This window comes from Neoarius graeffei, chromosome 22, assembly GCF_027579695.1.
Source record: "Neoarius graeffei isolate fNeoGra1 chromosome 22, fNeoGra1.pri, whole genome shotgun sequence".
Classification (NCBI taxonomy): Eukaryota; Metazoa; Chordata; class Actinopteri; order Siluriformes; family Ariidae; genus Neoarius; species Neoarius graeffei.
Window position 1 is genome coordinate 52555314 of NC_083590.1, and position 250010 is coordinate 52805323.

General features: G+C 44.1%; 1 protein-coding gene across 8 annotated transcripts; it reads right to left on the reverse strand.

The window, feature by feature from the left end:
* Window positions 1–82695: 82695 nt before the first annotated feature.
* LOC132870936 (gastrula zinc finger protein XlCGF26.1-like) lies at window positions 82696–230971 on the reverse strand. Of its 8 annotated transcripts, none has more exons than XM_060904952.1 (7): window positions 230851–230971; window positions 123235–123511; window positions 112458–112650; window positions 110399–110670; window positions 94213–94280; window positions 93863–94041; window positions 82696–84148 (listed from the first exon to the last, which is right to left on the reverse strand). In XM_060904952.1, exons 3-7 carry the CDS (start codon window positions 112636–112638, stop codon window positions 82722–82724), a joined length of 2127 nt encoding a protein of 708 aa, XP_060760935.1. In that variant the 5' UTR covers window positions 112639–112650; window positions 123235–123511; window positions 230851–230971; the 3' UTR covers window positions 82696–82721. The 8 variants fall into 8 exon arrangements, with proteins under 8 accessions (XP_060760935.1, XP_060760938.1, XP_060760934.1 ...); XM_060904955.1 differs by lacking the exon at window positions 230851–230971 and adding an exon at window positions 219929–220033 and having other exon boundaries at window positions 112479–112650; XM_060904951.1 differs by lacking the exon at window positions 230851–230971 and adding an exon at window positions 219929–220033.
* Between the last annotated feature and the right edge of the window lie 19039 nt (window positions 230972–250010).

Consider the following 250010-nt stretch of genomic DNA (forward strand, 5'->3'; position numbering starts at 1 on the left):
TTCAGCCTAGACTTAAATGCTGAGACTGTGTCTGATTCCCGAACATTACTTGGAAGGCTGTTCCATAACTGTGGAGCTTTGTAAGAAAAGGCTCTGCCCCCTGATGTAGCCTTCACTATACAAGGTACCAGCAGATAGCCTGCACCTTTTGATCTAAGTAGGCGTGACGGGTCATAGAGGAGCAAAACTTCACTCAGGTACTGTGGTGCGAGACCATTTAGTGCTTTAAAGGTCAATAGTATTTTATAATCAATATGAAATTTGATTGGGAGCCAATGCAGTGTGGATAAGACAGGCCTGATGTGGTCATATTTTCTAGTTCTAGTTAGGACTCTTGCTGCTGCATTTTGAACTAACTGGAGCTTGTTTATGCACTTATTGGAACATCCAGTCAGTAAGGCATTACAATAATCCAACCTGGAGGTAACAAAAGCATGAACTAGTTTTTCCACGTCATGCAATGACATTAAATTTCTTATCTTTGCAATATTTCTGAGATGAAAGAAAGCTATCCGGGTAATGTTATCAATGTGAGTTTCGAATGAAAGACTGGGGTCAATAATCACTCCGAGGTCTTTTACTGCTGCATGTGAAGAAACAGAAAGGCCATCCAGAGTTACTGTGTAATCAGAAAACTTACTTCTAGCTGTATGTGGTCCTAGTACAAGTACTTCAGTCTTGTCACAGTTAAGCAGAAGGAAATTAATAAGCATCCAGTGTCTAATGTCCTTAACACATTCCTCAATTCTATTAAGCTGGTGTGTCTCATCAGGTTTTGCAGAGACATACAACTGTGTGTCATCAGCATAACAGTGGAAACTAATACAATGTTTACGAATAATATCACCCAGAGGTAACATATATAGAGAAAAAAGCAGTGGACCCAAGACAGAACCTTGTGGAACACCAAACTTTACCTCAGAACGTCTAAAAATATCACCATTTATATCAACATACTGATAACAATCAGTTAAATAAGACCTGAGCCAGGAGAGGGCCGTTCCCTTAACTCCCACAACATTTTCTAGTCTATCCAGAAGAATGGAATGATCAATGGTGTCAAATGCTGCACTAAGGTCAAGCAACACAAGTAGCGAGACAGCCCTGATCAGACGCCAACAGTAGGTCGTTTACTACTTTAACCAGTGCTGTCTTTGTGCTATGATGTCTAAATCCTGACTGATACATTTCATGGATGTTATTCCTATATAAATATGAGCATAACTGTTGTGCCACAGCTTTTTCAAGGATCTTGGAGATAAAGGGGAGGTTTGATATTGGCTGGTAATTGGACAGCTGACAGGGATCAAGGTTAGGCTTTTTTAAACAGGGGTTTGATAACTGCTAGTTTAAAGGATTTGGGTACATAGCCAATCATAAGAGAAGAATTTATTATTTTTAGAAGCGGTTCAATTACTTCAGCTATTATCTGTTTGAATAGACATGTAGGTAAGGGATCTAGTACGCAAGCTGAGGCTTTTGATGCAGAGATTAATGAAAGTAATTCAGTTTCTTTAAGGGGAGTAAAACATTCTAACTGATGATCTGATACAGCTATATAGTTAACTACAAGGTCACTTTCATTGTCTGACCTTAAATTAGTAGTTTGAATTTTTTGTCAGATATTCTCAATTTTGCCATTAAAAAAATTCATGAAGTCGTTGCTACTACATACTGCAGGTGTGCATGTGTCTATAGCAGTGGCAGCTGGTAGTCTTTCAAACAGGGGAGGCTGGTCGGTTACGATATTTCCAGATTTTAAAAGAAAAAACATCAATTTTGCCCATACTCTTGCCTCTGATCTGGCTGATTGTTGGCAGGGTCACAAACTGTGAAATAACAGGTTCTTTTGGCCCATTAGCCTACTGTCCAATATACATGATGGTGGTGTTGGGGGGAGGGGTATATTTTAAAATTTTATATTTTAAAATTGTGGCATGTTGCTTAAAAATTGATCATTATTGAAAGCAGCTCTTTGTCAGGAACCTCACCAGTAGAGCTGGGTGCCACACATTTCATTCAATGACACTTTCCCTATATTTTACTTATTTTGACTGAGAAATGTTTTATTGGCAATTTTGATAACCTTCACTTTTAATCCAGGTCTGTAGTGTGAAATGTTCTCAGCTGTGTTTTTGTTTAAAAATGTTTTCCAAATTGTAGCTGTGTTTAATTCATATCCAGAAAAATATATATTCCAATATAATATACTCAGCATAAACATTTTAAATAGATTCTATATTTTTGGTCCATCCATGACATATTACTAAAGTAGCCTATTTACTGTTGTTGATGTGGGTCACTTGCTGTTAGCCAATTCACTTTCTCGTACCAGGAGAGCTGAAAGGAATGAGTATTATTCCCTACCTTTTTCACCAAGTCAATTTGAGGCGTTGGTCTCTTTAATTTTAATTTTCTCCTCGAAAGGAAGACTGGCAAATGGCTTCGCCAAAATTAAATCAGCAATGCTTGGCATCCGTGCGCAGCTTTCTTGCTAGCTGACTAGCACCCTCAAGTTCAAGTTCAGTCACTCAAATAAATGAAATTTCTGGAACTAAGATAGCAAACTTGACAACACTATATTTACACTTTATTTACAATGAAAATATATACAAACTAAAAAAGCTGGTAGAAACCGTATGTAATGAATGAAATCGAAATGTAAGCTGAGCTCTTACAATACACCACAGCACTTGCGAATCCGCATGGGACTGAACTGAGATTCACCGCTGCCTGTCAATAGAGTGCTTCGAGATCAGCACGAACCCGGCGGCGGCCATATTGGAAGTCAAAGGTCGCTGTGTCAGTGCACTGTTGTTGTCCAGCGAAGCAAAAAGGGGTGACAATGCCGAATACGTGCATCATTGTTGGCTGTAGTAACCGAGGGGAAAAGGGTGGCAAAAGCTTCCACAGACTCCCTAAAGTCGTGACTAACCAGGGAATTGCAGCACAGGAGAAAAGCGAGCAGAGGAGACGACAGTGGCTGGCTGCCATTAACCGATCAAATTTAGGACAACTTGACTGTATCCGGATTTGTTCTGATCACTTTGTGACAGGTAGGTTAATATTGTCTTGAATTTCATAGTTACTAAAATAGTTACTAAAATAATTATTTTAATTTCATAGTTACCGGTTGCATCCAGTATGCCGGCTGTTGTGTGTCCGTCGTACTTTCCCTCAGTCTCGTGGCCGCTTCAACATAAAACAACAGGGAAGCAACATGGGAGCAACATTCCCCAAGTCCAGCAATGCAGTTGCAATGTGCACACAAAATAGCATGTCTCTTGTCAACTATTATCCAGAGGTGTAGACTAGGCTGGGATAGTCTCTGCGAGTGTAACACTTTCCCTCTGATCACTTTTGTCTCTCCGTCTTCAGCAGTAAACACCGACACATCGCGGACCCAACCGGACACAAATCTATCGTATGCTTCCATACTCTTGTAGTTCTGGAAATCCTTTAGTTCACAAAATGGACTTGGGTGAAACACTAGATAGTTCACAAGATCTATGTATGTTAAATGCGGCAACAAGCTGGGGTCAGCTTTCCATTCCTTCTCACTAACAGTGTATGGATCTACATTCCCAATCAAACGTACCTTCTCAGCATAACGTTCCCGTGCCTGCTTATCCAAACTTTCACAGTAGTGCTCCATCACTTCAGATGTCTAAATTCTTAAAAAATCCAAGCTTTTAAGCCCTCTAACGCGGAAACGAATCGCTAAATGTGTACTCTATGAGTGCTCTGGAGTGAGTGACTTCCAAGATGGCTGCGCACGCGCAGTGTTACTATTTTTAGCATCATCTCGGAGCCCTCTATAGTTGAAACGAGCTGTCAATCAAAGAAAATATCCGGCCGCTTTCACCAATCACCAGTCTCCTCGCGGAAACTGCCATGTCCCTCCCATGTGAGGCTCGGAGTCCGTGGGCGGGCATTTTTGCAGTATTTGTCCAATAACCGTCTTGCATTTTGAGATTGAAAATCGCATAGCTCCCAAATGCCATTGAAGTCCACTGAGGCTGGGAGTCCGTGGGAGTCCGTAGGTGGGCATTTTCGCAGTATTTGTCCAATAATCGTCTTGCATTTTGAGATTGAAAAGCGCATAGCTCCCAAATGCCATTGAAGTCCACTGAGGCTGCGCTGCATCGCGCTGTCATGAGGGGGAGAAACTCACGCGCACATTAAAGTTATAAGGGCATTTTTAGAGGAGGCTGAGCCTCCCTCGTTGTCTTAGAGCAATCGCCCGTGGTCTATAGTGGACTTTTTCCTCATTAATTTTGCTACAGTATTAAATAGGAATCTAGGATTATTTTTGTTATCTTCTATTAGGGAGGAGAAATATGTTGATCTCGCAGCACTAAGAGCTTTTCTATACTTCAGGAAGCTCTCCTTCCACGCTAATTTGAACACTACCAATTTTGTTTGACGCCATTTACATTCCAATTTTCGAGTGGTCTGTTTTAATGTGCGAGTGTCATCATTATACCAGGGTGCTAATTTTTTGTCTCTGACCATTTTCTTTTTTAGAGGAGCTACATTATCTAAGGTATGGCAGAATGTTGACTCTAAGCATTCAGTTGCCTGATCAAGTTCTGCAGGGGTCGACAGTGACCCAATCAAAGTTGATAACTCTGGGAAATCATTTATAAAGCTCTGTGCAGTAGTTGACGTGAAAGTACGTTTAATACAGTAGCATGGTGAGGTGCATATATTATTACTCAGACATAGTTTGAATGAGATGAGATAATGATCTGAGATAACTTCAGACTGTGGAAGTAAGACTATATTGTCTACGTTTAGTCTGAATGTTAGTATTAGATCAAGGGTGTGACCACCATTATGGGTCAGTCCTATGACATTCTGATTAATCCCTACTGAATCTAAGATGGACACAAACGCTGTTTTTAAAGGGTCTTCTGGGTTATCGAAGTGAATATTAAAATCTCCGACAACTAAAGCTTTGTCTAAGGAAATAACCAGATCTGAGATAAAATCTGCAAATTCAGAAAGAAACTCAGAATATGGCCCCGGGGGCCTGTAAATAATAAGCAATGGAATTAACTGGGTAGACTTATTTTTCGAGGCTACATACATTATATGAGTATGAAGAACTTCAAATGTATTAAATTTATAACCAGGTTTTTGTGTTACACCTAGATAATTGTTATAAATAACCGCAACACCTCCTCCTCTGCCAGTTAGACGAGGCTGGTGTATATAACTGTATCCAGGAGGACTCGCTTCATTTAATGTTATATATTCATTTGGCTTAATCCATGTTTCAGTTAAACAAAGTACATTAAACTCCTGATCAGTAATGAGTTCATTAACCATTATCGCTTTAGATGTAAGAGATCTAATATTTAATAGCCCCAACTTTAGATCAAAGGTGCTGGCAGCAGCTGTACAGTCAGTATGACCTAATTTTATATTGATTAGGTTACTGGAACAAACTATTTGAAAATTTCTACCTTTTTGTTGAGCTCGGGGAACAGACACAGTCTCGATGTAGTGGACCCTGAGTGACGACTCTGTGCAGCTAGCAGACACTCGGTTTAGCCTGTTCATCTGCTCCCTGGCCTTGGCTCTGGATTGTCAGAAATGAACTAGGCCTGTTCTGAGACTATGACCTATGCTGCAGGAAATGAGAGCAGCACCTTCCCGAGTGGGATGGATACCGTCCCGCCCTAACAGGCCAGCAGTGCCCTCAAAATTAGCCCAATTATCTATAAAGCCCACACTGTTTTCAGAGCACCACCTGGACAACCAGCAGTTCAGCGACCATAACCTGCTGTAAGCTATATCGCCACGCCGCATTGGGATGGGGCCAGAGCATACTACAGCATTGGACATCGCCTTCGCTAATTTAAACACCTCTACAAAGTTACTCTTAGTAACCTCAGACTGATGAAGGCATACATCATTAGCTCCTGCATGGATAACTATCTTTGAGAACCTGTGCTTGCCTAGGACCCTAAGATTACCTGCTACGTCCGGCACCCTGGCTCCCGGTATACATCTGACTAAAGCTGCTGGTGCCCCTAAAGGCTGAGCTAATTTCACGTGCCGTATGATAGTCCCCTATAACCAGAGCTCTTTCAGGTTTCTCAGTGGGTGCATCACTAAGGAGAACAAACCTGTTCGGCATGCGACGCGGAGAGGAGTGGTGCTCCCGTGGGCGAGCCTCAGCAGTAGCTTTGGCTCTACGCTTATGCCGCCGAGCCGTCACCCATTTGCCCTGCTGTAAGGGCTCTAATGCCGGAGTTGGGGGATTACTAACTCTACCTAGGGCATCCAGACTTTCCCCTACAGAAACTACACTGTTCTCACGCTCACTAACCTTCTCTCAAGCCTGGACATGCGCTTCTAGCACTGTAATCTTCTCCATCAGAGAGCTAACTAATCTGCACTTATCACAAATAAAGCTAATAAAGCTATCAATAGTGACGGAGGAAGAATGACTAAACATCCTGCACTCAGCACACTGAACAGGCTGAAGGTGTGCCATGATGAAAAGATTCACGTACCTTAATCGAAGATCTGTTTATATTAAAGCAGATCCGATGTGGATGGCCTCCGCTTGTGGTCTTTACACAGGAGGAGAGAAAAAGAAAGCTTCCGGTCTCGGCGTTCTTCCGAAAAAAGAAAGAGAGAAAAAAAACGGAAAAAGGAAAGTGAAAGTACAAAAAGGAAAGCGACAGTACAATAAAATTGAAGAGGATACTGGAAAATTATTTGAAGAAAAAAAGTTAAAAAAGGATTAGTAATTAACGCCAGCACTCGCGGGAAAAAAGGACTCGGCACAAACAACTCCGGAACCAGCATTATTAAAGATAGATTGTACCGAGTGACACAGGACACTCAAACCAAGGAATGAGTAACCCAGTTGTTAATCCCAAAGAGCTGTAGGGAACTTGTATTCCATGCGGCTCACTTTAATCCCATGGCTGGACACTTGGGGTAAGACAAAACACTAGCCCGAATAATTGCCCGGTTCTATTGGCCTGGGATTCGCGGGGATGTCCCTCGGTGGTGTGCAGCATGCCGTGAATGACAATTAGTAAATCCCGCGGCCACTCCAAAAGCACCATTGCGCCCTCTTCCTCTAATCGAGACCCCGTTTGAACGAATTGGGATGGATCTCGTCAGGCCATTAGATCGGTCAGCACAGGAATATCACTTTATTTTAGTTCTAGTGGACTATGTAACGAGATATCCGGAGGCAGTGCCTCTCCGCAATATCTCAGCACGCAGTATTGTGGAAGCGCTCTTCCGCGTTATCTCCCGGGTTGGGATTCCAAAAGAAATCCTGACAGACCAAGGCACCTCGTTTATGTCACACACACTGCACGAGCTGTATGGGTTACTGGGGATCAAGTCCATCCGCACCAGTGTATATCACCCACAAACCAATGGATTAGTAGAGCGATTCAACCAGACACTCAAAAACATAATCCGGAAATTCGTTAGTGAAGATGCGCGTAATTGGGATAAGTGGCTCGAACCCCTGTTGTTTGCAGTACGAGAGGTCCCACAAGCCTCCACAGGGTTTTCTCCCTTCGAATTATTATATGGGCGTAAGCCGCGTGGCATTCTGGATGTGCTGTGGGAAAATTGTGAGGAGGGACCTTCACCGAGTAAAAATGAAATCCAGTACGTTCTTGACCTGCACGCAAAACTCCACACCCTCACGCAATTAACCCAGGAGAATTTACGGCAGGCACAAGAACGTCAAAGCCGGCTGTATGACAGGGGCACGCGCCTTAGAGAATTCACACCGGGAGAAAAAGTACTCGTATTATTGCCCATGTCGAGTTCTAAATTAGTCGCCAAGTGGCAAGGGCCCTTCGAGGTCACATGGCGAGTCAGGGATGTCAACTATGAGGTAAAGCGAATGGATAGGGCCAGGGCACTGCAAGTCTACCACCTCAACCTTTTAAAACGCTGGAATGAGGGGGTCCCCGTGGCGTTGGCGGAGCTGGGGCCAGAGGTAAAAAGGATAACACTGCAGACCACTCTGGTCCCTTGTGGAGACCACCTCTCGCCGACCCAACTCACGGAGGTAGCCAAGTTGCAGAAGGAATTTTCCGACGTGTTCTTGCCCCTTCCGGGTCGTACCCACCTCATAGAACACCACATCAAAACGCCCCCAGGGGTGGTAGTGCGTAGCCGCCCTTACCGCTTGCCCAACACAAGAAAAGGTGGTTCGGGATGAACTCAAGGCCATGCTTGAAATGGGCATAATCGAGGAGTCCCACAGTGACTGGAGCAGCCCAGTGGTCCTGGTTTCCAAGATTGATGGGTCAGTCCGGTTCTGTGTGGACTATAGAAAGGTCAACGCGGTGTCTAAATTTGATGCGTACCCAATGCCTCGCATTGATGAGTTGCTTGATCGGTTAGGCGCTGCTCACTTTTATTCGACACTGGATCTAACCAAGGGATATTGGCAGATCCCCTTGACTCCTCTATCCCGAGAGAAAACGGCTTTTTCCACATCATTTGGTTTACACCAATTTGTCACGCTCCCCTTTGGGTTATTTGGGGTGCCCGCTATGTTCCAGCAGCTTATGGACAGGGTCCTCCGCCCTCATGCTGCCTAGGTGGCCACCTATCTAGATGACATAATAATCTACAGTCATGATTGGCCGCGGCACTTGGAACACCTGAGGGCTGTTCTAAAGTCGCTGAGGCGAGCGGGCCTCACAGCTAACCCAAAAAAGTGTGCGATTGGGCGGGTGGAAGTATGGTATCTGGGGTTCCACTTGGGTCATGAGCAGGTGCGTCCCCAAATTAACAAGACTGCAGCGATTGCGGCCTGCCCGAGGCCCAAGACCAAAAAGGAGGTGAGGTGGTTCTTGGGGCTGACTGGCTATTATCGTAGGTTTATACCTAACTATTTGGACGTCATCAGCCCGCTAACCGACCTCACTAAAAAGCCGTTTTGTCCCAGGAGGTGGAGGGTGAGGAGCGCCCGGTGCTGTACATCAACTGAAAGCTGTCGATGCATGAAAGCAAGTACAGCACAATTGAAAAGGAGTGTCTCGCCATCAAGTGGGTGGTCCTCACCCTCCGATACTACCTGCTGGGGTGCCCTTTCACTTTCTGTTTGGACCACGTGCCCCTCCAGTGGCTCCACCGCATGAAGGATGCCAATGTGTGGATCACCCGTTGGTATCTCGCTCTCCAGCCATTTAAGTTCGAGGTGATCCACAGGCCGGGGGCACAGATGGTGGTGGCAGACTTCCTGTCCCATCGGGGGGGGGAGTCAGCTTCAGGCCGGACAGCTCCCTGGCCTGAGTCAGGTGGTGGGGATATGTGGCAGCGGGGGCATGTCCAAGCAGCAGTCTGTGAATGGAGGGCGGGGTCGGGGAAGGTAAGTGGCTAGGTCATTACACCTGATGTCAATTTGTGTGTGTGTGGGTGTGTGTGTGTGTGTGTGTTTGTTGCAGGGATGGAGTATAAAGGGAGGGGGAGAGGAGAGAAGAAGGTCTCCCTGACCACAGCACTTGTGTGAGTGAGTGCGTGCATAAAAGAGAAAGAAAGAAAGAAAGAAAGAAAGAAAGAAAGAAAGAAAGCTGAAAAGCTCAATAAAGAGTGTGTGTGTAAATACGAACTCTCGCTTGCCGTGCTTCTGTGCTCCACCCTCATCGGGGATTGCTACAATGTGCTTTGTGGATTTGGAGAAGGCATTCGACCATGTCCCTCATGGTATTCTGTGGGGGGTGCTTCGGGAGTATGGGGTTCGGGGCTCTTTGCTAAGGGCTGTCCGGTCCCTGTACGAACGGAGCAGGAGTCTGGTTCGCATTGCCGGCAGTAAGTCAGACCTGTTCCCAGTGCATGTTGGACTCTGGCAGGGCTGCCCTTTGTCACCGGTTCTGTTCATAATCTTTATGGACAGAATTTCTAGGCTCAGCCAGGGGCCAGAAGGAATCCTGTTTGGGAACCACAGGATTTCATCTCTGCTTTTCACAGATGATGTTGTCCTGTTGGGTTCTTCAAACCAGGACCTTCAGCATGCACTGGGGCAGTTTGCAGTCAAGTGTGAAGTGGCTGGGATGAGAATCAGCACCTCCAAGTCAGAGGCCATGGTTCCTGACCGGAAAAGGGTGGCTTGCCTTCTCCAGGTTGGTGGAGAAGTCCTGCCTCAAGTGGAGGAGTTTAAGTATCTCGGGATCTTGTTCACGAGTGAGGGAAGGATAGAGCGTGAGATCGACAGGCGGATTGGTGTGGCCTCCACAGTGATGCGGTCACTTTACCAGTCCGTTGTGGTGAAGAAGGAGCTGAGGCAAAAGGTGAAGCTCTCAATTTACTGGTCAATCTACGTTCCGACTATCACCTATGGTCATAAGCTTTGGGTAATGACTGAAAGAACAAGATCGCGGATACAAGCGGCTGAAATGAGTTTCCTTTGCAGGGTGGCTGGGCGCTCTCTTAGAGATAGGGTGAGAAGCACAGTCACTCGGGAGGAGCTCGGAGTAGAGCCGCTGCTCCTCCACATCGAGAGGAATCAGCTGAGGTGGCTCGGGCATCTCTTTCAGATGCCTCCTGGACGCCTCCCTGAGGAGGTGTTCCAGGCATGTCCCCCCGGGAGGAGGCCCCGGGGAAGACCCAGGACATGCTGGAGGGACTATGTCTCTCGGCTGGCCTGGGAACACCTCAGTGTTCTTCCTGAGGAGCTGGCCGAGGTGTGTGGGGAAAGGGAAGTTTGGGCTTCCATGCTCAGACTGCTGCCTCCATGACCTGGCCCCGGATAAGCGGAAGAAGACGAGACGAGAGACAAGATGAGACAATGAATGATGCAATCTGAAGCTGGTATTTCATCATACATCATGTTATTCCTAGAAGTCACTGATGATGCAATCATAAGTCAATTTACATCACTCTGCTAAACAAATTGTTCTATATCAGGTTAAAAAAATCATATAGTGCTATGCATTCACGATTAAGTCTTTGCTTGACAAGAGATGCTCTGTTTCATGAATACAAGAGACAAGCTGCCAAAAAGCACTGAGTACACACTGAATAAGGACTAAACCTATTCAGTACTTATAGATAATTGTTTTTTGCCATTTGGTTCATAGTACATTTTATTTATATAAACTTTTTGCTTATTTTCTAGTGTTACATTAAGAGAACACGTGAAATATCATGTAAACCAACCACAAACACGTGAAGAGACCTAGGTTTATAATTTATATTTAAAACGTTACTACCAGTATCTACACACAGGCTTGTAGTACTCGAGTCCAGGACTCATGCCCTAATTTAAGGACTCGTGACTTGACTTGGACTCGAGCACTGATGACTCGGACTTGGATTCATGTGTTAATTGCATTCAGACTCAGAAATTAGAGACGAGGACTCAGATTTTTTCTTTATTTTTTGTAACATGCCATAATAATTTGGCATAAGATATTTATATCTACATTAATTTTTATACTAATTTCGTGCAAGAGTATCACACCTGCACGCCTTGGCACATGCATCTTGGGTGCGCTCTGGACAGCACGCACGTGCGTGTCACAAATGACTCGCACCTGCACAGGATTAAGGCGCAATCAGCGCATTTAAATAAAGACTGTGAAAACACACTTTGTGAAGTATTGAGTTGCGTTGCTGACACATTACCGAGCCTTATTTCCTTTTTTGGTTTCCTGAGCCCTGATTCCTTTTTCTCTTCTTTGATTCTGCCGAGTCCACGATAGCCTGTTTGTGCCTTGCTCGACCTATTGCCTGTTTCACTGTTTCATGATTTTGCCTGCTGTTCTGGGGTAGATTTCCCAATAATGTTGCCCTTTAGGGCTAAAGAGAGTTAAGAGACTCTCTTCAGCAATGGACATTATCTCTGTACATGGTTTTCCTGAACTCACTCATCAGAAGGAGTCTTAATAGCAACATTACAAAGAGCTTCTTCGCAATGCATGTCCCCAATATAGGCATGAGTAGTTGCTGAATCCAGTCCAGGAGGTCACATGTTCACTTTTTTTAACTAAAAAACAATGAAATATAAAGTATGTTAAATATTGTATTGTCATTAAGCATTACAGATATAATGTGGTAATTAATAATTGAAACTATTTTACATTTTTGGGCATTTTTTTTTATTCCAAGCTTTTTTTTAAATAAATGAATAAACATTCACATGAAAGAATGAGCAAATAATAAAGTAAATAACTAAGTAAATGTGTTCCCCATGTCCTCTCATTTCACTGTTAGTCAAATATACATTTTCGGTAACGTATAGTCCTGCACATCAGCTTGGAAGAATTTTAGCCCATTCTTTTTTTTTTTTAAACATATTTATTGGGCATATAAAAATAAAATTATTACAAAAGCTATCTATTCTACCCAATAGGAAAAGTGCAAACGGGACTCTGAGTCCCATGCTGGGCACTTCCCTTTAGAATAACAATGAAAAAAATATAAAATAAAATAAAATCTAAAATTGATGATACAAATTTAAATAACACTAAAACTAACCTAGAAAAGTTCTAACTTAAGAAAGAATACTAACATCATCTGTGACAAGGACAGTGGCATACTAGAGACCATGTGCATGTTAGATCTACATCAAATATGTCATTAAGAAGTGAAGAGTACTTAAGTCTTAAACTTAGCAAGACTAGAGAGAGTGCTAGGAGACACTTGTTTACAAATAGTATTCCAGAGACATATTATACGATTAAACTAAGACGCTTTTGTTAGGGTTTTGCTGGGATTCGAACCTGGTTCGTTGGTGTGATAATCCAGCAAACCCCCACTAGGCCACCAGGGGGATGACTCAAGTGCAGAGGCGTGAGGCGGAAGTAGAAAAGTATCAAAAAGTTTATTTACAATATTTACAGTCCAAACAAAAACATAATCCAAAAAACGCTCAGAAGATGAAGGGAAAAATAAAATATCCAAAAGGTCAAAGTTAAATACAAAAGCAAAAAACTAGAAAAGAAAAGGCAAAATACCAACGCTCAGAAGATCAAAAAACAGTAAACACAAAGTCCAAAAAGTCCAAAAAGAAAAGAAAAGTGCAAAACCAAAGAGACAATGGCAAGGAACACAGAACAGAGGTAACTGGAGCTAAACATAACAGCACAAAGACTTTGTGACAAGAGGACTGAACTCAGGGGTATAAATACACAAACTAAAATAGGCCACAGGTGACACTAATGAGGACTAGGTGGGGCACAAGACACATGGAAAACAACAAACATAAAACACAGAAACAGTGGCGTCCTCTAGAGGCCAAAACAAACATGACAAGAAAATGAAATAACAGCGGCCTCTAGAGGCCAAAACAGTCCCAGTCCTAACAGGACCCCCCCCCAGGAGCATCTCCTGACGTTCCCAGGGCAATCTGGATGGGCCGAATGGAAGTCCCGACAAAGTTCTTTATCTAAGACGTCCTGAGCGGGAACCCAGCAGCGCTCCTCAGGACCATAGCTCTCCCAGTCCACAAGATATTGCAGCCCGCCACGGACCCAGCGGTAGTCAAGCAGGCGATGCATGGTGAACACAGTCTGACCCTGGAAGATACGCGGGGGTGGGGGTTCCTAGGGGCAGGGGCATACGTGGACGTCAGTACGGGCTGCAACAAGGAAACATGGAATGTGGGGTTGATCCTCAGAGTCCGGGGCAACTGGAGCCGGTAGGAGACAGGGTTAACCCTGCGCACCACCTTGAAGGGGCCAATGTAGCGAGTAGCAAGCTTGTGGTTCTCCACCCGCAGCGGAAGGTCCTTAGTGGACAGCCAAACCCACTGCCCAGGGCAGAAAGCGTGGGCAGGTCTTCTATGGCGGTTGGCCTGAGTCTGGTTGGTTCTGGAGGTCTGGATGAGGGTCTTCCTGACCTTGCTCCAGGTCTTGCGACACCGTCTCACATATTGGTTGACCGAGGGCACCCCCGCGTCCTCCTCCTGGTCTGGGAACAGAGGTGGCTGGAACCCGAATTGGCACTGGAATGGCGACAGCTTGGTGGCCGATGACTGCAGGGTGTTGTGGGCGTACTCTGCCCATGGCAGCCAGGTGCTCCACGATGTCAGGTTATCCATAGCCAGGTCTCACAGGGTGGTTTCCAGGTCCTGGTTGAGCCTCTCTGTCTGACCATTGGACTGTGGGTGAAACCCAGAGGAGAGGCTGGCAGTGGCTCCAATGACCTTGCAGAACCCGTGCCACACTTGGGAGGAGAACTGGGGCCCTCGGTCTGAGACGATGCCCTGTGGGAGACCAAAGACTCGGAAGACATGATTAAAAATAAGTTTGGCTGTTTCAAGAGCAGAAGGGAGTTTGCACAGTGGTATGAAGCGGCAGGCCTTCGAGAATCTGTCGACTATAACCAAAATGACAGTGTTACCTTGAGACTCAGGGAGACCCGTGATGAAGTCGACTGCCACGTGGGACCAGGGACGCCGGGGAATGGTCAGAGGATGCAGGAGACCCTGGGGACGCTGTCGCGGGTTCTTGGTTCTGGTGCAGACCTCACAGGACAGGACAAATGACCTTACTTCCTTCTCCATGTTAGGCCACCAGAAGCGTGTTTTCAGGAAGTCCAGGGTCCTCTGAGCTCCCGGGTGGGCGGTGAGAGGGGAAGAGTGACCCCACTGGAGAACCTTGGCCCGGGCTGATGTGGGACGTACAAGAGGCCCGGTGGCCCCATCCCAGGACCGGGGTCCTGGCATTGGGCTCATCGGACGGCCTCCTCAATACCCCAGAGGACAGGGGCCACAATCCAGGACACAAGGATAATAGGCCCGACTTCACTCTCCCTGTTAGTGGCAGAGAACAGCCTGGACAGTGTGTCAGGTTTGGTGTTCTTGGAGCCGGGGCGGTACGAGAGGGTGAAGTCAAACCGACTGAAAAACAGGGCCCACCTAGCCTGTCGTGGGTTCAGTCTCTTGGCTTGCTGGAGGTACTCCAGGTTCTTGTGGTCAGTCCAAACCAGGAATGGATGTTGCGCTCCCTCCAGCCAGTGCCTCCACTCCTCAAGGGCCAGTTTGACCGCTAGCAGTTCTCGATCCCCCACATCGTACCGGGACTCCGCAGGACTCAGGCGGTGGGAGAAGTAAGCGCAGGGGTGCAGCTTTCCTTCCGAATGTTGAGAGAGCACCATGCCAACACCACTGTCCGAGGCGTCCACCTCCACGATGAATGGTTGGGAGGTGTCCGGGAGGACCAGAATGGGTGCCATGCAGAAGCGGTCCTTGAGGTCTTTGAACGCCTCTTCCGCCTGAGGAGACCAGACATAAGATCCACCTGTCCCTTTAGTGAGGTCCGACATGGGTGCTGCTACAGAACTAAAGTTCCTGATAAACTTGCGGTAGAAGTTAGCAAATCCTAAGAACCGCTGAACCTCTTTGACGGACTTGGGAGTGGGCCAGTCCCAGACGGCCAGGGTCTTGGCTGGGTCCATTTGGAGTTGGCCTGTCCGTACAATAAAACCCAGAAAGGAGACCTCGGGAACATGAAATTCGCATTTCTGGGCCTTGGCAAACAGATTGTTCTGTAGCAGCCTCTGGAGAACCTGGCGGACATGGTGGCGGTGCTCCTGCACGGTCTTGGAAAAGATAAGGATGTCGTCGAGGTAGACAAAAATGTACAGGTTGATCATGTCCCTCAAGACATCGTTGATTAGGGCCTGAAAAACAGCTGGTGCGTTGGTGAGTCCGAAGGGCATCACCTGGTATTCGTACTGCCCAGACGGGGTGTTAAAGGCAGTCTTCCACTCGTCTCCCTGTCGGATACGGATGAGGTGGTATGCGTTCCGTAGGTCCAACTTGGTGAAGACGGTGGCGCCTTGGAGCAGGTCGAAAGCTGTGGACATCAGCGGAAGGGGATATCGGTTGCGCACAGTGATCTTGTTCAGGCCCCTGTAGTCAATACATGGTCGGAGCCTCCATCCTTCTTGCCGACAAAGAAGAAGCCGGCACCAGCAGGTGAGGTGGAGGGTCGAATGAACCCAGAGACCAGGGCATCTTTGAGGTATTCCTCCATGGCCTTGCGTTCTGGCTGAGAGAGGGAAAACAGTCTGCCACGAGGAGGGGTAGTCCCAGGGAGCAAGTCGATGGCACAGTCGTAGGCCCGGTGCGGAGGCAGAACGGCGGCCCTGCTCTTGCTGAAGACCTCCTTGAGATCCCAGTACTCTGTGGGAACTTGAGATAACTCTGTGAGATCAGGGGGCTCGGCAGGAGACACAGGAGAGCTAGAGAGCAGACAAGAGGCATGGCATGCAGGGCCCCATTCCACAACCTGGCTTGTTACCCAGTCTATGCGAGGGTTGTGGCGAGTAAGCCAAGGAAGGCCTAGAATAACTGGGAACTCAGGTGAAGGAATCAGGTGCAGGGATATTTCTTCCTTGTGACCTTGAGACTGGAGGAAGACTAGAGAAGTAACTTGGGTGACTCTTCCATCACCTAACGCTTGGCCATCGAGGGCAGACACAGACAGTGGGACTTCAAGAGGTGCAGTTGGGACATTGATACTTTGGGCGAAGTGAATATCCATAAAGTTCCCAGCCGCCCCTGAGTCTAACAAAGCTTGACAAGAGTGGACAGACTCACCCCAGGAGATGGAGATCAGGATGTAGATTCCTTGGCCAGGGAGTCCGGGAGAGAGGGTAGGCCTCGTCACAACCCTCCCTCGGCTGGACGGGGCAGTCCTTTTCCTGAGAGTTTGGGACATGATGCTCGGACGTGACCAGGTTTGCCACAGTAGATGCAGCACTTGTCCCTCCTTCTGCGCTCCCTCTCAGATGTGGAGAGGCGAGTACGACCCACTTGCATGGGTTCTGGACAGTCACTGGAAGAGGTAGACGGGCTCCAGGTAGAGGTAGGGAGGCTGGGGGGGCTCAGGACTTGGCGGCGTTCTCTCATCCTGTTGTCCAGACGAGTAGAATGTGAGATGAGAGTTTTGAGGTCAGCTTTAAATGTGCTAGTCTTACATAAAGGTGTCTCAAGAACAAGGGAAGGGTTTTGAGTCAGATGAGTACATCCATTGTTTGAAAACTTAACAAAATTATGAACATTAAGATGTGTTTGTCCATACAATGACTTGTAGAAGAATATCAAGTCCTTAATTACTCTGTCATAACAGAGAGGAAGTAAATCTAGAGCCTTTAATCTTTCTTTATAAGCTGTCTCTCCGATATTAGTTCTTAGTACCCATCTACTGGCTCGCCTTTGAATCCTCTCGAGTAATTCTTTTAGCTTTTTTTTTAGTAATTCTTTTTAGCTGGGTGACCATACTTCTGAGGCAAACACGAGGTGTGATTTAACGTGCGCCAAGTAGAGTGATGTTCTACATTTTAATGTCAGTAAATTGTGGGCACGTTCTCTTCAATAGGCCAAGTAGTTTGTTGACTTCTGCTGAGATGGTTTGAATATGTTTCTCCCATGTGAGGTTGCTAGTGAAGATGACTCCAAGATCTCTTTCCTCTTGTGTACGTTTGATCGCATTAGGGCCGAGATGGTAATCGTGTGAGATCGGGTTTTTCTTGCGCGTCACTGTCAAAAGCTTACTGTATATTTGGATGCATTAAATTTCATGTTGGTGTTGCAACTCCAATTGATAAGCTTTAATAGTGCACATTGTAGGTCTTCGCAGTCGCCACTGGATGAAATTGTGTGAAGTATCTTAGTGTCGTCAGCATACAAAGCGACTGTAGTTTCCTCATTCCTTGGTACAAAACAGCTTCAACTCTGGGATGTTGGTGGGTTTCCTCATATGAACTGCTTGCTTCAGGTCCTTCCACAATATTTCCATTGGATTAAGATCAGGCCTTTGACTTGGCCAATTCAAAACATAAACTTTTTATTCTTCTTTACCCATTTTTTGGTAGAATGACTTGTGTGCTTAGGGTCGTTGTCTTGCTGCATGACCCACCTTCTCTTGAGATTCAGTTCATGGACAGATGTCCTGACATTTTCCTTTAGAATTTGCTGGTATAATTCAGAATTCATTGTTCCATCAATGATGACAAGCCGTCCTGGCCCAGATGCAGCAAAACAGGCCCAAACCATGATACTACCACCACCATGTTTCAGAGATGGGATAAGGTTCTTATGCTGGAATGCAGTGTTTTCCTTTCTCCAAACAGAACGCTTCTCATTTAAACCAAAAAGTTCTATTTTGGTCTCATCCATCCACAAAACATTTTTCCAATAGCACCTTGAAAATACCTGACTCTAATTTCACCTTCAAATTAACTGCTAATCCTAGAGGTTCACATACTTTTGCCACTCACAGATATGTACCATTGGATCATTTTCCTCAATAAATAAATGACCAAGTATAATATTTTTGTCTCCTTTGTTTAACTGGGTTCTCTTTATCTACTTTTAGGACTTGTGTGAAAATCTGATGATGTTTTAGGTCATATTTATGCAGAAATATAGAAAATTCTAAAGGGTTCACAAACATTCAAGCACCATTGTAGATCAAAAAGTGCAGGCTATCTGCTGGTACCTTGTATAGTGAAGGCTACATCAGGGGGCAGAGCCTTTTATTACAAAGCCCCACAGTTATGGAACAGCCTTCCAAGTAGTGTTTGGGACTCAGACACAGTCTCCGTGTTTAAGTCTAGGCTGAAAGCATATCTGTTTAGTCAAGCCTTTTGTTATTAGTTTTATTAGGTAAAGGAGTAGATCTGGACGGTCCTGAGGCATAGAGTTTTCTGGTAAACTGGGATGTATGGATGCTGTCCCCCTCCCCTCTCTCACTCGCTCACTCAGGTTTGTTAACAGTGTAATGGTTGGCTGCTTTATCTCCCAGGGCTCCCTCATGTCTGTGTTACCTTCTGGCTCTCTCCTTTTAGTTATGCTGTCATTAGTCTTGCCAGAGTCTCTGCTTGCACTTAGTGCAAAATGTATACTGTTCTTACTATTTAGATGATACTGGGCATACCTAACAACCTGTGTTTTTTTCTCTCTCTCTCTCTCTCTTCCCCCCATCTCTTCCCTCTGTCTGTCCCTCTCTGAATTATGTATCAATCCTGAGATACCAGTAAGATGCTGACCTCTTCTGTTCCCTGGACTCACCTGATCCATCCTGATGCCCTACATCTGACTGGAGTCTCATCTCATCACTCTTGTAGAGTACGGTCCCCTATAGACCCTTTTCACTCACGTGACCTTCGTAAGCATGACCACCATTTTGGACATGAAGAAATAATGGTTTATGGCACAGACCCTTTCGGTTCTCGCTCATCTAGCTACTACAATGACTGCTTAGACTGCAACAATAATACCTAACACACATTTAAGTATCCGTCGTAAAGACGTGAAACTCGTCGAGTGACGAGTGTGTTCACTGATAAGCTAACACAGTCTAAAAGTAGACATACCATCACACTGCCCTGGCGCTGTGTACAGTTTACCTTCTATGGTTTGTGCACTCACTATTTGCCATTACTTTCTCCAACCCAGTGTTCGAACTATGCCGATATTTTCGGGGGGTCCCTTTTTTTCCCTTGGGGGGGAGGGGGGTGCTTGCGCTTGTCTTGGAGCGCGGATCTCCAAACACATGAGAAGCCTATCTTACGCACATATCATGCGGACTCCACACCTCCACACACGCATCGCGTCTGAAGTCATAACTCATCAGGGGAAATCGTGTCCGCATTGGCATGTTCAAAAAACAACCTAGCATCAACAATGATACCACACGCAAGAAAAAAAAAAACAGTCAGGCTACTCAACACATCTGATCCACAGCAGCACCAAAGCATCACTGGAAATCATGTCAACAACCAATCTTCCATTTCAACACCCGTCAACAAACAAATGGCACCACAAACATGAACGAATTGGTCAGGCTACCGATTCCAAACCCACAGCAGACGAATAATTAAATGCATCTTACCTTAAAGCAGAATCGACCACAAAGGAAGTCTGTTGGCACACTTCCTTTCTACTAGTTTGTGTCCCCAACCTGGCAGCAGCAGTTGTTGTCATATCGGTTTATTTTATTTTTGATGTAAACACAACACTTCGGATATGCAAATGCTTCCCATTAGACATGATTACTATGTCAATAAACATCATTTTGCCAATATTTTAGAGACCATCCATCTTCTCCGTCGGTCAGCATCTGTCGGGATCCGATAAAATGATAAATCTTGCCTTGTGTGTTGATGGTTACTACATCCAGGTGCACAACAATATAATGGCATGATGGAAGTCTTGCTGAAAGTAAAAACTTTCTTTGATGGCTATATTCCTTTCGATGCTTCGCTGTCGTTCCTCGTTGTTGGCTGTGGTAGACTACTGGTAGTGCATGTCCAAAATGGCGGCCGTGTTTGTCGTGATGTCACGTGAAAAGGGTCCATAGACAGTCGAAAGTCGCACTTGGAAGATGGCTCTGGACACTTACAGTAATACTTTTATGTCTGAGGACTACAGTTGACTTGCTAACTTTTGGACTGCAGTTGTCATGAACAATTTTGCATTCACATTTCCATCAATGAACAGTTTATAACTTCACCAAAACAGGCTTCATGTTAAAACTATATTTTCCTGGTTTCACAGTTATACTTTGTGACTGTATTGAACACAGTTATAGAAGTGAGTTATTTATAATCACGCTATCTGTTATCACCCAAATGAGGATGGGTTCCCTTTTGAATCTGGTTCCTCTCAAGGTTTCTTCCTCATGTCATCTGAGGGAGTTTTTCCTTGTCACCATCACCACAGGCTTGCTCATTGGGGAAAATTTTGGGATAAAATTAGCTCATGGTTAAAGTCTTCCATTTTCTGTAAAGCTGCTTTGTGACAATGTTTGTTATTAAAAGCACTATACAAATAAACTTGACTTGTGTCAGAATCTGAATGTTAATATTGATGACTGCACTACTGCTGAATGTTTGACCCTCAGAAATCTTATTGTGATTGTTGATTCTTGTCTCACATTACTGGCAGATCTCAAGGCTATCACCAAGATAGCATTCCTTCTTAATAATTTTGCTAAAATCCAATATATTCTATCTTTTTGTGATGCTGAAATATTCATACATCCATTTGTGTCCTCCAGATTTGATTATTATAATGCCCTTTTATCTGGTCTTCTTAGTTGTGCTACTAGAAGTCTTCAGCTTGTCCAGAATGCTGCAGCTAAAATCCTGACAAAAACTAAAAATTTGATCATACAGCACCAATCCTAGCCTCTCTTCAGCCAAGTAGGTATGGCATCTACATTGCCGTCCTCAGTGAGACCAGATTCTATGGCAAAGGTTCCTTAACAGAGAAAGGTGAAGGTTATATGTTTTTTTGGAAAGGCTATCCTGAAGGTGTTCCTAGAATACACAGAGTTGTGTTAGCAATAAAGAATTCAGTGCTTTGCTCCCTTCCTGTGATTCCTGCATGCATCAGTGAATGACTTATGTCCATCCACATCCCCCTCTCTAAATGTGCAGAAGAAACAGTCTTCATCACCTACGCACCTACCTTGGACTCCGGAGATGAGGACAAAGACGCCTTCTATGACTCTCTGTTGGGAGATTTGCAAACTCCCAAGATATAATCATATAGTTCTCCTTGGGGACTTCAACACAAGAATCAGTACCAAAGTACAGGCTTGGCAATTGGGCATCATGGACTGGGAAAAATGAACAAAATTGGGCTTATCTCCTGTCTCTGTATGTGGAACTAGACCTGTGCATCACCAGCATGATCCTTCAGCAAATAAATCTCTACAAGGGCACTTGGATGCACTCATGATCCAAAGTATGGCACTTTATTGACTGTGGTCATATGCAGAGAGCACATTAAAAGATGTCTTACTCACCCGAGCAATGAGAGGTGCGGAATGCTGGATGGACCACCATTTGGTTCACTCCAAAATGCACATGTCCATCTGTCCTCCTACAAGGAAAACCCATGGAATCAAGAGCCTCAGCATGAAAGCCCTTAGTAAACCTGAGACTCGACTGCATCTTCAGAGTGAGCTCACAAAAGCTGTCAACTGTCTTTCTTCCCCAGAAAGCCCTGAAGCTAACCTGGAGCAAATATGGGACTCATTCATATCAGCAGTATCTGCCACCATCTTCGAAGTTCTTGGCATTACTCTTTGTCAATCCCAGGACTGGTTTGATGACACCTCAGAAGATATTCACGATCTCCTGAAAAAGAAGAACAAGGTCCATGACCAGTACCTTATCCCACCCAACCCCTAGGAACCATGATCTCTGGAAAACATGCCACACAGAATGTCAAGTCAAGTTTATTTGTATAGTGCTTTTAACAATAAACATTGTCGCAAAGCAGCTTTACAGAATATGAACGACTTAAAATAGGAGCTAATTTTTTCCCTAATCTATCCCCAATGAGCACGCCTGTGGCGACAGTGGCAAGGAAAAACTCCCTCAAATGACATGAAGAAGAAACCTTGAGAGGAACCAGACTCAAAAGGGAACCCATCCCCATCTGGGAAACAACAGACAACATGACTATAACATTAACAGTCCTAACATAAAGTATGTTATAAACCCCCCCACTGACGGAAACCCGAGCACAAAACAGTTCACGACAACCGTAGTCCCAAAGTCAGCAAGTCAACTGCAGTCCTAAAATCAGCAAGTCAACTGCAGTCCTAAAGTCAGCAAGTCAACTGCAGTCCCCAGCCACAAAGCACCACTGCAAGAGTCCAGAGCGTCCTCCAGGTGCAACCCCCAACTGTCCACATGGGGCCGCCCTCCACAGGAGCGATGCGATGAGACTCCAACCAGACACAGGGCACCAGGATGGATCAGGCAGGTCCAAGGAGCAGAAGAGGTCAGCATGTCAATCCCAGGACCGACATGTAACTCAGAGGGACAGATTTGGGGGGGGGAAGAGAGAGAGAAAACACAGGTTGTTAGGTATGCCCAATGTCACCTGAATAAGTAGGAACAGTATACATATTGCACTGAGTACAAGCAGGGACTCCAGCAACTAACTATGACAGCATAACTAAAAGGGGAGAGCCAGAAGGTAACACAGGCATGAGGGAGCCCTGGGACATAAAGCAGCCAGCCACTACATTGTCAACAAACTCGAGTGAGCACGCAAGTGGGGACTGACAGCATCCATACATCCCAGTTTACCAAAACACTCTATGTCTGAGGACCCTCTAGATCTACACCTTTACCTCATAAACACCATTAACAAAAGGCTTGACTAAACAGATATGTTTTCAGCCTAGACTTAAACACTGAGACTATGTCTGATTCCCGAACATTACTTGGAAGGCTGTTCCATAACTGTGGAGCTTTGTAAGAAAAGGCTCTGCCCCCTGATGTAGCCTTCACTATACGAGGTACCAGCAGATAGCCTGCACCTTTTGATCTAAGTAGGCGTGGCAGGTCATAGAGGAGCAGAAGTTCACTCAGGTACTGTGGTGCGAGACCATTCAGTGCTTTGAAGGTCAATAGTAGTATTTTATAATCAATACAAAATTTGATTGGGAGCCAATGCAGTGTGGATAAGACAGGGGTGATGTGGTCATATTTTCTAGTTCTAGTAAGGAGTCTTGCTGCTGCATTTTGAACTAACTGGAGCTTGTTTATGCACTTATTGGAACATCCAGAAAGTAAGGCATGACAATAATCCAACTTGGAGGTAATGAAAGCATGAACTAGTTTTTCCGCGTCATGTAGTGGTAGCTATGTAGCTATGGTCATGAGCTTTGGGTAATGACAGAAAGAACAAGATCACGGATACAAGCAGCTGAAATGAGTTTCCTTCGCAGGGTGGCTGGGCGCTTCCTTAGAGCTAGGGTGAGAAGCACAGTCACTCGGGAGGAGCTCGGAGTAGAGCCGCTGCTCCTCCACATCGAGAGGAACCAGCTGAGGTGGCTCGGGCATCTCTTTCAGATGCCTCCTGGACGCCTCCCTGGGGAGGTGTTCCAGGCATGTCCCCCCGGGAGGAGGCCCCGGGGAAGACCCAGGACACGCTGGAGGGACTATGTCTCTCGGCTGGCCTGGGAACGCCTCGGTGTTCTTCCCAAGGAGCTGGCCAAGGTGTCTGGGGAAAGGGAAGTTTGGGCTTCCATGCTTAGACTGCTGCCTCCGTGACCCGGTCCCGGATAAGTGGAAGAAGACGAGACGAGACGAGATGTAGTGACATTAAATCTCCTTTGTCCCTCATGCCATCAGACTGTACAACTCCTCTCTGGGGGAGAGGAGGGGTAACAGGAGGACAGAGGATGGGAAGGAGCAGTAGCCTAGCCTAACAATAAGCAATACAAGACAACGTGCAATATAAAGTGCAATATCTCTCCTGCTGCCCCCCTTCCCCCCCTTCCCCAAATCTTATTAGGGCCCGAGCCCTATGGGCGAAGGCCCTATTGTTCTTGTAAGAGTTCACTATTCTTCTTCTTCTTCTTCTTCTTCTTCTTCCGTCTTCTTCTTCTTCTTCTTTATTTTTCTCCGCTGTTGGGCCATTTTCGGGGCGCTTGCCATGGGCGAAAACGCACGAAATTTGGCACCAGTTCCGAGAATTGCCACCGCTACTCAGAACCAGAAGCCCAAACTTGGCCGGGGCTCAGGGCCTCTATAGCGCCCCCTAAGTCGTTGTGATTTTGGCCTCCCGCATTAAGGTGCCTGGGTGCCATGTAGTTTGTAGTAGTGGCATGCCATTTGGTCCGCATATGTATCTCACTAAGCCGGACAAAAATGTAATGCCAATGCATTAGCCACGCCCAACAGGAAGTGAGGTAATTTCACTTTTGTGCGAAATGCATGGCCACGAAGACGGCGCAACTCCTCCTAGACCGTTCATAGGAATGTCACCAAAATTGATACACATCATCTACAGACATGGCTGACAAAAGTTACTAAATACGTTTCACGTAGGATAAACCGTTCAGAAGTTATACGTCAATCAATTTTCGATGCAAAATTTTACATGCTTAAAAATTCATAACAAATCTTCTGATTGCTCAAAACTGCTCATACTTCACACGCAAATCACTCATTGGGCTTCTGACATGTTACCCAATTTCTGTTATATTTCGCCACTGGGGGCGCTATTTTTGGGCAAAAATTCCAATCTTTCCTCAAATTTGGTCAAACTTCACGGCCACCCTCTTACTACCTCCCATGTCATGTATACCACGTTTTGGAAATTTTCGTCCATGGGGGGCACTGTTTTTGGCCGATGCAATTGCTCCAAAACGGGTTTTTGGTAAATAATTCCATAATGCTTTTCCTTCACACCACTACCTTGTGATAGTACGTTGCTGTTGTAGACACTTATTTTTCCAACTCATCATCGCTCATGTACAGCATAGCGCCACCTACTGACATGGGAAAAACCAAAAAATTTATTCTTCAAAAATCTATATCTCATCTTCTATTTACTCAATTGTCATCAAACTTCATACGCAAACTCTTCATAGCTCCCCTGACATATACGCCAAATTTTGTGCACTTTCGCCACTGGGGGCGCTATTTTTGGGCAAAAGATCCAATCTTTCCTCAAATTTGGTCAAACTTCACGGCCACCCTCTTCCTACCTCCCATGTCATGTATACCACATTTTGGGAATTTTCGTCCATGGGGGGCGCTGTTTTTGGCCGATGCAATTGCTCCAAAACGGGTTTTTGGTAAATAATTCCATAATGCTTTTCCTTCACACCACTACCTTGTGAAAGTACGTTGCTGTTGTAGACACTTATTTTTCCAACTCATAATCGCTCATGTACAGCATAGTGCCACCTACTGACATGGGAAAAACCAAAAAATTTATTCTTCAAAAATCTATATCTCATCTTCAATTTACTCAATTGTCATCAAACTTCATACGCAAACTCTTCATAGCTCACCTGACATATACGCCAAATTTTGTGCACTTTCGCCCCTGGGGGTGCTGGTTATGGCAAAAATGATATTGCAGCTTCTGATTTGTCAAACTTGGCAAGCAAACTCTTTACAAGACCCTTATTGGGGCGCTTGCCATGGTCGACAACGCACGAAATTTGGCTCCTTTTTCTTAGACTGCCACCGCTACTGAGAACCAGAAGCCCAGATCCAGGCCGGCCTCAGGGCCTCTATAGCGCCCCCCGAGCACCGTACAGTGCGAGACCCTATTGTTGCTATGTGTCCATTTCTGTGCTTTGTCGCCATTGTGGGAGTAATGTCTCTTGCCGAAGAAGCTGTGGAAGGTATTTCGCGGGGACGCATGCCCCCGCCCCCCTTGGCCGCTGGCGCGAGGGCCCGTCGAGGCCGCTTGCGGCTTTAATTCTTTTTATATTTGTATATATAAATAATTTATTTTAATTTATCTAGAAGTTTTCTCTATTTATTTTATCTGTTTATCTGTAATGATGCTGATGGAATCTTAATTTCCCTGAGGGAACCCGCCCAAAGGGATCAATAAAGTTTTATCTAATCTATCTAATCTAATCTAAATTTCTTATCTTAGCAATATTTCTGAGATGAAAGAAAGCTATCCGGGTAAGGTTATCAATGTGAGTTTTGAATGAAAGACTGGGGTCAATAATCACTCCGAGGTCTTTTACTGCTGTACGTGAAGAAGCAGAAAGGCCATCCAGAGTTACTGTGTAATCAGAAAACTTACTTCTAGCTGCATGTGTTCCTAGTACAAGTACTTCAGTCTTGTCAGAGTTGAGCAGAAGGAAATTGATAAGCATCCAGTGTCTAATGTCCTTTACACATTCCTCAATTCTATTAAGCTGGTGTCTCTCATCAGGTTTTGCAGAAACATACAACTGTGTGTCATCAGCATAACAGTGGAAACTAATACAATGTTTATGAATAATATCACCCAGAGGTAACATATATAAAGAAAAAAACAGTGGACCCAAGACAGAACCTTGTGGAATGCCAAACTTTACCTCAGTACGTCTAGAAATATCACCATTTATATCAACATACTGATAGCGATCAGTTAAATAAGACCTGAGCCAGAAGAGGGCCGTTCCCTTAAGTCCCACAAAATTTTCTAGTCTATCCAGAAGAATGGAATGATCAATGGTATCAAATGCTGTACTAAGGTCAAGCAACACAAGCAGCAAGACACAGCCCTGATAAGATGCCAACAGTAGGTCATTTACTATTTTAACCAGTGCTGTCTCAGTGCTAGCCCTGTGATGACCTGGCGACTTGTCCAGGGTGTACCCCGCCTTTCGCCCGTAGTCAGCTGGGATAGGCTCCAGCTTGCCTGCGACCCTGTAGAAGGATAAAGCGGCTAGAGATGATGAGATGAGATGAGATGTCTCAGTGCTATGATGAGGTCTAAATCCTGACTGATACATTTCATGGATGTTATTCCTATATAAATATAAGCATAACTGCTGAGCCACAGCTTTTTCAAGGATCTTGGTGATAAAGGGGAGGTTTGATATTGGCCGATAATTGGACAGCTGACAGGGATCAAGGTCAGGTTTTTTAATCAGGGGTTTGATAACTGCTAGTTTAAAGGATTTGGGTACATAGCCAATCCTAAGAGAAGAATTTATTATTTTTAGAAGCGGTTCAATTACTTCAGGTATTATCTGTTTGAATAGACATGTAGGTAAGGGATCTAGTACACGAGTTGAGGCTTTTGATGCTGAGATTAATGAAAGTAATTCAGTTTCCTTTAGGGGAGTAAAACATTCTAATTGATGATCTGATACAGTTATATTATTAACTACAGGGCCACTTACATTGTCTGACCTTAAATCAGTAGTTTGAATTTTTTGTCGGATATTCTCAATGTGGGGCGGCACGGTGGTGTAGTGGTTAGCGCTGTCGCCTCACAGCAAGAAGGTCCTGGGTTCGAGCCCCATGGCCGGCGAGGGCCTTTCTGTGTGGAGTTTGCATGTTCTCCCCGTGTCCGTGTGGGTTTCCTCCGGGTGCTCCGGTTTCCCCCACAGTCCAAAGACATGCAGGTTAGGTTAACTGGTGACTCTAAATTGACCGTAGGTGTGAATGTGAGTGTGAATGGTTGTCTGTGTCTATGTGTCAGCCCTGTGATGACCTGGCGACTTGTCCAGGGTGTACCCCGCCTTTCGCCCGTAGTCAGCTGGGATAGGCTCCAGCTTGCCTGCGACCCTGTACAAGGATAAAGCGGCTAGAGATAATGAGATGAGATGAGATAATGAGATGAGATGAGATTCTCAATGTGGGCGGCACGGTGGTGTAGTGGTTAGTGCTGTCGCCTCACCGCAAGAAGGTCTGGGTTCGAGCCCCGTGGCTGGTGAGGGCCTTTCTGTGCGGAGTTTGCATGTTCTCCCCGTGTCCGCGTGGGTTTCCTCCGGGTGCTCCGGTTTCCCCCACAGTCCAAAGACATGCAGGTTAGGTTAACTGGTGACTTTAAATTGACCGTAGGTGTGAATGTGAGTGTGAATGGTTGTCTGTGTCTATGTGTCAGCCCTGTGATGACCTGGCGACTTGTCCAGGGTGTACCCTGCCTCTCGCCCGTAGTCAGCTGGGATAGGCTCCAGCTTGCCTGCGACCCTGTAGAACAGGATAAAGCGGCTAGAGATAATGAGATGAGATGAGATTTTCTCAATGTTGTCATTAAAAAAATTCATGAAATCGTTGCTACTACATACTACAGGTGTGTATGTGTCTATAGTGGACTTATTCCTGGTTAATTTTGCTACAGTATTAAATAGGAATCTAGGATTATTTTTGTTATCTTCTATTAGGGAGGAGAGATATGTTGATCTAGCAGCACTAAGAGCTTTCCTATATTTCAGGAAGCTCTCCTTCCACGCTAATTTGAACACTACCAATTTTGTTTGACTCCATTTATGTTACAATTTTCGAGTGGTCTGTTTTAATGCCATCGTTATACCACGGTAATCATTTTTTATCTCTGATCATTTTCCTTTTAAGAGGAGCTACATTATCTAAGGTATGGCGGAATGCTGACTCTAAGCATTCAGTTGCCTGATCAAGTTCTGCAGGGGCTGACAGTGACCCAATCAAAGATGATAACTCTGGGAGATCATTTATAAAGCTCTGTGCAGTAGTTGACGTGAATGTACGTTTAATACAGTAGTGCAGTGAGGTGCATATATTATTACTCAGACACATTTTGAATGAGATGAGATAATGATCTGAGATAACTTCAGACTGTGGAAGTATGACTATGTTTTCTACGTTTAACCCGAATGTTAGTATTAGGTTGTGACCACAATTATGGGTCAGTCCTATGACATTCTGATTAATCCCTACTGAATCTAAAATGGACACAAACGCTGTTTTCAAAGGGTCTTCTGGGTTATTGAAGTGAATATTAAAATCTCTGACAACTAAAGTTTTGTCTAAGGAAATAACCAGATCTGAGATAAAATCTGCAAATTTAGAAAGAAACTCAGAATATGGCCCCGGGGGCCTGTAAATAATAAGTAATGGAATTAACTGGGTAGACTTATTTTTCGAGGCTACATTCATTATATGAGTATGAAGAACTTCAACTGTATTAAATTTATAACCAGGTTTTTGTGTTACACCTAGATAATCATTATAAATAACAGTGACGCCTCCTCCTCTGCCAGTTAGACGATGCTGGTGTATATAACTGTATCCAGGAGGACTCACTTTATTTAATGCTATATATTCATTTGGCTTAATCCATGTTTCAGTTAAACAAAGTACATTAAACTCCTGATCAGTAATGAGTTCATTAACCATTAGCGCTTTAGATGTAAGAGATCTAATATTTAATAGCCCCACCTTTAGATCAAAGGTGCTGGCAGCAGCTGTACAGTCAGTATGATCTAATTTTATATTGATTAGGTTACTGGAACAAACTGTCTGAATATTTCTACCTTTTTGCTTAGCTCGGGGAACAGACACAATCTCGATGTAGTGGACCCTGAGTGACAACTCTGTGCAGCTAGCAAACATTCGGTTTAGCCTGTTCATCTGCTCCCTGGCCTTGGCTCTGGATTGTCAGAAATTAACTAGGCCTGTTCTGAGACTATGACCTACGGTATGCTGCAGGAAATGAGAACAGCACCTTCCCAAGAGGGATGTATACCGTCCTGCCCTAACAGGCCAGCAGTGCCCTCAAAATTAGCTCAATTATCTATAAAGCCCACAGTTTTCAGAGCACCACCCGGACAACCAGCAGTTCAGCGACCATAACTTGCTGTAAGCTACATCGCCACACCGCAGTAGTGATGTCTCCGTCATCTGCAGAACCAATGGTGGGTTGACAAAGGAAAGACTATCCAAAAATTTGCTCATGAGTTCTCCAATGCTCTGAAAAGAGTTTATGGACTAACATGCTGTGAAATTTCTCCTCTCAAGTCCAAAGATGGAACAACACTCTTCAATAGTGAGCACAAGATCTTGGCAAGATGAACACTTCAACAAACTGCTCAATCATGTGAACCCTACCAAACCCATGATCATTGAAGAACTATCTCTCCTCCCACCTATTGTTAAATTAGATCACGAGCCAACACTTGCAGAATGCTGTACCACCATCAACAGACTCAAGAATCGCAAGTCCCCAGGCCCTGATGGGATACCAGTGAGCTCTATAAGTATGGTGGCTATACTCTAAAAGCCTATCTGTACTCTGTTCTTGTTTTCTGTTGGCAGCAATCCATCATCTCTCAGGGATGGAAACATTCTTCAATCGTTTCAATATTCAAGAAGAAAGGACACAAGAACATTTGTGGCAACAGTAGGGGAATCACACTGCTTGATGTTGCTGGGAAAGTTCTCACTTGTATTATGCTGTCCTGTCTTCTGAAACATTTTGTCAACTGCATTCTTCAAAGTGGATTCCACATGGACAGGAGCACCGTGGGCATGAGTTTTGTGGTCTGGCTCCTACTGAAAAAAGGATGAGAACAACAACAAATGATCAATTTCACTTTCATAGATCTGGCAAAAGCATTTGACACTGTGACCTGTGACATCTTGTCAAGGACAGATCCAGCCATCCCCCCCATGTTTCTGGCGCTTTTCAAGCCGTTTTACACCCACACGACTGCCTTCATCAATCATAATGGCTCTACCTCTAACCCCTTCCCAGTCAAGGTCAAAGTTAAGCAAGGATGTGTTTTAGGACCTATTCTCATCAACGTGTATCTAGTGGCTGTGACACTAACCTCCAGACCTTCCCTGGACATGGACAATGGTATGAGGATCCACTACCGCTTTGATGGCAGTCTGTTCAATCTTTGTTGTCTGAAGTTCCAAAACACCAATGACACAGGGGCTGTAGCCAATGGCGCTTCTCATGTTCAACACCTCACCCAGGTACTTCATGGGTCCTACAGATGTGTTGACCAGGAAATGAGCATGATAAAGACTCAAGACTATGATCCAATGGTGCTATACACCTGCCTTTGACACTGTAACATTCCCTGACTGGGGAGGACACTGAATAGATGGGCAGGCAGATACGGTTCAAATTCCATCCACCCATCCATCCATTATCTGTAGCTGCTTATCCTGTACAGGGTCACAGGCAAGCTGGAGCCTATCCCAGCTGACTATGGGTGAGAGGTGGGGTACACATAGAGACAAACAACCATTCACATTCACATCTACAGTCAATTTAGGCCCACCAATTAGCCTAACCTGCATGTCTTTGGACTGTGGGGGAAACTGGAGTACCCGGAGGAAACCCACTCAGACATGGGGAGAAAATGCAAACTCCACACAGAAACGCCCTATTCGGCCGCTTGACTCGAACCCAGGACCTTCTTGTTGTGAGACAACAGTGCTAACCACTACACCACTGTGCCGCCTCAGTTCAGATTCACTTTGTTTTATTTTCAAAAAAATTTGACAGTAGGTGTGAATGTGAGTGTGAATGGTTGTCTGTGTCTATGTGTCAGCCCTGTGATGACCTAGCGACTTGTCCAGGGTGTACCCCGCCTTTCGCCCGTAGTCCCGCACTTTCCAGAAGATTATAAATTGACCGTAGGTGTGAATGTGAGTGTGAATGGTTGTCTGTGTCTATGTGTCAGCCCTGTGATGACCTAGCAACTTGTCCAGGGTGTACCCCACCTTTCGCCCGTAGTCCCGCACTTTCCAGCAGATTATAAATGCACATAGATGGCCCAGATGTAAACTAAAACAGCGCACAGTCAGCCACAACTCTGTCCAGAAGCACCTCTCTCCACTCCTCTCCCCTTTTATCTGCTTCCTGTCACTGCAAACACACAAAGAGACACAACACACTAATTATCAGCAGATGCTTCCACTTTGCTACTCACTTTCCCTGGCTTTGCTCTCCATTCACAAACTGGTGCTTGACCATGCCCCTGCTGCCACAGACACTCTCCCCAATACATATTCCTTCACCCACCTTGGCAGCATTGTTTCCGACAACTGTCAACTGGACAAAGAGGTCTGCCATCACCTGAGTAACTCTTCTCGTGTGTTTGAGCATCTTTGGGAGTGTGTCTTTTTCAATCAGGACCTGAGGATGAAGACAAAGACAGCCACCTACAAAGCGGTTTGCTATTCCACCCTTCTCTATGGCTGTGAAGCCTGGACCCCCTACAGGTGGCACATTCAAGCTCTTGAGACTTTTCACATCAAGTCCCTGCAGAAAATTCTTGGACTTTCTGGGAAGATTGCATCCCTTACATTGAGATCCTTTGAAGAACAGGTTGTTCCAGCATTGAGTGCATGCTTCGCTCACACTAACTTAGGTGGGTTGGCCATGTGGTTCATATGTCCAATGCACATCTTCCCAAAATCCTGCTCTACAACAAACTCTGGAATGGGAAACACCCCCAGAGATCTCATCTCATCTCATCTCATTATCTCTAGCCGCTTTATCCTTCTACAGGGTCGCAGGCAAGCTGGAGCCTATCCCAGCTGACTACGGGCGAAAGGCGGGGTACACCCTGGACAAGTCGCCAGATCATCACAGGGCACCCCCAGAGATATCCTAAGAAATGCTATAAGGACTACATCAAAGCAGCCTTCACTGTCTTCAACATAAATCCTACCTACCTGGAATCAGGTGCTGCCAACAGATCATCCTGGTGGAAAACAGTTCTCACAGGGTCAAGTTTCTTCAAGACTCAGAAGATTCAGTGGATGGAGGAAAGAAAAAGGCAATGACATCAACAATGGCAACATCTAGAACCAGGTGATGGATACTCTTGTGAGATCTGTCATCAGATCTGCCACTCTCATAAGATTCATGGTGTGCCAAAGGAGTAACCAGAGAAGCCTCTTTTTTCACTGCTTACCAATACAAGCTAGGGCTGATTTTAAAATTCCTCTTTTTAACTTATGAGTCTTTGCATGAACGTGCAGCATCTTACCTAACTGAGCTACAGTGGTGCTTGAAAGTTTGTGAACCCTTTAGAATTTTCTATATTTCTGCATAAATATGACCTAAAACTTCATCAGATTTTCAAACAAGTCCGAAAAGTAGATAAAGAGAACCCAGTTAAACAAATGAGACAAAAATATTATACTTGGTCATTTACTTATTGAGGAAAATGATCCAATATTACATATCTGTCAGTGGCAAAAGTATGTGAACCTCTAGGATTAGCAGTTAATTTGAAGGTGAAATTAGAGTCAGGTGTTTTCAATCAATGGGATGACAATCAGGTGTGAGTGGGCACCCTGTTTTATTTAAAGAACAGGGATCTATCAAAGTCTGATCTTCACAACACATGTTTGTGGAAGTGAATCATGGCATGATCAAAGGAGATTTCTGAGGACCTCAGAAAAAGCATTGTTGATGCTCATCAGGCTGGAAAAGGTTACAAAACCTTTTTTTAGAGTCCAAACCCTAAAGAGTTTGGACTCCACCAATCCACAGTCAGACAGATTGTGTACAAACGGAGGAAATTCAAGACCATTGCTACCCTCCCCAGGAGTGGTCGACCAACAAAGATCACTCCAAGAGTAAGGTGTGTAATAGTCAGCGAGGTCACAAAGGACCTCAGGGTAACTTCTAAGCAACTGAAGGCCTCTCTCCCATTGGCAAATGTTAATGTTAATGAGTCCATGTTAGAACCTGCGTCTGTCCTAGTTCAGATGCGTCGACATAAGAGCGCTCTGGAGCAGGGCTAAAACGAACCACACGAGTTAAATCAATCTGGTTTATTCAAGCACTGCTCAGTGATACATAGAAAAAGCAGGGTTTATATACATTCAGAAGCTTGCGTGACAAGACAAGGTGAAACTCGCCAGATAAGGAGTCGTTTTTGTTATACATGAAAGAGCAGACCATACACCCCCTAGAACAGGAGGAACCAGGAAGGTGGTTTCAGCGAAACTAGAAGGTACAGAGAAAACAAAAGAGTCTGTTCTCGCGATTATGCACGTTTACCAGGGTGTGAAAGGGTCATAAAGCTCAGGACAGCTATGCACGAGAACACACACAATCTTACAATCCCCTCTTTTATACTTTGTTTACAGAGTATAACTACAGTTTAGACTCTAACGTATTGACAGACATAACAAGACTGATTAGTATGTTGTTTAGCAGTCCAATTGGCAAATCGCCAAAAAACGTTGTCCTCGTGGCTGGCTTGAGCGGGATTCCCTGCTCCAAGCGCTAAGACCAATACCAGAAGGAAAGTCATACTGGTCACTGACTTTGTTCTTTCTGTGTCCACAGGATGTAGATAGTTGAAGGTAGCCCAGGCTCACGTGTCTTCCAGATTCCTCAGTTCAGAAGTCTGCGGGACGCACCGACCATCCCCTCTTTGTAGATCAGCCGAAACCGGATCACTCCGGATGCTGGAAAGGGGATCCCTGAAAAGGCCGTCAGCTATTGTCACAACAACCTTCTGTAACACAAAAACCTGTTAGACATCATCATCATAGATTCAATTTACTATTGGAGCCTTCTTGATTCGGCTGGCGTGGATCCACTGTGGAAAAAGGTCAGTTAGTACAGCCGTTCGAGTTACAGCGAGCACATCCGTGGGTTCACTGTAGGGTGGTTCCTCCAAAGGAGTGCCTAATTTAGCGAATTTCTTTACCAACACTTTATCCCCTACCTCAAAGGGGTGAGTGGGTGCCTCAGGAATGGGAGGCTTTTTGGAATTTAGTCTCGTCCAGTACTCATCCAACACCCGCATGAGACCCACGGCGTACTCACTGAGATGTACATCAAGATCACTCGTTCCTATAGCCTGCATACCTCTGCGCCAGGGTGTAGGAAAAGGCCGGCCCATCACGAGCTCGTACGGAGACAGGTTGTCGAGGGCCACTTGAGCGGTCATTCGCATGTCAGCGAGAACTAAAGGCAAAACTTGTACCCAATTTTTAGTGCCGGTTTCTTGCATGGCTTTACGCAGCTTACCCTTGATTGTTCTGTTTGCGCGCTCCACAATGCCGGAGGACTGCGGATGGTACGGGATGTGGAAACGCCAATGGATCTTTAAGTCTTTACACAGTTCCTGTGTCACCTTAGAGGTGAACGGCGTACCTTTGTCAGAGTCTATCCCTACCGGGAGACCATAACGCGGAATGATTTCTTGCGTCAATTTGTTTACCGCCGTGCGAGCGTCTTCTTTCCCGCAAGGGAAAGCCTCCACCCATCGTGAAAATTTGTCGACCATGACCAAGAGATACTTAAAGGGGCCCTGTTTTGGCATGTGAGTAAAGTCAATCTGCCATTCCTGGAACGGCGTGTCAGGTATGGGAAGGTGCTGATGTACCGCGCCTGGTTTAGATGGATTATTCTGGGCGCACGTTAAACATCTGTCTAGAATGTGATGTACATCGGTGTGTATTTTGTCAATACAAAATGTTTTGGATAGATCCTCCACTACCCCTCTTCGGCCGCGGTGAGTGGGACCATGAAACTCGCGGACGAGAAATGGAGTACAATGTCTAGGCAAACAAAGGCGGCCCTGAGCATCGATCCGAACGCCGTCAGACGGCTGCGCGCCGCATGAGTCCCAGAAATGGTTGTCTGAGGCCGAAGCGGAGGCCTGGAGGGAGATCAAGTCAATGTCCGGAAGAACGGCACTAATCATACGGCTGGATGAGACCAGGGAGAGAGTAAGCGAAGGCGGAAAAACACCGGAGGCAGCCGCGGCTTTGGCAATGCGATCGGCGAGAGAGTTTCCCCTGATCTCAAAAGAGTCCCCAATACAATGAGCACGAGTCTTAACAATGGCTAAAGAGCGCGGGAGAAGACACGCTGTAATAAGATCAGTAACAAGCGAAGAATGAGAAATGGGCTTACCGTCTGCAGTGGTGAACCCACGCGAAGCCCAAATCCGACCAAAGTCGTGAGCAACGCCGAAAGCGTAACGTGAGTCAGTGTAGATAGTGACGTCTGTGTCCTGAGCAATAACACATGCACGGGTTAGAGCGTATAGTTCGGCAGCCTGAGCCGAGGAGAAAGGAAGAGAAAAAGCTTCAACAGTTTCATCAGGAAGGCGGCACACAGAATAACCACACACAAAAACGCCGTCAGAGGGGCGTGAACACGAGCCATCCACGAACAGTGAATCACCTGAAAGTAACGGGGTGGAACGTAAGTCGGGGCGGATACTTGTCTCGAAAAGAATGCTAGAAATGCAGTCGTGTGTTTCAGAAGGAAGAAAATCATCCTGTGAATTGAGGAGGCGCTGAAGCGCGTGCGCGAGAGAATCAAAGGAGGAGGAGGGCTTAACAGTAAGGTTTTCGGTGGCCAAAAGAATAGACTCGTATCCAGAGCGACGCTGCGCAGATAAATGCTGGGTACTGAGGTTCTTTAAAACGTGCACTACATCATGTGAGGTGTGGAGAACGAGCGGGTGAGATAAGACCAGCCGTTCAGCGTCCGTGACCATGACAGCACATGCAGCCACCGCCCTGAGGCAAGCAGGGAGACCCTGAGCCACAGAATCAAGAGTTTTAGAGAGGAACGCACAAGGCCGCATACCCCCCCCGTGCTCCTGCGCCAAAACCCCAGACGCAGTTCCCTGCTGGTTGCACACATATAAATGAAACGGCAAACGGTAATTCGGAAGTCCGAGAGCAGGGGCCGAGCATAAAGCCTGTTTCAAGGCCCTGAAGGCCGTCAGCATCTCATCAGACCACACCAGGGGCTGAGTCAAAGGGTCCGAGTGCAGAATTGCAGAGCGCAGACACTTGTCATAGGTGGAACAGTCAGGAATCCACTGGCGGCAGTAATTGATAAGTCCCAGAAAAGCCATGAGGGCGTGTTTGGTGGCAGGCACCTGAGTGTCTAGGATGACCTGCACACGCTCGGGGCTGAGCCTGCGGGAGCCCTGGGAGAGATCGTGACCCAGATATCGAACAGTGGGGAGGCAGAACTGAAGCTTAGTTCGTGAGACCTTGAAACCTTCTTGCGCCAGAAGAGAGAGGAGAGCGAGTGTAGCTGTAGCGCAAATGTCCTTATCCTCCGCCGTTACCAGAAGATCATCCGCATACTGGAGCACGGAGGAGCCCGAGGGGAGGCACAAATCGGCCAAGGCGTCCCTCACTACGGCTGTAAAAACCGCAGGAGAATCAACATACCCTTGAGGTAACCTGGTCCAGGTGTACTGCTTACCCCTATGCGTAAAAGCGAACAGGGGCTGCGTGTCGTGGCCCACAGGGACGCTGAAAAAGGCAGAACAGAGATCAATTACAGAGAAAAAAGCATGTTCACACGGAATCGAGGCCATAAGAGAGGGAACGTCTGGAACTAATGGGGCGACTGGGATAATTAACTCATTAATCTTACGCAAGTCCTGGGTGAAACGCCACGTGCCGTTGGGCTTCTGCACCGGATTCACTGGAGTGTTATAAGGGCTAACACAGGGAACAACCACACCTTGCTCTAGGAGAGAACACAGAACATCATCAATGCCAGATAGTTTAGCGGGGGAAAGGGGGTACTGTTTCACATACACAGGCGAGGAATGTTTAATGACCGCCTCGTAAGGGGTACACTTAACAAAGCCCACCTCGTCCTTATGTTTCGCCCAAAGAGAATCTGGAAGGTCAGAAAGAGAGGGTGTGAGGTAGGTAGCGGCACAAGCAGCATTAAGAAGATTATGAGGAAGGGAAAGGGAAGTGAGAGCTTGGGCATCCGATGGAGCGTCGTCAGGTATATCCACACGCATGTGCGAACCACTGAAGGAAATAGAAAGCCCCAAAAGGCTCATGAGGTCCCGTCCTAGCAGATTGAAAGGGCATTCAGGCATGCAAACAAAAGAGTGAGAAAACGTTAGTAGAGGATCAAGGGCACAAGTAACAGAAAGGGGGGGCGTGCAACTGGAATGGAAAGGAACCCCTTCTATTCCCACAGAGCTTACAGACCGTGTAGATAAAGGACCCGCATATTCCCTCCCCACCGAAGACATCGTGGCCCCAGTGTCAAGTAAGAAAGAATACTCAGTCCCTGCTAGGCATAACACAATGGTAGGGAGATCTTCGTTAAGAGGGGAGCTGAATGAAAGATTTAACATAACAACGGTCGGGGTTTCATCGCTCTGAGGGCAGCCCTATGGGCGGGAAAAATCCCTCTGCCCAGAAGGGCTCGGGGCAGCGTGAATGACAGGCTTTTCACGTTCCCGTTCATCACGCTGTCTCGCATGGCACTCTCTTATCCAATGTCCCTCTTTTCCACAATAGTGGCACTTTCCATTTCTCCTCCCTCCCCCGCCGCGCGGCCCCATTCGGCGACCCCTCTCCTGTCGTCCATCCACCCGTCCGCCCGGCACAACAGATAAACATGCTTTATTCATCTTACAGTCTAGGAGACCATCGCTCTCCAACGTGCGCACCCGCTCCCCGGCCTGACGGAGGACCAGATTATTCCGGTCACTCCAGTGATGTTTTAATACGCTCTGTATTTCGGGGCGACAATTAGACAGAAAGGTGGACAAGAACATTGGGTTCGGGTTTGCCAAATCAAGTTCAAGACCTCCCAAGTGTTGCCAAACTTCCCCAAAGCGCTTCCAGAAAGCCGACGTCAGCTCAGAACGCTCCTGTTTGCAGTTAGTGACCTGTGACAGGTCTCTATTTGCTTGTTTTAAGGCGAGCAGGTATCGCGTCAACTGCTCACGAAGCTGCTGCAGTGCGTTCGGCGTGTCCTTCCAAAAGAAGGTAGTCACGGTGCGCCGACGCGGGCGACCGTCATCCCCTTCATACTCTTCCTTAATATTTTCAGCTTGATCATTGACGGGGGCGAGAACCTGAACGTTTTCTAACAGGGCTGTCTCATCATATGCGCCTCCTAATTTATTTTGCAGAATAAACCGGTAATCAGCTCCCGTAAGCTGACAATTACGAGAAACATTAATTAACTGATCAACAAAAAGCAAGGGCTTATCGGGTGACGGAAGAAGCGAGATGATGTCCTTAAGAGCCGACGGGGACGGGGGAGTTATATCAATACCACTGCGCTTTGCAACCCATACACAAGCAGCGTTTTGTGGCGGATAAGGACGCGAGCCGGCGTCTGGACCCACACCATCGGGATTATCCCAATCGTCATCATCAGTGTCATCATCGGTATCGTCACTACTTTCTTCGTCTTTGCCGTTCTTGGCTGATGCAGGTGCACCTTTTATCCCTCCGGGACGCTGCCCTCTGTCAACCGTGGGGGGGGGGGCACGCAGACACAGCAGCCAGGGACGGATAAATTTTAGGAATCGTTTTTACAGATGACGACGATTTACCAGTAGCTTTTCCGGTCTTACTATAAGGTGGAGGTTTACTGTCTAACGAGGCTGGAGGAGCAGAATGAGATTTGGATTTTCCTAGCGCCGCCTCCTCCGTTTCCTTGGTGACGGGTGCAGCCCGAGGCTTCGGGATGGATTTCAGGACTGAACGGGGAGTATAAGCCTGTTTAAAATTATCCCAAATCTTCTTCATATCATACCATTTGGCATATCCTTCCCGCATATACGGGCGATCCCAGCCGGGGTCCCCTAATCCCTCATAAATCATGCGATAGGCCGATGCAAGATAACCAGGATCGAAAGTACCTTGGCGAGGATATGAAGGAATTTGAGGGTTGGCCTCGGTCCAACCTGCCAAATTATCGAGCCAAGGAGAAACATAATAAGCGAAACCGCACCTAGTCATCCATTCGGCCAGGGTTTCCCCTGGCGCAGGCTTAGGGAACGAGCTTCCCATCGTACAATGACAACAGACGGATCTGAAGAGGAACAGACGGAAATGTGTCGTAAATTTGTATAGCGCGCTCTTCCTGGACTCGAACCAGGGAAAACAAAATCGAAACTACTGCCAACCAGGTAGTCAATTAAACATGTCTTACCTGATTGAGAGTATCACGTCGGGGTCACCAAATTGTTAGAACCTGCGTCTGTCCTAGTTCAGATGCGTCGACATAAGAGCGCTCTGGAGCAGGGCTAAAACGAACCACACGAGTTAAATCAATCTGGTTTATTCAAGCACTGCTCAGTGATACATAGAAAAAGCAGGGTTTATATACATTCAGAAGCTTGCGTGACAAGACAAGGTGAAACTCGCCAGATAAGGAGTCGTTTTTGTTATACATGAAAGAGCAGACCATACACCCCCTAGAACAGGAGGAACCAGGAAGGTGGTTTCAGCGAAACTAGAAGGTACAGAGAAAACAAAAGAGTCTGTTCTCGCGATTATGCACGTTTACCAGGGTGTGAAAGGGTCATAAAGCTCAGGACAGCTATGCACGAGAACACACACAATCTTACAGTCCACCATCAGGAGAACACTGAGCAACAATGGTGTGCATGGCAGGGTTGCAAGGAGAAAGCCATTACTCTCCAAAAAGAACATTGCTGCTCATCTGCAGTTTGCTAAAGATCACGTGGACAAGCGAGAAGGCTACTGGAAAAATGTTTTGTGGATGGATGAGACCAAAATAGAACTTTTTGGTTTAAATGAGAAGTGTTGTGTTTGGAGAAAGGAAAACACTGCATTCCAGCATAAGAACCTTATCACATCTGTGCAACATGGTGGTGGTAGTATCATGGTTTGGGCCTGTTTTGCTGCATCTGGGCCAGGACGGCTTGCCATCATTGATGGAACAATGAATTCTGAATTATACCAGTGAATTCTAAAGGAAAATGTCAGGACATCTGTCCATGAACTAAATCTCAAGAGAAAGTGGGTCATGCAGCAAGACAATGACCCTAAGCACACAAGTCGTTCTACCAAAGAATGGTTAAAGAAGAATAAAGTTAATGTTTTGGAATGGCCAAGTCAAAGTCCTGAGCTTAATCCAATGGAAATGTTGTGAAAGGACCTGAAGCGAGCAGTTCATGTGAGGAAACCCACCAGCATCCCAGAGTTGAAGCTGTTCTGTACGGAGGAATGGGCTAAAATTCCTCCAAGCCGGTGTGCAGGACTGATCAACAGTTACTGCAAACGTTTAGTTGCAGTTATTGCTGCACAAGGGGGTCACACCAGATACTGAAAGCAAAGGTTCACATACTTTTGCCACTCACAGATATGTAATATTGGATCATTTCCCTCAATAAATAAATGACCAAGTATAATATTTTTGTCTCATTTGTTTAACTGCATTCTCTTTATCTACTTTTCGGACTTGTGTGAAAATCTGATGATGTTTTAGGTCATATTTATGCAGAAATATAGAAAATTCTAAAGGGTTCACAAACTTTCAAGCACCACTGTAATTACATACAACATATACACCGGTATGCCTCTTTGATCTCTTGATGCTGGTTTCTTGGTCATTCTACCAGTTAAGAAAAAAATCAGCTGGTCATAGAGCATTTGCCTAGCTAGACTCAATACATGAGAATATCAGGTAGCTGCTTAACCAGGATAGCCTTAGCATTGTTGTCAATATGGTGATAACTGTATGAACCAGGCTCCATATAAGGTCCATAAATTCTATTGCTTTAGAATCCAAAAGGTTGTTTACATACAAGTTAAAGTAATTTTTCTGGGTGATTTTATCATATTTAAACAAGAGCAATCAGCAATAACTAAAAATAAATAAATAAATAAATAAATAAAATTCAGGAAGTTATGAATATACTTTGGGGTATTTATAAATGTTTAGAACAAGAACATGTTATTGAGATCTGATAACAATGGCTAAATATTCAAAGGTTGTCTCCAAAGGTATGTTCATTGCAGATGAATAAGTTAGAAAAGATAGATGCAATTCCATCCCCTTTCTTGCCTTGTCTGTCAGAAAATAAGTTGAAGTCTGGAAAAGAGGTCTCAATAAGTCTGATTTGCCCTACATTTTTTTTGTTTGTTTTTTAAATCTTAAAGCAGAAGTTTTGCATGCTGCATTCTGACATTTGTTTGGTCTAGTTTTGATTATAACAGGGCTGGTATGGAGGCTCTCTGAATTATTGCAAAATTTATTTGCACTGTAAGAGGAGCTGACAATACAAATACGAGGTAAAGAGGTCATGAGGTCACTGACGGTTCTCAGTGGAATCGTCACAGTTTTGGGTATTCACTCACTTCATGCAGCTGTTCATCATTGCGTAAAATATATTGTCTGCAAGAAATCAAGTGCCTAGTGCTTGGGTGAATTCCAATGTTCATGAATGATGAGATTAATCATTGTAACAAACCTGTTACTCTGTTTTTCATAACCCACAGGATGTTCCACCAACACATAAAACTCACTGTGTATTCTTCTGCACCCAAGGTCAACTTCTTACTTGGCAGTGCTCTGAACTTTTGTATCCATTTCTATGCATATTATTATCTGCTGTTATGTCTTAACCAGTGGTAGAAGAATATATGCATTTCTTTGTTCGAATTGACCAATCATGTTTGACTCATCACACTCATTTGAGTGAATATATACTTGTGGCAGTGGGGGCATGGTCAAGCGTTAGTTTGTGAATGGAGGGTGGGGCCAGGGAAGGTGTGTGGCAAAGTGATCTCACCTGTTGTTAATTGATGTGTATGTGTGTCTGTTTCAGTGATGGCTGAGGGTTGATAAGGAGAGGGAGAATGGAGAGATGATGTCTCCTGACCAAAGCATGTGTGTGCATGCATGTGTGTGTAGAATAAATGCTGAAAAGCTAAATAATTTTAAAAAAAATAGTGTTGGAACATCATTACCCACCTGTCTGCACTTCAGTATTTCACCCACCTCAGGGACATACGACAGTAGTGCCGAAACCCAGCAATACTGAAGGGAACCACCCATGGAGTCTTCCCCACTCATCCATGCCCTTGCCACCACCCAACAAAGCCAGCACCAAGTGCTGATCGCCCTCCGCAAGGAACAAGAGCAGTGCATTGAAGCCTTGCTGCTGGACCAACAAGATCATCACCAGGCATTCCGGCACCTGTTCGCATCAGCAGGGTCCTCAACCACCACAGCTGCAGACCCTCCCCACGTCACTCTAGCAAAGATGGGATCATATGATGATCCAGAAGCCTTCATTGCACTATTTCAACAAGTGGCAGACACGTGGGGTGGCCAGTCAAGCAATGCATGGCTCATCTGCTGCCGCTCCTGTCTAGAGAAGCCCAGCTTGCCACACAACAACTCCCTGCCAACAGTCAGCTCAAGTACGCTGACTTGAAGCGAGCTATCCTGCAGTGTGTTGGCCACTCCCCGGAACAACACCATCAGCGCTTTCACACGCTGACACTGGAGGAAGTCGGCTGGCTGTTCGCTTTTGACCGACAGCTCTGGGACACCTGCCGGCAGTGACTGAGGGCAGGAGACCATGATGCTGAAGGGATCATCGAAATGGTGGCACTGGAGCAGTTTATCGTGTGGCTGCCAGAAGGTACAGTGGAGCGGGTCCAGTGCCACCGCCCAGCATTGCTGGATCATGCGATCAAATTGGTGGCAAACCATTTGGTGGCATTTCCAATGGCAGGCAGACATCCTGCCTCTTCTCTCTCTCCCCTTCTCCCTCTGTCCTCTTCATGTCCCTGCCCCGTCCACCCACCATGGAAATGAGGTCAGCACTCCTGCAGCCAGCTCACTGAGCCTATGGTATCCCCTTCATTCCCTCCTTTCCCTTCCATGTCTGTGTCTTCTCCCCCTCAGGTGAGTGATCCCCAAAACACTGGTGCAGAGGTGAAGCCTGGGCCAGTATGGTAGCACTGCAGGGACCCCGGGCATCTCCAGGGCCAGTGCTCTGTGGTGGAGGTGGGAGCTGTGGTCCGGATCCCCAATGTGCCAGAGACTGCCCTTGATTGGGCTGTCAGCTGGGATAGGCTCCAGCTTGCCTGCGACCCTGCAGAAGGATAAAGTGGCTAGAGATAATGAGATGAGATATATCATGTGTTGGTGGATTCCAGCTGTAATCAGACCTCAATCCACCAAAGCCTGGTTCAAGGTGAGGCATTGGAGAAAGCACAAGTCGTAAAGGTTTTGTGTTTACACTGGGATGTTCATGAGTATCTGCTGGTGTCCATCCACATTCAATTTTGGGGAGAAAAATAGGGTAGAGGCGGCAGTTAGCCCACGCCTCACACACCCATTAATTCTGGGGACAGATTGGCCAGGGTTTAAAGGTTTAATGGAGTGTGTAGTAGTGGGTGGGTCCTGCGGTAACAAGTCCCAGGGGGATTCCAGTGTGGCATTGACTGGGAAAGCCATCTCAGAGCCGTCCACATCAGCAACATGTCAGAGCGATACAAGGAGAGGGGAGTGGCCTGCTCCTCCTCTCTCTCTCGGGGATTCCCTTAAGGATTTCCCAATACAGCAAACGCAAGAAGAGACTCTGTCATGCTTTTGACCAAGTAAGAGTAGTCAATGGTCAGACTCTCCAGCCAAATACAACACTCTCCTTCTTGTACTTTGCAATTATTAAAGATAGGTTATATCGAGTGATGCAGGGCACTCAACCCCATGAGCAAATAACCCAATTGTTAATCCCAAAGAGCCATAGGGAACTCGTATTCCATGTGGCTCATTTTAACCCTATGGTCAGACACTTAGGTCAGGATAAGACACTAGCCCGAATAATGGCCCGATTTTATTGACCAGGGATTCACGGGGATGTCTATAGGTAGTGTGTGGTATGCCACGAATGCTAGCTGGTGAATCCAGTGGCCACTCCAAAAGCACTCTTGCACCCTCTCCCCCTGATTGAGACCCCATTCAAAATAATTGGTATGGATCTCGTTGGGCCATTAGATTGGTCAGCACAAGGATATCGCTTTATTTTAGTCCTAGTGGACTGTGCAATGTGATACCCAGAAACAGTCCCGCTGTGTCAAGTCAAGTTTATTTTGATAGCGTTTTTAACAATAGGCATTGTCGCAAAGCAGCTTTACAGAAAATGAAAGACTTTAAACATGAGCTAATTTTATCTCTAATTTATTCCCATTGACCCAGCCTGTGGTGATGGTGACAAGGAAAATCTCCCACAGTTTTCCCGCATGCAATGTCATAGAGGTGCTGTTTAAAATTATCTCCCGAGTCGGGATTCACAAGGAAATCCTGACTGACTGTTACGTCCCTGGCACTTGTCATATTTTTTCCTATGTTCACATTTACTCATATTCATTTAGATACTGGTGTGCCAGTTCCTACAAGTGATTGGTGCAGGACTTCATCCCTCCCATGCACCCCTCCAATCATCAAGTCTCCCTCTGTCATCGCTAGTGATTGGTGCATTCATCTCCTTCTTAGATTAGATTAGATAAAACTTTATTGATCCCTTTGGGAGGGTTCCCTCAGGGAAATTAAGATTCCAGCAGCATCATTACGGATAAACAGAGAAAAGAAATAGAGAAAAACTTCTAGATAAATTAAAATAAATTAAGTATTTACATATACAAATATAAAAGAATAAGATATGGGAAAGAGAGGAAGTGGGGGAGGGGGGAAAGGGGAAGAAGTGGGGTTAGGGTAAGTGTGTGTGGGGGGGGGGAAGCAGGAAAGATATTGCACTTTATATTGCACATTATATTGCACATTGTCCAGTATTGCTTATTGTTAGGCTAGGCTACTGCTCCTTCCCATCCTCTGTCCTCCTGTTACCCCTCCTCCCCCCCAGAGAGGAGTTGTACAGTCTGATGGCATGAGGGACAAAGGAGTTTTTGAGACTATTCATCCTGCACTTGGGAAGGAGCATTCTGTCACTGAACAGGCTCCTCTGGTTGCTGTTGACGGTGTGCAGAGGATGACTGGCATCGTCCATGATGTTCATTAGTTTGTCCATAGACCTCTTCTCTGCCACCGTCACTAGAGAGTCCAGCTTCATGCTGACCACAGAGCCGGCCCGCCTGATCAGTTTGTCCAGCCTAGATGTGTCCTTCTTGGATGTGCTTCCCCCCAGCACACCACAGTGTACAACAGGACACTGGCGACCACAGACTGATAGAACATCCACAGGAGTTTCCTGCAGATGTTAAAGGACCGCAGCCTCCTAAGGAAGTATAGCCTGCTCTGTCCCTTCCTGTATAAGTGATTGGTGTTGCAAATCCAGTCCAGCTCGCTGTCCAGCCGCAGCCCGAGGTACTTGTAGGAATCCACAGCCTCCACCTCGACTCCCTCGATCAGAACTGGTCGTGACCTTGGTCTGGACCTCCCAAAGTCAATGACCAGCTTCTTGGTCTTCGAGGTGTTGAGCTGCAGATGGTTCCTGTTGCACCACACAGCAAAGTCCCTCACCAGGCTCCTATACTCCTCCTCTCTGTCGTCACTGATACACCCAACGATGGCTGTGTCATCGGCAAACTTCTGAATGTGGCACAGCTCCGAGTTGTAGCAGAAGTCCGCGGTGTACAGGGTGAAGAGAAGAGGGGCCAGCACCGTGCCCTGGGGTGCTCCAGTGCTGCTAATTACAGTGTCAGACATGATGTCCTTCAGCCTGATGTACTGCGGCCTGTCAGTGAGGTAGCTGGAGATCCAGGTGACCAGGCAGGGGTCCACTCGCATCCTGTTCAGTTTGTCCTGAAGCAGTAGGGGCTGGATGGTGTTGAAGGCACTTGAGAAGTCCAAGAAGAGGATCCTCACTGTGCCATTTCCCTTATCCAGATGCAAGTGGGCTCGGTGTAGCAGGTAGAGGATGGCGTCTTCCACACCAAAGCCCTGCCCGGTACACAAACTGCAGGCACCAGAAGTGAGAGAGGCTTAGTTCTCCGAATTTCTTTTTCAGTGTCTGGTCGCATGAAAGCTCAATCAACTGATTCTCTTCATTACATGGCAACGCAATGCTTTCGAGGTTGATTCCAAAGGGATTGCACACCCACTGTTCATCTTCACTCGACGTCTCTGGGAAGTAATCATGAAACTGCGTTTGCAGTTTCCCGATGTGAGCCGTAATGCTGCTCTTCAGGGCATTTCTGTCCGCGACAGTGTCCAGCTTAAGTATTTCATGATGGGCGTTGGGAAACGTCCAGCCTGTCTTTGGACGTTGTTTTCCCACAGTGCGATCTTAAACGCATTCAGTTTATCGGACTGCTCAAACTTATTATGCCCCTTCCCTTGCAAAGATAAGTTCAGTGTGTTTAGGTGCTCGAACACATCAACAAGATGGGCAATGCAGGCCAGCCAGATCTTACTGTCAAACAGCTCCACGTAAAGTGAGTTAGTCTCTGAGAAGAAAGCTGCTATTTCTTCTTTCAGTTCGTAAAACCGAGTCAAAATTTTTCCTCTCGACAGCCAGTGAACTTCTGAGTGATATAACAACTGCAAGTGCTCTGCGCCCTGGTCTTTAAAGAGAGTTTTGAAACACCAGCACTGCGTTTAATGTGATTCACCACTTGTACAACATCTTTTAATGTGCAATCAGAGCACTAGCACCATGTCTTTTGCGGCTAAAGCCTCCCAATGGAGAAAGCAATGGTTCCAGGTTGCATTTGGTGCCCTCTCAAGAATTCTTTTCACCACTCCCAAATGCCTGCCAGTCATGCAGGCAGCACCATCAGTTGTAATCCCAACGCAATTGTCCCAGCTCAGGCCCACAGAACCCAAGTACAAATCCACAGAGTTGAAAATCTCATATGCCATTGTAGTGGTAGGCAGATCTCTACTACAGAGAAACTGTTCTTGCATATCTCCCTCCAAACGTGTCTCACATATACAAGTAAAATCGCATGGTTGGCTATATCCGTGGACTCGTCCATCTGTAAGGCATAATGAGTGCTTGCCTGGATACGGGCCATAGTCTGTTGCTTTATGTCCTCTGACATGTCTTCAATATGCTTACATATTGTATCATTCGAGAGCGGTATTGTCTTCAACTTATCTGCTTTGGCTTGGTTTACCACCTCTCTGACCATATCAATAGCTGCAGGTAAGATGAGGTTCTCTATGTTGTGGGGCTTTTTGGTTTTTGCTATGCGGTGGGCAATGTAGTACAATGCATGGAGTGCCTGTACCTGTGTGGAGCATGCTGAAGTTAGACGCATTTGTGAAGTCCTTAATTCCTGGCATCACCTCTCAAAATACTCGACTGGTCTGTTTTTGACAGTTGAGTGTTTTGTCTCCAAGTGACGTCTCAGTTTCGAGGGTTTCATGCTCTCATGTGCCAGCAATTCACTGCACACCACACATTGGGGTTTCTGGATGCCTTTGTCCTCAACATAGCTAAATAAATATTTCAAATACTCGGGTACCTCTCCCAGGGACTCCAAGAAGGCCGGATACTCTATACTGCTATTTGGCCCATAGGCACAAACAACAGCAAGAGCCCTCTCCCCAATCCGAAGGCGCAGAGAGGTGACCCTCTCATTCACTGGGGTAAACTCCAACACATGGCGGCTGAGCTGGGGAGCTATAAGCAAGCCCACACCAGCCCGCCGCCGCTCACCACGGGCGACTCCAGAGAAGTGGAAAGTCCAGCCCCTCTCAAGTAGCTGGGTTCCAGAGCCCAAGCTGTGCATGGAGGTGAGCCCGACTATCTCTAGCCGGTACCTCTCAACCTCCCGCACAAGCTCAGGCTCTTACCCCCCCAGCAAAGTGAAATTCCATGTCCCAACAGCCGGCCGCTGTGTCCGAGGATCAGGTCGTCGAGGCCCCTGCCTTTGACTGCCACCCAATCCACACTGCACCAATCCCCTACTGCTACCTCTGTGGGTGGTGAACCCACAGGAGGTCGGGCCCACGTCACCTCTTCGGGCTGAGCCCGGCTGGGCCCCATGGGCAAAGGCCCGGCCACCAAGCACTCGCATACGAGCCCCAACCCCGGGCCTGGCTCCAGGGTGGGGCCCCCGGCTGCGTCATACCGGGCGATGTCACGGTCCTTGCTTTTTCCTCCATAGGGGTTTTTGGTGAACTGCTCTTGGTCTGGCCTGTCACCTAGGACCTGTCTGCCTTGGGAAATCCTGACAGGGGCATAATGCCCCTGACAACATAGCTCCTAGGATCATTCAAGCACACAAACCCCTCCACCACAATAAGGTGGCAGTTCTAGGGGGGGTGCTCAGACTGGGGACTCCACTGTGCTACTGGGGGACTTCAATGCTCACGTGGGCAACAACAGTGACACCTGGAGGGGCGTGGTTGGGAGGAACGGCCTCCCCGATCTGAACCCGAGCGGTGTTTTGTTATTGGACTTCTGTGCTAGTCACAGTTTGTCCATAATGAACACCATGTTCGAGCATAGGGGTGTCCATAAGTGCACGTGGCACCAGGACACCTTAGGTCGGAGGTCGATGATCGACTTTGTAGTCGTTTCATCTGATCTCCAGGCCTATGTCTTGGACACTCGGGGCTGAGCTGTCAACTGATCACCACCTCGTGGTGAGTTGTATCCGCTGGCGGAGGAGGAAGCTGGACAGACCTGGCAGGCCCAAACGTATGGTGAGGGTCTGCTGGGAACGTCTGGCCGAGCACTCTTTTGGGGAGGTCTTTAACTCCCACCTCCGGGAGAGCTTTTTCCAGCTTCCGAGGGAGGCGGGGGACATTGAGTCTGAGTGGACCATGTTCTCTACCTCCATTGTGGACGCAGCTGTTCAGAGCTGTGGCCGCAAGGTCTCCAGTGCCTGTCGTGGCGGCAATCCCCGAACCCGGTGGTGGACACCGGAAGTAAGGGATGCCGTCAAGCTGAAGAAGGAGTCCTATCGGGCCATGTTGACTTCCGGGACTCCTGAGGCAGCTGACGGGTATCGGCAGGCCAGGCGTGCTGCAGCTCGGGCAGTTGCGGAGGCAAAAACTCGGAACTGGGAGGGGTTCGGGGAGGTCATGGAGAAGGACTATTGGTCGGCCTCGAAGAAATTCTGGCAAACCATCCGGCGCCTCAGGAGGGGGAAGCAGTACTCTGCCAACACTGTTTACAGTGCGGGTGGGGAGCTGTTGACCTCGACTGGGGACATTGTCAGGTGGTGGAAGGAATACTTTGAGGATCTCCTCAATCCCACCATCATGTCTTCCACTGAGGAGACTGAGGCTGATGACTCAGAGGTGGACTCATCCATTACCCAAGCCGAAGTCACTGAGGTGGTTTGCAAGCTCCTCAGTGGCAAGGCACCGGGGGTGGATGAGATCTGCCCTGAGTATCTCAAGTCTCTGGATGTTGTGGGGCTGTCTTGGTTGACACGCTTCTGCAACATCGCGTGGCGGTCGGGGACAGTGCCTCTGGAGTGGCAGACTGGGGTGGTGGTCCCTCTTTTTAAGAAAGGGGACCGGAGAGTGTGCTCCAATTATAGGGGAATCACACTTCTCAGCCTCCCAGGGAAAGTTTACTCCAGAGTACTGGAGAGGAGAATTCGACCAATAGTCGAACCTCGGATCCAGGAGGAACAATGCGGTTTTCGTCCTGGTCGCGGAACACTGGACCAGCTCTATACCTTTCATAGGGTGCTCGAGGGTTCATAGGAGTTTGCCCAACCAGTCCACATGTGCTTTGTGGATCTGGAGAAGGCATTCGACCGTGTCCCCCGTGGTATTCTGTGGGGGGTGCTTCGGGAGTATGGGGTTCGGGGCTCTTTGCTAAGGGCTGTCCGGTCCCTGTACGAACGGAGCAGGAGTCTGGTTCGCATTGCCGGCAGTAAGTCAGACCTGTTCCCAGTGCATGTTGGACTCCGGCAGGGCTGCCCTTTGTCACCGGTTCTGTTCATAATTTTTATGGACAGAATTTCTAGGGGCAGCCAGGGGCCGGAAGGAATCCTGTTTGGGAACCACAGGATTTCATCTCTGCTTTTTGCGGATGATGTTGTCCTGTTGGCTTCTTCAAACTAGGACCTTCAGCATGCACTGGGGCGGTTTGCAGTCGAGTGTGAAGCGGCTGGGATGAGAATCAGCACCTCCAAGTCCGAGGCCATGGTTCTCGACCGGAAAAGGGTGGCTTGCCCTCTCCAGGTTAGTGGAGAAGTCCTGCCTCAAGTGGAGGAGTTTAAGTATCTCGGGATCTTGTTCACGAGTTAGGGAAGGATGGAGCGTGAGATCGACAGGTGGATCGGTGCAGCCTCCGCAGTGATGCGGTCGCTTTACCGGTCTGTCGTGGTGAAGAAGGAGCTGAGCCAAAAGGCGAAGCTCTCAATTTACCGGTCGATCTACATTCCGACTCTCACCTATGGTCATGAGCTTTGGGTAATGACAGAAAGAACAAGATCGCGGATACAAGCGGCCGAAATGAGTTTCCTTCGCAGGGTGGCTGGGCACTCCCTTAGAGATAGGGTGAGAAGCACAGTCACTCGGGAGGAGCTCGGAGTAGAGCTGCTGCTCCTCCACATCGAGAGGAATCAGCTGAGGTGGCTCGGGCATCTTTTTCGGATGCCTCCTGGATGCCTCCCTGTGGAGGTGTTCCAGGCATGTCCCCCTGGGAGGAGGCCCCGGGGAAGACCCAGAACACGCTGGAGGGACTATGTCTCTCGGCTGGCCTGGGAACGCCTCGGTGTTCTTCCCAAGGAGCTGGCCGAGGTGTCTGGGGAAGGGGAAGTTTGGGCTTCCATGCTTAGACTGCTGCCTCCGCGACCCGGTCCCAGATAAGCGGAAAAAGATGAGATGAGACGAGACAAATACTCGGGGTCATATTTTCGTTTCGCCATGACAGCTTGCTAACGCTTTACCGCTCAAATGATTGATACATGTCACAAAATATTCTATTTCCATGGCAACAACAGGCAAGGGCCTGACATCAAAATAAAGGTTTTGGGTCAACTAGTAGTCCTAGGTGGCCTATCTCTGTGGCTCTGGGGTCAATGTTTCAACGTTAAGTGGTTGCATGAAAAGAATGCATTTATTTATTTATTTTTATTTTTTTACACCATCCCTCCGCGACCCAGTTTTGGGTCGGGACCCACCAGTTAAGAAACACTGCCATACAATCTTAGCGGGGGAGACCACGTCTGCACAGAAGTTGAGGTAATCTGTTAGACAGTGTGTCAGCCCCTCTATGTCCTCACAGTGTGGGCTAAGCAGCACATCCCAGTCCGTGATGTCATAGCAGTCTCTGAGGGCATCTTCCATTTCAGGGGACCACCTCCTGATGGAGATAGTTGTTGCAGGCTGCCTTTGAACCAGAGGGGTGTACTTCGGCTGTAGAAGAACCAGGTTGTGGTCAGACTTCCCTAGTGGGGGGAGGGGTGTGGCTCTGTATGCAACCCTCACATTAGCACACAGCAAGTCAATTGTCCTGTTGTTCCTTGTTGGACAATCCACAGCCTGGTAAAAAGCAGCCAAAGTAGAGTCCAAAGTAGCATGATTAAAGTCCCCAGAAATGATGATAAATGCCTCAGGGTGCTGTGTCTGCAGCCTTGCTGTGACAGAGTGAACCCTCTCACATGCAGCGGCTGTGTCTGCCCTCGGAGGGATGTAAACACAGATGGTGATCACATGACTGAACTCCCTCAGCAGATAATATGGCTGCAGGCTAACGGCTAGCAGCTCCAAGTCCGGGCAACATAAAATTGTCTTTACGGAGATATGTCCTGGGTTACACCAGCGATTGTTAACATAAATGATGAGTCCCCCATCTTTGCTTTTCCCGCATGTGTTAGTGTCTCTGTCGGCTCTCACAACAGTGAATCCCGTTAGCATCCGCGTTAGCATCCGGTACAAGGTATGTTAGCCATGTCTCTGTAAAGATAAATAAGCTGCTCTCCGGGTAAATCCGCTGGTTGTTCAGAGCGGAAAGCTCGTCGACTTTATTCGGCAGCGAGTTCACATTCCCCATGATAACGGAGGGAATGGATGGTTTGTAGTGCCGCCGGTTGTCCACTAGCCTAGCTGTAGCAGTTCGTATGGGTGGGTGGAGCACAGAGGACAGCAGGACAGAGATCAGGTTTTGGAAATAGGGCTTTTATTGCCACACTTTTCAGTCTAACAATATTTATTCTAAACAGCCAGACACACATGACAGGTGTCTTGCTCAGGGATCAACATCTCTGCTCTCACTCTCCCTCCTTAAATAGGGCGCGGTCACTGGGAAGACACACAAACACAGGTTAATTGCTCTCAGGTGTAGTGATTCTGCCACTTACCTTCCCTGACTCCGCCCTCCTGTCACAGACTGGCGCTTGACCACGCCCCTGCTGCCACATACCCCCACCGCCCGACTCAGGCTGGGCAGCCATCGGGCCTGCAGCCGACTCCCCCCCCCCCCTTGATGGGAGAGGAAGTCCGCCACGACCATCTGCGTCCCCGGCCTGTGGACCACCTTGAAATTAAAGGGTTGGAGTGCCAGGTACCAACGGGTGATCCGCGCATTGGCATCTTTCATGCAGTGGAGCCACTGGAGGGGTGCGTGGTCCGAACAGAGGGTGAAGGGGTGCCCCAGCAGGTAGTACTGGAGGGCGAGAACCACCCACTTGATCGCTAGACATTTCTTCTCAATGGTGCTGTAGCGCCCCTCACGCACTGACAGCTTCCTACTGATGTAAAGGATGGGGCGGTCCTCCCCCTCCACCTCCTGGGACAAAACTACCCCCAGCCCTCTGTCCGACGCATCAGTCTGCAACACAAAGGGGAGAGAAAAGTCAGGGGAGTGTCAAAGTGGCCCCCACACAGTGCAGCCTTTACCTCTGAAAAAGCCCACTGGCATTGCTCCGTCCACTGGACCGGATCTGGGCCCCCCTTTTTAGTGAGATCAGTCAGCGGGCTGGTGACGTCCGAATAATTAGGTATAAACCTACGGTAATAGCCAGCCAGCCCCAGGAACTGTCTCACCCCCTTTTTGGTCTTGGGCCTTGGGCAGGCCGCAACTGCTGCCATCTTATTAATTTGGGGATGCACTTGCCCGTTGCCCAAGTGGAAGCCCAGATACCGTAATTCCACCCACCCAATCCACACTTCTTTGGGTTGGCTGTGAGCCCCGCTCGCCTCAGTGACCTAAGGACAGCCCTCAGATGTTCAAGGTGCCTCGGCCAGTCATTACTATAGATGATTATATCATCTTGATACGTGGCCGCATAAGTGGCATGGGGGTGGAGGACTCTATCCATCAGCCGCTGAAACGTCGCGGGTGCCCCAAACAGCCCAAATGGAAGTGTGACGAATTGGTGTAAACCAAACGGTGTGGAAAAGGCCGTTTTTTCTCGGGATAGTGGAGTCAAGGGGATCTGTGAATATCCCTTCGTCAAATCCAGTGTCGAATAAAAGCGAGCCGTGCCGAGTCGATCGAGCAACTCATCAATACGAGGCATTGGGTACGCATCAAATTTAGACACCGCGTTGACTTTTCTATAGTCCACACAGAACCGGACCGACCCGCCGGCCTTGGGCACCAAGAACACCGGGCTGCTCCAGTCACTGTGGGACTCCTCGATGATGCCCATTTCGAGCATGGTCTCAAGTTCTTCCCGAACTACCTTTTTTTTGTGTTCGGGCAGCCTGTAAGGGCGGCTACGCACTACCACCCCTGGGGGCATCTCTATGTGGTGCTCTATGAGGTTCGTGCGACCGGGCAGGGGCGAGAACACATCCGAAAACTCAGTCTGCAACTGGGCGACCTCCGTGAGTTGGGTCAGGGAGAGGTGGTCTCCACAGGGGACCGGAGAGGTATGGGATGCCAATGCCCCTTTTTGAACCTCCGGCCCCAGCTCCGCCTTCTCCGGAACCACCGACATCAAAGCCACAGGGACCTCCTCATTCCAGAGTTTCAGCAGATTGAGGTGGTAAATCTGTAGCGCCCCACCCCTGTCCGTTCACCTCACCTCATAGTCGACGTCCCCGACTCGCCGTGTGACCTCAAAGGGTCCTTGCCACTTGGCGATCAATTTGGAGCTCAAAGTGGGCAACAGTACGAGTACTTTATCTCCCTGTGTGAACTCCCTAAGGCGCGTACCCTTGTTGTACAGGCGGGCTTGCCGTTCCTGGGCCTGCCGCAAATTCTCCTGGGTTAGGTGGGTGAGCGTGTGGAGTTTTGCACGCAGGTCCATAACGTATTGAATTTCGTTCTCGCTTTGTGAAGGTCCCTCCTCCCAATTTTCCCGCAGCACGTCTAGGATGCCACGCGGCTTGCGCCCATATAATAACTCAAACGGGGAGAACCCCGTGGAGGCTTGGGGAACCTCTCGCACTGAGAACAACAAGGGCTCGAGCCACTTATCCCAATTACGTGCGTCCTCGCTTATGAATTTTTTAATGATATTTTTGAGGGTGCGGTTGAACCGTTCTACTAAACCGTCCGTTTGTGGGTGATACACACTGGTGCGGATCGGCTTAATCCCCAATAACCCATACAGTTCGCGCAGTGTTCGTGACATAAATGTAGTGCCTTGATCAGTCAGAATCTCTTTCGGGATTCCGACTCGGGAGATGACGCGGAAGAGTGCCTCCACAATACTGCATGCTGAGATATTGCGTAGAGGCACTGCTTCCGGGTATCACGTTGCATAGTCCACCAGAACTAATATAAAGCAGTACCCTTGTGCTGACTGATCTAATGGCCCGACAAGATCCATCCCAATTCTCTCAAACGGGGTCTCGATCAATGGAAGAGGGCGCAAAGGCGCTTTTGGAATGGCTGCTGGATTCACTAACTGGCATTTGCGGCATGCCGTACACCACCTACGAACATCGCCGCGAATCCCTGGCCAATAGAATCAGGCCATTATTCGGGCTAGTGTCTTATCCTGCCCTAAGTGTCCAGCCATGGGATTAAAGTGAGCCACCTGGAATACCAATTCCCGGCGGCTCTTCTGAATCAAAAGCTGTGTGACTCGCTCTTTAGTTTGAGTGTCTTGTGTCACTCGGTATAACCTATCCTTCATAACTGCGAAGTAGGGGAAGGACGGGGTGGCGTTCGGCTGGAGCGTTTGACCATCGATTACTCTCACTTGGTCAAACGCATGTCGCAGAGTCTCGTCTCGCGATTGTTCTAATGGGAAATCCGCGAGGGATTCCCCAATAGAGAGAGGAGGAGCCGGCGGCTTCTCACTCTGACGTGGAGATGACGTAGACAGATCTGTGACAGCTGCTCCTGCCAAAGTGACACCGGGACCTCCCCCTGTCAAATAGCAGGACCCACTCTTTACTAGGCGTGTCATTAAATCCCGAAATCCCGGCCAATCAGTCCCCAAAATTAAAGAGTGGGTAAGGCGAGGATTAACCGCCGCCTTCACTATAAATTTTTCCCCACTGAAAACAATGTGGACCGACACCAAAGGGTAGCGGTGAACATCCCCGTGCACACACAACACCTTCACCCCCTGTGCTCCCCCCAATGCCTTGTTTTGAACCAGGCTTTGGTGAATTGAGGTCTGGTTACAACCAGAATCCACTAACGCCTGATATGTATCACCTTGGATACTCACCGGTATGCGATACGCTCCGGCCCGATCAAGGGCGGCCTCTTGCGCGTCAGGGATCTGAACCACCGCGCCCACTTCCATCGCCGTGCACTGCTGTTGAAGGTGGCCCGGCTCCCCGCAGCGCCAGCAAACCGGCCCGGGCTTTCCCTCTGCACCGGTGATCTGGGGCTCACTCACCTGAGGTGGGGGAGAGACAGACACAGAAGGGAGAAACGGGAGGGCACCGCGGGTGCAGCGGGCCAGCTGGGGTGGTGCCGGCCCCCGCCTCCGCGGTGGGGGAATGGGGCGAGGACGGGACACAGGAGGAGGGGGAGAGAGAGAGAGAGAAGAGGAGAGAAGAGAAGATGCCATCTGCTGTCCTGCCACTGGGACCACCGCCAAATGATCCTCTGTCAGCTCCACTGCCTGATCCAGCAACGCCGGGCGGTGGCACTGGACCCACTCCGTGGTTCCTGCTGGCAAGCGAGTGACGAATTGTTCCAGCACCACCTGATCGATGACTCCCTCAGCGTCGCGGTTGTCGGCCCTCAACCACCGCCAGCAGGCGTCCCGGAGTTGCTGGCCAAACGCGAACAGCCGGCCGACTTCCTCCGAGTGCAACGCACGGAAGCGCTGGCGCTGCTGCTCTGGGGTGCGCCCCACGCCCTGGAGGACGGCCCGGCAGAGGTCCGCGTAGGCCAGCCGGCGGTCAGCGGGGAGCAGTAGCGCGGCCAACTGTGCCTCTCCCATTAGCAGGGGGAGGACGCGCGCCGCGCGCTGCTCCATTGGCCACCCCGAGGCTTTGGCGACTTGCTCGAAGAGCATGATGAACGCCTCGGGGTCATCCTGCGGGCCCATCTTGGTGACGGTGAGGGGGGACGGGCCCACGGTAGGAGCGCTGGTGGCTCCCGCCGACGCGAGGAGGTGCCGGAATGCCTCTCGATCTTCTTGTTGGGCCAGCACCAGGGCCTCGAAGCGTCGCTCTTGCTCCTTCCGGAGGGTGACGAGCACCTGGTGCTGGCTTTGCTGGGCCGTGGCGAGGGCGTGGACCAGGTCAGCGAACGGGGAGGACTCCATGGGGCTGCTCGGCTGGTGCTCCACTTTCCCGGGTTTCGGCACCACTGTAGCAGTTCGTATGGGTGGGTGGAGCACAGAGGACGGCAGGACAGAGATCAGGTTTTGGAAATAGGGCTTTTATTGCCACACTTTTCAGTCTAACAATATTTATTCTAAACAGCCAGACACACATGACAGGCGTCTTGCTCGGGGATCAACATCTCTGCTCTCACTCTCCCTCCTTAAATAGGGCGCGGTCACTGGGAAGACACACAAACACAGGTTAATTGCTCTCAGGTGTAGTGATTCTGCCACTTACCTTCCCTGACTCCGCCCTCCTGTCACAGACCAGCACTTGACCACGCCCCCGCTGCCACACTAGCCTTTAGCTTAGCTCCAGCTTTGCAGTCCCTGGGTTTCCTCCTCAGCTCGGCCGGGATGGGGTGTCGTATCCCGGCTTGTCCCATTGTTTTCAGGGCCAGCAGCTCCTCTCTCGAATAAGTGAGAAGACTGGCTCCTGGTTGCGTGTTCAAGTTAAATATATCCATGTTATATAGTTAAACACACTACGTCTTCGTAAGAAGAGCAAAAAAATAAAAAAAGGTGGAAAAAAGAGGTTTAAAGAGCTAAAAACTACAGAGCTACTGGAGAGGCTCACACAGCACCCATAGGCCTAGTCTGCTGTGACCTTTCATCTTCCACTCTATATAAGCCAGTTGTTATACTTTGTGTTCAGTCTCTCTTTGCCTCTGTCTCTGCATTTTATGATAATAATAATAATAATAATAATAATAATAATAATAATAATAATAATACATTTTATTTGGCAGCGCCTTTCACAGCACTCAAGGACACTTTACAGATGATAAAAAAAGACAATAAAAAAGAAAACAATGAAATTACAGCAAATATGCAGATTTAAACAGATGAGTTTTGAGTCTTGATTTAAACTGGGATAAAGAAACAATGTTACGGATGTCTGGTGGAAGAGAGTTCCAGAGTTGGGGAGCAGAGTGGCTGAGAGCTCTGCTCCCCATGGTGCTGAGGTTTTATGAGTAGAAAACTCTGACTCAAACCTTGTGATGAGGGTAGGCTAGGCAAGTTTGGGGTGGTCCACTGCACTCACGTAGGTTAACTGTTGTATAGATACATTGGGTAAATGCCATTGTTGTATTTCTTTGAAGTTGTGTTAGTTTAGATTAGAGTAGTTAAGTAGGAGTTTTTGGTTTCATTATATTTCTGTGTTAGGTTAGTTAAGTTTGATTTCCTTTAGTGGCAGAGTAGTTTTGTTTCTTTTTGTTTGTTTGTGTAACTAGCACTTCCCAGCCTCCCTCTGACCTTGGTTATGTTATAATTCCATGTATGCTCTTTTTAAATTCACTATGTAAATATTCACTGTTACCATCATCTTTTGTTAATCCCTTTTCCTTAGATTTAAAAAAAAGGGGTCATAACAAGTTGGGGCTTGTCTGGGATCTATCTCTGTAACTGGAGAAGTTCCTGTAGAGGTGATTTATTTGTATTAGTGGATTTTATTGAGTAGTGTTGTCATTAGAATTGTTTGGTTGAAAATGGGGACTTTTAACATTAAGCAGTTTGTGGCTAATCTGACCTTGGAAGTCATAGATAAATGCAGGAAGGATGAGTTGATGCTGATAGCTGTGTATTATAAGCTCCCAGTTACCAAACAAGGCTATAAGAGGGATATCAAAGCTATGATTGTAGCTAAGTTGTTTGAGGTGGAGGAACTGGTGCTTCCTAATGGAGAGGAGGGTACTATAGCAGAGGGTGGCTTACCCTCTGCATTTGAAGCTGCTGTAGAGTCTACGCCCCCTCCCACTAATGTTGCGGCAGCTGAACTACAAATAAAACCTCCGGTTACACTTCCAAGGTATGAGAGCTTCTCTTTTGGGTCTAGTAGTGTTAAAGATGACTTGAGACTTAAAATTCGTTTAGCACGTCTCCAAGTGGAGGCACAGGAAAGGGAACAAAAATGTCAAGCAGAATTAAAATTGGAAATGAGTAGGCTTGAGGTTGAAGCTGATAAAATTGTTCATCTATGCCAGCTTGAAATGGAGGCCCAACGGGGTCTTGTAAGTGTAATACCTAGTGTCAGCTGGCCCTACCAAACTCTGTGGTTCAGATGGCCCTCCCACATCCAGTCCTGCTCTTCCTGCACATACTTTAGTTCCACAGTCCTTTGATGTAAGTACATTGCATTAGTACCACTGTTTAGAGAAAATGAAGTTGATTCGTATTTCAGTGCCTTTGAGCGCATTGCTGCCACCCTCCAGTGGCCTCTAGAAGTCTGGCCACTTCTGTTATAATGTAAGTTGTCTGGTAAAGCTCAATAGGTAGTTTCTGCTCTTCCTCTTAAGGACAGCTTAAAATATGATTCAGTAAAAGCTGCCGTTATGCGTGCCTATGAATTGGTACCAGAAGCTTATTGGAAGAAATTCATAAACCTTAAGAAAGCTCTGTCAGAGACATATTGAATTTGCTAGAGAAAAGGGCACATTTTGACAAATGGTGTACTGCATTAAAGTCAATCACTTTGAACTTTCTGCGAGAGATGATGTTGCTTGAAGAGTTCAAGAAATGTCTCCCAGAACACATTGTCACCTATCTAAATGAACAAAAGGTTACCTCATTGAGTCAAGCTGCTGTTTCAGCACATGTTTGTGCTCACAAGTGTTTCATAGTGTGTCACCTGAAAGGTTTGGAGTACCCCGTTCTACTAGTGTGGCTCAATGGAATATTTCACCCATCTCCAAAGATGAGTGTTACTATTATCACAGAAAGGGTCATGTTATTGCTAACTGTTTAACTCTAAAGCGTAAGGAACAGCAACAGTCCCAGAATGCTAATCAGCAGAAGGGTGTGGGGTAAATGAAAACTGTTCCTGCACAAGCTAAGAGTAGCACTGATGAAAACCCAGATGCCTGCTTTAAACCATATGTTTGATGGTTTTGTATTTCTCTCAGGAGATGCTAGGGATGACCAACCTGTCCATATCTTGAGATACAGGTGGGGCACAGTCTCTTATTCTTGCTGGGGTTCTGCCATTCACCACTGTAACTGCCTGTGGGTCTAGTGCAATAGTTTGAGGAATAGAAATGGGGTTTGTGCCGATGCTATTGCATTGTTTTTATTAAGTCCAAGTTGGTTACTGGATTCTTTAATGTAGCTGTGTGTTCAGAGTTACCTGTAAAGGGAGTGGAGGTTTTAATGTGCAACGACATTGGTAACTCCTGGTCTTGAAATATATAACCACCTCCCAAATGATATTGAATTTGATAATCTTGTAATTTCCTTTCCTAGTGCATTTCCTACATGTGCGGTAACCCACTCCCAGTCTAGAAAATTACAGGATGATCTCCCTGGCTGACACTGTGCTGATGCCAGAACTGGCTGGTGAGGAATCCCTTGTAAGTGCTGCTGCGTCTTCACAGGGTGCAGGGAGACATGGCAGAGCAGACTCCACAGCAAAGCCCAGTACTGAGCTCTCAATACCTGCCACTCGTGAGAGGCTCATTGCTGCTCAACAGGCTGACCCAAGCCTTGAAAAATGTGCTGCTGTGGTGAGTCAGTGTGGCAAAAGAAAGAAATGTTGCTTACTTCCTTGACAAAGGCCTGTGTGGCAGCGGGGGCGTGGTCAAGCGCCGGTCTGTGACAGGAGGGCGGACTCAGGGAAGGTAAGTGGCAGAATCACTACACCTGATGTCAATTAACCTGTGTTTGTGTATGTCTTCCCAGTGACCACGCCCTATATAAGGAGAGAGAGCAGAGGAGCTCATCCCCGAACCAGACGCCAGTTGTGTGTGTGTCTGTGCAGTATAAAAGTTGTTCACTGAAAAGTGCGGCAATAAAAATCCTGTTGCCGAACCTGATCTCTGTCCTGCCGTCCTCTGTGCTCCACCCTTCCTTAGAAGTGTTACAGTGGTGCTGAAACCTGGGACTGGAGCACAGCAGCCTAACAGCCCCATGGAGTCCTCCCCGTTCGCCGAACTGGTCCACGCCCTCGCCACAGCCCAGCAAAGCCAGCACCAGGCACTACTCACCCTCCAAAAGGAGCAAGAACAGCAGTTCGAGGTCCTGGTGTTGGCCCAACAAGAAGATCGACAGGCGTTCTGGCACCTCCTCGCGTCTGCGGGGTCCACCAATGCTCCCACCGTGGGCCCGTCCCCCCTCACCCTAACAAAGATGGGCCCGCAGGACAACCCCGAGGCGTTCATCACGCTCTTTGAGCAAGTTGCGGAGACCTCGGGGTGGCCGATGGAGCAGCACGCGGCGCGCCTCCTCCCCCTGCTAAGGGGAGAGGCACAGCTGGCCGCGCTACAGCTCCCCGCCGACCGCCGGCTGGCCTACGCAGACCTTTGCCGGGCCATCCTCCAGCGTGTGGAGCGCACCCCGGAACAGCAGCATCAGCGCTTCCGCGCTTTGCGCCTGGAGGAAGTCGGCCGGCCGTTCGCGTTTGGCCAGCAACTCCGGGACGCCTGCTGGCGGTGGTTGAGGGCCGACAACCGCGATGCCAAGGGGATCATCGACCAGGTGGTGCTGGAGCAATTCATCGCCTGCTTACCAGCAGGAACCGTGGAGTGGGTCCAGTGCCACCGCCCGGCGTCACTGGATCAGGCAGTCGAGCTGGCGGAGGACCATATGGCGGCTGTCCCGGCAGCAGGACAGCAGACAGCCTCTTCTCTCCTCTTCTCTCTCTCTCTCTCCTCCTGTGTCTCATCCTCACCCCATTCCCCCACCGCACCCACGGTGCCCTCCCATTTCTCCCTTCTGTGTCTGTCTCTCCCCCCCCCTCAGGTGAGTGAGCCCCAGAACACCGGTGCGGAGAAAAAGTCCGGGCCGGTTTGCTGGCGCTGCGGGGAGCCGGGCCACCTCCAACAACAGTGCACGGTCATGGAGGTGGGCGCGGTGGTTCGGATCCCCGACGCGCCAGCAGCCGCCCTCGATCGGGCCGGAGCGTATTGCATACCGGTGAGTATTCAAGGGGATACATATCAGGCATTGGTGGATTCGGGTTGTAATCAGACCTCAATTCACCAAAGCCTGGTGCAAAATGAGGCATTGGGGGGAGCACAGGGGGTGAAGGTGTTGTGTGCGCACGGGGACGTTCACAGCTACCCTTTGGTGTCAGTCCACTTTTTTTTCCGAGGGGAAAAATTTATAGTGAAGGCGGCGGTTAATCCTCGCCTTACCCACTCTTTAATTTTGGGGACGGATTGGCCGGGATTTTGGGATTTAATGACACACTTAGTAAAGAGTGGGTCCTGCCATTTAACAGGGGGAGGTCCCGGTGTCGCTTTGGCGGGAGCAGCTGTCACAGAGCCGTCTATGTCATCTCCGCATCAGAGTGAGGAGCCGCCTGCCCCTCCTCTCTCTATTGGGGAATTCCTCACGGATTTCCCATTAAAACAGTCGCAAGACAAGACTCTGCGGCATGCGTTTGACCAAGTGAGAGCAATCGATGGTCAAACGCTCCAGCCGAACGCCACCCCGTCCTTCCCCTACTTTGCGATTATGAAGGATAGGTTATACCGAGTGACACAGGACACTCAAACTAAAGAGCGAGTCACGCAGCTTTTAATTCCTAAGAGCCACCGGGAATTGGTATTCCAGGCAGCTCACTTTAATCCCATGGCTGGACACCTAGGGCAAGATAAGACACTAGCCCGAATAATGGCCCGATTCTATTGGCCGGGGATTCGCGGCGATGTCCGTAGGTGGTGTACGGCTTGCCGCGGATGCCAGTTAGTAAATCCAGTGGCCATTTTGCGCCCTCTACCGTTAATTGAGACCCCGTTCGAAAGAATTGGGATGGATCTCGTCGGGCCATTAGATCGGTCAACACGAGGGTACCGCTTTATATTAGTTCTGGTGGACTATGCAATGCAATACCTGGAAGCTGTGCCTCTGCGCAATATCTCAGCACGCAGTATTGCTGAGGCACTCTTCCGCGTCATCTCCCGCATTGGAATCCCGAAAGAGATTCTGATGGATCAAGGCACCTTGTTTATGTCACGAACACTGAACGAACTGTATGGGTTATTGGGTATTAAGCCGATCCGCACCAGCGTGTATCACCCACAAACGGATGGTTTAGTTGAACGGTTCAACTGCACCCTTAAGAATATAATTTAAAAATTCGTAAGTGAGGATGCACGTAATTGGGATAAGTGGCTCGAGCCCTTGCTGTTTTCAGTGCGAGAGGTCCCCCAAGCCTCCACGGGGTTCTCCCCGTTCGAATTATTATATGGGCGTAAGCCGCGCGGCATTTTAGATGTGCTGTCGGAAAATTGGGAGGAGGGACCTTCACAAAGCAAAAACAAAATTCAATACGTTATGGACCTGCGTGCAAAACTCCACATCCTCACCCACCTAACCCAGGAGAATTTCCGGCAGGCCCAAGAACGGCAAACCCGCCTGTACAACAAGGGTACGCGCCTTAGACAGTTCGCACCAGGAGATAAAGTACTCGTACTGTTGCCCACGTCGAGCTCCAAATTGGTCGCCAAGTGGCACGGACCCTTTGAGGTCACATGGTGAGTCGGGGATGTCGACTACGAGGTGAGGCAAACAGACAGGGGTGGGGTGCTACAGATTTACCACCTCAATCTGCTTAAACTCTGGAATGAGGAGGTCCCCATGGAGTTGGTGTCGGTGGTTCCGGAGAAGGCGGAGCTGGGGCCGGAGGTTCAAAAAGGGGCATTAGCATCATGTACCCCACTGGTCCCCTGTGGAGACCACCTCTCCCCGACCCAACACACGGAGGTCGCCTAGTTGCAGACCGAGTTTTTGGATGTGTTCTCGCCCCTGCCCAGTCGTACTGACCTCATAGAGCACCACATAGAGACGCCCCCGGGGGTGGTATTGTGCAGCCGCCCTTACAGGCTACCCGAACACAAGAAAAAGGTGGTTCGGGAAGAACTCGAGGCCATGCTCGAAATGGGCATCGTCGAGGAGTCCCACAGTGACTGGAGCAGCCCGGTGGTCTTGGTATCCAAGGCCGATGGGTCGGTCCGGTTCTGTGTGGACTATAGGAAAGTCAATGCGGTGTCTAAATTCGACGCGTACCCAATGCCTCATATTGATGAGTTGCTCGATCGACTAGGCTCGATCCCCTTGACTCCACTATCCCAAGAAAAAAATGGCCTTTTCCACACTGTTCAGTTTACACCAATTCGTCACACTTCCGTTCGGGCTGTTTGGGGTGCCTGCTACATTTCAGCGGCTGATGGACAGGGTCCTCCGCCCCCACGCCACCTATGCGGCCGCCTATCTTGATGACATTATCATCTATAGTAATGACTGGCCGAGGCATCTCGAACATCTGAGGGCCGTCCTTAGGTCGCTGAGGCGAGCGGGTCTCACAGCCAGCCCGAAGAAGTGTGCGATTGGGCAGGTGGAAGTATGGTATCTGGGCTTCCACTTGGGCAACGGACAGATGCGTCCCCAAATTAACAAGACCGCAGCGATTGCGGCCTGCCCGAGGCCCAAGACCAAAAAGGGGGTGAGACAGTTCCTGGGGCTGGCTGGCTACTATCGGAGGTTTATACCTAATTATTCGGACGTCACCAGCCCGCTGACTGATCTCACTAAAAAGGGGGCACCAGATCCAGTCCAGTGGACGGAGCAATGCCAGCGGGCTTTTTCTGAGGTAAAGGCCGCACTGTGCGGGGGCCACTTTTACACTCCCCTGACTTTTCTTTCCCCTTTATATTACAGACCAATGCATCGGACAGAGGGCTGGGGGCGGTTTTGTCCCAGGAGGTGGAGGGGGAGGACCGCCCAGTCCTATACATCAGTAGAAAGCTGTCGGTGCATGAGGGGCGCTACAGCACCATAGAAAAAGAATGTCTAGCAATCAAGTGGGCGGTCCTCGCCCTCCGGTACTACCTGCTGGGGCGCCCTTTCACCCTCTGTTCGGACCACGCACCCCTCCAGTGGCTCCACCGCATGAAGGATGCCAACGCGCGGATCACCCGTTGGTATCTGGCACTCCAACCCTTTAATTTCAAGGTGGTCCACAGGCCGGGGGCGCAGATGGTCGTGGCGGACTTCCTCTCCCGTCAAGGGGGGGGGGGGGGGGGAGTCGGCTGCAGGCCAGACGGCCGCCCGGCCTGAGTCGGGCGGTGGGGGTATATGGCAGCGGGGGCGTGGTCAAGCACCGGTCTGTGACAGGAGGGCAGAGTCAGGGAAGGTAAGTGGCAGAATCACTACACACAATTAACCTGTGTTTGTGTGTGTCTTCCCAGGGACCGCGCCCTATATAAGGAGGGAGAGCAGAGGAGCTCATCCCCAAACCAGATGCCGGTTGTGTGTGTGTGTGTGTGTGTGTGTGTGTGTGTGTCTATGCAGTATAAAAGTTGTTCACTGAAAAGTGTGGCAATAAAAACCCTGTTGCCGAACCTGATCTCTGTCCTGCCGTCCTCTGTGCTCCACCCTTCCTTAGAAGTGTTACAGCCTGTTACTGAGGAGATGGTCATGATCAGTAACTGAAAAGCTAGACTGGGGTGGTGTACCAAATTGTAGTGCCTTCAGTTTATTGTAATCAGGTGCTGTCTATAGCTCATGAGAATCCATGGTCAGTAGGGTGCATCAGTTGCTCCCTAAAAATGAAAAGTTCCTCTGATCATGATGAATTTTTGTTTTTATGTTCCTTTTGGTAAGAAAACACACTGGGTGAAATATTTTGACAAAATTCAAAAGTTTAATGGTGGCACCAGGAGCTCAAAGTTATGGAAAAAGCTGCTATTTTATGACTTTTATGACAAAATTTTGATCACTTTTCATGAAACATTATGGCACCTTATAGAGTATACCAAATATCTTAGATACACATTTTTAGTACATATTCTAAATATATTATCAAGCACAGTTTGAGTTCTAACTGTTCATTGAATCATTGTTCAACTACTTTTAAACAATACAAATGTATTATGAATCACATTAATGCTTCTCAATCCCTTGCAAAGGTTCTTAACATGATCTCTGGGTCACAAGAAATCAATAAATGGAGTCCAACATTGTGATTCAAACCTTACGCGAAAACATAAAATAAATGTTTTTTGGCAAAAAAAAACCTCTTGCCACCAAAATGAACCTCATGGTGCCACCATTAGACTTTTGAATATGGTCACAACATTTTTGCAGGATGTCTTTATTGGTGAAAAGGAACACCCAAACAAAAATGCATCAGATTTTATGAATGTGAGGGCAACTGATGCACCCTAATGGTCAGGTCATCTTGGCATAACAAACATATAACCGTATCCTCTGTCACTTCTTTTGGCCTGCTCTAAAATCTGATGTTGCCCAATTCTGCCATAGTTGTCACACATGCCAGATTACTGGGAAACCAAATCATTCCGCCTGCTCCTTTGTGTCCTATTCCAATAGTAGGTGAACCCTTTGAGCATATTTTAATACTGTTGGTCCGTTGCCCAGAACTAGGTCTGGAAATCAGTTCCTCTTGACATGCATGTGTGCTGCTACTTGATTTCCTGAAGCAGTTCCCCTTTGTAACATTACTGTTAAATTAATTATCAGAGCTCTAACCACATTCTTTTCTGCCTTTGGCTTACCAAAAGTTGTGCAGTCTGCTTAAGGAACTAATTTCCAGTCCAAGATTTTTAAACAGGTTTTAAATTCCTTGGGTGTTGATCATGACATCTCGTGCCTATCATCCAGAAAGCCAAGGGACTCTGGAATGTTAGCACCAATCTCTAAAATTTATGTTGCGCAAATACTGTCTGGAGACTGGCAGTAGTTGGGATGAGGGGATACCCTTTTTTGTTTGCAGCTCGTGAAACAGTGCAGGAGACCTTGGGGTTTAGTCCTGCTGAATTAGTGTTTGGACACACTCTGAGGTCCTCTTAAGGTTTTGAAGGAGAAAATATGAAGTATGGGGTCCTTTGGTCAGAATGTGTTAACCTATGTGAGTCAGTTTAGGGAGAGGTTACACAGAGCCTGTAGTTTGGCAAAAGAGTTCCTAGCAAAAGCTCAAACTACTAAGAAGAACCATTATGATCGGTCCACTGTTATACCTGGCCACTGTTATTATGATTGTTCTTTTAAACCTGGAGATAAGGTTTTAGCTTTGCTTCCCATCTCTGGTTCTGCATTATCAGCCCATTTTGCTGGGCCTTATGTTATACAGGAAAAGCTCAGTGAGACAGACTATGTCCTTAGTACACCTGACTGCTGGCGTAGGAACTGTGTGTGTCACATTAACATGCTGAAACTTTACCACTCCAGGGATGCCGATTCCAGTTCTGTGTACGCCAGTTCCTGGGCATAGCTGGTGGTTATAGAAGTTTTTGCAATAACTTCTCCACTGTAGCTCATCCTCTCACTAGCTTCCTGAGTCCTACTCAGTCTTTTAACTGGACAAGTGATTACCATCATGCTTTTGAAAGTCGAGTTTGCTTTGTAATGCTCCTGTGCTTTCTGCCCCTGATTTCACTCACCCTTTTAAGTTGGAGGTGGATGCTAGTGGTGTAGGTGCTGGTGCAGTACTGCTGCAGGAGAACCTGGATGGAGTGGACCATCCAGTCTGCTACTTTTCACACAAATTTGACAAGCATCAGGTGAAGCATTCTACCATTGAACAGGAAGCCTTGGCTCTTTTACTGGTTCTCCAATATTTTGATGTGTATGTTGAATCTAGCCCTCTTCCTGTTACAGTATATACTGATCATAACCCATTAGTTTTTTGTCATGTATGTACAACCAGAGACTCCTGCAGTGGGCTCTGATACTCCAGGAATACAATATTTGCATTAAACATAAGAATGGTTCAGAAAATGTCATTACTGATGCCTTGTCCCATATTTAACTTGCTAATGTAAACAAACTGGTGTTTGTTCTTAAAGGGTGGGGGTGTTACATCCCTGGCACTTGTCATGTTTTTTCCTATGTTCATGTTTACTCATTCATTTAGATACTGGTGTGCCAGTTCCTACAAGTGATTGGTGCAGGACTTCATCCCTCCCATGCACCCCTCCAATCAAGTCTCCCTCTGTCATCACCAGTGACTGGTGCATTCATCTCCTTCTGCTGTGATCAATCACCTTTCATCTTCCACTCTATATAAGCCAGTTGTTATACTTTGTTCAGTCTCTCTTTGCCTCTGTCTCTGCATTTTGTGAGTAGAAAACTGACTCAAACCTTGTGATGAGGGTAGGCCAGGCAAGTTTGGGGTGGTACACTGCACTCACGTAGGTTAACTGTTGTATAGATACATTAGGTAAGTGGGTAAGTGTCATTGTTGTATTTCTTTGAAGTTGTTAGTTTAGATTAAGTAGTTAAATTAGGTAGGAGTTTTTGGTTTCATGATGTTTGTGTTAGGTTAGTTAAGTTTGATTTCCTTAAGTGGCAAAGTAGTTTGGTTTCTTTGTTTGTGTAACTAGCACAAACAAACTAGTAACTAGTTTAGATTAAGTAGTTAAATTAGGTAGGAGTTTTTGGTTTCATTATGTTTGTGTTAGGTTAGTTAAGTTTGATTTCCTTAAGTGGCAAAGTAGTTTGGTTTCTTTGTTTGTGTAACTAGCACTTCCCAGCCAACCTTGGTTGTTATAGTTCCATGTATGCTCTTTTTAAATTCACCATGTAAATATTCACTGTTACTATCTTTTGTTACTACCTTTTCCCCAGACTTTAAAAAAAAAGGGATCATAACACTGACCAATGCAGGACATTCATGTTGCACACTTCATGAGCTGTATGAGTTCTCGTCTCGTCTCGTCTTCTTCCGCTTATCCAGGACCGGGTCGCGGAGGCAGCAGTCTAAGCATGGAAGCCCAAACTTCCCTTTCCCCAGACACCTCGGCCAGCTCCTCGGGAAGAACACCGAGGCGTTCCCAGGCCAGCCGAGAGACATAGTCCCTCCAGCGTGTCCTGGGTCTTCCCCGGGGCCTCCTCCCGGGGGGACATGCCTGGAACACCTCCCCTGTATGAGTTATTGGGGATTAAATCCATTTGCACCAGTGTTTATCACCCACAGATGACCTGGTAAAATGATTTAACCAAACTCTTAAACTTAATTTGGAAGTTTGTAAGTGAAGATGCATGTAATTGGGATAAATGGCTTGAGCCCCTGCTATTTGCAGTATGAGAGGTCCTGCAAGCCTCCACAGGATTCTTCCTGTTCAAATTATATGGGTATAAGCCTCATGGCATTTTGGATGTGCTATGGAAAAATTGTGTGGAGGGACCTTCAAATGGCAAAAATGAAATTCAGTTTGTTCTCAACCTGTGTGCAAAGCTCCACACACTCTCACTGAACACAGGAAAAGTTATGGCAGGCACAAGAACGTCAAGCCTGGCTGTACAACAGGGATGCATGATTGCCAATTGGCAAGGGCCTTTTGAGGTCACATGTCGAATCGGGGACATCGATTACAATCCCGATTCCAAAAAAGTTGGGAGAAAGTACAAATTGTAAATAAAAACGGAATGCAATAATTTACAAATCTCAAAAACTGATATTGTATTCACAATAGAACATAGACAACATGTCAAATGTCGAAAGTGAGACATTTTGAAATTTCATGCCAAATATTGGCTCATTTGAAATTTCATGACAGCAACACATCTCAAAGTTGGGACAGTGGCGATAAAAGGCTGGAAAAGTTAAAGGTACAAAAAAGGAACAGCTGGAGGACCAAATTGCAACTCATTAGGTCAATTGGCAATAGGTCATTAACATGACTGGGTATAAAAAGAGCATCTTGGAGTGGCAGCGGCTCTCAGAAGTAAAGATAGGAAGAGGATCACCAATCCCCCTAATTCTGCGCCGACAAATAGTGGAGCAATATCAGAAAGGAGTTCAACAGTGTAAAACTGCAAAGAGTTTAAACATATCATCATCTACAGTGCATAATACCATCAAAAGATTCAGAGAATCTGGAAGAATCTGTGCATAAGGGTCAAGGCCGGAAAATCATACTGGGTGCCCGTGATCTTCGGGCCCTTAGACGGCACTGCATCACATACAGGCATGCTTCTGTATTGGAAATCACAAAATAGGCTCAGGAATATTTCCAGAGAACATTATCTGTGAACACAATTCACCGTGCCATCCGCCGTTGCCAGCTAAAACTCTATAGTTCAAAGAAGAAGCCATATCTAAACATGATCCAGAAGCACAGACATCTTCTCTGGGCCAAGGCTCATTTAAAATGGACTGTGGCAAAGTGGAAAACTGTTCTGTGGTCAGACGAATCAAAATTTGAAGTTCTTTATGGAAATCAGGGACCCAATGTCATTCGGACTAAAGAGGAGAATGACAACCCAAGTTGTTATCTGCGCTCAGTTCATAAGCCTGCAGCTCTGATGGTATGGAGTTGCATTAGTGCGTGTGGCATGGGCAGCTTATACATCTGGAAAGACACCATCAATGCTGAAAGGTATATCCAGGTTCTAGAGCAACATATGCTCCCATCCAGATGACGTCTCTTTCAGGGAAGACCTTGCATTTTCCAACATGACAATGCCAAACCACATACTGCATCAATTATAGCATCATGGCTGCGTAAAAGAAGGGTCCGGGTACTGAACTGGCCAGCCTGCAGTCCAGATCTTTCACCCATAGAAAACATTTGGCGCATCATAAAATGGAAGATATGACAAAAAAGACCTAATACAGTTGAGCAACTAGAATCCTACATTAGACAAGAATGGGTTAACATTCCTATCCCTAAACTTGAGCAACTTGTCTCCTCAGTCCCCAGACGTTTACAGACTGTTGTAAAGAGAAAAGGGGATGTCTCACAGTGGTAAACATGGCCTTGTCCCAACTTTTTTGAGATGTGTTGTAGTCATGAAATTTAAAATCACCTAATTTTTCTCTTTAAATGATACATTTTCTCAGTTTAAACATTTGATATATGTCATCTATGTTCTATTATGAATAAAATATGGAATTTTGAAACTTCCACATCATTGCATTCCATTTTTATTTACAATTTGTACTTTGTCCCAACTTTTTTGGAATCGGGGTTGTATTAGGCAAGCCAAATAGATGGGGTGGGGCACTACAAATATACCACCTCAACATGTTAAAGCATTGGAATGAGGAGGTCCCATTGGCATTGGTGTCGGTAGTTTCAGAGAGAGTGGCGCTGGGGCTGGAGATAAAAATGAAAGTAACCACACAAGCTACTCCGATCCCCTGTGGAGATCATCTCTCCCCGGCCGAACTCATGGAGGTTGCCAGGTTGCAAACAGAATTTTCCATTATGTTCTCACCCCTCCCTGGCTGCACTCACAACATAGAACACCACATTGAGATGCCCCCAGGGGTGGTGCTACATAGCCACCCATATCGCTTGCCTGAACACAAAAAAAAGCAGTGGTTCGGGAAAACTCAAGGCCTTGCTCGAAATGGGAATAATCAAGGAGTCTCACAGTGACTGGAGCAGCCAGGTGGTCCTGGTCCCCAAGATCAACAGGTCAGCCCGGTTCTGTGTGGACTACAGAAAAGTCAATACAATGTCTAAATTTGACATATACCCAATGTCTCACATTGATGAGTTGCTCGATAAATTAGGCACTGCTTGCTTTTTTTCGACACTAGATTTGACAAATGGATTCAACACTGGATTTGACGACTCTATCTCAAGAGAAAATGGCCTTCACACGGTTTCGCTTGCACCAATTTGTCATGCTTCCTTTCAGGTTATTTGGTGCTCCAACTATATTCCAGTGGCTCATGGACAAGATCCTTCACCCCATGCCACGGCCTACTTAGACGACATCATTATATACAGTGGGGCAAAAAAGTATTTAGTCAGCCACCAATTGTGCAAGTTCTCCCACTTAAATGATGAGAGAGGCCTGTAATTTTCATCATAGGTACACTTCAACTATGAGAGACAGAATGGGGGGAAAGAATCCAGGAAATCACATTGTAGGATTTTTAATGAATTAATTGGTAAATTCCTCTGTAAAATAAGTATTTGGTCACCTACAAACAAGCAAGATTTCTGGCTCTCACAGACCTGTAACTTCTTCTTTAAGAGGCTCCTCTGTCCTCTACTCGTTACCTGTATTAATGGCACCTGTTTGAACTCGTTATCAGTATAAAAGACACCTGTCCACAACCTCAAACAGTCACACTCCAAACTCCACTATGGCCAAGACCAAAGAGCTGTCAAAGGACACCAGAAACAAAATTGTAGACCTGCACCAGGCTGGGAAGACTGAATCTGCAATAGGTAAGCAGCTTGGTGTGAAGAAATCAACCGTGGGAGCAATTATTAGAAAATGGAAGACATACAAGACCACTGATAATCTCCCTCGATCTGGGGCTCCACACAAGATCTCACCCCGTGGGGTCAAAATGATCACAAGAACGGTGAGCAAAAAAGCCCAGAACCACACGGGAGGACCTAGTGAATGACCCGCAGAGAGCTGGCACCAAAGTAACAAAGGCTACCATCAGTAACACACTAAGCCACCAGGGACTCAAATCCTGCAGTGCCAGATGTGTCCCCCTGCTTAAGCCAGTACTTGTCCAGGCCTGTCTGAAGTTTGCTAGAGAGCATTTGGATGATCCAGAAGAGGATTGGGAGAATGTCATATGGTCAGATGAAACCAAAATAGAACTTTTTGGTAAAAACTCAACTTGTCGTGTTTGGAGGAGAAAGAATGCTGAGTTGCATCCAAAGAAGACCATACCTACTGTGAAGCATGGGGGTGGAAACATCATGCTTTGGGACTGTGTTTCTGCAAAGGGACCAGGACGACTGATCTGTGTAAAGGAAAGAATGAATGGGGCCATGTATCGTGAGATTTTGAATGAAAACCTCCTTCCATCAGCAAGGGCATTGAAGATGAAACATGGCTGGGTCTTTCAGCATGACCATGATCCCAAACACACTGCCCGGGCAATGAAGGAGTGGCTTCGTAAGAAGCATTTCAAGGTCCTGGAGTGGCCTAGCCAGTCTCCAGATCTCAACCCCATAGAAAATCTTTGGAGGGAGTTGAAAGTCCATGTTGCCCTGCGACAGCCCCAAAACATCACTGCTCTAGAGGAGATCTGCATGGAGGAATGGGCCAAAATACCAGCAACGGTGTGTGAAAACCTTGTGAAGACTTACAGAAAACATTTGACCTTTGTCATTGCCAACAAAGGGTATATAACAAAGTATTGAGATGAACTTTTGTTATTGACCAAATACTTATTTTCCACCATAATTTGCAAATAAATTCTTTAAAAATCAGACAGTGTGATTTTCTGGATTTTTTTTCTCATTTTGTCTCTCATAGTTGAAGTGTACCTCTGATGAAAATCACATGGCTCTCTCATCTTTTTAAGTGGGAGAACTTGCACAATTGGTGACTGACTAAATACTTTTTTGCCCCACTGTACATCAATGATTGGCCACAGCACCTAGAACACTTTAAAGCTGTCCAAGAATTGCTCAGGCATGCAGGCCTCATGGCTAACCCAAAAAAGTGTGCGATAGGGCGGGTAGAAGTATGGTATCAGGGTTTCCACTTGGGTTATGGGCAGGTGTGTCCCCAAATTGACAGGATTGCAGCCTGCCTGAGGCCCAAGACCAAAAAGGGGTGAGACAGGTCCTGGGGCTGGCTGGCTACTATCACACATTCATACTTAACTATTCAGACATCACCAGGCTGCTGACTGACCTCACTAACTAAAAAGGGAGCACCAGATCCAGTCCAGTGGATGAAGCAGTGCCAACAGGCCTTCACCAAGGTAAAAGCTGCACTGTGTGTGGGGGCCCACTGTTACACTCTTCTGATTTCTCTCTATTTTACAGACAGACATGTCGGACAGGCGGCTGGGGGCTGTTTTGTCCCAGAAGGTGGAGGGCGAGGAACACCCAATGCTGTACATCAGCCACAAGCTCTTGATGCGAGAAAGTAAGTACAGTACCACTGAGAAGGAGTGCCTGGCCATCACATGGGCAGTCCTCACCCTCTGGTACTACCTGCTGGGACACCCTTTCACCCTCTGTTTGGACCATGCACTGCTCCAGTGGCTCCAGCACATGAAAGATACCAATGTGCAGATCACCCATTGGTATCTAGCCCTCCAGCATTTTCAATTCAAGGTGGTCCACAGACAGGGGGCACAGATGTTAGTAGCTGATTTTCTGTCCCATCGGGGGGGGCTCCCCGGCCTGAGTTGGGCAGTGGGAGTGTGGCCAAGTATTGGTTTGTGAATGGAGGGGGCAGGCAAGGTGAATTGCAATGTCATTACACCTGCTGTCAATGTTGTGTGTGTTTTTATTGCAGTGACCGAGGAAAGAAAGAGGGAGAGAACAAAGAAAGGGCAATTCTCCTAACGTGTGTGTGTGTGTGAGTGAGAGAGAGAGAGAGAGAGAGAGAATGTGTAAAAGTAAATGCTGAAAAGCAGCAAAGAAAATTACAAAAATAAAGCCTGTCTTGACACCATTCACCACTTCAGTATTCTTCCCCCACTAGTCATACTACAGGGTGCAAACCCCATGGTGTCTTAGACATTATTAAAGAAAACGGGGATGAGGAACCTTCTCAAAGCAAAAATGAAATGCAGTACATTCTTGACCTAAGTGCAAAATTCCACACACTGAGTCACATAACCCAGGAGAATTTGCTACAGGTACAAGAATGTCAGTCCCACCTTTACAACAGGGGGACACTGCTAAGGGAATTTGGACCATGCTCATTTTACTGCCCATGTCAACCTCAAAATTACTCACCAAGTGGCAAGGGCCCTCTGAGGTCACATGGCAAATTGGAGAAGTTGACTATGAGGTCAGGTGCACACATGGGGGCAATGCATCATAAATTTACCACCTCAATCTCCTGAAATAGTGGAGATAGGATGTTCCTGTCACTCTGGCAACAGTAGTTCCCAAGAGGGCGGAGCTGGGACCAGAGAAGTCCAAAAGGTATAGCCCAGTTCAACCCGGTTCCTTGTGGAGACCACCTCTCACCATCCCAGAGAGCACAGGTTATCAGGTTGCAGGAGAAATTCTGCAATGTGTTTTTGCCCCTACCTGGTCACACTGATCTCATAGAGCACCACATAGAGACTCCCCCAGGGGTGGTGGTGCACAGCCGCCTGTATAGACTCTCAGAGCACAAGAAAAATGTGGTTCCAGATGAACTCAAGGCAATGCTTGACATGGGAGTAATTGAGGAGTCATGCAGTGACTGGAGCAGCCTGGTGGTCTTGGTTCCCAAGACTGACTGAATAATCTGGTTCTGTGTGGACTATAGAAAAGTCAAGTGTTAAAATTTGATGCGTATCCAATGCCTCGCATTGATGGACTGCTCAAGTACTTAGGTGCGGCTTGCTTTTACTCGACACTGGATTTAACAAAGGGATATCGGCAGATTCCCTTGGCTCCATTATCCCATGAAAAAAATGGCCTTTTCCACTTGGTTTGGTTTACACCAGTGTCACCCTTCTTTTTGGGTTGTTTGGAGCCCTGGCGATGTCTCTTGGACAGAATCCTCCATCTCCACAGTGCATATGCTGCTGCCTATTTAGATGACCTTTTTATTTATATTAATGATTGGAAGTGGCATTTACAACATTGAAGGGCTGTCCTGAGCATCAGCTGTGAACGGCAAGGAGTCAGCTTGAACCAGCAGGTAATGTGACAAGTTACATCTGTGTCTAATTACTGGCTGTCTATTGTGTCTTTGTCTCCCAGATAGCCAGTAACCAGAGAGAAAGCTGTAATGTCCAGCACTGTGTTTGCACAAATAAAAAGAAGCTAATCACTGAAAAGTGATCATCTTTCTTCTTTTTTCAGCTGCTTCCATTAGGGGTCGCCACAGTGGATCATTATGATCTGCATATTTGATTTGGTAAAGGTTTTTACACTGGATGCCCTTCCTGATGCAACCCTCCCCAATCTATCCAGGATGGGACCAGCACTAAATATGTACTGGCTTGTGCAACACCAGTGGCTGGGTATTTTACCTAATCTGCATGTCTTTGAACTGTGGGGGAACCTGGAGCATCTGGAGAAAACCCACACTGATGCAGGGAGAAAATGCAAACTCCACACAGAAAGGCCCCGTCAGCCATGAGGTTTGAACCTGGAACCTTCTTGCTGTGAGGCAACAGTGCTCACCACTGCATTACTGTGCCAACTGAAAAGTAATCTTAATAAGCGAAAATAAAGCACACCTGTATTTTGAAGCCTGCTTTCTAGTTCCTCATTTATCCCAGCATAAATGTTGTCACAGAGGGTTATGGAATAGCCTTGTCAAAACCCAGATTTGAACCCCACTGAAATGTTGTGGGGAGATTTGAAAAGGGAAGAACATGCAAGAAAACCCTCAAACATCTTGCCACTGAAGGAATGTTGCATGGAAGAATGGTGAAAATTTTCAGCAAGTGGATGTCAGAGACTGGTGGACAATTATGCAAAACATCTAGAATTTATTTCTGTTAAAGGGGACAATACTAGCTTCTGAAGCTACTTTCTCCACAGAAAAATATTACATCAATTGATATTTTTGTTCAGTAAATGATTGAAAGAGCTAATTTTCCTTGTTTTTTTCCAAGTATGTCTCCTTTATCTGTAGGCACTGTATCAAGAGAGTGAAATGTTTGCTTAACTATGTTGAGAAGTCTCCAATTTCCATGGGATGTACAGTGGGACAAAAAAGTATTTAGTCAGCCACCAATTGTGCAAGTTCTCCCACTTAAAAAGATGAGAGAGGCCTGTAATTTTCATCATACGTACACTTCAACTATGAGAGACAGAATGGGGGGAAAGAATCCAGGAAATCACATTGTAGGATTTTTAATGAATTAATTGATAAATTCCTCTGTAAAATAAGTATTTGGTCACCTACAAACAAGCAAGATTTCTGGCTCTCACAGACCTGTAACAACTTCTTTAAGAGGCTCCTCCGTCCTCCACTCGTTACCTGTATTAATGGCACCTGTTTGAACTCGTTATCAGTATAAAAGACACCTGTCCACAACCTCAAACAGTCACACTCCAAACTCCACTATGGCCAAGACCAAAGAGCTGTCAAAGGACACCAGAAACAAAATTGTAGACCTGCACCAGGCTGGGAAGACTGAATCTGCAATAGGTAAGCAGCTTGGTGTGAAGAAATCAACCGTGGGAGCAATTATTAGAAAATGGAAGACATACAAGACCACTGATAATCTCCCTCGATTTGGGGCTCCATGCAAGATCTCACTCCGTGGGGTTAAAATGATCATAAGAATGGTGAGCAAAAATCCCAGAACCACACGGGGGGACCTAGTGAATGACCTGCAGAGAGCTGGGACCAAAGTAACAAAGGCTACCATCAGTAATACACTACACCGCCAGGGACTCAAATCCTGCAGTGCCAGATGTGTCCCCCTGCTTAAGCCAGTACTTGTCCAGGCCCATCTGAAGTTTGCTAGAGAGCATTTGGATGATCCAGAAGAGAATTGGGAGAATGTCATATGGTCAGATGAAACCAAAATAGAACTTTTTGGTAAAAACTCAACTTGTCGTGTTTGGAGGAGAAAGAATGCTGAGTTGCATCCAAAGAACACCATACCTACTGTGAAGCATGGGGGTGGAAACATCATGCTTTGGGGCTGTTTTTCTGCAAAGGGACCAGGGCGACTGATCCGTGTAAAGGAAAGAATGAATGGGGCCATGTATCGTGAGATTTTGAGTGAAAACCTCCTTCCATCAGCAAGAGCACTGAAGATGAAACATGGCTGGGTCTTTCAGCATGACCATGATCCCAAACACACCGCCCGGGCAACGAAGGAGTGGCTTCGTAAGAAGCATTTCAAGGTCCTGGAGTGGCCTAGCCAGTCTCCAGATCTCAACCCCATAGAAAATCTTTGGAGGGAGTTGAAAGTCCGTGTTGCCCAGCGACAGCCCCAAAACATCACTGCTCTAGAGGAGATCTGCATGGAGGAATGGGCCAAAATACCAGCAACAGTGTGTGAAAACCTTGTGAAGACTTACAGAAAACGTTTGACCTCTGTCATTGCCAACAAAGGGTATATAACAAAGTATTGAGATGAACTTTGTTATTGACCAAATACTTATTTTCCACCATAATTTGCAAATAAATTCTTTAAAAATCAGACAATGTGATTTTCTGGATTTTTTTTCTCTCATTTTGTTTCTCATAGTTGAGGTATACCTATGATGAAAATTACAGGCCTCTCATCTTTTTAAGTGGGAGAACTTGCACAATTTGTGACTGACTAAATACTTTTTTGCCCCACTGTACTTATTTTTTTTCATGACTGAATGTTTAAATTTAATTTCCAAATATTTTTTAAACAATTTACATCTTATATAAACTTGCTCATACAGGCTACATCTGCGTAAATAATTTATAGCTGTGCTAACAGACATTTGAGACAAATTATTAGTCCATAAAATTTGTATTTTATTTTTAAAATTTGATATGCAAACCTCTGAAAATTACCAGCAATTTTTTTTTTTTTTTTGTGTGTGTGTGTGTGTGTGCGTGTGTGAATAAAAAAAACAGACACACACAGTTGTGGTCAAATGTTTACATACAGTTGTCATCTTGGATATGAATGTTATGGCAATATTTGGGCTTTCAGTAATTTCTTTGAACTGTCCTTTTCCTGTGGCAGAATAATAATTATTATTGCATATCAGCATACATCTTTAATTAAAAGAAAACACTAGAATTTGGTGCACAAGTTTTAATTTTCTTTGCGTTTTCTGAAATCAACACAGGGTCAAAATTTCACATACGCTCACTTAGATTATTAATTCAGAGGTGCTGAAACTTCCAAAATATCTTTTATCTTGCCAAGGCTGAGATCTCTTAACTTACTGTTAGTGATCATGATTGACTACAGCTAGGAGTTTCTCTATGCCTTCATAAAAAGGGCTTGTTTACAGCACTCATTGGATTGACCAACATACAGTAAAATGGGAAAGTCCAAGGAGCTCAGTGCAGAGCTGAGAAAGAGGATTGCAGATGTACACAACTCCGGAATGTCTCTTGGAGCCATTTCTAAACAACTGCAAATTCCAAGATCAGTTCAAACAACTGTATCCAAGTTATTGTAAGGTATAGTCACTTTTTGTAAACAAAAATGTTTGGTCAAGGTGAATCTTGCAAAGAGACATTTTACCCAAATATTAGGTGTGCTGTATGTATAATTTGGATCCTGTGATGATTTCAGAAAACCCAAAGAAAATTTAAAACTTGTGCACCAAATTCTAGTTTTTTTTTATTAAAGATGTATGCTGTACATTCTGCCACAGAAAAAGAACAGTTTAAAGAAATCACTGAAAGCCCAAATATTGCCATGATATTCATGTCACTGTATGTAAACTTCTGACCACAACTGCAATTGTATACACACATATATATGCGCATGCCAAGCCACTTTGCTTCAAGAAAACCCAAACTGTCACCCTCAGCTGAAAGGAAATTGGTTTGGATGGTCAGGAACAACCTGGGAACCACCATGGCACAGCCCTGCCATGAACTGGAAGCTGATGGATCACTGTCTACAGTTCAGATCACCATGGACTAAGAGGCTGCTATCCAAGAAATAGGTCCCTGCTCCAAAATTGACACCTTCAAGCTTAACTAAAGGTTGAAGCTGACTACACAGACAAAGAAAAAGCCTTCTGGAGGATAGCTGTATGGGCAGATAAGACAAAGATTGAGTTGTTTGGCCACAATGACCACCATGTACAAAGGGACACTGTACCAGCTGGGGGTGGTGGTAAGATCATCATGCTCTGGGGCTGTTTTACTGCCAGTGGAACTGGTTCATTGGACAAAGTGGATGGAAAATAATGAAGGAGGAGGACTACCTTAGAATTCTTCAACATCAGAAACTTGAACACGACTTGGGAGTTACAGCATGACAATAAACCCAGACATGCATCACAGCTGGTTGTGGAGGATAAAGCAGGCTAACATTAAACTTAAAACAAGTCCTGACTTCAACCCTACTGAAAATATAGGACCGTGCTTATAAGTCAAATCTATGCCAAGAAAAAAAAACAATTTAATTGAACTCTACCAATTCTACCATGAAGAGTCGTGAAATATCCAACCAGAATTCTGCCAGAAGCTTGTTCCTGGTAAACAAAAGGTCAAGATGAATCTTGTGAAAAGACTTTTTACCCAAATATTAGGTGTGCTGTATGTATATTTTTGACCCTGTATGTATAATTTTGATCCTGTGTTTATTTCAGAAAATCCAAAGAAAATTAAAACTTGTGCACAAAATTCTAGTTTTTTTTAATTATAGATGTATGCTATACATTCTGCCACAGTAAAAGAACAGTTCAAATAAATTACTGAAAGCCCAAATATTGCCATGACATTCATATCCAAGACGACATTCATGTCACTGTATGTAAACTTCTGACCACAACTGTAATTGTGTGTGTGTGTATATATACACAATTACAGTTGTGATCAGAAGTTTACATACAGAGGGGGACATATATACACACAGACACACACACCCCAGGAGTGGCTTGATATTAGGAATGCCAGTTGTAGCCCCTTTCCTGGAGAAGTCTGTGCATGGTGGCTTTTGATGGACTGACACCAGCCTCAGTCCACTCCTTGTGAAGCTCTAACAAGTTCTTGAATCAACTTTTCTTGACAACCCTCTCAAGGCTGTGGTCATCCCGCTTGCTTGTGCACCTTTTCCAGGCAGCCAGCCTTAGGACCTTCTGTGGCTTACCTTCCTTGTGGAGGGTGTTGATGATTGTCTTCTGGACAACTGCCAAGTCAGCAGTCTTCCCCATGATTGTGGGTGCGTGTACTGAACTAGACCGACAGATACACGGTACTTATACTGCTTTACTCCAACACGAATTTAAATATTCTAATATTTTGAGACACTGGATTTCTGATTTTCATGAGCTATAAGCCATAATCACCAAAATTAAAATAAAAAAGGTTTGAAATATTTCACTTTAGATGTAATGAATATATGAACGTTTACCTTATTGAATTAAATTACAGAAAAAAGACCTTTCTCATGATATTCCAATATTTTGAGATGCATTACTATATAGTTTGAGAGGCTCTCCTTCCATGCTAATTGGAATGCTATTAAATTTATTTGATGTCATTTTCTAATTTTATGTTTTAAGGCGTGTGTGTGAGATTGTTATACCAGGGTGCTAGTTTTTTCTCTCTAATCGTTTTTCTTTTAAATGGAGTTACATTATCTAAAGTATAGTAGAATGGTGACTAAGCATTCAGTTGCTTGATCAAGTTCTGTAGGTCTGACCAATCAAAGTTGATAACTCTGGGAGACTATTTATGAAACATTATGTAGTAGTTGATGTGAATGTACTTTTTAGGCGATGGTGTGGCAAGGTGCATATATTACTGTTAAAACATTTCAAATGAGACAAGATAATAATCTGAGGGAGCTTCAGACTGTGGAAGTGTGACTATATATTCTATATTTAATATGAACGCCAGTATTAGATCGAGAGTGTGACCACCATTATGAGTGGGTCCTATGAAGTTCTGATTAACCCCTAATGAATCTAGAATGGTCACAAACACTGTTCTCAGACAGTCTTCCAGGTTATCAAAATGAATATTAAGTCTCCAACAATTAATTCTTTGTCTAAAGAAACAACCAGGTTTAAGATGAAATGTGCATATTCACAAAGTTATTCAGAATATAGATTCTGTGTCTGTAAATAATAATTAGCTGAATGGACTGAGTAGACTTATTTTGTTTGGTTACTTATGTTAGTATAAAGAACTTCAAAAGTATTGAATTTTCGTTCAGGTTTATGTATGATGCCTAGATTATCATTATAAATAACTGTGAAGCCTCCTGCTGTACCAGTTAGATGAGGCTGATGCATATAGCTGAGGATGAAGCATATAGCTTCATTTAAAATGCTACATACTCATTTGGTTTGATCCACAATTCTGCTAAATATAGTACATTAAACATCTGATCAGTAATGATTCCATTAACAATTAGCCTCATGCTGCAATACTACAATGATAATAGTGTTACAGCTCATCATTACTTGTATGGTGGTAATTAATGACTACTTAAGAGCAAAAGAAAACATTAATAGCCTTATTTTGAACATCACTATAAGATTACATATTTTAAAAGATCATATAACATGAACATTAAAGTTCAAAGTACAGATCATTTTCAGCAAAAACAGTAATAACCATATTTAACTTGACTACTTTAAATCATGCAATGTCTCTGAGTTAGTGCACTTGTGGGTCTTAAATGTAACTGAATAAGTAAACCTCTTTCCACACTGTGAGCACTGATGTGGCTTCTCTCCTGTGTGAATGCGCTGGTGTTGTTGGAGAGTACTCTGCTGAGTAAAACTCTTTCCACACTGTGAGCAGTGATACGGTTTCTCTCCTGTGTGAACACGCTGGTGTTTTTGGAGATGACACTGACGAGTAAAACTCATTCCACACTGTGAGCAGTGATACGGCTTCTCTCCTCTGTGAATGCGCTGGTGTGTTTGGAGATTACTCTGCTGAGTAAAACTCTTCCCACACTGTGAGCAGTGATATGGCTTCTCTCCTGTGTGAATGCGCTGGTGTTTTTGGAGATCACTCTGACGAGTAAAACTCTTTCCACACTGTGAGCAGTGATGCGGCTTCTCTCCTGTATGAATGCGCTGGTGTTGTTGAAAACTTCTCTGACGAGTAAAACTCTTTCCACACTGTGGACAGTGATATGGCTTCTCTCCTGTGTGAACGTGCTGGTGTTGTTGGAGATCACTCTGACGAGTAAAACTCTTTCCACACTGTGAGCAGTGATGCGGCTTCTCTCCTGCATGAATGCGCTGGTGTTTTTGGAGATAACTTTGAAGAGTAAACCTCTTTCCACACTGTGAGCAGTGATACGGCTTCTCTCCTGTGTGAATGCGCTGGTGTTGTTGGAGAGTACTCTGCTGAGGAAAACTCTTTCCACACTGTAAGCAGTGATACGGCTTCTCTCCTGTGTGAATGCGCCAGTGTTTTTGGAGAGCACTCTGCTGAGGAAAACTCTTTCCACACTGTGAGCAGTGATACGGCTTCTCTCCTGTGTGAATGCGCCGGTGTTGTTGGAGATTACTCTGCTGAGTAAAACTCTTTCCACAGTGTGAGCAGTGATACGGCTTCTCTCCTGTGTGAATGCGCTGGTGTCTTTGGAGATGACTCTGAAGAGTAAAACTCTTTCCACACTGTGAGCAGTGATATGGTTTATCTCCTGTGTGAATGCGCTGGTGTCGTTGGAGAGCGCCCAGTTCAGTAAAACTCTTTCCACACTGTGAGCAGTGATACGGCTTCTCTCCTGTGTGACTGCACTGGTTTGTCTTGAGTGCATTCTGATGACCAAAATTCTTTCCAGACTGTGAGCAGTGGTGAATTCCCTTCTGTATATTATTGTGAGAAGTACCAGAACTGAGAGTATCAGTTGATGTTGACTGACTACTGGAGCATCTGGAGGGGATCTGAAGTTCATATTTAATCTCTCTTGATTCCCAAGGTCTCACATACTCTTCATAATGGCATCTCTGGATGTGTTTGTCTAGGTAAATTTGAGATGCATAGGAACAAGGACATATGGAGCAGGAAAAAACTTGCAGCAGAGTGTTCTTTACTTCTGGAGAAGTGAAAGGACAAAAATACCAGAAATTGAACATGAAATGCAACAAGATTATAAAATGTAATATCACTAATCCAGTGTAAGGGAGTGTTTTTACTGAACCTCAAACATTCAAGATTCTACATAAATGAAGACTGAGACCAAACAAAAACTAGAGACTTGTGCAGGTCTGAGGTCAGCTTTTTTCTGATTGTGAGAGAGAAGCTATGGTACATAAATAGAAAAAACAGCCTGCTCAGAAATATATTGACACCAGGATTTGAACCAATGTTACAAAATTTGTTCCTTTCTTGGACAGTGCTCTATACCACTCAGCCACGGAGGATTACATCACAAACTGAGATTATATGATGTGGCCCTTACATAGTCAGTACACAGTGGCACCACACCACAACTGTGGACTTGCTACTTGAGGCTGGCATGCCAATGACCATCTTACATTCTTAAACACGCTCCAACTCATTTAAAAATACACATACAGACAGGTGCCTCTATAGGCTTCAGCCAAAGGCTGAGCCAAGAAGTTTGAGGACTAAGGGTGTTTTCACACTTGGTCCCTTTCAGCCATCTAACCGAACTCAGATCGATGACTCAGCATTTTTTGTGCATATGTGAACACTCCAACCGTACCCAGACCCCTTTAAAGCGAACCGAACTGAGACCACCTCAGGAGGTGGTCTCAGTACGGTTCGCCTAATCTGCGCATTGTGAACAAAAAGCGCACCGGGTTCACTTTGCCTTTTTCACTGTAGTTTAACCTTCTTCGTTTGCCGTAGTTGGTCACGTGACTGTAGCAGGGAAACTCAACTTCCTTTTGGAACTTACCACAGCCGCTTTACAGTTCTCTGAACTTACTGACTGACGAGTTGGCCACAATAATATAACTATATTATTTATATATATATATATATATATATATATATATATATATATATATATATATATATATATATATATATAAAAATATATAATATAATAAATTTATTTTCCTTAATCTGCACTATTTTGATCAAAGAATACAGCAGGGCAAGCATGGCAGCAGACATTTTGATTCAAAAGACAATTACCCAGAATTCCGTGCACTGGGGGTCTGAGGGCTCGAGAGGACCTGGTGTGAACAGAAAGAGGACTGAGGCCCCATCAAAGCTTAACTGGACCAGAAAGAGAACCCAGTCCTCTTTGTAATAAATTCACAGTGTGAACACAAAAAGAACTGAGTTCTTTTTCTGTTGGTCCACTTAAAGAGGACTGAGTCCGGTTCCTTTAAAGGGGACCAGGTGTGAAAACACCCTAAGATATAGCAGCCTCTAGCTAAGAATACTGGTAGATTCAATAAGGTGCTGGGAACAGCAGTTATGCACAGCATTGGCCACAGCCCTGTGGGTCTGAGCAATGAACAGAAACCAGCAACTCCCCCTTTGTTGCTCAAACCCACAGGGCTGAGCAATGCTGGTGGTGTAAGTGGTTAGCACAGTTGCCTCACAGCAAGAAGGTTCTGGGTTTGAGCCCAGTGGCTGGTGGGGGCCTGTTAGGACTGGGACTGTTTTGGCCTCTAGAGGCCGCTGTTATTTCCATCTTGTCATGTTTGTTTTGGCCTCTAGAGGCCACCACTGTGTTTTTGTGTTTGTCTTCATTGCCTGTTTCCTGCACCGCCCTGTTCCTTAATTAGTGTGTGTATAAATACCCCTCTGTTTGTTCCATTGTCACGGAGTCTTTTTCCTATGCTATGCCTGTTAGTGCTAGTTCCCTCTGTTCCATGTTCCGTGCCTTTGTGGTTTTTGTACTTTGCTTTCTTTTTGGACCTTTTTGAATTTTGTTTTTACCATTTTTGAGATCTTCTGAGCGTTTGCATTTTTGCCTTTTCTTATTTTTGGACTTTGTACTTTTGGATATTTTTTATTTTCCCTTTATCTTCTGAGCTTTTGGATTACTTTTGTTTTTTTGCCGTGGATTGTACATTTTGTAAATAAACTTTTTGATACTTTTCTACTTCCGCCTCACGCCTCTGCACTTGAGTCAACCCCCTGGTGGCCTAGTGGGGGTTTGCTGGATTATCACACCAGCGAACCAGGTTCGAATCCCACCAAATTTCCTAACAGAAAGACTCCGTCATGACCGACTCAGCAAAGGCTTCTTCATCTGTCTACCCGGCCAACCTTCAGGGAATGATGGCTGTGTTAACACGCCTCGGATCCACCATGGGCACTCATGGACGGACTCTCGCAAGCCAACGTGAGAGCCTTGTTCGCCACGAGGTACTGTTTCAGCAGATTGGGAAAACCCTGGCACAGCTGACTTCTCTGCCCCCATCTCCTCCGCCTGATTCTGTTCCACCATCCGCTCCAGTGCCTCCTGCCATGCTGCCTTCTTCACCTCGCGAACCCAGCCTTCCTGCACCACAGAGGTATGATGGCAAGCACAGTGAGTGTCGAGAGTTACTTACCCAGTGCCAACTCACCTTTGAGCTTCAGCCTACCACCTACACTATGGATCGCCGCAAAATTGCCTTTGTGATAACCTTATTAGCTGGTAAGGCGCAGGCCTGGGCCACTGCTATCTGGCAGAGACAGGGACCCGAGTGCTCTGATTTCCAGCTGTTTACTGAGGAGATGCTTTGTGTCTTTGATCAAGCAGACATCAGTAAAGACGCAGCCAGAAAGCTCATGTCCATCCGGCAAGGGGGAAGCGTCGCAGACTACGCCATCTTGTTCTGGACGCTCGCAGCAGTAAGTGGATGGAACGAGACTGCCCTGGTGTCAGCCTTCCACCATGGTCTGTCTGACCCCATCAAGGTGGTCTGGCTTCTATCGGATGCCCTAGTGACCTCGAAACACTGATCTCACATTCTACTCGTCTGGACAACAGGATGAGAGAACGCCGCCAAGTCCTGAGCCTCCCCGGCCTCCCTGCCTCTACCTGGAGTCCGTCTACCTCCTCCAGTGACTGTCCAGAACCCATGCAAGTGGGTCGTACTCGCCTCTCCGCATCTGAGAGGGAGCGCAGAAGGAGGGACAAGTGCTGCATCTACTGTGGCAAGCCTGGTCACTTCCGAGCATCATGTCCCGAACTCTCAGGAAAAGGACCGCCCCGTCCAGCCGAGGGAGGGTTGTGACGGGGCCTACCCTCTCTCCTGAACTTCCTGGCCAAGGAGTTTACATCCCGGTCTCCATCTCCTGGGGTGAGTCCGTCCACTCTTGTCAAGCCTTGTTAGACTCCGGGGCGGCTGGAAACTTTATGGATATCCACTTCGCCCAAAGTATCAATGTCCCGACTGCACCTCTTGAAGTCCCACTGTCTGTGTCTGCCCTCGATGGCCAAGCCTTAGGTGACAGAAGAGTCACCCAAGTAACTTCTCCAGTCTTCCTCCAGTCTCAAGGTCACAAGGAAGAAATATTCCTTCACCAGAGTTCCCAGTGATTCTAGGCCTTCCTTGGCTTACCCGCCACAACCCTCACATAGACTGGGTAACAAGCCAGGTTGTGGAATGGGGCCCTGCGTGCCATGCCTCTTGTCTGCTCTCTAGCTCTCCTGTGTCTCCTGCTGAGCCCCCTGATCTCACCGAGCTATCTCAAGTTCCCACAGAGTACTGGGATTTGAAGGAGGTATTCAGCAAAAGCAGGGCCACCATTCTTCCTCCGCACCGGGCCTACGACTGTGCCATCGACTTGCTCCCTGGGACTACCCCTCCTCGTGGCAGACTGTTTTCCCTCTCTCAGCCAGAATGCAAGGCCATGGAGGAATACCTCAAAGACGCCCTGGTCTCTGGGTTCATTCGACCCTCCACCTCACCTGCTGGTGCCGGCTTCTTCTTTGTCGGCAAGAAGGATGGGGGGCTCCGACCATGTATTGACTACAGGGGCCTGAACAAGATCACTGTGCGCAACCGATATCCCCTTCCGCTGATGTCCACAGCATTCGACCTGCTCCAAGGCGCCACCGTCTTCACCAAGTTGGACCTATGGAACGCATACCACCTCATCCGTATCCGACAGGGAGACGAGTGGAAGACTGCCTTTAACACCCCGTCTGGGCACTATGAATACCAGGTGATGCCCTTCAGACTCACCAACGCACAAGCTGTTTTTCAGGCCCTAATCAACGACGTCTTGAGGGACATGATTAACCTGTACGTTTTTGTCTACCTCGACGACATCCTTATCTTTTCCAAGACCGTGCAGGAGCACCGCCACCATGTCCGCCAGGTTCTCCAGAGGCTGCTACAGAACAATCTGTTCGCCAAGGCCCAGAAATGCGAATTTCATGTTCCCGAGGTCTCCTTTCTGGCTTTTATTGTACGGACAGGCCAACTCCAAATGGACCCTGCCAAGACCCTGGCCATCCGGGACTGGCCCACTCCCAAGTCCGTCAAAGAGGTTCAGCGGTTCTTAGGATTTGCTAACTTCTACCGCAAGTTTATCAGGAACTTTAGTTCTGTAGCAGCACCCATGTCGGACCTCACCAAAGGGACAGGTGGATCTTATGTCTGGTCTCCTCAGGCGGAAAAGGCATTCAAAGACCTCAATCACCGCTTCTGCATGGCACCCATTCTGGTCCTCCCGGACACCTCCCAACCATTCATCGTGGAGGTGGATGCCTCGGACAGCGGTGTCGGTGCGGTGCTCTCTCAATGTTCGGAAGGAAAGCTGCACCCCTGCGCATACTTCTCCCACCGCCTGAGTCCTGCGGAGTCCCGGTACGATGTGGGGGATCGAGAACTGCTAGCGGTCAAACTGGCCCTTAAGGAGTGGAGGCACTGGCTGGAGGGAGCGCAACATCCATTCCTGGTTTGGACTGACCACAAGAACCTGGAGTACCTCCAGCAAGCCAAGAGACTGAACCCTCGACAGGCTAGGTGGGCCCTGTTTTTCAGTCGGTTTGACTTCACCCTCTCGTACCGCCCAGGCTCCAAGAACACCAAACCTGACACACTGTCCAGGCTGTTCTCTGCCACTAACAGGGAGAGTGAAGTCGGGCCTATTATCCCTGTGTCCCGGATTGTGGCCCCTGTCCGCTGGGGTATTGAGGAGGTCGTCCGACGAGCCCAACGCCAGGACCCCGGTCCTGGGACGGGGCCACCGGGCCTCTTGTATGTCCCACATCAAGCCCGGGCCAAGGTTCTCCAGTGGGGTCACTCGTCCCCTCTCACCACCCACCCGGGAGCTCGAAGGACCCTGGACTTTTTGAGAAGGCGCTTCTGGTGGCCTAGCATGGAGAAGGAAGTGAGGTCATTCGTCCTTTCCTGCAAAGTGTGCACCAGAAGCAAGAACCCACAACAGCACCCCCAGGGTCTCCTGCATCCTCTGACCATTCCCCGGCGTCCCTGGTCCCACGTGGCAGTCGACTTCATCACAGGTCTCCCTGAGTCACAAGGTAACACTGTCATATTGGTCATAGTTGACAGATTCTCCAAGGCCTGCCGCTTTTTACCACTGTGCAAGCTCCCTTCTGCTCTTGAAACTGCTAAACTATTATTCACTCATGTCTTCTGAGTCTTTGGTCTCCCGCAGGACATCGTCTCAGACCGAGGGCCCCAGTTCTCCTCCCGAGTGTGGCACGGGTTCTGCAAGGTCATCGGAGCCACTGCCAGCCTCTCCTCTGGGTTTCACCCACAGTCCAATGGCCAGACGGAGAGGCTCAACCAGGACCTGGAAACCACCCTGCGAGGCCTGGCTATGGATAACCCGACATCGTGGAGCACCTGGCTGCCATGGGCAGAGTACGCCCACAACACCCTGCAGTCATCGGCCACCAAGCTGTCGCCATTCCAGTGCCAATTCGGGTTCCAGCCACCTCTGTTCCCGGACCAGGAGGAGGACGTGGGGGTGCCCTCGGTCAACCAATATGTGAGACGGTGTCGCAAGACCTGGAGCAAGGTCAGGAAGACCCTCATCCAGACCTCCAGAACCAACCAGACTTAGGCCAACCGCCATAGAAGACCTGCCCACGCTTTCCGCCCTGGGCAGCGGGTTTGGCTGTCCACTAAGGACCTTCCGCTGCGGGTGGAGAACCGCAAGCTTGCTCCTCGCTACATTGGCCCCTTCAAGGTGGTGCGCAGGGTGAACCCTGTCTCCTACCAGCTCCAGTTGCCCCGGACTCTGAGGATCAACCCCACATTCCATGTTTCCCTGTTGTGGCCCGTACTGACGTTCATGTATGCCCCTGCCCCTAGGAACCCCCCACCCCCCTGCATCTTCCAGGGTCAGACTGTGTTCACCGTGCATCGCCTGCTTGACTCCCGCCGGGCCCGCGGCGGGCTTCAATATCTAGTAGATTGGGAGGGCTATGGCCCTGAGGAACGCTGTTGGGTCCCCGCCCGGGACATTCTAGATAAAGGACTATGCTGGGACTTCCATTCGGCCCATCCGGATCGCCCTGGGAACGTCAGGAGACGCTCCTGGGGGGGGGGTCCTGTTAGGACTGGGACTGTTTTGGCCTCTAGAGGCCGCTGTTATTTCCATCTTGTCATGTTTGTTTTGGCCTCTAGAGGCCACCACTGTGTTTTTGTGTTTGTCTTCATTGCCTGTTTCCTGCCCCGCCCTGTTCCTTAATTAGTGTGTGTATAAATACCCCTCTGTTTGTTCCCTTGTCACGGAGTCTTTTTCTTATGCTATGCCTGTTAGTGCTAGTTCCCTCTGCTCCATGTTCCTTGCCTGTATCTTTGTGGTTTTTGTACTTTGCTTTCTTTTTGGACCTTTTTGAATTTTGTTTTTACCATTTTTGAGATCTTCTGAGCGTTTGCATTTTTGCCTTTTCTTATTTTTGGACTTTGTACTTTTGGATATTTTTTTATTTTCCCTTTATCTTCTGAGCTTTTGGATTACTTTTGTTTTTTGCCATGGATTGTACATTTTGTAAATAAACTTTTTAATACTTTTCTACTTCCGCCTCACGCCTCTGCACTTGAGTCATCCCCCTGGTGGCCTAGTGGGGGTTTGCTGGATTATCACACCAGCGAACCAGGTTCGAATCCCAGCAAAACCCTAACAGGGCCTTTCTGTGTAGAGTTTGCATATTCTCCCAGTGTCTGTGCAGGTTTCCTCTGGGTGCTGTGGTTTCCCCCACAGTCCAAAGCCATGCAGTTAGGTTAATATGGGACAGCCTTGAGCGAGGCACCTAACTCCCAACTGCTCCCTGGGTGTTGTTAGCATGGCTGCCCACTGCTCTGGGTATGTGTGTGTGCTCATTGTGCATGTGTGTGTTCACTGCTTCAGATGGGTTAAATGCATAGAGGAATTTCACAAGTGTGTGATGAATAAAGTTGTGCTTTCTTTCTTTCTAGCACCTTACTGAATCTACCAGTATTCCTAGCTGCTATATCTTAGTCCTCAAACTTCTTGGCTCAGCCTTTGGCTAAAGCCTATAGAGGCACCTGTCTGTATGTGTATTTTTAAACGAGTTCGAGCATGTTTAAGAATGCAAGATGGTCATTCGCATGCCAGCCTCAAGTAGCGATTCCACAGTCACGGTGTGGTGCCACAAAATTTTATTTCATTAAAACATAATTTTGTAAAAACCCAGTTAATTCATATTAATGTAATTGGTGAAAGAAAGCAAGGCAACATCCATGAATTAAAGACAAGAATAGCCAAGAAGAAATGCAAGCATATGTAAAAGGAACACACTATAATGGTTCAGATGGCATTCAATTAGGTCTGCAACAGTAAAGGAATTTCCTACTACAGTATTCGAAGAACGCCCTGGTGTGATTTATAGTAATAAAGCAAGCAAACCTCCATGTGCTTATTCATTGGATGTTGCTTGTCCCTTAATATGTTAAAATTCTTGAGCTGCAAGAGTTTAAGGAGTTAAAAATAAACATAATTAAAAAGATTCTCTCTGTACAGCATGACTATTGTAAAATGATTGAATTTAATACTCAAAATAACGTTATTGCTTGTTAAACTGGTTGATAATATAACCATCACCACATGTGCTCCTGAAATAAAGCAAATGTGTTCGACTGACATCTGTATTAGCAAATTAACAACTTTGCTTGGTGCAGACACGCTGCACTAGTGTGTGTTCAACTAACTTCTCTCCAGCCAGTTGCTTACACTGAAGGTGTTATTTTGTTTGCTTGTTTTTCCCCCTTGTGCGTTTCTGTAATATGGGGAGATTGGACAGCATTATCCTATATTGTATGTTTGTTGTGATAGGGCATGTGTTTATTTCCCCTGATTTCCTGCCAATTTTCTGCTTAATTTAGCCATGGCCAATTCCCACGCAACAGACTGCTCTCCCGTATCACACAACAGCTACCAACCAGGGAGGGCTAAGGCTACCACACGCTTCCTCCGAGTCAAGTAACACCAGTTGACCGCATCTTTTACTCATATAATGTCGGGGGCAGCATAACATACTCGGAGGAAAGCCCAATCCACTCACTTCCATATGAATGTGCATGAGCTCACAGACGTCCATGACTCATGAGCATAACTGACAGGGAGAGCATGTCACCCCTCCCTCCCAGCCAGTTTTTTCTCTCTTGAACTCCCAACCACAGGTAGCTGGGACATCATCAGGATTCAAAAATGGCAATCTCCGGATGATGATGAGGACACTTTTCTGTTGTGCCACTCGGGATCCACAGGGCATGCATTTTATACTACTTCTGGTTAAATTGTGCATGATAAATAAAAATACAATAATATTTTGTGGTTTACTATGTATCTAGTTTCAAACAAGTAACCCTAGAGATGGGTTATGATATTCAAATAGTCATTAAAATAGAAATCGATTAGTTTATGTGACTATCCTCTTTTTCTTGCTTTGAAAAAAAGAAAAGTTTCCTTGTGTGCTGTGCTTGTTGCCCATGATCATCATGACCTTTTTGTTCCATTTTAGTTTTGCAGGCGTCATCAAATGCAAATAAGCTGGGCTGTGGCCACACCTGCTAATTTATGGGTGTGATTTGCAGTCATCAACATGCACATGAATACAAAGCAAATCAGCCTTTTTTAAATCTGACATTTTTCTAAAAACTTTTCCAAGTCTTCATAAAGTTTTAACAAACGCCCAATGTAACCAGACTGTTCAAAAGCAAAAAAAAAAAATTAATAATAATAATAATAATAATAATAATAATAAAAGGGTTAGGGTTAGGCTAACCCTAAAAACACGTGTCCATCTTATCCACAAGTGCTTCTTGAATTCATCCACAAATGATTTCCAGAGAGCACAGTGCATTTATTGGTTAATTTTTTCCTTCATTTTTCATCTGCTGCTACATTTCTTCTACAAACAACAATTTTGGTTAAAGACAGGACACCAAAAATACAAATACAATCCATAGTATTTCAGAATAACCAGCATTGAGTTTATTCAGTAAGTTGAGTGGAAGATGTTTAGCTACTCTTCTTCTGTCATCAGTATTAGTTCTGCTTGTGAGAAATGTAACTTAATTAACATGCTTATGAAGAAGAGCCAGACTTTTCAGAGGACTTGCAATAGCAAGAGATGCAGTGGGCTGACTTCACATGTCTCAAAGGAAGCCGACAGACTTCACCCTCTCTGGTTGGTCATTGTCATATGAGAGAGAAGACCTACCTGGTTGGTGGAACTGGCCAAAATTAGTTCCCTGGGGGAGTGCTCTGGTTATTGTAGACTCCATTGTACAACAGCTTTCATCCCATAAACGTTGTTAGGTTAAGAAAGGTGTTACTAGATGATGCAGAAAATAACCCCTTATAACTTCTTAGACTATAGTAACACCTTGCTGTCTGGTTGTTCCTGTAGGTGCAGGACTGAATTCTTTAGCGTACTCCTCTTCAAACCACACCAAAAGCTCCTGTCCTGGGTTAATGGGTCGACAGCAACGATACAGAATTCCCCCTCGATACTGAAATGCCACAAGGTTCTGTTCTTCATCATTACAGGCACAATTCACATACCTAAAATAATGAGGCAATGTTCCAGAAAAGGTAAAAATCAGATCAGAGTTACAGACTTAGAGAAAGCATGGAGGAGATATCAGTGACAGCAAGAAGAAAAAAATTCTTCCAACAAACAAGGAGCTGTAAAATCAATCACTAAAAAGACCCAACGACTAGTGTATTCCTCACCTCATCCAATTCACATGCATCTCTCTTTTGGCGTCGATGTATTCTTCACACTGCATGTTCCTGTATATCTGTAGAAAAATACCACATTTACATTTTCTTCACTAAATCAATCTATACCTTTAAATGAGGTATACAGAAACGAGAATGATGGCTCATGACAATATTATATTAATCCTCGTGAAGGCAGAATTAAAGGTTTTTGAATGTATCACAAGGTTAAACGTTTTAAGAATTAAAGGTTTTTGACTGTATCACATTTAGATTCACAAAAGAGCTGACAAGCACCAAGATGAGTTTAGGAACTACAGGAAAATGCAGGTGAGGCTTTATCAGAATGTAGACAAAGGAAAGGTTTCTAATTAAAGGCCTACGGGCAAAGCTGTGCTGTTAATAAGATCTCTCTGATAAATATCTGTCCCTTGTGTTTTGGTCTCTAAACAGACAGCTACAAAAATGCACAACTTTCAAATCAGTTCATCCATCTATTATCCATAACCGCTTATCCTCTGCAGGATCGCGGGCAAGCTGGAGCCTATCTCAGCTGACTATGGGTGAGAGGCGGGGTACACCCTGGACAAGTCATCAAATCATCACAGGGCTGACGCACAGAGACAAACAACCATTCACACTCACATTCACACCTACGGTCAATTTAGAGCCACCAGTTAGCCTAACCTACATGTCTTTAGACTGTGGGGGAAACCAGCACACCTGGAGGAAACCCACACAGACATGATACAAAATTTATTTGTATCAGAAAAACAGAAGATATGTCTAGGGGATGTGGGCTTCTGGTTGTGAATGTAATGAGTGAGTGGAATGCCAGCAGGGATCAGAGTCAGAATGAGAAAAAGATTGTAGTGTAGCAAGGGAGTGTATGAAAGATACAGTGAGTGCATGCGTGTCGTGGAGAAGAGAGTGTGTGAGTGTTAGAGTCTAATGGCCCTTTTCCACTACCCTTTTTCAGCTCACTTCAGCTCGCTTCAGCTCACTTCAGCCCGACACGGCTCGCGTTTCGACTACCAAAAAACAGCACAACTCGGCTTGCTTCAGCCCTGCTTAGCCCCTAAAACTCGCACCGTTTTGGAGTGGGGCTGAAGCGAGCCAAAGCGAGCCGAGTGAGGCTGGGGGCGTGAGCAGACACTCCCCTGTGCACTGATTGGTGAGGAGGAGTGTCCTCACATGCCCACACACGCCCCGCGAGCGCGCTGGGATCTGTAAACACCGTAAACCCGGAAGAAGAAGAATTACGAATTACGAGAATTTCTGAAGCCTTATGCGCCTCGCCTCATCTATACGCTCTTGCCAGTATCTGTTGGCGTTGTCGGTGACAACAAGCCACAGCACCAAGACCAGCAACACTAACGACTCCATGTCCTCCATGTTTATTGTTTACTATTCGGGTCGTGAGACTACCGCTTAAAAGGTCACTGATGTCACTGTTTGCGCTGCTTAACGACATCACCTGACGTCCACCCACTTTCGCTAACTCCACCCAATGTGTCCACCCACTTCCAGCCAGCACGGTTCAGCGCGGTTGTAGTCGAAATGCAACTCCAACAGCCCCGCTCAGCTCGACTCAGCCCAACTCAGCACGGCACGGCTCAGCCGCGTTTGTAGTGGAAAAGCGGCATAAGTGTGGGGGTGGGGCCGAGTCTCTAGGGGCAAGTTGTTCCTGGCTTTTAAAGCTGGCTGCCAGGTGCAGCTAATTCCAATCAACCACTCTGCCATTCCCACCAGCCAAGACTCCGTGGTAGCCCAGACTGACAGATACGCAGAGGGTCGTCACACCTCACTTCCCCGAGAGGGTTCCTTCAGGAAACCTAAAGAAACAACAACACAAAAACAAAACAGACCCTCTGTGGATCTGCCCCACCTCTGTCCTCCAAAGTCCTGGGCCCTAGAAAACTGGGGACAGAGAGAAAGCAAAACCACAGGTCACAAGAAATCAGTTAAAGTCTAGATAGGGCATCAGCATTGATGCTATCGACATCCCTAATGTGTTTACTATGCAAAGGATACTGCTGCAGGATCAGACTCCAGTGCATAATGCACTGGTTAGAGGTCTTCATCCTGTCAATGAAGACCAAAGGATTATGATCCGTATAGACAGTAATGGGACTAGATGAGGAGTCCAGATAGACCTCAAAAAGTGTTGCATTGACAGGATAAGGGGGCAAAGGCTTCCATGCCATTGGAACCCACTTGTAACAAAACACTTCCCATCCCAAAATCACTAGCATCTACAGCCAAACAAAACGGATCCTCAAATCTTGGGGCTGCCAACACAGGAGCAGTAGCCAACAAGGCCTTAGCAGCTTCAAAGGCCTGTTGAGCTACATTTGTCCAAATAAAAGGACTTTTCGAACTAAGGAGGTCAATCAATGTGGTGACAATGATGGCAAAAGTCTGACAAAACCCCCTATAATATCTAACCATCCCTAAGAACCAATGTAAATCCTGGCAGCTGGTGGGGACGGGGAAATTGCAAATAGCTTCAACCTTGGCCTCAACTGGCCAAACATGCCCACGGCCCACTACCTTACCCAAATATGTAACAGTGGCCTTACTGAACTCACACTTAGCAAGGTTGATGGTGAGGTTTGCTGCCGAAAGATGCCTGAAAAGTTCTCTCATCTGATCAAGATGTTCTGACCAGACAGAACTACGTAAGACAGCATCATCCAAATCAGCCTCACAGCCAGTCATATCAGACAACACATGGTTGATGAGCCATTGAAAGGTAGCTGGGGCATTCCTGACCCCAAATGGCATGACCCGGTACTGCAGGAAGGTGTCAGGGGTAACAAAGGCAGACAACTTTTTGGCCTGCTCTGTCGGGGCACCTGCCAGTACCCCTTCAGGAGGTCAAATTTACTCACAAACTGGGCAGCCCCAACATAGTCAACACAGTCATCAACTTTAGGTAGAGGAAAACAGTCTGGCTTAGTGACAGAGTTCAACCTCTGGTAATCAGTACAAAAACGGTAAGTTCCATCAGGTTTACTCACTAATAAACAAGGAGAACTCCATGCACTAAAACTAGGTTCAGCCAGGTCATGCTCTAATAGATAGTCTACTTCCTTTTGTAACAAAAGCTGCTTCTGAGGATTTACACGATAAGCATGTTGTTTAATGGGCGTGGCCGAGCCCACATCAATATCATGTTCAAGAACAGTTGTTCGGCTTGGCACATCAAGAAACAGACTTGGGAAAGCATTCACCAGCTGAATTACATCCTTTTACTGCTCATCCAGCAAGTGTGGCAGATGTTTTGACAACTCTGTCCGCATTTCAGAATTACGCAACCTTCCCTCAATGACACCCCAGGAGGGCATCCAGAGATCATCAGTATCATCTCCATCAGCAGGCACCACTAGGGAGCACTGTACAAAGGGAAAGGATGTCGCAAAGGTAGATGGTACAGAAGGAAGATACTGTTTTAAAAGGTTGACATGACAAACCTGGACCTTCTTTTTATGATTTGGAGTATTCAGCAAATAGTTATCATCAGACAAATGCTTGGCAATAACATAAGGTCCTGCAAACCTGGCCTGGAATGGGCTGGCAATAATATAATGGGTAACAGGGCCAAAACCTTGTCTCTAAAAAAGTCTAAAGTCCTTCCCGCACCACATGGCGCATAGGGTGGCGCCGATCTCTGTTTCTGTAGCCCTCGGCCCTCTCACCTATTACATAGCTAGGGTTACAGTGGGAGGCTAGTCCTCTGGTAACCACGAGAGTTTGACTCCCCACTCGCATCTGTATTGCAGCATGCCTTGCCAGATGGCAGTTGGTACCATTTTTATGACGGTCTTTGGTATGACCCGACCCCAAGTAGAACTTGCAATCTCCTGATCAAGAGGGGGACACGCTAACCACTAAGCCAACTCGCGGTTTAACACCCGACTGCGAATAGAATTCGTGATCTCCCAATCAAGAGGCAGACACGCTAACCACTAGGCCAACTCGCGGTTTAACACCTTGTCACCCACCTCAATATTTCAAACCTCAGACTTCCAATCACACAAACGCTGCATCTTACACTGTGATTTCGCTAGTGTTTTCCTTGCTGCCATTCGAGCTTGATAAAGGTAGTACTTAAACCCTCTAGGATAATCAAGCACATTATCAGGAGGTTGACAATTCCACTCACCAGTCAAAACTAGGGCTGAACGATTAATTGCATTTGCGATAATATCGCGATATGATAAAACTCTATTTTCTAACCGCAAAGGCCGTGATTTGACTGGTCCCGTGATCTGGTCATGTGACTTGCGAGTGAGCCGAGCAGAGCAAAGCAGAGCAGACAGGGAGAGAAGTCAATGCTGCGCCCTAACCTGTTGCACTATGACCTCAGGCTCGACAGAAGCTGACACAGCTGAAAGTTTGGTACCAAAGAGGGGCAGCACATCAGTTGTGTGTAAATATTTTGGCTATAAAAAAGATGCTGCGCAATGTCAGGTTTTGTGCAGAACCTGCCTTGCTACCGTTGCTACTACACGAGGTAACACAACAAACCTTTTTCAACACTTAAACACCACAAAGCCATGTATAATTGCATGGCTGGAATGCCTACGACCAGTGCTTCAACTTCAAGTAAGCAAAGTACCAGCCGACAGGGATCACTGAATGAACATTTTGAAAGTATTACTCCTTATGAACATAATTCGAAAAGGCATGCAGAAATAACTCGGGCAATAACTGAGTTCATAGCGAAAGACATGATGCCAATTAGTATAGTGGCCAAGCCTGGGTTTACGGCTTTGGTAAGCGCAATGGATAAGCGGTACAGAATGCCCTCACGCACACATTTTAGCCAGGTTGCCATACCTGAGCTATACAAAAAATGCAGACAGAGAGTTGCAGTGGAGCTGAAAACGGTGGAGTTTTTTGCAACAAGAACTGATCTGTGGTCAAGCCATACAATGGAGCCATACCAGAGTCTAACGGTGCATTACATTGACGAAGACTTAAATCTCAAAGCTCGCTGCCTTCAAGCATCCTACTTCCTGGATGACCACACAGGGGAAAACATTGCAGCCGGCCTAAGAGAGGGGCTTGCCAGCTGGGATCTACAGGAAGAAAACCACATCTGCATAACGACGGACAACGCATCGAATATGGTGATGACCGCACGGCTAAATGAATGGACCAGACTGCAGTGTTTTGGGCACCGATTACATCTTGCCATTGGTACGTAAATTACTATCATGACGTATATGTCGGCATGTGTGTGTGAGCAGAGAGAGACTGTGTATGTGTGTGTTTGTGTGTGAGTGAGATAGAGAGAGAGAGAGAGAGAGAGAGAGAAAGAATGCAAGAGGTGGAGGGAGAGAATGTGAATGTGTGTATTATTCCAAAGTTGATAACCTTGTATTGTGATGTGTATAAATTACACTGTTCTTGACACTCAAAGATGACAGAGTGTCAAGAGCAATAGGGCTGTGCAAGAAGGTGGTGGGGCACTTCTCCCACAGTTGGAAGAAGAAGGCAGCAATGACTGAAGCACAGAGGGAGCTCAAACTTCCTGAGCACAGCCTCATCACTGAATGCCCAACAAGATGGGGATCCAAAGAAATGATGATTGCCAGAGCAGCTCAAAGCCATTTCCCAGGTATTGTCAGGTGACCGATATGCACGCTCCCTCATCCCAACCTGGCAGGATATTGAGGTGTTGGAGTCTGTTCACAAGGCACTGCATCCTCTCCTGGACTCTCTCTGGAGAGGAGTATGTGAGCATTTCCTACCTCAAACCAGTTCTTCACCTTCTGGTCACATCAGTCCTGGCTGAAGACCAAGAGGACACTGACCTGACTAGGTCAATCAAAACCAAGGTCTTGGCATACCTCAATGATAAGTACAATGACCCCAGTATCCAGGAGCTTTTGGATGTTGCATCCTTCCTGGACCCCAGGTTCAAAACCCAGTACATCACCGCAGACAAAATTCCTACCATTAAGACCCGACTCAAGACCGAAATGCTAGAATCAGCAAGGTGTGCATATAACCAGGTTAGTAATAATTATGTATCTATGATATCACAAACACGCTTTATATTAATTTATTTATTTATTTGTGATCTAACTTCAGTACTAATTGCTGTTTTGTTTATCTGGTAGGAGAAGAGGTCTCATACTGAAACCGCTCCGAGGCCTCAAAGTACACAGCCCTCTGGCGAAAAGGTGAAGTAGTCTCTTGGCAGCTTCTTCAAGACTGCTGTGGCCTCTTCTGCTTCTCCCATGCAACTTGAAGATGTCATTGAGGCAGAGTTAAACAGTTACCTCATGACCCCTGCCATTGATGGAGATGACGACCCCTTGGTCTAGTGGAAGGTACACAAGATCAACTTTCCACGACTGTGCAATATGGCCCGCAAGTATCTCTTGCCCCTTTTCCACCAAAGCAGTTCCAGGGCTGGTTCGGGGCCAGTGCTTAGTTTGGAACCGGGTTTTCTGTTTCCACTGACAAAGAACTGGCTCTGGGGCCAGAAAAACCGGTTCCAGGCTAGCACCAACTCTCTGCTGGGCCAGAGGAAAGAACCGTTTACGTCAGTGGGGGGGGCAGAGTTGTTAAGACCAACAACAATAACAAGACCACGAAAGATCGCCATTTTTAAGCGACGAGAAGCAGCAGCTGTACAAACGCGAAGTCATCCATTATTATTATTGTTGTTGTTGTTGCTGCTGCTGCTTCTTCCGTGTTGTTTTTGCTTTGATATTCGCGCCAAAGTTTATGTAAACGTAGCGCCATAACTTCCATATACAGCGACGTAACTGACGTATACAGCGACGTAATGACGTATACAGCGACGTAATGATGTGGCTCCGCTTAGCACCGCGAGCGATGGAAAAGCAAACTGGTTCTCAGCTGGCTCGCAAGTTGAACGAGTTGTGAACCAGCACCAGCACTGGCCCTGAACCAGCCCTGGAACTGATTTGGTGGAAAAGGGGTATCTGTGTCCCTGCCACAAGTGCTCCTTCAAAGCGTCTTTTCAGTGCAGGAGGGAATATAGTGACTTGCACTTGCTCATCTTTAAAACCAGCAAAAGTTGACATGCTGGTTTTCCTTGCAAAAAATCTGTGAGCTCCTGAACTATACAGAAGAATCTTTCTGGCTGACTGTGCCATACTCATTTTGCACTTTAGTATGTTGTATGCTGCCGTTACTGAGTGAATATAATATTTCCATTGGTGTTCAAAAAGGTTTTTTTTTTTCCCTATTAAGATTCCATACACAGAACATACACTAGTTTATTTTGTGTTCATTGGAAGTTTGATTTACCTAAAAAAATGTCCAATTGGTTAAAGCAGATATTTGTTCTCCTTACTTTTCTGGCACTTTAGTATGTGTGATGTTACTGACTGGAGATCAGTAAGCTTTTTTTAAAAAATCTGTATATGTTATTTATAGACTGTCCTGTTAACTTCAGACAGTGTTTAAGAAGTGCAGTCCAAGTGTTTCATATCATGTTTCATGAAAAGTGAAAAGTTAGACATGTTAAAGATGTAAAGCCACAGATTGGTTTGTTTTATTGTTGTAATCTGCGCTTTAAATAAACCTGAGATTGTTTATTATGGAACAGATTGATTTATTGCTTGTGTTCATTGAAAAAGACATGAGAAGAGGACCTTGAAAAAAATAATCGCATATTAAATCGCAATCGCAATATAGAGGACAAAAATCGCAATTAGATTATTTTCCAAAATCATTCAGCCCTAGTCAAAACTGCTGCTGGCCCTCGAACTGCATGGCCAAAGACCAACTCGTTTGGGCTAAACCCAATACTTTCTTGTCAACTTCACAGATATCTAGTAGCAACCAAGGAAGGCCTTCTTCCCAGTCATGCCCCAACTCTGCACAATAAGCCCTCAACAGGGACTTCAGAGTCTGATGGAACCTTTCAAGTGCACCCTGACTCTGAGGATAGTATGCAGTGAAAATTTTATGCCGAGTCTTTAGCTGTCGCAAAGCCCTGGCAAACTGCCTCAACATGAAGTTTGTCCTTTGATTGGACTGGATGATACGGGGGATTCCAAAAGTAGACATAAAAATCAGTTAAGGCTCTCAACACAGAGTGAGTTGTGATTGACCGGAGGGGATAAGCAGCGGGATATCGTGTAGACTGACACATCATAGTGAGAAAATAGCAGTGCCCAGCTTGTGAAGGGGGCAATGGCCCACAACACAGTCCACAAGCAAATGCTCAAAAGGCATAGGCACAACAGGGATGGGCTGTAAGGGAGCAACTGGAACCTTTTGGTTGGGCTTACCAGTGATCTGATATGCATGACACTCTTTAATGTACCGAGATATATCCCTCTTTAGTCCAGGCCAAAAGAATCTTCTTGCCATCCTATCATAGGTTTTCCTTATCCCCATATACCCTGCAACTCCACCATGACATAATTCCAACACTGCTTGTCTAAAGCGATGGGGAACCACGACCTGAATTGAGGTTTTTCACCCACGTGACAAAGTCATGTGATGCTGCCATTTTGGACGTCACGGCTCGAATCAGTTTGAATGCGAGGAAGGCGACAAATGAAAAACATAAAAGAAAAAGGAGCGAGATGCAGAAAACACCTTCACTATCCAGCGACGTAGGGCATTTACAGGGCGAGCAGAGGGAGAGGTATTTGCAAAAATTGAGGTTAGCAGGCTTAGAGAACGATGTTTACCTGCTTCCACCAGGATTGTTCACTGACGTACGGAAGTACACGAAGCCCTCGTCTTTACCTGACTTCGGCCCACATGATCTGTATACCTATGTCGTTAAAAACCCATCGCCATACACAGGTATTGATCTGAAAGCGTATAAGAGTTTGGATGCCTACAAATATTTTGTGTCAGGCTGGGTAACATGCCCACATCAGCGGGTCGTCCCTGGAGCCGGTGGTCGCCATCTTATTACAGCTAAGGTTTGTTCACATTTTCATTTACTTTCGGTCCTCAGGATAAACAAAATGTTATTAAATGTCATTGAAATAACTTCTTAGTCTGTTGAGACATGGCCTGTTATAAATTTGCTGTTACCAGGCAATGACCAAGAACTGTATTATTAGGGTCGGTGTCTGTGTTGTAGCAGTGTACTAGCAGCTAGCTGTTAGCACTAGCTAATGTCAACAACAGTAGCTAGTATGTTACTGTAGCAATGTTTAAGTTCAGTCATTTGGATGACTGTTAAAACCTTTCAGTCTCAAGTTTTTCCTTTACTGTATTTACTAGTTTACTGTAATTATGATCCGGCAGCTATTTACACCGGATCCAGTGTAAATAGCTGCTGGAGCCGACGTCCGAGCTTGCCGGAGCTAGCACGCTCGGGCAGGCTGGAACGTCGGCTCCGGCAGCTATTTACACCGGATCCAGTCTCAGTTTTAACAGTCATTTGGATGACTGTTAAAACCTTTCAGTCTCAAGTTTTTCCTTTACTGTATTTACTAATTACAGTAAACTAGTAAATACAGTAAAGGAAAAACTTGAGACTGAAAGGTTTTAACAGTCATCCAAATGACTGAATGTAAACATTGCTACAGTAACATACTAGCTACTGTTGTTGACATTAGCTAGCTTGACCTTCAAAATGGCGGACACCGGGGCGTCACGTGACCCTGTGACGTCAGGTGAAAAACCTCAATAAAGGCAGAGTGGAGAGAATCTCAATCAAGGTCCATCTCCTACATAACAACCCATCCTATGAAAAATAGCAGGAGGGCTTGACCTTACTCTCTCCCTCCTGCCCCGCCAAAGTATACAAATTTTTAAGCCCATCATCAGCTCGTTCTGCAATCAACTCCTCCTGAGAGACTTGAAAAAGGGATGAAAAGGAGTTAGACTCAGCCAAAGCTCCTTCGGCACTGTCTGCAGAACCATCAACAACACAGTCACTCTTCTGATTTTGACCTAACTCAGGAGCAGGTAAGCCCTCAACCTGATTTCCCACAGTCTTACCATCCTTTCCACCCAAACACTCATCCACAGGAGGAACACACACTGCACCCTCAACTTCCTGGAGCTGTTTAGCTTAAGCCCTAGTTGTGGCACAGGCAAGGAAAATGTTAGGGAATTTCCTAAAACACTCATCTGGGCCAACAGGGTCAGAAGGCTGACTCACATCAACAGGCAGAGGTGTAACCATTGAATTTCCCCAAACACTCCCACCCACAAGGTCATTTCCCAATATAAACTCAACCCCAGGTACAGGCAAGAATGAGTGGACCCCAACTACCACAGTTCCAGTCACTAGATCAGAGGAGAGTTGCATCTGATGTAATGGCACTTCAACATATCTCATTTCAAAACTCCGAACTAGGACATAAGTCCCAGCAGCCTTTGCCTTCGAAAGGGGAGCAACTCCCTCCAAAACAAAAGGCTGAGCTGCCCCAGTGTCCCTGAGTATACGTACAGGCCTTTCATCCAGACCAGGCAAAGACAGATACCCAGGTAATAAATGGGGATTAATTAACATCCCCATCACTACCCTGTGTGTCAGGGGAATGAAAAACCTCAGCTAAAAGACTACATCCAGGTCTAAGTGGAGATGACACAGCCAAAGACACAGGCTTAACAGGCTTACTCTTCTTTAATGCAAAGCATTCAGAAATCTTGTGACCTGCTTTCTTACAATGAAAACAAACAATGTCAGGTGCTTCCTGTAAAGCATCACATTTCCAAGGAGGAGAGACAGGGTTAGAAGCTGCACCACTGAACTTTGTACCCCCAAAACCCCTGTCTCTACCCGGAGCACTATGCCAACTTCCATGTACCCCTCTGTAAGCCAATACAAACTCGTCAGACAACACAGCTGCCCCTGCAAGTGTCCTGACCTTTTGCTCATTTAAATAGGTGGCCACTGCTTCAGGGACACAGTTCTTAAATTCCTCAACCAGGACCAACTACCTCAGCAGTTCCAGGGAGTCAACCTTAAGCAAGCTACCCCACTTATCAAATAAATGCTCTTTTTCACGAGCAAACTCAACATGTGTGTGCCGATCATTCTTTTTATAATGATGGAAATGCTGGCGGTAGGCCTCAGGCACAAGTTCATACGCCCGCAGGATGGCACTCTTGACAGTATCATAGCAAGAAGATTGCTCTACTGATAGCGAGACATATACATCCTGGGCCCTACCCACCAAAACACATTGGAGGAGAAGGGTCCAGTACTCTTTTGGCCACTGCAGAGAAGCAGCCACCTTTTCAAAGTGGGGAAATTATTTCTCCACCTCTCGATCTGAAAAAGGGGGAACCATTCTAATGTTCTGACCTATGTTGAACACAGGAGGAGTAGGGGGCACAGCAAGAGTGGGAGACAAAAATGGAATTGGGGTACCTTTGGCAGCCAGCTCTAGCTTGAACTACCTTAATTCAAACTGCCTCTCACGCTCTTTGAATACAAACTCCCTCTGGCTATTCTCATGCTCACAAGCGCACTCATGCTCAGCGTGTTCCTTACGCTGACGTTAGTGCTCACACTCATGTTCCTCATGCTTACGTTGGAACTCTAATTTCTTAAGCTCCAGCTCATTCTCCATCTGCCTCTCCTTAGCAGCTAAAGCTTCACGATCAGCGCAAAGTTTGGCTGCATTGAGCTGCATTTGTTTCTCCTGTACCACTAATTCTTTTAACCTGATCTCGCTGGCTTGACTCCCACCCGACACAACTGATGCCCCGGGACTAACAGGCTCCTCAGGTTTTAAACAAGAACCTCCTTTTCAACCAGTTTGGCTTTAAGGTGACTCGAGAGTGTGGGCTTTAACTTTTTAACCTCACCCCATAATGCTCAGCAATCAACACCAACTGTTCCTTTGTACACCTCTCAAGTGCCTCCTCAGAGGGCACTGACACAATCATCCACAACAGAAGACATAAAGCTTTACTGGTGAAGACACACTCAATTTAATAAATATACCCCAGTAAATATAGGCCTTCTACTCACCCAAACACTCAGATTTTAATAAAAACAAACAACAACAACAACAACAACAAAACTTTTCCCCTCCACCAGAAGAGGTCAAACAAATCCCAGTAACACCTATGAATAACAAGGGTATCGTTTCCTCTAAACAACTTGTGACGTTAACCACAGGCACAGTACAACCAACTACCATACACAGGGCATACAAATTCCCATCAAAGTATACTAACATAGAATATCTGACCAAGACAACCATCTTATGCACTCAATAACAAAACAAGGTAAGGATTAATTTCCCAGGGTTAGGCTTAGGGTTAGCTAACCCTGCTCCAATGCTAGGTGTCCACAAGCCATCTGTAAACACATTTGGCTAGCTAACTCAAAACTAAAAGTATACAAACAATGGGCTACTTACCCGTAAGCTACATAAATTTAGCAGTATCTAAACCCCATTAGCCTACCGCACAAACACAACAAGCAAGCGAAGTCTCGCCCACTATAATTTAATTAGCAGCTATGATAGGTCTAGCAGCAAATACCAAATAACACATAGCCTTAAAACATAGGCAACAGCATAAACAAACACAGCTAAACAATAGACAAATAGACCTTACCTTTTACAGTGCCCAGCAATACTTTACCTTACCTTCCTATAAACACCATAAACAACCACCAAAAAGCTAACCCCACAATGTGCCTCAATGGTAGCTTAAACCCTGAGCTTATGGGTCTGAGCAGCTCCTAATAACCCACCTAGCCCTCCTACGATTCACCAAGCTGAGGAAATTGTGAACTTGTAAGAGGACAAAAAGCAGAGGCGTGACTCAATGTCACACTTTGAAGCGTGCTATCAGTGGTTCACCGTAAAACAAAGGCAAAATAACAAATAAGGAAAATAAGAAACGGTGCCTCGTTGCTGAACTTCCACAACCAACCCCGGACGAGGCCCCAATTTCATGTTATGATCCAGGCTCGCGTGGACCACAAACATGAACAGAGTCGAACACCAAAATGAAGTTAATAAAATAAATTTATTTGTATCAGAAAAAAAAACAGAAGATATATCTAGGGGATGTGGGCTTCTGGTTGTGAATGTAATGAGTGAGTGGAATGCCAGCAGGGATCATAGTGAGAATGGGAAAATGATTGTAGTGTAGCAAGGGAGTGTATGAAAGATACAGTGAGTGTGTGCATGTCATGGAGGAGAGGTGAGTGTTAGGCTTTAAGCGTGGGGGCGGGGCCAAGTATCTAGGGGAAAGTTGTTCCTGGCTTTTAAAGCCGGCTGCCAGGTGCGGCTAATTCCAATCAATCACTCTGCCATTCCCGCCAGCCAAGATTCCGCAATAGCCCAGACTGACAGAGACACAGAGGGTCATCACACAGTGTTTAGAGTTTCTGGGGTTTCGGTTGAACTTGACCTCAATGACAGTTTTCTTAAGCCCAAAGAAAATTGATAAAATTATCCTCATGTGCAAAAAATACTTAGAAGCCAAAGAATTTATAATATGTGAAATTGCATCACTAATAGGAACTCTGGTTCCTACTTTTCCTGAGGTGGAATGTGAGCCCCTTTATTATAGGAGCTTGAAATACAACAAGGATATAGCCTTGAAGTCTGCCTTAGGGGATTTTGAAGAAAAAAATGTCTCTGTCTTCAGAAAGTATTAGAGTGGTGGGTCAGCTTGATTACAACAACATGCAAGAATACTGATTATGGTAATCCAACCATTACACTTAGAACAGATGTTTGAGGCATAGGATGGGGTGCAGCATCTCACCTAAGCCAAACACAAGGATTATGGTCCCAAACTGAAGCTGAATGTCATATCAATATTCTTGAAATGCTTACAGTGAAACTAGGGCTCACGTCATTACTTCGATCTATGTCCGATCAACTCATTAGAGTTATGTCTGACAATGTGACTACAGTTTCTTATATTAACGCAATGGGAGGTTGTAGGAGCAAAGAATGTAAATCGGCTTGCTAAGGAAATTTGGTTATGGGTAATCAATAGACATAACTGGCTCTCTGCTGCCCATCAGCCAGGACACTGGAATGCAACTACAGGCTCCCTGTTTTGCCATTTTGAGGATGGAATAGAATGCCAGTTAAATCCTTGCCCATTTGAGAATATTTGTGGGGGGTTTTGGTGTTCCCAAGATTGTTGCAAGTCAAATTAATAACTCCTACATGTGTGTTATGGAAGCAAGGCTCATATGGCTCTTATGTGGATGTTTTTTCTGTGCATTGGTTTATCTCTACTAACAGTTATGTTTTTCCACCATTTTGTCTAATTGGAAGATGTCTCAAAAAAAAAAAAAAAGTGTTTGAGCAAGCAACAGTGATCATCATAGTGCCTCTCCAGACCACCCAGACTTGGTTTACAAGACTACTCAGTATCTTAATTGACAAGCCCAGATTAGTCAGAGTAACAAAGAAGCTATTGTGCCGTCCAGTGCAAGGGGATGTGCATCCTCTGAGGCCCAAGCTACAGTTCATGGCATGCAAGGTATCAGGCAACAGTTCACTGAATGCAATATTCCTGGAGAAATTACTGATGCACTGATGTTCTTGGAGACCAGGTGCACAGAAGCAGTATGATGTTCACATCACATCAAAAGATGGTGTGCATTTTGTATACAGGAAAATGTTGATTCACTGCACCCAAATGTCAATACTGTGTTAAGGTTTTTCCACAGCTTTCACACAGAACATCTATCTTACTCCACACTCAATACAGCATGCTCAGCAGTATCTAATCATTTGACGGGATTTGGTTTTCCTAGTTCTTACTACACTGTAGCTACTCATCCTTTCATAGTGTGCTGTCTCAAGGGTGTGTTCAATCGCTCCAAGCCTGCTCCTCGATATTAAGAAACTTGGAATGTCACTCAGGTCTTAGAGTACATAGAACTATTATATCTGCTTGATAAATTGTCACTAAAATAATTTACATTGAAATTAGTTATGCTGCTAGCACTGACATTAGGACAAAGATGCCAGACCATATCTTTCCTTGATATTGATGGTCTGAAGGCAACTACAGTTTATGTATTCTACAGATGAACATGTTAAACAAGATAGACCTGGGAAAATTATTTTGTCATGCTTTGTGAGGAAATACCATAAGCAACCATTTTGTGTTTACACTACTCTGAAGCACTATCTTGAGAGAACAAAACCTCTTCATGATCCTGTCAATATGCATCTACGCTCATCTTATGTCAAGCCATATCGACCTATTACTACAAGCACTATTGGATGACGGATTAAAACCATTCTGCAAGCAAATGGTGTGGATACAACAAAGTTCAAAGCTTAGAGCAGCAGATCTGCAGCCATTTCAAAACTCAGTCAGAGGATTCCCATTGATGAAATACCGAAGCATATAGGATAGTCAGACATTTTATAACAAACCTGTGATTACTGAGAATATCTTTGCTGCAGCTATATTACAATGAGTGGATCTGGTTGAATGATACGGTTATGTTACAATAATTTTTTTCTTGCTGAATAATGTTGTGGTGTCCACAATTCTCATCTCATTATCTCTAGCCGCTTTATCCTGTTCTACAGGGTCACAGGCAAGCTGGAGCCTATCCCAGCTGACTACGGGTGAAAGGCGGGGATACACCCTGGACAAGTCACCAGGTCATCACAGGGCTGACACATAGACAACCATTCACACTCACATTCACACCTACGGTCAATTTAGAGTCACCAGTTAACCTAACCTGCATGTCTTTGGACTGTGGGGGAAACCGGAGCACCCAGAGGAAACCCACGCGGACACGGGGAGAACATGCAAACTCCGCACAGAAAGGCCCTCGCCGGCCACGGGGCTCGAACCCAGGACCTTCTTGCTGTGAGGCGACAGCGCTAACCACTACACCACCGTGCCGCCCCCGTGTCCACAATTATTGCTGTAAAATATTATCATGACAGGAAGTGATGTTACCAGGATTTGGTAGAATTAAAAAATTAAACAAATCTTACCTATAAGGTGAAGTTTGACTGTGATTCTACCAAGTCCTAGGTGATGCACTCAGGGTTAACATACCCTCCCTTGCAATTATATCTACTCCCCATTCCCTTTTCGCCTTGTTCTTTATAATCATGTCCACAACCTTAAAATCTGAATATCCACGGCAGCAGGTATGCATCTCCTGTTAATCCTCAGTGCATCACCTAGGACTTGGTAGAATCACAATCAACTTTCACCTTACATGTAAGGTTTATTTAAGTTTTTAAATTTATGAAAAACTCACAACCCAGGAGTATCCACTGTTCCTGGCTTCCTCTCTGTTTACCAGCTCTCCCTGGTAGGGTCCGAAGTGCGCACCTACTGGAATAGTCTCCCCCTTATTAAACACTCCCAGGCCTGCATCAGGAATACTGGACTTCTGGATTTCTAGCCCAGAAGGAAGAGTTTGTCTGGCTCGGTCAGGGACTCCCATGGGAACAGGAGTATCTGGGATGAAGAGGGGTGGTCCATGAACCTCACATTTGTTGAGGAAGAAAGATTTGCAAACTTCACAGTCTGGGAGAAGAGAAAACACAATAGGAAGAAATGAGGCTCTAATGTGTGTATATATAAGACCATATATAGTACATTAATACTGTATAAAGATTATCCTAAGAAAGCTTGCCAGAAAGGTTCACTGAGCATCTGGTTGAGACTAGAGGTGTCCATCAGGACTGAGATCTCACAGAACACAACAAGGTACGAGTATGATTATTTTATTTATTTATTTTTTTACTTCCTTGGGGGAGTAAACAAGGGGTCAGATATGAAGCTTGAAGGACAAAATAAAACAGTGTTCACTGACATGAGTGTGGCACCATGTTATGTATTTACAGCATTCTTAGGACCTGCCTGGTCAGGGTTGTTTTAAATTCAGCAACTTGTTTGCTTATCTTTTGGGAAACGGAATTTCCCAAATTTCTTAGGAAATCACATGCAGGTACAAAGAAAAATAGCTTTATACATTAAAAAAAAGTCCCATGCACATCTCTGTTTCAGCTTGCTGACAATTCTGGCACTTCTAGATCTACCGTAGGCATGTTTCCAGTGGCATACATCTAGGATTAATATCTAATTAAAAATATATATTCACCTAGTGGCAATTTAAGCATAACTAATTTGCTTAAGAAACCACCATTGGACCCAGAGGAAACCCACGCAAACAGGGAGAGAACTTGTAAAACTTCACAAAGACAGCAACCCAAGCTTAGACTCGAATCCAGGACCCTGGAGCTGTGCCACTGTGACACCCCTAAATCTGTATACCAATATTTGGACACCTGTCCATCACACCCATATGTGCTTATTGAACATCACATTCTAGGAGCATACTGAGGGGCATACTCTTGGTCTCCTATTAATCACAGCCAACTGTGTTCTTCTGTGAGCTTATGCATGTGGAGAAGAGAGCATACAGCACTTTTCTCAGAGTGTTTTTTGCTATCCTGTGATGCAGCATGAGCTGCATTTGGAAAAGAGGATGTTAATGGCTTCACATATCTTAGAGGTGTTAGCCTTCACTCAAATGGTTCAAGAGACCTGACTGGTGGGTGGATACTAGCAGGTGACCACATTAGGGAGAAGATGGGGGTGGTGGGGGGGGGGGGAGACAGACGATAATCATCTAATGGAGTTAAAACATTAGGACACGTTTATTTAATGTTTGATACCGAGGTCTCCTTCCATAATCAGTTAGTGTCCCAAGATGGGAGAATATTCAGGACACAGGAGTTTGTTTGTGCTTTCTGGTTTCTCAGTCACACAACAACAGCATTTTTTTTTTTTTTTGTCTCAGAACAAAACACAGTAGTGACTGGAGAGAATGACAGACATTCTGTAACATTAAATGCAACTAGAAACAAATACAGTATAAAACATACGATGTGTCATTCATTAATAAATTAAAATTTGTAATCGTAGGCAAATCACTGTGGTATGAGGGGAATAATACACTTTAAGCCGTGCTGTTATATGAAAATAAACCACAGGCATAGATATTTATATGACAGCATGACCCATCGTGTGTTAGTCCACACTTTTTTGTTCAGGTTAACATCATCTGTTTATAATGACTAATGTATTTTAAAGAAATGAAAAAAAAAATTAATTCCTTTTATTCCTTGCTACCACATTACAATCTCTATAGACAAAGTTCACACTGTCAATATGAAGATCAATTTCAATTTGTCACAATTTGTTGATTAAATAATCAAAGAATGAGACTACATTCCAAATGTACTGTATTGTACTTTTAGTGCACTAGATAGTGTGTAGGGTAGAATAAACTGAGTGTTACTGAGCACCAGAGTGGCCTGATGTCTTACAGAGGTAGTCTTCATTGTCAGGCTCTTCCACTTTAACAGAGATAACTTCAGGTGTGTTGTCAAGGTCATCTTCATCGTTGTAGATTTTCAGTTCCAGCATCTCCTCTTTCTTCACACAGATTTCTGACATCCCTCCGTCTTTGGATGTTTCTGTTTTCATGTCCTCACACAGCTAAAGATCAAACAACAAATCTGTTAGGGCGGGACAGTATCCATCCCACTCGGAAAGGTGCTGCTCTCATTTCTTGCATCATAGCTCACAGTCTCCAAACAGGCCTAGTTAACTTCTGACAATCCAGAGCAAAGGCCAGGGAGCAGATAAACAGGCTAAACCGACTGTCTGCTAGCTGTACAGAGTCATCACTCAGGGTCCAACTATATCGAGATTGTGTCTGTTCCCCAAGCTAAACAAAAAAGTAGAAATACTCAGAGTTTGGTCTCATAATCTAATTAATAAAAAATTAAATCATATTGCCTGTACAGCCACTGCCAGCATTTTTGATCTTAAGGTACGACTATTAAATATTAGATCTCTTACATCTAAAGCACTAATTGTTAATGAACTTATTACTGATCAGGAGTTTAATGCACTGTGTTTAACAGAAACATGGATTAAACCAAATGAGTATGTAGCATTAAATGAAGCTAGTCCTCCTGGATACAATTATATACACCAGCCTTTTCTAACTGGCAGAGGATGTCACAGTTATTTATAATGATTATCTGGGCATAACACAAAAACATTGTTATAAATTCAATCAAAGGTGGACAAAGTACCCAACTTCATTATTTAAATCAAAGTACAGATCCCACTGGTCAAATGTGACTCCAATACAAGTAAAAGTTGTACAGTCAAATTTTTACTTACGTTAAAGTACTGAAGTATTTGCTTTTAAAAATACTTCAGTAGTAAAAGTACATTTTCTGTTAACGCATTGTTGTATTATTGCTACAGTGCTTACAAAACCTAATGCCTCTGACGCAACTGACTGGATTTACTGACTAACTTGTAGAACAAACACCTGGTAGAATGTTACAAAATGAAACAAAACAACTTAAAAAGAGTCATTGTCACTTTCATTTTTTTTTTTTTAATTGTAACACTCCTCCCCACTCCCACAAAGCAGCATGGTAGTCTTCTGGCACAGCTCTGGCAGTGTGTGCACACATGTATGTGTATGTTAAACAGGAAGACCGTGGAATTACTGTAAATGCAGCTTGTTCAGAAAATAAAACTGACAATCCAACCTGTTTAAAACCCAGATCCACACCTCTAGCTTAATAGCTGCCCAACAGAAACACTGCTTTAAGCAAGACAAAAAAGTGCAAGACCATCATCTGACATCAAAACAAAAAATTCCAGCAATTTGTTGTGACTGACTAGTGCAATACTGTCCATCTCACATGCATGTGCAAGTGTATGTATTCATGCACATATGAATCTGCCTGTGGAATCATGGTGGTTTAACGTTAAGCTAGTTAGTCAGTGACGCTCCACCTGACATGCTAACAAAATATTTTCAAACTCGAAATCATATTGGGTAGCTAACATGACTAGAAAAGAAAGATTTCTACATTGTATTTGGCAAAATTATGCTAAAACATTTCTGAAAGCACTTCAGATAAGTTAACATTATTCATGTTAGCGTAACTCTGTTTTGACATGCTAACAGTGTCCAAGTTAACTAGCTCTGTGTTAACGTTAGCTGTGGACAAAGCTATGGCAACTTGGCAGGCAAATCTATATAAAGTCATTTGACTAACCATACGGCATAGCTATTGCAACATTATCGCTAGCTCTAAAAGCACATAAAACTTCATTGCAAGCTTTCTCTTGGAATAAAACGTTTACATATTTCAATATGCTTCTGCAGTTTGGATGGCAAGATTTTGTAGACTGTGATGTGCTCTGTTTTAGGCAAACAAAGCAAATATTTAAAATGAAACATCTCTTTATTCCTTTCAGAAAACTGAAACATGGGTTCTAGCTATAGACCCTTTTCAGTCACGTGACCTTCGTAAACGCGACCACCATTTTGGACATGTAGCGGACTTCGGCTCGAATTGGTTTGAATGCGAGGAAGGCGACAAACGGAGAACATACAAGAAAAAGGAGCAAGATGCAGAAAACACCTTCGCTATCCAGCGACGTAGGGCATTTACAGGGCGAGCAGAGGGAGAAATAACAACAGTAACGACACATTAGCAACGCCGTACAGAAATAACGGTTTATGGCACAGACCCTTTCGGTTCTCGCTCATCTAGCTGCTACAATGACTGCTTAGACTGCAACAATAATACCTAACACACATTTAAGTATCCGTCGTAAAGACGTGAAACTCGTCGAGTGACTAGTGTGTTCATTGATAAGCTAACACAATCTAAAAGTAGACATACCATCACACTGCCCTGGCGCTGTGTACAGTTTACCTTCTATGGCTTGTGCACTCGCTATTTGCCATTACTTTCTCCAACCCAGTGTGACAGATTACAGGGAACGGCCTGGATTTAAGAGACAAATACATGTTCCTCTTGTTTTGAACACTTATTTGTAGGCAGTGCTTTAATTTGTAAAGTGGGAGGTCCCGGAGCGCAGAGGATGAGCGGCTCCGGTGCGGAAAAAAAGGGGGCGGGGCGGGGCGCTGCGCTGCGCTGCTGGGCATGTTTTGTAATAACACTGCAAATTAAGTTCATCTGCAGATATTTTGTGGATGTCGTTTCATGAGAGAAATCACCAACAAGGCAGATATCAAAATCAGACATTAACACTAAATAAACTTGCATTTTTTTATTTAATTATTTGGGTTGGTTTTTTTTTTTGTTACATAGTCAAAAGAGGTGTCGGATCACCGGATCCAGTGTAAATAGCTGCCGGAGCCAACGCCCGAGGTTCCGGAGCGCGCTCCGGCTTGCTCCCCCTCAAATTAAGCGCTGTTTGTAGGACACTGCCTCTGATCTGTCCTACAGTCTACCAACAGCAAAGGAACACGACTAGCTAATGTCGTTAGCTAATAGCTACTACAGAAGAACAAAGAGGTTACAATGGGTTATTTTAGCCTATTTGGTTACACACTCGCCGCCACAGAATGTTAACAGCAATGTAATGCCTTTTCTGGCTAATTTTATTTGTCTTACCTCCAACAAAGTGGTCACTACACAAGCGCTGGTATGCCGAGGGCTGCCAATCTGTTAATTTTTTTTAATGGCCGCTATCCATCTTCTCCGTCGGGATCCGGTAAAATGATAACCCTTGCCTTGTTTGTTGATGGTTACTACATCCAGGTGCACAACAATATAGTGGCATGATGGAAGTCTTGCTGAAAATAAACACTTTTTTTGCTGCCGTTCCTCAATGCTGGCTGTGGTAAACTACTGGTAGTACATGTCCAAAATGGCGGCTGCGTTTGTCGTGACGTCACGTGAAAAGGGTCCATAGCCATGAGTGCGTGCATTCCCCAGAAGAACTGCCTCCTTCCATTCTGCCATCAACTGATCATGTTAAATAATGCTGCAGAGAAATCATTGAACCTGATTTTATACAGTCTACGGACGTGACCTGACCCTAGTGATTACTGATAGGCTGTCTCATGTCACCTGCGAAAAAACCAATCACGTTTTAGAAAAGAAAAAAACATCCACTTTTAAAGCCACTTCATAGCACCGAGGACCTTGACAGAAATGCAGTGGAGTAAAAAGTACTTTCAAATGTAATGAAGTTAAAGTCAGAAGTTGCCAAAAAAATTAATACTCAAGTAAAATACAGATACTCAAAAAGTGTACTTAAGTACAGTACTCAAGTAAATGTACTTCGTTACTGTCCACCTCTGAATTCAATACATTTGAAGTTCTTCATACTCACAACATATGTAGCCACAAAAAATAAGTCTACCCAGTCAATACTGTTACTTATTATTTACAAGCCCCCAGGGCCATATTCTGAATTTCTTTCAGAGGTTGCGGACTTCATCTCAGACCTGGTTAAGCCGGAGTTGTTGGAGACTTTAATATTCACTTCGATAGATAAGAAAGAAAGAAAGAAAGAAAGAAAGAAAGAAAGAAAGAAAGAACAACTTTATTCATCACACACTTGTGAAATTTCCTCTCTGCATTTAACCCATCTGAAGCAGTGAACACACACATGCACACATGTGAGCAATGAGCGCACACACATACCCAGAGCAGTGCTAACAGCGTCGGGGGAGCAGCTGGGAGTTAGGTGCCTCGCTCAAGGCCGTCCCATATTAACCTAACTGCATGTCTTTGGACTGTGGGGGAAACCCACGCAGACACGGGGAGAACATGCAAACTCCACACAGAAAGGCCCTTGCCGGCTACTGGGTTTGAACCCAGAACCTTCTTGCTGTGAGGCGACCATGCTAACCACTACACAATAGGTGGCCAACCCGCGGCTCGCGAGCCGCATGCGGCTCTTTGCCTGGTGTCATGCGGCTCTCACCTTCACGTCCAAGTTGGTGTTCATTTGTGGTTTTATGTGCGTTTTCGCTTCACTGCAGTTAATTACGGTTATTTTATTAAAGGTGCTTCGCTTGGTTTCATTACGGTATTTTCACATCATGACAAATGCGCAGGTGCGTGAGATGATATGCTAAATTTCAGATCTCAAAACGGCAGGGAAAAAATGCACTTCAAAAAGAAAATATGAAGATGAAAACGGGACGTTTTTAACAGAGTGGGAGGATTTATATTTTTTCGTTGAACGTTATGGCAAGCCATTCTGCCTTCTATGTCAGTCGTCATTGTCGCGTTTCAAGGTTTCAAATCTTCAGCGTCACTTCAGCTCACTACATGCTAAAATCGACCAGGACTTTCCGAAAGGGAGTGAACTTCGTAAACACAAGTTAATCACATTAAAAAGTCAATCACAAAAGCAGGTACAGCTCTTCAAAAAATTTACAAAACAATCAGAGACAGTAACACATACTGTTTGAGGAAATTAAATTAGCACTTTGTAATTTCCATTTTCCGACTGACTGTATTTATTTGAATACTTATTTATTTGAATGCAGGTCTTGTGCAGGTCATGCAATTGAGAATTCAAGGTGAATCAAAATGGCTTTTGCATTTTCGATGTTAAACAGGTAACTCCAAAATGCACTAGAATACAGGAAATTGCATCTAAGAAATCCAAAATTTTTCGGGGGAGGCCCCCCCGGAACCCCCCCAATGGGGGGAATCCCCACATGTAAACAATGTCTGCCTTTGTGCCCCACCTACAATTTTCTTCACCAGTCGCCACTGTTGAAAATGACTGGCCTGTGGTCTTGGTACTGCAGTAAATGTATCATTATCATGTTGGTGTGGGGCATTGGTTAAGTTGGAGTGTGACATCAATGTGGCTGTGTGTGTGTGTGTGTGTGTGTGTGTGTGTGTGTGTGTGTGTGTGTGTGTGTCCGCGCGCGCAGAAGAAAGGGTAATATTTGTGTGCCCATGTTCATGTGCCGATGTGGCTCTTTGCCGTAACACAGTAAGAATTGTGGCTCTTGGGCTCCGACTGGTTGGCCACCCCTGCACTACACCACCGTGCTGCCCAAATAATTCAGAAGACCCTCTGAAAACAGCATTCGTGTCCATTCTAGATTTAGCAGGGGTTAATCAGAACATCATAGGACCTACTCATAATGGTGGTCACACTCTTGATCTAATACTAACATTCAATACAGAAAATATAGTCACAGTTCCACAGTCTGAAGCGAACTCAGATAATCATCTCATCTTATTCAAAATATGTCTGAGCAATAATATATGCACCTCACCACGCTACTGTGTCAAACATACATTCATGTCAACTACATCACAAAAATTTTTTTATAAATAGTCTTCCTGAGTTAACAACTTTGATTGGATCACCGTCAAACCCCACAGAACTTGATCAGGCAACTGAATGCTTAGAGTCAACGTTCCGCAATACTTTAGATAATATAGCTCCACTTAAAAGAAAAATGATTAGAGAGAAAAAATTAGCACCCTGGTATAACATGCACCTTAAAACAGACCACACAAAAATTAGAATGTAAATGGCATCAAACAAAATTGGTAGTCTTCCAAGTAGCAAGGAAGGAGAGCCTCCTGAAGTACAGAAAAGCTCTTAGTGCTGCTAGATCAACCTATCTCTCCACCCTAATAGAGGATAACAAAAAATAATCCTTATTTAATACTGGAGCAAAATTAACTAGGAAAAAGACTACCATAGACACATGCACACTTGTAATATGTAGTAGCAACATCTTCATGAATTTTTTTCAATGACAAAATTGAAAATACCCGACAAAAACTCCAAACTACTAATTTAAGGCCAGACAATTTCAGTAACCCTGTAGTTAACAATATAACTATCAGATCAGCAATTAGAATGTTTTACTCCCCTTAGAGAAATCAAAATAATTTCATAAATCTCCACATCAAAATCCTCAACTTGTGTACTAGATCCCTTACCTACACGACTCTTCAAACAGATAATATCAGAAGTAATTGAACCGCTTCTAAAATTAATAAATTCTTCTCTTAGAATTGGCTATGTACCAAAATCCTTTAAACTAGCAGTTATCAAACCCCTGATCAAAAAAAGCTGACCTTAAGCCCTGTCAGCTGTCCAATTATAGGACAATATCAAACTAGAAAAAGCTGTGGCACAGCAGTTATGCTCATACCTACATAGGAATAACATCCATGAAATGTATCAGTCAGGATTTAGACCTCATCATAGCACAGAGACAGCTCTGGTTAAAGTACTAAATGACCTACTGTTGGCCTCTGATCAGGGCTGTGTCTCCCTGCTTGTATTGCTTGACCTGAGTGCAGCCTTTGACACCACTGATCATTCCATTCTCCTGGATAGACAAGAAAATGTTGTGGGAGTTAAGGGAACGGCCCTCTCCTGGCTCAGGCCTTATTTAAATGATTGCTATCAGTTTGTTGATGTAAATGGTGACTTTTCTTTGCTTACTAAGGTAAAGTTTGGTGTTTCACAAGGTTCTGTCTTTGGCCCACTGCTTTTTTCTTTATATAATGTTACCTCTGGGTGATATTATTCGTAAACATGGTATTAGAAATATATCAGATATATATCAGGAATATGCAACTGCGTGCCATCAGCATAACAGTAGAAGTACTGTTTTGCTGAAGACACACAGTTGCATGTTTCTGCAAACCAGATGAGAAACACCAGCTTAATAGAACTGAGGAATGTGTAAAGGACATTAGACACTGGAGGCTTATTAACTTCTTTCTGCTTAATTCTGACAAGACAGAAGTACTTGTAATAGAACCACATGCAGCTAGAACTAAGTTTTCTGATTACACAGTAACTCTGGAAGGCCTTTCTGTTTCCTTTCTGTTATGTGCAGCAAAGTCAAAGTGAACTTTGTCATTCAGACAATAAAACAAGTAGTGCAGAGCAGAACAAAATTGTGTCTCTTCTAGCTCCTCGTGCAGTGAAGGATATAACAGACATACAAACTAAGCCCAAAGAAATATTGCACATAAGACATATTTATATATGTATACATGTTTGTCTGTGTCTGTTTATGTCTGACAAACTGAGACCAGACAAATATTGCACCTGTTATTTCCAATAACAGACTTCTTGCACAATATTATAATGAATACTGTAAACATTATCAACGATGTGTTTTAAGTGCTCAAGAAATGTATACAGTTGAATGTTCATTAAAATGGCTAGAGAGAGGGGTGTGTGCATGCATATATATGCACATACACACTATATATATATATATATATATATATATATATATATATATATATATATATATATGTGTGTGTGTGTTTTATATATATATAAAACACACACTATATATATATATGTGTGTGTGTGTGTGTGTGTGTTTTATATATATATAAAACACACACACACACACACACACACACAGACAGTGCTGCTTGAAAGTTTGTGAACCCTTTAGGATTTTCTATCTTTTTGCATAAATATGACCTAAAACAGATTTTCACACAAGTCCTATCTAACCCTAACCCAGTTAAACAAATGAGACAAAAATATTATACTTGGTCATTTATTTATTGAGGAAAATGATCCAATATTACATATCTGTGAGTGGCAAAAGTATGTGAACCTTTGCTTTCAGTATCTGGTGTGACCCCCTTGTGCAGCAATAACTGCAACTAAACGTTTCCGGTAACTGTTGATCAGTCCTGCACAGCAGCTTGGAGGAATTTTAGCCCGTTCCTCCGTACAGAACAGCTTCAACTCTGGGATCTTCCTGGGGTTCACCAACTTCTACAGGCGCTTCATCCGCAACTTCAGCACGGTGGCTGGACCTCTCTCAGCCCTGACCTCAACCAAGACCAAGTTCAAGTAGGGTAAGGAAGCAGATAAAGCCTTTTCCAGTCTCAAGCGCAGGTTTACCACAGTACCCATTCTCACCATACCCGATTCAACCAAGCAATTTATCGTTGAGGTCAATGCCTCCGAGTCAGGGGTCAGAGCCATCCTATCCCAGAGGGCCAACGACAACAAGATCCACCCATGCTCCTTCTTCTCCCGCCGGCTATCCCCAGCCGAACGGAACTACGACATCAGCGACCAAAAACTACTGGCCGTGAAACTAGCCTTGGAGGAGTGGAGGCACTGGCTCGAGGAGTCTGATCTCCCCTTCCTAGTCTGGACCGACCATAAAAACCTGGAGCACCTCAAGTCCGCCAAACATCTCAATTCCCGTCAAGCCCGTTGATCTCTCTTCTCCCGGTTCAACTTCATGCTCTCCTACCGCCCAGGCTCCAAGAACAGCAAACCCAACGCCCTGTCCAGGATGTTCTCTTCCCACCAAGAGGAGTTCCAGCCACCCGAGATCATCCTTCCTACACGCTGCCTGGTGGGAGCCGCCATTCTAGAGGTTGAGACGCTCGTGCAGAAGGCCCTGGAGCAGGACCCCAGTGAAGGTAACTCCAACAACATTCCTCGTAACCATCTGTTTGTTCCCGATCCTGTGTGAACCCAGTGGGGTCATGGCTCTAAGCTGGCCTGTCATCCAGGAGCCGCCCGAACCCTGGCTCTCATCCAGCAGCGCTTTTGGTGACCATCCTTCAAGGAGGACGTCCAGGAGTTCGTGGCAGCCTGTGACACATGCTCCCGGAACAAGACAGCCAATCGACCCCCTGCCAGCTTACTAAGACCCCTTCCAACTCCGCATCAACCTTGGTCTCACATCGCCCTGGACTTCATCACAGGACTCCCCAACTCAGGTGGCAACACATGCATCCTCACTGTTATTGACCGTTTTTCTAAGACCGTCCATTTCATTCCTCTGCCCAAGCTCCCCTCAGCCAAAGAGACCGCAGAACTACTCGTCCACCATGTTTTCTGCCTACATGGTCTGCCTACCGACATTGTTTCTGACCGGGGTCCTCAGTTCACTGCACAGTTCTGGAGAGCCTTCTGCAAACTCATCGGAGCCACCTGTAGTCTCTCCTCAGGCTTCCACCCATAGACCAACGGCCAGGCAGAACGGGCGAACCAGGCTTTGGAAGTTGCACTCAGGTGCACGGCGTCCAGGGATGCCAGTTCTTGGAGCAAGTACCTACCCTGGATCGAATATGCACATAACACTCTCCCTTCCTCTGCCACAGGTCTCTCTCCATTCCAGTGCTCACTAGGTTACCAACCACCACTGTTCCCCAGCCAAGAGGAGGAGGAGGTTGCTGTACCCTCAGCCCAGCTCTTTATACGCCGCTGCAGGAGGATGTGGGCATTGGCCCGGAGAAGACTCATTCGCTCCGCACTCGCATCCAAGAGGCAGGCTGACAAACATCGCTCCAAGGCACCCACCTACCGAGTAGGTCAACGAGTTATGCTCTCCACACACCACCTGCCACTTAGGACCGTCTCTCGCAAGCTAGCACCCAGGTTCCTTGGACCCTTCCTCATCAAGAAGGTAATCAACCCATGTTCTGTTAGACTGGCATTACCACTCACCATGCAACGTGTTCACCCTACCTTTCATGTATCTCAGCTTAAACCTCTGGTCTCTAGTCCTTTGCTAGTTTTCACTCTGTCCCTGTAAGATGGTGTAAAAGAGCCATAGTAAACAGCAACTAAAGCTCACTACAACTCAAGTCATCATTTGCAAGGAAGAGTTTAGATAGTTGTATAGCTGCAGTTTTACACTGTAGTGAGGACAACAGACAGTCTAAATATACACTTTATATTACATTACATGGCATTTAGCAGACGCTCTTAATCCAGAGTGACTTATAACGAGTGCAAAAGCCAGGTACACAAACTTTAGGACTGCAGTTGTCATGAACAGTTTTGCACTCAAGTCTCTGTCAATGAACAGTTGATAACATCAACAAAATAGACTTCTGTCAAGCTGGTTTGTGACGATGTCTATTGTTAAAAGCATTATACAATTAAACTGACTTGACTGGACAAAAAAAAAAAATGCACGAAAAAAAACGCCACCTCCCTGGCAGTGGTAATAACAATGCTGTCCAAACTTTCCCACTCCACATGTACTAAGCTAAAGTGTGATCAGTTATGACATGATTAAGATGACCCTCAGTGGACAATCTAAATGTCGGAGATGTAACTTATTTTGTAAACAGAAGACAGCATGGAGAATGAAGAATAGCAGTGAGCAGACCAACATCCTAAAAGAAGCATCAAAGTGGTGGGGATACAAATCACTTCTGGTCACAACTTTAAAAATAAAACCAGAGCAAAAACAGGATGCAGAGATTTCTGAGTTGGGCTTTTACTTACTTCTTACTTCGGCCGAACTTCCGCTCGCTTCAAGTCTGCACATCTCGCCCCTCCCTGTCCATCATGGTCATCTGTAGTTCCTCAACACTTCCAAGATTTGTCATTCATCAGAACATCTATGTAGGATACAGCCTGCCTGCCCACGGTCCGCTTGCCACTCAGTAGTTGCCACAGAACTAGTTTCGATGCCACTTTCTCCAGGTGTCTAACAATGTCCAGCTAACTTCAGCCTCCTGTATGCCACTTTAGATGATACTGGTGGTAGGCTTCCATATAACTAGAGGAAAAGAGGAGAGTAAGGAGAGGTGGTGCATGTGCATTCTGTGCAACGTACTTCCTGGTTTCCGAGTTGTTTGCGACAAGTCTTTTTTTCTGCGAGTGTTGGCTTTAATCACTAATCTTTATTTTTTCTACAAATAATTTTCCAGTACCCTTTTCTTTTTTATTTTACTTTCACTTTCCTTTTTCCACATTTTAATTTTTTTTTGGAAGAACACCAAGACCGGAAGCTTTTTTTTTCTCCTCCTGCATAAAGACCACAAGCGGAGGCCATCCACATCGGATTTGTTTTAATATCAATAGATTCTTGATTAAGGTACGTGAATCCTTTCATCATGGCACACCTTCAACTTGTTCAGTGTGCTGAGTGCAGGATGTTTAGTCATTCTTCCTCCGTCGGTAGTGACAGCTTTATTTGTGAGAAGTGGAGATTAGTTAGTTCTCTGAGGGAGAAGATTGCAGTTTTAGAAGTGTGTATCTAGACTTTAGAGAAGGTTAGTGAGAATGAGAACAATGTAGTTTCTGCAGGGGAAGGTCTGGATGCCCTAGGTGGAGTTAGCAATCCCCCAACTCCGGCATTAGAGCCCTCACAGCAGGGCGAATGGGTGACGACTCGGCAGCATAAGCATAGAGCCAAAGCTACCACTGAGGCTCGCCCACGTCGAACAGGTTTGCTCTCCTTAGTGATGCACCCACTGAGAAACCTGAAAGAGCTCTGGTTATAGGGGACTCTATCATACGGTACAGGAAATTAGCTAGGCCTTTAGGGGCACCAGCAGCTTTAGTCAGGTGTATACTGGGAGCCAGGGCGCTGGACATAGCAGGGAATCTTAGGGTCCTAGGCAAGCACAGGTTCTCAAAGATAGTTATCCATGTAGGAGCTAATGATATATGCCTTCGTCAGTCTGAGGTTACTAAGAGTAACTTTGTAGAGGTGTTTAAATTAGCAAAGGTGATGTCCGATGCTGTAGTATGCTCTGGCCCCATCCCAATGCGGTGTGGTGATATAGCTTACAGCAGGTTATGGTCGCTGAACTACTGGTTGTCCAGGTGGTGCTCTGAAAACAGTGTGGGCTTTATAGATAATTGGACTAATTTTGAGGGCACTGCTGGCTTGTTAGGGTGGGCTGGTATCCATCCAACTCGGGAAGGTGCTGCTCTCATTTCTTGCAGCATAGGTTATAGTCTCGGAACAGGTCTAGTTAACTTCTGACAATCCAGAGCCAAGGCCAGGGAGCAGACGAACAGGCTACACTGACTGTCTGCTAGCTGCAGAGAGTCATCACTCAGGGTCCACTACATCGAGACTGTCTGTTCCCCGAGCAAAACAAAAAAGTAGAAACACTCAGATAGTTTGTTCCAGTAACCTAATCAATATAAAATTAGATCATACTAACTGTACAGCCGCTGCCAGCACCTTTGATCTAAAGGTGGGCCTATTAAATACTAGATCGCTTATATCTAAAGCGCTAATGGTTATTGAACTTATTACTGATCAGAAGTTTAATGTACTGTGTTTAACTGAAACATGGATTAAGCCAAATGAATATATAGTATTAAATGAAGCAAGTCCTCCTGGATACAGTTACATACACCAGCCTCATCTACCTGGCAGAGGAGGAAGCGCCATGGTTATTTATAATGATTATCTAGGTGTAACACACATCTGGTTATAAATTTAATACATTTGAAGTTCTTCATACTAATATAATGTATGTAGCCTCAAAAAATAAGTCGACCCAGTTACTTATTATTTACAGGCCCCCGGGGCCATATTCTGAGTTTCTTTCTGAATTTGCAGATTTTATCTCAGACCTGGTTATTTCCTTAGACAAAGCTTTAGTTGTCGGAGATTTTAATATTCACTTCGATAACCCAGAAGACCCTTTGAAAACAGTGTTTGTGTCCATTTTAGATTCAGTAGGGGTTAATCTGAATGTCATAGGACCGACCCATAATGGTGGTCACACTCTCGATCTAATAATAACATTTGCGTTAAACATAGAAAGTGCAGTCACACTTCCACAGTCTGAAGTTATCTCAGATCATCTCATTCAAAATATGTCTGGGTAATAATATATGCACCTCACCATGCTACTGTATTAAACATACATTCACATCAACTACTGCACAGAGCTTTATAAATGATCTCCCAGAGTTATCAACTTTGGTTGGGTCACTGTCAGCCCTTGCAGAACTTGATCAGTCAACTGAATGCTTAGAGTCAACGTTCCGCCATACTTTAGATAATGTAGCTCCTCTTAAAAGGAAAATGGTCAGAGACAAAAAAATTAGCACCCTGGTATAACAATGACACTCGCACTTTAAAACAGACCACTTGAAAATTGGAATGTAAATGGCATCAAACAAAATTAGTAGTGTTCAAATTAGCTTGGAAGGAGAGCTTCCTGAAGTATAGAAAAGCTCTTAGTGCTGCTAGAGCAACATATCTCTCCACCCTAATAGAAGATAATAAAAGTAATCCTAGATTCCTATTTCATACTGTAGCAAAATTAACCAGGAACAAGACCAATATAGACACATGCACACCTGCAGTATCACCTGCAGTAGCAATGACTTCATGAGTTTTTTCAAGTCAAGTCAACTTTATTGTCAAATGCTATACATGCTCGACATAGAGCACAGATGAAATTTCAGTCCTCTCTGACCCACGGTGCAAACAGGCAATGCAATAAATAAAAATAGAATAATTGAAATAAACAATATAAACAGTATAAACACTCTAGATAAGAAATAGACATAGACTAAACACTAATATATCAGGCCTAGAAATTCATATATTTTTTTCATCACCCAGCCAGACTAGTAACCTTCCAAAGTAACTAGCCAAACAGAAAATCAACTAGCCAAAATTTGTTCATGTATGAATTTTACTTCTGTCAAAAATAACACAAAAGAGAGTAGTTACCATTGTTCATGACTAATGTGCATTTATTTCAAGACCCGAGTATTTTGATACTGTTGTTAAATACATAAATGAGAACAACACAGAGCACCATAATATAATAACAAATAATATTATATTGGAAACTTGGCAACTTGGTGTATGAGTATTGAAAACAAATATACTTACTATCATGACTATAGCACCCAAAATATGTCCAACATGCTTTCTGTATTTAACCATTTATGAGACAGAAAGCATTAGGAGCTTCATATTGACTAGGAATCAACTTGAAAAAAAATTAATTATTCCATAAAAATCGTATCACAGCCAAGGCCTACCCTGCTCCCACGTTTGCTTATAAGTCCTTTGTCATTTCTCCTTCTTGTATGCTTTATCGGCAGCCTTTTTCTCCTCTTCAGACCGAGGTTGCTTTGTCCCTGTCTCTGGCGGTTTCTGTACACCTTTCAGAAAATTCCACATCGCAACGTAGCTTTGGCAGATGTAGATGTAAACAACAACAAAAACACATGTTTAAATGGGCAATAATGTGGCCACATCTACTGAATTTGATAACGTGATTACCGCGATATTCAACGAGATGTGTTATATGTATGCGCAGTAGTGAAAAAAACGACAGCCTGACTTGTACACGATATGATTCGGAATTCTTCGGTATTTTCCGTCCTGCCGATAAACACATCGATTAGCACAGACATGGCACACGCTTAATATGTGGCGGCTTTAGTTGACGGTGTGTCTGAATCCTCGCTTCATATATATTTTTTATTTTCAACTACCCGCCAAATGACAAATTAAGTCGCCTCGGGTGACCGGACCCCTGCGAACATATAAATTGGAGCAAAAGGACATAAAATAAACAGTCAAGGGCACTTGAGGTATAGCAGGTAAACATGAAATAAGCAGTATAAACTAATAGCTGTTAAGGTGAGGTAGTGCGGAATAGTTCAAATGAGCGAGGTAAAGTGAAACGTGCAGTCCCTGAGTTCAGTGTATGAATGAAGTGTGTGTGTGTGTGTGTGTGTGTGTGTGTGTGTGTGTGTGTTGGGGGGGGACTGTGAGGGTGACATGATGTCAGATGCTGAAGGGGGGGCAGGGGGGAGTACGGGCAGAATCTGTGGCAGGGGGCAGAGGGGGGAGGAGGGGCAGAACAGGGAGGGAGTTGAGCCTCCTGACTGCCTGGTGAAAGAAACTGTGCTTGAGCCTGCTGGTTTTGGCCCGGAGACTCTGCAGTCTCCTCCCCGACAACAGCAGGCTGAAGAGGCTGTGAGATGGGTGGGTGGGGTCATCTGCAATCCTGATGGCTTTGCGGGTGAGGTGGGAGTTATAGATATCCATAAGAGAAGCGAGAGAGACACCAATGATCCCCTCAGCTGCTCTCATGATGCGCTGAGAGTCTTGCAGCAGGACACGGTGCAGGCGCTGTACCACACGGTGATGCAGCTGGTCAGGATGTTCTCGATGGTGCCTCTGTAGAATGTGTGCATGATGGGGGCCGGGGCTCTTGCTCTCCTCAGTTTGCGGAGGAAGTACAGACGCTGTTGGGCTTTTTTGGCCAGTGATGCGGTGTTGTTGCTCCAGGACAGGTCTTCAGAGATGTGCACACCCAGAAACTTGGTGCTGCTCACGCTCTCCACTGCAGCACCGTCGATAGATAGTGGAGCATGCTGGGTGTGTGCTCTCCTGAAGTCCACAACAATCTCCTTCGTCTTCTCCACGTTCAGGCGGAGATTGTTGTCCTTGCACCACATGGCCAAGCGGCTCACCTCACTCCTGTAGATTGTCTCATCGCCATTGTTGATGAGACCTACCACAGTCGGGTCGTCCGCAAACTTAATGAAGAGGTTGGAGCTGGATGTTGGTGTGCAGTCAAGGGTCAGCAGAGTGAAGAGGAGGGGGCTTAGCACACATCCTTGGGGGGGCCCCCGTGTTCAATGTGATTGTGCTGGAGGAGTTGCCGCCGACCCGTACAGCCTGTGGTCTCCCTGTCAGGAAGTCCAGCAGCCAGCTGCACAGGGAGGTGTTGAGTCCCAGCTGGTCCAGTTTATGAATGAGCTGCTGAGGAATGACTGTGTTGAATGCTGAGCTAAAGTCTATGAACAGCATTCTGACGTACGAGTGTTTTGTCTCCAGGTGGGTGAGGGCTGAGTGGAGGGCAGTGGAGATGGCGTCATCAGTCGAACAGTTGGACTGATATGCAAACTGGAAAGGGTCCAGGGTGGGGGGGGGCAGACTTGATATGCCGCATGACTAGCCGCTCGAAGCACTTCATGAGGATGGGAGTGAGTGCGACCAGGCGGTAGTGATTGAAGCAGGAGGGAGACAGCTTCTTCAGGACCGGGATGGTGGTGGTGACTTTGAGGCATGTGGGGACAACAGCCTGGCTCAACGAGATGTTGACGATGTCTGTAAAGACATCTGTGAGCTCCTCAGCGCAGTCTCTCAGGACACGACCAGGAATGTTATCAGGACCGGGGCTTTCCGTGCATTTGTCGTCCTGAGAACTCTCCTCATGCTGTCTGGGGACAGCGTCAACACCTGGTCACCGGGAGGTGGAGGGGTCTTCTGTGCCATGGTGCTGTTGTCTGCCTCAAAGCGAGCGAAGAAGTTGTTCACCTGATTCAGCAGAGAGGTGGAGTTATCACAGGTCTGCGGCGAAGGCTTGTAGTCTGTGATGGTCTGAATCCCCCACCACAGGTTCCTGGAGTCTCTGCTGTCTTTGAAGTAGACAGCAGTGTTCCTGGAATACTGTCTCTTGGCCACCCTGATGCCTCGTGACAGGTTGGTCCTAGCTGTCCTCAGGCCCACCTCGTCCCCAGCTCTGACGGCAGCATTCCAAGCCCTCAGGAGCCTGTGGACTTCCCCCGTCAGCCATGGCTTCTGATTTGCCCAAATGGAGATGGTTCTGGTGACTGTAATGTCGTCCATACACTTCCTCATGTAGGCAGTGACAGTCTCCGTGTACTCCTGGAGATCTGTAGTGTTGCTGTAGGTGGCCACCTGTCTGAACATGCTATGACAAATTCAATTACAAAATTGAAAATATGGGACAAAAAAAATTCAAACCACTAATTTAAGACCAAACAACTTAAGTGACAATTTAAATAACCCTGTAGTTAACAATATAACTGCATCATATCAGCAATTAGAATGTTTTACTCCCCTGAGAGAAATCGAATTACTTTCATTATTCTCCGCATCGAAATCCTCAACTTGTGAACGAGGATCCCTTACCTAAAAATCTATTCAAACAGATAAATACCTGAAGTAATTGAACCACTTCTAAAAATAATAAATTCTTCAATTAGGATTGGTTATGTACCCAAATCCTTTAAACTAGCAGTTATCAAACCCCTGATTAAAAAACCTGACCTTGATCCCGGTCAGCTGTCCAATTCTCGGCCAATATCAAACCTCCCCTTTATCGCCAAAATCCTAGAAAAAGCTGTCGCACAGCAGTTATGCTCATATTTACATTGGAATAACATCCATGAAATGTATCAGTCAGGGTTTAAACCTCATCATAGCACTGAGACAGCACTGGTGAAAGTAGTAGATGGCCTACTGTTGGCATCTGATCAGGGCTGTGTGTCGCTGCTTGTGTTGCTTGACCTTAGTGCAGCATTTGTTACCACTGATCATTCCATTCTTCCAGATAGACCAGAAAATGTTGTGGGAGTTAAGGGAACGGCCCTCTCCTGGTTCAGCTCTTATTTAACTGATCGCTATAAGTATGTTGATGTAAATGGTGATTTTTCTAGACATACTGAGGTAAAGTTTGGTGTTCCACGAGGTTCTGTCTTAGGCCCACTTTTATATATATATATATATATATATATATATATACATACATATATATATATACACATATATATATACACACATATATATACACACACACACACACACACACACACACACACACACATACATAAAAAATCTCCTTCTCACCCCCGGCGGGGGGGTGGTATCCATATCATCCTCAAGCTCGGGTCCTCTACCAGAGGCCTGGGAGTTTGAGGGTTCTGCGCAGTATCTTCGATGTTCCTAGGACTGCGCTCTTCTGGACTGAGGCTTCAGATGTTGTTCCTGGGATTTGCTGGAGCCACTCTCCCAGTTTGGGGGTTACTGCCCCAAGTGCCCCCACTACCACGGGGACCACGCAGCCCTTGACCTTCCACATCCGTTCCAGCTGCTCTTTCAACATCCGTTCCAGCTGCTCTTTCAACCCTTGATACTTCTCAAGTTTCTCATGTTCCTTCTTCCTGATGCTGGCGTCAGCTGGGATCGCCACATCTATCACCACCACCCTCTTCTGCTCTTTGTCCACCACCACTATGTCCGGTTGGTTAGCCAGGATCTGTTTGTCAGTCTGGAAGCTGAAGTCCCACAGAACCTTGGCCCTGTTGTTCTCAGCCACCTTCTGTGGTATGGCCCATTGGGACTTGGGTACTTCTATTCCATACTGGTTGCAGATGTTCCTGTATACTATCCCAGCCACTTGGTTGTGCCTCTCCATGTACGCTGATCCAGCTAGCATCTTACACCCTGCTACTATGTGCTGGACTGTTTCAGGGGCTTCTTTGCACAGTCTGCATCTTGGGTCTGATCTACTCTGGTAGATCCTGACCTCTATGGCTCTTGTGCTTATGGCCTGTTCTTGTGCTGCCATGATTAGTGCCTCTGTGCTGTCTGTCAGTCCTGCATTATCCAGCCACTGGTAGGATTTCTTGATATCAGCCACTTCCTCTATCTGACGGTGGTACATGCCATGTAGGGGTTTGTCCCTCCAGGTTGTCTGTTCCTCCTCCTCCTCTGCACTCTCATCAGGGTTCTGCTGCCTGAGACATTCACTTAGCAGGTCATCCTTTGGGGCCATCTTTCTGATGTATTCTCGGATTTTCGATGTTTCATCCTGGACCGTGGTCTTGATGCTCACTAGCCCTCGGCCTCCCTCTTTCCGCTTAGTGTATAGTCTCAGGGTGCTGGACTTGGGGTGGAACCCTCCATGCATGGTGAGGAGCTTTCTAGTCTTGATATCTGTGGCTTCTATCTCCTCCTTTGGCCAGTTTATGATACCAGCGGAGTATCTGATGACTGGTAGTGCGTACATGTTGATGGTTCGGACCTTGTTCTTACCATTCAGCTGACTTTTCAGGACCTGCCTTACTCTCTGAAGGTATTTGGCTGTGGTTGACTTCCTTGTGGCCTCTTCATGGTTTCCATTAGACTGTGGGATGCAAGGTACTTGTAGCTGTCTTGGATATCACCTATGTTGCCCTCTAGTAGGTCAATCCCCTCAGTCTGGACCATCTTGCCTCTCTTTGAGACCATCCGGCCACACTTGTCCAATCCGAATGACATCCCTATGTCATCGCTGTAGATCCGGGGACCTACACATGTCCAAGACTGGACATGGTTTTATATATATATATATATATATATATATATATATATATATATAAATAAAAGCATGGCATTAGTTTCCATGATTATGCTGATGACACACAGTTGTATGTTTCTGCAAAACCAGATGAGAGAGACCAGCTTAATAGAATTGAGGAATGTGTGAAGGACATTAGACACTGGATGCTTATTAACTTCCTTCTGCTTAATTCTGACAAGATTGAAGTACTTGTACTAGGACCACATGTAGCTAGAAGTAAGTTTTCTGATTACACAGTAACTCTGGTTGGCCTTTCTGTTTCTTCACGTGCAGCAGTAAAAGACCTCAGGGTGATTATTGACCCCAGTCTTTCATTTGAAACTCATATCGATAACATTACCCGGATAGCTTTCTTTCATCTCAGAAATATTGCTAAGATAAGAAATTTAATGTCACTACATGACAGCAGAAAAACTAGTTCATGCTTTCATTACCTCCAGGTTGGATTATTGTAATGCCTTACTGTCTGGATGTTCCAATAAGTGCAGAAACAAGCTCCAGTTAGTTCAAAATGCAGCAGCAAGAGTCCTTACGAGAACTAGAAAATATGACCACATCACCCCTGTCATATCCACACTGCACTGGCTCACAATCAAATTTCGTATTGATTATAAAGTACTACTGTTGACCTTCAAAGCACTGAATGGTCTCGCACCACAGTACCTGAGCGAACTTCTGGTCCCTTATGACCCGCCACGCCTACTTAGATCAAAAGGTGCAGGCTATCTGCTGGGACCTTGTATAGTGAAGGCTCCATCAGGGGGGCAGAGCCTTTTCTTACAAAGCCCCACAGTTATGGAACAGCCTTTCAAGCAGTGTTTGGAAATCAGACAGTCTCAGCATTTAAGTCTAGGCTTAAAGGACATGGGACATGGATTTTTTTCTGGGTATAATTACAGTGGCGCTTGAAAATTTGTGAACCCTTTAGAAATTTTTATATTTCTGCATAAATATGACCTAAAACAACATCAGATTTTCACACAAGTCCTAAAAGTAGATAAAGAGAACCCAGTTAAACAAATGAGACAAAAATATTATACTTGGACATTTATTTATTGAGGAAAATGATCCAATATTACATATCTGTAAGTGGCAAAAGTATGTGAACCTTTGCTTTCAGTATCTGGTGTGACTCCCTTGTGCAGGAATAACTGCAACTAAACGTTTGCGGTAACTGTTGATCAGTCCTGCACACCGGCTTGGAGGAATTTTAGCCCATTCCTCCAGACAGAACAGCTTCAACTCTGGGATGTTGGTGGGTTTCCTCACATGAACTGCTCGCTTCAGGTCCTTCCACAACATTTCGATTGGATTAAGGTCAGGACTTTGACTTGGCCATTACAAAACATTAACTTTATTCTTCTTTAATCATTCTTTGGTAGAACGACTTGTGTGCTTAGGGTCATTGTCTTGCTGCATGACCCAACTTCTCTTGAGATTCAGTTCATGGACAGATGTCCTGACATTTTCCTTTAGAATTCACTGGTATAATTCAGAATTCATTGTTCCATCAATGATGGCAAGCCGTCCAGGCCCAGATGCAGCAAAACAGGCCCAAACCATGATTCTACCACCACCATGTTTCACAGATGGGATAAGGTTCTTATGCTGGAATGCAGTGTTTTCCTTTCTCCAAACATAACACTTCTCATTTAAACCAAAAAGTTCTGTTTTGGTCTCATCCTACCACAAAACATTTTTCCAATAGCCTTCTGGCTTGTCCACGTGATCTTTAGCAAACTGCAGACAAGCAGCAATGTTCTTTTTGGAGAGCAGTGGCTTTCTCCTTGCAACCCTGCCATGCACACCATTGTTATTCAGTGTTTTCCTGATGGTGGACTCATGAACATTAACATTAGCCAATGTGAGAGAGGCCTTCAGTTGCTTAGAAGTTAACCTGGGGTCCTTTGTGACCTCACCAACTATTACACGCCTTGCTCTTGGAATGATCTTTGTTGGTCAACCACTCCTGGGGAGGGCAACAATGGTCTTGAATTTCCTCCATTTGTACACAATCTGTCTGACTGTGGATTGGTGGAGTCCAAACTCTTTAGAGATGGTTTTGTAACCTTTTCCAGCCTGATGAGCATCAACAACGCGTTTTCTGAGGTCCTCAGAAATCTCCTTTGTTCGTGTCATGATACACTTCCACAAACATGTGTTGTGAAGATCAGACTTTGATAGATCCCTGTTATTTAAATAAAACAGGGTGCCCACTCACACCTGATTGTCATCCCATTGATTGAAAACACCTGACTCTAATTTCACCTTCAAATTAACTGATAATCCTAGAGGTTCACATACTTTTGCCACTCACAGATATGTAATATTGGATCATTTTCCTCAACAAATAAATGACCAAGTGTAACATTTTTGTCTCATTTGTTTAACGGGGTTCTCTTTATCTACTTTTAGGACTTGTGTGAAAATCTGATGATGCTTTAGGTCATATTTATGCAGAAATATAGAAAATTCTAAAGGGTTCGAAACTTTCAAGCACAACTGTATGTATAAAGGACATAACAAATGCCATCTAAATCACTGCAGGGCATCAAAAATGTGAAAATCATCACATTATTCAACTTTTTTATACATCAGCGTAAAACAATGATTCGTTAATTAGCTAGGTGGTCACGTGACCCGTGACGTCACAAAAACTTTCCAAGGAGTCAGCGCTTGGGAATCTAATGAATCTAATGTAAACAGGTTACCGAAATGGACACCATCGACAGTGACATTCCCGATGTTTCACAGAGATGTGAAGTTAGACCCTATCAATTCGAACCGATAGCTGGAAATTCACATGAACATGGATCTTGTCTTTACTCTGACGGGTCAGATGATTCTGAGAGTGAGAGTTCATTCAATCCCCATGAAACTGAAAGCGGTCGGCTCGATAACACTTCCTGGTAAGTTAAAAACAATTCTGCTCAAAGGCTAATGATCTGTTGAAAGAAATATTATTTTTGTATCATACATTGAAAGTTCATCATAGATCTAGCTAAAGTCCGTTGCAAGCTAGTTTTTTTTTGCTGATATTTTTCGAGATTGATTGAGATACAATGCTTCCAGAGTCCGAGATGAAAACATTCAAAATGGCGAAACGCCATCACACAGCCAACAACACTACACCATTTGGCGAAAGAGATGAAAATTAAGAAAAGTTAAACAAACTTACCAACATAACATTTATTTAAATGTCCATTAATGTTACAGGATTTCTTGACTGTCTCTACAGTTGTAGGAATGTTAGGCCCTGTATATTATGGCGCTATCACTGCCTCCATGAACCCGGCTATACGGCCTCTTAAATTTGGCTTGGCAATTAATATCGCTCAGTACCTGAGTATTAATGTTGAAAGAATCCTCAGTGAAATGGTCCGAACACAGTTTGTTGGAAACAGTAGGTGCAAAGTTTTTTCTACGGCAGTAGTGAGCCCACACTTTCCTCAGCTTCGGGTCCTTGGGGAATGCAAAAAAACTTACTCCAGGGCATTTCCCATTGGAATTATTGCAACCATAAGCAGCACAATACACCATGATGTTCAATGTACGTTAAAGACTATAAAAACAATTTTCTTGTCATTCACTTCTCCATTCATCTACCCGCTTGTGCTGTGCCCGAAAGTTTTTGTGACGTATGATCACGTGACAGCGGCTCTTCCGGTTGTAAAATATGCATATCGGAGCTCGAGCAGAAATGCCATATAATCATCACGAATATAAAGATTTTGCTGAATTTAATAGATGATTTTGTATTTGTTGATGCAATTAATTCATATTTTTAATGGAAAGAAACTGATATAGCGTGCATTTATGTTTCATGTCCCATGTCCTTTAAAACATACCTGTTTAGTCAAGTCTTTTGTTAGTGTTTTATGAGATAAAGGAGTAGATCTGGAGGGTCCTCAGACATAGTGTTTTGGTAAGCTGGGATGTATTGATGTTGTCAGTCCCCCACTCGCTTGCTCACTCGAGTTTGTTGACGGTGTAGTGGCTGCTGCTTTATGTCCCGGGGCGCTCTCATGCCTATGTTACCTTCTAGCTCTCCCCTTTTAGTTATGCTGTCATAGTTAGTTTTGCCAGAGTCCCTGCTTGCACTCAGCGCAAAATGTCTACTGTTTCTACTTATTCAGGTGACATTGGGCATACCTAACAACCTGTCCCCCCCCCCCCCCCCCCCCAAGTTACATGTCAATCCTGAGATCGAGATGCTGACCTCTTCTACTCCTCAGAAAAAGTTGTGAAATGTATAGGAGAGTGGTTGTATAAGCAACTGCCAGAATCTCCACAGCTTTGCTTACTGGGAGACTGATCTCTTCAACCACCAGATATATCCAAACAAAAATTTGGACTTGCACTGGCAGGATTTATTGGTGCTTCAAGGATTGTTTTTCGTCACTGGAAGAGTCAATCAAAGCCTGTCTTTGAGGAATGGCTAAAGTTAATGGCAGCTATTGCCTCCTTTGAGTCATTCATAGCAAAGACTACTCACTACCACAGGAAGTTCTCTGAAGTCTGATCTAATTTTCTAATGTACATTAAGAAAGGAATATCAAGGATTAGAAACATTGACATGTATAAAGATGCTTTACACCTTCCATTTTCTGCCTTTATTTACCTTATTATTTACTTACCCCCCCCCCCCTTTTTTTTTTTGCTTAGTGCCAGGATCTGTTATTGGTAGTTTGTTTTCAATTTATTGTAGCATATTTGTATTAAGCTGTGATATGTTGCTTATTTATAAAACTGAAAACACCAATCAAAATTTTAATAAAAAAAAAAAAAAGCTACACGCCTACCATTACAACAAATGGGTAAAACGGCAAGATGTGCTGTACTAAAAACAGCACACACTCAGGAAAATAACTATGTGAAGTTGAATTTAAATCTAGTTATATTCATGTCATATCAAGTAGCCTGTCCTGACAGCAGTAGCTAGCCTGAAATTAGCAGTTGAGACAGTCTAGTTATTCCTTTCTCACCTCAGATAAGATGGGTCTTCAACCTGACTTATAGGAATATCTATGTCCCTGTAAATCAGACTGAAGACTCATCTTATCTGAGGTGAGAAAGGAATAACTTGGATCTCTCAATTGCTAATTTCATCTACTGATATTCTACACTGATATTAGGCTACAATTAACTGCACTGTTTAATTTACAGGAAAAAGTCATGTCCAATGCTGAACATCAAAAAGCCTTCAGAAAAAGGTGCAAAAATGATGAAAACTACAAAGAAAAAAAGAGAGGAAAGGGAAGTGGGAAGAAAGGGCCAAAGAAAATGTCAGCAAACTGATGAAGAGAGAGACAGGGTGAGGGCTCTTGCAAGAGAGAGACAGAGAAAAAGGAGACTCTGTCTTAAAAATCCAAGTTCAGTTGTCCAAGGGGATTCAGTGGGCACATATAAGTCTAAGCAGTCACTTAAGGTCAAACGAGTCCTAACTGTTCTTCCTCACAGTCCCAATAAGAACATGGCAGGATTGCAAAGGATTAGTGATGCAATTAGATTCAGTGGGCACACTGAAATGAAAACCAAATCATCAGTCACCACAGATGACCTAAGAGAGATGGTCAGGCAGTTTTATGTGCATGATGACATCTCTCAACAGGCACCTGTGAAGAAAGATGCTGTTGTCATCAAAGAAGATGGCGTGAAGAAGACATATCAAAAGAGGTACTTAACTATGTCTATTTTAGAGGCATACAGAGTCTTTCAGGAACAGAACCCAGATGTTAAAGTAGGAAAATCAAAATTTGCAGCACTGCAGCCAGGGGAGGTCTTCACAAAAGCAGAAACACCTTGCAATGTTTGCCTCTGTAAATATCATGAGAACACGCAAATGTTGCTTGAGAGTGTACATAAACATGTTCCATGACATGCCTTCCAAACCATCTCAGCATTTACAAGATCTCTGGTCTGCAGACCTGACTCTCCAGAGTGTACGTTGAATAGATGTGAGACATGTTGTCATGCCATTCTCCTTCAAAACATCAGCAACATCCCTGATGAAGACAAGAACATCCAAACAACATGGCATTCATGGGAAGCTGAAGGGGGGTTTCAGGTTAAGGTGATAAAGAGCGGAGTATTGGGGGGGGGGGGGGGGAGTGCTTGAATTACTGTTGGCATCAGCCACTAAATTCCTTAAGCACTGCTTCATCAAAAGGAATCAAAGCACAGTTCTCCAACAGAAGAGGAAAGAAACAAGTGAAATTGTTGCAGTGTTACAGATTGATTTTGCAGAAAATTACACCACTGTATATCAGGATGAAATCCAGGCAGCCCATTGGACCAGCAGACAAGTCACACTTTTCACTGCTTTTGGATGGAGCAGAGCAGAGGTGCAATCCTATGCTCATCATCAGTGATACACTGGAGCATGAAAAGAAGGCTGTGGCTACATTCCTGTCAAAAGTGGTGGAGGACCTGATGGAAAAAACCCAAACATGAGATACCTGCACATCTTCAATGATGGAACAGCATCTCATGTTAAAAACAAATTTATTTGGTCCTTCATGTCCACAACCTCTGGGGACATCTTCCCGGGCCTGAAGGTATGACTAAATTCAAATCTTTATCATTGTGGACTTATGTACTAAAAGGTTACATATGGTGTACTTTATTTATTCAATTATCCTTATTTGATGTTGTTTAATCCAGGTTGAATGGCACCACTGTATCTTTGCCACAAGCCATGGCAAGAGAGCTGTTGATGGAGTGGGTGGAACAGTTAAAAGGTGCATCAGTTCAGCTGCATTAAGTCGGAAGGTTATTGTCAACAACGCACAGTCTTTTGCAAAACAAGTTGCACAATACTGCCCTAACATCACTGTGAAACTAGTGATGGAAAGTGACATTCACATGTTTACTCAGCAACACAAGCTGGAGAATCTGTGGGTAAATGTGACACCACTTGTGGGTAAGTATTGGTTGTGAATGAATGTTGTGTTTACGAATGAACTTATATACATAAATCTAGTCCTGGGTATGTCTTTAAACTGCAAATGGTGGTGAGTCTCAGGTCCGGGAGGACTTGAGTATTAGGGAAAATGCAGTTACCCCTTAATCACCATTGCTCCCAGGTCCACTCTGACCTGGAGTGGTAGCACCTGCCTGGGTTCCAGCTACTGTATGGGTTAAATAGTACATCACCAATAAGGCACTGGCAGCAGGGTACTTTTCAGTGCAATGTGGCAGATGAACCCAACAGGGTCAATGGCACACCACCAGATGGGCATGCGGAAGAGCCACTCAAATGACCAACGGATGGCATTACTCGGCAAGTCAGTTGTCACTGCGGGGCAACTTCCATACCAGTCAGGTCTGTGGCACTTTTGTGGCACAGACCTGGCATCAGGTCTGGAGGTCCAGAGAGACAACGCGATGGGGGTACAACACTGTCTTACCTTACTGTACAAGGCACTTCATTAGGAGAGGAGAAGCTGTTTTCTATGGAGAACTGAGCCTAAGAAAGAGGAGACAAGGAGGACAGAAACTGAGGTACAAAGATGTTTTGAAGATGAACATGGAGAATGCCAGAGTTAATCGATCAGACATGGGAAAGGGATGCCTCGGATACAGCAACAATGCGAAGCATCGTTAAAAGCTCAGTGTCTGCAATTGAAGACAAGCATCAAAGGGAGTATATGAGAGCTCACAAAACCAGACATTCCATAGCAACTGAGCCAGGCCATTCATGCCACCACTGCGGATGACTCCATCACTCTGGCGCGGGTCTTGCGGCCCATCTGCATTTCTGCGCATCCTAATAAAGCAGTCATCATCACTTGCGATGGACAGTGAACGACGACAATACACGATAAGGTTAGTGAAGTGGTATCTTTACTATGATGTTGCATCCTCATTCTTAGGCAACCAGAATGTCAATCATATTGAGCCTACAACTTGGGGCCACATCAAGTATCAGCAGTATACATCCTCATCAGAGGCACCTACCGTACACACAAATTTGTACATTCTAACCACCTGGGTACCACAGAGGATACTACCCACCATCCACAGTCTAACAAAATTAAGACAGGAGATTGCCTGCTTGTTACCTTTAAGGCAAAGAAGTCTTCCAGGAAGTTTGTAGGGCTGGCAACTAACATAGATGACAACGGAGTGGAGGTCCAGTGCTTGAGAAGTAATGACATGCATGGATTTGTGTACTGCTTGCCTCTTAAAGAGGATACATCTTGGGTGGGTTATGATCAAGTGGTCGAGGTTCTTAGTCCTGCTGTGGACAACAGAGGAAGATACCACTTTGCCAAAGCTGTGCTGGCAGATTGATTAATTTAGTTAACAAATTATTAGCTACAAACTTAGCTATAGGCCTACATGAATGTACAATATAAATTAGTTTTTTCTCTTATCCTACTGAAATAAATAAATAGATAAATACATAGATAGATAAATTAATGCATTACACTGTGTTTAAGACCTTATTGTTCTCAGTCCTGTAATTTGCTTATTGTACAGTGATGGTCTATTAGAGTGCGTGAAATATTAAATTATACTGTATATTAAAAAAAAAATCTGCAATAGGTAAGCAGCTTGGTGTGAAGAAATCAACTGTGGGAGCAATTATTAGAAAATGGAAGACATACAAGACCACTGATAATCTCCCTCGATCTGGGGCTCCACGCAAGATCTCACCCCATGGGGTCAAAATGATCACAAGAACAGTGAGCAAAAATCCCAGAACCACACGGGGGGATCTAGTGAATGACCTACAGAGAGCTGGGACCAAAGTAACAAAGGCTACCATCAGTAGCACACTACGCCGCCAGGGACTCAAATCCTGCAGTACCAGACGTGTCCCCCTGCTTAAGCCAGTACATGTCCAGGCCTGTCTGAAGTTTGCTAGAGAGCATTTGGATGATCCAGAAGAGGACTGGGAGAATGTCATATGGTCAGATGAAACCAAAATAGAACTTTTTGGTAAAAACTCAACTTGTCGTGTTTGGAGGAGAAAGAATGCTGAGTTGCATCCAAAGAACACCATACCTACTGTGAAGTATGGGGGTGGAAACATCATGCTTTGGGGCTGTTTTTCTGCAAAGGGACCAGGACGACTGAGCCGTGTAAAGGAAAGAATGAATGGGGCCATGTATCGTGAGATTTTGAGTGAAAACCTCCTTCCATCAGCAAGGGCATTGAAGATGAAACGTGGCTGGGTCTTTCAGCATGACAATGATCCCAAACACACCGCCCGGGCAACGAAGGAGTGGCTTCGTAAGAAGCATTTCAAGGTCCTGGAGTGGCCTAGCCAGTCTCCAGATCTCAACCCCATAGAAAATCTTTGGAGGGAGTTGAAAGTCCGTGTTGCCCAGTGACAGCCCCAAAACATCACTGCTCTAGAGGAGATCTGCATGGAGGAATGGGCCAAAATACCAGCAACAGTGTGTGAAAACCTTGTGAAGACTTACAGAAAACGTTTGACCTCTGTCATTGCCAACAAAGGGTATATACAGTATTGAGATGAACTTTTGTTATTGACCAAATACTTATTTTCCACCATAATTTGCAAATAAATTCTTTAAAAATCAGACAATTTGATTTTCTGGATTTTTTTTTCTCATTTTGCCTGTCATAGTTGAGGTATACCTATGATGAAAATTACAGGCCTCTCATCTTTTTAAGTGGGAGAACTTGCACAATTGGTGACTGACTAAATACTTTTTTGCCCCACTGTATTTAGCAGACACATTTATCCAAAACAGCACAGACTCAAAACAGAGGCTTCAGGAATCAAGCCCAGGCCAAATGATTGTCAGATGGAAGCGCTACTCCACTCCACTACACCCAGTGGATCTCTGTGGGCACTGAGTATGCAATAATTAGATAACTGGTTTTTCTAAGTTTTTTTAAATTAATTAAGTTTTTTTCTTTTACTATTCGCCCGTAGTCAGCTGGGATAGGCTCCAGCTTGCCTGCGACCCTGTAGAACAGGATAAAGAGGCTAGAGATAATGAGATGAGATTTCAACAGTTTCAGGTTAAAATTCACTATTCAGGGTTATGCTACTATAATTTCTGGAGGCCTGGTTCAGGATTGAAACTTGGCGGTCGCACGGTTGCCACTGGTGATTAAAAACTGACCAGGGCCACAAAAAGTTGAGGTTTGATTGCCCAAAGGGCGACTACGATATGAGAAGTACGAAAAACATTACAATAAAAATTAAATAGAATGCTCCTTCCTTAGAGTAGCTTTCTTTTCATTGCTTTCCTTTCCTAAACTCCAAGTTCATGAATTCTAGTAAAAGTTCAGTTCTAAAGTGCAAAATTCAAAGCCGTTCATGAGTTTTCAGATCACACCACGACATATCTAGATGCCATTTTGATGTTTTTGGCACGTGACTCCAGAACTGTAGGTGCTAAAGAAGGCAACTCAACTTGCTTGAAATTCTTGAAGATGTTTCATTTCTCATCCGAAAGGCTTCTTCAGTTCTGTCTGACTAGTAGGGAGTTCCAAGTATTTATCCTCTAGTGGACCAAAACCCTAAGGAGAGTCATTGAAGTCACATGGGTCATTGACCCTCTTCATCATCCTGTAGGTGTTAGGGTCACTGGAGGCCGGGTGTGAATGGTGTTAGCAGCCTAGAGGGTCGTTATGGTGATCTGTGGGTCATTGGCTCTCTCTGCCATCATGTGAGTACATGTCTTCAAGAATTTCAAGCAAGTCCAGTTGCCTTCTTTAGTATCTACGGTTTATGATGACCTGGATGATTAAGAACCTTCACAGACAAGTGACTCCAGACTTACCCAGAGTTCTATGTGGTACATTTGATGACACAAATATCGGAGAAATCAGTCAACACAAGTTGGTGTGACCCAGGTTTGGAATTCTAATAGAGAATCAGAATGTGGGGATTCCTCTTCAGATGTGACCTTCCGCTGCCGAAAAAAGCAAAAAACAAGAACAAATGATAGTAGCTGACAGTACGAGAAAAACAGACAGCGGGTTTTCCAGACCAGCTGGACACGGAAGGCCATGGTTAGTGGTTCAAGATAACTTGACGTTTTGTTCAGTGTGCAAAGAGGCGACAGCTGCAGACATGACAGTAGGTCAGAAGAATAGCTTTGTCTCCGGAAATGCCCAGTTTAAACTGGAGTCCATTAAGCTGTATGAGGAAACCCGTAATCACAAATTAGCAAGAGTAATTTCAGTTGCGAAAAAAACTGCATGTGAAATGCCAGTGGCCAAATTCTTGTTTACCCTTAACAGTGAAACTATGGACAAACTGACAAAACTTTCTAAAATGTGTCATGCATTAGCAAAACACAAATCAACCATTCCCTCACTATCAATGGTAATGTCAACTGGATGAAGCAAAAGGTCTGAAGATTGGGAAAACGTACAGAAACTGTGAATCAGCAAAGCAGTTCCATTGCCCAAGTAGAAAGTCAGTCTCTTGCTTCTGCTATAAACATGGCAAAATTTGTCTCTGTTCTAAGTGATGGATCCACCGACTCAGCTGTATGTGAGCAAGAAATGTTCTTCCTAAGACATGTAGAAGATTTGCAGCAAGTGTTCAACTTGAAAGGAGTGATTCTGCTTCCATAGTGAGTGCCATGAAGAAAGCTATTTCCCACTATATGAAGGTTCCATGCAATGTCTTCTTCTCAAAACTGGTTGGGCTAGACTGTGATGGAGCTTCTAACATGACTGGTCAACGGAATGGTCTCATTGCCTTGTTAAAGAAGGAACAACCATCTGTCGTAGAGGTCAACTGCTTTGCTCACAGACTGAAGCTGGCATTCAAAGATGATTCAAAGGCCAACAGTGTTCATGAGAAAGTAGTTGGTACATGACTGATGGGCTTATACTACTTTTATCACAGAAGCACTGCGAATTGGACAATGCTGAAGAGGTGTTCCAGTTCCCTCATGAGAAAAGTTCACATCCCTACGAGAGTTGGTGGAACCCGCTGGCATTGGAAAGTGTTATAGCCTCATATCTTGTTATACTACTTCACCTTCAACAGGTAAAGCTTTTGACATTTCATATTATATTTCAAGCATTCCTCCTCATCTACATTATTTTAATGTTCCTATTCATAAGTGCACTATAATGTATTACTACTGAAACCTTCTACGGCTCCCTTATCATTCATTTCTTTAGGCTGTTGGTTTTCAACTTTTTGGTAATCAGTTGGAATCAGAAAATTGTGAAAGATTTATTGATTTTTGTTTGGTTTGTCTGACTTCAGATGACCCTTACAGAGAGCAGAGTGTATCAAACAAGACTGAAGTGAACAAAGCCAAATGTTTCTTGAAGCTTCTATCAGCTAAGGATGCAATACTTGTAATCTTAGCACCTTCTTCTCGAGATCTGTGAGCCACTGAAGTTGTTGTCAGCAACTTTGCAAGACAAGACAGCAACAGTATCAGACATCCACAGAATGCTACACTCAACTCTTGCTGTACTCAAGAAGATTCAATTCATGCACGTATTTGTCTTAATTTCTTTTCATTTCAGATTGAAAGTTAGCATATGTAGGTGACACCAACTGTAAATTCCTATGTTCAATTCTAAGTGCACATGTATGGTTTTGATTCCATCTCATGCCCTAGTAGTCTTGGGATTACAAGGAACATCAAACAAACATTAATTGAAAGGTTTACTGAATTCCTGCTTGTTTCCTGTCTTGTGTTTTATTATAGTGATGGACCTCATTTGAGAAATGTGAACTACAAGGACACCTTCTGTGAGCATCCACTGAAAGATACACATGTGGCTTTTAAAGCAGCATGGCAAAAGCTTATCTCTGATCTTACCTCTGCTCTGGAGAACAGGTTTTCTGACTGTGACAACACAGGGCATCTTCCAGGCTACTAACATTGCTAAAATTTCCAGCTGGCCTAAAGCTAAGGAAGTCCAAGAACTGGAGAGTACTGTAACGCATTGTCTTTTTTTATTATTATTTCACTGCTTACATTATTTTTAGTAACCTGTCAGATATGCACTTACTAAAATTTACAACTTGATATTACATTGCAGACTTTGGAGACCGAGAACTTCAAGTCATCATGGAGATGTTCTACAGTCAGTTGGTGTTTCACTGGAGGACAGAGGTGGAATGTAACGAAGTATTTTTACTTCGTTACTGTACTTAAGTAGTTTTTCTCATATTTGTACTTTACTTAAGTAAAAATAATAATGCATACTTTTACTTTTACTCCATTACATTTTTGTGTCAATTATCTATACTTTCTACTCCTTACATTTTGGAAACGGACGTCGTTACTCGTTACATTTGCATTAACCTTTTTGTCGAAAGGGCTCTTTTGTCAAAATCGTGCATGAAAAAATGCTTTCTTATTTTGTTGCGGCGATATTTGTGATTTCCAACCAATCAGGTAGGTATCTGATGATTCGGGATCCGCCCACTCAAAGCAGGCAAGCAGGTGGAAACCGTTCAATGATTCAGAATTATTCAACAATGGACGCGGAGACTGACGCTGAACGTGAGCGCGAACTTGAGCCTGAGCCCTCCTGCAGCAGTCCTTGGCCATATTTAGACAATTTGTTTGAATTTAAACACGCAAGGAATGATTCCTTCATTTTCAAAATGTATCCCATGCCGGCCAAGGAACCACAAACTGATGGCTTTCCGAAATTCCCCATCAAATCTTAAGCAGCATCTGGAGGTAAGGGTATGCATTATGCTATGCTAGGTTAATGTTATGTACATGTCATGACATAATATTGATATTTGTCGAAATACATGTCAACATACAGTAAGTAAGCATCAAAATCACAGCAGTGTAGATTCATCTTTAACGTAGGGGGATATGTTTTTTAGCTATGCTAATGCAACGGGGGCCTAATATACAACAGGTTCAGAGGGTGCGGTCAAGTAGCCTAATATTCTAAAATTGCATTGTGATTTGAAAATGAATAATCTGTTTCAACTACAGTAAGTCATACAAACTTCTAGCTGAACCCCAAGCTCCATTTACGTTTCCTCAGTGGTCTTTTTTTGTCAAACTGAAGGATTCCATTCACGTGAAGCCATTTGGAATCACCCGGCATGTCACGCTCGCTGTTTAAACACAGTTGCGTGCAAATGTATGTTATCTATCTCGTCTCCTTCACCTATCAACTAGACATACCTAAGGAGTGTGAAGAAATAATCCTACCGAGCCGACATGTGCTGCTAACCAAAGTATATGCATAACATTGCCTGGATTTGCTCCAGAATTAGCGTGCTAACTGACTGGCATCAGCACTCCCAGTCTTCCCCTGGTATTCGCGAATTCGCTTAATACCCTGCCATACAAATTCGCTCATACATGCCGCCGAAACCATTTAATGCCTGTGGTGATTATAAACATTTTCTGAGGGGCAGCTTGCATTTCCTCTCAAATAATCCTTTTACCGCATTAACACTTCAAAATGGCACAACAATGCCATTGAGGATTTTGTGTCATGATCTAGCCAATTCGAGTGTAAAGCATAGACAAAAGAAACACGCTTGTGTTGGCACATACACAGTGTGTATAAGCAACGGGAGTGACACACAGGATTGGTGCCCTTATTCGAACTTGATAAATAATTGATGAAAACAATGTTGATATTAGTCTTGAATGTTACATTCATTTGTAATGTTAATTCTACACACGTCTTAGATCTCCAAACGACAGCCAAAAAGTTAGGCTACTTGAAATGTTGAACTACATATTGACATACAATGGTTAAGCGTCCAAATTGTTGGCCTGGTTTAACTTTAGACCAACAAAATTTACACACCATCTGGACTTCGATCAGACATATAGGCCTACTGTAGTGGGTGATTATAGATATGTAGTTTTGACCCTGCATCCTTGCAAATGTGTTAAATTTATATTCTTATATTACTATTAATGCTATGTTTTAGTAGTATCATATTACTGATAATGTTACTGTCTTTTATAGAGAAAACACAGATCCCTTCTGAAAGACTACATGGAAGCAACTACAGCAAAAAGAAAGGGAACATCCTCTGGGATTGAAGGTACCATAAAACAGAGAAAACTGGAAGACACCAAAGCCTCACAGAAGTCCCTGGACCTTGCAGTTGTGAGCTTCGTAGTTCAGGGATTGCACTCATTTGGAATAGTGGAACAACCTGCTTTTATAAAATTACTGCAGAACACCCACTCCAACTACAATGTCATGTCACGTACAACAGTACGTTCCCAAATAGAGAAACACACAAAAAACAATGAAAGAGAACGTGAAGAACACCATGCAACATGTGGCATATATAGCCACAACAACTGACTGCTGGACAGCACATAGACAGAGTTTTCTCGGCATCACTGCCCACTGGATAGATCCAGAGAGTTGTAGGTATCATGCAGCCATCTTGTGTCAGAACTACAACTCCCAGGCAACTTCCGCGTTGACTACGTCACGCCTGGGCGGGATCACGTACACATTCCTCAGGTTTCAACAAAAGGACTTGGAACAAAGCCATCTTGGCTCTTTTGCGTCGGACTCCAACCGAGACTGACCAGATAAAGAGAACTCATCATCAGACGTCTAAACAGCGCATTTCCTTCTTTAATCTGCTCCTGATCAAAGTAGATATCGGAAACACGTGATCATCAACTCAAGCGAGTTATTAACCGGTTTTTGCAAGTATTACTTGTCTTTTAACGCGTACGTGGCTGCGAGCAAAGGCAGTTTTCTAAAGAGCTCTTCTCTTCCTTTTAAATCCGTGCACGGTGTTGAACAACGACTTTCTTATCAACTACGAAGATCACCAAAGAAAGCTTCAGAACTTCTCTCTCCCTCACCGAAGACTTCTGACCTCAGGAAGTGCGCGCAACTTCCTCGAGCTTCCAACCTCAGACAGAAGACAAACTTCCTCTGCAGTAAGAAAGGCATTGGGCAAACAGAAGTTTAAGTTTTAGGAATTAGGTATCTACTTAATGTGAAGTTGTATGACGTTAAATGAAGTGTATACACTGAATCTTGGTTCTCTATCATTTGTTTGTTGATTTAAAAATTGGTTAATCCATAAGTTGCATGCTCTCTCTCTCTCTCTCTCTCTCTCTCCTTTTAACATCCTAAATTCATTACTCACTCATATCCTGATCTCATTAAGATTTCAGTAACTCGGGTAATACTAGGAAGTTAAGAGAGTTCGCTGGCTGGAAAAGTTTTCCTTCCACTGGGCCTCACACATGTTTTAGATAGCAAAGCAGAGCCAGCTCCTTTGTTCTCCAAGGAGCAGATGTGGGCCCTGCCTCCACACACTAATGGCCCTTTTCCACTACCCTTTTTCAGCTCACTTCAGCTCGCTTCAGCTCACTTCAGCCCGACACGGCTCGCGTTTCGACTATCTCAAAACAGCATGACTCAGCTCGCTTCAGCCCTGCTTAGCACCCAAAACTCGCACGGTTTTGGAGTGGGGCTGAAGTGAGCCAAACCAGGCTGAGTGAGGCTGGGGGTGTGAGCAGACACTCCCCTGTGCACTGATTGGTGAGGAGGAGTGTCCTCACACACCCACATATGCCCCGCGAGCACGCTGGGATCTGTCAACACCGTAAACCCGGAAGAAGAAGAATTACGAATTACGAGAATTTCTGGAGCCTTATGCGCCTCACCTCATCTATACGCTCTTGCCAGTATCTGTTGGCGTTGTTGGTGACAACAAGCCACAGCACCAAGACCAGCAACACTAACGACTCCATGTCCCCTATGTTTATTGTTTACTATCCGGGTCGTGAGACTACCGCTTAAAAGCTCACTGATGTCACTGTTTGCACCGCTTAACGACATCACGTGACGTCCACCCACTTTCGCTAACTCCACCCAATGTGTCCACCCACTTCCAGCCAGCACAGTTCAGCGCGGTGGTAGTCGAAATGCAACTCCAATAGCCCCGCTCAGCTCGACTCAGCCCAACTCAGCACGGCACGGCTCAGCCCGACTCAGCCGCGTTTGTAGTGGAAAAGCGGCATAAGTTTTGAACACGTGGTCCTGTATCTCAGTATTAGATAAACATCATAAGTCCTGAGTTTAATTCAACCTTGATAGTAATTTTCCTGTTTACATTTAAAGCCATATAAACTACAGATGACTGTTTGAATGTTTAATTTTTAATTAAAGCCTTCAGCTTTTACACACGAGGCCTGAAAGCACATGCTAGTTAGCATCTCTTTGTCTGATTAGCCTACAAGCTAACCACTAGGCCTGGAAGCACATGGCTAGTTAGAAATTCTTTTGTTCAGTTAGCTCACAAGCTAAAACTGCTTATACAAACATGTGCTCACTAAACTTTGAGGATTCCCTTCCTCCAAGATTGCTGATAGCACGTCCTGGTACAGACACATTCCAACTTCGAGAGAGAGCCAAGGTCTCTCTCTCTCTTTTCTCACACACACACACACACACACACACACACACACTCGGTTTACAGAAGATTTCAATTCTGCTGCTATTAGATTGTTCAAATTTTTCCTTTTCTTTTTATTAAAATTTTTATTATCTTTATGATAAACTCCATTATTATTGAAATGGTGTCATTGTTTGTTTACAATACTTTGAAGTCGCCCACATTGTCAAAGAACTCCTAAGGTGTATGAATAATTAATTAGATGCAGTTTGGTAAGTTATAAATTTGAATTATCAAATTTTAAACGATTCTTCACTTGATTCTTTAAATGATTCACTAAATGACTCATTGAATGATTCACTGACTCGATTCACTGAATGATTCACTTCAACCAATTCAATGAGACTGATTCTATGGTATGATTCAATTCAAATGAGTCAAATTAAACGATTCAATAGGATTGATTCATTTTAACTATTAACCTTCAAATTTAATGAGTCTGATTTCATGTAATTATTAAAGAGTGATCATTTGATACCAATCTACATATCCATAATCATTAATTACACCTACATAATTGGTGCCCCGTGTGAGGCCGATTGGTTTGTCGACTTCTTAAGTATTGTGCAACAGATAACCTACCAGTTTGATTAACCCCAGGTGTGTTAAAACAGGAGTGTGATAATCATATCACAAATTCTCACAACCTATTGATAACTTAGGATAAGAGAACATCTCCAAACAAATAAATTGTTAATTAATTACATAGTTAATATTAATTAATAATAATTGATTAATAATTAACTCATTGATTGATTAATTACCCAATACCTCATCTAGCTAAAATGGCATCCCCTCGTGCCTCAGAAACTGAAGACAACGGCCAAGACGTGTCTCTTTTTGAGGTCATCGCAGACCTCATTCACTGCTCTGACTCCGATAGGGCACTTATTAGGGGCATGAGTAGGCATGAGTGCCAAGCTAGCATAATCAACTCAATAACACAAATGAGAGACCCAAAGAGAACAACAATCAGTGTCCCAGATGCACTAGGTAGACTATTCCTTTTACACTTCCAGGAAACTGATCGAGAGATCAGATCCCTCCGCCAGGATACTGATCAAGAGATCAGATCCCTCCGCGGAGAGGTTGACAGGCTGACCGCTTGCAACGCCGAGCTGGTAGTCGAGGTCAACGATTTACATAGGGAACGTAACCTCTTAAAGGACTCCCTTGATGAGTGCGCCGAGAAGCTAGAGAAGGCTGAGAAAGGTGCCGTAAGGGCTGCTGAGGAACAGACCCCTGACGAAGGTCGTGGGGGGCGCGAGAAACCCCCACCCATGCGTCAAAGCTTAGAGCGGGAAGCGGCGTCCGAACCGGACACCGTGGATTACCTGGCCGAGAACCAGACATCCCGCGAAACTCCATCAACTCGCTACACGACTCCGTCGTCGTCTAGCCAGGATGGAGCCGTCCTGCGCTCATCCCGAGCCCAGGACCGTAGCACACCTAGGTCAGTGCGCTACAGTTTCCCTGATCCATCTTCAGATGAATCAGACCACGCATCTCGTGCGAAGTGGGAGCGATTCCAGAGTAGCTCAGACAGTGAGTACTCAGGAGAGCAAAAGAAGTCATGTAAGGATGCGCACCAAGCCCTCCGCCTACGGCAAATTGACCTACTTGCCCAAGATATCGAGCGATTCGATCCCGATAATAAAAGAACGTAAATGATTATTTACGAGAAATTGACCGATGCCTGTGGTGTAGTGGTTAGCGCTGTCGCCTCACAGCAAGAAGGTCCTGGGTTCGAGCCCCGGGGCCGGCGAGGGCCTTTCTGTGTGGAGTTTGCATGTTCTCCCCGTGTCCACGTGGGTTTCCTCCGGGTGCTCCGGTTTCCCCCACAGTCCAAAGACATGCAGGTTAGGTTAACTGGTGACTCTAAATTGACCATAGGTGTGAATGTGAGTGTGAATGGTTGTCTGTGTCTATGTGTCAGCCCTGTGATGACCTGGCGACTTGTCCAGGGTGTACCCCGCCTTTCGCCCGTAGTCAGCTGGGATAGGCTCCAGCTTGCCTGCGACCCTGTAGAAGGATAAAGCGGCTAGAGATAATGAGATGAGAGGAGATGACCGATGCCTATTGGACCTACCGAAAGCCACAACGCAAGAAAAACTCAAACTAATCTCGAAAACCTCCAGTAGTAGCGTCCGTGCCTTTTTAGAAACACTACCACCAGACGTTCGTGATAGTTATTCGAAACTGCGCAATTACATGAGAGAAGAATATGCGCCATACACGGATGAAACCTCCATGACATTGTGTGCTATACCAGGGGTCCCCAACCACCGGGCCCCGGACCGGTACCGGTCCGTGGATCATTTTGTACTGGGCCGCAAAGAATGAATAATCTTGATTATTATATATAAAAATATGTTTTTGCTTCCGGGTGTCATATTTTGAAAGACAACCACTTCCGCCCTTGTCTAACTTCCGTGCTTGACTCTTTGGCACGTATCGATCCTGCATCAGCAATGCAAGCGAGCCCTCGCAAAATGAGTCAGAAACAGAGTTCACTGGAGAGTTTCTTTGGAAAAGGTAAACAAGACAACGATGCGACAGCAGAAGGGTCACAGACTGCCTGCAAAAAGAAAGCTGCAATAGAGCAATTCCAGCGTTATGGACGTGACACTTGAACTCAAAATGGCAACAAATGACCGAGTGCATGTTTTATTGTCTCCCAGTATTTAAACAGGTGTTGCATATTTTAAGGCTGTACCATACTGGAGAAGTGATAGAACAAGAACAATTCCCATAGTACATCTAGGGCATGCCAGAAAATGCCAATAAAAGATGCGTTATGGATGTGACAGAAAAAGTATCACTTTTCTTGGGTGACTGTACATTTTTATCAAACTCTGTGAAATCGTAAACCTAATGTCGAAATGGAGATATCCATTTGATAGAGGGGTCCAAGGTGAATATTAAAAAATCTTTGTTTAAAATATTTTGTATTTCATGCAGAGTTTCGGAAAGAAAAGTCAGCGTTATGGATGTGACGAAATTCCGTTATGGATGTGACGCGTCTGAAATAGACATGGCATATGTTTAGAAAATCAGCAATTTAACCACCATAACCCTTTGAAAAACTCTCTAAATATCAGCTAAAACTATCAAAGTTCTTAAATAATATTTAGGATGGCTATTGTTTTGCTGTTTTGTGGATTTTAGCATACATTTCTGTGGCTTGTGGCAATAATATAGAATTGTACATGATCAAAGTTATTCGTGTCATTAGCTAAAGTAGTGAAGGCGAAGGGAACAATTCTTGCGACAAATTGGTTCAACTTATTCACATCTGTAAAATACAGGCCTAGGTGATATCTCTAGGAGTGGTTTTGATGTATTACATGTTGCTTTATTTTTGCATGGTGAGGTTGACATTTACATGGAATTGCCCATTTAAAAGAAAATACCAAGATTCCTACCTGAGTTACGGGTTCATCGCAACAGGTGATTCACATGCCCCCACCCACTCTGTGTAATATGCAGTGACAGACTTGCTAATGAAGCCATGAAACCATCAAAACTTCGCCGCCACATGGAGACAAAACACCCAGTATTGAAAGAAAAGCCCTTAGAATATTTTGAAAGAAAAAAACGGGAGCTTGAAGGACAGAAACAATTACTTAAGGCCACTACGTCAGCAAATGTGTCAGCGCTAAAAGCATCATTCCTGGTCGTGCACCGCATTGCTAAAGCTAAGAAGCCCTTTACTATTGGGGAAGAATTGATTTTGCCTGCTACAAAGGACATTTGCAGCGAACTTTTCGGAGAAGCTGCAGTAAAAAAAGGTCGAAAACATCCCCCTTTCGCCGAGTACCATAACAAGAAGAATTAATGAAATAGCAGAGGACATCGAGGCACAGTTACTTAAGAGGATTAATGAGTCACCATGGTACGGGATTCAGGTGGATGAATCTACAGATGTTGACAACAAAGCAATATTGCTCGTTTTTGTGAGATACATTTTTCAGGAGGATGTACATGAGGATTTGCTATGTGCACTATTTCTGCCAACTAACACCACAGCTGCAGAGTTATTCAAGTCCTTGAACGAGTACATATCAGGGAGGCTTAATTGGTCGCGCTGTGTCGGTGTATGCACGGACGGAGCAGCTGCAATGACTGGGCGGCTTTCAGGCCTGACAACGCGGATCAAGGAGGTCGCCTCTGAATGTGAGTCCACACACTGTGTCATCCATAGGGAAATGCTGGCAAGCCGAAAAATGCCACCTGAGCTTAACAGCGTTTTGCAAGATGTGATAAAAATTATTAACCACATAAAAGTACATGCCCTGAATTCACGTCTGTTCGAACAGCTCTGTGAAGAGATGGATGCAGAACATAGACGCCTTCTCTTGTACACAGAAGTGAGATGGCTTTCAAGAGGCAAATCGCTGGCAAGAGTTTTTGAGTTAAGAGAGTCACTGCAGAGATTTTTCATGGAAAAACAGTCACCACTAGCAGCATACTTCAGTGACACTGATTGGATCTCAAAACTTGCTTACCTGTGTGACATTTTTAACCTGCTCAATGAACTCAATCTCTCACTTCAGGGGAAAATGACAACCATTTTCAAGTTGGCAGATAAGGTTGCAGCATTCAAAGCCAAACTGGAGTTATGGAGACAGAGAGTGAACACAGGGATATTTGACATGTTTCACATAGTAGCAGGGATTATGGAAGCGACTGAGTTTGGACCTTCATTCACCCAGTTAATGCATGATCACCTGTTGCAGCTTTCAAAAGAGTTTGAGCATTACTTCCCCATCGCAAAAGACCCCAGGCTGGGGAAGGAATGGATCCGGAACCCATTTGTGAACAAGCCAGGGGAATCAACTTTAACCCTACAAGAAGAGGAACAACTAGTTGAGATTGCAAATGATGGTGGCCTTCGGTCCATGTTTGAAACAACTTCAAATCTCTTTGCATTCTGGAGTAAAGTCAAAGCAGAACATCCTGACATTGCCACAAAAGCACTGAAAGTCCTGCTTCCATTTTCAACCTCTTTGTGAGGCGGGGTTTTCTGCAGTGACAGCAACAAAAACAAGACTACGGAGTAGACTGGATATAAGGAATACAATTCGAGTGTCACTGACTACGTTTACATGCACATCCAAATCGAGCTGCTGTCGGTAATCGAGCTGAAGGTCCCAGCAGGGTGCCAGAGAAATCCAATCCTACATGCACACAATGAAATCGGGCTATTGTGTGAGGTGCATTGTGCACCCGAGCCACAAGTGGCGCTACACGCCCCATCGTGTTGGTACACTTCTGGTTGTCGTTATGAAGAACAGCTATTCAAGAGTGTAAACAAAGTTATCAGTTCCGTGTTCTCCATTGCGCGTTTTTCTCCCGTCCATGAATTTTAATATATTCAACTCCTTAAGCTGAATGAGCATGAACTCTGTCTCCTCATTGCTCCAGAAGTGCACGTTTCTGCTTGCCTGTGGCAGTGGGGGCGTGGTCAAGCACCGGTCTGTGACAGGAGGGCGGAGCCAGGGAAGGTGAGTGGCAGAATCACTTCACCTGACGGTAATTAACCTGTGTTTGTGTGTCTTCCCAGTAACCGCGCCCTATTTAAGGAGGCAGAGGGGACAGCTCATCCCGGGACTAGAACACAGCGCGCGCGCGTGTGTGTGTGTGTGTGTGTGTGTTTTTCTCTCAAGAATAAAAGTAGGCTGTTAAACTGAAAAGTCTGACAATAAAAAGCCTATTAGTACCAGAAGCTTTGTCCTGCCGTCCTCTGTGCTCCACCCACACTTCAGAGAGCTCTACATCGCCATTTTCTCTTCTTCGTTTGTTCCTCCTGACCTCTTCTGCTGCTCGCTACTACTGTTGTCATGCCGACCGAGGCTGTTGTGTTTCCCGCTTGTGGTCTCGTCACTCGTCACTTCCGGAAGTAGCTCGACAACTAGCTCGATAGGGTATACATGCACAAAGTAGCTCGGCAGAAATCGCATAAACTAGGTCGAGTAGCTCGATTCCGAGAAATCAAGTTCGGTTCAATTTCAGCCGAATTAAGGTGTATACATAGCATTTTGAACTTCGATTTCAGTCGAGCAACGGCAGAAATTCAATTCTCTTTATGTGCATGTAAACGTAGTGACTGTCTCCCATCACCCCCAGATGGGACCGTCTACTTGCAGGCAAACAAGCCCAGAGCTCCCACTGATTCCACATTTTGGTGAGTTGATATTATAGTGTAATAGTTCATGAAAGTGCCTAATATAAAATGTAATTGTTGCATTCAGATTACATACTAAATATAATGATTAAGGTTTTTGTTATTGGAACCTTCACGCCCCTACCCGGTCCTTGAGAAAGTGTTTCTGTGTGAAACTGGTCCCTGGTACAAAAAAGGTTGGGGACCCCTGTGCTATATAAATCAAACAAAAACGGTCTGAGGCACCTCGTGAATATTATAGATGGCTACGTACTGCCTACTTCCAGGGTAGTAGCGCACCAGGCTTGGAAGATGATAGAGGTTTCAAATCCCTCTTCTTATATAACCTCCACCCAAGCGTGCGGAATCATGTCACACTGATGTGTCAACAAGGTTTCTACTCCATGAGGGAAACTAGGCGACTAGCCCAAATGACCTGGGAGACCATCGTCAAACCCACAAACGGGAACGATGATGACCCCAGAGTCCTTAGCCTCCAGGGTGAGGACAAGCCCCCGCTAACCTTAGAAGGAAGTGAAGCTCCAAAAGGGGGACCCACCTGGAGAAACTCTGGTCCAAACTGCCCCTTGACAAGCCATCACCAAGGTGAGTGGGAGAATCGGCAAGGTAAGGCCAGGAGAGACCGATGGAAAGGCCACAGTGACCATGGCAACCGCTCATCAGATGAGAATGGTCATAAGGAACAAAACGGTAAACAGCAAAAGCGTCATCCCCGCTCTGACCAGAGATGGCAGGAGCGTTCCGACCGTAGCTACCCATGTAGGGGTAGAAATGAGCAACACAGTGACTCCGATCAACCTGACGAGTCCCACTCAGAGCTGGACTCTTTGAAGGCCTGCTTGGCTGAATTTAGGAAACTGTTACAGGAACAGTCAAACTCCTCAACGGATAAAACAAAAGAGCTCGAGAAAAATGACAAAAGCTATCCACTGGCATGACTAGGTCAGGAACCACGAGTAGATCTCGTGAAAGGGGGAGGAAATCCCTCTGAAACAGCAGGCGAGGGTCAGGATGTAGGGCCCCCCTGGTGGCGAAGGCAAACACACAAAACGCACCTCTCACGTGCGCTAAAGTCTTCACCACCATCTCTGACACACGGCTCTCACAAGGCGACCCAATCCCAACCAAGCCCTGCAATATAAACTTAGTCAGCTTTACACAAATCAAAATCCCACAGTCGTTGGATCCCACAAAACATGCACAAACTCGTTGCAATGAGATTAGTGCGAACACTGATCAACCAAGTGCCACGCGAGATCAAATTTCTGATGAACTTCAGTTCATGTCTTTGCACACTGAGTCCAGTGTTGAAACACCCGACATCGCGACTCCCCCTAGTGGCCACAATTCTTTGAAAAACCTCCCTCTGTCCATCGACTCAGACACAGGCACCCATTTCACTGTTGGTGTAATGGCTGCGCTGTGGAACATATTAGGCGTTGAGGTGAAATCCCATATCGCGTACCACCCTCAATCCTCTGGTCAGGTTGAACGAACCATTCAAACCATTGTGAGCATGCTGCAAAAGTATATCACAAACCATGATAAAATTTGGGACGTGAAACTTCCCTTGGTGCTAAGGGCCATCCGGTCCACCCCTCATCACACCACTGGAGTCACACTCTTTGGGATGATGACTGGGCGAGAGACGGTTCTTCCCCCGCATCTCCTATACGAACCAGAGGCCATGAGCGTCGCAACTGCATACACCGCACATCAACATGTCGTCGACCTACAACACCACCTACAGTCAACCTTTACAGGTACCCAAAAGAATCTCGATTCGAGTGTAGGACACAAAGCCTACTACACCCGAATCTCAGAGAAGTTCCTACCATCCTGGTTGAGACCTTTCGATCGTGGGAAAACTGTTCCCCGTCGTGTATCACATTAGGACACCCCGACCTAATCAAATGCTCTCATATCGATGGGTCCATAATAATCAAAGCAAACTTTTTGAACAGTCCTCACTCCTAAAGGGGGTGGACGATAGCTAGGCCCATCCTGTCTACTTAGCTTGTATGCGTCACTTATCTTTAAGCGTACACTAACATTCCCGATCATATTTATCAACCCAATAAAATAAAAGAAATCCTTCTGTATGTTACAGAATGGACTCCCTCGGAATCCTGTGCATCCTCCTCACCCTACAACTGAGTCAGTCAAGTGAGGTGGTGGAGCCTGGCCCCCCAGCTGGCATCATCCTGCAGGAGGCTCCTGGGCTCCTTCTTACAAACTGTCGCATCCACACTCAACGGGTATACGCCCGACTAGACCCATGGGCCATATACCGCAAACACTTCAGGTCAAGGTCACTGATACCTTCGAGCGACGATAACGGACCAAATGGCGAGATATCTAATGTAGTTGTACACGCTAAACGCACCACTACCCACATGCTAGAACAGTTACAGAAATTCATAGTCACCGAGGAAGAACTGAGTGGTAAAACATGTCAGAAAAGGTTCCTCGGGGGTTTAATTATCGGTGCATCTGCCATTGGATCCTTGTTTTCTATTGGTCTCTCTGCAGCCAACACCGTCAGTTTGAATACGCTGAAAAAGGAAGTTAGCATTCTGCAAAAGGAAATGCCAGAGATCCGAGAGAAACTGCTTATCCAACAATTCGAGCTGCAGGGCTTAGGCAAATCCCTGCAGGGAACTATACTAACTGTTAACATGCATACTGATCTAATCTATAACACTATGCAGACTGTAGACAAATTGGCTGGAAGAATCAAGAACGAGATCAAAGATGTCAGAGACATAAGGGATTTAATGCAAGACCTGCTTAGAGAAGTAGGTGACTCAATTAGTTCCCTGAGTAGTGGCAAGGTCCCATCGTATCTCATACCCCTTAGCTTGGTGGAGAATATACTACAATCCACTACTACTACTAGAGACGTGCATTCCTCGCAAATACACCTGGCATATAGTCTCGGCAGTGCTAGTTCCATTTTTGTGAGTCCACAAGATTTTGAGATAGGTTTCATACTAAATCTACCCATCATTGAGAGAAACAACATATATAGACTCAAGTCTGTCCTCAACGTAGGTTTCTGGAAGGACAATGTCCGTATACACATACAAACACCACCCATGGTAGCATACCATGACGACGACCCCTCTGTCTATTTTATTCCCAACCTAGAGATGTGCACCTCCACTAAAGACATCCACTGGGTCTGCCCAAGCAACCCATTTATTAGAGACACTACGGATCGCCTGTGCGGTCTGAGGGCGAAAGCGCCCGAACAAAAGTGTGTAGGTCAAATGTCCGCAAAGGACGAGGATATGGAAACTAGAGTAGAAAGAGCTGGTAGTCGGTGGGTTGTTAACACTCCAAAAACTGAAATCTTGATGTCATACAACCAGCACCACACAGCCACAAGAATGAAAATCCCAAACCAAACGGTGTTCCTTAGTGTACCACAGGGAGCCACCATTCACATAGATGACATCACCCTACACCATCTTAGTACTGACAGGTACAATTTGGAAATCGAGATGATAGATGCATTCGAAGGTTATGATCTGGAGATCAGTAACACCCTCCAACAGCAACTGTTGGTTGAAGGGACCAAAACGGTGAAATTTAGTGTAGATCAGAATGGAATTTCGACCATAGTCTCCCAAAACCGGGTCAGAGGGTCACTTGACCTCGAATCTGCCCTAAGTCTGATTGTGTTGGGACTTCTTCTCTGTGGCTGGGTCTTTTCTGCTAGTATCGCATGCATGCTACACAAACGAACAGCAACGCTATACGCCAAGCTGGATAAAGGGGTCTATGTTCCTGACAGCTTCGGCCATAGTAGCGCACGCTTTCTGGCCAAACCATCTGTTGCCGTTACCGTGCCAGAAGATTAGGTTAACCCCTAACCACTAACACTTCTTTTCTCTACTCCACTTCCTCTCTTTTCTTGTTTATTATTTTCTTTGAGTAGGAAATGAAGTATATATATATATATATATGTAGTGTTCACTGAAATGAAGTATATATATAGCCTGCACTGAAATGAAGTATATGTAGTCTTCACTGGAAAAATATGTAACGTTCACTGTTTGAACTTTGAGGTAACCCTAATCTAGTTAGATAGTGATTATCTGCCCAAAGTGCCTATGGTGATTATATGCTCAAGTGCCTCTACCTCCAACTGTCTCACTGGAACTCACAAGTTTACACAGTCTTCACAGGACACCACGAACTGTGCAGAACGAGTCTACCTCAAGGACTATGGACACGGCGATGATACGGTACGGTGCTCTCAGTGCTACGACTCCGTCATACCCCTGAGACCAAAAGGGGGAATGTAGGTATCATGCCGCCATCTTGTGTCAGAACTACAACTCCCAGGCAACTTCCGTGTTGACTACGTCACGCCTGGGCGGGATCACGTACACATTCCTCAGGATTCAACAAAAGGACTTGGAACAGCCATCTTGGCTCTTTCGCGTCGGACTCCAACCGAGACTGACCAGATAAAGAGAACTCATCATCAGACGTCTAAACAGCGCGTTTCCTTCTTTAATCTGCTCCTGATCAAAGTAGATATCGGAAACACGCGATCATCAACTCAAGCGAGTTATTAACCGGTTTTTGCAAGTATTACTTGTCTTTTAACGCGTACGCGGCTGCGAGCAAAGGCAGTTTTCTAAAGAGCTCTTCTCTTTCTTTTAAATCCATGCACGGTGTTGAACAACGACTTTCTTATCAACTACGAAGATCACCAAAGAAAGCTTCAGAACTTCTCTCTCCCTCACCGAAGACTTCTGACCTCAGGAAGTGCGCGCAACTTCCTCGAGCTTCCAACCTCAGAAGACAAACTTCCTCTGCAGTAAGAAAGGCATTGGGCAAACAGAAGTTTAAGTTTTAGGAATTAGGTATCTACTTAATGTGAAGTTGTATGACATTAAATGAAGTGTATACACTGAATCTTGGTTCTCTATCATTTGTTTGTTGATTTAAAAATTGGTTAATCCATAAGTTGCATGCTCTCTCTCTCCTTTTAACATCCTAAATTCATTACTCACTCATATCCTGATCTCATTAAGATTTCAGTAACTCGGGTAATACTAGGAAGTTAAGAGAGTTCGCTGGCTGGAAAAGTTTTCCTTCCACTGGGCCTCACACGTGTTTTAGATAGCAAAGCAGAGCCAGCTCCTTTGTTCTCCAAGGAGCAGATGTGGGCCCTGCCTCCACACACTAAGGCCAAGTTTACATTAGACCATATCTGTCTCGTTTTCTTCGCGGATGCACTGTCCGTTTACATTAAACCGCCTGGAAACGCCGGGAAACGGGAATCCGCCAGGGTCCACGTATTCAATCCAGATCGTGTCAGCTCTGGTGCTGTGTAAACATTGAGATACGTGGATACGCTGTGCTGAGCTCTAGCTGGCGTCGTCATTGGACAATGTCACTGAGACATGCACCTTCCTGATTCGCTGGCGTTGGTCATGTGACGCGACTGCTGAAAAACGGCGCGGACTTCCGCCTTGTATCACCTTTCATTAAAGAGTATAAAAGTATGAAAATACTGCAAATACTGATGCAAATACTGCCCATTGTGTAGTTATGATTGTCTTTAGGCTTGCCATCCTTCCACTTGCAAGTGGTAAGTGATATGCGCTGGGATCACACACACTAGGCCTGAAAGCACATGCTAGTTAGCATCTCTTTGTCTGATTAGCCTACAAGCTAACCACTAGGCCTGGAAGCACATGGCTAGTTAGAAATTCTTTTGTTCAGTTAGCTCACAAGCTAAAACTGCTTATACACACATGTGCTCACTAAACTTTGAGGATTCCCCTCCTCCAAGATTGCAGATAGCACGTCCTGGTACGGACACATTCCAACTTCGAGAGAGAGCCAAGGTCTCTCTCTCTCTCTTTTCTCACACACACACACACACACACACACACACACACACACACACACACTGTTTACAGAAGATTTCAATTCTGCTGCTATAAGATTGTTCAAATTTTTCCTTATCTTTTTATTAAAATTTTTATTATCTTTTTTATAATAAACTCCATTATTATTGAAATGGTGTCATTGTTTGTTTACAATACTTTGAAGTTGCCCACATTGTCAAAGAACTCCTAAGGTGTATGAATAATTAATTAGATGCAGTTTGGTAAGTGATAAATTTGAATTATCAAATTTTAAACGATTCTTCACTTGATTCTTTAAATGATTCACTAAATGATTCATTGAATGATTCACTGACTCGATTCACTGAATGATTCACTTCAACCAATTCAATAAGACTGATTCTATGGTATGATTCAATTCAAATGAGTCAAATTAAATGATTCAATAGGATTGATTCATTTTAACTATTAACCTTCAAATTTAATGAGACTGATTTCATGTAATTATTAAAGAGTGATCATTTGATACCAATCTACATATCCATAATCATTAATTACACCTACAGAGTTTACAGAGACAGTCTGCTGCTCTGGCGTGCAGAAGGCTTAAAGGGTCTCACACATACGACACATTGGCCAGTGCTCTCAATGAGATACACACAGAATACAACATCAGAGAGAAAATTGTGAGGACCACTACAGATAACGCCTCAAATTTTATAAAGGCCTTCAGAGTTTTTGCATGTCAAAATGAAAATTCTGAGAATGAGAGGGATGTGAATGATAGTGAGGAGGAGGATGACCCAGAAGAGGAGACCGAAGCTGTTGAAGTTGAGGCTTTGTTGGAGGAAGACGATAAATACTCTGAATATCAACTTCCAAAGCATCACCGCTGTGCCTGTCATCTTCTTAATTTGATTGCAACTGTCGATGCAAAAAAAGCAGAAACAAATGTTGCATACAGGAATGTATCTTGCTCAGCTTTTTTTGCCAAGTCCTCTGGTCTGTAGAATAAGAGTGCCTGCTCAGTTACTGCTGCAGAGGTCATTGAAAAAGAGTGCAAACTGCAACTTGTCCATCCAGTTGAGACCAGGTGGAACTCCCACTTCCTTGCTGTTGAGCGGGTACTGAGAATAGTGAGAGAAAGTGGGGAAGGAGCCATTAGAGCGGTGACCATTGCACTTAAAGTCCCCATGTAAGTATGACTCTAATCAGATACAGTTACACATATTGTTGGCTATGGATTGTATATACTGGCCTAGAATTGTAGTTCACTAATAATTTTAGCCTTTAGCAGCTGTATGTATAATTAGAAATGCAAAATAGATGAATGTTTAATGACTTGTGTAACAACACTGCATATCTAAGTGTGTCATATTACACATTTTGCTTTCTAATATGCTTCGTCTAATGCTGTGTATTACAGGTTCAGCCCTGCAGAACTTGCTTTCTTGACAGAATATGCATCAGTCATGAACCCAGTCTCCAAGGCACTCAACATACTGCAGGGAGAGGTGGATATCCACATGGGATACATCGTACCAACTACAGTATAACCATCCTGACTGAGAAACTCGGCCGCCTCCAAGCATCTTGCAAGATCTGCCAGCCATTGATCTTTGCCCTTCAAGAAGGAATAGAGCGGTGGTTTGGTGATATGCTCGCTGACCCTGAGCTCATTGCTGCTGCGATTTTACTTCCAAAGTTTCGCAAATCATGGACAAGCAATGAGGACTTGCTGAAGTTGGGAAAGTAATTTAAATCATCAATTATCAGATATTTAACTTGTAAGGAGACCATGCTATGTACCTACCCTGAGCCTGCCATTTTATCAAAAAAAAAAAAGGTCCATTAAAATCTGCTTGTAATATAGTACTCTCCATACGCAAGTGCTCAATGGTTCTTCTATTCTGTGTGTCGGTTCTTCTTGTGTAGGCATGGACTACATACTCACATGGAGAGCGACACCGCTTCAACCACAGCAAACCATTCGGGGTCAGAGGAGGACGACTTCTTCTGCTTCGTGAAGGGAAACATCCAAGAGACGACGCATCAACTGGATGCCTATCTGGCCAGCTCTGTTACGTCAATGGACATTCTCAAGTCAGTGCCCGCACTTTTGAAATTGTCCCTTAAACTGAACACACCCTTGCCCGCATCTGCAGCTTGCGAACGACTTTTCAGTACAGCAGGGCACATATTCTCTGCGAAAAGAGGCAGGCTTGGTTCGAAGAATTTCGAAAACCAACTGTTGTTAAAATTAAACGATGCATACTAGTAATTCACTGAGTAGAGAGCCGGCCTCTGGTCAGCTGGCACATTTTCCTTTCATGTCCAACACTTAAACATAGAAGCATGTTTTTTCTAGGTTTTTTTCTGAAAGTAGACACGAGCGTGACTGGTTACGCCCAGAAATGTTGTTGTGAATGGCCTTCCTTTCTAATACAGTTCTTGATAATTGTATAAATGGTAAATGGTCTTACAGTTTTGATAAATGGTCAGGTTTTGATAACCCAGACTATATATAGTCTTTACTTACTGAGTAGAGAACCAGCCCCTGGTCAGCAGTCATATGTTCATTTCATGTCCAACACTGCATTGAAGGATGTTTTTCTAGGTTGCTTTATTATTATTATTTTTAGTAACTACAAGTCCAGGAATGTTGGTTTTGTGAATGGCCTTCCTTTCCAATACAGTTTTTGATGACTCAGTCTGTGTGTATGGTCTTTACTTTTCATACCATTGCACCTTACATAGACACAGACAGTTTCTCTACTTCAACATGCATTAGGCTATTTGTTATACCGTACATGCTGGATGTGGTAAATTTGTTGAACAGAGTGTTGTGTAGGGCGGCACGGTGGTGTAGTGGTTAGCGCTGTCGCCTCACAGCAAGAAGGTCCTGGGTTCGAGCCCCGGGGCCGGCGAGGGCCTTTCTGTGTGGAGTTTGCATGTTCTCCCCGTGTCCGCGTGGGTTTCCTCCGGGTGCTCCGGTTTCCCCCACAGTCCAAAGACATGCAGGTTAGGTTAACTGGTGACTCTAAATTGAGCGTAGGTGTGAATGTGAGTGTGAATGGTTGTCTGTGTCTATGTGTCAGCCCTGTGATGACCTGGCAACTTGTCCAGGGTGAACCCCGCCTTTCGCCCGTAGTCAGCTGGGATAGGCTCCAGCTTGCCCGCGACCCTGTAGAAGGATAAAGTGGCTAGAGATAATGAGATGAGATGAGAGTGTTGTGTTGATGAAAAATTAAAAGGCAAAGCACTTGTGATAAGTTGTGATTGGTTAGTGAGAAGTTGCTGTTTACTGCTCTTAACAGAGCAGTGTTGTGAATATGTTGGCAAGTGAATTATTTCAATTTAAAATGTAAAAAGTATGCATTGTATTGCCAATCACACACAATATTGACACCAATCTTTTCAGTATAAATACTGTACTGTATATTGCTTGTGAGAAGTGATATTGGCAGGTGCATGTAATGGCGCAGCCCAGACACTGAGACAGACAACCCATTGCGCGAGTACTTGTACTTTTGTACTTTAAAGTACATTTAAAAGGTAGTACTTAGTACTTTTACTTAAGTAAGATTTTTGATGTGCTACTTCTACTCAAGTAGATATTTGGCTGGGTATTGGTACTTTTACTTAAGTACTAAACGTCAGTACTTCCTCCACCTCTGCTGGAGGAGGAGGTAAAGAGTGAGTGTATGGCACTGAAAACTGCTATTTGCAATGAGCAGTAAGCCTCATGTTTCAGTTTTGACATTGAATGCCAGTATAGTACTATATTATTTATTGAACTTAATTACATTTTAATACTACATATTGGATATGGGCGGCACGGTGGCGTAGTGGTTAGCGCTGTTGCCTCACAGCAAGAAGGTCCTGGGTTCGAGCCCCGGGGCCGGCGAGGGCCTTTCTGTGTGGAGTTTGCATGTTCTCCCCGTGTCCGCGTGGGTTTCCTCCGGGTGCTCCGGTTTCCCCCACAGTCCAAAGACATGCAGGTTAGGTTAACTGGTGACTCTAAATTGACCGTAGGTGTGAATGTGAGTGTGAATGGTTGTCTGTGTCTATGTGTCAGCCCTGTGATGACCTGGCGACTTGTCCAGGGTGTACCCCGCCTTTCACCCATAGTCAGCTGGGATAGGATCCAGCTTGCCTGCGACCCTGTAGAAGGATAAAGCGGCTAGAGATAATGAGATGAGATATTGGATATTCAATGTAATATTTATCAGACAGTCTGATATTTATGTGAAATATGGTACATGAATTGAAATGCTAATGAAAAACAAAACACAAAAACGCTTATTTCTTTCTCCACAGTGAGGCTGCAGACATACCAAAGCTCACTTGGTCTGTCATCAGCAGGAAATACAGTGAAAACCACCAAAACATTCTGGCAGTCATGAATCTTGTGCAAACACTTGCAACTTCTAGTGCAGAAGTTGAAAGGGGCTTTAGCCAATTTAAAATCCTGAAAAGTGGCATCCGCTCTACATTGTCAGAGGAACGTCTGAATGATTTACTGGCTGGTAAACTCCTGAATGCTAATATACAGAACTTCGACCCAATGCCAGCCATCAAGCTGTGGAACACCTCAAGTGTCAGGACAAGACGCCCTCTCTTCATGGACAGGAGAGGTCGTAGAGGGTCTTCAACAGCTGTTGTGGTAGATATCAATGTTGCCTCTAGTACAAGTGTAGTAGCTCCAAGTCCAGAAGGAACAACAGAAACCACCAACCCAGTTGCAGCTCAAGCAGTAAATGCAGAAACAGCACACTCGCCTCCAGTGGCAGTTGCAACAGCAGCGATCCCACAATCAAATTCAGAAGAATGCTTGCATTCAGCAGCCTTACCACAATTAGAGGAAGACCCAGAGGAAGCTTTTGATGCAGACATAATTGGTTGCACAGATGATGATGAAGAAGGAGATTCTGGGCTAGATGATAACGGGGACTCTGACAAAGAATTCGTTGACAAGCTTATCAGTAAATACCTTTAAAAACTGCAACTACACATAACAAATGGCAAAATGCTTTATAAAGAAAAAAAACTTGTGTTTAAAAAAAAAATTAAGTTACATCAGTGTATATGAATGATTAATCCATTTCTGGGGGCATAAGTTAAACACCGTGGGGTGTTATTCAAGTAAAAATGGTTTTAAATTTTTGTGTCCCCGACTAGAGGAAATTTAAGGGCCACTTTATTTTGGTCTGGGCCACTAAGAATTCAGGGATACTGGTCTAAGTGGCAACCAAGCACTGAAGTTAATTTTTAGGCCTGCTGGTTCAGACATGTCACATGCATAACGCAGAAATGTCACATCCATAACACCAGTTTTCCCCCAAATAATTTCTTCCAAAAATTATAATTACTTTCAAAAACATTCTTTGTGTTCATTTAAGTGTCTTTAATGTTATAAATGTAATGCTTTCAACAATTGCCTTTAAACTTGTAACCTCCCATAAAAGTTTGTCCGTTTGATGTCACATCCATAACGCTAATAAAATGCTGATTTTTTTACGATGGAAAGGAGTACATGAATATTTGTCAGTATTCAACTGTAGAGGTTACATGAAAAAACATATAAATTAATTAAATAATACTATGTTTGTTCATGTTCTGAGGCATTTTGTTTACCAATACAAGTCCTAATGTCACATCCGTAACACTGAAAATGCCCCTCTATAATAATCCAGTAGAAGGCAATGGGAAACCACTACTGTAATTCTTCCCTAGAAACTTTGATGGCTGAAACCATCAGAGCGGACCTGCCATTAGGCAGAACACTAAATTAGAAGAAATGTAAAGGTCAACTTGGGGTGCTGCTGAACCCAGATGCTGACCACATTATCCATATATAGTATATGATATTACAGGTAGCGTGGGAGTTTTGTCCTGTAATTGATCAGAAAGTAAAAAGAGGTTTTTGCCCATACCTGGCAAATGAGTGATCACCTATGACCTCGAGTTAGGTATTTGTTGAATATTGATGATGATTTTGTTTTGTGATATGAAGCGTTGTGACTCAGAGACTTTTGTGATCAACTTTTTTATTGATTTTTTTTTTGAGGGGGGGCAAGACGGTTACAAATGGTACATTACATAACAAAATTGTAGTATCTGATATTGCACAGATCTAAGGAATGTACAGGAGGCATACATGTGTAATGTCCAGTAAAGTCCAGAACATACTGTTTCCAAGTGAATGTATGCTGAAATATAAGAAAGTAAAAGAGATTGCAAGGCATAAGAAAAAGTAAAAAGTCAAAAGCACTCAGCTAAAACAAAACAAAACAAAAAATAAATTAACAAAAGTACATCAAACGTGTCCTTAAAGGCCCGGTCCCACTGGCCGATGGACACAAAACGTATGCAAAAAGGACACAGCGGATGAGCAAAATTTCGGGGGTGGCTCTATCCGTTTTCATCCGCTCCAGAAATGGACAAAATTGGCGAAAATTTGCGAAAACAGAACGGAAAAGAACGGACGTGGGTAGTATATAGCAGGGATGTTAAACGCATGTTCATAGGAAGCCTAGCGGATGAAAGCGGATGGAAGTGGATGACAGCTCCGAAGGGGTTACCGGTGATAACTGAGAAGCGGACGCGTAGCAGAAAGAGCGGATGCATAGCGGATGAAGGGGATGCATCACGTACGCCTAACGGAAACAAAGGGGATGTTGCGCGGATGTATATCGGATGCAGACCGTTCACTGCGCATGCGGGGGGTATGAATTGCGTCTGCTCCGCGGATATAAAGGGATACAGCACGCACGCCGTCAGCATAAAGCGGAAAGACGTGCTGGCGGCTACATCGAGAGATCCAGATGATTTTCTCCCCCTTTTTATACAAAATGTCGATTGTCCGCTAGGTGTCCTTCTACATACTCTAGACATACTCCAGACATCCTAAATATACGAGATACATCCCAGATATAAACGCTTTGTCCGTTTTGAATACTTTATATACGAGATGCATACGCTTACATCCTTTCTATTTCCGTGCTACTAACGATGAATAGACGTTTCATGTACCTTATCTTTCCTCCCTCTTTCCGTTTTCAGCTGCAGCGGATGTGAGTTGCGAGGATGCCCAGAGGATGCAGAGAGGATACAGCAGACGTTTAACGGATGATAACGGACATAGAACGTTTGTTGCTCGTATATGTCGCGGATTTACATCGTACACAGCGGAAAGTTCATCCGTTCTAAAAGTTTTGTGCAGCTCAAAACTTTTTGCGCGGATGAAATCACAGTGGACGGATGCTCGATGGATAGAGCGTATGAAGCACGTGTGCAATGAGTACACAACGGATGCATAGCGTTTTCCAACGGATGGCAAAGATTTTTTTACGTTTTACATCCTCTTTGCATCCGTAAGTGCAGTGGGACCGGGCCTTAAGATACACAAGTAGACTCACCGTGAAGGGGTTTTACATAAATGTTGGATTCTATAAAGATACGTTTCCCATTTTTGTAAAGTGGGGTTCATGGCCTTGTTTAGCCTGGCTGTATGGTATTCCATATTAACAATATTGTCCAAGTAGTTTATCCACAGTTTACGGGGTGGAACCTGGGGATTGATCCATAATTGCAAAATTACTTTCTTGGTGGCTGTAAAACCTGCCATCAACATTCTCTGTTGGATTATAGTATATTCAAGATCAGTACTGCCATTTAAAAGACAGAGGTGTGGTGTTTTTGGGATGTTGACCTCAAGTAGTTTTGAAAGTTCACCCACTACGATAGACCATAAATCTGTAATTGTGGGGCATTCCCAAAACATATGCATAAACGTGCCAGGTAGGGCATTACAAATATTGCAGTTATAGTTTGGAGCACGGTTCATCTGGAATTTTCTGTAAGGAGTTGCATATGCTCTGTGGATAGTTTTGTAGTGGATCAATTGGTGAGCTACATTCTTAGAACTTTGAGATAGGTTCAGCCAGACTGTATCCCAGTCTAGTTCCTGATTAAATGTAGAAAGTTCTCAGTCCCATAGTTTCTCTATGGATAACCCACCAGCAGACTTACGCAATAAAGCGTTGTAAATAAAAGAAACTCTGCCTCGCAGATTGTCACATGGTTTGACCCATTCTAATAGTGGGTGGACTGTTGGTGAACAGTCCCATGGCACACCATATGCTTTGAGAGCAGAGCGCAGCTGAAAATAGACAAAGTATGATGAGGCAGATAAATTAAATGCGTATTGGAGGTTCTGAAATGAACATAGGCCATCATGGTCAAACATATCCTTTACAGCATTAATGCCATGTGAGGACCAGTGGGGGTTATGAAAAGGCTTGCCACCAATCAGGAATTTGAAGTTATGCCATGAAGAAGTTAATGCACCTGTGTGAAACTGTATACCCATGCATTTTTCTACCTGTTTCCAAACCTTCAGGGAATGTGTAATTACACAGCCTAGTTTTAGATTCTGGTTAGATCGACCAAGTCCAGTGAAAAGCAAATCTTGTAATCTATGAGGCTTTACCATGGCATCTTCAATAGATCTCCAGGGGACTTTCAAGTCTGGGTCCATGTAACACTCTTATCTGGAAGGCCCAGTGACAAAACTGAAAATTAGGCAGGGCAAGACCCCCTAATAGCTTGGGTCACTGCAATGTAGTTAGCTTTATTCTTGGGTGCTTACCATTCCAAATAAATTGAGATATTGATGAGTGGATATCTTTGTAATAATTGGGAGAGGGAGCTAAAGGAATCATAAAAAAAAAATTTAACTCGAGGCAAAATATTAATTTTGACTACATTTACTCTTCCTTGCAGAGATATTGGTAACCTATTCCATCTTTGTATGTCAGTTTGGATATTTTTTAGAACTTTGACAAAGTTTTCCTTCACAATTCGTGTGGTTGCTTGAGAAATATGAATGCCTAAATAAGTGAATGAGTCTTTGATGGGAATGCCTTGGGGGATGTTAATCATAGTTGTGTGGCATCAAGATAGATTTATCCCAGTTTATCTTATAGCCTGAGAGATACCCAAAAGTGATCAAACAGTTTTAAGGCTTGAGGGACTGATGCTTCAACTTTTGATAAGAACAAAAGTATATCATCTGCAAAAAGTGATATACGATGATCCACTCCATACAGTTTAACAGGGTTAACATGCCTACTTTTTCTAATCATTTGAGCCAAGGGTTCCAGGCAAAGACAAAAAAGAATAGGGGAAAGGGGACACCCTTGATGGGTACCTCTCTCTAGCTGAAAAGGCGAAGATATTTTGGAACCAGTTATTACGCATGCAGTTGGTGAATTATACAATGCCTTGATCATGTTTATAAATTTGGGTCCAAATCCAAAATTCTCAAGCACAGCCCACATATAATTCCACTCAAGCCTATCAAAAGCTTTCATGGCGTCAAGTGAAAAAAGAGCCATAGTTTCAGGGGAGGTATCAGCAGAGTTTATGATGTGTAAAAGCCTACGTATATTGTCTGATGCTGTACGCCCTCTGATAAAGCCTGTCTGATCATGGTTTATTAATTTATTTACGTATGCATCTAATCTGTTAACTAGCACCTTAGCAAAGACTTTCACGTCACAACAAATCAAGGAAATAGGCCTAAAGTTTGCACATTCAAGTGGGTCTTTTCCTTTCTTTAATAATAGGGAGATAAGGGCCATATTTTGGTCTCTATGAAAGAAGCCAGTCTCCAGCGCATAATTAACTGAATTTAAAAGAAGAGGACCAACTATATCCCAGACAAGCAGCAGAAGCTCAGGTGGTTGTTAGGACTTGGACTGTTTTGGCCTCTAGAGGCCGCTGTTATTTCCTTTTCGTGTCATATTTATTTTGGCCTCTAGAGGCCGCCACTGTTCCTGTGTTTTGTGGTTTTGCCTGTTAGTCCTAATTATCTTCACCTGTGTCCTTAATTAGTTTGTGTATTTATACCCCTGAGTTCAGTCCTCTTGTCACGGAGTCTTTGTGCTGTTATGTTTATCTCCAGTTTCCTTTGTACTGTGTTTTGTGGATCTTCTGAGCTTTTGCATTTTTGCCTTTTTCTTTTTGAATTATACTCTTTGTTTTTGTTTTTTTTGTTTTGCCCTGGATTGTATATAGTGTACATAGTATAAATAAACCTTTTGTTACTTTTTCTACTTCCGCCTCATGCCTCTGCATTTGAGTCATTCCCCTGGTGGCCTAGTGGGGGTTTGCTGGATCACCACACCAACGAACCAGGTTCGAATCCCAGCAAAACCCTAACAGAAAGACTCCGTCATGACCGACTCAGCAGAGGCTGCTTCAACTGTCTACCTGGCCAACCTTCAGGGAATTATGGCAGCCTTGACACGCTTCGGAGCGACCATGGACGCTCATGGACGTACGCTCACCAGCCAGCGTGAGGCCCTTGCTCGCCACGAGGAACTGCTTCAGCAAATTGGGAAAACCCTGGCACAGCTGACATCTCTGCCTGCTTCTCCTGCTCCTGATCCAGCTCCCACTCCTGCTCCAGTGCCTCCTGCCATGCTGCCTTCTTCACCTCGCGAACCCAGCCTTCCTGCACCACAGAGGTATGACGGCAAGCACAGTGAGTGCCGAGAGTTCCTTACCCAGTGTCAACTCACCTTTGAGCTTCAGCCTACCACCTACACTACGGATCGCCGCAAGATTGCCTTTGTGATCACCTTATTAGCTGGTAAGGCGCGAGCCTGGGCTACTGCTATCTGGCAAAGACAGGGACCTGAGTGCTTTGATTTCCAGCTGTTTTCTGAAGAGATGCTTCGGGTCTTCGATCAGGCAGACATCAGTACCGACGCAGCCCGAAAGCTCATGTCCATCCGGCAAGGAGGAAGCGTCGCAGATTACGCCATCTCGTTCCGAACACTCGCAGCAGTAAGTGGATGGAACGAGACTGCCCTGGTGTCAGCCTTCCACCATGGTCTGTCTGACCCCATCAAGGACGGTCTGGCCTCAATTGGATGCCCAAGTGACCTCGAAACCCTCATCTCACATGCTATTCGTCTGGACAACAGGATGAGAGAACGCCACCAAGCCTTGAGCCCCCCCAGCCTCCCTACCTCTACCTGGAGACCATCTACCTCCTTCAGTGACTGTCCAGAACCCATGCAAGTGGGTCGTACTCGCCTCTCCGCATCTGAGAGGGAGCGCAGAAGGAGGGACAAGTGCTGCATCTACTGTGGCAAGCCTGGTCACTTCCGAGCATCATGTCCCGAACTCTTGGGAAAAGGACCGCCCCGTCCAGCCGAGGGAGGGTTGTGACGGGGCCTACCCTCTCTCCCGGACTCCCTGGCCAAGGAATCTACATCCCGGTCTCCATCTCCTGGGGTGAGTCTGTCCACTCTTGTCAAGCTTTGATAGACTCAGGGGCGGCTGGGAACTTTATGGATATTCACTTCGCCCAAAGCATCAATATACCTACTGCACCTCTTGAAGTCCCTCTGTCTGTGTCTGCCCTCGATGGCCAAGCGTTAGGTGATGGAAGAGTCACTCAAGTTACTTCTCCAGTCTTCCTCCAGTCTCAAGGTCACAAGGAAGAAATATCCCTGCACCTGATTCCTTCACCTGAGTTCCCAGTTATTCTAGGCCTTCCTTGGCTTACTCGCCACAACCCTCGCATAGACTGGGTAACTAGCCAGGTTGTGGAATGGGGCCCTGCATGCCATGCCTCTTGTCTGCTCTCTAGCTCTCCTGTGTCTCCTGCCGAGCCCCCTGATCTCACCGAGTTATCTCAAGTTCCCACAGAGTACTTGGATCTCAAGGAGGTATTCAGCAAGAGCAGGGCCGCCGTTCTTCCTCCGCACCGGGCCTACGACTGTGCCATCGACTTGCTCCCTGGGACTACCCCTCCTCGTGGCAGACTGTTTTCCCTCTCTCAGCCAGAATGCAAGGCCATGGAGGAATACCTCAAAGGCGCCCTGGTCTCTGGGTTCATTCGACCCTCCACCTCACCTGCTGGTGCCAGCTTCTTCTTTGTCGGCAAGAAGGATGGGGGGCTTCGACCATGTATTGACTACAGGGGCCTGAACAAGATCACTGTGCGCAACCGATATCCCCTTCCGCTGATGTCCACTGCTTTCGACCTGCTCCAAGGCGCCACCGTCTTCACCAAGTTGGACCTACGGAACGCATACCACCTCATCCGTATCCGACAGGGAGACGAGTGGAAGACTGCCTTTAACACCCCGTCTGGGCACTACGAATACCAGGTGATGCCCTTCGGACTCACCAACGCACCAGCTGTTTTTCAGGCCCTAATCAACGACGTCTTAAGGGACATGATTAACCTGTACGTCTTTGTCTACCTCGATGACATCCTTATCTTTTCCAAGACCATGCAGGAGCACCGCCACCATGTCCGCCAGGTTCTCCAGAGGCTGCTACAGAACAATCTGTTCGCCAAGGCCCAGAAATGCGAATTTCATGTTCCCGAGGTCTCCTTTCTGGGATTTATTGTACGGACAGGCCAACTCCATATGGACCCTGCCAAGACCCTGGCCGTCCGGGACTGGCCTACTCCCAAGTCCGTTAAGGAGGTTCAGCGGTTCTTAGGATTCGCTAACTTCTACCGCAAGTTCATCAGGAACTTCAGTTCTGTGGCAGCACCCATGTCAGACCTCACCAAAGGGACAGGTGGATCTTATGGCTGGTCTCCTCAGGCAGAAAAGGCGTTCAAAGACCTCAAGGCCCGCTTCTGCACGGCACCCATTCTGGTCCTTCCGGACACCTCCCAACCATTCATCGTGGAGGTGGACGCCTCGGACAGTGGTGTCGGCGCGGTACTCTCTCAACGTTCGGAAGGAAAGCTGCACCCCTGCGCTTACTTCTCCCACCGCCTGAGTCCTGCGGAGTCCCAGTACGATGTGGGGGATCGAGAACTGTTAGCGGTCAAACTGGCCCTTGAGGAGTGGAGGCACTGGCTGGAGGGAGCGCAACATCCATTCCTGGTTTGGACTGACCACAAGAACCTGGAGTACCTCCAGCAAGCCAAGAGACTGAACCCTCGACAGGCTAGGTGGGCCCTGTTTTTCAGTCGGTTTGACTTCACCCTCTCGTACCGTCCCGGCTCCAAGAACACCAAACCTGACGCACTGTCCAGGCTGTTCTCTGCCACTAACAGGGAGAATGAAGTCGGGCCTATTATCCCGGTGTCCCGGATTGTGGCCCCTGTCCGCTGGGGTATTGAGGAGGCTGTTCGACGAGCCCAACGCCAGGACCCCGGTCCTGGGACGGGGCCACCGGGCCTCTTGTACATCCCACATCAAGCCCAGGCCAAGGTTCTCCAGTGGGGTCACTCTTCCCCTCTCACCGCCCACCCGGGAGCTCGGAGGACCCTGGACTTCCTGAAAAGACGCTTCTGGTGGCCTAACATGGAGCAGGAAGTAAGGTCATTTGTCCTGTCCTGTGAGGTTTGCACCAGAACCAAGAACCCACGACAGCGTCTCCAGGGTCTCCTGCATCCTCTGACCATTCCCCGGCGTCCCTGGTCCCACGTGGCAGTCGACTTCATCACGGGTCTCCCTGAGTCACAAGGTAACATGGTCATTTTGGTCATTGTTGACAGATTCTCCAAGGCCTGCCGCTTCATACCTCTGTGCAAACTCCCCTCTGCTCTTGAAACAGCGAAACTTATATTTAATCATGTCTTCCGAGTCTTTGGTCTTCCACAGGACATCGTCTCAGACCGAGGGCCCCAGTTCTCCTCCCGAGTGTGGCACGGGTTCTGCAAGGTCATCGGAGCCACTGCCAGCCTCTCCTCTGGGTTTCACCCACAGTCCAATGGTCAGACGGAGAGGCTCAACCAGGACCTGGAAACCACCCTGCGAGGCCTGGCTATGGATAACCCGACATCATGGAGCACCTGGCTGCCATGGGCAGAGTACGCCCACAACACCCTGCAGTCATCGGCCACCAAGCTGTCGCCATTCCAGTGCCAATTCGGGTTCCAGCCACCTCTGTTCCCGGACCAGGAGGAGGACGCGGGGGTGCCCTCGGTCAACCAATATGTGAGACGGTGTCGCAAGACCTGGAGCAAGGTCAGGAAGACCCTCATACAGACCTCCAGAACCAACCAGACTCAGGCCAACCGCCACAGAAGACCTGCACACACTTTCCGCCCTGGGCAGCGGGTTTGGCTGTCCACCAAGGACCTTCCGCTGTGGGTGGAGAACCGCAAGCTTGCTCCTCGCTACATTGGCCCCTTCAAGGTGGTGCGCAGGGTGAACCCTGTCTCCTACCGGCTCCAGTTGCCCCGGACTCTGAGGATCAACCCCACTTTCCATGTTTCCCTGTTGCGGCCTGTACTGACGTCTATGTATGCCCCTGCCCCTAGGAACCCCCCACCCCCCCGCATCTTCCAGGGGCAGACTGTGTTCACTGTGCATCGCCTGCTTGACTCCCGCCGGGTCCGCGGCGGGTTGCAATATCTGGTGGACTGGGAGGGCTATGGTCCTGAGGAGCGCTGCTGGGTTCCTGCTCGGGATGTCCTGGATAAAGAACTGTGTCGGGACTTCCATTCGGCCCATCCGGATCGCCCTGGGAACGTCAGGAGATGCTCCTAGAGGGGGGGGGGGGGGGTCCTGTTAGGACTTGGACTGTTTTGGCCTCTAGAGGCCGCTGTTATTTCCTTTTCGTGTCATATTTATTTTGGCCTCTAGAGGCCGCCACTGTTCCTGTGTCTTGTGGTTTTGCCTGTTAGTCCTAATTATCTTCACCTGTGTCCTTAATTAGTTTGTGTATTTATACCCCTGAGTTCAGTCCTCTTGTCACGGAGTCTTTGTGCTGTTATGTTTATCTCCAGTTTCCTTTGTACTGTGTTTTGTGGATCTTCTGAGCTTTTGCATTTTTGCTTTTTTCTTTTTGAATTATACTCTTTGTTTTTGTTTTTTTTTGTTTTGCCCTGGATTGTATATAGTGTACATAGTATAAATAAACCTTTTGTTACTTTTTCTACTTCCGCCTCACGCCTCTGCATTTGAGTCATTCCCCTGGTGGCCTAGTGGGGGTTTGCTGGATCATCACACCAACGAACCAGGTTCGAATCCCAGCAAAACCCTAACAGTGGTAAGCCATCTAGTCCTGGAGACTTCCCTCTGTTGAGAGATCTAATAGCTGTACTAAGTTCATCTAGAGTGAGGGGAGACTCTAGTTGTTGAGTGTCCATAGAAGAGAGTTTAGGGAGCTCAAGCCCATCCAAGAAGGATGCACTGTTTATGTAATCCCAGGTAATTTCTGAGGCATAGCAGTGTTCTCCACTACCTGAAGTTATAGCTCGGTGGTAGTATTGAGCGGCCGTCGCTGGGGGGGTTGCGAGGGGGGTGTCCCCCCTTGCACCAGAAAATTTAGAAATAAGAAACCCCTCAGATGCCATTTCCTGGCATCTAAGTTGCATGTTATTTATTTCACAAGTAGCTGCTTTTGTGCAAAATCTTCTGACACTTTACATTTATTTTGTCGCTCTGTTACTGAAATGTTTATTGAATAGAATATTTGTTTTTAGTTGAATTCTACACAAAATTACCTTTCATTTGATGTGCAGTATGTGTCTTTTCTTTCCACCGTACTCCTCTCGGAGGTCTGAGGCAATCGGAGCCACTTAACTGACACGCACTCCTCTGTCGCCGCACTACACATGCGTAGTGACAAGTGAGCGAGCAAGCTTAGTGCCAGAAGATTTAGAATCAGGATCTTTCCGTTTCAGCCAACCAAACAAAGACTTCATAAGAGTTGAGAATGATAGCCAAGTGATGAAAGATAACCTATGCTAACGTTTAATGAAGATGAAGCAGAGCCAATCTGACCTACATAATGTGCATCACTCTATGTAGTCGTTATCATCGTGACCACTGGAACCAGCTTAAAGGGAAAAAAAACGTTACGAAAGATAGATAATTCGGCAATGTATTTGGTGTTTGTATTGGCGTGGGGTTTTTTTACTTTTCTTTGAAGTAAACTTTTTTTTTTTTTGACTGGGCAGCCAAAAATTAAGGCTCGGCGGCGCATTTATGAGTCGGCGGTAATAGCTCTTCTAGCTGTTACCGTATGACTCGGCGGGCCGCCGAGTCATTAACGATAGTGGAGAACACTGGTATAGAGATCTGAGTAGAATTTTCTGAAAACCTCATTTACAGATGCAGGATCAGTAAGGACAGAACCACTTGGGTCCTTGATGGCAAATATATTCGCTTTTGATTCATTTTCTCTAAGCCTTAGTGCCAGGAGATGGCTAGGCCGCTCTCCTTCAGCATAGTATCTCTGCCTGGTACGTTGCAGGATGAATTCAGCTTTGGCCAGACTTAACTTTTTGTATTCAGAACGCAAAACAGAGATTGTGCGGGCTGTAGTATCGATTGGATTTTGTTTTAATTGTAAGTCTAGAACTTTGATTTTTGACTCCAATTCCTCAAATTGTCTTTTCCTTACTTTATTCAAATTAGAAGAGAAAGAAATACAAAATCCCCTTATAAAACATTTGACAGTTTCCCACAAAACCTGTGGGTTTTCACATTCCACCTCGTTGATCTCAATAAATTCAACCAATTTTTCACGAATCCGGGCTTCAAAATTCTTATTTAACAATAGTGAATCATTAAAGCGCCATCTTGTGGCCTTTTGGGGGACATCCTTTATGTATATCGCACACAGCACTGGAGCATGATCAGACAGTAAGATAGGCAATATATCTGGATTTGCCTGGTGGACTAGGGATTGGCTCAGAAATATGTAGTCGATGTGGGAGAAAGATTTGTGTCGAATAGAATGTGTAATTTCTGGTCGTGTCGTTATGAAAACGCCAAATATCTGTGAGTTGCAGGTCCGCAGCAAACTTTTTAAGAGCTAAGGAGAGGCGTGGATCAGTGAAAGAAGTAGTTCTGTCAATGTCGTTCATAACGCAGTTAAAGTCACCCCCTATAATCAAATTATAATCTGGCATTCCCAAAACTTTATCATGAATCATGTGAAGGAAATCTGGGTCAAAGGTGTTAGGTGCATAGACTGAGGCTACTAGTACACTGTAAAAAAAATAGTTGAGAATACTTGAAATTTCAAGGCAACAGTCTGCATTAAGAATTTTATGTTTTGCCAATGATGTGCCCATGATAATCCAAACTATGATAAAACTATCTTTATTAAGAATTCTTAATTAAGTCAATTTTCAATTCCTCATTCTGCCAACATAGATTTCTCTTTTTGCTGAACAGTGGCATTCACAGTAGTACAAAAAGGCAATTGAGGTTATCACAATTTTTTTTTTTTTTAGATTTTTTTGGGGCTTTTTTCACCTCTATTTGGATAGGACAGCATAGAGACAGGAAATGAGCAGGAGAGAGAGAGAGACAGGGAGGGATCGGGAAATGACCTCGGGTCGGAACCGAACCCGGGTCCCCGGATTTATGGTATGGCGCCTTATCCACCTGAGCCACGACGCCCCCGAGGTTATCACAATTTATCATTAAACTATACATGCCTTTTTTCATTGTTCTACACAATTACAAAACTTCAATATTGAAATAAAGTTTTTAAAACCCACATCATGGGTGTGGCTCAGGTGGATAAGGCGCCATACCATAAATCCGGGGACCCGGGTTCGATTCCGACCCGAGGTCATTTCCCGATCCCTCCCCGTCCCTCTCTCCCACTCATTTCCTGTCTCTACACTGTCCTATCCAAATAAAGGTGAAAAAAGCCCCCCAAAAAAGTCTGATAACCTCAATTGCCTTTTTGTACTACTGTGAATGCCACTGTTCAGCAAAAAGAGAAATCTATGTTGGCAGAATGAGGAATTGAAAATTGACTTAATTAAGAATTCTTAATAAAGATAACAGTTTTATCATAGTTTGGATTATCATGGGCACATCATTGGCAAAACATAAAATTCTTAATGCAGACTGTTGCCTTGAAATTTCAAGTATTCTCAACTATTCTTTTTTTACAGTGTAATCTGGCTCGGCATAGTAACGACCGCCATAGAAAAGCGGCCTTGGTCATCACTAAAAGCATGATAAAGAGTTAGCTGAAGGCTTCTTGCAGCCAGAATCAGAACACCTTTTGTTTTGTTAGACGCACAGGAAGAGGACAGAATTTTGTAGCGTCTATTCTGAAAACGACGTACATCGGAACTCTTTAAATGCGTTTCCTGAATGATGGCAAGCGTGACTTTCTTATTGTGTAAAAATTCCAGACATCTCGTCCGTTTAACAGGGGAATTTAAACCATTTACATTCCACGTTATTACATGTAAACCATCCATCACGGTGAGTAAAGAGATGCAGCAATGTAAGGAGGACACAAGCAAATCCCTTTCAATAAGTGTTCTGAGTGCAATAACTTCTCTATACCCAATAGGCACAATATCAGCCAAAAATAGTACCGTCTGCCAAAATAAAGATAGGAAGGGAAGAGGGAAACTAAAACAATATACAGAGAACAGTTGCAAGCCGCGAGGACGCTAATCGCTCCTACAGGCTTTGCTAAACACAAAACAACGTTGATCCGTGACATTATCAACAGCAGCGCAGCTGGTCTTAGCTCGCTGCAAGACCACCAAAACGCTAGCAACATAGCTATTTATTTATTTAACCATCCAGTTTAAACTAATGCCTAGTAGAAGTAGCAAAATAACACATAGAAAACCTGTATCTTAAGTAAACTGTTAAGTCTGTTCACATTTAGTCAGGTATTTACCCATATTGGCAGATTTATTATCCTAACTGTCTGCCACTTCCATGAGTGGTGTATCAGGGCTAGAGAATGAATTTGCGTCGCGGTTCTGGAACTTTGAGCCTAGGGGCGAGGTTGATGGCAGCTCTCCAGTTGCATGAACATCCAGAGAGGACAAGAAGTTACCCGCGCCAGCCGGTGAGTTGAATGTTAGCGGAGATCCTCTGTATTCCACCTTGAGTGTTGCCGGGTACAAAAGGAAGGACTGAATTCCAGCCGCTTTGAGATTTTTGATTACTAGAGTGAATTCTCTTCTCTTAGCAGCAGTTGGAGGGCTGTAATCTGGGAAGAAGTATAAAATGGCTTGGCTCTGTTTGATGGGATGAGCTTTACGAGCTCCCTTCAGGATAGCTTGTCTGTCCGAGTATCTCAAAAGACGAAAGATGACAGTGCGGGATTTCTGATTGTCGCCTCTGGGCTTGCCATTGCCATCATAGATGCAATGGCAGCGGTCAATCTCGATGACATGACCTGCTAAGGATGGTATCCACTTTGGAAGGTTGGTCTGCAGGTAGCCTGCAGGGTCAGAGCCCTCAACTGATTCTGGAAGATTAATAAGTCTAAGGTTGTTCCATCTGCTTCTGTCCTGCATTTCGATCAGACTGTTTTGTAGGTTAGCCAGTTTGGTGACAGTGTCATTGAGGTCATGCTTATTGGAGCGTACTGCTGCTTGTAGAGACTCCACTGTAGCTTGAGTTTTCCGTGCTTTACTAGCCTCATGTTCCAAGTCAGTCACTAATCGTATCACTTCATTAGCGGATGAGATCTCGTCTTTCAGAGAAATAAGCTGGGGCATCAAAGTACCTTCCAGGGCTTCCTTTACTGCTTGGGCCACTGAAATGTCAAAACTTCCTTGTTGTTCTTTAAGGGCCTTGCTAATTCCACTCAAAATGGCGTCATCGAGGTCTTCTTTGGATATCGTGGTTGTTTCTCTCATTTTTTTCTTTGCTGGCGACATTTCCAGCTCTCTCTTTGGAGCGTTTTTGTTCGGTGTAGATGTCATCCTGAGATTGGAGGGTAGTACTGAAGATTTCGGTAATTTTAAAGCGTTTTTGGATAGGTCTTTGGCGAGCAAAAGATTTTATGTCTGCGTCGCAGTTGAGACGTCACGTGACTCCTGACTCAGAGACTTTTGATGCTTTGGGACTTGTTCCCAGAAGCCCAAGTAATTTTTTTTGAAGACAAGGTGTGTGTGTGTATCGATGATTGGAGCCCAGATGCAATGCTAGTAACCTTTCTCTAAGTTCCCAACTGTCTCTCTATGTGACATAAAGCCACATGGAATGGAAGATTAACTGGAAGACAAAGAGGAAATAATGACATCATGAAGGATGGGACCAATTCGATTGAACACTATGCTTTCGCATGTTAAATGGAAGGACCCAAAGATATTTCCTATTTTTGTATCTTTAGTTCATACACTGTAGTACAGGGTTCATATCCTCCAAAGGCATGAAATTCACTGACTTTTCAATGACTTTCAAGGTCCTCTCAAGGCTAAATTCAAGACCATTTTCAAGCTTTTTTGCGGTGTTTTTGCTCGGTCATACTGAAGTTAGTGTGATGGAACAAAAACAGTGAAGCCAGAGAATAGTCTAAAGAGAATAAAACACAGGCATGGATGAAAAGGACAGAGTGACTAGTTTTCTAGCCAGACGCCTATAAAAGTACAGCAACACCCTGAATGATTTCTGAATGAAAAATGTATCATTCTGTTTGAAAAAATTGCTATTAATGCAGATTTGAAGCAACAGAGTTAATTTATTCGGGAAATCTGGTCACCTATACTGGTTAGAACAATAGACACTCCTGTCAAACAATTCCTTTAACTGCAGAAAAACTTATCCCACTTTCACAAAATGCAGGCAGTTCTAGATGTCTGATTCAACACAAAAAGACTTAACTGTTACAACACACGTTCCAAGAAAAACTAAAAATGCATTACACTGTAAATGTCCATTCGACATATGCTTGAAGGAATTAATTGAAGACACGCAATCCAAATAGAATTTGCCTCCATAATCCTTGTAATAACTGCAAGCAATTACCATCTCACACAGTTTTCTGTTCTATTAAGATGACAAATTTAACAGCTAAATCAGGCTTTCGTCTAAACGGGGGGACAGGGGCGCTGCGCCCTCTTACTCTCGGCGTGCGCCCTCTTACCGAAATGCCGATTGAACCCTAAGTCACACTTAGGCTATGCACTTATATGCTACTGCACAACATGCAATCTTTCTCAAAACGATCTTTTCTCCGTGAACACATCCCAGCAACACCACGTGACAATGTGTCTGATCATCAAATATGTTATAATTACTCCAAAAATATTCCAATCATAGTAGATACACCGCCAGACGGTGCAAAAACAATCCGAATTGGCTAGTTTTTTTTTTCTTTTTTATCAGACATCTAATTTATTGGGTTTGTTTACCTGACATGTTTCGACGTACAACTTCCGTCTTCCTCAGAGTGTCACCGGATGTTAATTGGTGACGCATCTTTTATCAGCTGCTGTTTCTGAAGGCGTGGCCTTCCTGTCTGGTTTGACAGGTCGGTCACGCCTTCTACTGTCTGTTTGTCCCCTGCAAGATGGCACTCCAGGTGTGGGAGAGCATGTATGCTCCCTCATCCCGGTTGATGGTCCTCGGGCTTCGCTTACGGATCTCCATGGCCTCCCTGATCCAGCGCTGATGTTTGTTATCTTCTGTGCGGATGACTCTGGCATTCCCCCAGTCCATAATGTGATTTTCCCTTTTACAGTGATCTGTTATAGCTGACTTATAATTTTCCTGTTGTGCCTTTTCTTTTATTGTTCGGGTTTGTCTTGTAGCTGTCTCCTTTTCGCACTCTTTCTTATGTTCATGTTTTCTTGTGTTGAAACTCCTTCCTGTCTCCCCAATATAAGTTTTATTGCATAATTTACATGGAATCTCATATATGGTGTTGCATCTGTTGTCCGGATGTATTCTGTCTTTGGGATGCACCAGGATCTGACGGAGTGTTGTGTGTGGTTTGACAGGTGTGTTAACATTGTGTTTCCTCATTACTCTTTGAATGCGTTCAGTTATTCCCCTGATGTATGGTAATGTAACTACTCCCCTGTGTTCTTGTTTGTTAGTTTGTTTTTTCTCTTTCTTTTGTGTTTTGTTGTTTTTAACCTGTTCCGCCCCTTTGGATATTGCCCATTGTGGATATTGACATGCTTTCAGTGCGTGTTGTATATGTTGTTCCTCCTGTTCTTTGTCCTGTGGATCTGTAATTATTGCTGTGCGTTCATGTAATGTTCTAACTACGGATATTTTGTGCATTATGGGGTGTTCGGAAGTCCAGTTTAAATATTGGTCGGTGTGTGTGGGTTTTCTGTGTACTTTTATTTTGATATCCCCATCTTCTGTGTGTTGTATTTTTAAATCCAAAAATGCTATTGACTGCTCCGTTTCTTCTTCATGTGTGAATTTTATATTGCCGGTATTGTCTATGGTGTTAAGATGGTCGGTGAGTTGTTGAGTGTGTCCCCTCTTTACTTTTTCCAATATGTCGTCCACATACCGTTTCCAGAGTGTTGGTCTGTATTCCGCTGGTATTGTGGTGAGTGCTTTTTGCTCCAGATCCTCCATGAAAAAACCGCACATGATGGCTGATAGTGGGTCTCCCATGGCAAAACCTTCCTTCTGTCTGTAGATTGTATTCCTGAACTGAAAGTATGTGGATGTGGCGATGAATTGAAGAAGCTGAGTGATGTCTTGTACGGTGAGGTTTGTACGTTTCTTGAGCGTCCTGTCTGTTTTTAATTTCAGAAACAGCAGCTGATAAAAGATGCGTCACCAATTAACATCCGGTGACACTCTGAGGAAGACGGAAGTTGTACGTCGAAACATGTCAGGTAAACAAACCCAATAAATTAGATGTCTGATAAAAAAGAAAAAAAAAACTAACTATATTTAATATAAGACATAATGAACGTAATCGAAAGAATCCGAATTGGCGTTTTCCAGACTAAGGCGCCATGTTGTTTAGTTGTTTACTTGTCCTGGCTGCTCTCGCGAGATTTGACATGGGTTACATACAAGGTCAGCTGACTTGTAGAGCGAGATTTCTCGAGACTGAATGACCTTTCACCCACCGGCGCGGGAGCTTTTGACAGAAGTAGTTCGCGAGTTGTTTTTGTTGACACTTGGGCATTTAAAGATGTCATCCCGCGGCACGAAACAGAAGAAAGCCAAAGACTGTCTGGGGCAGAAGAAGATTACTTCTTTCTTTTTCAATGTTGACAGACAATTTGTTACAATTTCCCTCTCAGATAGCCTCAGAATGTCCCATTGTAGCCTCAATTTTTTAAAGGCTTTGCACGGCGGGGGGGACGGACAACCGGCACCAACCCCCCCCCGCACTTCACTCCCTCACCATGATGAGTGCCCTCATACTACAACCCCGATTCCAAAAAAGTTGGGACAAAGTACAAATTGTAAATAAAAACAGAATGCAATAACTTACAAATCTCAAAAACTGATATTGTATTCACAATAGAACATAGACAACATATCAAATGTCGAAAGTGAGACATTTTGAAATTTCATGCCAAATATTGGCTCATTTGAAATTTCATGACAGCAACACATCTCAAAAAAGTTGGGACAGGGGCAATAAGAGGCTGGAAAAGTTAAAGGTACAAAAAAGGAACAGCTGGAAGACCAAATTGCAACTCATTAGGTCAATTGGCAATAGGTCATTAACATGACTGGGTATAAAAAAAAAGCATCTTGGAGTGGCAGCGGCTCTCAGAAGTAAAGATGGGAAGAGGATCACCAATCCCCCTAATTCTGTGCTGAAAAATAGTGGAGCAATATCAGAAAGGAGTTCGACAGTGTAAAATTGCAAAGAGTTTGAACATATCATCATCTACAGTGCATAATATCATCAAAAGATTCAGAGAATCTGGAAGAATCTCTGTGCGTAAGGGTCAAGGCTGGAAAACCATACTGGGTGCCCATGATCTTCGGGCCCTTAGATGGCACTGCATCACATACAGGCATGCTTCTGTATTAGAAATCACAAAATGGGCTCAGGAATATTTCCAGAGAACATTATCTGTGAACACAATTCACCGTGCCATCCGCCATTGCCAGTTAAAGCTCTATAGTTCAAAGAAGAAGCCGTATCTAAACATGATCCAGAAGCGCAGACGTCTTCTCTGGGCCAAGGCTCATTTAAAATGAACTGTGGCAAAGTGGAAAACTGTTCTGTGGTCAGACGAATCAAAATTTGAAGTTCTTTATGGAAATCAGGGACGCCGTGTCATTCAGACTAAAGAGGAGAAGGACGACCCAAGTTATCAGCGCTCAGTTCAGAAGCCTGCATCTCTGATGGTATGGGGTTGCATTAGTGCATGCGGCATGGGCAGCTTACACATCTGGAAAGACACCATCAATGCTGAAAGGTATATCCAGGTTCTAGAGCAACATATGCTCCCATCCAGACGACGTCTCTTTCAGGGAAGACCTTGCATTTTCCAACATGACAATGCCAAACCACATACTGCATCAATTACAGCATCATGGCTGCGTAGAAGAAGGGTCCGGGTACTGAACTGGCCAGCCTGCAGTCCAGATCTTTGACCCATAGAAAACATTTGGCACATCATAAAACTGAAGATACGACAAAAAAGACCTAAGACAGTTGAGCAACTAGAATCCTACATTAGACAAGAATGGGTTAACATTCCTATCCCTAAACTTGAGCAACTTGTCTCCTCAGTCCCCAGACGTTTACAGACTGTTGTAAAGAGAAAAGGGGATGTCTCACAGTGGGAAACATGGCCTTGTCCCAACTTTTTTGAGATGTGTTGTTGTCATGAAATTTAAAATCACCTAATTTTTCTCTTTAAATGATACATTTTCTCAGTTTAAACATTTGATATGTCATCTATGTTCTATTCTGAATAAAATATGGAATTTTGAAACTTCCACATCATTGCATTCCGTTTTTATTTACAATTTGTACTTTGTCCCAACTTTTTTAGAATCGGGGTTGTAAATTTTTCTAGAAAAAAAAACCTGTAAATGATTGTCACTTTTTAGTCATCAAAACAATGATCACATCTTCCACAAGAATCCTAATGAAAATCACAAATTTAAAAGTAAAAGGTATATTTAAAAAAGTGTAACACCAATCTAACACCTTAAAGGCAACTGCTCTTTAACTCATTTGAAAATGTAACTGCATAAAAAAGGAGCATAAGCTCACATTGTCATAAAAATTTTAAGCATACTTTATTTTTTCCTCAAGAATTTTTTTCTCAGTTGACTCCAGTTCTGACTCTTTCATCTGAGCCGAGTATCTGAAAGAATTCGACTGAACTATCAAGTCAAATGATGTTCATGTTTCCTTTTATCTCCTTTTGTTTTTCCCACGCCCATTCTGCTAATGTCAATTGTCATCTTACAAACCGAACAGTATGCCTCCTGTTCATTGTGCGTACTGCGGTGTAACCACTCCTTAAATACCGGATCGTCCAGCCACATATCTTTGAATCTACACTTCCTCGGCATTTCGACGATAAAGAGAACAATAAACTTCTCAATATCCTTTAAAATGAATGAAAAGAACCACCGAAACTGTTCAAATAATACGGTATTGTATCCTTGTATCAACACAGCGTGAATGCACTTCCTTCCTGGAAAATTCCCTCAAGCATGCCCAGAAGCGCAGAGTGGGTTTTGGTGGGAAACGATCCGTGCATACATTACGCATAAATTATTGACAAGGCATGGGCCGGGGATGTGACTGTTGGGGTGCAGTTTTAAAAATATTGCGAAAAAAATTTCTAAACAATTTTAGAAGCAACTTGATTTTATTTCAATGACCTTACAAAAGCTCAAAGACTTTCACTGACATTTTCAAGAAAAAGCCAGAATTCAAGCACATTGAATGGTTGTCTGTATCTCTGTATCTCTGAATGGTTGTCTGTAGCTCTGATCACTTCCTGGTTTACGCACTTCCTGCTTCCTGAGTTGTTCGCGCCGAGTCCTTTTTTCCCGCGAGTGCCGGCGTTAATTACTAATCTTTTTTTAACTTTTTTTTCTACATATAAATTTCCAGTATCCTCTTCATTTTTATTGTACTAATCGCTTTCATTTTTGTACTTTTCACTTTCGCTTTCCTTTTTCCGTTTTTTCTATTTCTTTTTTCGGAAGAACGCCGAGACCGGAAGCTTTCTTTTTCTCTCCTCCTGTGTAAAGACCACAAGCAGAGGCCGTCCACATCGGATCTGCTTTAATATCAACAGATCTTCGTTTAAGGTACGTGAATCTTTTCATCATGGCACACCTTCAGCTTGTTCAGCGTGCTGAGTGCAGGATGTTGAGTCATTCTTCCTCCGTCGCTAGCAATAGCTTTATTAGCTTTATTTGTGATAAGTGCAGATTAGTTAGCTCTCTGACAGAGAAGATTACAGTGCTAGAAGTGCGTGTCCAGGCTTTAGAGCAGGTTAGTGAGCGTGAGAACAGTGTAGTTTCTGTAGGGGAAAGTCTGGATGCCCTAGGTGGAGTTAGTAATCCCCCAACTCCGGCATTAGAGCCCTTACAGCGGAGCGAATGGGTGATGGCTCGGCGGCATAAGCGTAGAGCCAAAGCTACCACTGAGGCTCGCCCACGGGAGCACCACTCCTCTCCGCGTCACGTGCCGAACAGGTTTGCTCTCCTTAGTGATGCACCCACTGAGAAACCTGAAAGAGCTCTGGTTATAGGGGACTATCATACGGCACGTGAAATTAGCTCAGCCTTTAGGGGCACCAGCAGCTTTAGTCAGGTGTATACCGGGAGCCAGGGCGCCGGACATAGCAGGTAATCTTAGGGTCCTAGGCAAGCACAGGTTCTCAAAGATAGTTATCCATGCAGGAGCTAATGATATACGCCTTCGTCAGTCTGAGGTTACTAAGAGTAACTTTGTAGAGGTGTTTAAATTAGCGAAGGCGATGTCCGATGCTGTAGTATGCTCTGGCCCCATCCCAATGCGGCGTGGCGATGTAGCTTACAGCAGGTTATGGTCGCTGAACTGCTGGCTGTCCAGGTGGTGCTCTGAAAACAGTGTGGGCTTTATAGATAATTGGGCAAATTTTGAGGGCACTGCTGGCCTGTTAGGGCGGGACGGTATCCATCCCACTCGGGAAGGTGCTGCTCTCATTTCCTGCAGCATAGGTCATAGTCTCAGGACAGGCCTAGTTAATTTCTGACAATCCAGAGCCAAGGCCAGGGAGCAGACGAACAGGCTAAACCGACTGTCTGCTAGCTGCACAGAGTCGTCACTCAGGGTCAGTGGGATGTATGGATGCTGTCAGTCCCCACTCGCTTGCTCACTCGAGTTTGTTGACGGTGTAGTGGCTGGCTGCTTTATGTCCCGGGGCTCCCTCATGCCTGTGTTACCTTCTGGCTCGCTCCTTTTAGTTATGCTGTCTTAGTTAGTTGCCGGAGTCCCTGCTTGTACTCGGTGCAATATGCATACTGCTCCTACTTATTCAGGTGACATTGGGCATACCTAACAACCTGGGTTTTCTTTCCCTCTCCCCTCCCCCACCCCAAATCTGTCCCTCTGAGTTACATGGAGTCAACAGGAAATCTTTTGGTGGAGAGGGTGGAGACCTCGACTGGCTATCGTAGCCTGTAGGGAATCGGCCGTCAGACTTCTGTCGCATGTCCCAGGCCCGGTGAAATGTAACTGAATTGTCTTGGCCAGCCCTAAGGGTCCCATCTGCATCTCATCATTGCTGAGGAGTGTGCTCCCATCACCCAATCAAGCATCCAGCCAGAGCAGGTCATGATATATTTTTTACCATATTAACATGCCATTGTTGTGTGTTATGCCTGATGTCAAGACTCTCGTCTCTGCAAGCCTACCACACAGATTTAATACTTGTCATTTTTAGGGCATACCTAACAACATGTGTTTTCTTTCTCTCTCTCTTCCCCCCCCCAATCTGTCCCTCTGAGTTACATGTTGGTCCTGGGATTGAGATGCTGGCCTCTTCTGCCCCTCGGACCTGCTTGATCCATCATGGTGCCCTGTGTCTGGTCAGAGTTTTATCGCATCGCTCCTGTGAAGGACGGCCCCATGAGGATAGTTGAGGGTTATACCTGGAGGATGCTCTTGACTCTTACAGTAATGCTTTTATGGCTGAGGACTACAGTTGTTTTGCTAACTTTAGGACTGCAGTTATCATGAACAGTTTTGCACTCAATTTTCCATCAATGAAGAGCTATAACATCAACGAGACTGTCCTCATGTTAAAACTGTTAATATTATAGTCAGGCTGTCTGTTGTTGCCCAAATGAGGATGGGTTCCCTTTTGAGTCTGGTTCCTCTCGAGGTTTCTTCCTCATGTCGTCTGAGGGAGCTTTTCCTTGCCACCGTCGCCACAGGCTTGCTCATTGGGGATAGATTAGGGATAAAATTAGCTCATGTTTTAAGTTGTTCAAATTCTGTAAAGCTGCTTTGCGACAATGTTTATTGTTAAAAGCGCTATACAAATAAACTTGACTTGACTTGATTCAAGGCCTTGAAAAGCCCAATATCAAAATTCACTGATATTCAAAGAAATCAATGACCCGTATGAACCCTGTAGTAGTGCACTGATTTATATTACACTGGGAAACACAATTTTTGTTGAGTTAGGTCTGACAGCTGTTTTTAACTAATTTTTGGGTGCAGAATCCAAAACTGATCTCAGTTTTTTCTCTATCACGTCACGTTTTTGAACTATAAGATCCCTGTTTTCTTAAAAAATATTTAAAATACTGTACTTAACAGATATGTGCTTGTTTTATAAAAATTTACAAATATTGACATACAATGAAATATGAAAGAAACAGGCATGACTGCAATGTTTAACACTTATGTTTTTACAAAGGATATGGCTACTGTAATTATAATTGTGTGCAAGAAGAAGAATAAACCTTTATTCGTCACATGCACACTTCAAGCACAGTGAAATTCATCCTCTGCATTTAACCCATCTGAAGCAGTGAACACACGCACACACACAGAGCAGTGGGCAGCCACACCAGAGCGCCCGGGGAGCAGTCAGGGGTCAGGTACCTTGCTCAAGGGCACCTCAGCCCAAGGCCGCCCCATGTTAACCTAACTGCATGTCTTTGGATTGTGGTGGAAACCGGAGCACCCGGAGGAAACCCACGCAGACATGGGGAGAACATGCAAACTCCACACAGAAAGGCCCTCGCCGGCCGCTGGGTTCGAACCCAGAACCTTCTTGCTGTGAGGCGACCGTGCTAACCACCGTGCCGCCTGTGCAAGTAGTTAAGGTAAAAATTTACGTTTATAGCTCTTTCTGGAGTGTTCAACTTGAGGACTATTGCGTTTGATGCTCCAACAATAGTCAGCCATCATATGTACATCCCATCTACCCTGATAACGTTCTTCCATAACCTTCAAATAGTCTTACTACAGTGGAATTTTGCTTATCTGGAGGGTAAGCTGTGGAGAAAAAACTTGACATGCTAGAAAAAAAAAAAAAAAAACTGACTGCAATTTTGGAATCAGCATGCCAATTTTAGTTTTAATCAGCATAAAAATCTAACTCAACAGAACATTTTTTTCAAATTGTTCCCCAGTGTTATCACTGATTTTGTATTATACACACTTCACGATAGTATGATTTTGTATTTTGAGCACTGTGACGTAGTTCTAGTCTGACTTATCAGTCAGGAAGGGGGGGAAATGTAGGATTCGTTTATACCTCAAGATTGCTGTTTAGAGCTTCACAATATGTTAGAATTTCTGTTTCTCTGGCCACAGTTATGTTTGTGCAAGGCTCTGTGTTACAAGGGTCAGATTGTGGACTGCATCTTTGTTAGCCAGTTGAGAAAGTTGGTACTCTCTCATTTCAATATTTTATGGACATGACAGACACAGCTGCATTAGACTGCTACAAATATTTTTCAAAAATATCATGTTGTATTACTTAGCCTGAGTTTATGATATTCTACGTAGGAGATTTTCTGACACTAGGCTCCATTAAGCTGAGCCTAGGAACAATAGGGTTCAAATGTTTAGAGGATCCTATGTGTAACCATTTTGTGTTTCTTCACCACTGACTGTTATTGTAAAAGCACTTAGCATGTTGGACTTAGACAACCTTTGTCATTCAGTATGCCACAGAGTGTACACAGAACGAAATTTCGTTGCAATCTGGCTCAGCACAGAATTAAATATGAAAGTGTATTGAATTATGCAGCAGCAAAAATATTAAAGCTCATAGGCAACGGTTTTAATTTTATGCACATTTGAAACTTTATATGTTAAAAAACCCTCTGTAATTTTCTTCTGGACCCAAGAAGTATTGTTAATAAGTAATAATTAAAATAAGTTAGCGCGGATCACGGCGAATTTCTGTCGGCTATTTCCATGACCACTCGGCGCGTGACGCCATTTAAGCCAAACAAGCCACTTGAGTTGAGTCCACTTCCGTGTATTTTCATTGCCGTTCAGCTTGAGTGCAGACGTGTGTTTGGGAATTTCCAAAGAAAAAACATGCCTTATTGTTGTGCAGTGAACTGTAACAACGGGACCGGTTCAGGAAGAAGTTTTTACCGTTTTCCAAAAGAGGAGAAGAGGAGGAGAGAGTGGATTGTGCGTGTGAAGCGAGAGGGTTGGCAGCCGGGCAAATACGCCACTCTGTGCTCCAATCACTTCAAGGAGGATTCATTTTTGAAGAATCCCCATCTGTTGGAGAGTTTAGGTGTCAGTGTTGGACAGAGAAGGCTCAAACCTGACGCTGTTCCAAGAAAATTCGAGCACAAAAGCAAGCAGTCAAAGGAGAAACGGACCAGCAATACTCAAGCAAAAAGGAGAAGATTGGAGATAAACATTTTTACCTTTGCTTGCAATTTTTCAAGTAAAGAATCCTGAGGGATCCTGTACAATCATTGTGTAAATGAGACAAAAGGGATAGTTTGTCATGGCTACCTGCCAGCATGCTATTGACTAACATGATCAATGTGTGTGTGTGCGCGAACGCAAGTGTTCCTAATGAAGTGGCCACTAAGCTGAAGTTAATTTGTCACCGCTAAAATGATATCTGCGGGCATGCTAACATGCTAATGGTTCACATGCCATTTGCATTCTAAATGAGTGTGTTTATACAGACATACGCATTCCTAATAATGTGGCCATTAAGTTGAAGTTGATTAGTCACAGCTAACATACTGTACTAACTGCTAGCCTGCTAACATGACAATGGCTGACATGCTCAATGTATATGTCTGTGCATGGTTTTACACGTGTTCCTAATAAAGTGGCCACTAAATTGAAGTTGATTTGCAATGGCTACCTACTAGCATGCTAACATACTATTGACTAACATGATTAATGCTTGTATGTATGTTTAGAGTAGGCTATAAATAGTATAATGCTTGTATTAATATTAGCAATAAATTATATTAGCAATATAAACGAATCCACGTTCTATTATAGGGATTGTGTGTGTGCGCGCATCAGTGGGGAACCCCATTAAATGTCCTCATCTCATCTCATCATCTCTAGCTGCTTTATCCTGTTCTACAGGGTCGCAGGCAAGCTGGATCCTATCCCAGCTGACTACGGGTGAAAGGCGGGGTACACCCTGGACAAGTCGCCAGGTCATCACAGGGCTGACACATAGACACAGACAACCATTCACACTCACATTCACACCTACGGTCAATTTAGAGTCACCAGTTAACCTAACTTGCATGTCTTTGGACTGTGGGGGAAACCGGAGCACCCGGAGGAAACCCACGCGGACACGGGGAGAACATGCAAACTCCGCACAGAAAGGCCCTCACCAGCCACGGGGCTCGAACCCGGACCTTCTTGCTGTGAGGCGACAGCGCTAACCACTACACCACCGTGCCACCCCATTAAATGTCCTGGTATATGTTATTATTGAATTGTTGAAAATTAGGCCTGTATGTTTCTATCCAGCAAAAAAAAAAAAAAGTATATTTAGAAAGTGGTCAAATAAATGAACCTCCTAAACGTGTGCTCGGTTTGCAAGTAAGCACAGAGCTGCTGCCGGTCTGTTTGGCTTAAATGACGTCACAACGACGGTCCCCTGGTGGTGAAAGTGCACATAAGTGAGATGTAAACAAACCTTCAGAAATTGGGCAAAACAGTATATTTTAAGCATTTTATTCAATTTTAGGGTGCAAATTAGACACCAGGAAGATTGAATTCGCTTTTTGGGTCGTTCTTCTAGACAATAAAGTTGATATTCTATATTTCATCTCTGACCATTGCCCATGACCTTTAAAGTGCAATAGTATAAAGTGACCTGTGGAATGAGGAATTGTTTAAGTATAAATAGAAAGTTTAGAGTTTGGATTTGGAGTTCAGGAGTCTAGTGACCTGGTGGAAAAAAGCCGTTACAGAACCTGGTGGTCCTGCACCAAATGCTGCGGAACCTCTTTCCAGAGGCCAGGTGGGAGAACAGTCCATAGTGAGGGTGTGAGGGGTCACTGATGATGTTTCTGGCTCGGGACATGCAGCGCCTTGGTGCGATGTCCTGAAAGGAGGGAAGTCCCAATGATTTTCTCCACTGTCCTCACCACTCTCCTCACATTCTTCCAGTCAGAGGCACTGCAGCCTCCACCCCACACAGAGATGCAGCTGGTCAGAATGCTCTCTATGGTGCTTCTGTAGAATGTAGTGAGGATGGGCAGGGGCAGGTGGGCTCTCCTCATCCTACGCAGGAAGTGCAGATGCTGCTGTGCCTTCTTCACCAGTGACATGGTGTTTACAGACCAGGTGAAGTTGTCAGTGATGTGCACCCCCAGGAACTTGGTGCTATTGACCACCTCCATAGCAGTGTTGTTGATGAGAAGTGGAGCATAGCTGGGCTGGTTCTTCCTGAAGTCAACAATGATCTCTTTGGTTTTGTCCACGTTCAGGATCAGGATCAGGTATCGAATGATGAGATAACTCAACCATCCATCCATTATCTGTATTTTCTCTGCACCAACCCACCAGCTGCTCCGCCTCCTCTCTGTAGGCCAGGTCATTGTACTCCCTGATGAGGTGTCCCTGATGACACTGTTGTGTCATCCGCAAACTTCACAATGTGCTTGCTGGTAGCCCTGGGGACAGTTGTGTGTCATCAGAGTGAACAGCAGAGGGCTCAGGACACAGCCCTGGGGGAGCCTGTGCTGAGGGTGATGACACTGAAGGTGTTCTATCCGACCCACACTGACTGTGGTCTTTCAGTGAGGAAGTCTAGCAGCCAGTTGCACAGGGGGGTGCTGAAGCCCAGGGGACCCAGTTTGTTCACCAGATGCTCTGGAATGATGGTATTAAATGCTGAACTGAAGTCCAGGAACAGCATCCACACAAGTGTGTTCTCCTCCAGGTGTGCAAGGCTCAGGTGAAGAGCAGAGGAGATGGCGTCTTCAGTGGAGCGGTTAGGCCAGTAGGCAAACTGGAAGGGGTTGAATGTGGGAGGGAGCCTGGAGGTGGTGTACTCCTTTACCAGCCTCTCAAAGCACTTCATCATAATGGGAGTGAGTGCAACGGGCCGGTAGTGATGTGATTTGAGGTTTTTTTTGGCACTGGGATGAAGGTGGCAGTCTTGAAACATGATGGGACTTTGGCTTGATCCAATGAGGTGTTGAAATTGTCCATTAGAACATGAGCCAGCTGGTCTGCACATTCCCTGAGCACCTGACCAGGAATATTATCAGGGCCTGGGGCCTTCTGTATGTTGACTCTCCTCAGAGTCCTTCGCACCTCAGCTGTATCAAGAGAGTGCCTTTTCATCCTGATGGGGAACAGCTTTCACTGCAGTAGTGTTATTTAGTGCCTCAAACCTCCCAAAGAAGTTATTGAGTTCATTGAGGAAGTCTGTGTCATCATCACACACGGGAGGGGCTATCCTGTAGTTTGTGATAGCCCGTATGCCTTGCCACATATCCCTGGTGTTGGTGGCGTCGTGGAAAAAGTCCTGGATTTTTTGACTGTGAGCGCTAACTTGATGGCATGGTTCAAGTTGGATCTCGCTGTTCTCAGTGTCTTCTCATCACCAAACTTGAAGGCTGAGTTCCGTGCCTTTAGCATTTTGCGTACTTCATAAGTCATCCAGGGTTTTTGGTTGGCCTGGGTAGTGATTCTTTTTATGATGCTGACGTAATCCATCCATGCAGCCTATTGATGTAGGCTGACACAGACATAGCATACTCATCTATGGGCTTATATGCAGGGATTAACATAATGGATAAATGGTCAGAAGAGCCAAGGTGGGGGGGGGGACTGCTCTGAATGCATCCTTCATGTTGGTGTAGGCCATGTCTAATGTGTTCGCTCCCCTGGTTGCACTAATCCACATGCTGGTGAAAATGAGGGAGAACTGTCTTCATGTTGGCCTGGTTAAAATCCCCAGCCACAATGAAAAAGCCCTCAGTGTGAGCGGATTGCAACTCACTGATAGTCCGGTAGAGAACACTCATAGCCTCCTTTGTGTTAGCACTGGGGGGCACATACACAGCAACGATGGAAACTAAAGTAAACTCCCTGGGCAGATAGAATGGTCTACAGTTTACAGTCAAAAGCTCAATGTCCAGTGAGCAATGGCTTGAGATAAACTTAGCATTTTTACACCAATTGTTATTGATAAATACACAAACCACCCCCTCGGGATTTACTGCTTAGTGCGCAGTTCCTGTTGGCACAAAACATAGCTAGCCACTCAATGCTAATAACACTGTCCGGGATTGATGAGTTAAGCCATGTCTCTGTCAGAATTATTGCACAGCAGTTCCTCATCTCTCGTTTTGTTGTTAATTCCAGCTGCAGATGATCTATTTTGTTCTCCAGGGAGTGAACATTAGCAAGGAAGATGGATGGAAGCGGCATTTTATAGGCTTTAGCCTATACTTTAGCCTTTACTGTTAGCCTCCCCGACAACCGCACTTCCGCCTTCGGTCACACCGCCTCCACTTGCTCCTCCATCGGCTTATGCTGCTAGGGGAGTCCGCTGCACCATAGGCCCCTGGGTCTTGCCGGCGTAGCACTCCGAGGATACGCAAACACTCCAGAGTAGTCATGTCTACGAAGCCGAAGTCACTGGATGATCGCAATTCCAGCAAGTGCTGGCAACTATATACTAACGTACTGAGAATGTTGACTATTACTGACATCCTAGGTGGTGTGTTATGATTGGAAAAACCATAACCGTCGCGAGCCCATGCAGTTGCAGCCGAAAAGGGTGCTGCCATCTGGGGGGGGGGGGGATTGTGATTCTGTGATTGTGATTCAGTGGTGATTCTGTGTTAAACACAGAATCACCACTGAGTAGTTAAAACCTTAAAAAGTCATATGGTAGGAAATACGAGCAGGTCTGTTTTTATTTTAAGTTCAGCCCAAGGTATGCTTTAGGCACTGAGAAGCCTGCACTGGGCAGGCAATCAGAAAGTCTGTTTTCAAGCAACAAAAAGTCCTTTTACAATGATTTTAATAGGAGCTGGCATTTTGTTTTGGGGCAGTTCTAGGGTGGGTCCCTTGTAGCAGGACACAGTTTAAAATTACTCATAGAAGTTTAGATTTTCAGTGTATATCCTGGGTATCACTCAGTGCTTGGACTGTTAATACAATGAAAGCACTTCAAGATGACTTCTTTCATGGAACTTTGTTTTTAGCTACTTCTGCGGTTCAGACTTCTACGACAGTTGTTGCCAGAGCTAATTGTTAGACCGAGTTATTTCTTTCCAGGGATCAGAGGCTTATAGCTTAATATCAAACAATTCTTCCAGTAACAAGATCTCCCAGTTCAGGAAACCATGCCTAAAATAGCCCCCTATGATTGCATCCATTTTCATTATCAATGTGTAAAGCTTTCTGGCTAACATACTACAGTATCACTGTAGTATGTTACCAAATACTGGTGACACTGCCTGATGGGCAAAAATAAATACGAGGGAAAAAAAAAAAGTCTGAGAAGTCTGTGAGAAACCAAGTTGGAATTTTGAGAAATAAAGCAGCTACTGAGAGAAATAATGTTGAAATTCTGAGAAGTGAAGTCGGAATTGTGAGGAAATATAACCTTTATTGAGAGAAATAAAGACGGAATTGTGAGGAAGTTGCAATTTAGCATTTTTTTTAATGTGATAGAAACTGACTTAACTTCAAGATCATTTACATACTTTCAACAGACAAATAAACAGGTTAACTGAATTACAAAGCTCTCCTTCATGGATAAATAGTGCACTACATAGAGTGTACATGGCATTATTTCATACTGAATGTAGTTCGCTTAATAGTTCATGAACCAAGACCCTAAATTTGAGTAATTATTCATGTACAATTTATGTATTGAAAGTATTTTCTCCTTTTGCAATAGCCAAAAGATCATTAAGGTGTCGATAATTGTAGCTGGCGCTCTAGCAGCCATCACAGTGACTAATGTATCATTATTAGCAGTAATGTAATCATTATTAGCAGTCATTTTTTATAGCAATCCCTCCACAAATCCCTCCGTTTGCTGAAATCCAACCCCAGTGAAGAGACGGTGTGAAGCCAGAGTGTAAACAATGAGCTTGTGACCAATAAAAAAACGACTACACGTAATGACCAAATGAGTGCCAAGTTTTTGACCGATCGTAATGCGTCTTAATTGGTCTGGTGTGGTGGTGTGATTATCTCTGTGTGAACCAAACAATGGCACAGTCTAAGCTGGCAAAAATTTTTGGGCTAACTTCTTCAAGCACTGAAGATGATTTAAGTGCCAAAACAGTCACGGGAGAGATTTCTCCAGATTTCTGTTTTTTCCATTTTATTGTTTGTGTCACAATTTAAAAAAATAAATAAATAAAAATTCAAATTAAAAATAATAATAATTTGCATGTTTAAAGTGATAGGCATGCTGTGTAAATCAAATAGTGCTAACCCCAAAAAATCCATTTTAATTCCAGCTTGTAATGCGACTAAACAGGACAAAAACACCAAGAGAGATGAATACATTTGCAAGACACTGTATATTATATATATACATACACACACACACACGTGCGCACACACTAACGCATCTCATTAAAAAAAAGAATATCTTGAAAACATTATTTTTTTTCATAATTTAATTCAAAAAGGTAAGCTTTCGAATATTCTACATTCATTACACAAAGCGAAATATCTCAAGCCTTTTTTGTTGTTTTGTTTTAAATTTTGATTATTACGGCTTATAGCTCATGAAAATCAAATTCAGTAGCTCAAATTATTAGAATATTTCCTAAGCTCAATCAGATAAAGGATTTCCAACACAGAAATGTCCAACTTCTGAAAAGTATGTTCATATATATACTCAATACTTGGTTGGGGATCCTTTACCACAAATGACTGCATCAATGTGGCGTGGCATGGAGGCAAATCAGCCTGCGGCACTACTGAGATGTTATTGAAGCCCAGGTTGCTTCCTCTTGACAATAGCCCATAAATTCTCTATGGGGTTCGAGTCAGGTGAGTTGGCTAGCCAACCAAGTACAGTAATATCATGGTCACAAACCATTTGGTAGTAGTTTTGGCACTGTGGGCAGGTGCTAAGTCCTGCTGGAAAAGGAAATCGGCATCTCCATAAAGCTTGTCAGCAGATGGAAGCTTGAAGTGCCCTAAAATCTCCTGATCGACGGCTGCGTTGACTTTGGACTTGATAAAACACAGTGGACCAACACCAGCAGATGGCGTAGCACCCCAAATCATCACAGACTGCAAGGTTTTCATTAGTAACCGATTGTCGATCGAAATTATCGGTTGTTTTTCGGCCAAATGCAATTTTCCCGTAATTTTTCAAACTTTCTCGTTGGACTTATTTGATAAGGAACGCCGTTACTTGCGCACCGTTTGGTTGCTGAGGCTGTGTACAGCTGACTAGATAAAAGGTGGGAACCGATTGGCTAATCCTTCTTATATCGTCCAATCATTTAGTGCGTATTAAATTATAGCATATCACGTGGTTCCCACATGGTAAGATGGCGACCCTATCTTGTACGGTATAGCGTGATGGCAACCATGAAAAAACGAAATGGAACGCTGTTCGATTTCAGCTTCACAGAAAAATACTGGTAAGTCTCATGGAAAATGCCCAGCAGTGTTCTCCACGGGCGCTTTTAAAGTGGCGCACCACCATGTTATAATTCTGGCCTGCCACCCTTCCCTTGGCCAAAAAAAAAAAAAAAAAGTAATTTCATCACTATACACCAAATAAATCATAAAGTATTCGCTTTATTATAACTTTGTAACTATTTAACATGCAGAAGACCATTGAACAAATGCATACGGGGCTACCTAAAGTAGCCAAAATAACTAGCCAGCAGCTAAATAACTTTGTGGGTGTTTGTAGCGTTATTATGCAGCGGTTACACTTGTCTATCGTCTTTTCTTACCATACACAGTTACAGTACACACACACACACACACACACACATTAGTTAAGTTCAGGTCTTTTATTTTACATATCTGTGATCGTGTAGGTGAGAGCTGCATTTTCCTGCTGCTTCAGTGTTTGTTTACTGCAGGACTTCCGGGTTCCTGGGTCAAAGGACCCAAACTACGGATGCTGGGATGGCTTTGTAGTGCCAGTCTCGGGTATGCGCACCAGCTCATGCATTGATTGGAGTGGTTTCACCTAATTAACATTATTTATGTGTATTGTAAAAAATGTATGCATTTATTGTAATTGGGTATTTTGTTTATGCATGGGAGTTAATTTATTTTTCACACACAGAAAAATATAATTAATTCAGGGATGCGCAACAGGCGCATCAGTCTCAACTGAAATGTCAAATGAGTCTCATATTGACAATAAAGATGATATGTACAGTAAGAATGTGTTAATTTTTTGTAAAATGATTTTAACAATGATTTAGCATTTCCTATCCATTTATTGGCCAGTTTCATGGTCAAAAAAGCCCAAAGTCAGTCAGCTTCAGGGGGACTTTGTCCCCCTGGCCCCCCCGCCATCTTTTATTTTTGAAAAGTGGAGAACCCTGCCCAGTTTACATTTTAAAAGTTATTGCTATTTTGCATGTTTATCGTTATACATTCAATTTCTTCGTTCTGCAAGCGTTCGTGTTATGTTCTGATTTCCCAAATCTTGATTGGGCTTTGTGGCATACGAACTGTAATTGCCATGAGACCCATGAATGACTGTTGAATTTCTATTTCAGATGGACCATGGAGAGCTCACGATTGGCTGTTAGAAATTGCAAAATTTGTTTTCAGCCGGGGGGGCTTTGCCCCCCTAGTCCCCCCACCAGGGCGTTGCCCTGGACCCACATGACCCCCAGCCGAATCTGTTACTTTTCACATTTCATCTGTTGTTTTCCATACTAATGAAAACCCTGAGACTGGGGACATTTCACACTGGACTTCAAATACCTTGGATTCTGTGCCTCTCCACAGAATATATTTCCAGTTACCTCTCCAATCAATATATTTCAAATGTGTTGTGATGTCCATACGTAATTCCATAATGTCACGCTTGAGCAAGGGCACCTAACCCACAACTGTTCCCCAGACGCTGTAGCATAGCTGCCCACTGCTCTGGGTATGTGCGTGTGCTCATTGCTCACTTGCATGAGCATGTGTGTGTTCACCACTTCAGATGGGTTAAATGCAGAGGTTAAATTTCACTGTGTGCTTAAGTCTGTGCTTGAGAGTACGTGTGACAAAGGCTTCTTGGATATGAGCAATCGCACACTCTGAAATGGTCACTCTATGAATAGGATATCAGCTCATTTTCTGTGAGTAGAGAAAAACAAAATGGCAGAGTGCATCAGGTAAGATACTAGGGGTGTGCGATCTGACGATATAAAATCGTTAAGAATAAGAACGAGTAGAAGATCGCAGACGATCTGCCAAAGTGGAGAAATTGTATAGATCGCCTTGGCCAATGAGCGCAATAACTTTTTTCCCTTTGGGTACAATAACTTGACGTTCTATGCTGGTTCTCGCCGGCGCGGCAGACGCAAGACGTCCTTAACCTGACCGACCAATCATAGCGAAACGTGGGTAGTGACACACTTTCTTACACGCCTCCATGTTATGTGTGGAAAAAGCAGCGTGGAGAGCCATGGCTGACAGCCAAGCCGAGGAGTTGGTCACGAAGAAAAAATGCACCTCCGTTATCTGGAATTGGTTTGGCTTTTTTCCTACTGACGAAGCCCAAACATCAGCAATATGCAAAGTGTGCACAGAACCTGTGAAAGCGTCGGATGGCAATACTACAAACTTGTTCAACCACTTGAGACGAAGGCATCCCAAGGAGTATGCCGAAAGCGAAACCATACGGGCAGCGGGGGCAGCCACATCACAACCACCAGCGGCCTCGGGGGCAAAGCAGAAGCAAACAACGGTAGCCCAGGCATTTGAAAGAGGCACCCCGTATGAGAAGTCCAGTAAGCGGTGGAGAGAGGTAACGGATGCTGTTACTTATTATCATCTCGCTAAAGACATGATTCCTTTCAAGGCAGTGGAAGACGAGGGGTTAAAACGCCTACTGAAAGTAGTTGACCCCCGGTACGAGCTACCCAACAGAAAATTCTTTTCAAACACTGCAATGCCACGTCTCTACACCGAATGCAGAGAGAAGCTGGAACGCCAAATTCAGAAAGTGCAGTTTTTTGCAACTACTAGTGATCTGTGGTCTAGTCGCACATCAGAGCCGTATTTAAGCCTGACCATCCATTATATTCATAACTGGAAGCTCTGCACTGCGACTCTGCAAGCAACATACTTCCCAGATGATCATGCGGGGGAGATCATAGCACAAGGGCTGAGAGACGCACTTGAAAGTTGGGGACTCAAAGAGGAAAACATGACCTGCATGACCACAGACAGTGGAACGAACATGGTGAAGGCCCTCGAACTAAACAACTGGACTCGTCTGCCCTGCTTTGGGCATAGGCTGCACCTAGCCATTGGTGAGTAAACTTTATAAATTAATATAATGCATTTCTGTAAAGATGGTTTAAGGTTTAACTAATCTGGAACAGATTATTAAAAAAAAACAGTGATGGAGTCTATGATTATTAAATAATGTTTCATAATAATAATAATAATAATAATAATAATGAACAAATGTAGCATTGTACCACTTGTAATGTTAACAATTAATGACAGATTAAAATGTACATTTTGTTGATGTTGGTTTATTTCTGTCATTGCATTTAGCTAATGAAATATACCATGCTCTTCTTTTATAGAAAACAGTGCCAAAGACCATCGAGTTGTTTGCGTGACATCGGTCGGCAAAAAAGTGGTCAGTGCATTCTCCTTCAGCTGGAAGAAGAAGAGGGATTTGGCTCAAGCTCAAACAGAGCTGAAACTCCCACAAAAAAAAAAAAAAAAAACTCAAAAAGGAGTCGCCAACCAGATGGGGTTCCAGACTTGCCATGATTGAGAGAGTGTTGGAGCAAGAAAATGCCATCTCACAGGTCCTGAGAGCTGACAAGAAGACAAGGCAGTTGGCACCATCATGGCAAGATATCGAGGTAATGGAGTGCATTAAGAAGGCCCTCGGCCCTCTGAGAGATTTCACTGATGCACTTTCTGGGGAGGACTATGTGAGTGTCTCATATGTCAAGCCAGTCCTGCACCTGTTGAAAGTCAACCTCCTTGAGCTCAGTGATGAAGATATTGAGCTCACCAGCACAATGAGGACAACAATCCTCAACTATCTCACTGAAAATTACCAGGATCCCACCACTGATGCCCTGCTCGACATGGCTTCGCTTTTGGATCCAAGGTTCAAGAGCCAGTACATTGACAGTGACAAGACAGAGGAAGTACAAGCCAGAGCTGTGTCTGAGCTGGAGTCCTTGTTGAGCACAGCACAGCATTCACTGCCCCCCTCCACTTCACAGAGTGATCCCGTGGCAGAATATGAATCCCCACCAAAGAAAGCAAAGAAGAAAACATTAGCCAGCCTTTTGAAAATCTCAGGTGCTGTATCTGCAGCTGGCACAACAGCTTCCATCCCATCTCTAAGAGAGGCAATAGAGGGGGAAATGAAGGCTTATCTTTCCACCCCACATGCAGACAATGAGATAGATCCTCTGGAATGGTGGAAAGTCCACGAGGGAAACTTTCCACGAGTTAGCCAACTAGCTCAGAAGTATCTGTGCATTCCAGCAACAAGTAGTCTGGCTAACGCGACTTCAAAGCTCTGCGGGCATTTGGTCTGGCAAAGATATTAAGCCAAACCGTTTCCCAAAGTGCGTGGTTGACCTGCCTCCCTGAAATGCCTCAGTTTGCTACTGGTCGAAGCCAGAAAAGGCTGTGACGAAGCTTAAACCAATCACATCACTCTTTCCTCTGACATATGTGACGCGACGGGGCTAACTGGTAGATTAAACTCTTACCGAAGCCGGTCGGGAGCAAGGCGAAAATGTCCTTCCTTTCAATAAATACCTCCAGGGCTGCTCTTTGCTCCGTTTTCAATGAGAACTTGCTCCATGTTCGTAATGTTTCTAGTGAATGAAGCGCTTCCGGCATAGATTCTGTAAACAATCTATGGCTTCCGGTCGCAGTTCTACTACGTCACTGCCTTGAACACGCCTCTACCCAGGGCCGTTGGAGATGCTCAAAGTTGATTGGCTCCCGATTTTTCGGGAGCTTGGAAGAGCTGTAGATAGCTTGCCTGGCCAGACTAAGCTCGCAACAGGCCCTCGTGTTGCGTCACGCTTAAGATGGGCGGGCCCAGGCTAAGCAACAAGTGCTCCCTCAGAACGAGTCTTCAGCACAGGTGGCAGCATAGTAACTTGCCAAAGGGCTACTCTCAAGCCAGATAAGGTGAACAAATTGGTTTTTCTGGCTAAAAATCTGTGATGGGGAACTGTCAATGTCTCCTTTTAAAAGGAGCAGTTTGATATTTCATTGTTAAAAATTGTTGCACTAATACAGGCCCACAGTTACCTCAGTTTGCTCTGGACCATTTTCAAAAAGCTATTTGGTGTTTTGATACTTAAATCATTTTAAAATAACCGAAGACTGTGTTATTCAACATTTCATATTTTACTTTCTTTTGTTATATTCTAAGAATGCACTTTATTAGAGTGAGGATGTTTACTTTATCAGAGTGATGTTTACTTAGTGTTGTTGTCTTCACAACCAATAGTGCACTTTATCAGTGTTATCGGTGTGTTTACAATGTTTGCACATGCAAAATTGCTACTCTTCATTAAAATCTGTTCAGAAAGGTTTGTAGCCCCAAAATGCCTGTTTTTGTTTTTTTCGATGGAAGATCGTGATAAAAAATCGAAATCGAGATTTTATGTTAAAAAATCGTGATATGACATTTTTGCCATATCGCCCACCCCTATAAGATACTGTATATCACTTGATAAAGTATTTAAAACAGAAATAGATAAATTAAATATTAGTTCCCCCCAATATCTCCTGTTCCACACTCCAGCCCAGTCTGTGGCAGTAACGCACCTGTAAGTTGGTTTGCCAACCACCAAAAAAAGAAAAGAAAAATGGTGGACCATGTTACTGACCCAACCGAGAATGAAATAATAATTCTACTCGAAAACAAAACCCCCAAAAATATGGAATAAAATATTTGATGGTAAGAATGTATTTTTTAAGAATTATTATTACAGCATTCTTCACAAATTACAACCGTCATTTTGCTGGTTTGTTTACATTCTAAGCGCAAATTATTTTGTCGGACGTTTTGTACAAAGTTTTTCTTTATCGAATTTGCCAAAAAAAAAGTGCTGTTTCTCAAAATCCAGTGAATAGGAATAGAATAAAACCGTTATTACACTCAATTTTGTTGTATGTGGCTTATAGCCAATGAGGCACATCTATCAGCACATATATGACTCAATTCCATGGAATAACGGTCATGAATGTATTTCAATATATGTTATGGGATTATGTATGGATATCGTGATGTCTCATTGATATTGCCACACTTTAATCATCTCATCTCATCTCATTATCTCTAGCCGCTTTATCCTTCTACAGGGTCGCAGGCAAGCTGGAGCCTATCCCAGCTGACTACGGGCGAAAGGCGGGGTACACCCTGGACAAGTCGCCAGGTCATCACAGGGCTGACACATAGACACAGACAACCATTCACACTCACATTCACACCTACGCTCAATTTAGAGTCACCAGTTAACCTAACCTGCATGTCTTTGGACTGTGGGGGAAACCGGAGCACCCGGAGGAAACCCACGTGGACACGGGGAGAACATGCAAACTCCACACAGAAAGGCCCTCGCCAGCCCCGGGGCTCGAACCCAGGACCTTCTTGCTGTGAGGCGACAGTGCTAACCACTACACCACCGTGCCGCCCCACTTTAATCATATTTAACTCAATTATGCAAGTGATTATCTAATTTAGTTTCATAAATGAGACAAATTTTGTAGCCGCTTATCCTGTTCTACAGGGTCGCAGGCAAGCTGAAGCCTATCCAGCTTGAGGTTGTAATTTGAGGTTGTAAATGAGGAACCATTTAACTAAATGGTTCAATTAATAATAAATTATTCATGCTTTAGGTTAGGGAATAGAGAATACAGGTTTTTGTATTTTTGTTCACATTGATATTTTCATATCTATTAAAAAATATTCTGAAATGAAAGTATAACCATACAAAGTTTCTCTGACATGTTTCTTCTGTAGTCCAGATCCACTTGCATGCTTTGCTCCACACCTGCTGTTCCATGTGACTCTGCTCCATATGGCATTCAAAGAAGTCACTATCGAATAATCTCATATAACCCTGAGGTAAAAGTCCATTAATATGTACATGCAGCATTTAATTCGCAATATTTTAGCATATTTAAACAAAGCAGTTATTTTAGTGTTGATTTCACATAAAATCTGTGGTTATACAATGAATCTCTGTTATTGTTTACATTTGGCTTTTCCGGTGCATCCGCACTTAGTGGTAGGCAAGAAACATTACTACCACTAGCGCACTGGCATGTCTGTGTAAACATAAAACGTAAATCTAAGGGTGTTTGGATTTGTGAGAATTGGAAATTATGAGGATGCATTATTTTGCAGAACACTGTAGTTTGTTTGGAATTAAAATACTTGTGCACGGATACTATTAAACTGGTGTTCTGTATTGTAGTAATGTGAAACATGAAAGATATTTGTGATGGTAATTCAAATGATAATTGTTGTTGCTTGCCTCAATAGCACTTTTGCCCCTTTTCCACCAAATCAGTTCCAGGGCTGGTTCGGGGCCAGTGCTTAGTTTGGAACCGGGTTTTCTGTTTCCACTGACAAAGAACTGGCTCTGGGGCCAGAAAAAACGGTTCCAGGCTAGCACCAACTCTCTGCTGGGCCAGAGGAAAGAACCGCTTATGTCAGTGGGGGGCGGAGTTGTTAAGACCGACAACAATAACAAGACCGCGAAAGATCGCCATTTTTAAGCGACGAGAAGCAGCAGCTGTACAAACGCGAAGTCATCCATTATTGTTGTTGTTGTTGCTTCGATGTTCGCGCCAAGGTTTATGCAAACGCAGCGACGTAACTGACATATACAGCGACGTAACTGACGTATACAGCGACGTAATGACGTGGCTCCCCTTAGCACCCCGAGCTATGGAAAAGCAAACTGGTTCTCAGCTGGCTCGCAAGTTGAACAAGTTGTGAACCAGCACCAGCACTGGCCCTGAACCAGCCCTGGAACTGATTTGGTGGAAAAGGGGCATCAGTGTAAGTAAGAGTCAAAACGTTATTAGGTTATTACCTGTCTCCTAGAACGTAATCGCTGTCCACTCAAAACCTGTCGATCAACACAAACATATTGGATCTGCCGTTTTCTGATCCCAATGAAGCACCGTAAAGCCAGAAGCAGCAGCTGTACAAACGCGAAGTCATCCATTATTGTTGTTGTTGTTGCTTCTTCTTCTCCGTGTTGTTGTTGCTTCAATGTTTGCACCAAGGTTTATGCAAAAGCAGCGACGTAACTGACGTATACAGCGACGTAATGACGTGGCTCCCCTTAGCACCCCGAGCTATGGAAAAGCAAACTGGTTCTCAGCTGGCTCGCAAGTTGAACGAGTTGTGAACCAGCCCTGGAACTGATTTGGTGGAAAAGGGGCATCAGTGTAAGTAAGAGTCAAAACGTTATTAGGTTATTACCTGTCTCCTAGAACGTAATCGCCGTCCACTCAAAACCTGTCAATCAACACAAACATATTGGATCTGCCGTTTTCTGATCCCAATGAAGCACCGTAAAGCCAGAAGCAGCAGCTGTACAAACGCGAAGTCATCCATTATTGTTGTTGTTGCTTCAATGTTCGCGCCAAGGTTTATGCAAAAGCAGCAACGTAACTGACGTATACAGCGACGTAATGACGTGGCTCCCCTTAGCACCCCGAGCTATGGAAAAGCAAACTGGTTCTCAGCTGGCTCGCAAGTTGAACGAGTTGTGAACCAGCACCAGCACTGGCCCCGAACCAGCCCTGGAACTGATTTGGTGGAAAAGGGGTATCTGTGAGCACTGATCATGTTCTGTTTGAATGGGATAATTTCTAAGATATTGTTTCTGGGTGAATTGTTCAAGTATACAGTGGGGCAAAAAAGTATTTAGTCAGTCACCAATTGTGCAAGTTCTCCCACTTAAAAAGATGAGAGGCCTGTAATTTTCATCATAGGTATAGCTCAACTATGAGAGACAAAATGAGAAAAAAAAATCCAGAAAATCACATTGTCTGATTTTTAAAGAATGTATTTGCAAATTAAGGTGGAAAATAAGTATTTGGTCAATAACAAAAGTTCATCTCAATACTTTGTTATATCCCCTTTGTTGGCAATGACAGAGGTCAAACGTTTTCTGTAAGTCTTCACAAGGTTTTCACACACTGTTGCTGGTATTTTGGCCCATTCCTCCATGCAGATCTCCTCTAGAGCAGTGATGTTTTGGGGCTGTCGCTGGGCAACACGGACTTTCAACTCCCTCCAAAGATTTTCTATGGGGTTGAGATCTGGAGACTGGCTAGGCCACTCCAGGACCTTGAAATGCTTCTTATGAAGCCACTCCTTCATTGCCCGGGCGGCGTGTTTGGGATCATTGTCATGCTGAAAGACCCAGCCACGTTTCATCTTCAATGCCCTTGCTGATGGAAGGAGGTTTTCACTCAAAATCTCACGATACATGGCCCCATTCATTCTTTCCTTTACATGGATCAGTCGTCCTGGTCCCTTTGCAGAAAAACAGCCCCAAAGCATGATGTTTCCACCCCCATGCTTCACAGTAGGTATGGTGTTCTTTGGATGCAACTCAGCATTCTTTCTCCTCCAAACACGACAAGTTGAGTTTTTACCACAAAGTTCTATTTTGGTTTCATCTGACCATATGACATTCTCCCAATCCTCTTCTGGATCATCCAAATGCTCTCTAGCAAACTTCAGACGGGCCTGGACATGTACTGGCTTAAGCAGGGGAACACATCTGGCACTGCAGGATTTGAGTCCCTGGCGGCGTAGTGTGTTACTGATGGTAGCCTTTGTTACTTTGGTCCGAGCTCTCTGCAGGTCATTCACTAGGTCCCCCCTTGTGATCCTGGGATTTTTGCTCACTGTTCTTGTGATCATTTTGACCCCACGGGGTGAGATCTTGCGTGGAGCCCCAGATCGAGGGAGATTATCAGTGGTCTTGTATGTCTTCCATTTTCTAATAATTGCTCCCACAGTTGATTTTCTTCACACCAAGCTGCTTACCTATTGCAGATTCAGTCTTCCCAGCCTGGTGCAGGACTACAATTTTGTTTCTGGTGTCCTTTGACAGCTCTTTGGTCTTGGCCATAGTGGAGTTTGGAGTGTGACTGTTTGAGGTTGTGGACAGGTGTCTTTTATATGGATGAGTTCAAACAGGTGCCATTAATACAGGTAACGAGTGGAGGACAGAGCAGCCTGTTAAAGAAGTTGTTACAGGTCTGTGAGAGCCAGAAATCTTGCTTGTTTGTTGGTGACCAAATACTTATTTTACCGAGGAATTTACCAATTAATTTATTAAAAATCCTACAATGTGATTTCCTGGATTCTTTCCCCCCATTCTGTCTCTCATAGTTGAAGTGTACCTATGATGAAAATTACAGGCCTCTCTCATCTTTTTAAGTGGGAGAACTTGCACAATTGGTGGCTGACTAAATACTTTTTTGCCCCACTGTACATGAATGAGTATAGCTGTACACTTATGGTCAATAATGAATAAGTTTGAATAAATAATCAATTTGAAATGCTATTTATTCACTAGAAAATCCATATGCTCAGTAAAGATGAAGTTCAGAATCGCAAATATCCCATTCACACAGGCTCTGTTCCCAACCTTCCCTGGTGAAAAATAAATGTGCTAAGTGTACTAAAATTGAGCATACTTTTGTGTACTTGAAGCCACACTAATCATCAATATACTTCAAGTGTGTTTATGATTAGTTAACTTGAGGCATGCTATTTTGGAACAACTAATTTTGTACTAAATATATTTTAATTGTAATTAAATTGTAGAAAAGTGCAACTTGAAGTGTATTTAGTGTACTTTTATGTGCTAAAGTGGAACAACTTAAAGTATATTTTGTATACTTTAAGTATATGTACTAATATGCGCTTAATTAGTACTTTGTATTATAAGTACCTTAAAAATTAGTACACTTTAGAAATTACACATAACTTTCACTTAAAGTATATTTTAGTATAATATATTACTATAAAAAGTGTAATATAGTATAATTTTAAAGTGTGTTAAAAGTAGGGCTGTGCGATGTCCCCTTAATTGGCATCGACGATGTTTACAGTGCAAACATCGTGATGGATGATGATATCGTGGTCGGGGGGGATTTTAATACCACGTTATTAAATTTATTATTATTATTATTATTAAAAGTATTAGATACTCATCCGAGGCTTTGGCACGTAAAGGAAAAAAAAAGCGCTAGGTGATGTGGAATATTTGGCCTTGATAACGGATATGTGGTCCAGCTGCAACATGATGCCCTATATGTCAGCTACCGTACATTATGTGGACCGAGAGTGGGCAATGCAGTCCAAATGCCTGCAGACGAGTTTCATGCCAGAGACACATTCAGCGGACAATTTAGAAGACACATTGCGCGAGACACTTGCCGAATGGAAAATAGAGGAGAAAAAGATCGCCTGCATAACAACGGGGCGATTATTGTCACAGCCATCAGGCAATTGAAATGGCCGTGGTTAAGTTGTTTTGGGCACAATTTGAACCTGGCCATAACCAACTCGCTTGCGCAACAGAGGGCCAGTACAGACCGAGCGTTTGGAGTTTGCCGAGCAGTCAACACTGCGTTTGCGCACAGCTGGCTTCGGAGAAATGAGCTGCGCAAAGCGCAGGTGGAAATGAACCTCCCCGAGCACTCACTGATCACGGCAAGATATTAATCTGCTCTAACAATGAAAGACTAGTATTCAAACTATGAGAAGAAACTACACTTAAGCTATTACTCATTGTTTATTTACACCATATCAATTGAAGATGCGTTTCGGCCTTTAGTGCGCACTTGAACGCGCTAATTTTTCCAATTTATTAGTGTTTGAATTATTGCACCAGCTTTTAAAATCATGATTTAATATTGTTTTTTTTTTTTACTGTCTTTACATTTATCAGAATCACCTTCATTCTTCCATTTGGTTTGACATTATGGCTTAGAGTGGACCATTTTGTGTCTGAAAGTAGGCCTATTTACCAGATTAAAGTTATTTGACTTCTGCCGAAGTCTGCGCTTCACTGCTGTTTGATAAGGTGCAATATTTCCCGACTGAAGTCGTTAATAGTGGCTATTTGTTTGAACAACATGACAAATTTTACATTAAAAGTATAGTGTAGGCTAAAAAATGAAGTCGAAATTTATTATTAGTAGCATACTGTCTGTTTGTGTAACTACATGTTATGTTCACTAGCACGTCCCTGCACCATAGCCTACGTGAACAAGCGGTAATAGGATATTACTTTATAATGATTTATATAATTATGTATTTATATATATGTTATATAATATATTTATATATTAAACAAAACTAACAAAAAACTAACTTTTTGGTTAAATAGGCCCAGATGATATAGTATGCATGTTTATGACAGGAGGGGGCGTGGTATCACGATGGTGGCTCTCCATCGTGATGGATGACCACCATCGTCGATGGACGATGGCATCGTCTATCGGCACAGCCCTAGTTAAAAGTGTTAGCGTGAAAGCGTGATGTTAGTATACTTTTTACTGTATATATTTACAAAAAGTACAATTTGTGTAAGTACATTTTCAATATACTATTGAAAATATGAATATACTTTAAATACAATAAAGTACTTTTTTTTCGCCAGGGTTGAAAGTAAGATTTCACAACATGGAATTCACAGACATGCTCTCATACTAAATAAAGTCACAGTCTACATACCGTAAATTCCGGACTATAAGCCGCTACTTTTTCGCTACACTTTAAACACTGCGGCTTATACTATGGTGCGGCTTTTTTTTTTTTTTTTGGCGGGAAAAACATTTTCCCCAGCAACAGTCATTTGTATCAGTCATTTGTACTGACCCTCATCAACATGGAAAATGCTAGAAGAAAAGCTTATGATGCAGCTTTTAAGCTAAAAGCGATATCTCTGGCAGTTAAAGAAGGAAATCGAGCTGCCGCCCGTAATCTTGGCATAAATGAATCGATGGTGAGAAGGTGGAGGCGCCAGCAAGAAGAACTGAGCCAATGCAAAAAGACGACCAAAGCTTTCAGAGGTAACCATAGCAGATGGCCTGAGCTTGAAAACTTTATGGAGGACTGGGTTAACACACAGAGAGCAGGCGGCCGCGGTGTTTCCACTGTACAAATCAGACTGAAGGCTAAATCAATCGCGACCGAGATGAAAATAGAAGATTTTAAAGGTGGGCCATCGTGGTGTTTTAGATTTATGAGAAGGAAAAGCCTGTCAGTTAGGGCAGCGCTCGAAACTAACGGTGTCCCGATGTCCCGGGGACCATAAAAAATGTCATCGGGACACAAAATTATCATATCTGGGACAATCCCGGGACAATGGAAAAAAATAGATCTAGAAAAAAAAGTTCTACATTAATATTATTTACAAAGCCGTAACACATACGTAGACATTCACCTAATTTGTCAATTTTAATTTTAAAACGTTAACAGCGAAAAATACATAGTAGCTACACTTTCGATGCACCTGCATCCGTAGGCTACAGAGCAGCGCATTCTGTTCTAGAATCTTCGGCCGGTGTCCGCATTATATGGACTTGGAATGGAATTGCTACCGCACACGCTGCGCCGACTCTTGCCAGAACAAAAATGCTGAAGTGGTTGAAGCGGACCGACCGCGGGGAAGAAACTGAAAGCCCAGACATAACGTCTCCGGGACCTTCAGGATCCAAAGTGTCATCGCCTGGTCTGCAGGCAACGCTAGCAACTGAATGAACTTAATGAACACTGTTAGACACGTTATAAAATACAACAGGAATGATGTGGATGATATTGACGGAAGATACCGTTCAACAGAATAAGTGAGTTTTCTTGGTGTCTTTCTAGTTCAGAAAGTTTAGTCAGTCAGCAGCACAACTCGGCTCGGACCTGGCACTATGCTGATGTTGCTAACATTTGCACCCACGTTTCGGCAGCGAAAGTTCATAAAATGGATAACGGAAAGTTCATAAAAATGGATAACGGAAAGTTCATAAAAATGGATAACGGTAATGGTGAAAATTATAAGTTGGCCTTATAAGTGCCAACAGATATTCAAGGTATAAGTAGATGAAATGAACGTAAAAGGGGTCTTATTTTCAACTAAAAAGTGTACTGCAGATGTAGGGAGTTGAAACATTTTCTGAATGAGCTAGTTGGCCCCTTTAAATAAACGGGTATCTATTCATACAGTGAGATCACCAAAGTTTAATAAACTGAAAATGCAATAACTGTAATTTTGAAGTAGATGATGTATAGGACGTGTCGCTTGTGTCTTGTGACTTATTGTAAAAATGATATAAAGGGTTCAAAATCGCATAGTTACAAATATAATAGTAACTTCATATGATAATATTAACCACTGGTTATTTCAGAGAGGAAAAAAATGGGGACACTATTGCTTCCATTCGGGACAATACAACACAGAATTCGGGACCACTGGGGGACACAAAGAAAAAAAGTTAATTTCGAGCCCTGAGTTAGGGCACGCACGACTTTGTGCCAGCAGCTCCCTCCCGACTATGAGGAGAAACTTGCTGCATTCCGCACATTCACTCAAACAAAGATAGCGGAGAATACCATCGGGCCAGATGAAATCATAAATATGGATGAAGTACCTCTGACATTCGACCTGCCTCTCACTCGGACTGTAAATAAAAAAGGTGACTCCTCCGTCACACTAAAAACAAGCGGCCACGAGAGGACACATTTTACCTGTGTTCTGAGCTGCGCAGCATCAGGACTAAAGCTTCCACCCATGGTCATTTTTAAGCGGCTGACAATGCCAAAAGAAAAATTCCCAAAGGGAATTGTGGTGAAAGTCAATGAGAAAGGTTGGATGACGGAGAGCCTAATGAAGGAGTGGCTCAGAGAGTGCTACTCAAAGCGACCAGGAGGCTTTTTTCGCAGAAAAAAAGCATTGCTAGTTATGGACAGCATGAGAGCCCATGTAACAGATCCTGTGAAAGCTGCCATCAAGAGCACAAATTCAACTCCAGCTGTGATTCCTGGGGGTACCGCTAAGTATCTACAGCCACTGGACATCAGCGTTAACCGGGCATTTAAAGTGGCACTGCGCGAAGAGTGGGAGACTTGGATGACAAGCGGCAAGAAATCTTTTACAAAAACAGGACGCATGCGAAGAGCATCTTTCACTCAAGTCTGCCAGTGGATCCTAAATGCGTGGAGCCGTGTCAAAATATCAACCATCACCAACGGGTTTAGAAAGGCTGGGCTGCTGCGCGATGAAGATGGCGTACACTCAAGTGACATCGAAAGCGAGGAGACTGTGAGTGATGAGATCCTGGGGCTGTTTAATTCGGACAAAGAGGACTTTGATGGTTTTAGTGCGGAGGAGAAAGAGAGCGATGAGACTGTGAGTGATGAGATCCTGGGGCTGTTTAATTCGGACACTGAATTAGAGGACTTTGATGGTTTTAGTGCGGAGGAGAAAGAGAGCGATGAGTGACTTTTTCTGGTAGGCCTAGGATGCGGTATGTGGTATATGTTATAAATTATAAGTTTGTTAATATGTTATAAGTTAAGTTATTAAGTTAAAAGTTATTAGAAGAATCAGGAATACTGTTTATGCACTGTTGAGTAAAAAAACAACAGCAACCTATAGCATACAACGTAGTTATGTGTTTCGATACAAACGTATGCTATATTTCGGAGTAGCCACGTTACAGGCACCGTTATAAAAAACATGTACAATACGTAGGTATGTAATTCATTTGTTTATGTTGCTAAGCGGATTAAATAAAAAGGTTTTTAAAAATCTCACCTGTAATATCTTTCTGGGTAAATATCTCAACAATGCTTAAGAAGAATAACAGTGTTTTTATTTTTTTAAATCTAAGAAATGAACGTGAATTTGAAGGAGCCTGCGCCTGAAAATCCGGTGTGGCTTGTACAATTACAAAATTGATTTTCTTTCTTAAATTTGAGCATGCGGCTTTTAATCAGGTGCGCCCTGTAGTCCGGAATTTACGGTATAATACAAGTTGTACCTAGTCTAACATTGCACGGTCTCCAATCAAGGATTACAAAAATCTATCCTGTGCACACTAGAGGTCTGCGCGGGTCGGATTTTTCAGTCCCGCTCCCGCCCGCGCCCGCATTGTGCAGTCCCACTCCCGTCCGCGCCCGCAAAGAATTATGATTTTCAGTCCCGCTCACGCCCGCGCCCACAAAAAAATTATGATTTTCAGTCCCGCTCCCGCCCGCAAATCCCGCATGATGCAGACGTTCGCATTATTTCTCAGGAAAGTTCTTGTCTTGACACAGCGTGATGGTGCCCCACCCCCTACTCTGAATGGATTTCAGCATAAATATCTACAGCTCATGTTATTATTTACCTTGTTTCGGAATTCAGCATGTACTGTCTTTAATAACAACAATAATAATAATTAGTGCTGTCAAACAATTAAAATATTTAATCACGAATCACATATTTTTATCATACGAGAAACCATTGCAATTCTCTGATCAGCATAAAAAAGTGAATGGGCTTGCTTTGTAGCAATGGTGGTGGGTTTTTTTTTTCTATTGTAAAGCAGAGCTAGTAAGAGAAGTGAATTGATTTATAGCTTGAGTTAGTCTACAACTTTAGTCAGAGAGACATGTTACACAGTGACGGTAGGCTTGACTCAACGCTATCCCAGAAATCCTTCCTGTAATATGCAAATTTGGCCACCTCTGATTGGACAGCCAAATTTGCATATTACAGGAAGGATTTCTGGGATAGCATTGAGTCAAGCCTACCGTCACTGTGTAACATGTCTCTCTGACTAAAGTTGTAGACTAACATAAGCCGTAAATCACTTCACTCATGGTTCTCTTGCTAGCTGGATGTGAACTGCGAGTCATTAAAGTGATCAAAGGATTTCCCGTTAGGGTGATCAATGGCAAATTTAAGATGCTATTCCTCACTCAATCTGACTCTCTCTGCAAATTTAGGTATCTTAAAAAGTTTTTATTAATGCTAAATAAAATATCCAGCACAAATTATATACGATAGACATAAATTAGTAATTTATGCATTTTATTTCAAACACATTTTTAGTTAGCGGGACTGCAGCTTATCACCGCTCCCGCCCGCGCCACATATGTGCACTTCCGGTCCCGCCCGCGCCCGCAATGAGCTTTCAAAATTTGTCCCGCGCCGCACTGCTTTGCGGCGGGTCCCGCGAGACTCCCGCGGGAGTGCAGGGCTCTAGTGCACACCTCCTGCATGGAATGGGTACAAATTAAATGAAGTGCACACAAATGACAGACCCTCCAAGATTTCGCGATGTTGCGATTTGCAACTTCAACGCAAATTCAACCAATCCCCGCAAATTCAGGGCAGTGTTGCAATTATATCCAATCACCGCAACTTTCCCGCAAATTTGACCAATCGTTGGCGTCGTCTTGAGGTGACATCGACAAACTACCTTCCGCCTTACTTCTGTGTATACGTTCAAGAGAAGCAGCATGTGCGAGTCAGTGTTTATATAGGCTTAAATTCTGTTACTGAAAGTGTGTTATGTTTACAGTGAAGGACTGTGTGCACTTTACATTATTTTTTTACTTAATACAAGAAATTAATGGATGCCAACATTTTTTGCCAAAATGGTATTTTATTTTCCATTGTTTAGGCAGCTTCAGCATCATACTGTGAGATTCTGTTCAAATTGTTTTTTTTCTTCTATGAAGCCTGAGGCATTTATTTTATTAGTTTATAATTATTGTTTAATTTAGTCTTCAGGAGAGACTGCCTGCACACGGTACTAGTATTAATAGTTGTTTTTTTTTCTTACATGAAAGCTGAGGCATTTATATTATATTTTAAAGCAGGGCTTTTCAAAGAGTGGGGCGCACCTCCCCTAGGGGGCGCCAGAGTTCTTCAGGGGGAGCGCAACGTGAGGAAAAATAAACCAGAATAAATTACTATTGTGGACATTTAGCGAACTTCAGCTAGCCTTTACCAGAGACAAAATGGATCGACTTTTAGTACCTAAAGCTACAGTGAGTGAGGAGACAGAGTCTGGGCCAAGCAAAAAACGAAGGAAGTATGAGCACGATTATTTAAAGTTTGGATTTTCATGGACTGGATCTGAAGATGCTCCACTGCCACAGTGTGTTGTCTGCCAAGAGGTGCTAGCTAACGATGCTCTGAGATGTTTAAAATGTGTAAAACAAGATGTTTAAAAAAAGCACAGATGTTTAAAATGTGTAAAAAAAAGAGCTTTTAGAAAAGCACAGATGTTTAAAATGTGTAAAACAAGATGTTTTAAAAAAGCAGATGTTTAAAATGTGTAAAAAAATAGAAGTTTTAAAAAAGCGCAGATGTTTAAAACGTGTAAAACAAGATGTTTTAAAAAAGCAGATGTTTAAAATGTGTACAAAAGATGTTTTAAAAAAGCACAGATGTTTAAAATGTGTAAAAAAAAGATGTTTTAAGAAAAGTAGATGTTTAAAATGTGTAAAAAATATGTTTTAAAAAAACCACAGATGTTTAAAATGTGTAAAAAAAAGATGTTTAAAAAAAGCACAGATGTTTAAAATGTGTAAAAAAAAAAGTTTTAAAAAGCACAGATGTTTAAAATGTGTAAAAGATGTTTTTAAAAAAGCAGATGTTTAAAATGTGAAAAAAAAAAGTTTTAAAAAGCACAGATGTTTAAAATGTGTAAAACAAGATGTTTTTTAAAAAAGCACAGATGTTTAAAATGTGTACAAAAGATGTTTTTAAAAAAGCACAGATGTTTAAAATGTGTAAAACAAGATGTTTTAAAAAGCACAGATGTTTAAAATGTGTAAAACAAGATGTTTTAAGAAAAGTAGATGTTTAAAATGTGTAAAAAAAATGTTTTAAAAACAGATGTTTAAAATGTGTAAAAAAAGATGTTTTAAAAAAAGCACAGATGTTTAAAATGTGTAAAACAAGATGTTTTAAGAAAAGTAGATGTTTAAAATGTGTATAAAAAGATGTTTTAAAAAAAGCACAGATGTTTAAAATGTGTAAAACAAGATGCTTTTAAAAAAGCAGATGTTTAATGTGTAAAACGATGTTTTTTTAAAAAAAAGCACAGATGTTTAAAATGTGTAAAAAACAATTTTAAAAAGCACAGATGTTTAAAATGTGTACAAAAGATGTTTTAAAAAAAAGCACGTTTAAAATGTGTAAAAAGTTTTAAAAAGCACAGATGTTTAAAATGTGTAAAACAAGATGTTTTTAAAAGAGCAGATGTTTAAAATGTGTAAAACAATGTTTTTTAAAAAAAAGCACAGATGTTTAAAATGTGTACAAAAGATGTTTTAAAAAAGCACAGATGTTTAAAATGGGTAAAACAAGATGTTTTAAGAAAAGTAGATGTTTAAAATGTGTAAAAAAAATATGTTTAAAAAAAACACGTTTAAAATGTGTAAAAAAAAAGAGGTTTTAAAAAAAGCAGATGTTTAAAATGTGTAAAACAAGATGTTTTAAAAAAAAGCACAGATGTTTAAAATGTGTAAAACAAGATGTTTTAAAAAGCACAGATGTTTAAAATGTGTACAAAAGATGTTTTAAAAAAGCACATGTTTAAAATGTGTAAAAAAAAGTTTTAAAAAGCACAGATGTTTAAAATGTGTACAAAAGATGTTTTAAAAAAGCACATGTTTAAAATGTGTAAAAAAAAGTTTTAAAAAGCACAGATGTTTAAAATGTGTACAAAAGATGTTTTAAAAAAGCACATGTTTAAAATGTGTAAAAAAAAGTTTTAAAAAGCACAGATGTTTAAAATGTGTACAAAAGATGTTTTAAAAAAGCACATGTTTAAAATGTGTAAAAAAAAGTTTTAAAAAGCACAGATGTTTAAAATGTGTACAAAAGATGTTTTAAAAAAGCACATGTTTAAAATGTGTAAAAAAAAGTTTTTAAAAGAGCAGATGTTTAAAATGTGTAAAACGATGTTTTTTAAAAAAAAAAAAAAGCACAGATGTTTAAAATGTGAAAAAAATGTTTTTTAAAAAAAGCACAGATGTTTAAAATGTGAAAAAAATGTTTTTTAAAAAAAGCACAGATGTTTAAAATGTGAAAAAAAGTTTTAAAAAGCACAGATGTTTAAAATGTGTAAAACAATGTTTTTAAAAAAAAAGCACAGATGTTTAAAATGTGAAAAACAAGATGTTTAAAAAAGGCATAGATGTTTAAAAGGTGTAAAAAAAAAATAATGTGTACAACAACCATTTTTTAAAAAATACGAATGGAACATTGAGTACAGCAACAACAAAAATTGTGTGTGTGTGTGTGTGGGGGGGGGGGGGGGTGCTGTTGTTTATTTGCTATGGGGGGGGGGGGGGGGGGTCTGACTTTCCCACACTTTGAAAAGCTCTGCTTTAAGGGAACTTCATGTTGTGCTGTGAGGTTCTCTGCACTTTAACTTTTGAACCAACAGGTGCATTTGGATAAGTAAAGCCTATTTTTCTGCATTTTTGTAGTCCTGGTAATCTTTTATATTGGTAAAGTTGTTTATAGGACCATTTCTCAGTGTCTGTTTTTTTAATCAATAGTTTTTCAGTAATAACTTAATATTTAACATATATCACTCAATTTTAATCACAAAAAGAGAAAATCGCAACAATTTCTCGCAACTTTCACTTCCTCCCGCAATGTAATCACAACAAAAACCTAAACACCGCAACTTTCATCGTAATTTTTTGGAGAAAACCCCGCAACATCAGACATTTTAGCCGCAACAATCACAGAAAAGGCCCGCGGAATCCTGGGGGACTGCAGTGAAAAGTCTGCCGCTGGGATGCTGAAGAGAGGCACCACGGCTGGAGCACTCTGCCCGCTTCGTGAACCAAACCTTTCTTCATCCGATACAATTAATCGCACAACGGAAATTCATGTGTCTGCTACCGCGGATCAATACCGCGATTTATCGTATTAGGATAAACAAACTATAACTCCAGCCTCGTTTCCATACAGGATCATTAAAGCAAAATGTAATATACCCAATATCTCCAGATAGCTGCCACTTCAGAATGGTTATCATGCGAATTATGTTTTTACTTAAGGTCACTATCCAAACGGTGCACCACAAATCCGCCCCCTGAAACGGGAATAAAATCCGCCCTGCCTCATGGAATATACACAGCGGAGATGTGTTTGGGATTCGGCCACGCAGCTACGGTTTAACTTACCCCAGGGTTTTAAATCCTCAGAGCCAGACACAATAACGTGCTTTTATTTTTATACACCGAGGGGCTAAAACTGTTCAGCCGAGCAGCGGCTTTGTCTTCTCCAGTGTTTTCTTGCGGTTGGAGAAGCAGCTACTAGACGCGTTACCGCCACCACCTGGACTGGAGTGGAGTTTCAGTGTGGAGGACCCTTACCCCAACCTGACTCTAATGCCGCTTTTCCACTACCAACGCGGCTGAGTCGGGCTGAGCGGGGCTGTTGGAGTTGCATTTCGACTACAACCGCGCTGAACCGTGCTGGCTGGAAGTGGGTGGACACATTGGGTGGAGTTAGCGAAAGTGGGTGGACGTCACGTGATGTCGTTAAGCAGCGCAAACAGTGACATCAGTGATCTTTTAAGCGGTAGTCTCACAACCCGGATAGTAAACAATAAACATGGAGTTGTTAGTGTTGCTGGTCTTGGTGCTGTGGCTTGTCGTCACCGACAACGCCAACAGATACTGGCAAGAGCGTATAGATGAGGCGAGGCGCATAAGGCTTCAGAAATTCTCGTAATTTGTAATTCTTCTTCTTCCGGGTTTACAGTGTTTACAGATCCCAGCGTGCTCGCGGGGCGTGTGTGGGCATGTGAGGACACTCCTCCTCACCAATCAGTGCACAGGGGAGTGTCTCCTCACGCCCCTAGCCCCACTCGGCTCAGTTTGGCTCGCTTCAGCCCTACTCCAAAACCGTGCGAGTATTGGGTGCTGAGTAGGGCTGAAGCGAGGTGAGTCGTGCTGCTCTGAGGTAGTCGAAACGCGAGCCGTGTCGGGCTGAAGTGAGCTGTAGTGAGCTGAAAAAGGGTAGTGGAAAAGGGCCATAATTGGAGTAGGGCTGAAGTGAGCTCAACCGAGCCAAGTGGGGCTAGGGGCGTGAGGAGACACTCCCCTGTGCACTGATTGGTGAGGAGGAGTGTCCTCACATGCCCACACACACCCCACGAGCACGCTGGGATCTGTAAACACCGTAAACCCGGAAGAAGAATTACGACAAAGAAGAAGAAGTTGTTCAGAAAACTAGAAGATGGAAGACCAACCCAAGCGAGGAAAGGCAAGCCAGTTTATTGTTTACTATCCGGGTTGTGAGACTACCGCTTAAAAGGTCACTGATGTCACTGTTTGCGCCGCCTAACGACATCACGTGACGTCCACCCACTTTCGCTAACTCCACCCAATGTGTCCACCCACTTCCAGCCAGCACGGTTCAGCGCGGTTGTAGTCGAAATGCAACTCCAACAGCCCCACTCAGCTCGACTCAGCCCAACTCAGCACCGCACGGCTCAGCCCAACTCAGCACCACACGGCTCAGCCCAACTTGAAAAGGCCCATAAGGGTGCTTTCACACCAACAGCCAGTGTTCCCGAAAAACTTTCCTTAACATCAGTCATACTGTCTGACATTGGGCAGATCTATGTCAGACATTTTCAGACCTTGTCAGACAATTTTAGCTTTGTGTAAAATGAATGAAAACAAGCAAGAAAATCAAGGACTATTATTTATTCCACAATGTCCTATTCGACAATGTCCTTTCCAGCCAGAGCATTTTTTAACATAGTTACTGGGAGACCAAATGGTCTCCCAGTGGCCAGATTTGGTCTCCTAGTCAATGCCAAACCAGCTTCGCTAGGAGACCAAATTTTAAACCAAGTTATGTTAGATTGATGCTGAAAGGTAAAACTGTAATGGGATTATGGGAGATGCTTGAATTGCTGGTCCAAATTCATAAGACTGTTTTCTTTGGATTGGAATGTTTAAGAAATATTGAAGTTGGGTTGTCAAGACTGTTCCAATTTCCAAATTATAGACTAAATATACAGTTATTTGATACTATGTTTCACATTGAGCAATAAAATTGAAGATTTTCTTATTTCTTATTTTTCACTGTTTCTTAAAATACATAATATTATGAAAGTTGATGAAACAATAACTTAAACTCAGTGTAATTTTAGCATTTTACCATACTTATGATGAAGTTATGGTAACTTGGCACTGCATTAACTGTGTTGATATTATGCTGGCTGAAACAAGGATTCGTAATGCGGTAATTTGCATCACAGAATATGCCGCAGCGGTGCAGCCGCATGGACTCTGGGGCCTGTGATTGTATTGCCCAGACCAGTTGGTCTCCTACTGGAAAATCTTTAAAAAATGCTCTGCTTCCAGCACATTGAAACGGTCAGTTACTGATGATATTTTTTGTATCAGTTTATCATTGAACACATCAAAGTTCATTTCTGAATTTCTCAAGCAGACGGTTGTTAGTTTCCTCATCCTGCTCATCAAAGCTCTCATAGCCTGCATCAAGATCAGAATCAGAATCCTGCTCATAACACTCATTCAAGGTAAACAAATATGGCGCGAATGCATTTGGACAGCATGTTGATCGATAACGTATCTTCTCAATGAACTAAGTACGGGTAGGTCGCTGCAAGAAAACTCTGTGCACCATTGACGTGTATTTAAGGTATGCGAAACCGCGTAGAGGCATCGATGCATGGAGTATTAGAACTTTGTTTATTAAGTTGCAATAAATACGATATTTGAGTGGGTTTTTTTTCTCACGTTAAATTCAGGCATGTTTTAGATTTGGATGTTTATATTAGTAATTACGGCGGCACGGTGGTGTAGTGGTTAGCGCTGTCGCCTCACAGCAAGAAGGTCCTGGGTTCGAGCCCCGGGGCCGGCGAGGGCCTTTCTGTGTGGAGTTTGCATGGTGTCCGCGTGGGTTTCCTCCGGGTGCTCCGGTTTCCCCCACAGTCCAAAGACATGCAGGTTAGGTTAACTGGTGACTCTAAATTGACCGTAGGTGTGAATGGTTGTCTATGTCTATGTGTCAGCCCTGTGATGACCTGGCGACTTGTCCAGGGTGTACCCCGCCTCTCGCCCGTAGTCAGCTGGGATAGGCTCCAGCTTGCCTGCGACCCTGTAGAAGGATAAAGCAGCTAGAGATAATGAGATGAGATATTAGTAATTACAATAGCTATCGGTCAGGTTGACTGACGTTTATGTTAATTACGTAGGACAACTGAATTTTTCATCTGTCATGACCGGTGTCCGACGATATTTCAGGAACACCGAACAGCAGTTGGTGTACACTAAACCGTCCATTCGAACCAAAAGCTCTTAGTTCGGTTCATTTTCGTCAGTGTGAACTCATCAATTGCACTCGGGTGAGCACTAAATCAAGCGGACCAAGACCTCAAAAAAGGGGTGGTCTCGGTCCGCTTGATTCCACACCAAATGTCAACCTCTGGTGCGGTCCCTCTGGTGAGAACGCGAACCTGGACCAACTCAGGTCTAAATACACACATTTTCTCATTGAAAAGTGGGGTGTGTCTACACTAGATATAATGTAAAAGGCTGCCCACACTACTATTTTAATAACTATAAAGATAATGATGTGAGCATCTACACAATGTGATCATTATAACGTCCTGTAAACAGCGGCATCAGGCACACGCGCGTGCTCCAGCTCTGTCAGCATTCTGTCAGTGGGAAATTCAGATTGCCCTGTATTAACCTACAGCATAACAGATTCTACAGTAAAAGCCGGCTGGCTTGTCAGGCTAACAGACTATAGCCTACCTTGTGGGTCTTTGGAAAGGTGCTTGTCTCATCATCAGCAGGACAGCATTGGTGAAAATAGCGCGTCTCCTCTGCCTGAAATGACGCGCTATACGCGTTCGGCGAATCCAGTATATCCGAAGATTGTTCTCCAGCTGCAGCCGCGACTCATTCCGGAACTGGATATTTTGCCAGAAATGGGTAATGTTGACGATATAAAAAGCAAGGACCAGCACAAGAAACAGTGTGCGAACATGTCGCTCCATTGTGAAAGTCCAAATTGGCACTTATTTCCACTGGAAGATGACGAAACGTTATTCAGACCAATTTGGTTCGTTTGCATGTGTGAACGTGGACCACACACAGTCTGTATGCTACAATGCAACAATTTTACTGCCTGGTGCGGAACAAATAATCAAACTAGCGGTGTGAAAGCACCATAACCCTCACACACTTCTTCTAATAACAATTAAAATGTCATTTTAAAAAAAAAAAGGTGTAATATTACATGCCTGGACCCATTTGGTTGTTCTGAACATGTCTGTGCTGGTTTTCCTGCTAGAGGCTAAAATTATCTGGGGCTGGTTTGCATAATAACAAAGTGGGCAGAATAATAAAGAAGGTCCCTCTGAGGTACATGAAGCCAGCGGACTACTTTTATTTTTTATGCAGAATAGCACACCTAGCTATCTACCCACTCACGTATGTATGAGCTCACAGACATTTGACTAGTGTCACTTGTGATTGACACGCCTCCTTTCCTGATATTTGGGTTTTAGTAAGATCAGGATTTGAACTCTCAGGCTGGGTTGCACCAATGTGGTTTAATTTTTAAACTGGATTAAATCACAGTTACTGACTAATTATGTTGCACCAAACTTAAACCTAGTTTAAATCTAGTTTACATTAATCTCTGGTTAAATCTAAACCATGGATAATCTCAGGTTTAAATCACACTGAAACGTAGGTTAAATTTAAATCTGTTGCATCAGTGATTTTAAACCCAGGATAAACCTGGATTGCCAGTTTAAAATAAACCACCCCTGGAGGAGGTTTAAGTTAGAGGTTTTCAGTGTTACTGACAACATGGCTGCATATATTCGCTTGTTGAAATTAGAAGAAAGAGTTCCACGTGGGAATATTCGAGATAGGTTTAACCCTATGCAATTTTATAGCAACAGTGGTACAGATTCCAGCGGTACAGATTCACAAAAGAGTCTGTAATTTACCTCAGTGGGAAAGTTGGACCAGCTATCAAGCACAGAAGTGACAGGAATGCTGCTGTGACGCCACTTCTCCAGCTCTTGGTTGCTTTGCGCTTTTATGCCACAGGTTGCTTTCAAATGGTTGATGGGGATCTGTTTGGAGTTCACAAGTCCACAGTTTGCAGAATTGTCAACAGGGTGTTAAAGACTATTGCAAGCTTGAGAGATCAGTTCATTCATTTTGAGCAAAGTAGGGAGATAACACAGGAGGATGTTGAGGATGTGCAAGCAGGCCTACAAAATGCTGCAAATATCAATGGAAATGCTGTGAGGAGAACACTCACTGAAAATCACTTTGCAGTCTAATCAAGGTAAATCAGTAATTCCAGAGCTATGATTTAAATTTGTTATGACCCAACTCATCTCATCTCATCATCTCTAGCCGCTTTGTCCTGTTCTACAGGGTCGCAGGCAAGCTGGAGCCTATCCCAACTGACTACGGGCGAAAGGCGGGGTACACCCTGGACAAGTCGCCAGGTCATCACAGGGCTGAAACATAGACACAGACAACCATTCACACTCACATTCACACCTACGGTCAATTTAGAGTCACCAGTTAACCTAACCTGCATGTCTTTGGACTGTGGGGGAAACCGGAGCACCCGGAGGAAACCCACGCGGACACGGGGAGAACATGCAAACTCCGCACAGAAAGGCCCTCGCCGGCCATGGGGCTCGAACCCGGACCTTCTTGCTGTGAGGTGACAGCGCTAACCACTACACCACCGTGCCGCCCTATGACCCAACTAATATACAAAATATTTTTTGTCATCCGTACAGGGAGGAACCCTGATGGGACTTTATTTACACAATGTAACAATTTAAAATACACATGAAGCATTTAAAGCATATGCAATGAAAAAACAAACTTATTAAAACAAAAATGTGACATAATTTCATTCAACAGAGCCCCGAGGGAGGCCTCGGGTGGCTGGCTCATCTCCAATTTTTGCTTTTGAAGTGTTAAAACTTCCTTTTTAAGTAAAAGTACTTCTGAAAATGCAAAGCTTTTCAAAACGTCCAGAAGACACCGCTCTTTCTCAAGTTCTATAATTTCATGATGGGTCAGCTTGGTGCGCTTCTCAGGAGGTGGTCTAAGAGATGGTAGCCTGGGCCCGCCCATCCTTAGCGTGACGCAACACGAGGGCCTGTTCCGAGCTTAGTCTGGTCAGGCAGGCTATCTACAGCATTTCCAAGCTCCCGAAAAATCAGGAACCAATCAACTTTGAGCATTTCCAACGGCCCTGGGTAGAGGCGTGTTCAAGGCAGTGACGTAGTAGAACTGCGACCGGAAGCCATAGATTGTTTACAGAATCTATGCCGGAAGCGCTTCATTCACATCACGAACATGGGGCAGCGGCAAGCACAGCGGTAGATGCTGTATTGAAAGCATTCAACGGGAAGTTCTCATTGAAAACGGAGCAAAGAGCAGCCCTGGAGGTATTTATTGAAAGGAAGGATGTTTTCGCCTTGCTCCCGACCGGCTTTGGGAAGAGTTTAATCTACCAGTTAGCCCCGTTGCGTCGCATACGTCAGAGGAAAGAGTGATGTGATTGGTTTAAGCTTCGTCACAGCCTTTTCTGGCTTCGACCAGTAGCAAACTGAGGCATTTCAGGGAGGCGGGTCAACCACGGGCTCTGGGAAACAGTTTGGCTTAATAGCTTGGCCAGACCAATAGCTCGTAGAGCTTTGAAGTCGCGTTAGCCAGGCTAAAGAGATGGTACTGATGACATCGTTCACAGGTTCCAGGACAATGTCATCTATTAACCCAAAACACAAACACGCAAAGGAGTAATCATTAGACCAGAGAGGCATCATCCTCAGCTTTTATTGCCCTCTCCTAACTGGCCATTATTTTCCAAGCCAAGACAAATCAGAACAAAATAAAAAGCAAATATAATAAATTGTTATTCAGAATATAATTTAAAAATTAACAAGTGTATGCCTGTGTCATTACATTGTATTTGATGTTTGTGGGCCTCGGTCTAATTAGGCACTTTAAATTTTGGCATGAGCCTAATGCTAGGCTACAGGACTTCGGTGAAACCACAAACTTTGTTTTTAATTTTATTTAAGGTGCTAGTGGAAATCAGTAGGCTGCTGCAGATGTTAATGTTTATTTTTATGTTTTCTATTGCATCAGTTATAAATAAATATTCATAAACAACTTAAGCAGAGGGCGGCACGGTGGTGTAGTGGTTAGCGCTGTCGCCTCACAGCAAGATGGTCCGGGTTCGAGCCCCATGGCCGGCGAGGGCCTTTCTGTGTGGAGTTTGCATGTTCTCCCCGTGTCCGCGTGGGTTTCCTCCGGGTGCTCCGGTTTCCCCCACAGTCCAAAGACATGCAGGTTAGGTTAACTGATGACTCTAAATTGACCGTAGGTGTGAATGTGAGTGTGAATGGTTGTCTGTGTCTATGTGTCAGCCCTGTGATGACCTGGCGACTTGTCCAGGGTGTACCCCGCCTTTCGCCCGTAGTCAGCTGGGATAGGCTCCAGCTTGCCTGCAACCCTGTAGAACAGGATAAAGCGGCTAGAGATAATGAGATGAGATGAACTTGAGCAGAATCTTCATTGGATTATAGGAGAGATGTGTCTAACAAGAATGTTATCCTTTTGGTGAGTAACTTTAAGCAGCTACATTAGCCTACTGTGTATAGATGAATATAGCGTTAGCAACTTACCGAAGTCTGTTGTTTTATCCAGAGTTCCATTGTCGTCGTAAGGGTTGGGGAGGGGAGCAATCTGCTGTGGGATAATCTCGGTGACTTCAGCAGACAACAGGTCAGTGTTTTCTTTTTGTCTTCCCCCGCCAGTTTTAAATCTCTCTCATATGTCTTCAGCCGCATCCCCTTTCACCTTGCTCTTCAGATTTTTCCAGCAGCCTTTAAAGGGCTGATGACACGTTTTTGACATCTTTGGCGATGTTTTATAACATAAAAAGTAATTCCCGATGATCCATATATTAATTCACGAAGGTGCCTATTTTACAAGTTATGATAAAAAACGCAGCTATTTGGGCAAATTTGACGGGGCTGCAGCACCCAGGAGACGAAGGAGGAGGAGGAGCTATATGACATCAGCGAAAGAACCTTCCTCCTAACTTACCAGTTTATTGTTGATGCGGCAGGTGTTCAGTTTGTCATTATTAGTATTATTATTATACATACATTATATATATATATATATATATATTAGTTATTATGCCTTCGCGTTGTGTTGCCGGCTTTTGCTCCAAAACCCACAAGGATGGGGTAAGTTTATTCAAGTTTCCCGGAGATCCCGAGCTGCATGCGAAGTGGGTGAAGCAAGTCAGGCGCACTCGTGACAAGTGGGAGCCCTCACCAACATCCGTCCTGTGCTCTGAACACTTCGATTTGGATTGTTTTGACACCCTTCCCAGCTTAAAAGAATCTCTTGGGTGTTCAGTTCAGCACAAATGTGTGTTACTACCATCAGCAGTGCCTACACAGTGTTGCCAGATTGGGAGGTTTCCCGCCCAGTTGAGCGGCTTCAAGTGCATTTTGGTGGGTTTTGAACATATTTTGGGCTGGAAAACGTCAGCAGTATGTGTTGCCAGATACTGCTGACGTTTTCCAGCCCAAAATATGTTCAAAACCCACCAAAATGCACTTGAAACCGCCCAACTGGGCAGGAAACCTCCCAATCTGGCAACACTGCCAGTATTCCGGAGGGGGTCTACTAGTAGCTATGCCGGATCCAAAGACAGTCCTCCTGTCAGAACATGTGTTGTGGAACGACATAAGATAAAGGTACGTAGAGCTATAGATTCTACATGATAATCATAAATGTAATCATAAAGTCGGCGTGATATCAGTCATGTATTTGCTTGTGAAAGCTTGCGGCTTTCATGTGACTGCCGCCTAGCAACGAGAGGCAAAGGGTAAAGAGGGTAGGCTATCATAGATTCTATTCGGAAGAGATCAACACAATTCTAGACTCCCAGAAGAGGAAGAGCTAGCACTAGAGAGTTCACCGGCATTTTCATGCGCCATTTCCATTGAGTAGAACCAGAGTAGAACAGCCAGTGAACCGCAGCGTGTTCTCCCGCTGACGTCACAACATGGCCGCGAGCCATGGACCCAGTTTTCTTGCGCTGTGCAATTAAAAGTTGGATATTTGCGTAACAACAGCTTCTTTTCACGTAATTATAACAGAAATCTAACATGTTTGCCATGTTGTATAGTTTATTTAAGAAATTGCATAGAGTCATGTTCGTGTCATCAGCCCTTTAAGTTGAGCCTTGTCCCTTGACTCCTTAATGCCAGCTGATGCATTGAACCTCTCCGTTAACTCCAACCACGCCTGCTCCTTCTTTTCAGATGTGACACTGTCTGTTTTCTTGTCCTTAATCACTTTACCAAACTCCTCCATGAGCTCAGCCAGCAAGGTTTTTTTCAAATGATGAAAAATTTGAACCTCTGTGCCGTGGTGCCATGATGGTAAAAGATCACAGGCTGTTACTTATTATAACCATTTAAGCGTTAGTGATAATAATTATACAATGTACCGGTAGTCACGAGACATTTGTTTAAAAAGTAGTAAATGTTCTACTCCTTGTATCATTATTTTGGTGTAATTTATTTACATCTTGTGAGAATCCATCATGGTGGACAATAAACATTCATTCATTCATTATCTCTAGCCGCTTTATCCTTCTACAGGGTCGCAGGCAAGCTGGAGCCTATCCCAGCTGACTATGGGCGAAAGGCGGGGTACACCCTGGACAAGTCGTCAGGTCATCACAGGGCTGACACATGGACACAGACAACCATTCACACTCACACCTACGGTCAATTTAAAGTCACCAGTTAACCTAACCTGCATGTCTTTGGACTGTGGGGGAAACCGGAGCACCCGGAGGAAACCCACGCGGACACGGGGAGAACATGCAAACTCCACACAGAAAGGCCCTCGCCGTCCCCGGGGCTCGAACCCAGGACCTTCTTGCTGTGAGGCGACAGCGCTACCCACTACACCACCGTGCCGCCCGACAATAAACATATTAATTTTATTTTAATCCTCGCTTAAAATGGTTTAACTAATCCAAGGTTAAAATTAAGATGTGCAACATATCTCTGATTAATTTAAACCCGATTTAAACATAAATTTACTTAACCTAGTTTAGGCCTAAACTAGGTTTAATTTAAGTTATGTTGGTGCAACCCAGCCTCAATCTCCAGATGATAGGGGGAACGCTTTTCTGTTGCACCAATTGGAAGCCCCCATCCACTCAGAATTCTGTCAAAATCTTACGGTCATCAACAAAAAGCATCTGTCCAAGGTGATATTTAATCAAATATTCGGTATGCTATATGTATATTTATGACCCTGTAGGTATAATTTTGACCATGTTTTGATTTCAGAAAACCAAAAATAAATTAAAACTCTTGCACCAAATTCTTCTTGTTTTTTTTCTATTAATGATGTCTGTTGTACAATCAATCATTCTTCCACAGAAGAAATCCTTAAAAGGTCAATTGCCATCACATTCATACCCATGAGTGCATAACCCACAGTAAAAATTATAGAATCACCACACTTGGAGGAGGCTCACCCAGCTTTTTCATTTTGTAGCAAATTAACAAATCATAAACATGACAAAAAATTTTAACAGCTGAACATTCAGGCTTCATAGAACATCCATCCATCCATCACCACTTTCCTGTGTGTGCAGGGTCTCAGACAAGCTGGAGCCTATCCCATCCGACTATGGGCAAGAGGTGGAGTGTGATCCCCAGATCATCACAGGGCTGACACATAGAGACAAACAACCAATCACGCTCACATTTATGGTCAATTTAGAGCCACCATACCTAACCTGCACGTATTTGGACTGTGCAGGAAACCAGCGCACCCAGAAGAAACCCATGCAGACACAGGGAGAACATGCACTACCCCACACAGAAAGGCCTCCATCAGCCACTGGGCTTGAACCCAGAACCTTCTTGCTGTGAGGCAACAGTGCTAACCACTACAGCGTTCATGGAACATAAACACATTACATGAAATTATTTTAATTAACAGCATGTTTTTACCTCAGAGGGGAAAATTATGGACTCACTCAATGTTGAGGAAAAGCAACTCAGGGGGAGTTCTGTTATATCTGCACTAGAATCCACCACAGATTCCACTTCACACAAATACCTACAGCTTGCTACAGTGCCTGACAAAGTCTCCAATTTCTTCTTCTTCGAGGTTTTACGGCAGCTGGCATCCACAATGTTGCATTACTGCCATCTACAGGTTTTTTCCTACATCCTTGTCACATAATTTTAAAACAGTCTTTCCAGTCCAGTTGTTCTTAAAAATGTCAATAATCATTTCCTACCCTTGGTAGCGTCTCCCATATTTTAATATACTTTTAATACTATCCTCTACCCATCCTATTTTCTGTAGCTCAGTCATCATTTCTTGCTTCTCATACCTAAATTTCTTGCATGATGTAAGGATATGCTCAACTGCCTCAGCTCCATGGCAACGATCACAGAAACTTATTGGATGTTTTCCCATGATGTTAAGTGTACTGTTAAGATTGCTGTGTCCAATCCTCAGCCTGCTTATTATTATTTACTCTTTCCGGTTTGATCCCCTACTTCTCAACATACCTACGGTACACTGCCATTCAAAAGTTTGGGGTCACCCGGACAATTTTGTGTTTTCCATGAAAAGTCACACTTTTATTTACCGCCATAAGTTGTAAAATGAATAGAAAATATAGTCGAGACATTTTTCTGGCCATTTTGAGCATTTAATCGACCCCACAAATGTGATGCTCCAGAAACTCGATCTGCTCAAAGGAAGGTCAGTTTTATAGCTTCTCTAAAGAGCTCAACTGTTTTCAGCTGTGCTAACATGATTGTACAAGGGTTTTCTAATCATCCATTAGCCTTCTGAGGCAATGAGCAAACACATTGTACCATTAGAACACTGGAGTGAGAGTTGCTGGAAATGGGCCTCTATACACCTATGGAGATATTGCACCAAAAACCACACATTTGCAGCTAGAATAGTCATTTACCACATTAGCAATGTATAGAGTGGATTTCTGATTAGTTTAAAGTGATCTGCATTGAAAAGAACAGTGCTTTTCTTTCAAAAATAAGGACATTTCAAAGTGACCCCAAACTTTTGAACGGTAGTGTACTTTGTTTTGGATCGACTGCAAGTATCTCCCTTTTATTTCATTAGTCCATTGCTGTTACCACTGTTGGTTTACCTTTCTCCACACTGGGCATTTCCCCTCTGATTTTGATAATTTGATGCCAACTTCAACAGCTTTTTTTTTTTTTGACTGCTTCTTTTGCTGGTTTGTCCACTCTCTCATTCCCCTGGTTGCCTGAATATGGACCCAAATGAATGTGATGTTTTTCCCTTGATTCTTGAACTGGTAAATAATATTTCATAAAGCAGATAAAGTCTCCAACTTCCAGTACCTCACACAATTAAGTTCACCAGCATATTAATTGCACACACCCACCTCTTATTTCCCTGAGACTATCTAAGGACTCCTGACTCACACTTGTTACAAAGCAATTACTCAGTACAGTTTTGTCTGGCATTACCAAGCTGTTTATCTGCCACTGTTGTTTATGTTTATTGGCTACTGGCCAATAAACATGTTTCCTGGTGATATGACTCCTGTCCTGCCTGTGTTACAGTGTCTTACAAAAGTATTCATCCCCCTTAGGCTGGGTTGCACCAATGTGGTTTAATTTTTAAACTGGATTAAATCACAGTTTACTGACTAATTATGTTGCACCAAACTTAAACCTAGTTTAAATCTAGTTTACATTAATCTCTGGTTAAATCTAAACCATGGATAATCTCAGGTTTAAATCACACTGAAACATAGGTTAAATTTAAATCTGTTGCATCAGTGATTTTAAACCCAGGATAAACCTGGATTGCCAGTTTAAAATAAACCACCCCTGAAGGAGGTTTAAGTTAGAGGTTTTCAGTGTTACTGACAACATGGCTGCATACAGTGGTGCTTGAAAGTTTGTGAACCCTTTAGAATTTTCTATATTTCTGCATAAAAATGACCTAAAACATCATCAGATTTTCACACAAGTCCTAAAAGTAGATAAAGAGAACCCAGTTAAACAAATTATACAAAAATATTATACTTGGTCATTTATTTATTGAGGAAAATGATCCAATATTACATATCTGTGAGTGGCAAAAGTATGTGAACCTTTGCTTTCAGTATCTGGTGTGACCCCCTTGTGCAGCAATAACTGCAACTAAACGTTTGCGGTAACTGTTGATCAGTCCTGCACACTGGCTTGGAGGAATTTTAGCCCGTTCCTCCGTACAGAACAGCTTCAACTCTGGGATGCTGGTGGGTTTCCTCACATGAACTGCTCGCTTCAGGTCCTTCCACAACATTTCGATTGGATTAAGGTCAGGACTTTGACTTGGCCATTCCAAAACATTAACTGTATTCTTGTTTAATCATTCTTTGGTAGAACGACTTGTGTGCTTAGGGTTGTTGTCTTGCTGCATGACGCACCTTCTCTTGAGATTCAGTTCATGGACAGATGTCCTGACATTTTCCTTTAGAATTCACTGGTATAATTCAGAATTCATTGTTCCATCAATGATGGCAAGCCGTCCTGGCCCAGATGCAACAAAACAGGCCCAAACCATGATACTACCACCACCATGTTTCACAGATGGGATAAGGTTCTTATGCTGGAATGCAGTGTTTTCCTTCCTCCAAACATGAGGCTTCTCATTTCAACCAAAATGTTCTATTTTGGTCTCATCCTTCACAAAACATTTTTCCAATAGCTGTCTGGCTTGTCCACGTGATATTTAGCAAACTGCAGATGAGCAGCAATGTTCTTTTTGGAGAGCAGTGGCTTTCTCCTTGCAAGCCTGCCATGCACACCATTGTTGTTCAGTGTTCTCCTGATGGTGGACTCATGAACATTAATATTAACCAATGTGAGAGAGGCCTTCAGTTGCTTAGAAGTTACCCTGGGGTCCTTTGTGACCTCGCCGACTATTACACGCCTTGCTCTTGAAGTGATCTTTGTTGGTTGACCACTCCTGGGGAGGGTAACAATGGTCTTAAATTTCCTGCATTTGTACACAATCTGTCTGACTGTGGATTGGTGGAGTCCAAACTCTTTAGAGATGGTTTTGTAACCTTTTCCAGCCTGATGAGCATCAACAATGCTGTTTCTGAGGTCCTCAGAAATCTCCTTTGTTCGTACTATTATACACTTCCACAAACATGTGTTGTCAAGATCAGACTTTGATAGATCCCTGTTCTTTAAATAAAACAGGGTGCCCACTCACACCTGATTGTCATCCCATCGATTGAAATCACCTGACTTTAATTTCACCTTCAAATTAACTATTAATCCTAGAGGTTCACATACTTTTGCCACTCACAGATATGTAATATTGGATCATTTTCCTCAATAAATAAATGACCAAGTATAATATTTTTGTCTTATTTGTTTAACTGGGTTCTCTTTACCTATTTTTAGGACTTGTGTGACAATCTGATGATGTTTTAGGTCATATTTATGCAAAAATATAGAACATTTTAAAGGGTTCACAAACTTTCAAGCACCACTGTATATTCACTTGTTGGAATTAGAAGAAAGAGTTCCACGCAGGAATATTCGAGATAGGTTTAACCCTATGCAATTTTATAGCAACAGTGGTACAGATTCCAGCGGTACAGATTCACAAAAGAGTCTGTAATTTACCTCAGTGGGAAAGTTGGACCAGCTATCAAGCACAGAAGTGACAGGAATGCTGCTGTGACGCCACTTCTCCAGCTCTTGGTTGCTTTGCGCTTTTATGCCACAGGTTGCTTTCAAATGGTTGATGGGGATCTGTTTGGAGTTCACAAGTCCACAGTTTGCAGAATTGTCAACAGGGTGTTAAAGACTATTGCAAGCTTGAGAGATCAGTTCATTCGTTTTGAGCAAAGTAGGGAGATAACAGCTGGATTCTACAGAAAAGCAGGATTTCCTGGGGTAATTGGCGCTATTGACTGCACACATATTTTAATATCTAACCCAGGTGGTGAGAATGGGGAACTTTTCCGCAATCGCAAGGGCTACTTCTCTATCAATATGCAAGTTGTGTGCGATAACCAGGCCCAGATTACAAGCATTGGTGCAAGATGGCCAGGATCCACACATGACAGTTGGATTTTTGAGAACAGCCATCTCTGTGCACTTCTGGAAGTATGTGGGATGTGGAAGCGAAGATTTCCACGTTTGAGATTGGGACTACGCACCAAACTGGACACGACCCTAACAGTAATAGTAGCAGTGGCTGTGCTTTACAACTTTGGGAAGAGAGTAAACAGATTAATTTTATTTTAATCCTCACTTAAAATGGTTTAACTAATCCAAGGATAAAATTAAGATGTGCAACATATCTCTGATTAATTTAAACCCGATTTAAACATAGATTTACTAAACCTAGTTTAGGCCTAAACTAGGTTTAATTTAAATTATGTTGGTGCAACCCAGCCTTAGTGTTTGTCCTGTTTTGTCACATTACAAGTTGGAATGAAAATGGATTTTTGGGAGGTTATCACCATTTGATTTACACAGCATGCCTACCACTTTAAACGTGGGATTTTTTTTTTTTTTAAATTGTGACACAAACAATATTTAAGATGGAAAAACAGAAATCTGGAGTGTGCATAGGTATTCACCCCCCCAAGTCAATACTTTGTACAGCCACCTTTTGATGCAATTACAGCTGCAATTCTCTTGGGTATGTCTCTATTAGCTTAACACATCGAGCCACTGAGATTTTTGCCCATTCTTCAAGGCAAAACCTGGCACCTCCCTGTCCAAAAAATATAAATATATATAGTTTTAGCATTCCAGATACTGAGATGTGCCTGCCATTTTTAACATTTAATTAATAAGGTTTAAAAAATATATAAACAAAATAAATCATTATGTGGGATTGAGCTGAAAAGTTTATGGTATAAATTTATATTTGATAGCAAGTCCTAGCTTAGGTTTTTTCACTCGTGACACGAATGCAGTGAAAAGCAAGCTGGGCGAGTCCTGTTGGATTTTAACAGGGTGCAGGAACTTAGTGCATCTACATAATAACATACTGTATTCCCAGACTGCACTGTAAATTACATGTAAAGGGTGTGCACCATCCTCTTATGTTTATGGTGTAGTTAACACACTTGTTCACAAGCCAAAAATGATAAGATGCTGCAGCAAGCTTACTGCGTACACACGTGTTGGCTGTCTGGCAACCGCTCGTATTCATTAATAGGGTATCCCTATTAGTAAGTACTATACCCTGTGTATGTACGTACATGGGACACGTGCCGTTTGGGGGGTGAGCCTCACTTTGATTTTTATAACAGCAGCTGGATAGGTCTGTGAGAAATGTTGATTTTTGCAATGGCTCTGAAGAAAATCTGCTTGAAACCCACTGAGTCTTGGGAACTAAGACTTATTATAGGACTTGTTCACATGCAATTCACACAATCATTTTATCAATCAAGTTATCTCAGTCTATTAGACTCAGATTGCAGTTACTGACTTTGTATTACAGACATGCAACTCTTGCTGCCGGTGTTTATAGTTATCTCAGCATTAAGCTCTGTCTTAAGTGGCACTTGCATTACCTCAGTGTACCTGGGTATATTCACTGTCTTATATGCACACTGAATGTCTTGAGCAGGAGCTCAGATTGCAGTTGCTAAAATAGTAATAATTTATTGATACAAGGTGTTTTGTGGTCACTGTACTACACTGTAGAGTGTCATGTGGTAATGCATTGTATGACAATGCAATGTTCATAAATGACCATACGTATATCAGTTGCAATTACATTCTACGCATATACAGTCAAGCCGGTGTTCTGATAAACGGTCCTACATCCGAAGCGTCCTACGGTAGGAGGGGATGTCAGACATGTCTGTCGAGCAGTCCTACATTGCAGGAAATCCTACAGTGTGATTCAACTTTAACTTTTAGTCATAGTTAGCGGTTTTTCCCTCTGCAAAGAACAGCTTCTACACTGATACAACATCCACCAACCCTGTCAGAATTCATATGAATGTAGGACGTCCTGACAAGTCAAACGACTCCGTCAGAATATGCTTTTACATTCATATGAATCTAGGACGCCCTGACTCTTCAATTGACCCTGTCAGAATATGTAGAATTAATAGTTTTTTTTGTCACTATTCACAAGTACCATTTGCTCTATTAAAATGAGTGTAGGACGTTATTACAATTCAAATGACGCCGCAGGACGTTCTCACAACTCATATGACCCCATCAGAATATGCTTCTACATTAATAAATGAATGTAGGATGTTCTGACAATTCAAAAGACCCCTTCAGAATATGCTTCTACATTAAAATATGAGTGTAGGACGTTCTTACAATTCAAATGACGCCGCAGGACGTTCTGACAACTCATATGACCACGTCAGAATATGCTTCTGCAGTAAGTAGGACGTTCTGACTATTCAAATGACCATCGGAATATGTTTTTACAATATATGAATGTAGGGTGTTCTGACATATGCTTCTACATTAAAATAGGAGTGTAGGATGTTCTGACAGTTCAAACGACCTCGTCAGAATATTCTTACACTTTAATATATGAATGCAGGACTTTCTGACAACTCAATGACCATCAGAATATGCCTTTACATTAACATATGAATGTAGGAAGTTTTGACAATTCAAATGACCCCACCAGAATATACTACACTCACTGTAAAAAAGAATAAGTTAAGCTTACTTGAAAAAAAGGTGGAAACTCGTTGCCTCAAATAAATGAAGTAATATAACTTGTTCTCTTTCAAGTTATCTTTACTTTATGTTTAAAAGTAATCTCCACAGAAAATATTTGTTATCCTTACTTGGAACTTGAATGTTGAAGTTGCTTAAAACCAACTAGTACTGTTTACTTCATACCAGCTAGTAAAGGTCCCTTAGCAAAAAGAAGTTTATTCAAGTGTACTATGAGTATACTTATTTTTTTACTAAAACTGCAGAAGTATACTTGAAGTTGACTTTTTATAAACTATATTTTATATACTTAAGAATAGTATAGTGAAGTATACTTGGCTTATACTGAAAAGTATAAATAAAAGTCTAAGACTAAGTACATTAATACTAAGACTTATACTTTAATACTAAAACGTATACTTTAGTATACTTTTCACGTTTTTCTGCCACAAAGTACTAATACTTAGTATATCTTGCTCCAAGTGCATAATAAGGTCAAGTCATTGACTCATGCTTAACATTTAATTTATATATTAATATAATATAATGCTGGAGTTTAAAACTTTACAGTATATAGTATGTGTGCTCAATTGCATTATCTTTATGTACCTTAAAATCATACACAAAAACAGAACAACTTTTGACTTGACTTTATTGATCAATTTCTCCAGTAAGGAAGGACTTGATTTCATAGGTCTTTATTTTTGAAATGTTTGAAAATATATCAAACTTGTTTTCAACATTCTGTCTTGTGATTTTGTAAATGCATCACACTCTTGTGTACATACAGTATGAGTAAACTTTAAGAATACATTAAGGAGTATATTTCCAGTATATAAATAGTAAGCTACAAGTAATATGCCAAGCAAACTTAAAGTATAACAAGTAAACTAGTGAAATAACCAACGTTTATAACAGTATACTTAAAGTATACAATAATAAACTAAAAATAGGGACTTGAAGTATGTAACTAAGGAGTGTTGTGGCTCAGTCAACTAAAGCGCCATACCATAAATCTGGGGACCTGGGTTCATTCCAACCCAAGGTAATTTCCTGATCCTGCTCATTTCCTGTCTCTACACTGTCCTATCCAATAAAGGTGAAAAAAGCCCCAAAAAAGAAGTATATCGATAAGTGTACTTGTGGTATACTTTAAGCATGCAAGAGGGACATACCAAGTACATTGATAGTATATAGATGAGTGTACTTGTTGTATACTTTAAAGTGTACTTTTGCAAACTTAAAATGAACTTTAAAGTATACTTTTATAAACTTGAAATGTTCCAATTTAGTCCGAAAAAGTATTAAATTTGTATACTTTCTAGTACACTAAAAGTACATGGTCTGTAGTATACTTGCTATACTTATACTCATACTGAAGCATACTTAATAAAATGAACTTTAAGTATACTACTTTTTGCTAAGGGGTTACTTGGAGCAAAGTTGTGTTTACTGGTGTTAAATGGGTTTCTCTTACTTTCAGCTGTGTAATGGAACCTAATTCCTGATTGTAAGGTTTACTTGCAGAATCTACACCTTACTTATAGTTTGTAAGTAACAGCAACAATTAATGTCTCACTTACACAATGTAATGTAATTAAATGTTATGTTATTTTTATTGCAAGACATAAAACGGCATTACAACATATTGGAGCATCAATACAGTTTTCATTCAGTCAATAACTTTTTTAAAGTTTACTTTCATTTAACACATCCAACCCAGAGAAGCATAACATTCCACTTAAAGTGTCAGTCCACCATTTCTGGAATTAAACTAATTTTCTCCACCTCCACTCGAGTTAAATAACTGAGTTTTACCTTTCTCCTGTTCATCCAGCCGTTCTCCTTGTCTGGTGACGCAACAGCACACAGAAAACAAACTTCCAAAACTAATTTTGAATGATTTCATTGTATTGGAACACTTCAAGATGGCCAACTATTTGTTTTGAACAGGTTTACGGATTTGCACCAAATCTTAGGCTACATCCACATGACAACGGCAACAAGATTTTTTTTTTAGCAGGTAAAAAAAATATCGCGTCCACATGGGCAACGGATCAGTAAAATATCAGGTACATATGGCAATGCAACGCTTGCTGAAAACGATGCAATACACATGCCACACCTCTACGTGTGCTGTAAGACGGTCCCATCGGAGACACCAGAACAATAGAAGAAGTAGGACGCATGCGCATAAACCCCTTCTTCTAGTCATGTGGTTGTGACGTCATCGTAAACAAATCCGTTCTACTCATCCAGACGACTTCGCAACGGCGCCGTTGCCAGATTTTTCCACTCTGGAAACCGTTCTCAAAAAATATCGTTTTGGGGCACCCAAAACGCCGGTGCCGTGTGGACGCCAGGCCGAAACGATAAAACATTTTATCGGATTCACCTGAATTCGTTGCCGTGTAGACAGGGCCTTACAAAACTGATTACAAAAACTGATTACATTTTGGATGTCTCAAATGGCACACACATGCACACACAGCGCACCAGGCTCACACACACACAGCGCACCAGGCTCACACACACAGTCTAGACATCACTGGAGCCCTGCCACATCCCTTCAGTCTTCATTAAGGAGAAGAACTTCATCCCCTGCCTTGTACTGGACCTCTTTGTTTTGTTTTTTTTTGAAGTCTTTTTGCATATCTAGCCATTTGTGTCTCCTGCCCCCTTCTAACATTCTCTTTGACAGACTCCAACAGATGTTCTTGCTCCTCTTTTTTTAAGTCTCTGAAGTCTGAGTAAACAGACTCTGACGCTGGCAATGTGATTGTTGAAATCTAGATTTTTTTAACAATTACAACATGAAAAAAAATCTGATTCACTTCATGAAAATTTCCGTTACCTTGTAATACTTGGAAGGAATAGCCTATATGCAAATAATTTTTTTTAAAAAAACAAATTGCAGGCGGCACGGTGGTGTAGTGGTTAGCGCTGTCGCCTCACAGCAAGAAGGTCCTGGGTTCGAGCCCCGGGGCCGGCGAGGGCCTTTCTGTGTGGAGTTTGCATGTTCTCCCCGTGTTCGCGTGGGTTTCCTCCGGGTGCTCCGGTTTCCCCCACAGTCCAAAGACATGCAGGTTAGGTTAACTGGTGACTCTAAATTGAGCGTAGGTGTGAATGTGAGTGTGAATGGTTGTCTGTGTCTATGTGTCAGCCCTGTGATGACCTGGCGACTTGTCCAGGGTGTACCCCACCTTTTGCCCGTAGTCAGCTGGGATAGGCTCCAGCTTGCCTGCGACCCTGTAGAAGGATAAAGCGGCTAGAGATAATGAGATGAGATGAGAAAACAAATTGCATGTGAGGCGCAATGTGAAAGAGCAAAAGCCACAACAGATTATTTTCATGCCATAGTTTTTCGAATAATGGAAAAATGGAAAATATTTCCAATAATGTCTGCGTACCACATCAAATGCAGAAGCAGTTGATTCAGAAAATACTGCAAAAGTATCTGTACTATGGTGACATATTTGCAATAACTAATATACACACACTACATTTAACTACATCACTGCATTTAATTACATCTCAGTGATAGTATAGTGAAGACACCACTCACCGGCAACTCGGCTGGCACCTCCGCTGGGAAACGGGCTTCCCTTCCGTACATTAGTTTAAATGGGGTATATTTCGTGGTTGTGTGAACCTTTGACATTAATGAAAAGAGCATGGCGTCCAAGAAGGTGTCCCAGTTGGTTTGCTCCTCATTCACTACTTTCCTAAGGGCTCTAAATGCAGGCATAGTAAAGCACAAAAAATTGGTCAGATTGTTTTGAAAGTCATCTATCTATCTATTAAAGTGGCTACTTTGATTAGTCAAAAGTTTAGAACATATTTTGGTCTATTCTGTATGTAGCATTGATTCCACAATTATGTTTTTCAATTTCAAGTTGCTTATTGTTGTATGCATTCATTTCTGAGAGCGATGCCACAATGAACTGATTTTAAACTGAAACAGAACAAGCTAAAGTGTCAGTTAAAAAATGCGGTGGGGGTACAGTGTGGTGTTCTAGAACTTTTGACCGGTAGCGTATATGACAAAATGATAGTACATACCTTTTTATATCATCATTTGTTTTTTCGTCTAGGCCATTTGTCTGTGGGTGGTAGGCCGCTGTTACAGATCGCTCGATGTGAAGTAATTCACACAGTCCTGTATTGAGCTTCAAAATACATTTGAAACTAATTAGAAATTAACTCACTCATAGACATGGATATATGCTAGGCAGACTATTTGTTGACACCACTGAGGCAGATGGTTAAGTCCTTTTCCAAAGATGACTAATTATGATTAGTGAGCTTACTTCATTGACGAACTCTCTGCCTTGATCTGATAGTATTTGCAATGGGCAGCCATGTCTGTACACCATCCTGACCAGCTTCTCTGCAACCTCAGCAGCCGACTTGCTCTTCAGTGGGTAAGCCTCAACCCACTTAGAAAAGTAGTCAGTTGCTATCAGTATATATTGGAAGCCACTTTGTGTCTTGGGCAGGGGACCAGTGAGGTCTATGCCCACAAGTTCCCATACAGCTGACACCTGATATGGAAATAAAGTAGCCCCAGTATGTATGTATATAGTCATTTTTATAATATGCACAGTGCCAATCTAATGTAATGTAGCCATTTTATTACCTTGATGCACTGCAGAGGTTGCACCGCTGTAAGGGGCTTGCCCACTTCCTGACACTGGTCACATTCCCGGAGCTTAAACACATACGGTGCAATTGGTGTTCACAGCTGCTCCCAAGGTCCTGATTACTGCTTTCCATTAATTTCAGCAACAAACAGTAATACATACCCATTTTTCAATGTCTACGGACATCCCAAACCAGTAAAACCTTGACGCTAAGGCACTTCGGGTTTTGTGTATTCCTGTGTGCCCTCCCACGGGCGAGGCATGGAACTCCTCAAATATACTCCTGGCCTCTTCTTTTCCACAAATTGCTCTCCTGGTGCCAAAAAAGAGCTCTCCATCTACATTAAAATGATAATTATAATTAGAAGAATTACAATGAAATTAATCACTAATGCATTGTACTACATTTCAAATTTATTACAATTTTACGGAAACTACTGACCTCTCAAAGTGAATTTGGAGGCATACCTCCTAAGATTCTGCCGCTGCGTTCGATCATAGTCTTTGGGGTATGACCCCAAAGACAGCAACCCATGTATTTCGTCGTACTTGGCCTCCATACCTACAAAGACAGTTGCACATAAACTTTTGGTACAGTCAGAAAAAAAAAAAAACAGGTGTGTTGAGTACTGCAGGTGTAAATCCTTTTTCTTAATGCTCCTCAAAACAGATCCAAGATACTCTATCTAGATTGATGCATTAAAATGGATGCTGCTTGATTGCCAGTTTTGCAAAAGCCAATCAAGTAAATGACAACACATGCCATGCTGTATGCTTACAATTAACCTCATCTCATCATCTCATCTCATTATCTCTAGCCACTTTATCCTTCTACAGGGTCGCAGGCAAGCTGGAGCCTATCCCAGCTGACTACGGGCGAAAGGCGGGGTACACCCTGGACAAGTCGCCAGGTCATCACAGGGCTGACACATAGACACAGACAACCATTCACACCTACGGTCAATTTAGAGTCACCAGTTAACCTAACCTGCATGTCTTTGGACTGTGGGGGAAACCGGAGCACCCGGAGGAAACCCACGCGGACACGGGGAGAACATGCAAACTCCACACAGAAAGGCCCTCGCCGGCCCCAGGGCTCGAACCCAGGACCTTCTTGCTGTGAGGCGACAGCGCTAACCACTACACCACCGTGCCGCCCCTACAATTAACCTTACAAACGAAATGTCATGGCATTATCCTTCACACGTTTGATTGCATTTGGCCATTATGACGTGATCTTACGAGCAGAAATTTTGCTGTCTTTGCAGCCAAGTAGAATGTTCCAAACAGCAGACTCATCTCATAAAAAAGTGCTTTGTGTTCACGCTAGAGCGTTCCGCGTGTTGGTCTAACCATAGACATACTGTATAAACATAGACGCCGCCTTCTGCGTAGAATCATACGCAGTGTTGGGCACGTTACTTTCAAAAAGTAATTAGTTATAGTTACTAGTTACTTTTCCCAAAAAGTAACTGAGTTAGTAACGGAGTTACTTTGTCATAAAAGTAACTAATTACCAGGGAAAGTAATTATTCCGTTACATTTTGTTCCCCCCCCCAAAAAAAAAAATCAAATTCAATTAGTGTAATCATAATAAAAGTGAATGTTAAATGTGTTTAATGACTGAAATGGACACTTAACAGAACCAGTTAGTAACATTATCTACACTATATTAATATTTTTGTGGGACAATGTGAGAAGACATCTATCAAATGTAATATATTTTTGTAGTTATTAAAATTATGTTACTAATTACTGGCCACTGACGAGGACAAACGCTTTGTTCCTCGACATAATGTGCATTGCACGTAAACACTCTTGCCTTTTATTTCAAGTAATGAAAAGTCCTGGCTGTATTTCCAGTGTGAAAGCGCAGTGCTGGGCTGACCGCTCGCCATCGCTGGGTCTTCCGATTGAAAGCGTGCGCAGTAGTGCAGTAGGCGTGGTCTACCTACATATGTTGTCCAAATCTACTCTGATTGGCTTACTGTGCCGTTGTCTCGCGTCTCCCCGCCCCACACTAAAGCAGAGTAAAGAAAGGCTGAACGAGCAGCGTGCCAGATGAGAACATCTTTAATAAAGTAATGCATAGTATTTTATTGTAAGTAACGGGAACGGCGTTATAACGATGTAAAAAGTAATTAGTTAGATTACTCGTTACTAAAAAAAGTAACGCCGTTAGTAACGCCGTTTATTCTAACGCCGTTATTCCCATCACTGATCATACGTCATCCTCGCCGCCATATTGGATGTGGCAAAGTGGAGATTCTTCAACTGTCTCTGGTATAGCGTCTAGACAGTAGCCGAGAATAAAGATGCCTCATTCATGTGCTGCGTTTAACTGTACCAACAGGTTTACCATCCAAACGAGATCACATGGGATTACCTTTCACAGGTGAGACTGGAAAAATACTTTTCATTGTATTTGGTCATTATAACGTAATTTTACGAACAGATTTTTCTGACTTTGTGGCTAATATGAAGTCTCGCACATAATAGCCGCTCGGTGAAACCTGTCTCCAAACAACGAAGTATTTCCTTCGTAACTACACTGATTGTTGTTAGTTGCTTAGCTAACTTTTCACATACTATGTAGGTTTCCCAAAAATAAAGCCATGAAAAAGCAGTGGGAGACAGCTGTGCGACGGGAAGGGTTTTCTGCTACTCCGTCATCCATGCTCTGCAGCGAACACTTCAGAATGGAGGATTTTGACAGAACAGGTCAGACAGTCAGGATCAGAGAGGGAGCTGTTCCTTCAGTCTTCAGTTTCCCAGCTCATCTCCACCGGGTAGGTGTAGAGTTATAAGCAGTGAGAAGTAGATAATACAGTGCCACACTATGATGAATGTTTTTGAACGCATGATGAATGTTTTTAACCTTTCTGAATGTGAAGGAATCAGTGATGTATTTTGTTTTGGTATGACGCTAGAACCTGGCCGAACTCAGTTTGGCGGTCATTCAGAATATTGACGGGTATTTCGCACACTATTTATAACCATCACATTAAAAGTTATACATGTTGTTTTGATGCCTGTTTGTTTCCCAAATATATATGTGTGTGTCTTAATGGGTGAATAAAAGGCATCGAGTTAAATATTATTGTAGAAAGGGGCTTTATGAAGTTCAGTCCATTTACTTGCATTGGTTTACGGGGAAGATTTGCCACATCAAATATGGCGGACACTCTGACGTATCCCAGCAACGGGCCACCAGCTCAATGCGGCGTCTATGTTTACATGTCTATGGGTCCAACGCATTATCTTGTTACCACGTGGAAGGCAACGCGTTTGAGAAGTAGCCTACTTTGTCACGTGACCAACCTGGCGCGAGCTCGCTTTTCTCGCGGTCGATACAAAATTCTGTTGCTAGACGGAAAAACGCTAAACGTTGTAGACCACGCAGAAATATGCAAAAGCGTCGGAGACAAATGCGAAGATGGTTAAAATTGGCGTTGTATTTATTAACACACTCATGATGCCATGTTGCAGCCAGCAGAACTTTTATTGACGCTGGCTATCAAACGATGGCTTGGCTGTACTTACACTGCGTGACAGACACATGCGGACAGTTTGTACAGACAGTTTTATAATTCAAAACAAGCCAATGCGAAATAGTTGAGTCTGTCAACGACTCAAACAAGACTCACGCAACGGTTAGAAATCAGCGTTGTGTTAAATTAAGTAGGAAAGATTGAACGCTCACGTTTAGCTTTGAGCACACCTTGCCTGCTGATCTGTAGGATGAATTTATGCCCAAACCCCAAGAAATGGCATGTTGTGTTGTGCGCGTACGCAGTGGGGCTTTGAAGGACGAGTAGGGTGTAGAGCAGGCCTATTCAAATAGCGGCCCGGGGGCGAAATTGGCCCGATTGAAATTTAATCCGGCCCGCGGCAGATTTTTTAAAACAAAACAAAAAACATATCTACGTATCTGCTGCGGTGCACAGTTTCCTCTACCGCTCTGGCACAGACCAGAATGCAGGTCGTCTCCATGGTGACAAACAGTCATTCTTGCCAATTCTCGCGATGTGACACTCCATGCAGCTACAGCAGTGGCAACATGGAACTGTCCAAGCAACATCGCAAAGTTGACAGAGAAAACCGTAAATTTCAAAGCGAATGGACTGAAAAGTACTTATTTACTTTGCCAACTACGGCAAGCGATAGACCTGTGTGTTTATTGTGCAACGAATCTGTAGCTGTGGCCAAAGAGTACAACGTGAAGAGACATTTTACAACAAAACATGCTTCATTTTCTGAGCAATACCGAGAGGACTCCAAGGAGAGACGAAGGAGAATAGACAGACTGGTAACTTCTTTTGAACAAAGTCAGTGTGCAATTGGTGGCTTTTGCACAGAACAAGAGAGAGCTTTTATTGCATCTCTACGAGTGGCGTGGATACTGACAAGAAAAAAAAAAAAAGACCCTTCACCGAGTCGGAAACTATTAAAGACTCAATGCTGGCGGTTGTTGACAAAATGATTGTTGACCAAAAAATGAAAGACAACGTGTCCTCATCTATTAAAAAAGTACTATTTTTCATTATATTTCATAATAAAGGAAAAGAATAATGTACCTTATTTTATTTCATATATTATGTACCTTAGTATAGTATATTTTAATTGCCTTTAGCTGATATCAATTTTATGTCAATTGTCTGTCCGGCCCTCACAAATTTTGTAATTTTCTAGTTTGGCCCCCCTGCAAATGTATTTGAATAGCCCTGGTGTAGAGAAACTACAACAGCTGATCAGATAGGTCAGAAGTTGAAGCGCTTTGGTGGAAGATCGTGAAGGGGAGATATTTCAGATGTATTGCAAGACTCACGCAATGGTTAGAAATCAGCATTATGTTAGATTAAGTAGTAAAGATTGAATGCACGCCATTAATCTGCACCGTTTATAGCACAGCTGATGTAGGACAAAAATCTGTTCAAATGCCAAGAAATGACATTTTGTGCTCTGCGCATGCGCAGTGGGGCTTTGTAGGATGCACTGACGTGTAGGACAGTTTATCAGAACACCAGAAAGCCTGCACACCCCTTTCACCTTCTCCACGATTTATTACATTACAGACTTATTCTACAATAGAGAGAGTTCTTTTTTTTTTTTTTTTGCCTCAAACATCTACACACAATCGCCAATAATTATGAAGTGAAAACAGGTTTTTAGAAAATATGCAATTTTATTTTACTGACAAAAATAGATTTAGGGGTTACATAGCTGTACACACCCTTAGCCTAATACTTGGTTGATGCACCTCTGGCAGCAATTATAGCTTCAAGGCATCTTGGGAAAGAAGCTACAAGCTTGGCACACTTGTTTCTGGACATTTTTGCCCATTCCTCTTGGTATATCCTTGCAAGCTCCATCAGGTTGGATGGGGAGCATTGGTACACAGCCATTTTCAGCTCCTTCCACAGATGTTCAATTAGATTCAGGTCTGGGCTCTGGCTGGGCCACTCAAGGACATTCACAGACTTTCTCCAAAGCCACTCCTTTGTTCTCTTGGCTGTGTGCTGAGGGTCATTGTCATGTTGGAAGGTAAACCTTCGCCCCAGTCTGAGGTCCAGAGCGCTCTGGAGCAGGTTTTCTTCAAGGATCTCAGTGTACTTAGCTGCATTCATCTTTCCTCTATCAGGACCAGTTGTCCCATTCCTGCTGCTGAAAAACATCCCCACATCATGATGCTGCCACTGCCATGCTTCACTGTAGGGATGGCATTAGCCAGGTGATGAGCGGTGCCTGGTTTCCTCCAGATATGACGCTTGGTATTCAGGCCAAAAAGTTCAATTTTGGTTTCATCAGACCAGATAATTTTGTTTCTCATGGTTTGAGAGTCCTCTAGGTGCCTTTTGGCAAACTACAAGTGGGCGGTCATGTGCCTTTTACTAAGGAGTGGCTTCCGTCTGGCCACTCTACCATAAAGGCCTGATTTGTGGAGTGCTGCCTGGATGGTTGATCTTCTGAAAGGTTCTCCCATCTCCACAAGGATACACTGGAGCTCTATCAGAGTGACCCTTGGGGTCCTGCTCACCTCCCTGCCCAAGGCCCGTCTTCCCCAATCACTCAGTTTGGCCGGGCGGCCAGGTCTAGGAAGATTCTTGGTGGTTCCAAACTTCTTCCATTTATGAATGATGGTGGCCACTGTGCTCTTTGGGACCTGTAAAGCTGCAGCAATTTTTCTGTACCCTTCTCCAGATCTATGCCTTGACACAATTCTGTTTCTGAGGTCTGCAGATAATTCCTTTGACCCCATGGCTTGGAGTTTGCTCTGACATGCACTGTCAGTGGGACCTTATATAGACAGGTGTTGGTAATCCACAATCATGTCCAAATCAATTGAATTTACCACAGGTGGACTCCAATTAAGTTGTAGAAACATCTCAAACAGTATCAGTGGAAACAAAATGCACCTCAGCTTATTTTTGGGTGTCATATCAAAGGGTGTGCACACTTGTGTACATATATTTTACATTTTGATTTTTAATAAATTCACATAAATGTCTAAAAACCTGCTTTCACTTTGTCATGGGCTATTTTGTGGAGAATTTTATGACAAAAAATGAACTCAATCAATTTTATAATATGTCATTGATCATTCCATTCTTCTGGATAGACTAGAAAATGTTGTGGGAGTTAAGGGAATGGCCCTCTCCTGGCTCAGGTCTTATCTAACTGATCGTTATCAGTATGTCGATATAAATGGTGATATTTCTAGACGTACCGAGGTAAAGTTTGGTGTTCCACAAGGTTCTGTCTTGGGTCCACTGCTTTTTTCTCTATATATGTTACCTCTGGGCGATATTATTCATAAACATTGTATTAGTTTCCACTGTTATGCTGATGACACACAGTTGTATGTCTCTGTAAAACCTGATGAGAGACACCAGCTTAATAAAATTGAGGAATGTGTTAAGGACATTAGACACTGGATGCTTATAAATTTCCTTCTGCTTAACTCTGACAAGACTGAAGTACTTGTGCTAGGACCACATACAGCTAGAAGTAAGTTTTCTGATTACACAGTAACTCTGGATGGCCTTTCTGTTTCTTCACGTGCAGCAGTAAAAGACCTCGGAGTGATTATTGACCCCAGTCTTTCATTCGAAACTCACATTGATAACATCACCCGGATAGCTTTCTTTCATCTCAGAAATATTGCAAAGATAAGAAATTTAATGTCATTGCATGATGCAGAAAAACTAGTCCATGCTTTCGTTACCTCCAGGTTGGATTATTGTAATGCCTTACTGTCTGGATGTTCCAATAAGTGCATAAACAAGCTCCAGTTAGTTCAAAATGCTGCAGCAAGAGTCCTTACTAGAACTAGAAAATATGACCACATCACGCCTGTCTTATCCACACTGCATTGGCTCCCAATCAAATTTCGTATTGATTATAAAATACTACTATTGACCTTTAAAGCACTGAATGGTCTCGCACCACAGTACCTGAGTGAACTTCTGCTCCTCTATGACCCGCCACGCCTACTTAGATCAAAAGGTGCAGGCTATCTGCTGGTACCTCGTATAGTGAAGGCTACATCAGGGGGCAGAGCCTTTTCTTACAAAGCCCCACTGTTATGGAACAGCCTTCCAAGTAATGTTCGGGAATCAGACACAGTCTCAGCATTTAAGTCTCGGCTGAAAACATATCTGTTTAGTCAAGCCTTTTGTTAATGGTGTTTATGAGGTAAAGGAGTAGATCTGGAGGGTCCTCAGACATAGAGTGTTTTGGTAAACTGGGATGTATGGATGCTGTCAGTCCCCACTCGCTTGCTCACTCGAGTTTGTT

Excerpts from the sequence above, each read along its gene's own strand:
- LOC132870936 (XM_060904952.1), bottom strand. The coding sequence starts at position 112,638 with ATGAAAACAGAAACATCCAAAGACGGAGGGATGTCAGAAATCTGTGTG. Across the intron at positions 110,671-112,457 it reads TAAGACATCAGGCCACTCTG|ACTGTGAAGTTTGCAAATCT; the intron begins GTGCTCAGTAAC and ends CTCTTCTCCCAG. Across the intron at positions 94,281-110,398 it reads ACAGTGGATACTCCTGGGTT|ATATACAGGAACATGCAGTG; the intron begins GTGAGTTTTTCA and ends ATTTTTCTACAG.